The 284295-nt window shown below is 41.7% G+C and overlaps 20 protein-coding genes across 36 annotated transcripts in view; 6 read left to right on the top strand and 14 right to left on the bottom strand.

The window, feature by feature from the left end:
* The window catches only part of LOC311031304 (voltage-dependent calcium channel subunit alpha-2/delta-2-like), a 29935-nt gene extending 1852 nt beyond the window's left edge, over positions 1-28083 (bottom strand). The window contains exons 1-38 of the mRNA XM_084037537.1: positions 27771-28083; positions 21142-21223; positions 17362-17478; positions 17034-17093; positions 14935-14979; positions 14617-14752; positions 14369-14500; positions 14205-14262; positions 14077-14127; positions 13049-13148; positions 12752-12913; positions 12535-12645; positions 12361-12439; positions 10723-10772; positions 10447-10536; positions 10251-10316; positions 9928-10002; positions 9753-9827; positions 8725-8796; positions 8448-8519; positions 7906-7967; positions 7705-7781; positions 7567-7627; positions 7381-7478; positions 7202-7292; positions 6994-7056; positions 6786-6889; positions 5848-5946; positions 5595-5686; positions 5448-5495; positions 4843-4914; positions 4278-4430; positions 4132-4184; positions 3910-3965; positions 3447-3570; positions 3241-3350; positions 3049-3131; positions 1-2811 (exon numbers count right to left, since the gene is read on the bottom strand). The exon at positions 1-2811 is cut by the window's left edge and continues 1852 nt beyond it. Coding sequence (XP_083893663.1) covers positions 2716-2811; positions 3049-3131; positions 3241-3350; positions 3447-3570; positions 3910-3965; positions 4132-4184; positions 4278-4430; positions 4843-4914; positions 5448-5495; positions 5595-5686; positions 5848-5946; positions 6786-6889; positions 6994-7056; positions 7202-7292; positions 7381-7478; positions 7567-7627; positions 7705-7781; positions 7906-7967; positions 8448-8519; positions 8725-8796; positions 9753-9827; positions 9928-10002; positions 10251-10316; positions 10447-10536; positions 10723-10772; positions 12361-12439; positions 12535-12645; positions 12752-12913; positions 13049-13148; positions 14077-14127; positions 14205-14262; positions 14369-14500; positions 14617-14752; positions 14935-14979; positions 17034-17093; positions 17362-17478; positions 21142-21223; positions 27771-27886 — 3291 coding nt within the window. The 5' untranslated portion in view covers positions 27887-28083 and the 3' untranslated portion in view covers positions 1-2715. The remainder of the gene's footprint in view (positions 2812-3048; positions 3132-3240; positions 3351-3446; positions 3571-3909; positions 3966-4131; positions 4185-4277; positions 4431-4842; positions 4915-5447; positions 5496-5594; positions 5687-5847; positions 5947-6785; positions 6890-6993; positions 7057-7201; positions 7293-7380; positions 7479-7566; positions 7628-7704; positions 7782-7905; positions 7968-8447; positions 8520-8724; positions 8797-9752; positions 9828-9927; positions 10003-10250; positions 10317-10446; positions 10537-10722; positions 10773-12360; positions 12440-12534; positions 12646-12751; positions 12914-13048; positions 13149-14076; positions 14128-14204; positions 14263-14368; positions 14501-14616; positions 14753-14934; positions 14980-17033; positions 17094-17361; positions 17479-21141; positions 21224-27770) is intronic.
* A 3754-nt stretch (positions 28084-31837) lies between these two features.
* LOC311029715 (aminoacylase-1-like) lies at positions 31838-39571 on the bottom strand. Its single transcript, XM_084034992.1, has 15 exons — positions 39504-39571; positions 38966-39112; positions 38056-38120; positions 37847-37951; positions 37653-37747; positions 37413-37489; positions 36865-36954; positions 34957-35013; positions 34783-34856; positions 34621-34670; positions 34207-34351; positions 32921-32989; positions 32759-32838; positions 32511-32571; positions 31838-32408 (listed from the first exon to the last, which is right to left on the bottom strand). Exons 2-15 carry the CDS (start codon positions 39090-39092, stop codon positions 32244-32246), a joined length of 1260 nt encoding a protein of 419 aa, XP_083891118.1. The 5' UTR covers positions 39093-39112; positions 39504-39571; the 3' UTR covers positions 31838-32243.
* A 3116-nt stretch (positions 39572-42687) lies between these two features.
* abhd14a (abhydrolase domain containing 14A) lies at positions 42688-46958 on the bottom strand. 2 transcript variants are annotated; one of them, XM_084024489.1, is made up of 5 exons: positions 46631-46958; positions 45567-45847; positions 45281-45396; positions 43946-44181; positions 42688-42887 (listed from the first exon to the last, which is right to left on the bottom strand). In XM_084024489.1, exons 2-5 carry the CDS (start codon positions 45827-45829, stop codon positions 42705-42707), a joined length of 798 nt encoding a protein of 265 aa, XP_083880615.1. In that variant the 5' UTR covers positions 45830-45847; positions 46631-46958; the 3' UTR covers positions 42688-42704. The 2 variants fall into 2 exon arrangements, with proteins under 2 accessions (XP_083880615.1, XP_083880616.1); XM_084024490.1 differs by having other exon boundaries at positions 46695-46958.
* A 225-nt stretch (positions 46959-47183) lies between these two features.
* hyal2b (hyaluronidase 2b) lies at positions 47184-52605 on the bottom strand. Of its 2 annotated transcripts, none has more exons than XM_084029315.1 (4): positions 52443-52605; positions 50979-51950; positions 50533-50622; positions 47184-50437 (listed from the first exon to the last, which is right to left on the bottom strand). In XM_084029315.1, the coding sequence occupies exons 2-4, from the start codon at positions 51921-51923 to the stop codon at positions 50048-50050; spliced, it is 1425 nt and encodes a 474-aa protein (XP_083885441.1). In that variant the 5' UTR covers positions 51924-51950; positions 52443-52605; the 3' UTR covers positions 47184-50047. The 2 variants fall into 2 exon arrangements, with proteins under 2 accessions (XP_083885441.1, XP_083885440.1); XM_084029314.1 differs by having other exon boundaries at positions 52516-52561.
* A 3478-nt stretch (positions 52606-56083) lies between these two features.
* On the bottom strand, positions 56084-59290 carry tusc2b (tumor suppressor 2, mitochondrial calcium regulator b). The gene is made up of 4 exons (XM_084021457.1): positions 59152-59290; positions 58232-58493; positions 56964-57084; positions 56084-56867 (listed from the first exon to the last, which is right to left on the bottom strand). Exons 2-4 carry the CDS (start codon positions 58378-58380, stop codon positions 56802-56804), a joined length of 336 nt encoding a protein of 111 aa, XP_083877583.1. The 5' UTR covers positions 58381-58493; positions 59152-59290; the 3' UTR covers positions 56084-56801.
* A 497-nt stretch (positions 59291-59787) lies between these two features.
* On the bottom strand, positions 59788-64894 carry rassf1 (Ras association domain family member 1). 3 transcript variants are annotated; one of them, XM_084020454.1, is made up of 7 exons: positions 64771-64894; positions 63138-63547; positions 62109-62233; positions 61020-61124; positions 60646-60934; positions 60438-60553; positions 59788-60330 (listed from the first exon to the last, which is right to left on the bottom strand). In XM_084020454.1, the coding sequence occupies exons 2-7, from the start codon at positions 63418-63420 to the stop codon at positions 60181-60183; spliced, it is 1068 nt and encodes a 355-aa protein (XP_083876580.1). In that variant the 5' UTR covers positions 63421-63547; positions 64771-64894; the 3' UTR covers positions 59788-60180. The 3 variants fall into 3 exon arrangements, with proteins under 3 accessions (XP_083876580.1, XP_083876581.1, XP_083876582.1); XM_084020455.1 differs by having other exon boundaries at positions 63138-63656; positions 64771-64881; XM_084020456.1 differs by lacking the exon at positions 64771-64894 and having other exon boundaries at positions 63138-64448.
* Positions 64895-68007: 3113 nt separating this feature from the next.
* On the top strand, positions 68008-69710 carry cyb561d2 (cytochrome b561 family, member D2). Its single transcript, XM_084026704.1, has 3 exons — positions 68008-68352; positions 68436-68473; positions 68668-69710. Exons 1-3 carry the CDS (start codon positions 68226-68228, stop codon positions 69169-69171), a joined length of 669 nt encoding a protein of 222 aa, XP_083882830.1. The 5' UTR covers positions 68008-68225; the 3' UTR covers positions 69172-69710.
* Positions 69711-69828: 118 nt separating this feature from the next.
* On the bottom strand, positions 69829-83152 carry rad54l2 (RAD54 like 2). Its single transcript, XM_084026691.1, has 22 exons — positions 83018-83152; positions 80722-80923; positions 80275-80581; positions 80040-80176; positions 79797-79937; positions 79444-79676; positions 79153-79335; positions 78896-79029; positions 78612-78808; positions 78099-78441; positions 77805-77982; positions 77457-77666; positions 77067-77185; positions 76715-76833; positions 76304-76403; positions 76004-76209; positions 75227-75396; positions 74646-74842; positions 74137-74321; positions 73908-73997; positions 73720-73812; positions 69829-73210 (listed from the first exon to the last, which is right to left on the bottom strand). The coding sequence occupies exons 2-22, from the start codon at positions 80870-80872 to the stop codon at positions 72210-72212; spliced, it is 4494 nt and encodes a 1497-aa protein (XP_083882817.1). The 5' UTR covers positions 80873-80923; positions 83018-83152; the 3' UTR covers positions 69829-72209.
* Positions 83153-83716: 564 nt separating this feature from the next.
* Positions 83717-91153, top strand: bap1 (BRCA1 associated deubiquitinase 1). The gene is made up of 17 exons (XM_084034066.1): positions 83717-83887; positions 84200-84229; positions 84364-84418; positions 84595-84727; positions 85091-85210; positions 85541-85602; positions 85756-85898; positions 86242-86320; positions 86401-86524; positions 86718-86850; positions 86958-87136; positions 87879-88012; positions 88119-88582; positions 89133-89371; positions 89544-89636; positions 89744-89816; positions 90127-91153. Exons 1-17 carry the CDS (start codon positions 83851-83853, stop codon positions 90258-90260), a joined length of 2232 nt encoding a protein of 743 aa, XP_083890192.1. The 5' UTR covers positions 83717-83850; the 3' UTR covers positions 90261-91153.
* Positions 91154-92789: 1636 nt separating this feature from the next.
* Positions 92790-153169, top strand: bsnb (bassoon (presynaptic cytomatrix protein) b). Its single transcript, XM_084021030.1, has 13 exons — positions 92790-93122; positions 99456-99846; positions 111704-112852; positions 134377-135198; positions 136441-142755; positions 144635-146732; positions 147111-147961; positions 148286-148397; positions 148483-148629; positions 148828-148882; positions 149057-149175; positions 149636-149840; positions 150811-153169. The coding sequence occupies exons 1-10, from the start codon at positions 92944-92946 to the stop codon at positions 148866-148868; spliced, it is 12105 nt and encodes a 4034-aa protein (XP_083877156.1). The 5' UTR covers positions 92790-92943; the 3' UTR covers positions 148869-148882; positions 149057-149175; positions 149636-149840; positions 150811-153169.
* A 9543-nt stretch (positions 153170-162712) lies between these two features.
* On the top strand, positions 162713-192574 carry erc2 (ELKS/RAB6-interacting/CAST family member 2). Of its 4 annotated transcripts, XM_084034011.1 has the most exons (19): positions 162713-162827; positions 166604-167410; positions 173183-173206; positions 174419-174853; positions 175092-175166; positions 177486-177641; positions 178477-178644; positions 179062-179229; positions 180075-180212; positions 180767-180907; positions 181130-181270; positions 182331-182366; positions 184299-184501; positions 188667-188790; positions 188987-189147; positions 189530-189677; positions 191440-192090; positions 192229-192296; positions 192436-192574. In XM_084034011.1, the coding sequence occupies exons 2-18, from the start codon at positions 166736-166738 to the stop codon at positions 192253-192255; spliced, it is 3471 nt and encodes a 1156-aa protein (XP_083890137.1). In that variant the 5' UTR covers positions 162713-162827; positions 166604-166735; the 3' UTR covers positions 192256-192296; positions 192436-192574. The 4 variants fall into 4 exon arrangements, with proteins under 4 accessions (XP_083890137.1, XP_083890138.1, XP_083890139.1 ...); XM_084034012.1 differs by lacking the exon at positions 173183-173206; XM_084034013.1 differs by lacking the exon at positions 182331-182366.
* A 4986-nt stretch (positions 192575-197560) lies between these two features.
* Positions 197561-202679, bottom strand: LOC311021454 (protein disulfide isomerase Creld1-like). Its single transcript, XM_084022029.1, has 6 exons — positions 202577-202679; positions 199155-199257; positions 198986-199069; positions 198549-198644; positions 198289-198429; positions 197561-198212 (listed from the first exon to the last, which is right to left on the bottom strand). The coding sequence occupies exons 4-6, from the start codon at positions 198616-198618 to the stop codon at positions 197992-197994; spliced, it is 432 nt and encodes a 143-aa protein (XP_083878155.1). The 5' UTR covers positions 198619-198644; positions 198986-199069; positions 199155-199257; positions 202577-202679; the 3' UTR covers positions 197561-197991.
* Positions 202680-202877: 198 nt separating this feature from the next.
* LOC311022146 (interleukin-17 receptor C-like) lies at positions 202878-209626 on the bottom strand. Of its 2 annotated transcripts, XM_084023224.1 has the most exons (16): positions 209470-209626; positions 208796-209137; positions 208198-208438; positions 207418-207521; positions 207162-207276; positions 207031-207072; positions 206812-206930; positions 206289-206345; positions 206133-206187; positions 205815-206035; positions 205365-205418; positions 205225-205276; positions 205014-205109; positions 204631-204669; positions 203836-204525; positions 202878-203603 (listed from the first exon to the last, which is right to left on the bottom strand). In XM_084023224.1, exons 2-15 carry the CDS (start codon positions 208919-208921, stop codon positions 203864-203866), a joined length of 1983 nt encoding a protein of 660 aa, XP_083879350.1. In that variant the 5' UTR covers positions 208922-209137; positions 209470-209626; the 3' UTR covers positions 202878-203603; positions 203836-203863. The 2 variants fall into 2 exon arrangements, with proteins under 2 accessions (XP_083879350.1, XP_083879349.1); XM_084023223.1 differs by having other exon boundaries at positions 202878-204525.
* Positions 209627-211021: 1395 nt separating this feature from the next.
* LOC311027643 (inter-alpha-trypsin inhibitor heavy chain H3-like) lies at positions 211022-222949 on the bottom strand. The gene is made up of 20 exons (XM_084031750.1): positions 222686-222949; positions 221340-221500; positions 221098-221202; positions 220241-220403; positions 220047-220157; positions 219734-219862; positions 218441-218557; positions 218075-218243; positions 217876-217986; positions 217276-217457; positions 216968-217147; positions 216753-216868; positions 216267-216481; positions 213222-213299; positions 212808-212861; positions 212226-212333; positions 211936-212080; positions 211569-211717; positions 211371-211455; positions 211022-211265 (listed from the first exon to the last, which is right to left on the bottom strand). Exons 1-20 carry the CDS (start codon positions 222755-222757, stop codon positions 211151-211153), a joined length of 2565 nt encoding a protein of 854 aa, XP_083887876.1. The 5' UTR covers positions 222758-222949; the 3' UTR covers positions 211022-211150.
* Positions 222950-223086: 137 nt separating this feature from the next.
* wnk2 (WNK lysine deficient protein kinase 2) lies at positions 223087-246701 on the bottom strand. Of its 6 annotated transcripts, none has more exons than XM_084033930.1 (28): positions 245252-246701; positions 241237-241409; positions 240706-240926; positions 240218-240375; positions 239327-239415; positions 238900-239119; positions 236229-236490; positions 235692-235996; positions 234138-234260; positions 233692-233724; positions 232806-233213; positions 232019-232621; positions 231598-231635; positions 231350-231512; positions 231152-231268; positions 230895-231065; positions 230691-230733; positions 230429-230587; positions 229428-230299; positions 228725-228782; positions 228554-228618; positions 227852-228441; positions 227511-227743; positions 227133-227357; positions 226884-226982; positions 226155-226199; positions 225750-226060; positions 223087-225511 (listed from the first exon to the last, which is right to left on the bottom strand). In XM_084033930.1, exons 1-28 carry the CDS (start codon positions 245939-245941, stop codon positions 225212-225214), a joined length of 6774 nt encoding a protein of 2257 aa, XP_083890056.1. In that variant the 5' UTR covers positions 245942-246701; the 3' UTR covers positions 223087-225211. The 6 variants fall into 6 exon arrangements, with proteins under 6 accessions (XP_083890056.1, XP_083890057.1, XP_083890058.1 ...); XM_084033931.1 differs by having other exon boundaries at positions 226908-226982; positions 245252-246700; XM_084033932.1 differs by lacking the exon at positions 226884-226982 and having other exon boundaries at positions 245252-246697.
* Positions 246702-250163: 3462 nt separating this feature from the next.
* Positions 250164-255572, top strand: LOC311023188 (ninjurin-1-like). 3 transcript variants are annotated; one of them, XR_014598188.1, is made up of 4 exons: positions 250164-250492; positions 252821-253058; positions 254602-254947; positions 255004-255572. XR_014598188.1 is itself a non-coding variant. In XM_084024888.1 (3 exons), the coding sequence occupies exons 1-3, from the start codon at positions 250349-250351 to the stop codon at positions 254742-254744; spliced, it is 525 nt and encodes a 174-aa protein (XP_083881014.1). In that variant the 5' UTR covers positions 250164-250348; the 3' UTR covers positions 254745-255572. The 3 variants fall into 3 exon arrangements, 1 of the variants encoding a protein (XP_083881014.1); XR_014598189.1 differs by having other exon boundaries at positions 254602-254951; XM_084024888.1 differs by having other exon boundaries at positions 254602-255572.
* Positions 255573-255653: 81 nt separating this feature from the next.
* Positions 255654-259385, bottom strand: card19 (caspase recruitment domain family, member 19). Its single transcript, XM_084024876.1, has 6 exons — positions 259262-259385; positions 258658-258797; positions 258036-258192; positions 257831-257893; positions 257578-257643; positions 255654-257408 (listed from the first exon to the last, which is right to left on the bottom strand). The coding sequence occupies exons 1-6, from the start codon at positions 259266-259268 to the stop codon at positions 257299-257301; spliced, it is 543 nt and encodes a 180-aa protein (XP_083881002.1). The 5' UTR covers positions 259269-259385; the 3' UTR covers positions 255654-257298.
* A 700-nt stretch (positions 259386-260085) lies between these two features.
* Positions 260086-270512, bottom strand: LOC311031882 (protein bicaudal D homolog 2-like). Its single transcript, XM_084038435.1, has 8 exons — positions 270126-270512; positions 266608-266820; positions 265576-265728; positions 264849-265298; positions 263032-264024; positions 262675-262826; positions 262161-262371; positions 260086-261388 (listed from the first exon to the last, which is right to left on the bottom strand). Exons 1-8 carry the CDS (start codon positions 270363-270365, stop codon positions 261386-261388), a joined length of 2415 nt encoding a protein of 804 aa, XP_083894561.1. The 5' UTR covers positions 270366-270512; the 3' UTR covers positions 260086-261385.
* A 185-nt stretch (positions 270513-270697) lies between these two features.
* LOC311031891 (uncharacterized protein) lies at positions 270698-272816 on the top strand. Of its 2 annotated transcripts, none has more exons than XM_084038446.1 (9): positions 270698-270850; positions 271295-271389; positions 271602-271630; positions 271718-271789; positions 271943-272011; positions 272160-272210; positions 272313-272375; positions 272464-272541; positions 272684-272816. In XM_084038446.1, exons 3-9 carry the CDS (start codon positions 271606-271608, stop codon positions 272689-272691), a joined length of 366 nt encoding a protein of 121 aa, XP_083894572.1. In that variant the 5' UTR covers positions 270698-270850; positions 271295-271389; positions 271602-271605; the 3' UTR covers positions 272692-272816. The 2 variants fall into 2 exon arrangements, with proteins under 2 accessions (XP_083894572.1, XP_083894571.1); XM_084038445.1 differs by having other exon boundaries at positions 271295-271433.
* A 92-nt stretch (positions 272817-272908) lies between these two features.
* On the bottom strand, positions 272909-281450 carry LOC311032700 (transketolase-like). The gene is made up of 14 exons (XM_084039672.1): positions 281191-281450; positions 279581-279698; positions 279365-279478; positions 279140-279237; positions 278078-278269; positions 277818-277936; positions 277506-277702; positions 277227-277391; positions 276062-276218; positions 275449-275579; positions 275274-275357; positions 275055-275148; positions 274590-274712; positions 272909-273953 (listed from the first exon to the last, which is right to left on the bottom strand). The coding sequence occupies exons 1-14, from the start codon at positions 281295-281297 to the stop codon at positions 273766-273768; spliced, it is 1887 nt and encodes a 628-aa protein (XP_083895798.1). The 5' UTR covers positions 281298-281450; the 3' UTR covers positions 272909-273765.
* Positions 281451-284295: the final 2845 nt, after the last annotated feature.

Raw genomic sequence — 284295 nt, 5'->3', positions numbered from 1 at the left:
GAGCACATGGTTTCAAGATGTTATCATGCATAACTCCTCACAAATAAGACAATGGTGCGTTATTGGTTTACGGACACCCTGACAGTCTTCTAATCCAAGTAGGAACGATCCATACGGTACTGGTCAGTTATTTCATTGGGACTAAATGACTAACTAAACGGGTTCCCACCGCCATGAGGAGGAACACATGATTGAAATATTCTGCCACAGTTTATCATCACTTTCAACGAGACATCAAAGGAATCTCAACAAAGCATCACATACTGAGAAGACATCGATAACACAGAAAGCTCATCAGAAGCTACATTCCCCGTACAGAAGCATACATACAGTAAGTGCATAAATTCAGCGTTGACAAATGGTGGCAAGAAAAATAGTTTTAAAATGGTCAGAGAGCTTCCCTTCCATCAAACAACTGATGTTTAAATATATATCGGCCACACACTGACATCTGCACAGAGATAACACTGCGTGCAAATTTGACAATAAATTGATGGCCATGATAATTGCAGCTCAAATAAAATATCAGATTATCACAGCATTACTACACTAAACAGTGCAGCGGTTTGGAGGATCTACTACTTCAGTTTTGTAAAATCACTGTTAACATTTCATAATTCTGCTCTGCTTTTTTTTCCAGATGAATAATTTTTTACCAACTGGAAGAATTTCAAGATCCTACCGAGTATCTGTGGAAGCATTTCAGCCAAACAAACCTTTACTATCACAAACCTCCAATCAATAAAACTTCTTATAACGCCTTTCTCTTCTGTGGTTGTTTGTCAAGTGCTCTAAGAAAATATTTGAAGGGCAAGAAAAAATACTTCCGGTTACATTTATAGATGAAAGAGACGGCAGAGGGAAATCATTCTCGTGTCCCGTATGACATAATTCATAGTACTGACACTGTCTTGGCAATGGTTAGAGGTGGACTGAAAGACACTGGAGTGAATGTGAGGTCGAGGCCCAGATCTACTATCATGTCAAACTATCAAACTGCTGAAAGTGCAGGGAGCTCCTTTATGTGCAGAGACATTTACTAGAACTGGACATGCAAATGAGAACTGGTGCAGATAATTACATTTTGAATTCTATCAAGCCAACAAAAGCAGAAGTTGCCAGAAGCATCTGAGCTCAGCAGATTCTGTCTATCTATTTACATTTTCCTGCCGTAGCAGTTTTATGCGTGGTGTGCACAAAAGCAGGCTGTGTAAATGCCTCGCGTAGCTCTACCCAGCAGTGGTACGGAAATCCTAAATCTGTATAATAAACAGTTAACTATCGAGGTCTTGGCATCTAAGGAGCCACCCCCAAACACGCAATTGCTGTTAAATCTACAAATAAAATGGCATACAAATATATTCATATATCAACCTGGTGACAATAAGAGATCTAAAAGCTCATAATACTCTTCTCAACAGAGAGACAGCCGTGTTTACGGAGCTCTTCTGGATAAAACCAGGGCATGTGCAGCGTTGTATTTGAAGAATAAGTACATTTACTCAAGGACTTTACAGTGTTGATGTTGTTCGTGCTTTACATATGTAATGACATGTTTTTCTTAATTAAAGGTAGCCTATCCTGTGAAATGTATGACCACTAGTAGCGCTATGGAGCAAGGATTTTGTAAGTGTAGATCCACAGTTTGCTGTTCTTGTTGCTCTCCTTTCTACATGCTATACACATTTCTGCTAGTGGTCTCACATTATTCCACGGATCTACAGGTGGCAGAAACGCACTAAGAAATGTTGCACTACAACAGATAATGCAGGAAGAAGAAAACTGCAAGAAATTGCATTTAAACAAAGGGTTTGCTTAATTTTCACAAGATTTCCAACAATGTGTTTAGCTGAGAATCATTGATTTAAAACATAATATTTGCTTTCAAAGAATAAATCCACAGAACACCTTTTTACTTCTGACTCCACGACGTTGCAGAGGGAAATACTGTTCTTGTTACTCCACTACATTTACCTGTAGTTAGTTTTCATTTTTGACACATGAAAATGCTGACTTTTTAAAATGATTGTTAAAGATAAATCTACCAAACAATATAAGTAGTGAAAAATAGCAACGTGATGAGCTACGACATTAAAATGGATGCTTAATACATCAGTAATAATAATCTGTATGGTGAGATAACACTGACAAGATCCCTTCTGCCGTCAAATGAGTATTTCCACTTTTACTTAAGTAAAATCTTGAATGCATGACTTAAGTCAAATAGCTGAATGCGTCTTTCCACCACTGTGCTTTTTTACCACGAAGCAAATTAAATCAACTGAATTTTTAGATCTTTTATAATTTCACCAACACAATCCAACCTAAAATTGTCTTCTGTTTCTGCTGGATGACCATTTATTGGCCAGTTAAAAGTACATTTCGGCTGCCTCCCTGATTTTTTTGGTGGTTGCTTACATGGCTGAGCATGTGTGCAAAAATGTTAAACATGCTTGTCCTAGTTTAAGTAGCATGCACACTCAACACATTCTATATTTTGCACTCAAGCAAGCCCCGAAACACCACAAATGCATAAGCAATAAGGCAAAAACACTAAGAGCTCATCCACATATTTCTTTCAAAGCAAAAATACGGACGTGCCGTTTGTAGATAAAAAAAAAAACAACACGTTTGCAGCTGCTGTCTGATCTGACCTCCAGTAGATCCGAGCCTAAACCCAAATAGTTGAAAGATGCCAGTTAGTATTTGTGCGTGTCAGAGATTAGAAAGAGGCAGAAGAAGCTGAATGAAGAGAAGGACTCCTATAGAGGACTGCAGTGCACGACCCCGTCCACACTCTGACGTGTTTTCCTGCAACGAGAGGCAACAATAAATGTTCTTTTTTCAAAGCAAATTATTCATAAAATTAGGCGTTTTTTCACTTCATATGGAATTGGTGCGTCATTTCTAAGTATGTGATGGGACATTTTGAAAAACATTTTTTTGCAAACATAAAAATGATAACAAGCTGGATTTCACAGAGATATGTTTTGTTTTTGTATGTCCCACTGCACGCTAAGGATTGAAGTATAATTCTGTACTACTTACTAAGGCACTGTAGTCAAAGCAGGATGTCGGGCCTTTACGGTATCGGGCGTTGCTCAGTACTTCACATGGATTCTCCTCCTGAACTGTTGTTTCTACTTAAGGGAAGTAACAGTGAACTTACCTGCCACACAGGATTGATGAGATTTCCACCATCAGCACAAATGAAAGAGTCTGCGAGTTTGAAAAGGATACACTCCGTCTTGATCTGTGTTAATCTCTCGATCTCACATGAGCTGCAGGGAAGCGTCTCGGCGACCACGAAGAGGAGGTTGGTGTTTTCTATCCGCTTCGCGTGGAATAATCTTTGGGGAGACATTGATGGATATAACTTAATACAGTATGTACAGGTATGACGGCATAAACACATTCTGCTGATGCTCCAGAAATAAAAAAGGTACCGTGAGCAGTTTCCACAGTCCTGCAGCACGTTGTAGGAGTTGGTGGTGTTTGTAAAATAGAACTGGCTTTGGATGGTCACACAGCTGCTCTCCCTCGTTTCAAAGCCTTCAACCAGGAGATCATCTAGAACACAAATACAGTTTAGAACCTTCTTATAGTTCATTTATTTTACTGTTTTACTACTAAAATGTAAACGGGTATCAATTGATTTTCACCCATATTTTCTGTACAAATTCATCTAAATGCTCTTGTTTCTGGGTGTGCTCATGCATGAACACACTTCCTTGTTAAATCCCCTTTGAATGTTGTCAATCAGAACAAGTTGAAGGTATCAGAAGGACAAATACAATTTGCTGATTGATGGACATTTGTAGAAGTGACTTCTTTCATCTAATTTGTTGTTTACCTTCTGTCTTTATTCATGTGCACACATAAAGATTTAGTCAAGATGGACAAATTCACCTTGGTAGAGCCAGCTGTTGTAGGCCAGTCCATATAGTAGCTGCTGGGTCACAGACCTGACAAAAGTGTCAATAACATCAATAAATATCAGTAAACAGACCGTATGTCACAGCTACAGCAACTTTAAGCTAACACCCTGGTTGAATGTACACTGTTGGGATTGGTTTTTAAGGGAACCTCACATGCTGTCTGTTATTTGATGTGCAGTAAACAAAGTCTCACCATGCCACCGTGGACGTCCACCAGGCCACGCTGAGGATGTCAGCGATGGACGGCTACAAAAACATACAGTTAAGGATTAGAGCTTTCCACTACATCAAAACGACCTAAAATGTCCCAGAATCTGAAATCTGCAGGCGGTCTGTTACCACGAAGATGCCCCTCGGTGCTGCGCCGGTGTGGCTGCTGCTGATTGGCTCACACGCGGACTGGTAGTGGAAAGACTGACGGCGAGTGAAGATGGAGTTGTTGTAGAGTGCGTGCATCAGGTAAGCGTCCACGTCGCCAAAGAAAAGGCCGATCTGTGATGGAAGAAAGAAAGTCAAATCAGAAAGAGAAAGAGCGCCATGCAGTGGCTTAACATGAACTTCTCTTTTTCTTTGTCTCTTCTCTATATTGTTTCATTTATTTGGAACTGAATGATAGAAAAGTGAGATTACTTGAGATGAATGAAATACTTAAAGTATTTCCGAAACCAGCAAACTGATAGGAAACATGCAGTAACAATAACAGCATTAACAACAGCGAGGTTGATCAAAGCATCAGAAATTCAGAAAACAATTTAATTTCTTTTTTTAAACATTTAGTTTTGCCTTACTTTTGAAATACAGTGAAAAAGTGAAACAGCATAATTTCCTCTAAAAGTAGAAATTGAATAATATATTACGTTATATAAGTACATTAATAAAATAATAAAATAAATAAGTAAAATACCTTTTTCCAGTGATCTCTCTGATTGGACATGACCAGGAATCCACCGTCATCAATGAGATAGCAGAGGAGGTCCTATCGACGACACAGCACAGTTTACATGGAGTGAGCTTCTGTGTTCTCTTAGTGAAGTGTGAAATGCAGGAAACCAATCAAATATTATATGTCTTCATACATGCTAAAGGTAGAGTATATGAATATATTCTATATCAAAACATTAAATCACAAAAAACATTACGCTTGTATGTTTAATAAACTGATGAAGTGGGCCAATTTGTTTCTTCTTCTTCTTCTTCTTAACCTTTTCAAGAGAATATGATTTTAGGGCTCAATATGCTTTATGACTAAATTCGTTTTTTTACAGTGTAATATCTTATAAGGTCCAAGTTGAGCTCACAAATCTTAAATCATACACACAGGCAACATTGTGGATATTGTTAATTGTCAACTCTTATAAGCGCTCCTCTTATCTATGACTGAAAGATTATTTATAAACTGGACACAAAGTTTCCTCTAAATGCCAATTTAATGATGTTATGATCATAAGTGTATTCATTTAATAACACATTTAATGACTTGTGTGGAAAAGAAACACAAAACATTCTTACGTCAGTGTTCACTTCACAGTCCATCTCACAGCTTCTGGATGGTCCACACTGTTTTAACAAACCGTGTAATGAGAGAATAATGTCAATGTAATTGTAATGTTACAGTAAATGGCGTCTACTGACATCATTAGTGGCCTCGTGCTGTACCTTGTGTGAGCCCTGGCGACTGTCTGAGACGTTGCTGGCCAGGATCTTAAACTTGTCCACCCACGCCTCCAAGTCCAGCTTTACTCCGACCACTGAGCGACCACATCCACAGGACCAGAGCAAAGACAGGAAGAAGAGGGCAAGAAGCAGGGATAAGGTGGGAAGAGTACAAAGCAGATGCAACTGAAATACCTGTAAGAAATATATTTCAGACAAAGAACATTCCTTTCACAGACAACATCATCTTTCTTACCTGAAGGTTTGAGCAGCTTGCCTCCTAAATTCACCTCCACAGCCGAACTAACCAGAATTCCAACGGTGCCGTTTTCTGCGCCTGCAGGGTCATCCGATGCTGTCCAAACAAGAACATGACGTCATGTCTGATCTCACACACGTATGAATGCTCAATTCATCATTTTACAATTGTGCCCGTCTCTCTTCAAAAACACCCCACACTTGAGACGACACACAAGTTGGTTGTTTAAAACTGGAGGATTATTTTGTCCCAAATCAATCAATGAATCGATTTTAAAATGATCACAAAACATTTACAGTTAACTCTCATTTGATGAACTCGTGTTTATGAAACCTGCATTAAAATGCAGGCTACGGTTGATATGATGAACAAGTTAGCTCAAAGATTGCTTACGTACAATTCAGCAGGTACGGAGCAACGATATCATTAATTTGGAGTCTCTTTCAGCTCTGTTTTGGTCTCCACCAACTGCAGAGAGATATGTCTGCCTCTTTAGCTGCTAATATATTATTATTTTTTGTTTCATTTTCATTTAATTTGATCCATTATTTAAATGTTTGCTTGTTTTAACTGTATTTACCTGTTTTAAACTGTAAGGCAACCTTGAGTGTTAAGAAAGGAGCCCTGAAATAAAATGCAATATTATTATTATTATTATTATTATTATTATTATTATTATTATTATTATTTTTATTATTATTATTATTATTAATAATAAATGCTCCACTATGTTCACCAGCCAGCTGTTTACGGTGGATTTTTGAAGCTGTGACATTGAACCAAAACTGTAAAACTGCGCACCTGAAAACCAAAACAATAAGCTTTAAACTAAGGGATGAGTTCTCTGTGGGTTCGTCAGTAGGAGTGAGCCTTTACACACAAACACACAGTCATTTCATCTATTCATGTTGTAAAAATCAAATTGGTTTACTCACAAGATCTCAACGGAGCTCTGAACATGTAGCCTTTGTTGTCGAGGCTTCGTCTGTAATAATTTGAATTGAAGGGTTCAGGATCCTCATCCCATAACTCAGCAGCTCTGGACAAACAAAACACAGATCATTATGAATGATTCATGGGGTAAAAGAAAAATCTGTGAAATTACTATATTCTTCTCTGCTTTAATAAGTTAATCACACTCACATGTTGGGAAACACACGTGTTATTCCTCCATCAGTGGAGGCAAATACAGCCAGGAAGCCGTACCTGTAACAAGCAGGGGGGGTTTTCTTAGCCAGCTCTGGTTTTTATAACTTTGATCAAAGCAGATTGCTCTTAATTTGCTCCAAGTTTTTTTTTTTTTACCATGATGTGCGAGAATGTTGTGTAAAGGAACATTAAGTTGACTCACGAATTCAGGTCCTTGTTCTTCCAAACACGAGAGGCCAGCTGGCCAATAATCCTTGAATCCAAAATCAGGTTGTGGATGAGGCCTTGGTCACCTTGGGGAAAAAAAAATCCATTATCTTATCTATGAATCTACAGCAGCGGCAAATATTGCAAACTACAGAATGCTGTTGACGCACTCACATTCATCTGATTCTGGGGAAATGTCCAGCATGAGCGAGAGGAAGTTCTGCAAAAACTGGGTGTTGTTGTCAGAAAGATGCAGACGTTTGCAGTATTCCCTGGAGATGAAGAGGGCAGAATTAGGAACTTCCCCTTCACTAACAGGTTGAGAAGCGTAACATGAAAAGGGGAAACAGAGATAGTCACCTGGGAGCCAGAAACACATGTCCTGCCGATTCAAAGGAACTGGGCAGCAGCGATTGCATATCTGGAACAGAAGGTGGTATTTTTCATCTTCCCCTTTGTGTTCGAACTAAAACAGAATCTTGTAAGCTCTGTACTCACACTGGAGCTGCAGCATCACATCACTCAGGTCTGCCTGGATGAAGAACTCATTGTAGGGGGGTAATACCAGACCAAGACTGCAGGTGGCGGCATCCAGCAGGGAGACACAAGAAGGAGGAGACCAGAAGAGGAAGGAAGAGTGAATCCCTCGGTGCAGCTGCTTGGTTATTATTTGTAATTCATACCATTGTAACTGCTCACCTGTAATCTGTGCCGTTGATAGGAGTCCAGGTGTAACTCCTGTACACCTCATCAATGTATTGCTACAACAAAGGAGACATTTGAGGAAAACCTAAGTAAACAGTTTACCCACTTTTACTTTATGTAATATGTTTTTTGGATATGTGGAAGCAGCAGTATACTTCTAAGTACTTTAAAGGCCAAACCACAACTTAAATTCGACTTTAATTTAATTTAACTTTTCAAAAAATATATGTAACTCAAATTCAATGTACACGGTCCAAAAAAATCACGAGGAAAGAATATGAAATGATCCTTTAAAACCATTATTTAAAACACTTATTTGGAAATAAATAGTGAAAATTGAAAATAATTTCTTAAAAAGTCTCTATTATTCATTGCATATGTAAATGGTCCTGATTTACATATGCAATATATGCACTTTCTGTTTAAGCTTGCACAATCTTCGTACTGATTACTTGTCTCGTCTTCATCAGTATGCTGCAAATGTCAGACTATAGAGGTTAAATATGTGGATCTACTAGGAAATAGAATTTACTTGCCTCATCAATCGACTTGACAAGCGTTTTAACCTGCATTTCACCGGGTCTTCCATCAATCATTTGTCGCCGGATCTAAAAATGTAAAAAAACAAAAAAATGTGTTTTCAGTCACAAATAGGTGAGGAAGATATATAGAGCGGGACCTTCAGTTGCCTGGCAGGCAGATAATGTTGTTCAGCGGCCTGGTGAGCACTTTGAACAACAACAACAACAACAAGGACAATAAAATGCCTGAAACCAGAAACTTTTTCTGTTCCTCCTGACAGTAAGTGCTCACCTCCTCTTTATTGCTGTCCTCAACCTCGGCGTCCAGGAAATCCAGCGTCACAGGCTCAGGGAGGTTCACCGGCTAAGAGAAAAAATCAATTTACAACAACATCAGCGTAGAACAGAAGCCTGAGGCCTGCACTACGGAGCGACATATCCCGGGAATCTTTAGGTCATCTGTCTCAACTAACCGAACAACTGGATCCAGTAAAGCGTTCCTACGACGGTGGTTATCAACTTGGTAAATGAACCCACAGTTTCTCGATCACAAATATGGACAAGTCTACCATCAGCAGAGCAGCATATTTTATTACTAAGAACAAACTCTATTATTAGACATATACAAAGACATTAACACACAAGTCAGACTAAAAGCAACACAGATGCAAATGCAGGGAGGTCGGCTGGTAATAAATCACCGACTCTGTCTACATGTAAATGAATAGGCTTATAATGAAACTGCCCCATAGAGCTTGATAGTTCCGATTCTAATCACATTTGTCAATTATATTAAATGTATTCTGATGGAATAGAAGATACTTTATTATTCATTCCCTTTTGGGAAAACATTGCATGAAGGACCATTTTAGACTCATGCTTTCAGCTGCAACCCCGACGGTGCGTAACAGACTTGGAGAAAATGAAAAAACAAAAGTGGTAGGAAGGTTTCCTTCCACACCTCATAATCCCCCACAGCAGACAGAACAGTAGCGGTAAGTGAGGCAGGGTAATGCACGCCGGTTACAGGACGGCTGTGAGGAACGACTCAGACACACGGCACACTCATCAGTGATATGAATATCTATGGTAAGAAGTGAGCCACCATTGTAGGCCTGAAAACCTTAAATTACCTCGCTAACCGTAAATCTGGCTTTGTAGTACAGGACTCAGCTTTAACAGCATCATAATTATCTAAAGTGAATACAAACAGTCATAACTTGAAACCCCAAAGGACCTGTACTGTCCACATTCCTTCTCCTTCTTGCTACCCGCAATAAAATACCGTAGTCCAATAAAGTCAAGTTAAATATACACCACCTTTGGCTGAAGATTAGGGTGAAGGAGAAGATATCCATTTGGATCAATGGCAAATATGTATCCATTGGCTCCAAGCTGTGAAGGAAATAATAAAAACAAGGAATAGCAGTGATGCGTCAGTCTGTACAAATGAGGACAATTATAACTCATAATGTTCCCGATGAGATGTACATACATTGTACCGTGGTGTTAGTCGCTTTATCTCGTCAAGGTGCACGTCCACTCCCATGACACCTAATATTAGCTGATTCTGGTCAGACAACACACACAATGTTGATTTTACAACTCAGCTTTTGTCTGGATTACACAAAAAAGATGCATATAATAATAATACTAAGAAATTAATTAGTGAGCTTTAGAGTTGGTAGGGTATTTATCTTTTAATATTCTATATCATACAACAGAGCTACATCCTGCCTTTGACAAACACGTGAAGAGAAAGTGACCATAACCAGTAATATAATAAAAAACCTTTCATATAATGACTAGTTGCGTTACCTGTGAGTTTCCATCCATGGTGAGATTAAATACGGGCAAAGTCCCAGTCACTACCATGCCCAGACCCTACAGAGTCCAAATACAACGTCCAAATCATATACATTCTCAGGTGTAGTTACTTAGTGTTTATGTACTGTATGTTCGGTGCATTTACTATATTTGATCATAAACAGCCAACGAGGTCATGCAGCCTCACCAAAGCATCCTGATACACGTTGGTCCACTGAACCTGCTTGGCATCGCTGCCTGCCAGAACCATGGGGCGTCCCAGCACGTCCAGGTACTCCTGACCAGAGAAAAGAGCTACGTGACCCGCTGCAGCTTCAAAACAACCCACGACATCAGGACACGGGGGGGAATGGGCGTGCACAGAAATGGAAGTGGATGTTTCTACAGTGTGAGCGAGTGCCACGAGGAGAATGTGAAACAATGAACGAGGATCAGCTGTGTGGAAGGCACTAGACAAACCCACCTGGGTGTTAATCCTTATAGCACAGATGGAACGGATCTCAAAATAGTAACCTGGCAAGTGACAGGGAAAAAAGACAGAGAGAGGGAGAGAAAGGAAGAGAGAGAGGGAGAGAGAGAGAGAGAGAGAGAGAGAGAGAGAGAGAGAGAGAGAATGAGAGAGAGGGGGGAAGAGAGAGAGACAGAGAGACAGAGAGAGAGAGAGAGAGAGAGAGAGGAACAGACAAGGGAACAAACACAAGAGTGGTATTCATGATTATTCCAGTTTATTCTAATAAATCAGTGACTCAGCCACTTAACTTCCACATCAGTGAGCTTTAAGTTGACGACCTCCATCGATCTGTATTCACACAGTTAAGTCAAGATCATTACATGAGGGGAAAGTTCAAACTGAAAGCTCCCATCGAACCAGAATATGCTTCACAGAAAACTTTCTGTGAGCTTTGTTGAAAGCTGGTTTCCCATCATGCTCCGTTGCAATGAAAGTAATGATTATATGTAATTATCCATTTATCTGCTGATTTATTTCTCAATAACTACATAAACTATTTGATATAAATAATGCTATAAAACGTTAAAAAAAAAGTAGTGTCTTCAAATGTCCAATCAACAGTCCACAAACCAAATAAATTCAGTGTATAATCATATAAGACAAAGACAAGCAGCCCAACAATAAATCATTTGGCATTTCTGTAAGCCAATTTCTCAGTTTTCATTTTAGTTATTAGTTTCTATTTTTATTGTTTTCTTATTTTAGTTTATGGACTTCTTGTTATTTCTTTCTTTTACTTCGTGTACTTATCTGTATTGATTTCCTTGCTGCTACAACCAAATCTTCCCCATTGGAGACTAATAGCTTGTTTCAGCTCTGCGATGCAATCATATCAACCAAACAGACGTCTCATAAAGTTCTAAAATAACTCTTTAACAATCAATAACAATAGAATGTTTGCTACATATGCATCACATAAAATCACATTATTCCATTAATCCATGGAATGAATGTGTAATCTTGTTCACTTCCTGGAGATAATTATCTCAGACAGCCTAATGTTTCCTTATTAGGGAAAACATAATTTGATGGATAATCAGATGACCATTTACTTTTATTTCATCTCAAAGAATGTAATTTCCCCCTCGGATACAACTTGTTCTCCGTCACTCTGACTTCAGCCGATAATATCAGAATCATAACAAACCCTGCACTCAATGAAAACATCTGTGTGAAGAAAAAGCAACTCTCGTGCGCAAACATTCTGAAGAAGCAAAAATCAAAAAGAATCAAAAAGCATCCTCATAAACATGAGTCCTGGGAAGATCAGTACCTGATCTACACTAACAAATGTGACCTCTGTGTGAACAAGCGGAGCCAGCACTGAACTCTACATCCAACACACACCCTGGTTTTACCTAAATTAAATCATATATTTCACTAAAAGTAATAAATTAACTGTTGAAACGTTAGATAAAGTAATGGATAAATGGTTGAAACATCCAGCTTCTGCCACTTCAAGCAAGCAAACAATATCCAGTTTTCTATCATTCATTCTGTTAAATAACATCCAGACGTTAATCTAGTAATAAGAGCATATTTGGGAGGTGATGGGAACTACTGCTTTACTGTCTGTGACATTCAGCTCACCTTTATTGGTGCATGCGATCCACTGTAAAGGTGTGACATCATAGTTGTGTTGACCCACAGAAAAGGTGAAAACTCGAACCTTCGGAGGAACAAATGGAGAAAAGGAAACACAAGTTTTCAGAAGGTGATAAAAAGTCACAGTGCAAACGTTACTGGATGTCAATGGAAACCAACCGTTTTGTTGGGCCAGTTGTATTGCATGAAGACATCCTGAGCTCTGTCCTCTCCTCCATCAGTAAAAAGCATGATTATCTTATTGCAGTTGGCCCGGGGAACATTTGTCTTCTAAAAAAGTACATTTAAAATGGAGATCAATGAGAGTCGGCACAGTAAAACAGCATGCAAAGACGTTAGTAGTGACATAAACCAAAGTCGCTGTTAATCGGCTTACGTTCAACAGCTGGTTGAAGGCAAAATGAAATCCAGACTTGTAGTCAGTGGTGCCTTTAGCCTGCATCTGCTGCACCGCATCCTTGAAGATCTTCTTGTTGCGCACATTAGCCTGGACGAGATGTTTGAAGCAGGGAACCACAGCCTCGGCCTTCTCGTTAAACTGGAACACAGCAGCGGACACAGGTTGGGCTTAAATATGTTAAACAAAACGGTAGCTATGGAAACAAGACGGAGAGATGTGAAATGATGGAGAATCGGTGATGAAGAGTCAGTGAGTGTAGCAGCAGATGCTAACCCGGGCCACGTTGACATAGTCATCATCAGACAATGTGTCCAGCATTTCCATCACTGATGCTTTGATGAGTTTCAGGGTGAGTCCGCTGACACTGCCGCTCCTGAGGAAACACACAAGAAGCGTCTCAATCACAAAAGAAAGAATTCATGAGGAAGATTCATTGATAAACTCTTAAACTTCTTTGATATGGTTGCTTGAGCAGATTTTTAAATAATTTGATAGGTCGATTTTATTGATCAATTCCAATAAAGAATCTCTCCCTCTGAGCGCCCGATCAATGTCTTCCTCCAGATGTTCAATCTCAGACATGATTTCCCCGCCACAGTGATTCATTCATATCGATAAATACTTTTCTGCAGCCATTTGTTTGTATTTCCTGCTTCCAGGTGTTGTAGTCCACAGAGGAACACACTAATATATAGTTTGCTATGGACAACTCTATTTAGTTCATATATCCTGATGTCCCTAAAACACTGTCTGATGGGCTGTCTGAGTCACATGGAATTCATTGTTTCCTATTCGTACCTAAATACATGATCCACCATCTAGATGCACATAACAAAGTCCAACTCTCAAATCTCATTGTTAGTTCTGCTGTTTTTCCAGTTATAGACTATAAAACAACACCACGTGCAAAACATTTCCAGCTTAACCTTTAGGTTGTTACCCATGATGAATATGAGCTGCACACTCAGCTGGTTTTGGTGCAGACTCAGTGATACTGTTTTCCCACTCCAATCCGACTTGAGTCAGGCTCCCTTCTCTAGTACCGCTAGCCGACAGGACCAGAAGCACAAAGAAGCTGCTCACTTATGTGAAATAACACCCAAGATGGTCTCATCACTCCTCTTGGGAGAGAAAACTTCACAGATGGGTTTCAACACCAGTTAATTATTTAAAACTGCGATGAAAAGAACGGTTTTGTCTGTTTTTTTTAGTCACGGGTACATAAGAAGTAGTAGAAGTAGTAGAAGCAACACGCGTGTACTTTTTTTGCCTACATTCACATGACATTGTTAATTACTTACACGTCAACAAGAATGACCATATCTTTCGGGGACGAGGCTCCTTGGATGTACCTGTGACAAGAGGAAAAGAGCGTAAACCCACTGCAGCTGTGATGAAATGAACATATGACTGAAGCAGCAAACGGTACCAGGGTCTCCTCCTGACGTCATACAAGTCGATTTTATCGGGGGCTTTCCAAGGTGTAGCTGAAAAAGAAAGAACATTTCTGTAAACTGGAGTTAGCCCTTGTTTGGCTTTTAAATCGTCCCTCACGTCAGGTTAGGAAACACGCGGATGGGTGTTCAGATCTACCTGGGTAGTAGCGAGTGACACCTGTTGCACTCCCGAACGCTTGCCACAGCAGCGAAGGATCCTCCTGGCTGTTCTCCATGAACACCTTCTCCAGAGCCTGCGTCCAGTTCAACTCGTTCAGAATGACCGGAGCTGAGGGGGGAAACGTTCTTAGATATGCCTCCTTAAAATGTGTCAAATAAATCACATTAAATCACCAGCAGATGAGATGTTTCCGTGCTGTGGAGTAATAAATAACTTTCACTTGCCTCCTTTATAAATATCAGTGGGAATCTGAACAGCTGTGTAGGAATAGTTGACATTGTTTTTGAAGTTTGGATCGTAAACGAACTCCAGTTTGATGTGCGAAGGATTTTCCACCTCTCCTTCTCCATCCATCGAGTACTATGAGAACACCAAAAAGTGGATCGCATTGACCCTCATCAGTACTATTATAAAGACTGCTGCAATTTCTAGATTATATTTAAGTCTAAATTTAAATGTACGTTAAATGAGAAACAGCACATCCATTCATCTTCATAAATTTAAACAAAGCAGACAAATCGGTTTATTTGTCCCATACTCACATAATCCAGCTCTGCCTTGGAGTCATAATAAGCCATATCCAGCTCCTAGGAGAAAACAGATGCAGATATGAGGAGGCTGCAATATTAGCACCTGTGAAACAACAGAAGGACTAGTAGTCGTACGACTCAGGTCAACCTCTAGACACATGTCAGCTACTTGATTAGAGTTGCAACTTAAAATTCCTTTTATTTATTTATTTTTATTTTTATATTTATATTTATTTATTATAGGTAAAACAGAATTGAAGAAGCCTCTTAGATAAGAGGAAGCCTAAAGCAAGTCCTACAACAAAGCTTTCCATGGTGACCATAACCTGGCTGATTGACAACCTTCACAGTCACCAAAAGTTAACACTCAACTTTATTTCTCAAAGTTGCTTATTTAAAAATGTCTATTTGCAACGATACAAAACAATGAAAGGCTTAAATCTTTGCATTAGTGAAGCTGTAACCACCAAATGTTTGCTCTTGTTTGCTGTTCAGTACTGTCACATTGTGAATCCGTAGACAGGCTGTAAGGCTTGGAGAGAGCATCGCCATCTGTTGTTCTCAGTTTCTAAAGAGACCTAACATACTTCAGAATAAGCGTGAAAACTCCTCAGAGGCTGCTATGCTCTTGTTTTTGACCTGTTCTGATTACCAAATCTTATCTCCAATATAAATGACTGTTCAAAAAAATATGACATGTCTCTCTCTGTCGGCGATTGATGTTCTTGCTGTCATCATCATCACTATCAGCCAATGTTTCAGTCAGTCCAGAGAAGTTGCTCATTCTCCATGGCAGTTTCTCCTGAGAGCTTTGCTTCTTTAGCTTTGTTGCAATCCTCTGAAAAAATGCTTCACCTGTTTTATATAATATACAAAATGCATTGATTGATTATATAGGGGCGTCAATCTTTGGCAAGCTCAGCATGCTTGAATCAAAAGGATTCTTAATTCAATAAAAAGAAAAGGGGGCTCTTACTCCTTTGTCCACTGAGCTGTAAATGAAATATATTACTGCCAGTTAATTGTTCTTGGTGAGGATCATTATCTGACTTAACAGAATAAAACACAGAGAAAGCTTTTTTATTTGAGCTATTCATTCAAGTTTACTGGATTAACTTGGTGGCATTCTTCCTGTGTGAAAATAACTAAAAGAACGTGTACTTCACCGACCACCATTGCTGGTTTAATGCATGTTGTCTGAGATAGGAATCGTGGAGAAATGTCAGATCACAGATCCTCTCTGGAATCAGCTTTTCTGTCATACCACTGTATGATTAAAATGAGGGCAACTTCAAGCAATAGTTTGACATTTGGGGGAAACGCACATGTTCACTCTCTTGCTGAACGCTAGATGAGAAGATTAATACAGCTTAAGCCATGAAGTGGTTGGCTTAGCTTGGCTTAAGGACTGGAAACAGCCAGTCTTTGCTCTGTTAAGGCAACAAAGCAATCAAATATCATATCATATCTACGGGATGCTTATCATGTACTAGAAAACTCATTGGGAGGCAAAACAGCTGCTTTGAAAAATCAACACCATTTTCAATGAATGGGCTGAACATGCAAACCCGCCAGTGATTTAAAGACAGAGGGATTCGGTGCCTTAGAGAACGACATGAGAGGCCATGTGAGAGGATGAGGTTAACCCCATCTCATTTTGTTGGGCAAATGAAGCAGACCAAGTGGAAAAGTGGAATGCCAATGTGTCTAGGACTCAACGAGACCGCACGGCTGAGTGCACTTGGTCATCTGTTTCACCCAGCTGAGCGCTGAGGGATCTGCTCAGCCGACTGGTGTAAATGTTCTGTCTCTCTCAGGTCGTCCCATTTAGAGCCACAACGCTCAAAGACATGAGACCCATCTGGCTGGAATTTACGTCAGTGGTTACATTTGACTGAGTAACGTTCACTGAGTGAGAATAAATTGGGATAAAAAAAAACGAATCCGCAAAACATAACAAAAAAAAGTTTTGGGTTTTGCATACATGAGAGAAGCCAATATGAACAGTACTGTGCTGTTTATCAAAGGTTCTCAGCAATTCTGACTGTAGTCCATGTGATATTAACAGGGATCACAATTGACTCCAAATATCATGTCATTTAAGATTTTACCTTGATTCCATCCTGCCATAGATGCTCTCTCTGGAGCCGCTCTGCTTCACTGGCTAACCTCTACATGTTGAAAACAGAGAAACACTCATTAGAGGAACAAGGATGATGACATGTCTGATTTCATAAAAAAAAAAACACCCATAAAAATAATATATAAAAAAAAATACCTAATGCATATTTACTATCTGGAATCAAAGAACAATGACATGTATGAATGAATGTAGCAGTGATGCTTCAATCTTCTGGTTAAAAAACATTTACAGTTAAAAACATAAAAGTAAATGAGGAGGAGATACAATAGCAATATTTGTCAGAAACATATACTCACATCGAGGGCTTTACGCTTCTTAGCCAAGAGTTTCTCTATATCTGAAGCCACCTTCTCCACAATCTTCCGAGGTTGATTCTTCACAAGACTGAACCGTCTTCTTTCTTCATTGTATATCTGCAGAGGTTTTAATTGGCGAAACTTAAAAACAACAACAGCTGCACAGTGAGTCTATTAAGTCTGGATCTGCTAATGTAACCTTTGACATTATTATCTAAGCCGACTTCATATAAATCAATCATTAGTGAAGTTGATTGTTATGGGCCGTATCTGTGTGGTGTTTTAATATAATAATGTATAAGTCCGTATAGAAACAAACACTGAAGACCACTGATGATGACTAATATTAATCTCAATATCCCACCTTCATAACTCATGAATGTGCAAATCATTTCTACATTTAAATACTGAGGACACGGGGGAACAGTCACTTGTTGTGTTTATGTATTCAATCCAAATCTAAATATGGATCCTTGCCTGTAATATATTCTCACACGTCTGTTGTCTTTGAACCAAGTTTTAACAGAAGAATCACATTACTGGAATTTCAGACCGACATGTCAGATGCCATGTGGCATTTATTCAATTAGCCATGAAATAATTGAATACTAATAATAATAATAATCTTATACATACAAGAACAGGATGTTCAACTGATGAAATTGTCCTTGAAAACACATAAAGGAGTGTTTTGGAATCAAAGAAAACACGTCGCCCTAAAACCAACCAGCAAGAGGCTGCACGGTTTAGGATTGAGGTTTATTTCATCTTCCCATCTCACATTAAACACGATAAATATTTCTGAAATAAATGGAAAGCGTATGTGATGTAAAATAACTGTTTCTCTTTTCATTATATTTGGGCTTGCGTGTTCACCCAGATTCTGCTCTGAATGCTATTCTCCAGAGAACCTCAAGTTAAAATTAGATCACGCATGGAAACACATGATGGTTATCTTCTGATACGTTGCCTTTCAACGCGCTCGCTAAGTATTCCTTATGATTTCTTACACCAGAGAGCTTTATGGGTCATCGGGAGACCTCTGGGAAATGTCACTGAGCTGCACGCCCTGCAAGAGCAAATGTCTGACTAACTATTAGGTTTCGAGCTCATTTTTCTCGAGAAAGTTGGGCGAAGAGAGAGTTTGGTCCCTTTCTGCTTGAGATGCTGGCTGTTTGCGCAGAACATTATCTATTCACAAACAGGAGCACAAGGAGGAACCCTGCATAGCTCGAGCTGTCCGCTGCCCACATTCATACCTCTCCAGAAACAAATAACACCTTTTATTAGCTTCATGGTTTTGCCTGCGATATCCAAATATAACATTGTCATCAACTGTGTGTTTTTTCACACGGGAACCATGGTGACCGAGACACATACAGTATCCTGCTATACATTCGCTGTCTGGTGAGTTTTAGGCCATCACACTCTACCTCATGAGGATAGAAAAAGTGAAGACAGAGTGACCTGGATGAATACATTTGGCAAACCTGCTGTATGTCATCTCTCTCTCTCTCTCTCTCTCTCTCTGTCTCTCTCTCTCTCTCTCTCTCTCTCTCTGTCTCTCTCTCTCTCTCTCTCTCTCTCTCTCTCTCTCTCTCTCTCGCTCTCTCTCTCTCTCTCTCTCTCTCTCTCTCTAAATGGACTTCAGCAAATTAACTTCAAGACATCCCTCAAGTTATGTACTAACCAGATGCTTTATTGGCCCGGGCCTGCACAGATGGGAGCATGCAGTAATGAACAGGGTGTTTCTGTGCACTGGGTGCTGTTAAGATGTCCTCCTGACAACAGATATGATATCAAACATTTAGCCAACCAGACAGAAAGAGGAACGGGAAATGTCAGTGGTGTCACATAAACACTAAATGCTGCAATCTCAATCAGCTATTAAACCCTATTTTTATTAGCTGCACTCACTATGTGGCTGTTGGTCAGTCTGTCTCGTCTGGACTGAAATATCTCAACGACTATTCAAGAGACATTCAAGATCCCCAGAAGACAAACCTGGTGCCATGATCATGTCAAAATGTGTACTTATCCAGTGAAATACACCATTATGGGTTTTTAACTAGTTTCTAAATCTCTAGAAAATCAGGGTTGCTTTCTTTAGAATTAAAGAAAATGCAAAATTGGAATTGATTGAGCTTTCATCAAAGAGCAGCACCATCATAAATAGTCCTTCCAAACTGCATGAAAGCAAGGCTTTGTATTGGTTTAGGAATTAAGTTACAAGCGTTTCCTCCACAAGAGATTTCCGGGCAGACAATTTCCTTCACAGATCCAGAGTGTTTCAGGAGCACGATGGGATTAATGAGGACTGAATGAACAAGTGAGTCTCACATCAAGGCATTACTGCAGGCTGACCATCTGCTCTGCTGTGACACAAACAGAGAGGACACGTGCTGCTACTCTCTGCCGAGGGATCGCTCCCACGCTCTCTCCCCCCCTGCAGATGATCTTCGAGTCTGTTTTTTTGGCATTCGCCTCTTCAGGGACAACCCCTTATTTCCAGCCGTTCCAGCAGGATGTCTTATTGGACACGACAGGTAAATGGTGATATTTTAACAAATTTGAGGATGTGATGTATTGCCAATATGACTATGTTTACATGCACACAAGAAACCAGATCACCGTGATAAATCAGGTGAAAATTGGAAATTGAGATGGACAAGATTGATGCAGTTTTCAGGTTCACATTTTGCATTAAATTGTTTTTTGGGGCAACAACCAAGTATCAGTTTCATTATCAATTTTAATGCAGGTTATTTTCTTGATTAATCCAATAATTGTCTATAAAATACAACAGAAAAAATATTGAATTTAGTATTGTATATAAAACATCCATTCCTCACATTTGACAAACTGGAACCAACCATTTAACCATAGTTTGTCTTCTCGACTAATTTAATAACAACTCATTATTTTCTGCACACAACAATGTATTTCTTTAAATGTCTCTTTCACCCCAGGTCAGTTCACCAAGACTAAAAACACAAATGTTGCATATTCGCTCAGTTTCTGAGATTTCTCTTTTCAGGGTCCACAGGTTTTTTTCCTCACCTGCTTTGGAAAGTCAGTTAACATTTTGATGGTTAGGCAGGTGGCAGGTCTTAATTGTCTTGATTACAATGTACAATTTCAAGTAGAAAATGTTGATATTTTGCATTTTTCACATTGTAAAAGGTAAACAAATGTATTGATTAAAGTAAACTGGATTTATATCGCCAAATATTGCAGATGGTTTACAATCTGTACAAAATACGAAATCCTCTGTCTCTGGACCCTGACATGATCAGCTTATGTTGGTGTTATTAAGCTCATGACTTGAAGCATAATAGAAGTTCTAAATCTAACCACTGTAGGTAACTCTTTTGCTTTCATGCAATGTGTGCAGGATTCCTAATTATTGCAAATAATACAATAAAGTGGCAAAATGACATCTAAAAACAGAGCATACTTTCATAAAAACTGATGAATGCAAAGTTATTAGATATTAGAGTCTTATCCTTTTAACTATTTTATCCATCTAGAGAAAACAAATAAAATATTGTTTGCGCTCATATCTCCCAGAAAGAAGAGCACCAGAAAGGAAAAACAGACAGAGTGGTTTCTGAAAGGCAGATTGTAATTAGTTTCTTGTTTTATGCACCTTTTAGACTCTTACATTTAATGGATTTAAAGCCATTTCCACACTGACCTCTCTGTGCATTTCTTATTGAGTTTATGCAGCACTATGATGAGTAAGACTTGTGTACTATAAAAAGAGAGCTACACACTCACCCCTTTCAACTGCTGAGCACCAGTGATGTGCTGAAAGACTCTGTCAATCTCCTGCTCGATACGCCTGGCCCAGTGCATTATCCTGTGGATAAACATCACAGGCCGACTGTCACACAACACAAACAGGGGGAATAAAGTGTGTGTGTGTGTGTGTGTGTGTGTGTGTGTGTGTGTGTGTGTGTGTGTGTGTGTGTGTGTGTGTGTGTGTGTGTGTGTGTGTGTGTGTGTGTGTGTGTGTGTGTGTGTCACAGAAGTAAGCAGTAATTTTGCAACAAACATAGCTGATACCTGTGCATGGATTAAAACACAAATGATGAAAACTTGCTTCATTAAAAAGAAAACATTCACATCTCTACGTCTTTTGACTAAATAAAGTTTCAAAACATACTAAATGTATAAATAATGTTTCTTCACACTGAAAATAACACAATTTATCAAGCACCAGTGATCTAGTTAATTTCCTTTGGAGCAGAGTGAACAGGGAAACGTGTAGATTAGAAAGAAAGAAACAGAAGCTGATTATTCCATACCTTGGGAAAACAACTGCAACTGAGATTCTTTGATACAACAGTATTTTTTTTTTTTCAAAGGAAAAACACTGTTTACACCATTTGAGGGATGAACAGAAATAGAAAAGAAAGACAACAGGCCGTGGTTGAGAGTAAGCCTTGACATGCTATTATACAAAAGGAAAATATACAATTTACTACTTAATTATTATATACTAAGGATGTGAACAGCTTAAAAACTCAAAACCAAGATCAGATGGAATTTCTTGCAGACATATTTTTGTCAGCCGGTCCTACAGTTTAGCATCGCACCAATTCATTCGACAAGAATCCAATGAGATTTTGGATTATTGCAGAAAATAAATTCTGTGGCAAACATAAGTTTATGATATTTACACGTTTTGTTCGGCAAGATAATCTTCACAAATAAACACCACTCGTATGATTTTTTTTGGCAGGAGTAATGCTGGGCGACAAACGAACTTCACCGCAGTCACATGAGCACTACTTTTAAAAAAAACAAAACATTAAAGCTTAAAAATCCATGAGGTATTTACGTATTTTATGTCACATAACAAAACGTGAGAATCTTTGTTAACCACAGACATTATTTCAGACATCAAAACCCATCCAAACTCCTGCAGCACTCTAGTGCCCAGAACTCCATAGAACACACATTCTGCTGTACTGAGCTCTAAATGAGCAATGGTCTTAAATATGCACACGTGAGTATGGATTTTGTGTTTGGTACAGACACATATTCAAAGTAACATTATTGTTTGGTTGGGGTTACAAAAATCTTCAACAATGTGAACGATTTACTAGATTCTCGTCTTATACAGACAACAGAATCACGTTCATTTCATTTCATTTCCATTCCATCCTCACATTTTTACAGATTTTGTTTATCTCTGAGCAATATTACAATGTTTGTAATATGAGCTTCATTTGTTGGAGAGTATCGGCTTGTAAAACAGTTGCAGTTGTGTTGCAAAAACATCAAAGTCAGCAGCAGAAACACCAGAGATATCCACAACAACCGCTGCACTCGATGATGGACGACCGCCAGCATCAACAGAGATCTTCTTTTTTACAAATATTAAAAGGAGAAAGCTTTACTGGCTGATAACGGTTTGGGTACCAGGCTATTTAACAGTAGTGTCAGTACTCGGCAGTATCAACACTCCTACCTATACTCTACCTCGGTTAAATGTCAACTCCAACACAGAAATCACACCCACCATTGGCTTCACACCAGAAACGCCAGAACCACCAGCAACCGTGAGCACATGTGGCTCCTGCAGCTAATTCGCTCCCAGCCCACGCAAACCAATACAGGGCTTCAACTACAAAAAGGGGAGGAAGAAGAAGAAGCGGCTTCCCGAGCATGTGAATGTGTTTTGCTCTGGGACATTTTTATATTCAGACTGCAAACTGCATCCATGCAATATCAGGAAAACTGACATTTTCAAAGGAAGATTGTTGTCTTGTTTTGAAGAGGCTGCAGATATGATTCTACAAAGAAAGAGTCCAATCTATGGAAACTTAAATAATCATCAGAAAACTGTTGAGAGCCACGCAGCTACGGATTAACCGGCTTTAAGGGTTTACTTGACTCTGCCAGTGACCCGTGCTTAGGGTGAGAGCGCTTTCTCCTAATGATCACTGCTTAAACACAAGCAGAGGTCAGATGGGAATGGGGCAAAGAAAACAACAGACTCCATCCTATTGAGTTAATGTGATTTTTAAATGTTTCTCGGCACAGAATTATATACAAAGAAGAATATACAGTAAAATTATCTCTTTAATGTTGCCTTATGTTTCTCGTGTTATTTTCTCTGACTTTGGAAAGCTCCCTCCAGAGCCACACATTGTACAGCGGTTTTGACATGCTGAGTAATGCTGCTCATGTATTGTACCAATTTTAAAGGGTCATAATACGTGATTAGGAGCCTGCAATATTAGAATAAAGATTGTCTTTCATAGTCAGTGCATCAATGCCATGTTGAAGCGTATGCTAATAGCCACAGGGAATGTAATTGCATAAGATGTAAAATATGCTTTGACACTCTCAAATAGACTCCCCATGCCCAGACGTTGCCACTCTGTCCTCAAGCCACCCTGACAACCACTGAATAAATACAGTATCAATCCAGATCCACGCTTCCCCCTTCATTCACTGGTTGAACCTGTGATCCTGCTAAACACCCGGGCCGAACAGATCAGAGAAGACTTTGTGGAGAGTGAAAAACATTTTATTGTGCTTTCTACCTGAATTAGTCTGTTTTTGTGAGCTGGACATGAGTGAAGGACGTTTAGACCCAATGATGAACAGACGGCCCTTTGAGACCATGCTTGACTTTCTGATGAGAATGAGAGTAAATTGAGTGGTGCAGAAAACCAAGATGTATTTTATTTTTATTCCAGCAACATCAATACAATCACTCTAAAAGGCCCATTGAAGATATTACAGAATGTCTTCGACAAGCACATCACAATTTAAAAGTGATATCATTTTCAGCTACAGGCAGTCAAGGCAGCGGCAGAAAAGGGAAGAGTGCTCGGAAAAGAAGAGCAGCAGCAGGCAGGATTTAGTATCTCTACCTTTTGAGGAATGAAAAACACCAAATTGGTTATGATTTGGCTCAATTTTGGATGTGTTCATGTGATTACTGCAGCACTGACACCAAGACCACCTCAGCTGATAAAGTGAAAATGGTCACGAAAATGACACGTTCACATATCTGGGCAGTTCTTTCTTGCTACAAATAAAACACTACGCAGAACAATGGTAGGTCAGTATCTTGAGGTTCCTACGCAGTTCTCACAGCATAGCTGACATAAAAACATTCCTGGTAAAACAAAAGACAGACTTCCATCTGCTATCAACTATTCTCTTAAATCAGTCTGACATTGTTGGATTGACCATGCCTATATGTCATTGTATGACATATTTTGAATCTGTCCATTTGTAGATGTGGTTTATAGCAGCAGTCACATTTGGTACAAGAATTTTAACAGAAGCTCTTTTTGGCTGCCAAAACATGTTTAAAAGGCCGGAGTGAACAAGCTTGTTGCATGACGAATTCATTTTAAATGCCCTTGCAAAGCATTATCCTGCTTTGTGAATTAATCAGGTTTGTTACATGCCGTTAGCCCACCGAACAGCAGAACAGCGTTAAACTTGTGAGTCAGTACAGCTGAATCCTAAATGTCTTAGTGTGTGCTCCATTTCCTGTCTTTTCCCTGACAGCCCCGTAGGATGTCAGAAAACTCTGCATGACAGGGCTGCGATGCAGCGCTCTCCGTCTACACCGGTACCTGCTCACACATAGAGAGATGCACCATGTGACGTGACCCATATTCACTTACAGCAGAGAGGTTCAGAGGGTGTAGCAGCACAGCAATAGGTGGAGTATAAGAAGCAGAGAGATGAGACCTATACAGCTTATGTGCTCCATCACACTATCCATCCATCCAAAGTACAGACTATATATCTTCCATCTAGCACGACAACTGCTGAAGGAGCATCACTCTCAGGATGAATATGGATAATTCCTCAAACCAATACTTTGGTTTAAGACCAAAATCCTGCAAGAATAATGGCATTCCATCAGCTTTAGTTGTACATTGTATTAACTGGTAATTAGCTAATGTTAGAACACTAACACGCTAAACTAACACGGTGAACTTGATCACCATTAAACGTACCAAACATCAGCATGAGACGCTTGCATGGCTGCAGACTTGTTATCAAATTAATGGCAATCCAAACAGACTGCTTTTGGGCTCTGCCTTCCTCAGCATGTATTTAACCAACTCAAAGCTCTTAGCCGGGGCAAGGGGACGAACATGTTTGGGTTAAATGTTGACAAAGTAAACACAAGACTTTTTTGGTTGGTCAATCCCACAAAATGAGCCGTTTGAAGAGTTCCCATTGGGATTTTTTTAAGCTGTTTTCTAGGATTAATTTAGCAGTTTTCTTTTCAAACCTCCATTTGGAAGCCAAAAGCAACGTAAACAAATGTAATATAAATGAACATTATGTTGATATAAAATTATCTAGAACATGCATTGACTGTGCTGCAAATGTAAAATAATAAATATGTGTCAAAACTTATTACAATATTTACACAAACGACATTCCCTCTCACCTTGAAGTGACCTTGAAAGGCTTGACAAGCTATTGTCATATTTGAGATTTGACTGGATAAAATTCTGGATGTTTGCAGTTTGCACATTACATGTCAGTTTGTTTGACTGTCATGACAGGCCTTCCTCCCAGAAACACCAGATTAATGGAGAAATAATAATTAACAGCTCAAATGCTAATGAAAATAATAATATCTATCTATCTATCTATCTATCTATCTATCTATCTATCTATCTATCTATCTATCTATCTATCTATCTATCATCCATGCATGTATCTATCAATGTACGTATCTATCATTCATTGCATGTATCTATCTATGTATCTATCTATCTATCATTCATCCATGTATGAATCTATCTATCTATGTACGTATCTATCATTCATATGCATGTATCTATCTATGTATCTATCTATCTATCATTCATCCATGCATGTATCTATATATCTACGTATCTATCATTCATCCATGCATGTATCTATCTATCTATGTACGTATCTATCATTCATATGCATGTATCTATCTATCTATCATTCAGCCATGTATGAATCTATCTATCTATGTACGTATCTATCATTCATCTATGCATGTATCTATACAGAATCAAGGCGGAAGGGGCGGGAGGGCGAAGGGGAATAAATCCTCACTGCTGCAGTATTAATTCTTAACTGGAAGGAGATGCTGTTCTTCAGCGTAGTGATTCTGCTTCAGTTAGCTTACATGAAGAGACCCAGGGCAGAGGGCTGTGTAACGATTTCAGAGCACTCAGCAGAAACATCAACAGAAAAGGAGGAGAGTGAGAAAGCGGCGGTTATACCCTACATGAAATAACCCAATTCATCATAGAAACACTCACACACACACACACCCAGACCTCCTTGATTTATAGACCCCTTTCCTAATTGGTAAATGCACCGTAAATCTCCAGTTTTGATTGGCCAGAAATCCCTCTACTGCGTGCCCTGAAGATGAGTGGACCATCTGGCCTGTCCCTCCCTCCAGAGCAGCCTGATTGCAGAGCCTGGAGGTGGGCCCAGATAACCGGAGTCTCAAGTTAAGTGTCAGCTGTACTTAACACCAATGGGTTAAAGGTTAATAATTAAGAACTAAGCATGGGTTGATTAAAATGGAGAGACCTTCATTTTAAAAGGCGCTTTCAGCAGGAATTGACAGTAAAAACCACACCTTTCTTCTTCTATGCAACACAGTAGGCCAACTAGTATTGAACATGCAGCACTTCCACAAGCTATTACAGCTCTGCTGATTTTCTCAGGAGGTTGTTAGAGGAGCGATTGTTTCGCAAAAAGAAAGCAACTTGAAGACCTGCATGGGAAAAGAAATCTAGCACTGGCACACAAGAACCGCAGGTGGAACCCTGAAAACAAAAAATACTTATAGTTTCACAACTGCACAGACTTAATGTTGCATGTCAAATAGGCTGCTTTAACTAAGCCATGATCAGTCTCACGTATAACTTCACTTTAAAGTAAAAGTGTCCCACTGAAAAGATCTCTCCATCTTTGCCATTCTTTTTTTTTTTAAGAAATAAATAAAACACATCTGATTCAAGGCAATATGTCAATACATCCAGATTTCAGTGTTCAGATCATTCACAAATAAAAACTCACCCTATGTTAATGGGGAGGGTACATTAATGTCCAGATACTACATGATAAAGGCTATCTTGATTATGTGATTGTTCGGATATATGAACACATTTTCCTATGCATGCCCACTCACACTGGACTACACCTTCCACGGGAACACTCAACGTTTACACCGATGTAATCGCCAACAAATGTTCAAATTACATAACGGCAGAAAATATAAACGCGATGACTGAAGTGTCTCTTTGACAACCGGAGCTGAATGGATGAGCCCAAAGTTGTCTCCCATCGCGACCACCCCCCCATGTTTTTTTTTTGTTTTTTTTCTCCCCCCCAATCGAGGATAAACCGTCACTTACGTGTACTGCTGGGGGAACGTGAGACCCGCCGCTCCAGGCCACGATGCGCTGAAAATCAAGATGATCTGGATAGACACCAAGCAGACGATGCTGCAAGACCTTTTGCCTATCGCCATTTTCCATTAACAATTCTCGTCACGGGATTTGTGTGCGTGGACGAAGCGCTCCGGAGCGTCTCCGGGGGGCATGCGGCGAGCTCGCGTGGACGTCCGGCTCTCAGTGTCCGTGCTGCGAGCTCACGTCGGAGGCGGGCATCGGCCGCGGAGGCATCGTGGACGGTGGGAGATGCTCTAATGCAGCTGCCAAGACACTGCAGAGTCTCTCCTCCTGCTCCTACAGATACACACACCGCCGCCAGTAACACACAGGCCGGCGCGTCCACGCCAGCTCGCTCTCTCTCTCTCTCTCTCAGCAGCGGCGCGTGGAGCCAGGCGCGTTCACGCTCACCAGGCAACAGAGGAGCAGAAGAAGAATCTGGTTTAGGCTTTATTTATCTCTGCAGAGCCACGTGGGATTCGTCTTTGGCATACATTTTGTTTTATATACAGAGCTGACCGCTGCTCCTGTGTGCGCTGTACAGGTATTAATGGGTCCCGGGATGAAAGGTCATGTGACTTCTGGGGCACCGAGCCCCAGGGGCCCCAGAAGTCAAAGGGCCTTTCTAGGCCAGAGCTTGTTTGACTTTACAAACAGATCTCAGCAAAAAGAAGGGATTTCTTGATTACATTTTTTTTGCTCCTGATCAGGCTATCTGCCAATTAAATCCAATGTTTTGAAAGCTGCACAAATTGTGTAATACAAATATATAGTATGTCCATCCATTATCTGAAAACCCCTGGCGACAAGGGGATCGTCCATCACAGGGACCTGGAGACAGACTGCCATTCACGCTCACATACACATGGGCAATTTAGAGTCATCATTTAACTTGACCTGCATGTCTTTGGACTGTGGGCGCTTGCTAACACGGGGAGAACATGCATACCCATACTTTTCCTTCATCTCCACTGAGAACAAAACAACAACAGCATTCCTGCAGAATGACAGAGAAGCAAAATGATTAAACTATCTGGATGCAGCAGAAAGTATGAAGTGGTTCTTGATTGCAACAAAATGAGAAAACTCACAAAACTGGATTAGCAAACAGATAATGCCTGCAACTGCCCTGCATGGGGACCTGGAAGCCTAGGGTTCATTAAAACGGATCTAATTCAGTCATTTTAGCTTATCAGACAAAACTATTAAGTTTAGTATATAATAAATAATACTCGCAAATAAAACTGTGTATAATTTGCACTAGTAATTGCAATTAAATTCACACCACACATGTAGACCTCTTTTCACAGCAGAGCTTTTGACTTGAAAAACTTCAAAGATTAATGATGTCTCTTCTCCACTTAAGTGTCCCAGTAAGCCAGGGAGCCAGTATGAATAACAGCAGAGCCATGGATGTGGGACACCAAAAAACTGGATGCAGTCATTGTTAATGTTCTATTTGTGCTATTCCTACAATGACATGTCAAAATGTCTGCCTATTGACGCTGCTATGTATAGTCTGCTATGGGCATTGTACGAAATGGGAACTCGGAGGTGACGGGTATACATACACAATAAAGTAGGTGCCGTGTCAACAGGGGGCCCAGCAACGTTTTCTCCTGGGGATTTCACCATGCACTCCCCAAAGGTGATCATATAAAGCACTAAATTATGGAGCCCTAGATACGATAAATGTACAGTATCTATTTAAGGTGAAAAAGAGTGAATATTTAAGTGCATATGGTTCAGTGTGTGGATGAACCGGTTATCCTGCATCTGGCCTAAATATAGAATGGGATGCAATCACCTCTTTGCATGATAACATGAATACATGATGTGTTAAATATTTTAAGGAGATTTAAGAATTTATGGAGAAAAATAAATTGTTAAAAGTCAAGTCGGTTTTATCCTAACTTAAGCCCCAAATCACAAATTTCCCTCAAAATGCTGACAGAAAAATATTTAGATAAACAGATGGCCTAAATAAAAAAACAAGTTGATCAGATAAAAAGCATGATATACAAAATATCAAATCGATACATTATATTGATACCTTTCGTTGCTGTGACTGTAAATATGTTTTTCTCTACAATATACTTTTAACAGGGTCTTTTTATCTCTCCCCTGGCTGTACACTTGAATGGGACAGAGGAATTGTGAATGTTATTCCTCACACATGAATTATATATATGTAAAGATATAACAATCCTCCACCATTTCCATTCTTAAATCTAGATCAAATCTTCATTATAAAAACTGTTTTCTGCCGTAGACTTTCATATTATTGGCCAAAATAAATATTAAAAACTATAACAATAATGGAAAATAGTGTAACATGACAATAAAATGTATACTACTGATTACAATTAATACCCAGTTAACGGGGATTTTGTATGGCAATCACAAGACAGTTTGTTTGTAATTACCTCCAGAGGACAGTTGTAGAGCCGGAGAGCACAATAAGAGAGTGAATACCATTCAGCTGAAGCATTTCCATGTTCCTTCACACAGCAGCATCTGTGAATACAAACAGCTCTCCCCTGAAGCAAGAAACCCAGAGAGCTGAGACTCAACACTGTGTCAAAGATGTCAAATAAAGCTGCTGTAAGGGCAGAGAGATTAAGTATGTATGGCTGGCTATCCCCTTTAATTCACAATACTGTCAAGAAACTCTACTTTTTCTCCCTCTTGCCGGTGCTTTCTAACCTTCTCATATATTGTTCCAGTCACAGCCGTCACAGGCACAAATCAGTCATACTTGCGATATTGAGAGCCATTTGTTTGTATATATTATAATATTGATGCCTATAAAACCACAACAGGGTGTATGTTTAGAGCCAGCTCCCTGCTCAGGCGCCCTTGACCGAGACTTGAATCCCAATCCACCTCATATTCGCCATGATTGAATCTGATCCAGACCCCTGAGAGTAGGAGAGGGAGTAAGAGGGAGCAACTAAAGGATCAAACCAGAGGGACCTGGCTCCACTTTCACAGTGGGAATGCTTATGCCATATCATATTCATGAAAAGCTTTCCTGAAACTGAGCTAGGGAACTTTTCTTCAATTAACTGTTTAACAGCACCTCCTGTTTTTTTCTGCAGCCAGATGCTCGACTGCTCCTCTGACAGGATGACTGCACCTATTCCTGCCTCCTCTGGGAGGGAGGATGTGGGTTCAGCTTTTAGTCATCTCCCTGACGGCCCCATGTGCTAATACTGCTGTTATGTCCTGGGGAGAGAGGAGACTAATTACTGCCTGCACAGCCTTCCTGCCAGTCCCCCTTGGAGAGCCATACACTGTTAATTGGACGACATATCCAAAGGGAGCTGAACTGTAGATGAGACCGACCTTTGCCTCATGTAACAGCATTTCATTTATAATTTAAAGCAAATTTTCTCAAATGGACACAAATAACACTTTGTTTAGGTGATTTGCTGTTGAAAGCTAGGCTGGCTAAGTTGTAAACACATTTCTCTGAGAAACGTGAATCATTATTTAAAATGAGATATTTTGACTGCTTTAATATTAGTATGATGCCAAGCCACAGAGACATTAATCCAATACATATTAGCATCTCTGTGAAACTGCACTAAGGAACAGCGGTGCTTTCAGCTAAAGGCAAACATGCTCACAATGCCAGTGATAGCATGTTTTTTAGCAGGTAGTTTTCCACATTCAAAATCTTAGTTTAGCATGTAGGCTATGCTAACATTTTCTCAGCGGCGCTAGGCTACAGCTGATGCTAATGAGAACTTCATTATTTTTGCAGACATATGATTATGAACCAATTAATTAGGGAAGGCTGCACCGATAGATTCACTTCTGTAATGGATGTTTGGACATTTTAATGGTAACTTTCCTCTCCTTGAAGCAGACGGTCGGTTGGAGGTTAAATATCTTTGCTGTAGTCAGAAATCTTCCTCCATAACACAGCTCTAATCCTGCTGCTCATTCATTGTTTATTAATTTGCACGCCAGAGTGGCCTCCGCAGATGTGACCATGAAAGTAGCGAACAAATATATTTATTAAATTCCATTTTATTAAATAAAATTATATCTGTGGATTCATAGTTTTAAAATCAAGCTAAACTTGAAAAAGTGGCATTTAAATTATGTTTGATCGAAGAGTCAATCAATCAATCTTCACATTTTAGTAATTCTTCCACAGCAATGGAAAACAATTTACACAATAGGTGATGCATACACACAGGCAGTCACGATTAACAAAACAGTAAGTATGCTGTTAAAAAAAAACTGCTGTAATGCAAGGCTTACTGTGTCGATATCCTGAGAATCATAAGAAAAAAAAATCAATAGTACCAAAGGCTAAGTGCTCAGTTTTGGCGATATACATTTTACTATTCTTTGGTAGTCTCTGAAAAAAATTCAAATTAAATATTCAGATGATCAGTAAAGCGGATTAAAACTAAGACTCGTCTAAGCCTCATCAGGAAAGGCAGGAACACCGGCAAGAGCTGAGATGAGCTTCTCGAACACGCTGATGCCTCTCAGGAAGACTTGCTCGTTCAGATATTCATTGTGATCGTGCAGCAGGATCGGCGTCCGGTTCATTGGAGAAAAGCCAATAGCAGGGATGCCCACCTACATTAAAAAAACAAAGGTATAACCGGGGCACAGAGCTGAAAGAAGTAGAATAGCTGAATTCAAGAATAAAAATGTCAGATTGAATTAGTTTATACTCACTGCTCGGATAAAACGGCTGTCTGTGGCAGCTGGAAAGATCTCCTTTTCCAGAGTTATTTTCCTACAGTGGAGACAGCAACATCGTATTCATGATACAACAGCAGCTGTGGTACAATGCAATAAATAGATAACTATGTTTGTAAGTTCTGTACAGAAAATCACCCCTCTATTGACCTCTGCAACTGCACGCCAACATGCCAAACAAATGAATTCACATACATTTGCATTATTGTGTACAGTGTACTCACATTGCCTTGCAGGCGGCACTGAAGGCACTCCACCAAGGATCATTCTCATCTGTCGAAGTCATTTTTTGGTTCATATTTTTCTGCAATGGATGAGAGCTAATTTAACAATCTCCTTGACAACGGGAACAAGGCAATGGTACGTTTATGACTGAGCTCACTGACCTGAGCGAATTTGTACGTGACATCTTCTCCCGCTTCTTTACACCACTCTTTGATCTGTCTTTCAAAGTCCTGGGAGTATAATAATAATAATAATAATTCATAAAGCTGAGCCGCAGGTCATGTCTACCTATAGATCAAGGCCCCGTTTAGAAAGCAGCTTTAGTGAAAACTCTGAGTTTTTCAACCTTGAAATGGGGAGAAACTGAGCAGAAAGAAATGACTTAAATTCTGGGTCAGATACCATGGTAACCGACTCTGAACTTAACCTGATAGCTGGCAGGTTTTCTTCAACAACTCTGAATTTTTCTTACAAAGCCAGACATGCTGTATTATTTCCTCTTTGATTCAGTCCGTAACAAAGCACTTTAAGTAGGTTTACTGTATGTCAGAATTCAAATCCTGCTTGGAAATTAGTTTGTTACTCAGGAAAATGTTGTTACCGCTTTCATGTCTCAGTTATTCCTCTGAATGGTACATTTAAATAGTACACAGTCCTTCTCATCACAGAATAAAACCTCTGCATGTCCTTCTATTTGAAAGTGGATGTTCTGTTTTTAATATAAACGTACAACGCTGTGACTCTTCTGCACACAGACAGCTGTCCGTTGATGTCAGCGGTCACTGATGGAACATAGTTCCTATAATATTGGGGATTATATGTTAATATTTCTGAGTGGGCAGGATTGTGGTGCTGCTGCAGTATGTAGATTGAAATGGGCTGCGTATAGTCTGAACATGTTTTAACAGAATTTCATCGACTGCGATTCATTTTTGACATAACACCACTGACTGCTGTTGAGACAAGATCCAATTAGTTGTGTAAAATTTAAAATCCACTGTATTTTTAGCAGCTTCTAAATGAAAATCACCAAACACGTCATAACTGGATCAGATTGTGAGCTTACAATCAAATCAGTTTTTTAAATCTTCACCTATATTTTTATCTTCATTTGCTGGCCCTGTGTTTTGATCCTGTCAGATTAAAGTGGGATATATTTAAAATATAATGCCATTATATAATGAAAATACAGCCTTCTACACGGTTAGATTCCATCACTTCATTATCTATTAAGGAAATCTGGTAAATGATAAATGAATGAACACTGAATCAAACTTTATTCTGTTAACTTATTGAGAGGCTCTTATTTTTTAAAGATAAATATGCACAGTCCATATATCACAGTCCCATTTATTGCTTTACTGCTTTCTGAAACGGGGCCCAGAAACCTGCATGAATACATGAGTAACACAAACTCACACTCAGAGACATGCATGCGTGTACACACCTGTAGATTCACTTTCGGTGGTATTCTTAGGTCAAAGCTGACGTCCATTTCAGGCGGGATGACGTTGTAGGCCACGCCTCCTTTGATCATGGTCATATTCACTGTGGTGACATCACCAAGTGTGAAACACTCGCTGGTATTTAGCCTGAGACACACACACACACACACACACACACACACACACACACAGTAGTAATGACATAACTGCAAGGAAATCTAAAAAATAAAAACCGGCTTGACTTGAAAAGTTCCTTATTATTTGTATCTACTGTATCTACTGCCCTAGAGGAACATCCTGTTGGGAACCAAGCTCACATTTGCAGAATAATTGCACAAAGCAGATCCAAGTGTTGTAGATATGCTTGTGATTAAGGAGAAAATATACATCTCTAGATGTAAACAGTTAAATCTCACCTGTGTTTCTCCTTCTCTCTGAAGTCTAGGAAGGAGTTTATGACTTGGCGCTGAGAAGGATAAGGCAGGATGGTCACTGACATGGTCCTTATCACTCCTTATCACAACAGGTTTGTATGATTAAAGCGTTTTATTAGCTGGTTACATGGCATTGACAGTTACCAGCTTCTCAGCGGCTGTATTCTCCACAAACCGAGAACCGTGACCTGGACTGCCGGGGCAGTGGACTGTAATCCCTGGAAAGAGGAAGTCATTCTGCTTGATTATCATCCTTTAAAAATGAAATATGATGAGATGGCTGTATAGTATTAATGTATGTATGTATTTCATACTCACACCAGGGGTTCCTCTCTCCATAGAACACAGTGAAGGCCTCGCCAGGGTTGGCCAAACCTACAGAACACATGCAGACATAGGAAACGCTTCAATCTTCATGGACAAACTGTGCAGCAAAGGATAGGAGTTGATGCTGTACAGATGACCAACTACACCACAGGAGGGTTTATTAGCCCCCACAAGCAGGGACTGAATTTCAGAAAGCATTTGCTTTAAAGGGCAATTTGGCACAGTGGGTAATATAATAACATCTAAATATTTGGTTATCAGACTTTGACCCTGATGACCACCACATACAGTATTTGCCATCGGACTCTGTATACATCAAATGTAATCAAATACTGGCTCTTTATCAAGCACCACTATGCAGGCAGGTTCATTTGGGACACAGCAAACATTTGCCTATTTATGAACAATACATATAATTACTGGCATTAAAGAGTTCTCACAGCTCTCTCTCACAATTGGATCCTATAGCAAATTTTCATCAAATTGCTTCAAAGACATCTAACCAAAAAGTTAAAGGTCATCCTATTACCTCTCATTATCTTGTAATTAATTAGGACAAACATCACAAGTGACCTCTGGAAAGGAAATATAAGAATCACTTAAAAAAAGGATCATTATGGGGCTCCACAGGGGTCCAGATGCTGAACAATGACCTGCAATGTTGCCACTTCGAGTCCAGCTGGGGACATTTGTTGCATCTCTCTCTACCTCATTTGCAATAGTCTCTCCACTGCCTGTAATAAATAATCAATACGCAAAAGAACTTAATATGGTCATTAATATGTCCATCATTGTCAAAATTATTATAAACAGACAACTGTCATATATAGATAACATATGGAATCAATTCTTATCCTGTATTCAGGGTCGTGGGGGGGCTGGAGCCGATGGCAGCTGACATTGGGAGAAGACAGAGTACACCCTGGACAGGTCACCAGTCTATCACCCATTCAGACTCACACCTACGGGCAATTTAGGCCTCGTTTACACGAGGACGCGTGCGGGTAAAAACCTCAAAATATTTTATCAGAAGTGCCTTTAGTTTAGACGGTGACAACGTTTTTGGGGCTTCAAAACGCAAAAATCTGAAACCACCCTCCAGAGTGGAAAACTTGAAAACGCTCCGCTGCAGCGTTTCCGTCTACACTGCCAAGACGCAAATCTCTGCTCAGATCTGCTCACGTCGCGTACGCGCTTACATCACGTTTTTTCACGGCGCAGACAAGAGAAGAAGGAAGATTCTACGCATGCACTCAGACATGACGGTGTTGTGTGATAGTGTATCACAGCACCACCTAGCCGCCTGGCATGCATACCCAATCGAATTCCACACACTTTTGCGTCACCCAGTACACGCAGATTTCCTCCCGAAAACGCTTGTCTTTTGCGTCTTCTGTTCAGACCGTCATCATGTAAACGTAGCCTTAGAGTCATCAATGAACCTATCCCCATCCTGCATGTCTTTGGACTGTGGGAGGAAGCCGGAGAACCCGGAGAGAACCCACGCTTACATGGGGAGAACATGCAAACTCCACACAGGTGTCTGACCGACCCTGGATTCGAACAGACGGGTTTTGCCTCCAACCACGGCTGTCACTGGTATGGAGGCATAAAAAGTGAGGATGAATTTAAATATAATTCATTTTGTGAAGTTTATTTATAGTCAGTGATCGCAATTTCAGACTTGGTAATATTTGGGCATTAGGCAAGTATGTTGTTGCTATAGTAACCTGCAGTTGAGTATACGGCATTTAGCACAATGATCTAGAGTGATAAATGTACCATTGGCAGGAATGTTCAAGGTGTCAAGATGTACAGTTCTGAATAGACAACTGCCAACTAAACAGAACATTTTGCGTGGACATGGGAAAAACTTCAGTCTTCAGGTAACTTATTTACCTTCATCAAGCGCAAAGCCAATGTTTAACTTTTTGAACTCCGGATGATTCACAAACGTTTCCATTCCCTTGTGACCTCCAACTTCTTCATCTAAAAGTAAACAAAGAATATGTTTTAGTTATTATATTTTCATAAAATATGTATTGTGGTATTACCGGTAGTTTTGTAGAACTGAATATATTCTAATTAAAGGCTCTGAACACCCAGATTAAAACTATACCAGACTCCACATACCAATAGGTAACTTTGACTGTTGTGTTAAATCAGCCGATGAAAACGATAAAGCATTAATATCTGTAATTGTGCTACCATGTAATAACCTTTAAACAGAATATCATTGAACCATGAAATAATGTCCTGCCTGCCGGGCAATTTCATTGAACAGATGTAAACAAGTTATCAAGAGGCAATTAAGCACAGGATGAACACCTTAACTGCCTAATCAGGCCTAATCTAATTCAAATAAGTGAAGTGTGGGTGGACCGAGTGTGTGTTGACACTTTGACAACAAACTACAAACGGAGGAGGGAAGCAATCAAAACCCTTACCAGGAACAAAGGATAAGTGGACAGTGCGCATCAGTTTCTGTCCCTCGGCCTTCAGTCTTCTGACTGCCTGGATGTACCTACAGAGAACAAGCGTAACATGGCAGTTATGACACAAATAGGTCTGAACTGACAGTATGCAGGTAGGGAAGTGGGCATTAAAACAGGTGTTTCTCACTGAACGATCAAAAGTAATGAGCAAATAAACCAGAGTATCAACTTATCAAGGCAGTTTATACCCACTGTATAGTTACACATTTCATGTCCTGTGATCCCCGGGCATAAATGTTGCCCTCTGCATCTTTGAAAGCACTGAAAGCATCGTATTTCCAATGGTCCTGGAGAAGAGATTGATATCAAATCTGTTTTTTTTTCCCCCACGTCTATTAGAGATAATGACAGGATTGTAACACCATAAACAGAGACCGACGCCATACCTGGAATACAGGTACAACATCCGTGTGAGAATTCAGTAAGACGGATTTCAAGGTGGGGTCCGTCCCTTCCCATGTCATGATGGACACAATTCTGCCCGGACAAACCTACAGGGAGAGGGAACGATGACGAGGTATTACTAATTACTGGATTGAAGCATGCATACATATGATATTACATGAATGATATTATCATCATCACTGACACACACCTCAATCTTTCTCATAGGTAGCCCAAGCTCCTCTGCTATTCTGTCCAGGAACCGAAGAGCAGCATCTATAAATGAATAAAGAGATAGCAGAACATTCTGTTTAAATATTAATAATTGTGTAAAACCTCTCCGAACAGTAGACCGCCATAATTCTTGCTGATGCCAGCTGTATCAGTACCGTTGGATGTAAGGTTACAGAAACACATCAACAGAAATCAAGCTTTCGTTATAACCCATCCATTTTCAGCCACAAAAGTATACCTAAAAGTGCGTCACCCAGCTGTTCTCCTTAGCTCTCACTACTAGCAGATCCCAAATGTTACCCACTGCAAGATATAATCCCTCCAGCATGCTAGGTCCTGAAAATGAACCAGAACCCCACACAACCGGCAAGAGGCCCATCAAGAAGAGCAATGCTTAACATCCTGCAGACAAAGCTACATGCATTGTCATTGTTTTTGTCAGGGCTGTTGTTTGTTTTGTTTGACCAGTGACTAGTGACCCACTAGCTTTATACGTGGCTCTTAAGGATTTTTAATATCTAACTGAAGACGATAAGAACTGGACTTTGATAAATCACAGACAAAGAACACAAGTAAGACCAGAAAATATATTTCACACTGGACTAAAATGGACAAAAAAATAACAAAAAATAACTGTGGATGGGGTAAAGTGATATGATCTGAGAATGATATTTGAATAATCTAAAAATGACTGTACATTGGTTAAAATGTTGGAATCTAAAACATGTACAGTGCATTCAAAAAGCATTAAGATCACTTCACTTTTTTTTCCACATTCTGCAATGTTTCATCTAAAACTGGGCTAAATAAATGGCGACAAAATCCAACCGGGACATTTCTAAAGTGCATGGCTGGATATCGGCGTCTTGATGATGACGATGTCTCACCATAGTCGGGGTCTGGGTGGACCGTCTTGAGACGGAGGTACTCTCTGAACAGACTCACGGAGAGATCCTCTCCCTCCGAAGAGCTCTGTCCGCCTCCAGCACCTGGACCATCCTTGTCAGGCAGCATGATGCGATTTATTAACTCCTCTGAGAACACACAGACAGTACCGTTACAATATATACAATACAATATACAACGACAGAGTTAACAACCAACACGCCACGATAAAGCTGAGTGAAACGACTAACGCTAGCTCCGGTACTAGCTGCCGTCTCACCGGGCCGGGAGCCTGCAACAGTGACGTCAGCTGTCGTTACCTGCGAACCGCTAACTGGACCGATTCTGTGCTAAAGCGGCTAGCTAGCTTAGTCGCTACTTAACTTATTATTGTCTCTTCAGTCGGAGAAGCAGCTATGGCCGCGTCTTCAGCTGTGTGTCAGTTAACTGCCTACACGTGTGGTGGTTAACAGGAATGACAGGGCGGCGAACAATGTAGATTTACTGGATTATTCTGGTTACTGTTAACACAGTACTCACCCTGGGCATTCAACTTGCTGTTCAGGTAGGAAGCCTCGCTGTGTCAGCTGACTGCTGCTGACCGGGCCGGTTCCAGCGGCAGCCCTTCAAAATAAATGTCCCGTTGCCAGAATGAAATTCTACAATCGATGCAAATTAAACTGTTTGATGTGTTATAAACGTATATTAATATACCATGAAGAAAAACATTATTTAAGTTTAACTAGGTTAATGTATCATTAGTAAAGGTGAATGTAAAAAACAATTCCTGGCAGGTGTTTGGTCAATAATATGTCCATCATTGTCAAATGAGGTGCTTTTTTATATTATATAATTTGATTATTATTACTCATACTTGGGGAAGAGGTCCAAGCTCTATGTAGACTAGACTAGTCTAGTGTTGGTGAAACAGCAAATACGCCTCTGTCTTTAACTCTTCAATGCTTTGGCCAGTATCAAATTGGATAGTCACACACACACACACACACACACACACACACACACACACACACTTAGCTGCTGTACTTTTCACTGATGTGCACTTTGTTTTTTTAATGTAATATTGTGTGTTTTTAGATTTGCTTTTATATAGTTCTGTTTATTATTATTATTATTATTATTATTATTATTATTATTATTATTAGCTATATGTTGGTCTGTCATTAAAGTCAATAAAGTAAGTATCTATCTATCTATCTATCTATCTATCTATCTATCTATCTATGCACACGGTCACTTTCATGGTAAAACAGGAAAAGGGTTTCTCTAAAATGCTGCCATACATTTGGAAGAACACTCAATATATAATATGAATACATGTCCTGTGATAGAATCTAAAATATGTACATTGCATTCAAAAAGAAATAAGACCCCTTCACTTTTTTCACATTTTGCAATGTTTATCTTAAAATCGTTTAAATGTTCTTTCAATCTAGACTCAAAAAATGAAATTATATAAAAACAAGTAGCCTTCCTATTCAGCATAACTTTGAATGTTTATGTGTATATGTGGATGTGAAGAAATCATGAAGCATGAGACACCTGCAATGTATGGAATGGCTTGGGACCTTTTGACCCATGTGTCATCCACGTATCTGAACCAGGAGTCCTTTATAGAGGTTTACCACTAGAGGAGACACAGGTAAGCCCATGGCACAGCCGTGCTGCTGCTTGTAAAAAAACCCTACTTGTTAAAGCCAGTGTTCTGTTTTGTATGTTAGTGGGTAAATACTGCCACCTAGTGGTGTCCTGTAGGCCACAACAGGGCAGGACTCCAATTCCCACTGTGCTCCAGCTAATTTAATGGGAGACAGTTGCAGACAATGGTTGTGGAAGGCAGACGAAAAATAGTTCTCAACCATTAAACATGATTGCTTATCTTAAGCCAAAAACCTAAGTTTGCATATCATTTTATTTGAGTTTTGCTGCTTAATTTTGATTGTTGTAAAGGCCCGTTTTCTTTGTTGAATGTGCATAGTAGAACCATGTTTATTTTGGTTGACCCAAGCTATTCAACATCAATCCAGCCTGACAAGCAAGCAATTCAACACAAACGTGAGTAAACCAAAGCACTCAAAAGATAACGCGTTGGAAATGTCTGTACAAAGAGTCTAAAGTGGCTTTTGGAAACGCAGAGGAGGAAGCCACGACAGTACTGAAAGTAGGGGGTTGTTGTGCTTGAGCAGGGCGCATGTTGTTGGCAGTGAGGTTGGTCCCATTTCCTTATTGCCGTCACTGCTTCCGAGGTGGGAATACATGTGAAAATTGAAGTGACATCATAAGAGACAACAGAGGAAATCCAACACCACGTCACCGTGCACTTCAAGCCCAGCACCTTGAGGCAAAAGCTTGTCCACCCCAAGGACCAAATACCCACACGAGTACAACTTTGTGGTGTATGCAGTCCAATGCAGTGAGGAATGCACCGACATGTACACTGGGGAAACCAAACACCTGCTGCACAAGTGAATGGCACAAACCAGGAGAGCCAGTTCCTCAGGTCAGGACTCAGCAGTCCATCTTAAGGACATGATGCTACTTTGAACACCAATGTTCACATTCTGGCCAAGGAACCACTTGCCCGCACAAAAGTGCTAACAACTCAAGTTTCACTTGAGGGCTGGGTGCCTAGGAGTCACATGCCTATATTATTTGACCCTACAAGAGGTTCAATACCTAAACTTCCCACCAGCCAGTTAGAACTGAAGAAGCCTCTTGGATGAGTGGAGAAATGTCTTCAAAACCTAAAACAAGTCCAGTTGCCTACGATAAAGCTTTCAGATTACCATGACCTGGATGACTGAGAATCTCCACAGACATGAACATCAAGACGTTTCCCAAGTTAGAAAAAGTCAGCAGTATAATAACCTTCAAATAATACAATTATAGAACACAGCATTTTACACACAGCAACTGATACATAACGAAAAACACATTTTTTTTTTATTTTCTATGCATATCTCTTATTTTAAGTTACTTTTCTGCATGATTGTCCAGACGTATTGCAAATATATAACATTAATGTAAGATCATTATATATATATAAATAAATGTGATAATTCTTTAAATCTATTTATATATTTATAATGGTCCATATTCTACCTGTTTCTTCTCTTTCTTTCTTTCTTTTTTTTTACAGTGTGTATCAATTATGTTTGCTTTTAGTTCAAGCATATGTTTTCTTGGAAGCTGGAATGGTCACCAGATCTTGATATACAAATCTACTTGCCAAATGTGAATCTAATAGAAGCTATTCAAACACAGGCACCTGCTACATATATGCATATTTACAACCTACATGTCACCTACAAAAATGGCAACGTGAAGAAGACACATTCCATGTTTTAACATGCAAACAGAGACACATGAAACACATGAAACAAAACTCACCACTATACACATCTGAAGTCAACAAGCTGAGCTTAACTAGTATTTCTGGGTGACACTATGGGAAATTGAAAAATGACGGTTTTATAATGGAAATATCAGAAATACTGTGTTGTTTATGTCATTACAAGGTTTCCCATGCCATTTTCCATGTCTTAAAACCTACTCCCATGCCAACGTTCTTTGCTTCACTAATATGAGAATAATGTAGCTAAAATCTTTTAGCGAAATTGTCACCACATGTAACCAGTGATTAGGGGCCTAGTGTTCCTCCGACTACTTCCTCTTCTTTCTTTTATTTCCGTCTTTCTCCCTCCTCTTCTTCTGCCACACATCTCACTTCAGTTTGCTGAGGAAGTCAATCAACCCTTGGTGAAATTCTCGGGGTTTGTCCATGTAGCAGGCATGGCGAGCTCCTTCTAACTTCAGCACAGAGTGATGAGGAAGTTGTATGAGGTTCTTGTGGGACTGGGCACCCAGATTTGTGTCCAGGGCTCCAAACACAATTAGAGTGGGAATCTAAAAAGAGCACACAGGAGTGAGAAAACTACTACACAGTGCAAAACATTTTTTAAAACCAATATCAGCATACAGCTGTGTAAAGACACACAAAGCCCCCTGGCGTACCCGGTGGTGTTAAATCTACTGTAACTGGCAACAGTGTTGGTGGCTATTTTATACCTGTTGCATAAAGCGTGTATATCTTGCTTGTCTTGTGTTAAATATTACCTGAATATCATGGTTAATAGGATAAAACAAGCAAACTGAATATTATGGTTAATAGGATAAAACAAGCAAACTGAATATCATGGTTAATAGGATAAAACAAGCAAACTGAATATCATGGTTAATAGGATAAAACAAGCAAACTGAATATCATGGTTAATAGGACAAAACAAGCAAACTGAATATCATGGTTAATAGGACAAAACAAGCAAACTGAATATCATGGTTAATAGGACAAAACAAGCAAACTGAATATCATGGTTAATAGGACAAAACAAGCAAACTGAATATCATGGTTAATAGGATAAAACAAGCAATGTGAAAATTTCAGTTTGGACTTTTCAGGAAATTGTAAGACATTTTTCTGACATATCATAGACCAAACAATGAATCGAGACGATAAATGGGTAATGTATAATGAAAATTTATGTAATTTTTAGTTGCAGCCCTAAAATGATTCTGTTCAACTACCGCTGTGCGTTAACTGGTTTATTGCACCACTAAAGCACACCATAAAACTTGTATGATAATCTTGAGACCCTGTCTAGTGGAGGACTCGGTGTCAGTTCCAGTTTTAAGACCTTCAACCATCCAGTTAATATTGTGCGTGGGTGGTACATACACCTGTATAAGGTTGTGTTTGATTAGAATAACAAACTAACTGGCACACTATAGTACAAGGAATGACCCCCAATGTGGGAAAACACATCACCTGGGGTGGAAACACACGCATGCATGGTCAGGTAGTATTACATGACTTCCTCAATGAAATGTTTTAAAAAGGCACAGTTCGCCCAAAAGAAAAGTTAACCCTCACATCTTGAAAAACAGACGAGCTTTACGTCCCTTACCTGAATACTTTGATACTGCTGTGGAGTGTAACTCCGGGTACCGACTGGTGCTATGGATATGAAGCCTTGTAGCTGGGCACTGTTCTTCATGAGGAAGGGGATGGAGTAATGTCCACTCATGGAGGGGCTCAACAGTACAGCAGCCCTGACACCCAAAGACTCCATGAATCTTGAAAGGAGGTCTACTCGATTCTGATCAGTCTTCAGAGCCTCTGAATCCGGCGATTTTCCATACCCTCCAAGAAGAACAACATGTGAAGATGTTAAGATAATAACAACATGGGTGTGCTCAGATCAACATCCATTTACACCAATGTGCTTTTAAATCAGAACACACACCGACTTTTCTTTCTAACATTTCCTTTGTTAAATATTCCTGTTTAATCATCCAAGAGAGACCATATTTTGTAGAATGTTTAAGCAGAGATAGAGGCAGAAGTGATTGAAGTCTTTTATCTGCAAAAATGGGAGCTCAACAACTCTTCAGATTTGCTACTTCATTTCGACAAGCCACATTTTGGGAGAGTACCTACCATACTAGGTTATACTTGAGCTACACCCCTGCCATGCCAAGTCTGGAGGCTATTAGTAACATATATACACTGTAGAAAATTTGAAGGCCACAGGTGAGATAGTTTTCCAGATATTGCTGTTTAAAAATGGCTTTTCAGAGTATGATGCCAAAAACCGTCTAAACTACCCTTCATTCAATGATGTTTCATGAGAAAACTGTTGACAGTAGAGACCTAATATTTTGGATTTGTCCTATTAACAAGTGTGTCTTTTTACAGGACATTCTGAGATGGTCAGATGGGAGGCATTCTTTGAAATGACACGGAATGACCCTTTAGAGAATTCTAACTGCTCTTATCATGGCGGCCACTTGTTTACTTCCGGTTCACTTCTTCAAATAGGAACTTTCATAAGCAAAATAGACTATTCTAAAATAAACTAAATACTGCTCTAATATATATATATGTATATATATATATATATATATATATATATATATATATATCCATGGCAACCACTGTGCTTTAAATGTTTAAATTCCTTTTTGCATTCCTCTGCAGTGTTTCTCCACACTATAAGTCAGCTAGATAGAGCTTGAAATACACAAAAAACATTATGCAAGGAGACCTTATGATTCCATGATCATCTTATTTAAGGGTTTTCATTATATTTTGGTGATTTCCGGGATAATATCTTGAATCGCAATGATTTTGGACAGGATAATTGCGACATGACATTTTCATATTGTCCCATGACTGGTGGGACCTTAATGCACCATCCTGATTATAGTCACTAATATTAGTGGTAAGAATTAAGTTCTACCTGGGAGGTCCATCGCTAAGGCCTGATATCCATTCGTTGCCAGCAGGGCCATCGTTCCAAGCTCCTCCCATGTTTTGGATGTGAAGGCCTGGCCATGCAGGAGGACCACTTGCAGCCTGCACAGAGAAATGTTGTTTTTCAGTATTATATTGCAGTCCTTGGCAATACCCATATGTATATGTATGCATTAATTAAACATTGTAAATATAAAATCATCTGGTCATGGATATAGGGACAAGGCATGTTCTCTGCTCAGATGTTTTAAATAAGTCACTCCATTTGTCACCTTGGCAATATCTGTCGTCCAGACCCATCAACAGGTAAAGCTTCTCTGAAGAACAGTGGAGGGTCCCCGGGTAGCTGTCCAGTGCGAATAGACACATTGATGGTTGGAAGTGGAGGAGGAGGGGTGGCCATCAGCCCCATTCTTTGAGCTTCTAGGGATGGCTCCATGCTGCCCTGGCGAATGGATGGCAGCAGCAGGTACAGCAGTAACGTGGCCAATAGCACCAGACCCAGAACAACAAGACGATTACGCAAGAAATTCATTCTGTCAAGATGAACGATCTGGGGAAAAGTGGTAGAAAGTGCAGTCTGAGTGACCATCATATGGATCCTGATCACACATTATTTCTAACTGTTTGACAGTGATCATCATGACCATCGGGGTTAAATCTATGGCTATGGCATCACAATCTTTGGTTTCTAGATGTATGTTCATAACCGTCATTACGATGGACATAATGCATTGTTAAAATGTGAGGAAGAACAAGCTTTGCCTAGAGTACACCAATGTTGCCACATCTGCAGATGCCAGCGATTGACAAGATGAGTAAAATTCGAGCATAACATGTAAGAATAATGGTCAAAACTTTCTTGAATGAAAAAACACCCAATTGGTTTCCTGACAGCTGGGCAGTTCTACCTTGATTAGTGAGGCAGACAGCAATGAGTTCTGTGTCTCAAAGGTTATGGCTTCACCAGGCAGTTTGGTCCTTGGCAAATAAGACCAAGACTTCCAATCATTCCTACTAACTCATAATGCTTGAAACAGGGGCTAACAACGTAAACCAGTTTTGTACGTTGAGGAAACTGTGCAGTGAAACAAAGTGAATCGAGAATAAACAATCTGCAACATGTTAATGGAAAGTTTATCCGCCAGGGTGAAGGACACACTCTAGTGTTGCAGAACAAAATAAGTAAATAAAACGACGAAAACCAATTTAGCCCAAATATGCAAATAAGCTAACATTAGCTTTATGTGTCGCTCTTCTTACTAGCTAACGGTACATCTCTGTAGAGTGGGACGCTGTGGGAGACGTTAAGGATACAGAACCAGAGGAAACATACCAACACAGACGAGAGGATAGTTGAGATACGTTCACTGACAGGTCGATGAGGCGGTCTGCTTTACCGTCATGTCTTCTGCATTGCTGGTTGACCCTGAAGGGGAAATGTTGCAGAAAGGCGGTAGCTAGCTTATCAAACTGAGAGCAGAAATGGTGAGCTAGTCAGACATTGTTTTACTGACACTAAACTAGCTGTGCATTCAACATTCTCGGGTAGAAAATGTCTAATCGATCATCCAGTGAAAACTGGTTAGAAATTGTCTAACGAGAAAGTGTAGAGGAATTTTGATGAATATCTCCTACACATCAACGTCTTTAGCAGTCTGTTCCTCGTCGGAGCACATTAGCTGCTGCACATAACAACACCAGCATTACACGTCATTTCCTCGTGGCGCTATCAGAAAATACATCTGTTAAAGTTAAAGTTTGAGACATTGCACGCACTGTAAAACATGTCCGTCTTCTACAAAGCCATCACTCAGGCATCATGACATTAGCATTCATTTTATTTAATGTTATTTCCTTGCTTTGCTTCTAAAAAACAAACACGTAGATCAGTGTAAGTCATAATTTATTTCCAGTTATATTTAGTGTGTGTGTATGTATATGTGTGTGTGTGTGTGTGTGTGTGTGTGTGTGTGTGTGTGTGTGTGTGTGTGTGTGTGTGTGTGTGTGTATAAAATGTTTCAAATACAAAACTCTTTGATTTCCGCAGATTTGGTATCATACAATTACATCAATACATATGGGGCACAAAAGGCTTGTACATTAGGGTAATTCCCTTATTAACACTGGTGTTGGAGTTGTAGGAAAGTAAAATTATAAACTACACAAATTATAGATTGCAGATTCATAGTTTTTAATTCTTGATCATTAACGTACCAGGCAGCCACTCATTTTCACTGAAAGTTGCTTGAGTAAGATAATTCACATCATATAATGGTGTGGATGTGTGGTTATCTAGGCATAGTATGTAATAGTTAAGGGAGTAGATAGTGCAGGTTTGACAATCACTGACAACAATCATCAATCAACAATTATTCAGCTCAAATAAAAAAAAGTCTCACGTTGATATTCGTAATGTTTTGCAATAAATGAAAAGCAATGGCTGCCTAAAAGATGAGAAAAACATACAAATATCCAAAATATTATGGCGTCCCTTTAAAAACGGATGGCAGTACAGGTCCTCCTTAACAGATTGATTTACAGTTTATGATTGAAACCTACATGTAAATAGTACCATGGGGAAATTATACATGGGTGACATCTTCCCTTTCTATACCATGAACCAGTGTTACTGTGTCAGACTCGGTTCTCTAAATCACATTTACATGTTCAGGAGTCTTTGCTCAAAAAAAAATTAATCATATTGAAAGATAATGACAAATAAAACCTTAGATTATTTGTGAAAGATGAAAGCCACGGGAGTATAACAGTCATACAAGCATTTCTTTTTAGACAATTCACAGTAGAACAAATCTCTAACATGAATCGGGCAAAAAGAATAAAGTATCTCAACGTGTATGTATCGATGAGAAATAAAGCAAGATCCACCTAAAAAAAAAGTAGTTAAAGTGCAGTATTTTAAAATGCTTGAAGCACAATTAAAACGCTCTATTGCAAAACTTTGTGAGATGCTCCATTTTTCAACAGCATAACCTCATAACTCATTTTAGGTAGTGAAATACATTTCTGAGCAGACTCATAGATAATAAATACAGAACCAACTATGTAAATATGAAACTGCTCCACCAGCTTCAGTCTAGAAAATATATGTACCTGGCAATAAACTAATATGAAGATGTACCTTAAAATCAAAACTGATAATTTTGTATAGAGGCCAATGTCCAAAAGAAGCCATGTTGCTTTTGTGAGTCTAATATGGATATTTGAGAGATTATTAAATCAGATAAGTAAAGCTCATTAGTAGCAGCCATGCTGTTTTAACGTCAACACAAACATGTCCAAAAGGATCATCTTAAGGTACATTACCATGGCATGTACACAACTACCATTGTAACGTGTTTGGCATTGATATCCTAAAATCTATCGTTACTTAAGAGTTGACAGATGCGCTAATACCAGTATTTCTGGAACAAGCTTCGATGTTCAATGATCAGTCGTACATGCTGCTAGTATGTGAATGTTTTCATGAAAATTAACAGAGATTTGGCAAAAGTTACATTACCACAATGCTGAAATTGAGCTTTTTTGACATGAAAATCATAACTTGTTTTCAGAGTGGCATCCATGTAAATTAAAAGATACCATTTGCAATTAACCAGTAACATTTTGGGGGTCACTTATCAGAAGGTCAGGGGTTCGATCCCCATCCCCAAAGTTTCCTTGGGCATGATAATGGATGCCAAATGCTGTGCCATCAATGTGTATGAGAATGATTCGATTAGATTCACATTTTCCTTGTTAATTAAAATGAGAACTGGTGGGTATATGCAGTTCATAAATAGCACCACAGCCAGCAAAGGGCTAAGATACACACTGCTGTAAAAATCTCAACAGTCACAACCTGTAAACAAAGGCAACCATAAGAAAAGAGCACTTCGTAGTTCATAGCACGGTTAAGGCACAATTTTTAACTGAAACAGGCAGGTCCAGCCATGATGTTTCTATAAGCCCAATATAACCAACCAAATTTAAGGCTCCATTTCCCATATTTTTATCACCGTCTCGAACTTTTTGCAGTTTGTACATAAGGCTAACACAGTTTGGCTAACAGTTTGATCCATCAACAGAAAGAAACTCTGTTTGAAGTGGGCAGCAATATCCAAATGCAGAAAACCACAACTTGTTCTATTGTGATACAACAACTTGCATGTAACTTTCTTCCACTTCTTTAGTTTAAGTTCATGTTGTACTTTTGTGGGAACAGCCCCACAATAACAGCCTCTCTTCATCTGGATGTTAGAGTCAGCGTAGGGCATGACAGAGGCCTTTAAATCTATGGTCTACAATTTGGAATAAAAAAAAAATAATTCAGTCTATCAGCCATAGGCCTGCATAGAAATTGACCAATGGGAGCCATTGCTCCGGAAGGCTCCCATTGGCTTGTACCCTCCATCCAATCCCCTCGTCTCCCCTGCTCCACGTCATCCCGCCTCGTGGAACACTGAGGGGAGGGGTTTGGTTGGGGGGGGGGTGCTTTTTTCAAATCTCTTTCAGGGGCTCAACTGATTTTCAGAATGTAGACCTTAGCTTTAAGACATCTGATTTTTTTTTTTTTACATAATTTGATAAAAAAAAATGAACCTCTGATGACAGGAATGCCTGCCTGAGTGAATCATCAGCATTCAGCATCATCACTAGTACATAGCACCTTTCCACTTTTATGTTGAAAAGTACAAACTGTCCTTTTTCAGGGCTGGCAGAAGTAGTGAAAAGTTTGGGCTTTTCCGTTTCCTTAGTGCAGCAGAGTGAGGAGTCCTAGTGGGAGTAAAAGGCAAAGAGGCCAGGTCCCAAAAACAGAGGAGGCTCTATTCTGCCCTTTTTCTTTCTGAGCACAGGCCTCACCCCTGTACCCACTGTAGCATTGGCACTGGAAGTGTGTGTGGAAAAGCGCAAGCTCGGCTTGGCCAGGCGTGCCTGTCACCTTAAGATGGCCACCCTGACTGGTGATGCTGTGTGTTAAGGGGCTGAGGTGCAGGTACACGTCATTGTCTGGTATCTTACGCAGACAGCGGCCGTGGGATTTACAAACCACCTGACTGCACAGTTCTGCTGCTGTAGACACATTGAGGAGATACCGGCCCAGCTGTCCTCGAAGATACTCATTTAGGATGGAGCAGCTGGTCTATATGCAAAGAAAAAAAGAAAAGGATGTTAACCCCAAACCAATGAACACTAGGCTATTCAGCATCAAATGAGCAGAGAGGGTGTGACACTTACATTACTGCTTGCATAGGAGGTGTCCCCCCAGAAGATTACACCTGCAGCTCCAAGTGCAACACTCTCACCAATGGTGGAGACCAGATCCATCTACAAAACATTTACACAAACACTTCAGTCATTTACCATATAAGTCAATATTTTAAATGGTCACTCAGCTAATACACGTTTAGTATAATGTTAACCTGTATTTGATCAAACCTTCAAATGGCAGTGATATTATTACAACCCAAAACTGAAGCAGTACTTAATTTTTTTTCTGTGATATCATTCACTGCTCCTCATAAATAAACACAACACACAGATACTTTCTATTCAACAGCAATGTGTGGTCTCCTGGCAACTGTATCCTCTCAGCGAATGGTTAAAGATAATGATTGAATTCCTAGATAACATGACTGTACAAACCTCCTGTACTTTATTAATTATTGCCCCAGCCAACCTACCTGAGTTAGGAGGGTCATCTGATTTATGTAAGTAGGACGGGTATAAACAAAAACAGGCCGTGCTAATCCATCCCCAACAGATGCCAGGCGCATCGCCTCCTTCACCCTGTTTCGGACAAACAGGCATCCCTCCTTTGTGGATCCCAGTACAGAACCAATGTATATAGATGGGAAGAAGGCTGTACATTCCATCCACAACCAGTTCAGTTGATCATTGCGTGCCATCTCCACAACAGGACAGCGGCCTGTGTAGTTCTTCAGGCCACTCCTGTAGTCATGGTTGTAACAATCTGGAAACAGGTAGAAGCCCCACAGTTGATTAGGTCTCAAGTTCTTGGCAAGTTTCAGCGTCTCCAGCATAAATTTGCGAGCTGATAGCTCAAACTCCTGCTGTGCAACTTTCCCCACTTGTTCCGGGGTCCACTTGGGATTCTTTTTGGCCACCATTTCACGGGATTTACTACGATAGATATCTTTAATATCCCAATTTCGGATCCATAAGGGACGCCACTCCTCCCAATCAATTACAGCCAAACCTTTCGCCTCTGGCTCTCGTATATATTTTTGCAAACCTTCGGGCATCTTTTCATAGTGCCGAGTGAGGCTGGCAAGTTGTGGAAGGCCTCCATTCACTGCAGTGCCACCACGCTCATAATAGGGATACACCCCAAGGCGCTCCTTATAGAATATTGTGAGGTTCTGCCGGACAAAGCCCTCATTGGGAGAAGCCACAATGTCAAACTGGTCCAGAGATAAAGTTACGCCACGTCGCGGGCCACACTCCTGTGTTGGGGCATTCCAGACGAGAAGAACTGGCTTCTGGGAATACAATGGCCATCTTGTCTGCTTTATATCTACTGAACAGAAGGCCGTCCACGACAGAGTCAGAAGCAACCAGGGCAGTTGGCCAGCTGTGGTGTAGAGAGGGTGAAATACAGCCTCCATGGTCACTGGTCTCCTTTTCTCCTCTTTCTATTGAGAAGAAAAATTAAGTGGTTTAGTTAAATACAGACCAAAACAAGAACAAAACACATTCAAAATACTTTTTTTCTTACATTTATGAAAATAGGAAATATTGAGGTCGTAATAAAGGTGCAGTCAAAGCAACGTGATTAAATGGGTAAAGTTTCAGCGAGCATCTCGAACACAGGGGGAATAAATATTGTTCGATTAACTATAACACGTCTGGTTTAAAAACTGCTTGAATTTACGTTAACAGTTAAGTAACGTTTAATTAACCATTTCCGATGTAGTAAATCAATGTGATCAGGGCGAGATGTAAAACATCCACGGATTGGAAAACACCCACTTTTTAATATTTAACATTAACTGGACTACTCGGACTACTTTTAATTTCTCAGTTAGCGTTAATGTAAGTTGGTCAAATTAACAGTTGGCTCAAAGTTTCATTGAAACTACAAACGTGCTAAGTTAGCTAGCGTGTTGTTTCTTCTTCAGTCTGACCTGTTCTGATAAAGCTGAAGACGGGGCTTTATTCCAGTCACGTAACCGTCTGATAAATTGCTTTTCCACCGACCTGCCATCTGAATGACAACATTCAGAGCCCTTTTAAATCCATGTTGGTGTTTTACAAATCTGCCAGCTAATGCTAACAGAAAAGACGGAAGGAGCGATGATGACGTTGAGCAACAACAGATCAGTGCATTGAGTTCCTGAGCGTGTGTGGGGGGGAGGTTACATTGATGAAATATATAAATTGTCTTGTTTTTCCGTCTTTATTCATACACCATGGGGTTTATTTATCTACTATTAATAGTCAACACTTAAGCATAACTTTAACCCTGTCAGGCTGTAATTTATGGGTAAAATGACATGCCAGTGCCGCTCTATCCCCCTTGAATAAAGACCAAAATGGTCTGTTCTTCAAATAGTTTCTCTGGATTGACTAGACGGAGAGCATCGATTCCACGTTATAGTGTCTGGGGGCTGTTGTGTTTTGTTCCTAATATGAAGCCAATTTTAGCTATTTTAGCTTAAAGTTGTCAAGTTCTAACTTGAATACATGTGGAACTAGAAGCATAAGCATGTGTGTTTCTTTAAATACAACGACATTCAGATAAACCAGGTGGAATACATTGTAATCTAGTTAAGTGAATTAGATTTATATCCTGTATCTGTTCTGAGGAAATTCATTTTGTTTTAAAAGCTTTCATGCCATTCTATTGCTCTGAATGATAACAAATATAGTTGCACTGTGAGAGAAGATATATCATGTTGATCCAGCCTAATTTTAATTAATTCGTTTTAAATCTGTCATATTGTGATGTGTTGAAAAATGCCTCTTACCAGTAAACGTGTCCTCTCTAATCTCCGGATGAAAGTAGTCGAGTTCAATCAAGGAGTTGTTTAAATGGGGATGCATGTATCAATTGATACAGTGGATGCTAATGCGCCCTGTTGCATTGCTGTGTTCTGTCAGTTCCCCCTCCACAGTGCAGACAAAGCAGTCCATTCTGTGTTGAAGTTGACTACTGACTGGTATTTAAATATCCAGCAGACTCCACCTCTGTTTGGGAATTCAATAGATTAGTTTTCTGTGCTTTAACACCGTTTGGATGTCAGTGACAGGGCACACATTATTAGTAATAGGGCTGTTCGATTTTGCCTAAAAATAAAATCTCGATTTTGTTCTCTCAAAATCCGATTTTCGATTACGATTACGATTATTTTGTGAAATGACAAAAGGCAAAGAAATTATTTCAAATATGCTGCTTTTTTATTGAACATTTCCCCCATTGGGCTTTAAATGCAATTTGCTCTTATTAAACAAAAAATGAATGAATAAAGTGCAAAACTCTTTTTGTAAAATAAATAAAGTTTGAAAAAATATAAGAAAAAAATCAGCAAATCAGCACTTGCAAACATACAGTAAGTTATATTTCCAATTAAATAAAACAAGACATTTTCTAATTAAACTAAACTGGGTCTTTGCATGCTAAATAATAATGTAACCCATGAAGGAGGTAGAGGTGTGTGAAAAATCGATTTTACGAGTTTCACGTTTTAACATCGTTCTAAATACATAATCGCGATTACGATTTAAAATCGATTAATCGAACAGCCCTAATTAGTAAGTATTATTATTATTATTATTTAACCAGCAGATAGTTCTAATTAAGTCTTAAGACCGACTCGCAGTTGAAACCATGCCAGTTATGGTTTACTCATAATCTCCAGGTGTGACGTCTGAGAATGGTTCACACTTTGTTCATCACTCCAGCTGTGAGCAGTTTTACTCCAGTTAAAGACACATCTACGGCTGCTTTGGTAACCAATAATATAAGATTAGTAGATGATGTCAGGTTCTCACTGCAAACTGTACATACAAGTTTAGCAGTTGAAACTAGCTATTTAAAAAGTGTTTTTAATTAATGGTACTGTACATTAAGTTGTCTTGACTCACCAAGTTGTTTGTCTGTTTTGCAGAGGGTGTACATGTCTGATATAATGGGCACCAAGAGTTCAGGTTACTTCACCACACAGGGAATTATTGTAGATGCCAATACTTAGAGATTGATGCATCTCATTCAACCTTTTGTTGAACCAAATGGGGTCATTGTACCTCTGACGATTAATAAATAACTTCGGCAGGATCTTTTGTAAGTTCTCTGTTTGCACCTATACACCAAAGAAAATATATTAAGGTGCTTATATTGATAAAACATGTATATGAGTTGACCTCATTGCCACAAAAGAGAGAATTATGTAAACTGACATTACAGAGAGCTGCTGAGTAAAGCGCTAGTTTAGGGATTATAATACCCTTACCTGAGGTGCCCCATTATCACCTTCTTCAAATACACATTCAGACATCATGACTTAGACAGTTCTTCCAGAGGACAGAAATGAGAAAAGTTATTCTTGATTTCTTTCAAGTTGTTTCCAAAAACAAAAACCCATTCAGCAAATGTCTGGAATTCAGTCTGAAACATCCCTCTTTGTTATAATATAGAATTCACACATTGATTGTTAATGACAACGTAAAAGATAATATGAAGATAGATAATAAAGAAAGTTGTTTCTATGAAGAACTTACTTTCTTTTCTTGTCTTTCATGTGTTCAGACCTTTGTCAGCAAAGACAGGGGAAGGGTGGTTTGCTCGGTCAAATCTTTCCTTTTAACCTCAAAACTGCAATTCACCTCCTGGCTTTGCATATTATTACAGCTTTGTGAAAGTAAACAACACAAAGTAATTGTACTGCCATGCCTCCCCCAGACTCAGCTGAAAAAGATGCTTGCCCAGAGGTTAAGGAAAAAAGAACTGAGATTTGTGTAGAGTAAAACCATTTCATGGAAACAATAAAGTGGAGTTGGTTTTGGCAAATCCCTCTTTATCCTCAGAGGAGAACAATACCAGACAGCTTTGAAGAAAAACCTTTCCCATGGAGCGATGATACCCTTCACTTCATTCCTTACCTTAACTCAGCCCATTAGCACACACACAAACACACACTCCACCTCTCAACAATGGTTTGCCGTTGTAATTTCCTATGCAGGTGGCATATTTCATCAGGTGGAGGTCAGGAGCATCATTTCCATGGGTGAACAGGTCGTTGTTGTAAGTTGATTTAAGTGTTAACAACCTTTGAGTCTATTGATTATTCCACACATAGATATGATAAGCTTGCCAAATAGTTGTTATATAAAGATTTGGCTGAGCAAGACATGTTTGTATCTGATGAAATTAAATTTCCTTGTGCAACTTCCTTCATCTTAACATTTCAGTTTCACTCAGCAGGATGTGATGTGTACCAGGATTAGTCCCTTAAACCCACCGTTTTAAATTCTGTAAATATTTCCCATCATGCGTCTAAGCTCCCTGACCTATATGATTCTTCGGTTGTCCCATTACAGGTAATCACATGCTGGGGGAGAATGTAACCACTGAAAAACTCAGTAAGTGTATCTTCACTTTAATTATGGTCAGATTTATTTATACTGAACTAGAAACAACCAAATAAATACCCACCAAATGTGACTTTGCAGTTGTAGAATGTGACCGCCCAGGAGTTTATAGGCAATGATAATAAAATATATCCATGGATCTTCTGTTGTAATATAAAAAGGGACCATGACACAGGTTAGCGTTTGATATTGTAATTAAAAAACAGTTATAATAAATTAAAAGTGAAAGATAGTATGCCGAGCAGCAAACGAAACAACAGGATCTCTTTACTTGACTGCTGCTGTGTACAAGTGTGGCTCTGAGGTCATTGAAGCCAGTTCATCCAACGTTATGACATTAATCCACTTGAGATTTCGTGGGGCACTGATTGTCAACTCCCTAGACTATTTCCGATAAGCAGATCCTGTTCCATGCATAATAAAGCAAAGTCATGATGGTGTCAAAAAAAAGTGTGCACATAAAAATTACTCTAGATATGACTGTGACAGAAAGAAGAATTGGATAAATTCTCCTCAAACTCCTAGAGTTCAAAGAATCATACCAGAAAACAACCTGCAGCAATAAATTCAGGACTCTGGCACATTTCATATTGTGTCTGCACACACATTCACACTGACATGCACATAAACCATGATCTGTAAACTGAGTACTGAGTTTGCCGACTTGGCACCCTTCTAGATCTCCAATAGTGACCTATTCTGTGTCTAACTGCACACAAGCCAAAACAGATCACATGCAGAGGCTCAACACACATTGCATTAGCCTGTCCACATAAGGGCATCAAATATATCAAGAGATCATGTTATTTTAAAAGGTGGTTCAGGCTTCCAGCTGTAGGGGAATCCACGGGACGGTATTGACACAGTGGCTAGTCTGACACACTGCTCAGACATGATCAGGCTTCACAGAGGACGACTGGGAAATCTACATGGATGCAAGGGATGTCCAGCTTTATAATTCCCTGGAAGGACACAAAGGAGAGAATTATGTGAGCTGACATTACAGAGAGCTGCTGTTGGTGAGTAAAGCCCTAGTTTAGGGATTATAACACCCTTACCTGAGGTGTTAGGTTTTTTTGAATCCTCTTCAGTTTAGCTCTTTTACGACCATTTTTTGTCACAACGGTCTCTTCATAGAACTCATGGGCCAAGTCGCCGTCTTCATCGAAGTACATAGAGCTGCAGCAGAGAGAGTAAATTAATTATCCAAATGTGCATGTCTCTGTGTATCCAAACCTTTAGAAGGTACGAAATCCACGTCATTTTTAATCACACGACAGGTCCTTGTTTTCAAATATACTGTGTCACAGAGACACTATGAGAAAGGCACAATCACTACAAATACAAATGTTTTTAAGTGAGCATTAACAAAACATTACAAGCTGCTTAGTTTGCATACACCTTTGTTCCTTCACTGAACCTCCGTGATATTCTGTACATTACTACATGGAGTTCACCTAAAATAGTGTAGGAAATCAAAACATTCAGTCAGCTTTCTTCCTGTGGCTAAGATGCCTGTTTTTGAAAGGTTAGGAGTATGGTAAGAAAACTGCTTAGTTCAACAGTGGTGTATAAGAAGGCAGCTAAGGCCACAACATATCAGCTACAGCAGCAAAACACTATGCTTGCATCCACTCCTGTCGAATGAAAAACAAGAGGAAAGATAGAGTGGACAAAATGTGGAAATTGGCTGAAGAAATAGATATCACATTACCGACAAGTCCTGGTTTTTGGTATAATACACCGGAGGATGGGTGAGAATGGTTGTGCAAACAACATGCATTTATTGCTCTATTTTGGTCAGTATCAACCACATGGGCTGAATGTGAATGTGTAGGAATGTTTTTCTTTACAAGCACACATTGATCTCTTAATCATCTTTTAAAAATCCTTTTTTTTTTAAATGAGCACACAATACAGCGTGTCTTACAACATCATCAAGCCTTGACCAAGAAAATGAGTCACATACTAGGGCTGTCCTGCAATAAAGAAACACTCATTGATAAATCGAATTGTTGTAGATCTGAAAAAATGTAGTCCTCCTCCATACCCACAATTCAGCCCAACAATACAACCGAATGTTGGCCGGGTTGTTTAAAGCATGTATGCATTGTCTCATCGGAAGTAACTGAATGATAGCATCACATAAATATGAATCTAATTTCTGTGGAACATTCTCAATGTAAACTAAGAGTAATATCAATATGGGAATTCATGTTGTTGTAATATGAATATTGGAACAGATCGGTATAAAAGTATTTTTGAGTCTGCTATAATATCTGAAACATGTATGATGAAGGCTACATACTGCTGAAGTTATATTTACCTTCTTCTGGTTAACACAAAGGGAGTTGCACTTGGGAAACTTCGAACTCTCGCCATTGGCTGCTCATTTCCATCTTTGGTTGGGTCGTCAGTACTACCTGAGCCAGAAAAAGGCCAAAATCCTTTGGATTTGGAGCCGCTACCACCCATCTTCAGCTGCTGCACATTATTTTCTTGGGTCACAGGACTGCCAGTGGTGTAACAGTGTTACTGTACCAGATGAAATGTGACCTTCAGAATATGAAACCTATGAAAAGTGGCATCTGAAAAGGGAGAAGTGAAGTCATTTTAATATATATTTATCATACCACAAGCATAAAATAAACCCAGTTTTCTGTGGAAAGACAAAGTGATACCACTGACAGGGACAATAATTCAACTTCAAATATGAAAAAGAATGTTATATTATACTGCAACATCTGTGGATATACACGTATAACCGGTGCAAAATATTAACGCATATAGATTTATTATATAAACAGTAATTATATATCGCTTAAAGCTAACATAGAAGACACATAATAGAGGACAAATAGAAACCACCCTTCAACGTTCTAGTATTATTATCAGGCTAAATAACGTGAAGTTAGTCAGCAATGCTAGAGTGGAGAGAGCTTGGTGCAATTAGCATAGGTTATCTGACTAGGACAGCTAACTTGGCTAGCCGGCTTTGGCCGACAAGACCATACAGATTCTGGTACTGCGCGCGTTAGTTACAGTGGATGTTATGTCGCTTTATGTCCTGGGTACTAACGTTGTCATTCGCTTAAGACAGTTGCTCTGTTACTCGCATTAGACAGGCCAACACGTTTATATCTGGTTTACAAAATAGCGTTACTGACGCTGCAGAATGCTACCGTTAGCTAGTTTGATAACTGGCGTTTGTCACTTCCGCTTCGCTAGCATGAGTTAAACACATACCTAAAGTGGGGTTTGATGTGTTCGCGGTTATTAAATATTCTTTGAAGATTTTTTCTTGGTGGGTTGCTAAATCTATACAAGATAAGACACACAGCTACGCTAGCTGTTTAGGCTAACCAACGTCACACGTTCTTCTTCCCTGTCCCTTTCTCTTTCTAGTGGTAAAGCGATTGTTTTAACTACCGCCACCACATGGTCAGGAGTAACATTACAGAAGTGTGAAAGCAGAAAACTACAAGGAAAGACAGCAGCTAGAATGTGGTTAACAGCAAAAATTAACTTTAAACTTACTGCCTCCTGCCATAAACAAAGTACACTAGAAAAGTATAAAAGTGTATGGACGAGGGCACGCCATAATACTATTACATACTAACTTACCTTGTAGTTGGTAAAGAGCAAATCCCTTTCAGGTTCCAAAATGTATGGAAAGCATCCCCAAGAGAGTGGATACTGAATACTATGCACTTTTTTTAAATCCAAATAGTGTACACACACACACACACACACACACACACACACACACACACACACACACACACACACACACACACACACACACATACAGTCTTTGTACTGAGTACTTGATGTATAATTTTACGAATAACATAAAAATTACCAAACATTTATTATCATCAATTTATTAGATTGTTAGAATGTAAACACATTCTTTCACATATGTCCAAATACATTTTACAGGTTCATTAAAGTGCCAACATTTTAAAAACAGCTTCTTAAAATATGAATGAAACTAAATAAGACATGATAAATGATCAGAAAGACTAAAATGTAGTTTTTATACTATAAATAATCCAGTCAAGCAGCAGTTCACAACAGTAGTTCCTCTTGCACACATTCTGCTGTGCCTAAGCCTTGAAGTAATTTCACATTAATGTAACAGCAGTGTCCCTGCTTCATAAACATCTACTAAAAACAAATGCCATTGCCTGACCTCTTTTCTTCCCTTTTACATTGCTAGTCAATAAAGTAGGAACCTTCTTCATGTTTAAAGATCAGTTGGATTGCTAAAAGTCAACCAGGAGTAGTAATCCTTGCCATGGCCTGCTTCGTTGTGTCTCTAGCAAGAGCGTAGCGCTTCACAATCTGCCGCACATGCTCGTCTTCTTCACGCTTCAGGATTCGCAGAAAGTTGCACAACTCAGGAAAACTAAATGCATCCCACTGTGGAGGAGAGCGATTTCTCATTAGAATCTATTGTACATATAATAACTTTTTTTTCAGCATATATTTTCATACAGATTCATTTTCAGAGCCAAATGGCAACTTACATTTATTTCCCCTGTCTCATTCTCTTTTAAAACCAGACTCAGGACTTTTTCACTGGGGCCGGCACACAAGCGCAGGGAGAGGGGACGCTCATCATCAGGCAGTTTACGCATGTACACTAAAGGAAACCAACGTCAGCACTTAATATTGATACAGCTTAATGCTTGGTTCCGATGTGTCAAAGTAAATGCGTATTATTGAAGATTCTACCTTGACTCTGTCTCTCAGTGCGTTCAAACAGGGCAAACTTGGCCGGGTTGTCCACCACGGTGAACTTGTTGAGCAGCGCCTCGATGACTTCTCGCACACGCGTTTGGGAGCTTATATGCAGGTGCTTGGCAGCGTCTTTAGGGAGGTAGAAAGATGTACGTCGTGTTATCCGTCTGCCCTGACGGTCATCCTCCTCTGTGGAGCACGGGCTCTGCGGGGGAGGGAGGGAGATGGGACGGGCTAACTGAAAGTGGACCTTGATGAAGCCGGTGTAGGACCCGTCTTTATTCTGCAGGACAGAAAGATACATTATATTCTCAGAGTGGGATGCAAACCATGAAATAATAACACAAATACAGTACAAGTTCACTCACAACCACCATGTAGAGATTGCTGTTGATCTGTGCATTATACTCCTTAACCTTCTGGTGAATCTCACCGACGGTCAACTTCTGTTTACTCCAATCAATCTGTTCATCCTACAAAGAAAAGAGCAGGTACAGTATAGCAAACAGGCCTCATAATGTCAGCAGAAAGCTTCATCCTCACACGTTGAGGATGAAGAGAAAGTGAGAACAGGTGCACGTAAACTCAATTCCTTTTTCCCTTGGTTACAGAATAAAGATGTCATTTTATAGTGCACTAGAAAATGAAAACAGCTTTTTGCCTATAGAACCAATTAATTATGCCTCACCGCTGATCTTCTGATCTTGTGAAAGAAAGATGTACATGCAGTAAAATACAGTTCCAGCTCTGAGCTACTGTCATTCGAACAGGAAAAGGTGTCATTTGTTGCGCTTCCCCAGGTCATCTCCGTGGTTCAAGGTGAACTTTGTGAGCTGTGTTCTGTCCCTCTTCTGCCTGCAGCGCTCCGATTCTACTCTTCTGACCTCAGCATTTCTGTGTGCTCCTCCCTGCCAATAAAACCTCACAAAGATGTCTTGAGGGCCAGCCCACTCCAAGAGGAGATCTGCTCAAATGACCCCCAGAGCACTTTCACCCAATGTTATTGTTGTGTGTGTACACATTAACATCTGAATTTAGTTTCCTATCATATACAGTATAATAGCACCAACACCAATAGCTAATTTACTCTTTGAAAATATTAAATCAATGTTTCTGTTTTTTGCTGAATGTCCCAATAATGGTGAAACAATCATGTAATTATCTGATAACTTGAGCTGGCAATAGTTTTTTTTGTGGTCCTGAAATAAGGGCAGGTGTTTTATTGTAAAGTAGTTAAGTTATCCCCTCCCCTCAGCACTCTCCCAAATAACTCTCTGTATAGATGCATTGACGAGGAGGAGGTAATAATCCCAGCGTCCTCGGGGGCATATGGTACACTGATACTCAGTGAACGGCAGCGGACAATCTGGTGGCCACCTTCTGCCTTGACCACCTAAAACAAGCCAGTGAAGACTGCTCGCTCCATAAAATATGTGATTTTAACTCGGTTCCATTACCACATTTGTGTCGGTCTCCAGGGAGTCAACAGAGAAATCTTCCTCATCTTTTAGCAAACTTCCATCTGTACTGCAGTCCAACTGGATGAATGGTCGGCAGCGGTGGTGGCAAGTGTAACTGCAGTCTGATAAAGAGAGGGAGAGAGAGAGAGAGAGAGAGAGAGAGAGAGAGAGAGAGAGAGAGAGAGAGAGAGAGAGAGAGAGAGAGAGAGAGAGAGAGAGAATTTGGTGGTCAACACTTGTTGTGGATTTTGTTCAGTAATCTGTCCCTGTGCTGAAAAACATCATAAAACACACACTATTCTAGATGCATTAGATATGCTATGTAAGCAACATGCCAACATGTTTATATGTATAAATAAAATGTGTCGTTACTCATGTTATATATACCGACAAATATATATTCTTCCGTCTGTACACCATGAAGCTTGCCAGAGCTTCCTACAGATTAGGACAAACTCTGTCTCACGAATGGAAAATAACATGAGCATCCTGCATTCTCTGATACTGGAAGGTGAAGGCCGTGTCAGAGCTGATTTGGGCTTTCATTTGAGGGCCTTTTAAGTCATTAGTAATAGGTCTACAGGATTAACAGTGTTCTATGAACCTTGAGTACACAAAAGGTCACAATGTCTATGAGAAACATGATGATTCAAGGCAGCCTAATAAAGTGTATGTCACTGTGTCTCAGGCAATAAAGGTGGCATCTCTTTGCTTTTTAGGTCAATGGTTACAGAAAAACATGCTGGTGTTATTCTCTATTATGTTCTATATTATTCTCATTACAAAAACAAATACTACAATAATTTCCAACCAGGCTCATTTGTTCCCACTTACAACTTTAAAATGTTTTAATTTTAAAATTTGGCTGAATACATTTAGCTGGGCAGTGTAGTTTTTAGCAAAAGTTACAAATAGGAGTAAACAGTGAGTTTGGTGGGGGATATTTTCAGCCTTGGATTAATAAACATTGGCACAGTGGGAAAAAAACAGAATATTAGCAAACAAATTCCCATGCAAGGTACTCACTGGCACAGCGTAAACTTTGCTTGTAAACACCCCAGATGAATTCTCCACACAGGTCACACCAGGTGAGATGGGTGTGACTGTAGGGCTGGAAGTCATGACCCACTCCAGCCTCCCCTATCTGATGCTCGATGCTGACGCTGTCCCCGAGCAAACGGACGACGTGGAAGTGGCTCGACTGACCCGGGTTCACGGGCGGCGGGGCTCTGTGGGCGGCGGGAGCCGCCAGCTCGATGGGATCATTTACGCTGAGGTCCTTCAGCTCAATCAGCTCACATTTAGACATCCTGTCCCTGACGCAGACTCTGACATGTCAAGTGAGCACTTGCCGTCCATGAGCTAGTGGGGGTGTTCATCAGCATCAGCGTGTGCACCGTTGCATCCTTATTGAGGATGTTGTGAATGATGGGGATCTGGTGAGATGAACATTTGGGGGAAAGAAACCCAGCAGGTCAGTTTTTTTAATTCAGTCCAAATTGTTGTCTTGAGCACAATAACGAGTGTCTGCTTCGTCCTGACGAGCTGCAAAATCATACACAAGTACAACACAATGAATGCATGTGTGGGTCAGTTCCACATCTGTTGCAGGATATAGAATAACTTTATTATTTGGACCAGCGTGTTTCTGGTTGCGGCCTTCATCAGGGTCATCCAGATGATTCCATATTTAAATGACCCTGTTCTACTCATCTACGTTTAAATCGGTTAAAATTTAGGCAATAACATTCATGAAAGCAACATCTGTGCTGTTTTACAGGCAGAAGAGATTATGATTATAATAAAATGGAGGATAAAATGAGCGGTATATAATCCTGTGCAATCCTGGGACGACTGTTTTTTTCTGTGTGTGTGAGATAGAGTCTCCCAGTATCACTTGATCATCATTCATCATTAAATACAGAAAGACTATGAAATAACTGGCAAGACAATGGAAGTAAAATGCCTACAGCCATAGTTTTCAAATGTTTAAATATTCACAACAGCATGAATACAAGTTATAGCATAAGTGCTGAGGTGATGTATCACTGTGTCATTCTGAGTACTTTTAGATTTGAATTACATTTCCACTGATTCCACTGTGTACTTTCACACTTTGCATTGGGAATCCACCTGTAGTACAGTGGGGCTACTGCTTCTTCCACCACTCTGGAATGAAATGTCCCGCAAACACCGACGGCGGTAGAACTGCATTCCTCTGGTGACACTGAATGTTCAGGTGCATCACAGACTCGAAACCGAGTCTCTCTGTGGAGTCATTGTGACTAGAATATGAACAAGCTGGGGCTCTATCCGACAAGTGGGTCACCACACGGCGCAATTACCCACACACACACACACACACACACACACACACACACACACACACACACACGGGAACAATGCTGACGGATAATCCGGGATGCACATTCTTCTGCTTGATGTTACTTTCGTGTGAAACCGAGCATTCGTGGCTCCATCTATAAAGTTTTCGGACGCTTCGTCTTTATTTGTCGTTTGGCTGCGGAGTGCAGCGCGGTCTGCGACGGGACCCGCTTTAATCCCGTCCGAAACGGGACGACAAAACTCACCGGACACTCGAGCAAATGTTCGGATTTAATGACGGACAAACGGTTAAGAAAGAATGGAAAAACCTTACCTCGTTTAATACACAATCGCCACTTATCGCAGAGGATGTTTGGGGAGTGGACCTCGTAATAGCGCCGAGCTGTCCCTCCTCCTCCTCCACACGCACGTCTGTGTGCGCATGCACGTCGTGAGTGGGATTATTTTCTAATCCCGTACAGTAAAGGCTAGACTATGTGAATTAAACCATCCCTACATGCAACCTATCCTGCGTGTGTATGTTAAGGAGAGCTCAATACACTATACATAGCCGACATTGTTTTGATAAGGCTTTATATTAAGGCACCCTTTATTTATTAATGCTAACTACTAGGTTTTTTTTCAACTCCTGTTTTGTGAACATGTATAACTGCAGACGTTATTAGAGTATATTTGTTCATTAATTTTGAATATTTAAAAATGCATTAAAAGATAAACATGTGAAATAGGGGATTTTTCCATGGCAACCAATGCTCTTATTACTAGTTTATAAAGTATTATATATTATTACACACTATTGATCAACAGACTGATTCCCTTTTCTCCAACAATGATAGTGGGATCTGAATGGACTGTTTAATGTTTAAGGGCCATCTGGAAATCTCTCAGGAAAAAGCCTCCAGGCATAAATATGGGAAGAGCTCTCTCAGAACTCTCTGAGTTGATTCACTGATTATTTGTAGAGAGAGTAAAGCAAGATCCCACTTTGACAGAGAGGGATAAAATGCACATGATAACGTTGTGAATAAATCTGCATAGTGCCCTGCACCAGTTTTGGTATTAGTCAAAAAACCTCAAAGCGTTGAAAAACTAACACATGTTTAAAAGCAGTGGTCATCAACTAAGTACACAAGTACTCTACCTGCATACAAATGGGCACTTGTTATTCTCTCACTAATGTGGAGTGGCTGCTGTCAGTGTTACAGTATTATATTATTGGATAATTTTTATTTATTTACTTATATTTAAGTGGTACTTTAACCTAGTAACCTAACCTAACTTTGTAGGCCTAGTTAGTCAAGGTGGAGTGAAAAAGAATTGTATTTGTTTTATGTTAATATTTTACACATTTTATATACTGTATACGACAGGCACAAGTTAAGCTACATTTTCACCCAAAACTGACTGACACAATTTTGGCATTGGGAGCGAGTTGGATATATTATATGATATATATTCACACCCATTATAACATCTGAAACTTCACCAAACTCAATATATAATTAATATAAATATATAATTTAATACATAATACAGCTATATATTATAATAAAAAAAGGGCAGCACAGTGAATTGTACTGTGTCGTGTGAGTTTTTCCCCGGGTGCTCCAGTTTCCCACAATTAAAAAAAAAAAACCTTTCCGGGAACCATCACCTACCGCGGTGGAGAGGTTTGTGTGTCCCTATGACCCTGAGGTCTGTGTTGTCTGGAGCTTTGTGCTCCTGGTAGGGTTTCCCATGGCAAATTGGTCTCAGGTGAGGGGCCAGACTAAGAATGGTTCAAAAGACCCCATGAATAACCTAGGAAGAAGAGGAGTGACCCGGCCCGGAGGAAGCCCAGGGCCCCCGTCTGGAGCCAGGCATAGAGGGAGGGCCCGTCAGCGAGCGCTTGGTGGCCGTCTTGCCACAGAGCCCGGCTGGGCACAGCAAAAGAAAAATAAGTGACATGGCAACCGCTCCTCAGCCACCCTATGGGCTCACCAGCCACGGGAAGAATGGCTGGGGTCAGATGTGCTGCCATTACAGCAGCTTTAAATGTAAAAAACAAGTTCTGATAGCAGTTTACTACCAACCCAAGATTTATTCACATATTTCTGGGACTGATTGTCCGTATATATAAAGTAAAATGCAAGACTCACTTGTAATTGAGTATTTTTATACAGTGGTATTGTTACTTTGACTAAAGTAAATTATTTGAATACTTCATTAAATAGTTTAGTAAAAATGGATGCATTAGAATCTGATTCCCAAAACAACTGCTCAGTCCACAAAATGTGAATAAGGGCTTTATATGGCCTGCTACTAATTATTGTTATCTTTAATTCCACCATCTGGACAACAGCCGGTGTTGTGAGTGTGGGTCATAAAACCTGCAGGAAGAGTCTGGCTCCTCTGGAAAAAATTATCAATGAAACAAACACACAATGTACAAACACGTAGCAGCTTTGTCACTGTAATTAAGGCTTCATGTTTATATGCTTAAGCATGAAGAGACCATATGGTATTGTGCTTGGTGGGCACAATCACATGTCTATAATGTGTGTGTAAGACAGACCATGTTGTTGTTTTCTTTCTGTGTGCCCAGTGTGTTTGCAGGGTCTGCAGAGTCACAAGATTTTGAGTAATTGGAGCACAATAATCTGCCAGCTGACCACTGAACTGTTTTGGGAGGTGGAGGTTTTAGTGTGAGACATCCCACCAGCCAGCTCAACTAAAACGTAACCACGTTTACATGGTTGTTTGACTACACGTTCAAACGGTTATTTATTTATAGAGTTTAATATTTGAATGACATCCGAATGGGTAAAACTTTAAAAACAACTTTGTGTCCAAAGTTTGATGTAACCAGGAAAAAAACAGTTTTCTCTGAAAGCATATATAATGGGGAATCTTTCCTGGAGGGTTCCACGTCAGCCAGCAAGCTGGTGCTAAATTCACCAGAATAAACAGAGACCATTTCCGGGCGTTCTGATTTCAGAACAAAAGCCTAAACAAGTTTAGAAAAAAACTTACCATGTATTTATATTCAACGAGAAGTGGACTCACTGCTTCAACTCTTCCGTCAACATGTGAAAGTGTCTATGATTTATTATATTTATTGCTAAGTGGCAATGAGAGGTCTGTGTGAAGTTTAAGGAGCCCTGCAAACCCAAACAGGTGTTTTCACTTATTTTGGCTAGACCTCTGGTCAAGTTGAAGCTGATGGAGCTTTGATAGAATAATGTGATGTACCACACTTTGGAATAAGAACGACAACGGCATTACCTCTAGCTCCGTAGGAGCACAATATGAGGGACAGACCTGAGGTCTGGGGCCAAGGAGCAGTTGCCAGCGGTGCCTGGTTATTAAGTCCCCTTTTGAGTGTGGGCTACAGCAGCCTACATCCGTTTACATGTCAGAGTTTTTGTGTGTGGTGTTTGCTTTATAGTCTTTTGTGTGATGGTGGAGTGGCAAGAAAATTGCTTTATTCTGAAAATAACTAACCGGAAGTGAAGACACGGCTTGAAGTAGACGCTGGACTTGAATCGCAGAAGATATGTAACGTACCGGTATGTAAGTTATGTGATTGTGAGAAGTGACCGCCATGTGACAGGTAACTCACAGTGTAACTTGGAAAGTCGTTTATTAAACCAACAGAACTTTAGTTTCTTTTACGCGTCATCACTTCCGCTTACCGTATGTTGCTGCTGCGAGTTCACTTTAGGTGAAAACCTGCGGTACGAGTCTATCGCTGTGGAGTTACTCGAGTCCACGTACATTTCCTTTAACATGGTTTACAACAAAGAGAGCGAGCCTCGGGTCTACGGTTTTAGCAGGACGGCGTCCGCGGTGCTGAGCCACCTCATCTGCATCGTCTTCACCGCGTCCATCGCGGTTCTGTCTCGGCCGGGTTCAAGTGAGTGATCTGGTTATTCAAACACTGGCGCACACACTGGTTGGCATAGGATGTGTTCATTTGATTTGTTTGTTTTCTTTTAGGTTGGTTTTCCTGGCATCCTTTCCTCATGACACTGGCTGTAAGTGGAAAACTTTCATAATAATTACATTTTCAGCTGTAAACATAAACAAGTTAATTAAAACCCTCACATTTTAATTGTTATTGCTTAAACAGTTGCAAAAGAATCACTGGTTCCAGCTTCTCATACGAGCAATTTGAATATCAGCTGCTTTGGGAAATTGTGATGACCTTTTTATTTTCCTTCCCCACTAGTTCTCCTTCTTCATGACAGAAGCCATACTCCTTTTCTCTCCCCATGGCTCCCCCATGAGAAGGTTTTCACACAAGACAAAAGGACGTGTCCACTGGATCCTGCAGAGCCTCTGTGTGTCCTGTGCAGTCCTGGGTCTGGCAGCCATTGCTTACAACAAGCACCTGAACGCTAAACCCCACTTCACCTCGTGGCACGGCGTGCTGGGCCTGCTCACGGTGTGCGTGGTGGGGCTGCAGTCTGTGGCGGCTGCGCCTCTCATCTACCACTCTCTGGCCAAAGGCTGGTCCCTGGCCAAACTCAAACGCTACCATGCGGCGGCCGGACTCGTCACGTACCTGCTGGGCAGTGCCAGCCTGCTCCTGGGCCTCAGCTCGGCCTGGTTCGTTGCATCTGTCGGGGAGCACACCTGGTACCTGTCAGCGCTCTGCTGTGCTTTCAACGCCCTCGTCATAATGTCCCAAGTCACCAGTGCGTACATGGCTAAGAAACGGTTGCAGTCCTGAGAGAAAGACGTAGCATAGAAACTCAAAACGCTTGCTGAATATTGATGCAAGGCTCATCTTCGAGATTTCACAGAGAAGGTCACATGCAATCGGTTTGGTTCGCATGAAAGCCAAAAAGCATGAAAGCAGCTGCACGACCCATTGACGGTCTTATCCTGAAGCATTAGTGCCAAATGTGGATAATGAAATCTTTTCTTGCCTTGATATGCATGACAGGCCCATTGAGGACATGTCTTTGTATTTCATTTCTAGGAAGTTGGGTGGTGTTTAATAACCGAGTTTTTATTTGACGATTCACACTTTTGGCTTCAGTTCATGGCCAAACACTTCCAGGATAAATGAAATTCCCATCAACCTCAGCTCTACTTTGTGTTTACTGCCCTTTACCAAATGTTAGCATGTTTTTTTTGGTGGTTAGTTAAAAAATCCTGTTTCAAAGGCCTTGAGTATATGTTGAATTATTGCTTCTCAGGTTGCTTATTATCCTGCCCTTTGACTATTTATCATTGATTATTTATAAAGCCACGTATTTAAATATAAAACGATGTATCGCACCAAAGATATGTTGTGAATTAAAAGCATTTGTAAATTATTCACACTGCAATAGAAGAGTGTTTTATTGTTAAAATAACATTGATAACACAGTCATTTTCTGTTTCGATCTAGGCTGCATGTATGAAATTCTTACTGGATCAGCCATCAATGGGTCAAAGTGAACAAAAGGTTAAAAAAAACGTATTTACAAAAAATGTTTCTTCCATCATAAATAAATAAATTTCCGTCACTTACATTGAAATAAGGGAAACAACTGCCAATAAGAAGTTATAAAAAACATAAAAATGTTTAAATATTTCCATGAAACAGAGACTATACTTTTTTAAGTGCCGGCTCCACCTTCAAATCTGTGACAAACCAAGTTCCCAAGACATGCCGAAGAAAACCAGAGACATTCTTGATGATAGAAATCAAGCATCCTGAACGGGAAAAGAGCCAGTACTAAGGAAATGTAATCATTGGGAGCAAAAGGTCCCCACAACAACAATTCTACAACAAAATGTAACTTCATCAGGGAATGGTCTGTTGTCTCAGGTGATCCAGTGTTTTCTAAAAGGCTAACAACCGTTGTGTCTAGCCTACGGAGGAGAGGGGCTTTCCTAAATCTACATACCTTGAAGTGTCGTCACAACACAGAAACACAAGGCAACAGACAGCAGCAAAGACCTAAACTCCCTAAAGCGCCGCAGACCGACACACTGACAGAAGCTACTTATACTGCACTGCTTTTAAAGATGCACCTCTGAAAAGCTACCGCATAACGGCACCGTCAGTTCGTTAAGGCCACCACACTAACTGACCGGGTTCTGCCACAGTAACGTGGTATGTAGTGAAATGTTTGCCGTCTGTTTTTCATGGTCGGTGGCTACACTGACTTAAGGTTTTTATACAGGCTGTATGAAATGTTTTCTTCACTTCAGGTTATATATGTTCTCAGCGAGGTTCTGGGGGGAAATCCATATAAAATAAGGATAGTCAAAGCTACATGTAGGTTGACTGATGGTGGGGCAAACAGCAACGACGACAATAACAACAACAAAAAAAAGAGCGACAAATGAGCTAGCAACATTAAACTTTGCTTTCCTCCTCCTATTTGCTTTCACACTTGGTGCGTTTGATCACAATGCTGAACCTGCCCAACGTTTTGTGTTTTGAGTGTGACACCAACTGTCCACACTCAGCAGCTCCTCTAACAGATTTGTATAAGGGATGCACTTAGATAAATGCTAAGAATCAAGACCCCTTTGTGTTATTTAAGGCTAAAAATGAAAGAACACAGAGCGACTCCATGTCTCAGCCCCTGTGTTTTCAAAGGCTAACATGAAAGTACAATCATTTTAGTTTGAAGGGGAAAAAAAAAAAGGTAAATAAAAATGTTGAACACAAATTTGTTTCCCCAGCATCGATGAGGGAGCGTGTTTGTCGTCATGATAGTCACTGTAATGATAAACCATGTCCCTCCAACCAAACTCTACACAGTATCAACTTGCAATATAAACAATTATAACGATGCTATTTACAAAGTATCAACATGTTCAGATATAGTATTACACATAATATCCTTTCAACAGGGGATGCTACAATGTCTATCAAATTACTAACGACTAAAATATGCTCTGAAAGCCTAAGATTTCTGTTGTTAAAGGTAAGCCTCAAAAGGATATTTTTTCTAAATATATTGTCGAGTGGATTTCGACAAATAACACCACGTTCTGTAGCCACTGTGTGTCATTTACTGTGATTATGTTGCTTTCCAGTATCGTTTACTAGAAAAGGAATCTGTCCTGAATGAAAACGGGCGTGTTGGTGTTCAGCAGATGATTACGGCCGACAGGTGAAACAGGAGGTCACATTTTGGTTCGCACTGGACTGTTTCACAGCAATATTTCATGATAAGAGACAACACAAAGCAGATTTCATCACATTATTCCATCCGAATTCAGGGGAAAGAAAACTCAGCACGGTGAGGCTTTGCACCAAAGTGTAGCAGGGGAGGCTTTGCTGAGAAAGCCCCAGAAAGAACAGCTGGTCCCCCAATGACAACAGTCTGTCCTCACTGCTCTGATGCTCCAGCTGAACAAGGCTGTGATATTCAGCATACGGATTTGTTACTCTGACTTTCTCAAGTCATTAAGGGACACGTTGATTCTCTCATTTGCAGGTGAGAGAATATATATGTGTGTGTGTGTGTAATTTAGGAATGGGAATGCAGCTAATTTAACCGAGTATATGATATAAACCCTTTTTATGATTAGTCTAACAGCAAGGCTGTAACACATTAAACTTATCAGTCATTTATTTATTCACCTCTTGAATTCTGATGTGCTCACATATTCAGAATACCATTATGCATCTGACCAACAACCATGAGTTTATAGGTTAGGGTAGATACGGTTAACGGAAACGTTTTCATTCATTTAGTACATATATAAGCATTCCCATCCCTAATGTACTTTGTTCTGTATCTCCAGGACTCCTTCAGTCTACTGTCCCATCACCTCTATAACGTCATCATCAGAACTACTGCCGCCGTTCTCCGTACTCTGATGTACTTCCGGCTGGGTCAGAGCAGCCCCCAACAAGCTGGAAGTGGGATTGTTGAAATGCGAGAGGAAGCTGGATGTAGTGGAGCTAGAGTTAGGCATGGGGAATCCCCCTGACCCAGAGAGGAGAGGGCCAGGGAACATCCTCGGCTCAGACAGCAGCGACTGACTGTAGTTAAGAGGAAAGCCCGATGAAAGCAGGCCAGCCATGTTGGGATTCATCAAGTACGGAGGCAGAGAATCTGATGCCAGGGAGGAAGAGGTCGCTGCTGAGGGTGTGGACATGGTGGAAGCAGAGGAGAAACCAGTGGACGAGGAGGGGGTGGGAAGGTGTCCGTTCCCTGCGGCAGACTGTCTCAGTAGGTCCGAGCCCGCAGAGGGGAACATGGTCTGTAGGTCAGCCAGGGTTTGTCCTGGTGTCTGAAGGAATGACGAGCCACCACTACCACCCATCAGAAGTGGATGATTCATGTGACCTAGGGTCCCCAGTAGGGAGGAGGAGTTCAGACCCATGGGGGGGAAACTGAGCCCACCGGAGCCCATGGATAATCCAGGGTAACGTGATGCAGCAGAAGTACGTTTGCCTCCTATTTGTGTGTTGCCCTGGCTCTCAGTATTCCTGCGCTTGCTGCCACGCATCTCTAAAGCAGAGCTCAAGAGGTCATCGCTGAGTTGCCGACTGAGATCGCCGGTCTGGTTGTTTTGCGAACCGCCTTCATCCCCTGCTTGTGCGGCCAACATTTCTGATGGTGATGGCATTTCATTTCCCATGGCGGCGGCGGCGGCATCACCGGTGGATGAAGCGTAGCGGCTGAGCTCTCTGAGGATCTCAGTGCTCAAGGGAGAGGAGGGTCGCTGCTCCCCGTTGGGGGAGCCCTGCTGTTGATCCACAGGCGACGAACAGCCATTACTGAGGGGATGGATCAGGGAAGCTTGGGTGTCTGTGGAGGATAGAGAAATGCTCATGAAATGTCAGGAGACATATATAGTCTCTGCCTCTGAATAATTTATTCTTGGAAAAGGTCAATACTGGAAATAAGATGGGGATATCAAATATGTACATGAATGTACAAATATTATTAGAAGCTAATAACCAGCTATTCCTTATTGTGTTTCCTCCTCTAAAAACCATACTTAGGAGTTACACATATACTCCAGATTTATTATTGCACTTCCATAAAGTTGGAGGTTTGTCAAAAACAAAAATAAGAATAGTTCAAATCTTTGCAGCAGAAGTTGAGGTATCCTGACTTTAAGTACCTAGTAAGAGTCAATGGTTGTATACACCCATTTTTACAGGTTGTATATAATAAAAACCATCCCATGACAACAAGTATACTGAACTTCATCTCTAAAAGAACAACACCTGCAATGTTGTATAAGTTGTTTCGGATGGTTATAATGTAATGTTAAAATATGCAACAGGAACGACGAATAATAAAATGTGTACCTCTTGAAGCAGCAGAGCCTCCGACTGCTGACCTACTGAGCTTTCCAGATCGAATAGCAAAAATCCTTCCATCATTTGTCCTAATGTAGGTGCCTGTGGTGGAGAAGACATCAAGTAATGGACTCTGTAGCAACTGAAATGCTTTACATGAAGTGAGCAATGAGTGCGTTGTTGCAAGTACTTACTACCTTTAGAGCCTCTGATAACATGGATGCTCTCTCCGGCACTAATTCGAGCTTGAACATCTGTCGTGCTGTTGGCTCCTGGGATTACAATATCTGTAGACCCGGACAAAATGGCTGATGTTATGTCTGGTCATTACATTTCACAAGACGTACTTAACTTTGCATTCCACTGAAAGATGACATGTTAAATTAAAAACGTAAGGGTTTAAGCATTTAAAACATGATACATTACCAGTTGTGGTGACGATCCTCTGCACATAAACTCCAGCTTTCTGCAGGAAGTTGACAGGTAGGCTGCCGGCAGAACTGGAGCCAGCCATGCCCATGCCGACCTGGCGAGGCATCATGGGGATTGGGGTTGACTGGATGGGCCTGACACTTGCCACGGGCTTGTCATCTGGCCGTGCCATGGGACGCCTGAAAAATGAGGGCAGAACTCAAGAGATGCTCAAACACATAGCAGTTGCTTCTTGGAAACTGATTAGAAACAGAAGGGACCCTCACATAGAGCAACAATCTCAAATATGATATTTTTGGACATGAATTGCCAGTAAGCAAGGCAGTCATTTTGGAAGATTTTTAAGGGGATTTTGTCTAACGTTGATGCAACTGTACAGACTGTTTATATATTTGGGTGACGGGAATGTAAATCGTATAGAATATCAGGAACAGAGCTAATGGTTTACAGTGAAACAAAGCATAAGCATCTGTGAAAGCTAAAGCATGCAGTCTGATACCCACCAGCCACGTTGGTTAAATGCTGGTATGTTTGCAAGTGCCTGCTCGCTGTTGGGGTAATAGGGGGCGTACGATGTGCGAGAGTAGGGCACAGAGGCTCTTTTCTCATCCTCATAGCTCTTCTTGGCGGCTCTCTTCTCCGCCTTGGTCAGTTTAGACTCCTTCCGATCTGTCAGCAGAGACTCGTGATGAAAAGGTTGCTAAGGAGACAAATGGAAAGATGGGAAATTTAATTAAAGATTGATTGCAAGTTTGGATTCTCCATGCAAGAGGCAGGTTGATCTCCACCACAGAAAGACTTCAGATATGATCTCAGTTTTAATAGGCAAGCTGGGGAAATTAAACTGTTACTAGAATTTCTGTGATGCTCTTTCTTGTGGTTCTTTTGGTAAGCCGTCATGCATACAGAAGTTTGTGTTTTTGTACTGTTAACCTTAAGGTAAGTGAACATATAATTAAAATCACACCAGAGCATTAAAGAGTCAGAGTGGTATTTACCAGATATGAGTTTTAAGTGATCAAATACCTGAAATTAAACCTTGCAGAGTCTGGGCATATAACTTACAACCACCATACAACTGTACCTTGGTGATGAGGTGTGGGTAAAGCTGACATGCTTGGTGCATCACGCTTTCAAACTCCTCCGGGGAATCGACAGAAACTTTATCAGGTTCCTCTTCCACAAAATGCAGCAACGACTCCACTTCCTTACGAGTGAAGTTCAGCACGGGGTTCAGGTCATCAACCACACGGTCTTTAAACAAACACACAGACAACATTTTAAGAGTGGGTATAATTCACCTCGATAGTGATTGCCCACATCACATCTGCTTAAAGTTACTTTGGATATTTTGCGGTAGTGTTTCTGTGCACCAGACTGTTTAGAAAACCTCTCATTTGTCTGCAGTCCTGGCTCTGGTTCTCACGTGCCTCCACCCCAACACAAGCAGTGTTGGGAGCAGTGCAGAGCAGCAGCTGTGAGCTGTGCACGTTCACATGCACGAACAAGCTCTAGACACATGTGCCGCCAGGTCAACAGTTAAAAGGTAGGCATTATCCACTGTATCTTTAGCAGATAGTTTTTTGGCGCTATATAAATGCTTTGGATGTTGGTCCTTTACGTAGATGTTTAATGTGCTTGGAAAGTGATTTATAACAACTTAATATTTATTCAAGAATTACTAGTCAAATCGATAACTAAAATGAAGTAGCAACATGTAACTAGTAATAGCTGGTTACTTGTCTCAGTAATTAATGTACCCTGCTTCATGAGACAGACCCCTATAGCTTTAATTGGATAATAAAAATAGATGCAAATGCAATATAAATGCAGTGTCTAACATACAGTACAAATCACTTACCAGACATGCCCTGTTTGGAGACTTGTCTGTCGTAGATCTTCTTCTCCAAAGTGAAATCACAGACAAGGCGGTAAATGTAGCAGGGTTTCTTCTGACCATAGCGGTACACCCTACACACTGCCTGAGCGTCATGACACGGGTTCCAGGAGGCATCAAACACAACCACACGGTTTGCTCCAATCAGATTTACCCCCAAGCATCCAGCTCTGAAAGGAACACAGCAAATTATTGATGAAATCCCTGCCAGTATATACAGTAAGTGTGAAGAAATATTAGAAAATAGAGAGCAGAGAAGCATACCTTGTAGAAAGCAGGAAGACCCATGTTGCACTGTTTTCCGGATCATTAAACTGATTTATAAGCCGCTCTCTTTCTGATGCAGATGTACTCCCATCGAGTCCTATAGACAGACATTTCTATTAAACTCTTATTGGAGGAGTCCTTTTTCATCAAGGCAGAACAATAAAAAGACTAGAGGAATCTATAACCATCACTGTGGGGTATTCATACATTACACGGTATATAAAAAAGGGCAATCTCAAAAATATTTGTCAAATTACAAATACATTGCTTCCAAACATGTTTCCAGAGCACAGTGTAAATTTCCCAAGACAAATGATCAAATGGGAATTGGAGACAGTGATACTCAATCAAGAAAGTCCATTACAACGTCGCCGGTTTGGAAGAGAGAGCACAGATTGGCTGACTCACTGTAGTAGTTGAGATTGCGAACCCAGTTTTGGCTCTGGGTGTCAGAAGAGGCGATTCCTGTTGGCATGGGTCTCTTTGCTAAGAAGTCCTCAATGACCGTCAGGGTGGACAAACTCTGACTGGGGGTTAACAAGCACAAACAGATATGGGGTAAGAAAAGTAAATGCACTACAAACAACCAACCAAAAATCCCCACTAACACAAGTAACTTGGAAAAGAAGCAGCAATCAGAGATATAGACATCCTACAGTTCAGCTCAGAATAAATATGATTAATTAGTTGAAATGCACATCAGTCTACCTATTCTAAGCTGCTTAATAGTGGATTTGTGTTAAACATACGTTGCACTTACCTAAAGACCAAAATCTTGTCTCTTCTAGCTACACTCTCATCAATCAAATGGAAGAGCAGAATCATCTTGGCAGAGTTCTCCAGAACGCCTGTGTGGTAGTTTGACATGATGCCCTTTGCCTGAAACACGTGGAATGTGGAAGAAAAGGCTGATTAATTAAACTTCTGAAGGAACGAAACAACAACACACACATACGGACATGACAACTGAGATTACATGTTGGTATAGCAGACATATCGGCACAAAACTAAGTCATATAGTTTTCAATATTTTAAACTCACCTTGTGAGATGCTTGAAGTTTGCAGCAAAGAGGTCAAACTAAGTACCGTATTTTCGCTGTAAAACTAAGCAGTAAAGAAAACAGCTTTTCAAGGACTGTATTGACATACCCATTCATATGTGATGACTTGATTTGCTCTTTCCTGAGAGGGATTGAGTTGTGGCAGGGCGTCTTTGACCTTGCTGTCCGGCACTTTGGCTTTAAGAACGCCACAGCGGGGGTTACCAGCTGAAGTGATGTCATCTAGATCCAGGTCCTGCTCGTTGGCCTGATTCTCCTTCTGCAGGGCTTCATAGAGGACATCTGGGTGATTCCAGATCTGCAGGGATCCCGAAAGAAAGGGAGGCTTACTTGCTTAGTCAAAAATGAACCCTGATTCCTCAAAGGTATGTCTGGTTAACAGGTTGGCCCTTCAGTACCAGAGGGTTCTACCCAACAGCAAGGAAAACCACCTCACCTTGCAGCATACACAGAAGGCTTTGAGTGGGTTTAGACCAAGCCAGCCATTGTTCCCTGCTTCTCGAAAGCGTTTCATGAACTCGGAATACAGTGCCCTCTGAATGGGAGAGAGCCGCACCAACATCACATGCTCCTCCTTGGAGGGGAGCTGGTCTCGCAGCACATCATGACCTCGTCTGTAATCCAGAAAAGCACCAGAGAACATTGACAGGTGAGCATCAACAGGGCTACTATGCTTCCCCCCCCCCCCTTGATGTCCAATTTCTAAATCCAACACTGACAGAAAGTTTACCTCTGGACAAAACCTTCCAGCAGGCTGTGCAGCACATGGCTGCGGTAGCGCATCAGGCGGACATCTTGAGGTGTGCTGTCCACACACTGCCCGTTCAGAATGGGCCGCTCAAACATGTTGCTGAATTCCTGCCGTGTGCCTAAAAAGTCAGGCCTAACAAAGTCCACCATGCACCAGTATTCAGTGAGGTTGTTCTGCAACGGGTAGCCGGTGAGGACCACTCTGCGGCGGGACCGGATGTTCTTCAGAGCCTGTGATGTGCTTGCGTGGTAGTTCTTAATGCGATGACCTTCATCACATATCACCACATCTGGGCCGGGCCGTGCTATGGCCCTTTCAATAACTGAAAAGACGAGGGAAGATTGAGCAAAGGAGTATGTAAATTTAAAAAAAGACACTATAAACTTGTTTGTATTTGTTTCTCTTATCCTCATTTAAGTTTTGAAATGGCACACAGACGACTACAAGAATGTTAAGACCAATGCTTCCCTTGACCTAATGACTTTTGCTGACCTTTCATAAGTTCCTGCTGTCTGTCTTCTTCATCCAGATCAATGATGATTGGTCCTACAGGCTTCTTTGATTTCCTCTTCTTGCCCATCACAAAGCTCTTCTTCATGGACAGCAGACGGTACATCTCATAACCCATCAGCAACACGCCTCCATCTCTGGACCAGTCCTCCACAACTTTGGACCTGGCCAGCGTCGTTCTGCAGGTCACACAGTATGCGTGATTAACAGATTCAATGTTTGACAGTCGATGCTTTATCGAGTACACAACATGGCATGTTACATACTTGTGCTCATCGTTGAGAATGTAAACTTTGAATGGGCGGCCTGCGACGACTGCAGGGTCAGTGTCGGGGGAAAGGGCTTCTTGTGGTGGTAGCCAGAGGTTAAACTCTGTCAGCCAGTTTTGAAGTGTGTTCACCTTTACAAAAGGAAACAAAGATATTGGAGGTTAATTTCATCAAACTTAGAAAGTAATTTCAGGGGAAATGAAGGTTCACGCTACATAATTTCTTCTAACACAGTACAAACTTTGATTACTCACGGGAACAATGGCCAACACAGTGTGAGCCTCAGTATTCCTCAGTAGGATGTCAGTGAAGGAAATGACCTGCAGCGTCTTGCCCAACCCCATGCTGTGAGCGAGGATGCAGCCAAAGCCACTGCTGGTCTTATATCGCTCCAGAGACTCAATGAGGTTATCGTAGAGAAATCGGATTCCCCCGATCTTAGAAACGAGGAGACAGATGTTTGAGAAACAAAGCTGGAATGTGGGTTTGTGTTACTGAGCCTTTATGTCTTCACGGTTCGAGAGATAACAAGATGTTGAGCATACCTGGTGAGGTTTGACAGCCTTAGCCAGCTGTGGAGCAAGGTAAATGTCTTTCTCCTCTGCAGGATGACTGATATTAACCAGCACTCGACCCTGGGCGTCAGGCAGATTCATAGCATCGTTGATGTGTGCCCCGCTGCTCTCCTCTGAGGCGGCACTGCCATCAGCATCCTCATCTGCCGATTCGCTGCTTATCTGCAGGGCATCCTCGTCCCCAGAACTGAGCTCAATTATATCTACGTCATCATAGCAGAAATCAACACAGTGTGAGAACTTGCTTGATTCTCACATTGTCTGGCATCACTTGAGAGGGGGAAAAAAAGCATGGTTTCACAGAAGCATCATATATATCTCACCATCTGTAATGGCAAGCGCAGGCAGCATGGGTTCCATGTTTTCCTCATCATCGCCACTGCTGTCCAGACAGATCACATCCTGCTTGCTCAGGAGAGCAGGGACCAAGTGAGACACTTCTCCTAAAATTGAAGCAGTGTCGACTAGAGAAGAGATGGGATGGTATTAGGATAGAAAGTACCCAAAAGAAATGTCAAACTTGAATGAAACAGAAGGTGGAGCTTCACTAATAGAGGCACAGTCACCTAGCTGTGAGTCTGGCACAGTTGAGGCTGGTATAGGGAAGTCCTTCCTCTGCTGTTCCAGACGCTTCCTCCTGTCCATCTCCTCCTGTTGGGCAGCCTTGGTCCCAGCCTCCAGCTGATCCTCTTTGAGCAGCTTTCTGTTAGCATAAAGAAAAAGTTCAGTTTACAAACGTACAGCATATATTTAAGTATATTATGCAGTATACCCAAGTATGTAAATAACAGATGAATGCACCTGATATTCTTCCTCATGTGTGTAGTCTTAGAAACCTTGGAAGGTTTGGGGCATTTTGAAGACTTAGATTTGGATAATTTTGAGGTTTTATGTTTCTTTGATTTGCTGGAAGGTAGCTTGCTCTGGCTTGAGTTTTCCGGGCTGGTTGGAGGCTGAGAGCGAGAGGCAGGTCTGGAGGGAGTCCTGGAGGATGGGCGGGAGGGAGGCTGAGACGGAGGCTCTGGTGATGGTTCTCTGGAGGTAGCTGAAGTGGACTCCCTGCCATCCTGAAGCGTTTCTGTCCTGCTTTGGGCACTCTCGGGTCGTTCTTGAGAGAGACAAGAGACAGCAATTTAAGTTGATTGTCTTCAAAGACAAAAAAAAAAGACATTGGTGCTTGTTGACTAAACCATCATCTGTACATGCATTAGAGTTAAAAGAGGCACAAGAAGCTCAAATGTCACTCACCAACACTATCATCTTCATCATCGCCATCATTTTCATCCTCATCTTCCTCCATGTCGTCATTGTCCTCCTCCTCTTCTTCATTTTCCAAATATTCCTCTTCACTGTTGAGGCTGGGCTCCAGGTCACTTTCTGAAATCGCCTCTTCAGACATGGCGTCTTACAAGGCTCTCAAAGTATTACCTACACACCGTCATCAGGAGCCCTAAGATAATAAAAGACATGTCATCTGAAAAGAACAAAGGTAAACCAGTGATCAACCAACGAATGTATGTTGATTTATAATTAACGAGTTAATACGTTTCCAGATTTTTCTTCTTTTTTTTTTTTAATAAAATGTTCTGGTTATTTATTTCTTTTTTTTGCCTTTCTGCCTTTATTGTGATAGAACGGTGTGAGAGTGAAAGGGGAGAAAGCGATGGGGATGACATGCAGAAAAGGCCGCTGGTCCGATTCAAACCAGGGGCACCAACTCTACCACTGAGCTTATCCAGTGTCCCAAGTTTGCAGATTTTAAATGTAAATCTGATTGATCCGTGACGCGAGAACCCTCTTGGGCTGTTAGACCTTAAACATGCCAGATACATGATCTGGGGCCAGTCAATTGGGAGCTTAGTTTGACATCAGACATCTTGTGAAGATGTGACATCTAGAGTGATTATTTGGCCCTCAATCAATTAAGGGCCATAATCTTTGAATGAATTATTGCGCTATGAGAAGCTCAATTAAGAGTGGATTACAGTTGAGGAAAAGTCTGCAGAGGATGCACAGCAAAGGATGTACTTCCTGCAGCAGCTGAAGAAGTTCAACCTGCCAAAGGCTACGATGGTGCACTTCTACACCTCCATCATAGAGTGAGTCCATCCTCACCTCCTCCATCATAAGCTGCTGCTACCGTCAAAGACAGGAGCAGACTGCAGCGTATCTTCTGCTGTGCCTGAAAGGTGATCGGCTGCAACCTGCCGTCCCTCCAGTACCTACACACCTCCAGGACACTGAGGCGTGCAGGGAAGATCATGTTCGACCCCTCCCCCCCCCGGACATAAACTCTTTGTAAAACACCCCTCCGGCAAGAGGTTGGGATCTGTCAAGACCAAAACCTCACGCCACAAAAACAGCTTCTTCCCGTCTGCAACTGGCCTCATCAGCAACGGACGAACCCCCACTGACACGCACACTACCCCTCTTATTTTTTTATTTTACTTAATGTTCCTGGCTGCAGTACTTGCTTTATCGTTTACTGTTTGTAAATGTGTTGCACGCTGATATGTGAAAACATATTTGGCAATAAACTCCGTTCTGATTCTGCTTTCCCAATGTGCTATTGATGTGTGTTTCCCCTTTAACTTAAACTTGTTCCTAACCCCACATGTAAAAGGTCGCCATCAATTGCAACTCAGATCTTGATAATGTTCATAAGGGATTATATCTCAAAATATGGATAGACCTACTGCCCCTGAGTCCATTTTAAATAGGCAAGAATATACAGAAAAGCAAATAATGGCAATATTGCAAATACTAGATGGGAAATCCGCCTATATTTTTAAATTTGGTGAGGTTACAGTTGCTGACCTAATGTCTTACAGTAAAACACTTTAAAACGTCTGGTTTACTTTGAAGTCAGTCCCTTCTGTGGTCTACTAAAAGTAGGCTGCTATTCTAAAGGCTGCTAAAGCCTTTATACGATTTGTTTACAACAGTATGTACATATCCAACACTGAATGTCGGCGGTCCACGGTAGAGAAAGAACTGCATATCATCGGTGCGGAACATAATGTTTTAAATGCAATGGTACATATGACGTGAAACATGGGAGGGATTTCACGCGACGATTGAGGCAGCTAGCAAATAGCATCACGCTACCTCTGCAGCGTATTATAGTGTTATTGTTAAAATACGTTATTAAATCAAGCAGCGGTCAGTTGGCTTAACGAGCGAGCGTTATACCCGACTGGCTGCAAATGAATGCTATCGTTTCTCAGGCTGAAGCAGCAGACCCACATGCTAGCTAATTAACGTTACAAACAATGAACGCAAATTCAAACGCTGAAAGCACGCCGTGGTTGGTACTATTGAATGCCCATCAAGTGGCAGCAAAAACATGGTGGCTGGCTGTATCTTGGGCTGAAAGAAAGGCAGAACCGACTGCTGTGTGGGCTGTGGTAGCCAGATAACAATCATATTGTTTAGGTGTGACGTTCACGTTGCTAATGCTAGCCTGAATTACAACAACGCTAAGGCGTCGCTTAGGTAAGACGAGCAAGTTGGACTCAAACACCGGGCCGTTGTTGGTTCTTACCTCGTATGCAGTTTTCACTGTACTCTTCAAGAAACCTCGCAGCGAATGCAACGACCGACCAATTTAGCACTTTAGCTGTGTAAATTTAACCGATAACTGCTAATTTCCAATTTTTCCAGTGTGACCATGAATGCCTTCCCCCATAGAAGTCTCCCACTACGGTTCCGGGAGTGAGAAATAAACCAACTCTTACTGTTTGCAACACGTCAAGTCTGAATAACATTTCGCTTATTTTATTAAACTTTATTAAACTTCCTCCCTCCAGTCAATATTCCCTTTAATCATATAACGTTGCATTCATACAAAATATGACCGTGTGTATGAATGCAATTGAATATCCTCCAATTCATTTGTTTTTTCGGAAGGCATGTTCACAAAGTAACATCGAGCAGTTTTGGAAAAAAGTCGTGATTTCGTGGCCGACAAATATTATATTATATTTACGCCAAGGTTGACCTTATCTTTAACATGATTTGTATATCACCCTCACTATTGTTTGGAATATTCTGGGTACTTATTGAGGTATATGTTATCATTTACCAAAAAGTACACATAATAAACAAAACTGCGTCATGATTGATGAAGCGATTAATATATATTTTTGATCTTAGTCCTGACTACAGGAAGTTGAGGGAGGACGTGTTTTTGCGACCCCCCGTCGTTCCTTGATGACGTAGTTTGTAGGCGGCCAATTCTGTCTATTGTGTTTATCTTGAGCTCTCCATAGTTGTCTCGTGAATGGATATAGGATTGTTGTTTGAGATTATTACCCCTCTTTCGGACATGGACTGGAACACATTTTAAATATAAGTCAGCGGTGCACAAATGCGAAAATGAACAAAGGGTGGCTGGAGCTCGAGAGTGATCCAGGTAAGACATTTCGACAGACAAAACAGCTAACTAATGTTAGCTTCCACATATAGCCAGATGGACAGTTTAGCTTCTTAAGCAGCTTTCTTTATTACTCGTAGAAAACAACTTAATTTCAGTGCAACATTTAAACACCGTTAAGCATGATATGTTTGTGAGGGTTCATGTGTTGTGTTTGTGGAGCGAGTAACTATAGGCGAAATATGAGGAGTAACGTTATTAACAGAAATAATAACGTTACAATCGTTTTTCGTTAGTTTTCTGACGTGTTATATGATATTGAACCCTAAATCAAACTTTTAACATTTTCAGGACTCTTCACATTGCTGGTTGAAGATTTTGGTAAGTACCTCATAAACAGTAGCTACATTTCTTACAGTGCTACACTGTGAATATTTCACATTTACATGTCTGAGTTGGAGTGCCGGGGCTAATAAAGACAACTAAAGTATTGTGTGTGTGTGTGTGTTCTGTAGGTATCAAAGGCGTGCAGGTAGAGGAAATCTACGATCTTCAAAGCAAGTGTCAAAGGTATGTAACTTGTAACCAATGCAATTCTGTTGAGCAATAATTGCAAGTAAATCAGTCATCTGTCAGATATGTCAGGTAGCGAAATCCAAGGTCTGAATGCAAACAGTGTTTCTTTTCCTACACCTTGTTCGACTGTATGAAGCAACAATATGTGAAAAGTGTTGTCTTTTTATTAGTCCCGTCTATGGCTTCATCTTCCTGTTCAAGTGGATTGAGGAACGTCGATCCAGGAGGAAAGTTAACACTTTGGTGGATGAGACTTCTGTCATTGACGAGGAAATTGTAAATGATATGTTCTTTGCTCATCAGGTAAGTGTTTATTTGATCATCATAGATGTCGGCAGTTATTGTAATGATTGCTATGATGTTAAGTCTTTTGATTAGTGAACACCAGACGTGTGATTGAAGTTTTATAGCCATTTAATTTAATAAATTATATGAAATTTTGACAAGGAAGCAAATTTGCAGTTGTAACCAGTAGATTTGTTTTGTTTTCACACAATATCATATTTTTTGCAAAAGGTGAGGTGTACAATAATGCCTAAAATAAAATGGAAAACTTTAGAAAAGGTTCTGTTGATGAAAGACCATCAATCATTTCAGTGCAGATATCCTAATTGATTAAATGCTTATTCTAACGTTGACTGTTTATGATGTCATTTTTGAATGTAGCTGATACCAAATTCATGTGCCACCCACGCGTTGTTGAGTGTGCTGCTGAACTGCAGTGGCGTTGAGCTCGGCACCACGCTTAGTCGCATGAAAGCTTTCACGAAGGGCTTTAGTCCAGAGGTAAGATGTTTCTCACACTCACTTATGTATCTCTGTTGTTTTTGTGTAATTTAACAGTGTGTTTTATGTTCATAATTTCTTATTTGAAAATCAGATTTGTTTATGCTTTGGCTGTTACAGTCTATGAGGTAATAGTAAGTTGACAAAAAATATACAGGTACTGGCCTGGGTGGGGGTAATCAGAATATATGATTTGCACGCATACAATGGTAAGATTTCTCTCTCTCTCTCTCTCTCTCTCTCTCTGTCTGTCTCTCTCTCTCTCCCTCTCCCTCCTTCATCCTCCTCCATTATCATGTTTAACGTGTTTAATCTTTCTGTATTTTTCAGAGTAAAGGTTATGCAATAGGAAATGCCCCAGAGCTTGCCAGAGCACATAACAGCCACGCCAGGTAGGTGACAGCCAGTAGTTCCTTTTTAAAATATTCCAGTTTCTCTGATTCTATGAAAGAACGTCTGATGTGATGGGTCAACCACACTGTGGGAGATGTCAGGCCTTATACATTCATTAGTTTCTTAAGCTCTCTTTCTGTGTTTCTATGGAGACCGGAGCCCAGGCATCTGCCGGAGAAACAGAATGGGATCAGTGCAGTGCGGACTATGGAGGCCTTCCACTTTGTGAGCTATGTACCTATCAAAGACCGCCTCTTTGAGCTTGATGGACTCAAGGCTTACCCCATTGACCATGGTATGAGTACACACTGACAAAGAAATACAGAGTTCTCTGCTTGTCTCACTGATTTGTCGTATGTTAGCTGCTGTGGAACCACTAAAAGTTATCTTTACAGGTAACCATTAGTTGACAATTTCTTTGTATTGAGTTCAGAAGTTTATTTCTGATTTTAATTGTTGTACTTTGTCATTATTTATATCTGTTTTTAGTCAAATGTGTAGCCTGAAATCATCCTGTTGCTATGATTCCTTGTTATGACACATTTGCTATGAATTGCATTAATTCATTTAGTGTTTTGCTAACCGCTTCTAGTTTGGAAATTGCTGCTAAAATAAAGTATAATATTTCACTCTATCAGGGCCCTGGGGAGAGGAGGAGGAATGGACCGATAAAGCTCGGCGAGTTATCATGGAGAGGATCGGACTGGCCACTGCTGGGTGAGTCTTGATCCAGTTAGTTCAAGCAGTCATAGTTCACCTCCTTCTTCCTCTCATCCTGCTGCTCCGCCCTTTTTCAGTGAGCCATACCATGACATTCGCTTCAACCTGATGGCAGTGGTGCCTGACCGCAGGATGAAGTACGAGTCCAAACTGGAAATTCTAAAGAGGAATCGACAGACTGTTTTGGAGGGTCTACAGAAGGTCAGGAACTACTAGAATACCAGTTGGTGTCTTAATGAATTATTCCTTATAATGGTGTTTGTTAAACTATTTTGTAGTATGTCCAAGTAGAAGTTTGTAAAGGAAATGCAATGGGATGCAATTTAGCCAAGCACAATTTCCTCATTCATGTCTACTGACATTGTTGATCTTTTGTATGTTGTTATGTCTTCAGATGATCCGACTCACTCAGCCTGAGCTCGTCCATGACAAGAAGCAGCAGGAGTCTTCCTCCCCTGATGATAGCACTGCTGCAATCAAGAAAGAGGCAGATGTGGAGCCAGTTACATCCCAGCGGGCTGATCCAGGTACTTAAGTGGACTTTATTTTCCCAATCTTTGTTAAAATACATCTGGCAAATTGTGTAGGGGATGATCATAAACATTGAACTGAAATGCAGTGACTCTCATTTTAGATTCAGTGGATGAGTCAGGAGTTCAGTCTAAGGATGCCCCCTCAGGAAACACTAAGGTCATGGGCAAACCACTGGTCCCAGCAGGAGGAGGTCCCCAGCAAGTCACTAGTCCCAACCCAGTCGTTCAGCGGCTGCCTGCCTTCCTGGACAACCACAACTATGCCAAATCTCCACTGCAGGTAAGAAGCGAAGTGCAGTGTTTAGGTCCTAGCTCAGAGAGGTCTTTTCATCCGGTGTATGTATTCTGCCCTTTCTTCACCAACTGTGGCCTCAAAAGATCTTTGTTAGAGGCTTTGGTTGTATTTTACAATAAGGGGTGTATTCAGGGCTGCAAGTAATGTAATCATGAGTTATTTTTTCCAATTATAAAATTAATAATTTGCTTCATGAGATGTTTTCCAGAGCCAAAAGACAAAGACTATATTTACTCTTATGAACACCAAATAAAGGCAGCAAACCATCACATTTGAGAAGAAAGCAAAGTTGTTGATTATGTTTAGTCAGTTATTAAAGTTGTTGCATATTCCTTTTTTCTTGAGTTGATAATTATGTTTACATAATTTATTTCAGAAGGGATATTGCAAATGAACCAACCGCATAAACCAACATCAACCAATGTACTTACATAATTCTTACTAAATGCCAGATTTTATATACAGCAGAGAACCACCCTCATCTTTTTGCGAGTAGATGCGGGTGTTTCATTGTGTTATTTGTCTCTCTTATGCTTAGATTAGAGGTATTGAATCCTTCAGTTAGGTGGCACTATTCAGAAAATGCAAATGAGTGTGCTATTAACTAAAATCCCCTTTTGATTTTTCATGTTCTTTCTCTGTTGTTGTTGTTCTCCCATTTAAAGTCATGTTGCGTTTACATAAAAAAGATTATGTGAAGGTTTATTTCAGATTTTCTGATCAACAGGAAGAAGAAGATCTTGCTGCTGGAGTCGGTCGCTCTCGAGTGACAGCGCCTCCCAAACCGCCATACTCCGACGATGAAGATGATTATGAGGATGATGAAGAGGAAGTAACCGGTTCTGCCAGCACATCCAGCAGGTTCGCAATATCATGTGTTTTAGGTATAATTTATTTCTATGTTTGTGTTTATGAACTGACTGAAGGAAGCTAATGGATCATGTTGCCCTTTACAATTTGCTTCTAGGTTTAGACGGAAGGCAAGTCTGCGATCCCGACCAGTAAGGACAGGGACTGGAATGGAGAGCCAGATTGCCCTCACTGTATTGGCTGAGAAACTGAAGAAGGAGGCCCAAAGGAAAGATGCCCTAAACACACCCCTTTCTGTACGCACAGAAGGGCGCACAGGAGGCATTTGCATCACATCAGCTTCACAGCCTTCCCCCACACCCAGCAACGAAAGCACTGACACGGCCTCTGAGATTGGCAGCGCCTTCAATTCCCCGCTACGTTCACCCGCCCGCTCCCAGGCTGCCACGCGCCCATCCAGTCCAGTTGCATCCCATCTGTCTCGTGTGCTGTTTGGAGAAGATGAGATGCTGAGGCTAGACTCCAGACATAACCGCGCTGTAAGAGAACTGGGTCCCTCTGTCAGCGCTGCCATGTTACACCTGCAGGAGGATGGAGTCATCTATGCTCTCCCTCCATCTGGTGAGTACACGCGATTGTTGCTATCAGTGTTATTTACAGAGATGGTTTAAAAGTCTCTGCTGAAGTAAGCTTTTCAGTCCATTAGGGACAAACTAATCTGACTTTTTCAGTCCCGATAGCGATACCTGGGCTTTGGGCGGATACCGTGTAATGATCCAATACCGGCGTTTCATTAATAAACTGTGGAGCTGAATGTGTGGAATGTGTAAGGCGACATCAGTATTGACTTAAACATTGTTTTCCTAACTTTGTAAAACAAAAAATAACATCAATACGTAAACAATAAATGTACAGAGTTGTTATTGATTAGAATAATGGTGTCCCATATGATGCAGTATCAGACCAATATGAGTATTGGTATCTGTGCATCTCCTAAGTCCATCACTTTATATTTGCAGTACAGTCAGAGCGTATTAACAATGTTATTATCCATCCTTTCAGAGCGTTAACAGTACCTTTTAATGAGAATGTCACACTATTTTTAGGAATGGATTGTCTGCATCTCGCTGATTTTGATAGATTGTTTCTTTATCTCGTATCTGCACGGTAGACTTGGCTGCTGATGGCACAAAGCGGCCTTGCACTCCTGAGAAGATAAAAGACAAAGAGAAAGCAGACCTTTCAGCAGGAGAGAAGGAAGGCATGAATGAGGGAGATGAAGGGCCGTCTGTGGATGTTAAACAGGAGGAGAGCAAAGATGGAGCAGAGGTGAGGCCTAGCAAGGAAAAGCCCAACCCTGCAGAAACTACTGCAGACAGCAAGCCTCCTGGGGACAAGTACTCTCCCAAAGTAAGTGAGAATTTCCTAGTTTTAATTAGCCTGCCAATATTTTTTTTTATTTTACATTGCTGTCACATTGTTTGCTTGAACCTCCAATTAGGGAGCTGTTTCTAAAAGTGTAAACTGTAAATATATAAGAAACGACAAACGCACAGAGCTGTTAATCGTCTTTCTCTTGCAGGAGCTGCTTGCACTGCTCAAGTGTGTGGAAGCCGACATTGCCAATTATGAGGTGTATCTAAAGGAGGAAGTAGAAAAGAGAAAGAAATACAAAGTAGGTTTGGTTTACCTGGAAACAATCCAGTATCATCGATGAGTGAGATGTTGTTTTTATTGACTTTTAATCAAAATATTAACCATAACCCTTTTTAATTTGATCAGATTGATGATCAGAGGAGGACCCATAATTATGATGAGTTCATCTGCACCTTTATATCGATGCTGGCCCAAGAAGGTAAATCTAATCATCTTGAGGGCTTCTTTGCTTTTCTTTCCACCAATCACTGTTCCTTTATCATTTTTTTCTACCCAACTTTTTTATTTAAGGTTTGGAGTCATACATCTGAAATATATTTAGGGCCACATATGTACTCTTAACACAAATTACCAATTACCAATTAACATGTATGACGTTACTACATGCACATTCATGTCCCTCCAAAAAAGAAGACAAAAGTTCATTACATGCTAAAAATCCGTTGTTTTGTTGTTGTTATTATAATGTCTTTGCTCCTGCATTCATTCTAACTGGATATCTTCTTCAGGCATGTTGGCCAGTCTTGTGGAGCAAAACATTTCCGTGCGACGCCGGCAGGGAGTGAGTATTGGCCGCTTGCACAAACAGAGGAAGCCCGATCGCAGGAAACGCTCCCGACCGTACAAAGCTAAGCGCCAGTAATTTCAAAACATTTGTAACGTGGGTAAGAAAACGAGCACCGAGCAATCATCCGAGGAGATGAAATTGACGCAATCCTAAAACTCTCTGATAAAGGCAGTCTAGTGTTGTATTTTAGGGCCTCCTCTCCTTCATGAAAACGACAATGTGTTTGGTCAGTTCATTTATGTATATATATGTACTACCATTTTAGTCTCAATGTAAAAAAACAAAACAATTATTGTGCCACTGCTATTGACGGTTTGTAAATATGGAAAAAAGGCATGTGCACAATGGTGCATCTGAACGCTTTTTTTATCCTACAAGGTATTCATTGTTATGGAAAGATCTTCTCTACAGTCTTATGGTCAGTTTAGTAAGTCCCTTAATATTCAATTTGGTAACAATAAGTCGATATTTCCTCAACTGTATCCCTTACCTTATGTTTTTATGGTGCCAATGAGATATTGAATGTGAATGATAAAAAAAAAAAGGCCACGTTTTATTCCTCCATAGCATTTCAGTTATAATCTCTTTACCGTTGGTAATTCACTATGTAACATAAAACACCTTTTACTTCACATTCTTCATGGACATTTTTATAAACTAAACACGTCATGATTCATCAAGGTTTTTTTTTTATTCATTGGAATGTTTTTCAAGCAAATGTCTCTTGATGTGTATGAATATCTCTTGAGGTGCCGCAAAAATGGATTTGAAATGAAAAAACATGTTCTTGTGTTATTTTTGTACCTGACATGGATCTCGAAGTGAGTAAATATTAAGTTGGATGTGTGCACTTGTTTGTTTTTTGTACATATGTATCTGTTAATTGGCTCACCTGTACACTGAGTTTCATGTTCTTTGTGCTTGCCAATTCATTCTACAATAAAGTCAATCAAAATGTCTTGCTATCATCTAGAGTTCTCTCTGTTTTATGTGATAATGATTGATGGAATGGTTTATGCAGCATTACAGCGTTTAAGTATAGTACAACAACACATTCACAACTGTTTGTTACAACTCTTAGTGGGTTTATTCGATCTGAGGAAGTGTTTTATTGTAGTGACAGTTGGTGCACACTAGGGAGAGCAATCACTAATGTGATGAGCGGGGCCATCTCAGAATCATCTCCTTTACTATGCTTTAAAAAGAGACATTCACCGCAAAATACACTTTGGATTTTCTGCAAAATGATTGTGTTGTGGCACCATGGCTGTGATGTACATGTGTTTTTACGTGCATATGTAGTATTCTGAATGTTTTTGTACTGGTATTTTTACATTCCTCATAATAATCGCAGTCATCTACAACAGGGTCCTGAAAATACTTGTGAAATACTGAAGAACAGCAGTTTTTTTTCTCTCTGAATGAAATAACACATAATTTGCTGATTATTTTCACATTATCCAAACTGAATGCTTCAGCATACCAAGAGATGTTAGACAATGCTCCCAACTTTGTGAAACAGTTTGGGGATGACCCCTTCCTGTTCCAACATGACCAGTGGACAAAGCAAGGTCCATAAAGACATGGATGAGAGAGTTTGGTGTGGATGAACTTGACTGGCCTGCACTGCGTCCTGATCTCAACCCGATAGAACACCTTTGGGATGAATTAGAGTGGAGACTGAGAGCCAGGCCTTCCCGTTCAACATCAGTGTGTGAACTCATAAATATGCTTCTGGAAGAATGGTCAAGAATTCCCATAAACACACTCCTAAACCTTGTGGAAAGCCTTCCAGAAGAGTTGAAGCTGTTATAGCTGTAAAGAGTGGACCGATGTCATATTAAACCCTCTGGATTCATGATGGGATGTCACTTAAGTTCATATGCGAGTCAAGGCAAGTGAGCGAATACTTTTGGCAATATAGTGTCCGTGGATTTAAGATCATCAGATCTGGAATGAGCAGTTGTTTTCATTTTTAATGAATTCGTGTTCAGTTGATTTGTCATTTGGTTCAAAATGGCTACAATTTCTAGAATCACCTATATCTGCTTGTTAAAAAAAACACAAAAGTATTTAGTTTAGTATACAAAAGACAAAGAAAACCAGCAATGTATATCCAAAAGCTGGAACCAATTGTATTCCCCTCTTTGCTTAAATGACAATGAAATTATTATCCTTATTCAATAATATTCAAATAATAATATTCAAAATAGTTGCTGATCAATTATCAAATTGGTTAATCAGCTAATAGTTTCAACTAGAATTGTGTGGTTAATGGTGAGTATGCCCAAATAATTTGTAGTCTACTGTTGAACTCATGTGGCCTCAGGAACAAAAAAACAAACAAACAAAATACGGACAGATATGATAAAGAGTTGTCACATTTCAAACATGCAGCTATATATTGATGTGTGATGTTTCGGGTCATTTAGGTTCAAAAAGGGGGCGTAGACGTGGATTGAATCCGGGAGCTCCAAGTGCTCTCTAGTCATGTGCCCTCAACTGCTCAGAGGTGTTTGCGTGGTGACTTGAGATAACCGAGCGTCGTGAGCGCGCACGTACGAGCCACTTAAGTTCCCACCCATTGCGTCAGCGCGCTCCCTCACCCTCCCCGTCTGCGCGCGTGCTCCGTGCGGGATGCTGAATTGTAGGTGATGATGGCGGAAGGGGAGCAACGCTGAGTTTCATCTGAGTTTTTACCACAGCGGTAGAGCCGTCTACAACATCGTTTCTCTCCGTCGAGACCTATCCCGAGGCGATGGGGAACGAGGCCAGTATGGAAGGGGAGGGACAGGCGGGACAGCCCGGCCCCGCCGTCCCTGCAGCAGGGGCTCCGTCTTCCATTTCAGCACCACCGGACGCTGGACAGCTCATCAAGCCGAGCAATGGAGCGCCTGTCGGAGGAAGTGGGGCTGGACCCGGGCCGGGGATTAACAGGTAGCCGCGATAGCTAGGACTCCTCTCCGCCGAACTGTGTGGAGAAATCAGGGAGGGCTACACGGCGGCGCGGCGTGTTGAGCTACGGTGTATCCGTACGATGTGGAGCGTAGATCGGCTATAGGATCAAGCGACTGCGCGGAGATAGACTTGAATGGGTGCTTAATTATTTATTTCAATATCCTTGTCAACACAATTCACCACCCCGTTTGAGACCCATTCCTTGTTTTTTGGCAGCCACATTCTATTACTCAACGTAAATCTGAGGCGAAGTCCAATCTAATATGCAACGCTTTCGGCGTAGAATCAATAATAAGTAAATATAGCTTTCAGACGTTTCAATAGGAATTTCTACGCCCGTTTTCACGGTTCCTGTCCTCGGGCATCAGCGGCTAAGTAAGATGAATGAATGAGCGACATTTTTCCTCCTCAGTGCCAAGTAAATATGTATACTTCAGAACGGGTCTCACGAATATTAATGCCCCCCCCCCACCACCATAGCTCCAGGTGATAAATAAATTAGAAATGTAAATGATGCAAACTGCAATGGACCTCTCGTTGAATGGCTTCCATTACACGTTGATTTCCCGAACATGCCTCCACATGAAAACCAGTGAATACAAAGTATTTCTGGTAAATCACCTGATGACGAGCAGCGATGTGTAGGGTGACAATGTTACCACCAGACAGCGTCATTGTGAGCACAGGAGCGGAACCCATGTATGCCATATAACTGCCTCACTCATCAGATCTCCAACTAAATCAATATGCAGCTAGTGGAAATTGTTTTCCACCACCATACCACTGCACAGCATATAAAGGGGTAATTTCTTCTGGAAGACTGGTGTTGCATCTCTTCTAAAAAAAAAAAAAAAAAAAAAAAATCCAGACACTGAGCCCAGACACATTAACAGTAAAGGTAGCCTTACATAACAATATTTCCATTTTTGTGGTGTTTACATATGACGCCTCCATTGTTGTGGTTAAAACAAGCCAAATATAATCAGATAAAATATGATCCTTTTCCAAAATCCAGTCCAGATTATTAGCGTTTGATCACAGGTGCCTGTAGGCCTAGTCTGAATGTGGGTGTGGGGGAGGGATTATCCTTCCAACAAGATCTGATATTGCCTTAATTACACAGTTCAACAGTCCTGAATAGGCACATGCGGAGGCACAACTGCATCTTGGATTTGCCACACCTGCTTACAGTCTCTCTGTTCTTACCATTCTAGCCTGCCATCCAAGAAGATGTATATATTTATTCATTTTGTTCAAGGCTAAAACTCAAGCTGGTTCTGTCTTTCCTGATTTGTGTCATTACACAAATGAGGTATAATATGGAGTTGCAGACGTGCTCTGCCACTGTAACCAGAATATTGTATAGGCCTGTCTGACTTTATTAATGTTCAGTCGGTTTCTATTTGGAAAACACACTCGCTGTCCATCCGGTATATTCACTGCGGGGCAGGTTTAGAGGCTGCTATGTAACCTCATGATTCTTTCATAGCTTGATTTCTCTCTGGTATCCACGGCGATGTGTCTCATAATGTGACGGCGAGTGCTGAGAGACTGGCAGACATGGTGCGAGAGAATATATCATATGGCTGATTAAAATGATTTTCTTTAGATCAGGGCCCCCACATTCAGTGTGAATCATCCCTTATAACACTCTTCCACAAAGAACTTGTGAGAGTGTCAGAAACAATGAGACAGTGGCTGTGTGGAGACTGTAGATAGGAGACTTTCATCTTAATTAAAATGAGTTGCAGCACTTTATGAATTTGCCTATTCGTTTTCGACGTACTATGACACGCACACACACACACACACACACACACACACACACACACACACAAACACACACACACACACACACACACACACACACACACACACACACACACACACACACGTATAGGCACTTTTTTTTACCAAGTGCACAGTCATCCTATCTGCTGACCATCACTGACAATCATTCACAATTGTAAAGAATACTCCCTTGTTTTGAAGGATATTTCTTATGTTTACAACAAAGGGCTCAGTGTGCTGCTGCTGTATCATCTCGTTGTTTTCTGTCTCGCAACCAAATTAGTGAAGAGCTGTACTTGTTCCATCATGTAATTGCATATGCTATAAAGTGCTGACAGCTACTTGAATCAGACCTTTCAAACAATGTAAATCATTAAGTAACGCAAATCAATATAAATCAAAACTCCATTACAAACATGAACAAAGCTACATTCATAAAACTCATGAACATGATGGATACAGTCATGTTCCTCTAAGACAGTGTGCAAACATTCTGCCCTCATAATTAATTTACCTTGAGCAATGAAAGCACCACTATGTGGCCTACACATACCAAATGGTTATCACAACTCCAACAAATAATGCAAAAGCAGTTCTTATTATTTATGACATCATAACAGCCGTAGGATACAGAAAATGGATGGCTATGAGTCATTGGCGGCGTAGCATTGTTGTCCCAACATTGGCATTATTCTTTAATGTAAACGCCTGTGAATTATTTTGTGATCATGCAATCGGTCGCATGTGTGCATCCTTGAGTGAGTGAGAGGGTGAGTGAGTGAGTGAGTGAGTGAGTGAGTGAGTGAGTGAGTGAGTGAGTGAGTGAGTGAGTGTGCACCTCTCTGTCTGTCCACGGTTAATCTCGCATTCTGCTGCAGCAAATTGCATAATATGTTTTGGGTTGCCAGTTATGGCTGCATGCTCAAGGACCTCATGGTTGTGGTGACTCACTCCCAATACCTGTTTTATACGACCATTGCCTGCCTGCTGACTCCTCACTCACCACTCTTAACTGGCCCTGGCTGGTGCTGGTGATAACACAGCTGAGTGCATCTCAGACTCTCTGGCCACAGTGAGGGATAACAGTTTGAGGTGTGTTTGGCTAACAGCTAACAGAGTGGATGGTTAACAGTCATATGGCTAGCAGCTAATGGAACACACGCTGACGCAAACCTCTCAGCCGTTGCTCTGCGGCTCACTTTTTTTCATTTTGTATATTGTGTTTGTAGGCTAATGGAACTAGCATTACACACACTGCTGTGCCTCGCCACAACTCAGCCACCAATAAGTGGGCAGACAGCTTGATGAATTTAATTTTGTCTTTGGCAAGATTGTATGAAGTGTATTATAGACAACTTCGAGCTGTTTTATTGCATAGAGGCACTTGTTTTTTGTTTGTATGAAGTGTGTTTTATGATGCCGCACAGGCCATTGGTGTCTGGATGGGGGAGTGGGCTGCTTCGCCAATTGCAGGTTATTCCTTCAATCACACAATACAACAGTGTCTAGTGCAGACACACCTGGCAGAGATCTGCACTCTACTGAGTGCACCTTTGTAGTTGTTTTCTGTTCTTGATATATGCATAGTAGTCAGTGGACACTGTGTGTCACAGTGACTTTCAATGCTCAACATAATAATGGATATGCTCGTATTAAATGTGTGTATATTAAATGTTGGACTAGTGCGACACACTTCTCAGTAGGTTGCATTATCATCCACTGCGTATTCCATCTTAAATATACTGGGACTAAACTATCTGAAGCTGAGCTCAACTTCCATCTGTGTAATTTGGCAGAACAGACACTGTGGTTGGTGAGCGACCAGCAGACACGTTGGTGCACCAAACCCCAGTTTGTGCCTGTCATTAATTGAGAGACACAGAGCAAAGCAAAAATATTTTTCCGTAAATCTTTAAAATATACCCAAAAGATTGTATAACACCAAGCATTGTTCTCAATGTATTTCCAGAATCCTCAAACACTCTTTTAACCATCTGGATTTAAATGATTTAAAGGAGCCCTGCTCCTGCATATACACTCGAACAACATGATGGGGACTATATTGTCTCTCCCTCTTCCATTTGTCAGCTGCTCATCAATAATTTTTTGGGGGCTTGCCAAACTCGCAATACTAAATGATGAAACGATGGAAATAAGAAGTGCCATGGCCTATAAGACTGCTATCTGCCTTTGTCAGAGACTGTCAGAGTTAGTTCAGTGAATAGTGTAACACTCATGACTTGGGTCACAGCGTTTTGGCTAATTGAAAGAATAATAATTACATTTCTTTTCATGATGTGTGGATGCAGTACAAAGTAACGGTTTGCTGCTAACAAAGTCAACCAAAAACTGCTTCTTTCAAAGGATGCACTTGTCCTCATTAGCTTCAGGAATGTCTTGACTGTCCTCTTTAACCCCACTAATTGGAGCTGAGAAAAGGCACTTTAACACATTAAACCTCACGACTCAACAGCAGCCACAGCATGACAAAACTAAATCAACCTTGAATCTGCTATTGTAAAGTTGAAAGTATTTACCTGGGAAAACAAATCATTACCTTTTTCCATCTTACTTTGAAATGCGAGAGTGAAGAGCTTGTATTTGTCTTTAGTTTATGCTCCACATTATGCCTTTAATGTGCACTTGGCCATCACAAACAAATTATGCATTCACACAAGTCTTATCTATCCACAATCCCTTTGGTCTGACCTTTAGATATAACTAAATGGATGGCATGAGATAGGTTTCACTCAGAGGCCTGCGGTTTCATGTCTAATGGACAGAGGAATAAATCAATGAGAAACATATAGAATCTCCATACTGATACAGATATACTGTGTCAGGCTAAAATTAAGTATCTCACTTTCTCCTGCTCCAAGGAATGTATATGACAAGTCAGATGTCAGGGTGAGGTAATGTTTTTATTAGGGATTTGTACATAATTTATTTGTAAAGTGACCAGATGTTAATTGTTCAGTAAACCCTTTCAGAGTAATGTAATGAGTCGGCACTTTGTACCAGCCAATACTTTGATTAATGTTCTCAGAATTGGTATCGTCAGCTATACAACGTGGTATTGGTGCAACGCTTCTGGAGGATACCAGAGAAATGGGCAAACACACACTTGTCTGCTGAGCTGCTATTGATCCTACATTTGTTTTGATGTGTTCATTATTCTGTGTTTCCAATTGAGAGTGAATTTGAACATTACATTTTGAAGTCGGTGACTCCAAAACCCGAGAGGCACTGATGCTTGCATACATTAGTGGTCCGGAAAACATCGGGTATTTTGCAAAATAATGACTTTCTGTTGTCCCATGTTTAAGCTCTTCATATATTTTCTTTAATAACTCAGTCGTTTGTACATTCATTTGTGTGAGGGAGACTCTTAAATGTATACATACTCTGTTTGGAGACACTTTTGATACTGAAATATTGATTAGTTTGTCCTGGCTTGTTGGGTCTCACCTGTCCTGTCTGACGGTGCTATAATATCTAAAGAAATCTTTATTTGAAAAGCTGTCTTTCAATGTATACAATTTTTCTTCTCACTAAGCCATGCCCGAGGCTTTGCATTTATCACAAGAGACTCCACATGGAGATCTTTGCCATTCAAATGATGCTGATGGGTAATTGCCTTCTATCTTGTGAGGACACTGGGAGGATTTGGACTTCAGTTATCCACTCCGTGGTCGGTAGCTTTAACAATATTGTCAAAATCCCAGTTCGGCCGTGAACAGAATGAAAGCAGTGGTGAGCACAGGACTGGGTTCAATTTCAAATGCAAAATTCCTGTGCAGGTTTTTCTCACTCACTACTCACGACGGCAATCACAGTACTCCTGTGGAGAGTAGAACAAGGTTAGAGATGTGCAGGAGCTCAATTCATTGGCTGTGACTCATAATTGCTAACGTACTCTATTTTAATTCCTTTATTCCTCCCTTTATTGCCCAAATTCTCTCACTTTGGATGAAGAGCTTCTGCTGAGAGTCTTTGAAGATGACGGGCATGACAAAAAAAGGTCTAAGTTGTTTTGACAGTGGAAATCCTCCGTTCGTATTTAACTATTGGCACAAATGCCTGAGGGCCGGAATGAGCAAGAAAACCAAAAAGTTTACAATGCTGTTGTCTGATACGCCACATTTGTTCCAGCCTAAACTTGTCACTGAGGCCAGAACAGAAGCGCTTCAAAGAGCGAAAACAAGCCACAAGGAGCACTTCACAGAAACGGATAGAGGCAGTATAAAATATTCAGCATATGCCTCTCTGTTGGCCAAGGTTTTGAGTAGTCTGATATCACACTATGAACAACAATACATTATTTGTAATGGTATGTGGAGCTTGTGCATCTCATTCCAAAATATACCACTGAAGATGAAATATGATTATTGAAATTAAGTAGAGATTGCTGGTATAAAACCTGTTTGTGACAAAGTGTTTCTGTTGGGAGTTGAACTCAGTAAAGATAATTCTGTTACCAATCCTAATCCACTTTTGTGTTCTCTTTATCAACTCTATCAGACCACCTCCATCAGACCCGGGGCCTAAAGCAGGAGTCCAGAGTGGTCACGGGACAGGGGACAGGTTGGCCTCCCACGACACCCCTCAGCATGCCGCACCTCAAGGAGAACAGGGCCAGGGTCATGTGGCCAGGAAGAGTCTGCACGTGGATGTGGGCAGCTGCAGGACTGGGAGGTCCCCCTCCGTGTCCCCGGACCGAGGCAGTGTCCCCACCTCCCCTTACTCTGTGCCACAAATTGCACCCATGCCCAGCAGCAAACTGTGCCCTGTCTGCAAAACCACCGACCTGATGGGCCCTGGGGACGACAAGCCGAACTTCAACACCTGCACACAGTGCTGCTCCATGGTGTGCACCCAGTGTGGCTTCAACCCCAACCCTCACCTCACAGAAGTAAGCAGTGCACTCACAAGGATCATACCAGTGTTGTACTTTTTTTTTTTCAGATAGGGACATTTTAAATGTTTTCTAAAGTAGTTTGACCAACCAACCAACCTTATACATATACTAGTATACATGGGAAGTCACAGTGTCACCCTTCACCGAATTACAAATACAGTCACCGTCCGCCATGGGGGGAAAAAACATCTCAAACACAAAAAGGTAAAAAAACAGAAAAAGCTGTAGTACAATCGACTGCACAAACAGATTGAGAATAAATCCATGCATGACGGTATTATAGACTGCCTGAAGGCTAAAGAGAAAAGAAGCAGGGGGTGGCTGTGTGACGTCGACTTACCAAGCACATGGTTTTCTGAATGAAATGCGTAATAAAACCAAATATTTTACAAATGCGTCCAGGATATTCTTCAAAGTCCTTGTAATTGTGATCAAGCTGACAAATCCTTCTTTAGAACAGGATCAAGCGTCTTTATGCCTTCAGCTCTTTATTTAGTGTAATATTGTTTCCACAATGTGGAGATCCGTCGTATGCGCATTTGGACTGTCTGGCACGTTGTACAATCGCTGTTAAATTCTTGCAGTTTTTTTAATTTTTAATTTGCTTCCTCCCAACTGAATAACAGCTCGATCTATTAATAGCATCCATAAGTGCATAATATTATATATATATATATATATATATATACTGCAGCATCTTCACACAGCATCTCAACAGAGTACAAAGTCTCTTCCAGCGAGTGTACATTTAGAAATGTTGATCAAAGTGGGTCAGGTGCTTCATTTGGATTCAATTCGTCCTGCGGTAATTATTTCCCGTTGACGTCTCTGAGTAATGTCGTCGATGGGTATTGTTGTCAAGTTGGCTGTGACTGGCCTGCAGGCCTGGAAAGCATCAACTGAAACTGAGCGAGGATGTGAATTAGTCACGCGGCTGATTGAGAGCTGTGAACTTCCTGCATGGAGCCATTGTTTGCCTTGATTGATGCAATGTTTAATGATCTGGTGGGCTCATGATCTCGCACCGAAAACCCGGTTATCACACATTTCTGTAACATTTTGGTCACTTCCTATTAGCTGCAATGAATCGTAGTGTTCTTTATAGCTGATGTTCATCGCAAATGCACACACCACTTGAACAATGCTCTATCCGTCCTTTCTGACAGGCCTTAGTGAGCATTCAAATCATGCCCTCAAGCCTCCCCCAAACTTTTCATAACATCACTGAATGCAGCGCGAATCCTCTCCCCATCATTCACAATCATTCATGTGCATCTAAACAATCATCATTGTTAACAGGTAGCTGAGAAAGCCTAATGCCTTCATCCGAAAATAAATCACTTGCCTAATTTGAATTAGTCTATGCTTCGCTGTGACTGTGAGTCAAGTGTGGCTGTGTCATCTGTCAGAAAGTTTCACGTCAACTCCAGTGAGTCATGTTGCAAATTGCAGCCAAGATGCAATGTCAGTTAAGCTGGCCTACAGGCTATTAGAGCAACTGTAGGCTGAATAAATACTAGGATTCAGGGAGTGAATGTTTTTTTATTTTTTTTTATGTAGATGTGGACATGCAAATCTTGTATAAACGCTTGCACGAGCGTGAATTTGTGTGTTTAAGAAGAATTCCAAATTCTATTATGACAGGAGGAAGTCGTTGGTGATGGAAAAGGACGAGAAGGACTAGAAATAAATGTGTGGACCAAAGTGGAGACATGACAGTGAAGAACAGATCATGGCAGGGAAGGAAGGAGAGCATGGCAGTAAAGAGAACCGCAGTGGTGGATGTTATGGGTATCTCTCAGCTCAGCCTTGGTGAGCTTGTCAGATGCTGACAAGGAGAGAGACTCTGAGGGAAAGCGCTCAGCCTCTGGAGACCTGGAGATTTACCCCTCTAACCTATTTAGGATGGATTGGGCTTTTGCCTCACTGCAGCAGATCTAACACGGCCTTATCACTCCTCGGCAAAACTGATGATGGTCACGTTGTTGCCAATCAAGGTGCCAATAACGTTGAAGACGATAATGGCTGGAATCACGATTACAATGATGGCGAGGACAGACCCGGGGAAAAGGTTGTGAATCGTTCCTTCTAAGCAGAAGCAGATATTGTTATACTTATGATGATGTGGAGGCAGTCTTTCGGGATTTTCTAGGATTATACATGTTTTTGTTTGTATATCTGGTGTTTTACAGAAGAATCACCTTATATATAAATATATATATATATATATATATATATATATATAAAGCCAATATCTCATTTAATGCAGCTTCAGTATTGTCTCTTGATCACAAAACAAGCTCAGTCTAGCTTCATTTCCCCCTTTGTCAGAGATGCTTCTGTTTACAAATAGTTTACAGACACTGATTGAACTGTGGCGGATTATAGGGATAATATGAAATAAAATCTGTTATTGAAGAGGATTTCCCTTCAAATTACAGAAAGATGGCAGTGCTGATTAAAGTGTTGATAACCGAGGGCGATTCCATATTTGGATATTTTTTAGATTATGCTTATTCTCCACAAAGTCCCAAATGGTATCTCTAGCTTAGTAAAAAATTAGAGCATTTCTTTTCTTTTTTTTTAAGCAAGAAGCCGCCTTATCAGTTGTATTTCTCACGAAGACAATCCCTGTCTTTGTCGGATTGTTTGAGGAATAATAATAATTGTTGAAATATCAGTCGGAGCTGTGTTAAACAACTAGGTGATGTGACTGCAATCTGCAGAGATGTAAACAGCAAGCAACACATGGGTGTTATAAAGTGTGTTGCAGCTCTGTCAGTCAAGCTGAGACGGTGGGTTTTATTTAGAAATGATGGATGAGAAGAGGCGAGCAGTCATACACGTGAGCTTGTATGTATAGTGTGTGCGTGATGCAGACAATGGAGATAAAAAAAAACATTGTGTGAAAAAAATAGTTATGAATATAGTGTTTGATTAAAGACATGATGAAAGTTGGAAAGAGGAAGGCAGACAGAGTGAGAGAATAACAGTCTTAGACAGACTTGGAGACGGAGAATAAGGGAAAGAATAAGAGCTACGAGAGATATTGAAAGTACAATGGACCCCCCACCCCCACCCCCCCTCGACAGTGTTCTCCCACCATCATACAGGAGAACAGCTGCTTTATAATTGGTCCAATTTCTATTTATAGATCCTACCCTCCTTCTGTCTGCAACGATGGCCCGGTCCTGAGAAGCCACAGCGCAAAGAGAGAGAGAGAGAGAGAGAGAGAGAGAGAGAGAGAGAGAGAGAGAGAGAGAGATGTGTGTGACAGCAGGGGGGGTGAGAGAACAGGAGAGAAAAGCATCATCGTAAATACACCAATAGCCAGTATTCATACTAACACTATGCAAAACTACATTGATTTAATAAAAAAATACAAAATATAGAGATGAATCAAAAGACAATAATTCTGGGGCACTTTTCAAATTCAAAACCCTTTTCTGTAGTCAGCGTGGTGCGTTTCTCATCGCCAACCCTCTGGAGACGGATTTGAAATGCTCTTTGTCGTGATGAAGACTTTTCCATACTTTTTGTTTGAAGAGTGCCTCGGAACTGCGTCCTTTTCTTTTAACCAACAATCCCACACGCCGAGGAACAGTTTTAACAAATGCTCCCACACAAAAGACTCTGCGGAGGCGCTCTTTATATCTCCTCCTCCCCGATCAAAATACATCAGGTAGGCAGCCACGGTTGACAGTTGCGCTAGATATATTTAGCAACCAATCCGAGAAGCGTGGCATCTATCTTAACTCCAAAATGGAATATCCTGCATTTAAAAATGTCCACATGCTGATATTTCATTAGTATGCATACATTTTATCCAGAATTGTATTAATATTATGTCATTTAAAGCTGCACTAATCAACCATTTTATATTCACAGTGGCTTATATGATTTGCTCGTTGTGATGAATCCACAAATAATTGTCACCCGACTCAGCGGTTCCCCTCGGCTCCAGCATTTGCGTGTCTTCGTTTGTTGTTTTGGTTTACTTAGACTATGTTACAGACTCGCTGGTGAACATAGTGGAACATTTAACAGCTAAACTGCCAGATATCTCACTCAGGAGTTAGTCGGGGGACTCCAAATGAATACTAATGTTGCTCCGTGTCTGCTGGATTTGTTAAGAGGCAACCGTTTGCTCACACATTCTCCAAGACAAATTCACTCCGCTGCACAAACTGTTGGAGGTGCTGCTTTAAGGTTGTCATTTATAGGTGAATTGAAAACGTTGAGTGCAGTCCGAAACGTTTTACACCTGCACTCTTTTTGCCAGCAGCTGCTATGAGTTCCCTTTTTAGTCAGCCTTCCTCCCTGCACAAATACAGCCATGGGATACAGACCTATCACAAGATACCCTTCAGTTTCTCAGATGGAGACAAGGGTGCTTTAGTTGATTTTGACTTTAATGTTGCCCAGGTTTTCATCCCAAGGCCATACATTGATTTTCTCAAACTGCTACAGTAACACAAACCCGGGAGAACAAGCTGTCCACAGTGGCAAAAGTAAACATTCTTTTATTTTTTCAAAGTGTTCTTGAAGGCAACTTCGTTGTTTTTGAGTGTCTGAGTTACTTGGTTCAACTCAGTTGTTTTATAGCATTGGCATTGTTTATAAAAGTGACCACATTCTTAGAGAAAGCCTATAAATAATAAGTGAGAAATAAATAACGATAAATAGAAATTAAAACGATGCGGCCCAATCGTTGAAAGATAAGTCCATTATACCTTGAGGGAGCCAAAGCCTTGCTCTTAATCCCCTCAAATAAATTAAAATATTTACCATCAGACATCTCTAATCCAGCTCTTACGTTGTTGGCATTCAGAGCTGGCAAAGTGGAAGAAAATAAAGTTACATTTTAGTGAAGAATGACACGGTTGCTCTACAGCATGTGATGAATTCAGAGAATCAGGACGTCATTTATCAAGTTTTTACCCTCACAAATAGTACCCATGATTTATATTCGAAAAGTGTCAGTTTCTTTGGGGTCGAGGTGTCTGTCTGTCTTCTGGCTGGAAAATGTTGAAAGAATGAATAAGTGAAAAAATATATTCTGAATGTTTGATGGTTTCGTTTTTGAGTCCAACTGCTAGTCCACCAACAAGACATAGTAGTCGGCCTGCCTGTGTGCGTCATGTGCTGAGTTAGCAACTGATCTTGTGCCACTTCAGGAAAAAATGATTTCCCCTATGACACATATGATACAATATATACAGCATATATTAAATGTGCTAGATTGTTATTGTATTGATGCAACAGAAATATGTTAGAGTTTAGATGAAACAGTTTGGTCCTCTAAATTCTGACAGCCTGCACATATTGTCAATTATTCTTAGATGAAACCAATTACTTATTATTTATTACAGCATGTGTTTTCACAAACACTTTGTAATGACTGTAAACAGAAGGTCTCACTGAACATGTACAGGGTTTCTAACTGACAGAATAAAATAGAGAAAATGTTAGTGTTTTGGTGGCAATGTTTCAGAGTGCACCAGGCTGTGACCACAGACCAGGTTTTAAGTGGACAAACACTATGAACTGGGTCAGGAATCCAGCTGAGACACTACATGCTGAATTTTGCATATACCAAAATATTTTGCAATGAGAACTGCCAGAGACTAAATCTGGGACACTGGGTTGATTATTACCCCGTAACTTGCTGCATTTAAAGTCCCTACAGTCATTTGGGCTGTGCTCTCTTGCAGGGAATAATAGGAGCCATCACATCTCGCCAATACCTTTGAATTTACATGGTACAACTGTGTCGCTTCGGTCCATTTCCCTCACCTTGCTATTGTAATAGAAAAAGACTGGACAAACTCATTGAAAGCAACACGGTGACGATATGGTGATTTGTTATCTCGTATGCATCTCACAAGTTGACCGAACTAAAAATAGCACACATTATTTGTGTATCAGCTCAGCTGAATCATTAGTGCTGGTAAGATATATTGAGGTGATTTGTTTGCGTCTTTTTTATTCTGTCAGTGCTTCAGGTGGGGAGTTCGTTTTCTGCAACGTGTAGAAAGTCGAGTATAGCATTCAAGGCTTGTTTTGAGTCAAACATGCTTATTTCTTAGCGCTCACTTTTTAGGCTTCCAACCGTCTTAAAAATTCTACTATAATTAGGACCGAACTAAACAACATTGTCTTTTGTTATTGTTTCATTTGCTTTCCCTTCAAGTTATCACATATTTGAAGAAAAACACAATCTAATTCAAAACTACCTTCATCTCTTATACGTCTCTCTGAAGTTTCTGAATTAATTTTTTGTTATTAAGACGGTGTCACGAAGGCATTATTCTGGTAATATTAATAATTGGTGGTGGTGTGTATTGCCACTTTGTTGTCTATTATCCATGCACGGATTAGTATTATTATAGTTAATATTATTTCCATCTGTAATATCAAGATATAAAGTCTCTCTGTACTAATTTGCAGCGTTCTCAGTAACCCGTGGCTCCCTGCTGTGCCTGACACTGCAAAGAAACCAAAAACAGCGTGAAGAGAAATTTAACAGTGTTTTTCCAGCAACCATCCCATGCTTTCTACTCATTCTGCTCTCTTTTTATGAATGCCGTCCCCTGCTTGGCAGTGTTTAGGAGTAAAATTGATGTGTTTCATTGAGATTGTACTTCTGTGGTTTGTAGCACTGACTAGTTGAGCAGCGGCAGAAAGAAACAAATTGAAATCTCTCTTCCTCTGGGAGGAGGAGGGAGGGCGATGGGGGTTGGGGGAGTGGGGGGTTGGGAGGAATTTCAATGTCTTTTGGCCCAATTTGCAGAGAATTGATAAACCACTGCATTCAAAGCATGCTGATCCCCAAACTGCAGTGCTCAGCTGCTGTGCGGACTGCATGGTGATACCGCATTGTGATCTCTGAGACTGAGCTTCTTCCTTTGTCTGCACTCTTGTCTGGTTGAAGTTTGATTCGGTCCCGGAGCATGTTTTTTACCCAGCTTTCCTGGGGGATGATGGAGTGCATGGTGTCTCACTCCTGTCAACAAACTGGAGAAGAGAAAGTGGGTAACTCTGTGCACCTGTGTGATGTACGCAGTGTTAGATCTTCTAACCTGTGTGATGCAAAGTTCCCTTCTACCGCTCTCCTCAGCTGTCATTGTCTTCTTCCACTCTTCACGCCAGTGGCGGCGCCAGGGAGGAGCTAGGTGGTGCTGTAGCTCCCCCTGTAATAGCCATAGCACCCGCCCAGCACCCCCAAGAAATGTCTGTAATTTTTTTATATATTTATATTTTAATGTCATGTTTGAATAGTCTTTTTCATTTACATATATGCTTATAGTATATAATGTAATGCCCCGAAATTCAAAGCACCTTCTCCTAAGTGTTGAGCATTCCCATAGCACCTGGAACAGAAAATCTCTGGAGCCGCCACTGCTTCACGCTCATAGTTATGGGATTATTCTGTAGTCACGCAGATGTTGTTCAGGTCAGGGTTGTAAAAATACTCAAATACTTACTACTATTACATGGTAACACTTTTGCCACACCATGTAAAATCAGGATGGGAATTTGCTATCAGTTACACTTATTGACAAGGCTTTTATTAAAATACACGGAGTAACTCGACAACATCTGAGTTATTGCTGAGTTAACTCCGATATTTTCAATTATGATCAGTTAAAATAACACACAATGCAGATTTCTCTTTAAAAACTAAAACTCTGTAAATAGTTAGCTCAATATTTGGGTTTGGACTATTGGTTAAACAAAAGAAGTTGAAGAAAGATTTTAGGACATAGTGATTGGAATTAATTACGTTTAATTAATCAATTAAGATAATAATCTTCAAATGAATCAGTAATTAAAAAGAATTGTTAGTTGGAGCGATGGTTGATATGATGAGTATGAGTATCAGACCTTACCCAAATCAGCATCCAATTCAACATGTACATGTGTGTGTGTGTGTTGCTGGATGGTTCACTCTCATGATTTGATCCATATCCAAGTCTCTGTGGGCCCCTGCTGCTAAAAGGTTCTATTTATGGCAGCAAGTCGTTCCTCATGAAGCCACGTTGCTTCAACATCCTGTTGGCAGACGCTGAGTTCTTGCAGAAATGTGGGCTCTGGTCCCAGCTTATGACCTTTGACGTGCATCACACCTTTGTAAACACACACACACACACACACACACACACACACACACACACACACACACACACACACACACACACACACACACACACACACACACACACACACACACACACATCCTCACAAACACACTCATTTAGCAAGCTACAGCAGGAATTGGATGAATGTATGAAAGCAAAGCAGGATGAGAGCAATCAAAAATGTATAGAGTACTTGAGAGGGAGACAGGGATGGAGGAAGAGAGTTGGAGGGAGTGGTGTGATGCGTGAGATGCAGATAAGAAGGAAGAAATAAAGACGGGTGAAGGAGAACAAGATGGAGGGTTGCAGCGAAGGAGGGCCGGAGTGTGCAGCATTCGTGCGTTTTGCTGATACGGATCAGATTTCATAAAGATCCACATGATTGCCTCATAACAAGGGGGAGGCAGAGAGGGATGAGATGGATAGACGCGGCGGAGGCAAGCAGAGACATGATGGAATTGATAAATAGCTGCTTGCCCTCCCCGCAACTGCTTTCTTTGTTTTTCTGTTTTGTTTCCCTTGTAATGAACTTAATATGATTATCTTAACTGTAATTTGAAAAGAAAAAAAAAAAACAGGGACAATAATGATGGAAAGAGGAGTTCCCACTTGTGAGTCTCTGATTGGAGGAAGAGTCCAGTGTTGGATAGTGTTGTGTTGCTCCAGCTCTGGCTTGTTTTACTGTCCACATTACTCCGACTGTCCCCAGGGTTCACCTCTGCTCTCAGCTTCTCGGCTTCCCTGACTGAAAACCGGGGCCTCATCACTCCTCCTTCTGAGGATTGGCAGGAAGCCATGCAGAGTAAGAGGCAACTGAGCCAGAGCGTTGCTCTTTCTGCACTGACTTACTGAATGACTGCCTTAGAGAATGACAGGAAAGAGATAGAAATACTGCGAGGCAGGTGGAGTGGTTGCTAACCATTTTAAAACAGTCAAGAGTGTAATTTTGAATGAAAAGCTGCAGGACAGATCAGGCTAGGACAGGGGTAGTGGCCATGTCAGGGAGAAAGTTTTGCTTGTTTCTGACCTGGGATGTCTGTTTGGTTGGACCGGGTGATGGATGGGCCTCCGCTGAGGAAGGGCCTGTATGTGGGGTGCATGCTGAGACGGAGCATCAGGTTAACGGTCTGCTTTGGTTGCGTGAGAAGGAGACTGACTGGTGACTGGTTACTGTACTGACTATACCAATGTGGTTTGACGTTTGCGCTATTGTATCTATTGACAATGTCGGGGTATACTGAACACACCAAGAACACTCTTTCTGTCACTTCATCAAGAACGTGTACCACTGGAGAGCAACAAAAGTAGCCTGGCTCCAGACCTCTGAATCATTGCTAACATTGTGATGTTCCAAGTAAATCAAATGGCGAATAATAATAAGGATACACCGGGACATATATTGGATATTGGGCTGACTCTGACTCAAATAGCTTTTAGGATCATATTTTGCACATGAGGTGTGGGATTGGTCATAGTCCTGCACAGACTATGTGTCTGAGTTTTGTTGTTTGTGAGCTTGTTTATGAATCAATCCGCCGTGGCCACAGGCTTGCAGAGAAATTCGATTCCACAACAGAAGGGAAGAGGTTTTGCTGAGTGTTCAGCTCCCAGAGTACTAAAAAACTCTCTAAAAAGTCTTCATGAATCCACTTTTAGGAGTACTCCCTAAAAGTGGATTCATGAAGATTTTTTAGACGTTAAAAAGAAAATAATCCGGTGTCCAGGCCTCCCCAGGCCTCCCCCCTCGCCCCATTGAGCACTAGACCTTCAACCCAGCCCCGACCCTCGCACAACCTTTCTCTGACTGCATTTATAATGCATTAAGGCATTATGTAATGACTACGGTACCAAGACTGCTACAATAGTGTGGCAGCTGTCAAAGCACCAGGATGCCAATTACCATGTGTGGCTATGCGCCATCAGAAGAGCCTCTTTCTGACTTTGACCTTCTTATGTGCCGAGATGGAGCAGGAGACAGAAGAAGCGAAGACATAAAGGGAAAGACAACAGCAGGAGGATTTTAATGAGAAAGGGAACATGTTGTGTAATGAGTGGGAATGTAAAAGAAAGCGAAAACGGAAAAGAAGCACGGAAGCGATTTGAGGGAAAATACTAAATCAGGGTCAGTCGTGATTTATTGAAGAAGTCCAGAATTCCCCCATCTGTCACATTCATTTCCTAGACATTTGTTTATGGGTAAATTATGTTTACCAGTAATTGTCCATGCAGGGACACAGTGATATATCCATCCTTCACAATTATTCAATTAGTCGTTAATTTTCATTTCATTCAATCATTTTCCATACACACCCACAAGCAATTTAGAGCAATTTAGTTCATGTTACTTGAATTGCTTTAGACAGTGAGAAGAAAGTGGAGCATCACTAGAAGCCCAGGGGGATGCAGGGAGACGATGCAAACAACCAAGTTACAGTATCCTTTTTAAACATATCTCAATCTATTTCAATAATTCTCCTTTTTTAATGCCTCCATGCCGGAATTATGTTTTTAAGTTTTTCGGCCCATCTGCATATTCTTGCTAACACCATTACTCAGGAGGGCCTGCAGGGAATTTCATCATTTTCATCATGTCCACCTGGACTCAAAAGTCAAGATCACTGTGACTTCAGGTCTGACCAGTTCTCACAAATGTTATATCTCACACAATCACAATCATTCTGCACAATCGTCCTCCTGGACTCAAGGATGAGCTGATAAGAATTTGGTGGTCAGAGGTCACTGTGACCTTGCAAAAAGAAATTGGGGGCTATTACTCCAGAATTCATTGGCTAATTCCTCCAATTCCAAATGTCTACTAGGATAAAATGATGAAGTGACATTTTGGACAAACATGGGTGGAAACTACAACATGACGGGTCAAATGAATAGTTTGCAATAGTTTGAAAACATTTGCTTTCTTGCTAAGAGTTAGATTAATTCTTGTGTCTGTACAGTAGATATGAATCATCAGCACCGGAAGCTTAGTTTAGCAAACAAATTAAAAGCAAGAGAAAACAACTTGCTCCGTGCAAAGGTAACAGAATCTGCTAGTGCCTCTAAAAGTTACCAATTCAAACCATACTAGGCAATACCCCGAAACTGATTTTTTTCGACAGATCAATTATACTTCATGCATGGACCTAAAATATTATATTTGCGTGTTTAATCCAAGCAAAGGGACTTTAGGGCAAAAAAAACAGCTGAGAGAGGTGGGCGATATTCCGAGAAAAAAAGTCTCAAATTTGCTACTTTATAAAGAAAGAAACATCCAGTCAAGCAACTTGTTTACTTCCTCTATGACAAATGAAAGCTACCGCTAGCATTTTAGCCCGACTGCCCAATCAATAAACACCCATAAGATGACAATTTAGACCATATAAATAAAACAATAATAACGATGAACAGCCATCACCCAAAAGACCTTAACAAGGCGTTGTCACACGTTGTGATGTATTAATTAATCAAAAATAAATGCGTATATTCATGGGAAGTTAGCTAGCATATATGCCAGTTATTAGCATTGTTATAGAGTAGCAAATTTGCTATTTTATAAACTCGCAAACTATTTTTCTCTGAATATTACCCACCCTTTTGAGGCTCTTTAGTTTTGCTACAGTGGCCTAATACGCCGTTTGTATAATGAAGTATGAGGACAATAATCTGTAGCTTGCGGTCATTGATCTTTTTTCTTTCTGCTTTTCCTTTCACAGGTTCAGGAGTGGCTTTGTCTGAACTGTCAGATGCAGAGAGCGTTGGGGATGGACATGACCACACCACGATCCAAAAGTCAGCAACAGATACACTCTCCTTCTCATGCAGCCAAACCAGAACTTAAACCTGATGCTTCGACTCAGCCTGCACCCCAGACACAGTCCCCTCCTCAGACACAGCCTCCAGCACAGACCCATCCTCCAGCGCAGGCCCATCCTCAAGGGCAGGCCCACCATCCAGCGCAGGCCCATCCTCCAGCGCAGGCCCATCCTCCAGCGCAGACCCACCATCCAGGGCAGACCCACCATCCAGGTCAGGCCCATCCTCCAGGGCAGGCCCACCATCCAGCGCAGGCCCATCCTCCAGGGCAGGCCCACCATCCAGCGCAGGCCCATCCTCCAGGGCAGGCCCATCCTCCAGCGCAGACCCACCATCCAGGGCAGGCCCATCCTCCAGGGCAGGCCCACCATCCAGCGCAGGCCCATCCTCCAGGGCAAGCCCACCACCCAGTGCAGGCCCATCCTCCAGGGCAGGCCCATCCTCCAGTGCAGGCCCATCTTGCACCTGGAACTACCAAACAGACTGGTCCAGCTGGCCCACGTCAGCAACAAATAAAGCTCCCTCCAGGGGCAGTCGCTCTCCCCGGCATTGCCAAGGCCCCATCCCAGCCGGATCTGTCCTTCAACTCTCCCGCCCACCAACCTCAGCACCACCGCCAGGACCAGACTCGCAGTGCGGGCAGCTCCCCTTCACGGCAGCCCCCACCACCAGAGCAGACTTTTGGAAAGCTGTTTGGCTTTGGTGCTTCTCTTCTCAACCAAGCCAGCACGCTCATATCTGAGACTACTCAACCCCAACAACAGCCCCCTAAAACGGCCCCCAAACCAGGAGGACCTCATGGTCCAGGGCCTGGCACAGGTAAACCCTCAGGACCTCAGCCTGCACAACAGGGACCCCGAGCCCCTGCTCAGCAGCAACAACAGCACGCTCCCCCGGAGCCCTCCCAACCCAAAGCTTGTTGTCCTCTCTGCAAGACAAACCTCAACATCGGCAACTCGGCAGAACCACCCAACTACAACACCTGCACACAATGCCACCACCAAGTGTGCAACATGTGTGGATTCAATCCCACTCCACACATAGTTGAGGTAAGACTCTGATTTGTTTGGCTTTCAGCTTCGTATAACGAAGGGTCAACTAGTCTGCAATGGCTTCCAGACCATAGTTTCGCTAAAGAAAATGATATTTCTGATGTTTCTGTGAAAAATTCTGCATCATAGTGCAGTTGAATGGGTTGTGTTGTTATCCATTCATGACTGTCTGATCGTGGCGTGAATGGCTGCAATTTGCAGAGGATACTTGCACTTCAGGTGTTGGCCAACAATTGTCTCTGTTTGCTCTGGCTCTGACATTCATCATGACCCCATATTTTAGGAATAGTATCGCCCTTCTTCTTAAACATAGATGGATCAACATATTACTATGCAAAGGACTCATACGAAAGACAATTTCTGCACAAGAAAGGTAGATATTTCGATTTTCAAGCAATGCAGCTTGCACACAATGCTTCAAGAGCTTTTTCCATTTTCTCCTGCCTTTCGCTCTCTCTCTCTATCTCTCTCTCTGTTTCTCAGTCAGGACCTGCTCTGTTCTGCTCTGTCAGGACCTTTCATGTAGTTAGCTGAGTGATGTCCAGGCTTTGCCTCACCTCATCAGTGTGCACTCTACCCCTGCGCTGCACAGAAATATATGACCCATCTACAGAAAACAGGGCCTTATCAAGTTCAGTGTAATAGATAATCTCAGTATTGATTGGTCACAGGGTTTAGCTGAGGGTATATTACTTCCTGAAATGCCCGCTGGTCCTCTGTCATGGTGGGAATCCAGTTGGTGAGAGGAGAGAGTTGTGGTGGCTTTCAATGCCAGGCAATAACAGAGTTTAATTATGCAAATCAAGTCCAATTGAATGATAGCAGTAATAACAGGCTTTCTGCAGAGCGCTGGCTTTTTATGTGCAAGCCTTGTCTGCCCAGGCATCTGGTTGTCACAGGCACTAGCACAGGCCATTCATAGATCGCTATGGAAACAGGGAGATAATTTGTTTGTCAGGCGTCCCTTTCATGCTTGGCTGCTAAGATGCTGAGAGTCTAAAACTTTCAGACTGCTGTTGCCCCATTTTCATGAGAGACTCTGCTATTAGGTGTGTTGTGATTCTGCTCTGCTGGCTACGGCCTCAATCCAGCATACGCTTCATTGTCTCCAAACCTGTGAACAGTCTTTCTTGTCATTCCATGTGAGCTGGCAGGTTGGTCTCCAGAGTGGGTGAGAACCATTTGGACATGGCGTGATGCTTTGTACTTTGAATCTAGTTTTCACAGCCGGTTTGACACATTCTTCCTTATCCTCTTCTAATCTCTCCAAACTTTTCTGCTTCTCCATTTATGCTTTTTCTCTGTTTTATTGGCCTGTTGCAGGCGGATATTAACTATCACATTTCTTCATGTGTCTGGTCAGATTGTTTTATATACTCAATATGGATGATACACACAAAGACGTTATCAATAAATCCCATGAGAAGAATAAAACCAACAATGCGTTCGTTAGTCCCTATCTCGCTCTGCCTGTGGCTCTCAGCCAGCTAACCCTGGTTATCACTGAGGATGTACTGTCAATCTAAAAAAAAAACAATCATGAATACAAACTTGTATTTTACAGCAGCAGGATGGTATGTTGGACTAAATTCAAATGAATTACAGTACCCATGTCCATGATAACGAACATGTCCATGTACATTTATGTGTTTATAATAGTCTTTGGACACCAATGGACAGGAATATGCATTATCAGGCTTTTGCTACCGAGACAATAATGGAAGTAATGTGTTTTTTAATAATGTAGACAATCATAAAAATAATAATGTTCCCTGCCTTCACCCAAATGGGGATTGGCTGGGATCAGCTCCAGCTTCCCCCACGGATAAGCGGTGATCGATAATGGATGGTTAATAATAATAATAATAATAATAGCACCAGACTTCTCCTTTAAAGCTCAATTGTTCCCAGGATATTTTTATAAACAGGAAACATAAACAGGAGTTTTAACTGCTTTCACTTGGATTATATGTCCCCATATTTACAAAGGTTTTTGTTTTTTTCCGGCTACAAGAAGACACAATTTACAGTTAACATTTCCTCCCCTGCTGTTGACAGCTAAGGAAATGATTCCACTAATAGAAAGTGACAACACAAATGGGGATACAAATGCAAATGAGCTGCTCCTGTAAGTATGTAGCAAAGTCATGAAAGCTAATTAAAAAGGACAGTAAAGAGTTAAACTATAGTAGCTACAAAAAGTACGTTTTAATGTGCACACCTAAATCGTGACTTGTAATAGACGTCCTGTGATGACTGTAGCTTCTACATCATGGAAATATTCATGGAAATACAATTTCTGACATTCCATGAGCGACACACTGCATAATACATTCAGAGCAAATTAGGCTGAGCTGTATAATCATGAAAAAATAGTCCGTCCCTTTTTAATCTGCAATAAGTCAATAAATGCCAGCGTCTGTGCGAGAATGAGTGGAAGAACGGAGGAGGAGGGAAAGGGAGGATGTGAGAGATCGAGGATGAGGAGTGAGAGAGCGTGAATCAGAGATAATGAGTGAGAGGAAGCCAACTGTTTGTTACGTTGCACAATATTTCACATCAATTAGTGCTGAAAGTCATGTGTGGCTCTGAGTAAATAAGATGTCCTTGTTTGGGGACTTGTTTCCTTCCCTATTACGTTTCTCAAGGAGATTAAAACCAACCTTGTGTCGTTGTTGTCTCCCCAGAGTACGGCTGCAAATAGAACATGTTTTCACTGGAGTGTCTGCTGCTCAGTCTGATTTACAGTACGCCGCATGTCAATTCTCATCCCTGAATCGACTTTCTGCCTCTCCTTCCACTTGCGCAGATTTTTTCTTGACAGTAAATGCAGGTGGAGGTGTGTTTGACACATTATATTTCATTCCGTGCAGTAACCTTATATTCCCCATATGCCTAACATTTTGTTCCCACGGTTGGGCAGGCGTACTGATGTGACTCAGTGTGTCCATTATTATTATGATATAGAAGCGTTCCTGTTTATAAGGAGACGGAGGATCATTAGTAAAAGGACTGATTTTTTTTCACAGAACTTTAGAAAAGGAGTAGAGGAACAGAAAACATAGTTCATCAATAATTCAACGAGGGAGAACATTATAAATAGTTCATGCAGCGTGGAGAAGGGAGAGTGCTGTGTTTGATTCCCCGTGTCACATAAGGTCAGTGTGTTGATGCCTGTGTGCATGATGCATGCGTGTGAGAGGAGCAAAGCCTCCAGGTGCATGTTAGTTTTACTGCAGGACATTTTGTGTTTGTATGAATATCAGGAAAACGTTGTATGGTTGGTGTTAGAACCAGATAGGATTTATTAGGGTTTCTGTACTTAAACTCATAACAAGTCTACTTACTCTTACAGAGCATATATTTGGCTCATTGTTGAACATATTAACTTTGTTGGCAACTGAGAGAAGTTTGATTCCAGCAGGAACATGCTTTTAAAACTTCTAAATAAGAGTCTCTCTCATACTAGATCAGAAGTGTTTCCCACAGGATTGTGGTGGGTGGTCCATGAATCCTCTAGGGCAGACCGGTGGTATCCTTCCTCGGAAGTAAATGTTGTACATTTTAAAGTTAAATACATCAATCTGGTGTCCTTCAAGAGCCAAAATGAAGACTAGATATGAAGAACTGTGGCTCTAGCAAACAATGTTGTGCTTTAGCACTGGTGGAATATTACTAAATACATTAAGACGACTCAAGTACTGCACTAGTACTTCTTATTTGATGTAAATTTATATTTCTAGTAATTTTAACTACATTTGTTTGGCAGTATAAGTTACTAGTTAGGCTACTTTGTAGACTCAGATGCTCAATACAAAATAATAATCCATTCATAAACTATGATGTATTATTTAGTAGTATACCTACATAAAGTAAGCTAAATCAATTTAGCTCCAACGTTATCAGCCTTGACATTAAAGTGATGAACACATGAATGCATCAATAATGATAATCCAATGATATATGCCTACCGTAAATATATTATTTGAAATAGGCTGTTCTTCCTGGATTTTTTGGTTCTAATACTGTTGTACTTGTACCATTCCGAAGGTTTTACATGAAAGAGAGAGCGTGGCAGCAAGTGTGAAGAGAGAACAGGAGAGAAACGCATCATCGTAAATAAACCAATAGTCAGTGTTCATACTAACACGATGCAACACTACATTGATTCAATACAAAAATAAAAAATATAGAGATTAATCAAAAGAGAGACAGAGAGAGAGCACCGGGAAGCGACGAAACCTGCATGGGGTTCTGTAAAGGTGACATGGCCAGATCCGTTTTCACCTTAACTTCCCATCCGAGCTAGAGCTGGCCCGCCCGTTGGGAAGTGTAAAAATATTTTGGGTTCATTATGAACTGTGGCAGGACAAAATAGACTTTGGCGGTCCGCCACAGTCTAGGCAATTAATGGGAAACACTGATCGGACAAACTTCCGTCTAAGCTGGCTCTCGAGATTTGTTGCCAGAAACAACACAGAGCTGAAATGAGCCAAGTGAACAATAACTTTATCAATATAATGATAGTTTAGAATGTTCACTAACGCTTTCTATGAAGGTCATGTATATAATGCATCATAAGCACATTTATAACACATTAGAATGCATGTATAAAGCTTTATAAAAGTTGTTATACATCTTTATAATCATGCTTGACACCTATACACCCATAACAAGGTTTATAAAGTATTATAAGTGGTAGACATAATGTATTATAAGTTCAGCATTCATAACCCTTTATACCTCCATGACCAAGTGACCCCAGTGAAAGAAGAATCTGAGTCCTGGTTTATGCAACACATTATAACTAACATTTTTGCCAATTATAGACACAGAGAGTCCTCGTAATTGTGTTATATACGATGCAATTGTTAATAACCTTATACAATGCTGTCACTTTACTTAAAGCTCACAAAGTCATGCTATAGCGTATTATTGATGTTTATAAGAAATGATGACACCTTTTAAGAAAACCTTCATAGAAGTGTTACCGAATGTTCAGCTGCTACTTGCCTTTTCCAGCATGCATTCATAGCATATGATGAAGCCGTAGTCCGCCATATGAACACGCACACACACACACACACACACACACACACACACACACACACACACACACGTAGACACACACACACACACACACACACACACGTACACACACACACACACACACACACACACACACACACACACACACACACACACACGTAGACACACTCTCTCAGTCTCATTCTGTAATATGCTCAGCTGTGACAAAGCAATTCCATTCTGAGGCTGTACAAAGGGAGACCTTTTAATAGTGTGTAACACCATCTGCAGTAACTATATATTGGCTCGGTTTTACGTGCCTGCATGGAACACAGGCTGCAGTAAACAGTGCGGTTAGGACACAATGAAATGTTAATAATGATGAGAAATAGTAGATTGAGTAGCAGGAAATGTACCTTTTAAAAACGTGTATTTTTCCATTCACAACTGAAGACACCCCAAGCGCACAGTGAACATATGTAGAACATGTAGTATTTCCGAATGTGTCACAGCTCCACAGGAACACAGTTGCCTCTCTCACACAGAGCTGCAGTATAGATGAACATGTCATTCTCACTCTCAAACCTACTGGAAGTGTTTTCTGAAGGCTGGCACCAGTCTGTGTCTCCCTCAGGAGTCCCATCCAAAGCCAGATGGCTGCCGGCATCACGCGTTCAAACCTGCCATGCTCAGCCCGGCTGCTCCCAAAGTGATGATGGTACACCATCACAGATCTGAGCGCCCACCCAGCCTCAATCAGCTGCTTGCTGTCTTTTAATACTTCCATATTAGTTTGCTGCTTGCGTTATGTGCTCATAGAAAACTAGCGTGCATATATATAGTACCTGTACTAGAATTCAGATATGGACGCCCACATGCAACCTGCACCCATGTATTCCTGCCCACCGATATACTGAGAACTAACAGATTACAGTTCACATTATACAGACACTAAAATGGTTTTGTTTGTAGTTATCTAAGACAGTTCTTAGGTAAAAGTAACTCAGTTAATAAATAATATAATATGACTGCCCATTATTGTGATTTTAGTTATTTCAAACATCCATTATTGAATTATGCTACTGAAATTCTAGTGGTAGCATCTGGTACTTTTAAAACATGTTGCAGCTCTGGAAACAGACACACACTCTCTTATAATATGGACACACACACACATCTTTTTACGTCACCCTCCTGTTCTCTTATTTCTACTATAATAAAAGTGATCCTGACTCACCTCTCTGTAAAACTGCCAGATTGCCAAAAGCAGAAATACATCCTTGTTAGATTGCAACTCATTTTATTTCAGATCTCAAGTGATTTGTCGCACTTTTAAATTACACAGATTTAGGTGACGCGCCGGACACATAAAATGTTCCCCTTGACATTCTCTAATGTGAAAATGGTTGATTGTCTGGTTGACTTATTGCTCTTGTTTTACTTATAGTCGGGGTGGAACTCCACTTTCACCCTCCTGCCGAGTTTCGGTGCTCCTCTCCCTCAGTTTGCTTTCCTCGTCCTCCTGTCTTCATGCCTAAGTTGGAGACTGCTTGGTGTCGACACATTGATCGAATTGGCAATTACTTCTCGTTCGAACCGCTGGCAGATGACATTGCAACACGGATACTCAGCCCTCTTGAGTCAGTCTACGGTCTGTTGATTTAGCAGCAATAGCAGGGCGAGCATTTTAAAAGCCCCTTCACATAATAACGGAATATTTATAAGAGGTGACAGACACAAACAAAAAGAGACAGAGACAGGGAGATGGGTGTGTTTCTGGGTGTGTGTGTGTGTGTGTGAAGGGAGGGAGGGGCTGTGGGGGAGGGGGGGTCATAGAAGGAGCTAATAGTTCAGAGTGTTTGTAATCCGTGTTGAGGGAGCGTAGCGATCCCCTTGAGTATGATGCTTAACCCCGACACACCATTGTAAAGATCCACCCACACAAATAAGTGCCACCTGAGAATAGTAAGCCTTGTCGGATGATTAAACTGAGACAAAGCCCATTTTGATGTGATAAATACATTAGCGTTGACGAGACTGCAATGGTGAAACAAAGGTTTTCCACCTAAATCCTGTATGTCAAAAGAAACTGGTGCACAGTTTAAATGACATGAGGCAAGTTCACCCCAAATCCTTGAGCCACAGTCAACTCACTCACCACAAAACTCCAGTGTGTGACTGTGCTGCTGCGGCACGCGAGAAGACAGGAAGATGATGTGATGTGCACAGCGATGACTGCTTCCTGTTCAGATTACGTGGCACCCAGCACAGATGGCTCGCTGGTTTTCAGACTAAAATGCCACTCACTCTCTTCTCTGGGACCGTTGTGTTTGGCAGTATAGGCTCCGGGCTCTGGTCTGAGCTGCAGTAGCATACACTTTGTTCAAACTCCTGGATATCGCTGACCTGCTAGACATCCAGGACAAAGCTCCCACAACTGCTTGTATATTCAAGTCCTATTTTTTGTGCTTTTTAAGATTTTTTTCCGGGGTTGCACTGCGTTTCCTGATTCTAAACCTGGGACTGATAGGAAGTAGAGCGGGAGGAGAATCCACAATGACTCCTACTCCTTTTGGCACTGGGATTGCACTGAATGTGCCCTATTCTGCTATAAGGCACAGTGTCCATTTTTCACGAGACATCTTTGAGGTCAACCTCGACCTGTTCCCAGGCCTGCCTGCACTGGCTGCAGTATCAGCTCTTTTGATGAATGACCATCTAGGAGCACGGTGACCATATTGAACTCAAATTACCCCTCCAGTCCTTTTGTGCGGTTCTATCTTCAAATGCCCTTCCTCTCCTACCTTGTGAGTGAATGTGCTTTGAAACCTAGAAGAGACCTCAGCATTGGCTTAATCACCTCTTCAGAACTCATCATCTTCAAGGCCTGGTGGCTATGCTAACAAGCTTTAGCGATGCTCCATGGGCCCCCGGCAGTGCCATGTCCGTCCTCAGTGCTAGAGCCACAGAGGTGGGGCCGGAGCAGTCCTCCCACCCCTGCTATTGGGCCCTCCTGTCTCAACACATCACAGCACCCGCCTTATCAATGCTCCCGCTCTCTCTTCATCGCAGCACCCCAGGCATGCGACTACTCCCTAATGCTGGCATTAGGAAAAGAAGGAGGGGGTTAGTTGAGTGTGCGCTATGCTTAGAGGCTGTAAATACTAAAAGGCCGGCGACACAAATGTGAGATTATGGAACGGAGACGTGTAGTTTTATGTCAGAGGAATGAAAAAAGCCAGACAGGGAGAGCACTATAATGAAAGGGAGCGGGAGATTGAGAGACAAAATGAAAGAGATAAAGCTCACTGATCGCTCAGATATTACATTTAACCCCTTGCTAATCTCAGCGCTGCAGCTGTCGGGCAGCAGTGGAGATGACCAGATCATTTGTGAGTTTCTGAGTTGCTGCTCTGAGCTGCAGACAGACAACAATATTAACAACAGCAGCACGATGATCATTACACTCAGTGAGATGGTCCTCCCTTTGTCTCCATCCGTGGAGACACCGGGGCTCCAGTGCCAGGGCGGTTTACTGCTGGGGGCGTGACACAACAACCCAAGGAAGGGAGAGAGTCCTTAATGGGATCACTTAGTCACTGTCGTTTTCTTATAAACACCTCACTTCACAAACCAACGTATGCAGGATTGTTTTGTCTCAAATGTATAGCTGTTTGCTTTCTTTTGAATGCTGGATTTGGGATGTCTGTCCTTTTTATACCAGTTTATGTACAAAAGGATGCAGCAGCGTTGACTGATGCTGTACTTAATGTACCCTCATTAACATCTAATGGGTAAAATGACCACAGTACAAACAAGTGAAACAAAGTGAATTTGCTATGGACATGTCAGCCTCTTAAATAGTCCCCCAGGATTACATTTATTAGCCAACTTGAGACATTAATGAAGCTTATTCTTAACTTAACTTTCTCTTCAGGAAAGGTTTTTAGTTTTTGTTGTTTTTTTCCCTCAATCAGCGTGGTCAGCAATGAGGTTCTACGTGATCCTGGTCTTCATGCGAAAGTAACAATAGTTGGGTTATTTCACATTATGTGAGATTTTGTTTGCCTGTGCTCTTCACAGTGGTTTGGAAGAAAATGAAATCTGTACACCAATCAGGATTTAGCTTTGGTTTTGAATGTCATGCATTTAGTTGTTAATATTTAACATTGACATTTCAAGAAACATAATCTTTGCCATTTCTTTGCATTCTCTCTCTTCTCTCTGTGACTGCTGACATTTGTCACTACTCACTTCTCCCATACAGTATACAAGCCCCTCGCTCACTCAAAGGATGCTGATCTCCATGCTGCCACACTGACTTGCAAACCAAGTTAAAAGATGTATGCATGTCTCAAAGACTAGCATGAGGAGACATTGTTTTCGCTGGACTAATCACCTGACTGCATGCTGGTGGTAGGTTACAACTTGAGTAGCTCGTTGAAAAGATAAATGCGGGACACATGAAATGTATTTGTCTGGCAGTGGCTGTAGATTCGGCTGGCTGGAGCATTAGAAACTCATCTGAAATGAAACACAGCCGACGAGACGGCCTGATTAACTTGTCCTGGGGACAGACATATGCGATGAGACGCATGACTTGTTTGGGCTCGGTTGCCAACCACAGTGTAAAATAGGTTTGTCTGGCTGGAGCTTGATTAACATTTTGGGTAACTGTAACAGTTTGACTGTTGTTTTTGCACATCTGACTGTTGAGTCTTTCTGCGTGTCCAAAGGAGTGAGCAGATGACCCTCGGCATCATCCATCCCCGTGTGTGCACATCTGACTTAATCTCGTTGAGCCACATTGGTATTCTGTGTCTTATCACCTTGCTGACATTAAGCGCATGTGCTGATTAAAGCCTAAAGGTGAAAGTAAGCCACATCAATGACTTCTTGTTATACTGACAGCATTAGGCAGTTTGACCACAAAGAAAGTTGCAGTCACTGAACTAAGCTGAGCCGTGTGCTGCTCGGGTGCTTTTTAAGCTAGATTTCAGAGGGATACTGCAATTCATCTTGAATATTCCCAGGGCAAATTAGCAGAGCTGGGCTAAAAGGCTTACCAAGAGGAAACAGTCAAATGCCACCCCTTACCCTCAGAACTGCTTCATTCCTCCCGTGAATGCTGTCTTATAAGTCCTGAAGTGTGCGAAGTGAAATATTTGTTCTTTTCTTCAAGGAAGGGGTTCACTTATTTGAGGGATGAAGGAGGTGGATCCACAGAATCTCTCTTTAAGATTCTGTTATATTTAGACATGGTGGAGGCGATGGATTAGGCTTATTATATGCCATGTGTGCGTGCCTGATTCGGTTATAGTATTTTTTTTATGGATTTAGACAACGTAGGTTGTTTTAATGTACTATGCAGATTGTCTGAGATTAAATATATTGGTCCAAATGTTTTCGTTGCATTTTGAGTCATCTGTCTTGTTGTTGGTCTGGACCCCAGTATTGCTGCCAGAACTCAATCTCAAAGAGACTTTCAAATAAAAATGTTACATTTAGTCAACTGCATGATTCTTGCAGATTCTTTACGGAGATGACTGCTGATACCTTTACAGATAAGGAATTGTAACAAACAAATTGCTTTCAGGGCATCCTGTAGCTTCCAATAAATGTAAACCTGCCCAGATGTAGCAGAAATGGGAGAAAACAGAAAATAACACCCACCAGTCTGCACCTGTGTCAGACTCACTACACTACGAGGTTTTTCTTGGGAAACATTTCTTCAGACAAAATGATTTAGTGGGATCAGAGAGAGAGAGAGAGAGAGAGAGAGAGAGAGAGAGAGAGAGAGAGAGAGAGAGAGAGAGAGAGAGAGAGAGCACCTGTTGAAACAAACAGAAACAGACAGAATTAGTAAATAAAGAGCAGAAAACATGACCCGTCTGCTACCAACGGGGGACAGCAGAGACACACATACTTAATGGCACTATAAAAAGTGATTTTACACGCAACCGTTTTGGAAAAAGTCTTCTACACAGCAAGATCCTTGAGGAACTTTTGGAGGTTCTTCAATTGAAATGACAACTAAACGGTGGAGGAACCTTGAAGAAAATGTCCTTAGAATAAACAGTTCTTTGTGAGGAACATTTAGAATGTCTGCTGTAGTATGTAGTGTGTAGTAATAACAACAACAATAATAATAATAATAATATTGGAAATATATCAAGATATCTGATCCTGAAGATCCTCTAGGAACCTTAATATAAATGAGTTCTTTGAGGAACTAGTTTTCATACTGAAGCGTCCCAAAACATAGAGAAGTTGTGAAGGGAGTGTGAATTCTATCTCTGCTTCCGACACCTTTACTCTGATATATCTTTGCAGAGCAAATTATTGTTTGCTAAATTAACGGAAAAAACAGAAAAGACGTGACGTAGTGAAGAAGCGACACGCCGCCAACGGATTTAACAAACTCAAAGCGTAGATCCGAAGCAGATAAAACGCCGTTGTTTGTACAAGGACGCATTGACATGTTTATGATGCAGCAACTACACTTAAGGTTGAAGAGACGTGTAAATATGCGAGACGAGCAAAAGTTCACCTTTCATAGTTGTTTTCATGTATCAAGCTAATCAGATTTCCGACGCTCATTGAATACGTGACCAAGACCGAGATCGTGGCCGCGCTGTGGGACTTGTTCTGCAAAGCCGGGGTGTTATTGAAGTATCTGGTCAGTTCAACGATCAGTTGAACAACAACAACACATTCTAGTTGGGACTTAACTATACCCAGATGTTGCATGAGCGAAGGTGTATAGAATGTTTAGGTTAGGAGGAAGATGAGAAGAGGCCTAGCTGTAAATTAAAGGGGCCATATTATGAAAAACAGGTTTTCTCTGGTCTCTACATCTATAAACTGGTCCTCCCTGAGCCTGTCAACTCCCAGGATGAGGAAAACAAGAAATTCCAGCATGGTCTCTGCAGCCCTCCGGTAAAACGGTGCTCCTACGGGCTGTTCTGAGTCATTTGCATAGTCCAAACTCGCTCTGCACGATGATAGGAGATATCCGAAAGGGGGGCGTTTCGCAACGCGGACATACTGACAGCGCGCACAGAGAGCGCGGACCGACATTGGACACGGACCGACAGCACATACGTTTTGTGAAAGGAAAAAATGTTCCTTATAAAAGGTTATTATTTCACATGTTCTGCGTATAAAACCAGCTGATGGGATGTTTGCACTGCCTCCCACACAGTTGTCTTTCTCAGTTTACTACTATGAGACTATGGTTTCTAATAGAATTGCAACAAAATAATCAAATCTGTTATTCTCTATTCTCTAAGAGCTATTCTCTTGGACAATTGTAATTCTAATAAAATATATGGTTCAATATAAAAAATGTGGAAAATGTACTTGTCTACCTAGGTATGCAGGTAGGTAGATAGGTTGTCCTAATGGATCTCCCACACCCTGAACTATCCATCCATCCATCGTCTACCGCTTATCCTGTATTCAGGGTTGCGGGGGACTGGAGCCGATCCCAGCTGTCATTGGGCGAAGGCAGGGTTCACCCTGAACAGGTCACCAGTCTATCACAGGGACGACATGTAGAGACAGACAACCATTCACACTCACATTCACACCTACGGGCAATTTAGAGTCACCAATGAACCTATCCCCATCCTGCATGTCTTTGCACTGTGGGAGGAAGCCGGAGAACCCGGAGAGAACCCACGCTAACAAGGGGAGAACATCAACAACCCTCTCGCTCTTAACCATGCTACCCACTACACCACCATGCAGCCTACCCTGAACTATATAAAAAAGTATTTAATCAAGACAGTGTAGTGTGAAGATACTCTATATGTTGCCCTGCAAAACTCATTGAGATGAACATCTACCACGTGTTTAATATTATTTTTTTAAACACACTGCGTGGAACTCTTTACAAGTGACTGTGACTGTAGTTGAGTCCTGCCTCCTCAGTGGATGATCCTTCATTTCCTCTCTAATCCACAGGCCCGACCACGTGTCCCCATTGAAGGAGTCCCAGGGGATTGACCTATATACCTGCTGACTCTTACTGACCTGTCACAGCCATGGGGTGGCATGGCACACCCTCGCACACTGATCTGACATGTGCTCGCTCATGCTTCGCACTGCGCACTTGGTAGTTTTAAACCACTGTTCATTCCAACGGTGGATAATATAAAGGGATACGCCGCTTTAAAGGGCTCTGATAGGGCTTTAATAGAGTAAACTGCTCTACTGATCTTTGATTGTCATTGTAAATGAGACACAAAGATCTGACTGCATTGACACAGGCTTAACTACAGTGAGTATGGTTGTTCGTAGTGATGCGTTTTATTTCGATTGAATGTAACGTTTGACTACGGACCGTACTTTAAATGCAGTGTGTTTCAGTGTTCCTGTGCTCTTATGCTGGTATGAAAGTGTGTGTGTGTGTGTGTGTGTGTGTCCACCTTTCTGGACACCAAACTGTGCGTGACATATTTCCCCACTCACCTTAAATTCACCCTATTCATACCTGCTTGGCAGCGTGCCCCTGTGCACTTGGTAGTTAATAATTCACACTGACCCTCTGCTCCCCTGACCTTCACTTGTTAGGAATTGATTATGACCTCTTCTGTCGTGCGCCTCATTAATCTCTGTGAGAGACAGAACTTTGAAGGATTATTATGATTATTTCTGCCTTCGTTGTTACAAAGTTATCCTCTTCATTTCAGTTCTGCGTTCTTACTTTGAAGGTTGATGTGGCTTTTATTGTGCACTGTCAAAAGAAATTTCCATTCAGGTAATGGCCGACGATGTTTTGACGGGAAAGACGTCAAAGCTGCTCTTGAATTATTCTGGGATAACTGTATCTCTGTGCGTAAGACGAAGGAGGCAAAGTTTGACATTTGGGAAGGAAAACTTTGGGGGAGAGGATTACACATGATGCGTGACAAATGTTTTATATTGCCATGCTGTCATACTTGCATTTGCTCATTTTCCTCACAAGAAGTTTGTTCTTTCTAACAATGACTCAGTTTTATTTTACATTTCTGATCTCTGTTGTGCATGAAAATAACTACTTAGTGGGAAGTGATCTTCCTTCCCCATCTGAAATATTATCTGGCAGGTTTGTGACTGCAGTTAATGACAGCTGACATTTTTTGCTCTCAGCTTGTGTTCTGGTTCCTGGGAGAGGCCCCATGCTGGGGACAGACTCGTGCTGTGCGTTGACTGACAGTGAGAGGTGGACTACTGAGATTGTGTAGGCTACACACAATATGTCTGCCTGCACATGTGTCTGCACACTTTGCTGATTAGCATTATCAAGATAGCGAGAGAGAACAATGTGTGTGTCAAGTAAAGTGGGACGAGGAGCGACTGTTTCCACCAATTGCAGAGAGTGCTGGAATGGGATCACAGTAAAAAAGGTTGGTGTTAAATATGCTGCCCACTCCAAGTGCAAAATTTAGCAGGATGCTTGAATCTGACTCTGCAAGTGCTGTTTGTTTTTCTGTTCTGCGCGTTCACGTTGTTGTGTGGGTGTGTATGCTCCCACGGGGCTCCATATCGCTCTGTCAAATCTTGTGCTCTCTGGCTCCCTCCATGGGCAGGAAGTAGTAAAGCTTTCCATCACACTCTTGCCTCACCAGCAGCCTGGCTGTCTGTTATCTGTACACATTAATGGCAAACATTACGTTTATGACCATTTTGGTGTTTATTTAATGGTTGCAAAAAAGAAAAGAAAAAGTAAAGTCTGTGATTTATGACCAGGATGTTGAAGAATCATGTGACCTTTATTTTAGCTGTATGAAAACATGTGAAGCGCAGTAGTCCACTGTGGGCATTCTTAGTAGTTATCTGTCCTTGAAGAAAACATTTTACATTTAACTCTTCTCATATAGACAAGCTCCTGCTATCAAAAGAGAGACTGCATTTTAGCTAGAAGGTAAGTACGGGTTCACCAAGAGTTTAAAGTGTATGCAAAATAGGGCAATCACTACTTCAGTATGATTAAAAAGAATGAAATGAATACCAATGAGGTGCACACAAACATGTAATTACCTGAAACAATACATGTTCTGTCTCATGTTTTTTCACAGTATGTGAGAGACTTACAGTGGTAACGAATAACTGGTAAACACAGTGGAGTAACTAGCAGCTAATAAGCCACACATTCCCCTCAGAAGGTGTAGAGCAAAAACATTAACTGGCATTAGCCAGATGGACAAAGAGATGAGTACTTTTGTTTTGCTGCCCCCAAGTGGCTAAAAGACTAAAGCAGTTAGTTTAAGTCTGCTGCTGCAGTTGGTACCTTTTATAAAAATAACTTTACAATATTTGCTCAAACTTTCCCTATACCATAACAGTACATGACACAGAATCTGTGAAAGAATCAGGTTCCTCTGCCTCCTTTTAGGAAGCACTCAGGAAGCATTCTGTACCGTGCCCAAGCTCGTTTAACCCCGGTTTGTTTGACTAATGTGAGTGCTCAACTCGGCACACCTCCTTGGTGCTGACACAGTTCATGTTCACGGAGCACCTTCTCGTGTTTTGGAGAGAGGTGTGATTTTAGATTCCAAATTGAATCTTTATTACTGAAATGATTTCACAACATGTACCATATTAGTTTGACAGGGATAGTATACCTGTATCAGTTTCCAAAGTAATTTATTGTCCCTTATCCAGCCGATTTTTGACAAATAAGATACTGTTTGTGCAAGACACAGATGGATTCTGGGTTGTTCTTGGGCATGCTTCAGGCTCGTAGTGTGAGCGGTACCAGAGTGAAATTGGAGTGGAATATAGGGTGAGGCTCTGTCCTTTTAAAAATGCCGCTCTGCACTCTGTCCAAAATCCTCCCGCTTGAGCTCCCCGCTCCTGTTCTGCTCCACTCACTTCGCTCGGATGCAGGTCGAGTGTTCACCCTAAATATGGACAGACACGTCTTGTCAGTAAAGTTGCAGTCATGTTCTGTGTGTTGTTCTCCATAGTGATGACGCTGACCGCGCTTCTCGCTTCATGACGATGTAAAGCCATGTGGATGTCATATTATGACGTGGTGACGTATGTAAAAGAGGTAACGGTGCTCAGGACTGGTTGGACCTGGAGCAATGTGAGGGCAGGTCGGTGGGGGACTGGGGAGGGGGGGCAATCATGCCTCGACACGGAATCAAACTTTAAAACTAGGCAGCAGCACTGATCAAATATGAATCGAGGTTCGGTTACTGCAGTGCCTATTTCTCACCTGTCTCAACTGTTTAGCTGTAAAATGAGAAGGTTGCCATGTTGAAAGCAGTGGAGCCAAAACCAAGCCCCGTCCACAGGGCAACAGCAAGCGTTCACTATGCAGTTCACTAAAATATGTTTCTGAAAGGAAAAATAAGTAATTTTTCTAGTTGCAGTTTTAATGCCTGATTTCTCCTGAAGCTGTGTACCTATGCGTTCTGTTCTCTCCTGCTCCCCAGGCATACATTGTACTGTGGCGGTTTGCAAGTAGCATGTAATTCCTTCTTTATTTAGACCCACAGCTCCTTTTAGTACTTCATTGTTGTTGTTGTTGTTGTTTTTTATTGCAATTTCCAGAACACCATTTACAGCCTTGACTTTTTCTGTTACTTTTGAGAGTTTTGTCTTCTCACTCCATCACAGCATTTCCTGCCTTTATTGGATCATTCCAAACTGAGAGAGACAGTCGGCATGGCTGGATTTTAATTTAGGATGGTCCTGAAGTCCTTTCATCTAATTAAACCCCATATGAGCCCTTTTATTGTGTCATTCACATACCAGCTTTTACTTTTGCTTGTCATTAGGGGTTAGCAGTCTGGCTAATTCATATACTTTACCTGCTGCTTTACATAATGTGGGCACACACACACACACACACACACACACACACACACACACACACACACACACACACACACACATGCACATGACTTGTGTGCGCACGCACACAGGTCATGAGTTTTCACGACTTTTGGGGACATTACATCGACTTAAATTAATTTCCTGGAGACTTACCCTAACCCTAACCTTAAACCTAAAGTATTTGCCCTAAAACGTTTTGATTGACATGCATGCTGCCCCCACAATGTGACTGTGTAAACAGATGTATGTCCCCACAACATGGGTAAAACACAATTGTACACACACATACACAAACACTCACACACACGTGAGTGATCAGGGCTGTAATGTCTCAGCAAGCTCCTCTGAGAGTGGGATCAATCTATGAGAATGGGATCAATCTCTCCGACCTTTTCCTTGTGGTAACCTGCAGTGTTCAATCCCTCATTATTTTGACAGTGAAAGGGCAGCCTTTCCGGCTGTGAGCTGACTAGCTGGAGCTTCACTACATTGCATTCACATTATACATTTCTGTCTCTTGCGGGTCGACTTCACGTTTCATCACCGTCACCGGTGATAGAGGAAAATGTTTAAATCAAAATGTTTAAACTGAAATACACCTAGTAAATAGTCAGCTCATTTTTTAATACCATGTATGGGTAGTAAACATGTCTGTATGTTAATCTTGTAAATGTGTTTTCCCAATTGGTGGAGATGTTTTCTTTAAGAAAGTACAAGACATTTTTATTCTGTGTTAATTATGCTGGTCCCTGTGGACAACAGCAAGAGTGTTTCTGAGCACCAGAATCCCTTTTAAAAGACCACTTAATTTACTGAAGCAGGGTCTGACAGTCTGCCCAGCGCAGTCCTGGTTCTGGTTCTTCCAGGTTCTGGTTCTCTAGCGGTGATGGCTCGGTAGGTCACATAGAGGCATCAGTATTATATTGACGCTTTTCATAATGTCCTAAATGTTTCAAGTCAAATGGGAAATTCAACATATTTTCCACATGTTTTAGCTGCCCTGGTGACATTAGAGCTACTGGATGCTGAACGCCACGATGTCTCATCACATGTTGCAGGGGATAAGAGCAGACAGCATGCTTCAGATGTCCTGTAGACGCATCTGAGTTACAGTTCAGAGCTAAGGTTAAATACTAACTCTCCACTGAGCAGACACGTTAACCTCCTACCATTTAATGAGGTTACCAGTTCACTAACAAGATGATCTCACTAACAAACTGAGCCTGCTGCTGCCACACACACGCACACACACACACACACACACTCACACACACACACGCACACACACACACACACACACACACACACACACACACACACACACACACACACACACACCTCGTGAATGACAAAAACATGCCAAATAATGATTTTCTGCTTAAACAAAATATACTTTGTAATTTCAGCTGTAGTTTATTCTCTGTATTGAGCTGTTGAAATGCTCTTCAGAAGAAGAAGAAGAAGGAGACTGCAACAGTGAATTGGTTGCTCTGTTTTCACTGTGCATTAAAGGCCTGTCTCTGAGGCGCAGAGGCTCTGTCTTTTATATGGACCTGATTTTCTCCACACAGTGTGGGCAGAGGTGGGAAACACAGCCCACACCGCTCACTGCTGTACAGGCTAAAGCACTCCACATGAATAATTTGCTACTCCCTGCTCCGGTTTGGCCTTGCTCCTCTCTCCGAGGCTCCCACGCAGTGATGTTATGCTGATTCAGGAGCAAAGACCGGAGTTTGGCAGTGCCAATATGGCAGGAATAAAGCTTCTCAGTGAGGGACAAATGTCCGTTAAAGTATCTCATGTAGACATGTAATTCATTTAATTTCTGCTTTTTGAACGTGCTCAAAGAATAGTTAACGCAGATTCAATGTGGTTTTGAGGACGTTGGAAGTGAGTAGAGACTTCAGAGGCTATGGGATTTTTTTTTTGTGGGGGGATAATTATGTGATCACAACATGTATGCATGTGAGTGCCATCTATATTGTCTCATAGCCTCAGTAGATTTCTGTTGGTCCCATCGAGTACTAACGGTCCACTAACACACGGACGCTTGTCCCTCATTTTTCCCCAGCACAGAACCAGCACAGATGGCTGGTTCTGAGAGTACAGCTCCTGTTTATATATAGCTTCTCAGTAGAGCACATGAGAGAGATGAAAACAAAGCAAGTCTGTCTGTTTGGCATGCCCATGCCTCCATCCATGCTTCGTGGTCTCAGTTGAGACAACAGATTCCTGTAGGATTTGGGCACATTTCATCTTGAACGGTAATAGCATCAGTAAAAATAGCGTGTTTCAAAGGTAGCCTCCGTACTATGTTATTTTATATTGGGTTTCTGCAGTTATTGTGTTTAGGAATATCACTTTGTTAAACTAAGTGGGTGAAGTTACTGTAAAAGTAGTAAATGTGATTTTTATTCCTTGAAAGGTGTTAAAGTGGCCAAGTATTTGCCAGGCTTTTTTTTTTATCTCCGTTATTTTGTCTCAAAAATGTTGTAGCCGCCCACACTATTCCTTAGTTCGCTGCAGCGCTGTCCTTACTGAAGGGCATTTTATTTTTACAGTATTCATGATTCAAATGGCATCATTTCTAAGTGAGGGAGTTGCATAATCCAACACTTATGTTGCATAAGGATATAAATGAGTTCATATCAACAGAAGAACAGTTGTGGGCTATCATCACCACAGCTGAATTAATCAATTAATCACAATCTCCATATAACAGTAACCCAGAGAGGTTGAGTCTCTCACCAAAGTCGGCAGACGTTTTAGGTATGCCCACGTTCTGCCTGTCAGCACCACGCAGCAGCTGGTGAAAAAGCCTAAACGTCTAACAAGCTACAGACCCAAAAGCTGCAACAATTAGTCAAGTTATCAATTATATGATTAAATTCAAAATGAAAAATGAATTGAAAATGAAAATCAACTGACAACTGTTGTGATAATCATTAATCTAGTAATTTTTCAAGCATAAATGGCATACACTTTTTATGTTGCATATATATTATTTTACATCATGTTCACCACCTACTTCTTTCTTTTGCTCATTATCATTCGTTTACTGCCACTTTCTTCTTCTTCCAATTTTCTCCTCCACCTCCTCTTCCATCTTCTTCTGTTAAATTCAATCTGTAGCTTTGTCTCCTACCACCCACACCAGTGAGTGGTTAACGTGGTTATTGGTGGTTAGTGGTTATTTCTAGATCATTTTGTCTTCACAAATTTGTTTTCCCAGACAAATAGTAGAAGTGGCCTGTGATGGTCCGTATCCACCATTCATTCTGGCCAGTGAGCCAAACTGTTTTTTTCTATATGAATCCAGAGGACACACAAGGAGCCATGAGGGAAAAAATCAATCAATCAATCTCTCACTCACACAGAGCCTGATCAATTGATCTACACTGATAGAGTATGTAGCAAAAATAAGACTTTATCACTGAAGACCTGTCTGTCAAATGCTGGTCTCTGGTCTCTAGATCAAGATCAGACTAAATGATTGCCACTCTCAGTCTAGCGCTCTTTGTCTTGCATGTCATTTAAGAGCTTTTCTCATTATTTTTATAATTTATACCGGCAACCTTTTTAAGGCAGGTTAAGTTTTTAATTGATTTTAATTGAATTGAAAGCTCCCCTACATGTCAGAGATGACAGAATCCCAGTAATGTCTTCAAGAGGCCTTTCTGATTCAATAGCTGCATCTGGCATCTTGACTGTTTGGGCCACAGTAAATATGTCCTCTGATACATTCACTGAACAGTTGCATTTTTTTTTTCATTTGCTTTGGATGTTGTTGAATTCCATCTTTTCTATTAAGCTTTTGAAGTGTGACACCAATAAAAGTAATGATTTATTGGCCAGATGGTAATCGGCAATAATTGCGTTTATGAGGTTATTTGTTTTGTTATATGAGTTGAGTGTGTGACACAAGATCGCTCCCTCTTCAGGCCTCGGGCACAGATGATTATCATAGAAACAGAGGGCTGCGTCACAAACATGGTTCCCACTGCCTCTCTTTTCAGCATGCATAACCTGTAATGTAACCATTTCTTTCCATCGAGGAGTTTCATCGATCTGTTGCATTGACTTGAAATTGAATCTGTTGATGCTAATATCCTGTCTTTGATGGGTTTTGTTCTAGATCTTTTAGCAGTGTGCGAATCTATAACAACGTCCACACAATCCCATACACTTGCGGATTGAAGGTTTGCTGTGGGCTCCATAAAAGATCAAATGACAGTTGCACTCCTCCAATCCAATAATAGATGTGTTCATTTGTATTCACATAGCACTCTTCCTCTGTGTACCCTGCTTGAGAGTGCTTAATATTGTCAAATGATTAAGTCTTCCCCAAGAGATGAAAGGCCTTGTTTGGACAGGCTTTCAAATATTCAGTTGTGCAGACTCGCTAGTCCCTGGCACTACATGGCCGTTTATAGAGCAACAACTTTCTGATTTAATTTTTTTTTAAACAAATAGACACTTTTATATTTCTGTACCTATCAATCATCATAAATAATAGTCGAAAAATGTGTTGACATAGTGTCAATGTAAGTCCAATGTTGCTGAATATTGTACGTAAGTAATATCGAGGAACCATGTGTTTTTGTCTTATTATTATATTTTAACATTTTTGATTGCTGTTCTCTTTGTGCTTGTTTTTTCAGAAGAAAGAATGGTTGTGCTTGAACTGCCAGACGCAGAGGGCTCTGTCAGGAAGCTTGGGAGATACTGCAGCTCCCGTTGCACAGCCTGTGGGATCCCCCCGGTCACCTGCTGCAGCCAATCAACAGCCTCCTCAGCAGAAAGGGCCAAATCAACTTTTAGGGCCTAGGTCCACAGGTCCTCAACTACAGAAACCACCGGGTCCCCAAGTAAGTGGCCCTGTCTCTCCTGTGAAACATGCTGGGCCTGCCCTTCAAACCAAGGGGCCCAGCCAAGCTTCGTCTCACACCAAGGGTTCTGCCCAATCTGGTCCTCAACCTAAGGGTTCTGCCCAATCTGGTCCTCAACCTAAGGGTTCAACTCAGCCACATTCCCAAACTAAGGGTTCAACACAACCGTTAGCTCAGTCTAAGGGGCCTCAAATTAAAGGTCCTAATCAATCACAGAGTAAAGGCCATTTTCAGTCTGCTAACCAAATAAAGGGCCAGAACCAGGGTAAAGGGCCGGCTCAGACAAAGGGATCTGCTCAGCCCTCTATTCAGAATAAGGGCCCTTCTCATCCACCTGGTGCCAAGGCCACCCCTGGTAAAGCAACAGCCAACAATGCCAAGGCCTCTCCTACCCCGTCCAAAACAGTACCTACTCAGTCTAAACCCACAGGTAACAACCAGGCCCGCAAACAGCCGCAGAGCCAGGAGAAGAATAAATCTAAATCTCTAAAAGAAGACGTCAAGGCCTCACCAAAGAAGGCATTGTCAGAGACTGTCACTTCACCAAAAGACATGAAGATAACTGAAGATACACAGAAGTCAAGACACCACGAAGTGAGCTACCTGCAACTTCTTCGCCTTCACTTGTTGCTCTTGATTCGCCATTTTTATTTTTTATATATTTTTTGCTCCATTTGAATAATTGTAACCATTTCTCAGAATTATCATCATTTTCATCAAATCACAATCCTATTAATCATTCATTCCACGTCATTATATCATTATCTCAATCTCTTTTTTAAATTTGTATTAATTTTTGTAGTGAACACCTCTGGGTTTTTTTTTACTTTTATTTGTTCTTCTTCATTAAGTTCGTTTTTAGTAATCATCAACTCCATCACTAATGTAATAATTTACATTTGTGTTTCATCATGACATCCTTATCATCCCCATCTTCTTCATTATCATCATCATCATCATCATCATCATCATCATCATCAACATGATTTTCTCAGTGGCCATTCCTCATCTTCAGCCTGTTCCCCCATTACTCCGTCTGGTTTTGTACACCTTCATTTTATTTGTATAAAACGCAAGCTTTTTGTTTTCTGTGACTCTTCGTGATGATATTTTAAGCATTCTAAGCATGTTCGTTATTCTTCAACGGTTCGAAGAATGCAACGGAGAATGCGTCAAAGATGGCAATGAAGCATGTAACCAAATGACATTTGTCTGTAGATGTTTGTATGTTTAACTGTCTGTTATATTCACTCTGTGTGTCTGTGTATTTATCCATCTGTGTGTACGTAACTTTGAAAGGCAAACTCAACCCAAATCCATAGAATATAGTCAATTGCTTGAATAAACAACACAATGAGATTATATTCACAAAATACTGCTTATTCCCTTTACAAAAAGAAAAAAGAAAACATGTTGAGATTATAACAAATAACAAATGTATACATGTTGCTTGATGGGAACATTATGCAAATTAAAATACTGCTTGACTTATAGAACCAAAATGCTAAAGTAAATATTTGGGTTGATTTTTGGCCTAAAGGTTTACTATATTTGGTTGTTTGATTGTGGATTTGTTCTTTCCAATGTAATTACGCTCTAAAATCTAAAGAAAAAAAGTATTAGAGACTTTTTCAACTGTATTGGGTGTAGTGCATTAATTATATTCCCTATTATGTAAAATTGCTCATGAAAATGTCACTACTGATGAGTTTGATTAAATAGTTGGATAGAAGGTGTGCATTGAGGCTTGTAATAGACCATGCCATGAAGTAATTTAGGGAGAATTTATGCTTTTTTTTGCTTCTGACCTCTCCTTCTCTTTCTCTCTTTCTTCAGGATTCCAACAAATCGAGTACACAGAGTCTAAGTGACACTGGATACTCCTCAGATGGGATCTCCAGCTCTCATGGGGAGATTACAGGACAGATCCAGGAAGAAGGAATCAAACTCAGTGAAAGAGGTGCTTCCATCCCCTCAGAAATCACCAAGCTAGAGAGCTCCATGAAGCCTCTACTGGAGTCAAAGATGACATCAGACCAGAAGCACAGGCCACATTCACTGTCTGTAGGGCAGGGCCGGGACTACAATCCTGATGATGATGCGGCAAGGGATGAATCAGAGGATGATCTCAGTTGTAAGCTTCGCCATGATTATGTGGAAGACAGCAGTGAAAGTGGTCTCTCACCATTGCCAGTAAGACAGAAGAAATCCCATAAAGATATAACGGATGAGGAATTCATGAGGAGGCAAATTATGGAGATGAGCGCTGATGAAGAGGAGATGGAAGAACATGGAAACCAAAAGCCTAAAAGGGGACATAAAACCAGTGGGGATTTGAGCAAAGAGAGACGACGACTCTCTCAACACTCTAATAGTTTTGAGGATGACACCAAGGCATCAGAGGCAAATGAAGAGGAAGATGTTGTAATGGCTGGGGGTCTTCGCCGTTTTAAGACCATTGAGCTGAATAACACCAACAGCTACAACAGAGACATGGAGCTCAGCAGTGAGCATGACCTACGAGAACCAGAGCTGGAGATGGAAAGTCTAACTGGCTCCCCTGAGGAGCGGTCAAAGGGAGAATATTCATCCACCCTACCTGCCACCACTCCCAGCTACACCTCTGGGACATCCCCCACATCTGTGTCATCCATGGAGGATGACAGTGACAGCAGCCCTAGTCGTAGGGCAAGACTAGAGGAGGCAAAGCAACAGAGGAAGGCTCGACATCGGTCCCATGGGCCACTGCTGCCCACTATCGAGGACTCGTCTGAAGAGGATGAACTCAGAGAGGAGGAAGAACTACTTCGAGAACAGGAGCAGATGAGAGATCTAGAGCAACAGAGGATCCGAAGTACTGCACGAAAAACAAAGAGGGATAAAGAGGAGCTGCGGGCACAGAGACGCAGGGAAAGATCCAAAACTCCCCCCAGTAATCTCTCTCCTATTGAGGATGCATCACCAACAGAAGAGCTAAGGCAGGCAGCAGAGATGGAGGAGCTTCACAGATCATCATGTTCTGAATACTCACCATCTATGGACTCAGAGGCAGAGGGCTTTGAGATGATTGGTGGAAAACTTTACAAATCAGGAAATGAATATAACCTTCCAACCTTCACATCACTCTACTCCCCTACAGAAAAGACATCTGCAATGTCACCATCTGATAAAACACTAAAAAGTGCAGAGGAGGTCTATGAAGAGATGATGAAGAAAGCGCAGCTCATGCAGAGGCAAGGACATACAGCTAATCAGCAGAAAGGTGCCTCTCAGCCTGACAGTAAACATCATCTTGAAGCAGGAACTGTCCTAACCCCCGGCTCAAGCCCAACGCAGGTTACAGCAACTATGACCTTCTCTACAACAGGGAGTGATCCAAGAATTCAAGGAATTCATGCAGCACAGCATCTATCAAAAGAAACACAAAATAGGATGATGACTCAGAGTGCCAAAATTGAAGGTGTTGTTGGAGTTGCCACAACCAAAGCCCAAGTCAATCAGACTGCCACAACTCGACAGGCAGGTAGCACAGCACCTGCTGGCAACAGGGCAGGCTCCCAGAGACCAACACAGGGGTCACCTGACCCTGGAGCATCCTCCCTTACCTCAAAAGTATTCTCCCTTTTCAAAGGTGCCAGCCCTCCGGTTTCCCCCAGTGCTTCTCCAGCACAAAGCCCAACACATACACCGTCAGTGAGACCAACTGGTGGTAGTGGCAGGCAGTTACCATCTTTGCCGTGTGGTCCTACATTAGCTACAGCATCCCATGGAGGTCAGGCACCTCAAAGGGCAATTTCACCACGTCTTGCACGGCAACAGTCCTCTCAAGATTCACCACTAGGCTCTAATACAACAAGTCCAGCCAAGCCACTCACTGTAAATTCTTCCACTTCCCCTTTGTCATCACCAACACAGGATAGTTGTAAAACCTTGTATAGCTCCCAGCCCCCTTCGACAAGTTCCCCAACATCACCACAAAAACATCCATCACAGCAGTCTTCTAAACATTCTTCACAGATGTCTCAAAATGTTGAAAGGGTTAATGTTGGAATTAGTACTGTGACAACTACTGCACATAGTCGGGTAACTATGGAAAACATCTCTCTGTGTAAAATCTCAAATATTACAGGCTCCTCAATGCTTGTGGGTCAGGGTCAAACATATCCAAGCACTAATGTGGTGGATCTGAGAGCCCCAATGAAGCCGGCTCCAATTATAATGACAGATCAGGGGATGGACCTAACATCCATAGCCTCTGATACAAGGAGATACTCTTTAGGGGGAGAGCAGCCATCTGGTCGACAAACACTTGTGCAGCCTCTTATTATGAACCTGAATGCACAAGAGCAACCATACATATCTGTATCAACACCAACCACAGTTAGCGTCACAGTTGCAGGTTCTATGTTCATGTCGCAACCCAAACAACAAGTAGTGTATGGCGATCCTTTGCAAAACCGTGTAGATTTGGGGCAGGGTGTTGGATCAGCTGTGTGTTTAACCCAAAGCAAGCCTGCAATTAGTGACCCATCTATTCCCAAAATTGATGCCTGCCTGGAGAACCTGGGTATACAACAGCAACAGCTGCAGTTACAGCAGCAGAAGCTCCTGCAGCAGCAACAGCTTCTTGAGCAGCAGCTCCAGCAGCACCATCAGCAATCCTCCTTTGCTCGTTACAATTTAGCTAATCAGGTCCAGCCGCTGCTGATGAAAAAAGACCTTGTAGTGAGTCAGACAAGCAGTGCCCAGCCTACAGTGACTGCTAGTGCCATTCCCAGAATGTCTCCCCTGGCTCCACCATCAGTGTCTGGGGCTTCTGTGTCTAATGCTCCCCATGACGTCCATGGTGGAGTTGCCTTAGAGCTAAAAAATAAGCCAACAGTAATGAACTTGTCCACAGGTAAACCCCATGTTATGGTGGTGCAACTTGATGAAAGTAACACATCACAGGGGGGCACAGTGAGTCAATTGGTAAAGCAAGAGGAACCTCCTCCCCCTCCTCAGGTCCTGGATCTTACTGGACAGATCAAACCAGAAAACCAGGTAGCTTGTTGTGATGTTGTTTACAAATTGCCCTTTGCTGGTTCCTGTTCAGGGTCATTCACTCAGAAGCCTACAACAGTATCCTCAGATAAATCTACCACTAACGAAACATCTCAAGCAGCCCATCCACCACACTACAATATCAGCCAACAACAACAAAAACAACACCATCCTCAAGTTACACAAGGAGTGACAGAGGGACATAATCCATATCAACCACCCATAGTCTCCTCAGGAAGAATTCAGCCCTCCATGTCTGATACTAATTTGCCCTCCATGATTGATGCTGGCCACTATCAGAGCAATGTACAGGGGGGTTTGGCAGTAGATCTTAGCAGCATGAATCAGGCTTATGATGGTGGATACCTTGGCATTGGAGCGCAGTATGGATCTTACACAGACTTGCGTCACCAAGGAGATATTTCAGGCCCTTCATTACCCCTTCGCCGATACGGCTCCATGTCAAATATAAATTCCGACTACGCCTACAGTTCACGTGACCCAACAGGACCACCAACCTCCAACCTGGCTCAGTACAGTGCAACCACTGCCAGGGAGATCAGTCGCATGTGTGCGGCTCTTAACTCTGTGGACCAATTTGGGAGTCGTTATGGAAATAACCCTGAACTGGTACCATATGGGGCTGGAAGGGGTGGACCTTTAGCTAGGCTAAATCTCCAGCAAAGTTTAGCATCTATAAGAGCGAACCTACTATATGGCCCGGATGGAAGACCAACAGCAAATGGCCAAACTCTAACAAACCTAATAAATGCTAGACAAGCAAGTATACGCGCCTTGTACCCTGCTGCTATGAGAGGAGGTGATGGCATGATATATTCCACCATTAACACTCCGATAGCCTCCACTTTGCCAATTACAACTCAGCCTTCTTCTGTCCTGCGTCCCATACCTAGAGGAATTTACAGACCATACCCTACAGGTGTAACTGCTGTACCATTGGCCAGCCTTACCAGGTTGCCTCAAGTGTCTCCTAGAATGCCCATGTCCCTGCAGGGACCATATTCCTACCCAACTCCAAACCAGTATCCTACTTCAGCCACACCATCAGGAGGTGTACCTGATGCAAGCAACTCACACCAGGAAAATCCTGTGTACCTTGGAAAGCCTTTAACACCAGTTGCTGCGCAAACAGCTGAGACCATTCCATCCACCCAACCTTCAGCACACATAGCACCACAAAATATACCAGCAACTGGTATGCAAACAACGGCAGATCTACAGACAGACCGCAGGCAACTTACCTCACAGAGTGTTACGTCATTATCTCAAGCGCAAGGCCATCCTCCAACTTTCCAGGCAGTGCAGGCTCAAATGCAGCCACACCAGTTACCTACTCAAACCGAACCTTTATCCTTGACACAAACCCAACCTCAAGTTCAACCCATTAGTCAACCTCAACCATTAGTTCTGCCACAGGGTCAGCCCCAAGTGACACCCCATTCCACTGCCCTTGCACCGAGTTCGCCTCCTGTGGATGCCCAGAAATCTAAGGAAGATGAGAGGCTGAGTCAACAACAAGAGCATGTGCTGCAGCTCGAGCGAGAGCGTGTTGAACTGGAAAACTTACGGCAACTGCGCTTGCACGAGGAGCTTGAAAGGGATCGTATGGAGCTTCAGCGGCACAGAGAAAAAGAACAACTTATTGTTCAGCGTGAGATTCAAGAGCTGCAAACAATCAAACAGCAAGTGCTGCACCAACAGCAGGCGGAGCGAGAGACACAGCTCATTATGCAAAGAGAACAACTGGCCCAGCAGAGAATGCAGCTTGAACAGATACAGTCTCTGCAGCAGCAGCTCCAGCAGCAGTTGGAGGAGCAGAAAAGGCAAAAGACGGCAGCAGTTGAGGCTGCGGCTGCTTCAGCAGCAGCAGAGGTAGCCGCCGCATCAGCAGTGGCGGCAGCAGCAGCGACATCTGCACAGGGTGCTCTACAAGGGGTAGTTGTTGGAGGAGGGCCCCCTCAAGGGTTCATTATTTGTGACCAGAGTGGTAGAGTTATTCAACAAGATGGACAGAGTGTTCAATTTTGGCAGGATGGGCAAGTGGTCCAAGCCGTGGTGGCCGCACGACCTATTCATAGTTCTACTTCTGAAATGTCTTTGAGAAGCAGTGACAAGCAGGCTGATTCCAAGAGTATGAAAAAGCAGAATTCCATGCCTCGGCTTAGGGATGGCTCAGAAGAGGACTCTGTGAAGAAGATTACAGACAGCTGTGTGCAAACAGATGATGAAGATGGGGAGGAAAGATTCATGAACAGGCGAAGGCGAACACGGCGTATTGCGGACTGCAGTGTGCAGACTGATGAGGAGGACCAAGGAGAATGGGACCAACAGCCAGTAAGGCGCAGGCGATCACGTGTTTCCAAGCACTCTGAGTCCAGTGGGGAGGCTAAATCAGAAGGTGCATCTAAAGTGGCTTCTGCAAGTATAGCTATTCAGACCACAAATGATTCTTCATGCCAAACAGAGCCAGAGCAACTAAGCAGGATTTCGCCTGCAATCCACATTACTATGGCAGAGACCTCAAAGGTTGATCTTTTACATTACATAGCAGCCCCTGAAAGGACCCATAAAGGAGAGAGTCTGGCTTGCCAGACAGAACCAGAATCTCAGTCTCAGGGTGTGGTTGTCCCCCAGCTGAGTGTCCCTACAACTATTAGTCCGTACTCTACAAGTCTGCATATAGTTGGTGCAAACACATCTGACCCAAATTCTCCTAGACTCCAAGGAGTTGCTAAGTTTGAGAGAAGGAAACCAGACCCCCTGGAAATTGGCTATCAACAAAATGAGTCTCCATCTCGGCAGCCCCCCAAATCTCCCCAGGTGCTATACTCTCCTGTATCTCCGTTGTCTCCTCATCGCATGCTGGAGACAACATTTGCCTCCCAGGAGAAACTCAACAAGGCCCATGTTACCCCCCAGCAGAAGGCCTTTACTGCTGAATCACCCCAACGCCACCAGACCCTACCAAGACCCATTAAAAGTGTGCAGCGCTCCATGTCGGATCCCAAGCCTCTCAGCCCCACATCAGAGGACCCTGCCAAGAACAGGTTCTCCCCATATCATCAGCAAGCTGTGTCCAACAGTCAGGTATGTATTTATATAATTTTCTGAAGGTTTACTGAAATTATTATGAATAGAATATAAAAGATATATATTTTAGGGCAATGTATTCATTAGAAATATTTTTTAAGAAATTCAGCAAACCCACACAATCTAGTTTCTTTAATTGATATTAATTTCTTGAGGTGTGAGTATTTTCAAATACATGTGTTTACTGCTAATATTTATGTATGGATTTCAAGACTGCCATAGCCTACATGTTTATTTATAATGGATACAATGCTGTTTGAACATAAAACATTATTTATTTTTATACATTTAGATTAGTCACACTGATGCTATGCAGGATGTTATAACATTTGTCACAACTTTTGCACAGAAAAGTGCAATGTTTCACAATCAAATGCATACCAGCACCAAACCACACAAATTATGTTTTCAACCTATTACCTTGTAGAGAAGCATTACAAGTAATATACACTTATGATTAATTAAGGCATTTGTAAATTAATTCTCTGACATTAAAAATATATAAATAAAAAAAATGCAAGTGCATGCATGCAGAATATTTTCTGTGGATATGGAGGATCACACATGATCTGGCATCAAGAAGGTGACAGAATGTTCTCATGAGAGCAGCTGGTCATGCCAGAAAAGCTTTTCCCATCATCCTTTTCTGCTGCATTTCCTTGCTTATCTCTCCCCTTTCTACTATCTTAGTCTGTACTCTCTCTCTCTCTCTCTCTCTCTCTCTCTCTCTCTCTCTCTCTCTCTCTCTCTGTGTCTCTGTCATGCCTTCTATATCTGGCAAACCCTTAAGAGTTGCCAGGGGGACATACAATGTGGAGGGATCCTAGTGGTGCTTTGCTGTCTTCCTGATTGTTAGCAGCTGGTCAAAGTAAATTAACATTGCTCTGCACTTAGACCAAAACTAGTCTGAGAAGGAAACACAGAAATCTGATTTCAGGCATTTTACATAGTTGTACTTCTAATCTTCAGCATTAGTGTTTTATACACAGTTTTCTTGTGGATACTTATGGATCTCCCCAACACAACTATTTTGTAAGTATTAGACTAGCACAATCCTATAAAGTTGTGTTTGAAATTAATTTACAGTTTATACAGTTTTGTTTGACAGATTTTTCTTATCTGCATGTCTACATAGCTATTTGGATCAATCTTAAGGAAAAGACAGATACTGTGTATATTTGATCAAAGTTAATATATTTCTAAAGATATATTTGAATTAAATCAAATGCCAATGTTGATTTGAGAAAAACATATTTTACAATTTTATGATGTTTACATTTACTAAGCTAACAGACATATATTTGTTCAGTATGAGTTATTTCAATTTTTTTTAAATTCTGACAATTATCAATCCTACATTTAGAAAATTAGATATTAATTGAAAAAGCAAATATACTTGGTCAAATATACTGATTGATATTGGTAAACATATTTTATAGTTAATTCACTGAAGTAACGATGTACTTAATAATACTTGTTTAGTATAACTTAGTTAAATTGCACTCTGAATTGACCCACTTTGCAATATTATTATGTAATAGAGGTGCTTTGTGTACACTCAACATTTTTCGTAATACTGTTAATCAGGCATAACATGAAAAACGTCACTTAGTGTCTTTGACTTTAGTGAAATAATTCAATAAATATAAGGAAATCAATCTATTTAAATTGAACTTATGGAGCCAACACCCTCGTAGTACATTGCCTAATTAGTAGTCTGACAACATATCAGGCTGGATAGTTCTTCAATTAGGTCTAGGGATGAAGAAATGTGCAGACCCTTTGTGAGTACCCAGTGTACAGTAATGAGTCTAATTTACATAAACACATTCTGTTTATAGCTCAGTGTTTGCTGATGTGTCTCTGCCTCCCCAAGCAGATGGCCTCCCTGCAGCAGCAGCAGAACTCTCTGATGAGGAAAATAAAGAGGACTCTCCCCAGCCCCCCTCCAGAGGAGTCTCCGCTCCCCATTGTTACTCCAGCACAAATGTACAGCTCTCCTGGCATGCCCCAGAGGGTCCTACCCAGACCTGCCCAGGGCGTCACCAAGGCGGGCCTGCTGAGTGAATTGAAAGCTGTGGAACAAGAGTCGTCGAAGCTCCGTAAGCAGCAGGCTGAACTTGAAGAAGAAGAGAAAGAGATTGATGCCAAGCTACGTTACTTGGAGCTAGGCATCACTCAACGTAAGGAGACCATGGTGAAGGACAGGGAGAGGAGAGAGCTGGCTTACTTGAGATGTATTGGTGATGCTCGGGATTACATGTCAGACAGTGAGCTCAACAACCTCAGGATGGTAGCTGCAACAGGAACCTTTGATGCTAATGGTCTGCTGACAAGGCCCAGCACTGCACCATTGAGCCAATTTACTAATGACCTCAATGCAACCTCCCAGTATCCGTCAACCTCATCCTATATGTCTTATCCATACCCTCAAAGTCAGCCATCAACACAGCAGCCAGGCTCTGCTTACCAACAGATAGGTTTCCAACCTCCTCAGTACCCTTCATCCTCTGCACCACAGCCAGGAACATTCCAGCCCCATCCCCCACCAGGCCCTGGCTACCAGAACCAGGGAAATTATTCCAATCGAATGTATGCACAGTCCTCCTACCAGACTGACCTGGGTATGCAGCAGCATGGTCACCAGGGCTTCCATCCTTCTGGTCAGCCAATGCCAAGCCAGAGCCTTCCTTACCCCAGCCACAGCTCCTACCAACCTGGTCTCCCCTACCAGCCCCAAGCAGAGATTCTTACAGTCCATCAAAGACCAAGGCAAACCTCTTTGGCTGACCTTGAGCAAAAACTCCCCACCAACTATGAAGTCATCAGCAACCCAGCAGTGTCAGTGGCCACATCAGTTCCAGATACCAACTTTGGCTCAGTTTACAGCAATGCATATGGGCAGTACCGCCCCCCGGAGCCTGGCCTGACTCACGCTGTGGAAAGTCCCACCTCTGCTTATGCTTCAGATGGACACTACACCTCCAATCTGGAGCAAAATATTCCTAGGAACTATGTCATGATTGATGACATCAGTGAGTTGACAAAAGACAACACTAACCAACCTACAGATGCTCTAGGCCATCCGGTGGGGGGGCGGTTTCGCAATGAGAATGGCCCTACACGTGGGAGTGCCTACGGTAGGCCTGAAGATGAGCCTGTGGATGCTTACGGCAGATCTACAGGAACAACAGGGTACCAGAGTACAGTGGACAGTCGCACAAGCACCACAGTAAGTGGAGGCTCTTCCTATTACTATGACGATTATAAACACCCATCACGGAGCAGCTCAAGTAGCCACAAACTCGCACCCAAGAATCTCGCCCCTGCAGTAGTGTCCTCTAAACGTAGTAAGCATAGGAAGCAGGGAATGGAGCAGAAGATTTCTAAATTCTCCCCTATTGAGGAAGCACGGGATGTGGAGTCTGACCTAGCGTCTTACACAATGACAACATCAACAGGAGGCAGCTGTACAGTTGTATCCAGAGCCAAGAAGCTTCCGGATGATGTCACATATGGGATGAAGAAGAATGCATATGACCAGCAGAAATATTATGGCACCAGTCGTGATGGTCTTGAGGAGGAGGACCGCATGTACAGCTCCGGCAGGTCCAGGTCTACTGGATATGGTATGGATAAGATTTCCTCTAGAGATGCTACAGGCCACAGAAGTAAATCCTATGAGAGAGATGCCATGGAACGGTCTCAGAGAAGCAGCCGCAGTGGAAGGCCTCCCATGCGTAGCCAGAATTCAGAAGAGGAGAGTCCACTTAGTCCTGTTGGGAAGCCTGTAGGTATGGGAAGAAGCTCTGGCATACCAGATGCCCATGATGTGAGGAACCAGTATGGTTCCAGCCATTCATTGCCAGATGTGCAGGATCATCACAAGAAGGACCTGCCCAGGAGTCATGTCTATAAACCAGATGACCCTTACCTCGTAGATGACATGCACTGTGCTGTTTCTGACAGTGAAGGTAACTGGTGCTGAATAATTTGTGCTGCCTGACATTTGTTCCTCCCACCATTACTTTGTGCTGGAATGGGACTGCATGCCAAGTGGAGAATTTTGAGAAGAGCAACTTTATTTGTCTTGTCTTTTTTTGTGGAATGTTTGTTCCCTGTGATGAATTTCGCCAAAACATGCCTGTTTTATATTTCTTTTTTGCATGGATAATGTTTGAGTGTAAGGTGAAATCTTTTTTTTGCTTTTTCTGTTGAATATAAAAACAAATTTGCATGGCTCTGGGATAAGGGGAATGTTTTCCCAGTTATTTTGCATGGCTTCAAATTGCATGCTACTCCTCTCAGCACATAAAACAATTCACTGACAATGTTTGCTTTGGTTTTAAAAGCCTATCATTTGGGCCAAGAGGAGACTGATTGGTTTGAGAAACCACGGGAGGCCCGTGAACGGTCAAGACATCATGGAGGTCACTCATCCACAGGCAGGCGTAGTAAACACACCTACCATGATTACGATGAACCTCCAGAGGAATACGGTCCCCAGGAGGAGTACAACCAACAACGCCACTCCTCCTCCACAACATCTCGGGATCACCGTCACCATGGTGGCAGCTCTGGCAGACACAGCACTTCTCGTCACACCCCAGAGGATCCCAGGTCGACCCGTTCTTCCAGGACACACCCCAAAGACCCATCTGTCCGCTCTGATGGCAGAGGCTCTTCGTCTACGCAAAGAAGGAGTGGTCCAGATTCCCGTTCCGCCCAGGGAAGCCCCCGGAACTCAGGGGACTTTTCTCGCGATTCTGGTCATCACCCCGGCACTGGCGGACGGGGCCAGAGAACCCAAGGAGAACGCACAACCTCCAGAAGGCAGGAGCCCCCTGCAGGAGGACCTAAACAACAGCAGCAGCCCCCTCAGGGCCATGCTGGGCAGCAACGTTCAGGTGGCCAGGGCCAGTCTGGGAAACATCCAGGCTCTGAACCACTTGATGGTCCCCAGATGGCCCAGCAGCAGCATCAGCAGAGTGCCCAACAGCAGCAGCAGCAGCAGCAGCAGCAGCCGCAGCAGCAGCAGCAGCAACAACAACCCCTGCATCACAGCCAGACCCCTCAGAGCAGCCAGCCTACAGCAACCACTGCAGGAGCTGGACTGGCACAGCAGCCCAAATCTGCCCAAGCCCCACCACAGGGACGCCAGCCAGGAGTAGGATCTGCAGCAGGGCAACCAGCTACCACAGCGGTGAGTAGACCTATGCCTGGTTTTTCTTTAATACATTATAGGTTTTACTTATATAAAAATGCTGTTGTTGTCCATTAAAAGACACCTAAATGTCACAACAAGAAGCAAAGATGTTTGATTCTTATGGTTTGTAGATTGTAAGAACAATCTGACACTTCATGTGGATAATGAGTATTATGTAAACGTTACACAGAGATAAATGAATATTACGTTTTTGATTTATTATTTTATAACTTTAACTTTATAGGATTATATTTCAAATGTAATTGCATAGCAATTAAAACTTTCCCATAGCTCAGTATTTGTTTCTCTTCTGTTTGACAGGCAAAAATGGATGCTACACCTACAGCAGTAGCAACAGGAATTAATCCTACAACAGGAGCCCCAACAGCACCACAACCTACCAAAATAGCTACACCTCCACTTACAGGAATTGGTATGTCCCACCATTACCATAAACCCAACAATGACCACATGCATACAATGACATATGCGATAGTTATGTTGTTTGTTGTTCACAGGCTCCAAGGCTGCCCCTGTTGGAATCGGTAGCAAACCCATTGGTATAGGCAGTGCTGCAGCAGGACAGCCACCTGCTGAAGGGGACAACGTTATCACTAAAATCCTGCAAGGAGGGGCAGCAGAACAGGCGGGGAAACTGGGAGATGGTATAGTCATCTATAAATAATTGTTTAAGAAACTGAAATGCAGCTTATCTTTTGGTCTAGCAAATGTTAAATCCAATATGTTTTAGTTTTTAAATAAGAGTATATTAATACAGCAAGATACTGGAATTCTTTGAATTCACTGTTTGGATAAGCGGTGTTCTCTGATATTTGCCTTTCTTCTCTTTGTCATTCTCACAGCTTTGTCTGGCCTTGGGAAGAAGTTCACTTCATTATGGTGAACTGAGAGAGGAGGGTAAGTGAACTACATTTTTTTAAGTTAAAAGCATTAGCAACTCAACATTTGTTAGTTTTTAATAAAGAAGCATGGATTGATTTTAAGGATTGGTAGCATCAGTTGCCAGCTTATCAACAGAATTATGAGTGATCGTGCATGTGCTTATTGCATCAAACTCTGCTTTTCTTTCAGGGTATGCAGAGCTGAAATCAGATGGATTGGTAGCTTTGTACTTGAAAAACCTATGAAACTGCACTAAATACATTTCACATTACAGAGGAAATAGAGGAAGAGAGTTCCTGAGTGCATCAGTGAGTATCTTATTAACTCTTCTTTATCTCTTGAGAAATGGACATTCTTATGGACTTGTCTTTATGATAAATATTGTGTCACCTGCTCCAAGAAAGCAAGTGAAAACAATAATGTTGAACTTAAAAACAAAAAGATGTAATAGTGTGTTCATTCACTTCCAACAAAAACAGTAATGTGGGAATATTCATTGTTGATTTCTGGTGATATTTTTTTGGTTTTGCCTCATTAGTTTTAGTTTAATTTAGTACTAAGACTCCAAATAGTGAAAAGATCGAATGCTGTCATACTTTGATTAATAGATAAGGTGTTTTATCAGCTGGACATTTACATTGCATCCATTAGCATAGTCTGTGTCTGCATAATGAGAAGACTTGAGCGAAGTGATGATGGATTGAATTCTGTAATTGTATATCCTGACTGATCCACTGTACCTTTCTCGTTCCCCAAACTACCGAATAGAGCTGGAATCAAAGGATACCTTGTCAGCACTGAATTCCCCAGACAAGAGCACACAATTGAGGTGTATTAAATAAGGGTGATCCCTTCATCAGCATGACGTTTCAAGACGTGAGCAGAGGGTTGAAGAGGCCTGAAAGTAAGTGGATGCCTTGACAGAACTATAGTCCCTGATTGTGGAGGCGTCCGATGGCTCACTGCACCTATGGTTAGTAACTGAAAGCCATTCACATGCATAGACTGTGTGTATACATGTGAGCGTGCTTATGTGTGTGTGTTTCTGTTGCTGGATTGTGGACTTGAATTTGATTCAGCGTTTTATTTCATTACTTCATTGATGTGTCAGGTCAGATTATTATAGTTGATGTCTGCTTGGACTTTCTGCTGCAGAGGTCAGAGGCCAAGACCAAGCAAGGACAGCCCTAGTAGGGTTTACCTTCTGACTCCACGCACACCCAATAATCTGGGTCAAGCAGCACTGGGCTATAATTAGCCTGAGAAGGCTAACTGTGGCTTTGCTTTAATGTCACACACGCAAAGACACACAGGGACAAGAGCACATGTGGACACACAGAATCGTGACTCATGGTAAACATCACTCATTACATGGTAGGATGAGCCAACAAACTAATTCTGCTCAATGGAGCAGAACTTTATTTTTGTGTCTGTCAAACCACACGCTGGGACTTGCACAGGATGACGTTGAGGCTCATTTGAGTGAAAGTCTATCATTCAGCTGTAATGCTGTCTATGTTGACACTTGGATTAAGATAATTAGCTGTGTCAAGACATCTCTGTGTCTGTGGCTAGTCTCAGGAATCAGTGGGGCAATGTGGAGATAAACTCGACTCAGTGCTGCTACGAGCAGCAGGCCGGCCTGCTCAGGCTGTGGATTACTGATGCCAGCATGGCTATGATTGGCTGGAGTTCCACGGGAAGTAATGGAAAATAGGCTGGCAAGGTTTCAGTCGATGCAGGTGCCAAGTAATGGCCATTGCAAAACATGCAGAATTTTTAGAAGATGACTAAAAAAAAGTTAATAATTAGTAATTATTATTGTTTTTGATTTAATGTGAACTTATGAACTAACTTTGTTTGCAGCATTAATTATTAATATGCATCTTTGTTCAATTCATTGATATCTGCTAACATTCACATCTTCACTCTCTTTAATGCAGGAGGACAACTACGGTTAACAATAAGGACGTGGAGAGAGGGGAACTGGAACCCTGCTTCCTCTCCTCCTACTAGAGAAAGCCTCCTGGGATCTGTGTGACAGTAAAAGGCTCGCTAACTGAGGCACCTGGATACCATGGGAGGAATTCAGTGTGTTTGGCCTATCGCTCTCTTTCAAACTGCTCACTAAAGGAAGCCTCGCAGCTCCCTCTATAGGTATCTTAATGGAACACCACTCATGTCTGAGGAGCGCACATCTGGCAAGGATATTGATTCGACATTGATGTATTCAAAGCCTTTTCATGCAAAACGCAGTGAAAAAAAGAAGAACACAGATTTTCATAGGTTTTCCTTGTATCAAAGATACTGATATTAGCCCACAATGACACCACATATACCTGGAGGAGACAAGGTGTATCACGGCAATGACAACCAACCCGACAACTCCACTACAATCCCTGAATGCTTGGTTCCTCTGATTTCTACAGTACATTCCAGTATAGGGAATTTGACCCTTTATTTGAATGTGTTCTTATTTCTCCTGTTTTTTGTTTCGATGTCTACAGTACAGAATGCATTGTGTAAATGTGGACATGAGAATGCACGCACAAATATTTGAAAAACTGAGAAAAAAAAAAAGAAGCCCATATTGATACTTATTCATCACCTTTTGAGATGCCACTAGTCTTCAGCTGTAGGTTTTTAGGGAAGGGAAGTACTACCAGTGTGCCCACAAGTGTGAGATTCACACAGATGAGAGGACCAAATGAAAGAGTGGCCACGGCTCTTAATTAGCCATCACAAAGCCATCGTTATAGTTAGCCCCGGAGTTGACCATACCGCTCTGGGGCTGACTATCTCAAGGATGAAGCCCTAAGGGGGGCTCTATCCTTTTTTATTGATTTGTCTCATCTTTTAGTTTCTTTTCATTTTTGCCTGATATTCACTGAATGGAAGAGCCTTATTCAGTACATGTTTTTACTTGTATACCTCATACGTTTTAAAAATGTCCATGTCATCATGCATTTCTTTTTACACTATTGTATACTATTGTATGTACATAAAACAAATCAGAGATCTAATTATGTAAATTTGTCATTTGTGTATTTATGGAATCACTCTCCAGTGACTTTTTGTTCTGTGTTTTTCTTTGGTAAAACTTTATATTTTTCACTTTTTATTTGTTGATCTGTTTTCTTGCATCGAATAATTTGCTTGTTAATTTTGAAAAGCAATAGCATGCAGAAAATGGTATATAGCACAATCATATAAATGTTGTTTCAATTAGTGATGGGAAATCTCAAACACTTCTGTCGATAAATAGCCGAAATACAATTTGTCAAAGGGTTTACAACCACGGTATACCGCGTCCAGATGTGCATGTTATGTGCAAATGCATAAGAGCATGCAGACAGGTACAAACACACTCTCTCGCTTTCTCTCTCTCGCTCTCTCTCTCTCTCTGTTGCAAACACACATATGCACACACACAAACACACACACAAACTTCACACATCAGACACTTTGCAACCTAGTTACACTTCGGAGCCAAGGTTAGTTGTGTTCTCCACCGTATAGATGCGTTAACCTCCTGCTGATTAATGAGGTTACCAATTCACCAACAAGATGGTCTCACTAACAAGCCGGGCTCACTGCCTCTATTTTGCAAAGACTCACAAACACATACACGTGCATACAGATATCGGAGAGGATGAAAAGCAATTATAAATTCAAATGTTCTATGCAATGACTCATTTTGAACCTGGAAGTGATTCTGCCTAAAACCGTTTATTATCATCACTGTATTCACAAGAAAACGACAAAATTATGAACTAAGATAGTAAAAAAAAAAAAAAAGAGAAAAGAATAAAGTAATGAAAATGTTTTTACTTAGCAACTTGTCTGTACGGATTTGAATATTGAACTAGAATTGTTTTTATTTTCGCGGCATGTTTTGACCCCTCACTCCCCACACGGGGGGACTCGTTGCCAAAGGGTAAACTGTATAGACTGTCGGTTTTGAATGTCCACCATCATGTTGCTTTGAAGCATGGGTTTGCTTGGCTTTGTCTGGCTGTTTGTAAGCCCTCATCCAGTTTTTGTGTGTTTTGGCTGACCTGGGCTTCTCAGTGTTTGGCTTGCAGTGACTGTCCGTGCTGCTATAAACCTGTGATACAGATGGTCAGCACTTCTCATTAGTACTTGTCAATGTACATATTGGGTGTCAGTATAAACCGTGGGGTGAATGGAATGCTTCTATTGGATATTTCATTGTTGATTAAACCACTCAGCAGCCAAGAAACAGGAAAGGTGCATGACTAGATCTTATATTATTGGAAGTTGTACCTGAGTTAAAAAGAAGGGTAAGGCATGAGTTCACCAAGGTTTGCCTAACAAACCTGGACTTTCACAGGCCAAAGTAGAGAATATTGATGAGTAAAACGTTCAGCCAGTCATTCACAAATAAGGGCAGGCCATTTTGAAAGCACAAGCCTGACTGGCAGCACTTGCTGCTCAATAAAACAAAGAAACATGGAGGTTGCGTAGCAGCCCTCCGACTGAACAGTGCGAGATCTATGTTAAAGCAGGGTGGAGATGCTATCTGGTCAATATGACGTACATGAGACAAAACAGCCTTCGGTGCAGCTGTCCGTTTGGCAGAAAGGCAGACAGAAACACATTCTTACTGTAAATACGAATTCATTCTTCTGTACAGCTTTTGAGTTTTGAGTACGGCTGTCATGTGCATCCCCATGCCGTACTTGCTGCCAACTTTTGCGTATAAAAAGAATATTTATTACCACAATAATGAGGATAATGGTGACCCTAATGATGATTATGATGATGATGATGATGATGATGATGATTATTGCATAAGCATAGTGTATGTGGCTGACTTGTATTGACTGTTTACAACAGTGGAACAAAACTCGTAACATATCCAGTCTGTGTATAGTTTCTATACATATTGTGCTTGTAAAACAAGAAGAACCTCCTCAGCAACTGCAGAGTAGAATGCCTTTGTTAGACTGTCAAGGGGTCCTCGATTTGATGGATGTAATCTGCAAGGTGATGAGGGTATAGGGAAGCAAAAGATTTAAACAAAAAATCTGGAAAATGTCATTCACTGTTGTAAGTGCAGTAGGCAAAATGTCAGTCGTGTATCCATTGTGAAACCTTGTGTTCTATTCAGTGTATTCCTGTAAACAGTAAATTTTGGTGCATCATGTCAAGTAATGTGATTAATGAAAATATTGACCCTGCAATTTCCAAACAGAGAGAAGAATAAAAAGAAAAGGAATATATTGTGGTTATTGTCTTCAGTCTGTGTGTGTGTGTGTGTGTGTGTGTGTGTGTGTGTGTGTGTGTGTGTGTGTGTGTGTGTGTGTGTGTGTGTGTGTGTGTATTTCCTTGTAGTGCTGATCGAGACACTCGGTAAGTGTAGTAGCTCTGCTGCAGACAGAGGAGAGATCAAGAGACCTCCAGGCAGCGAGACTGTTCAGATAAGACCTGAAGCAGTGATGACTTATCCCAGTGGGAGGGAGGGAGGCAGCAGTGAGAGGAGAAGTGGTAGCCAATGAATAGGAAGAGATGCAGGTCTGAGTATGTTATCCAGCTATCCGCCTGTCTATACTGTATACCGGTATCCTTTGAAAAGTCTTACCCTTATTGAGAGGTTATTCATGTTATTTCAACTGTTCATCAAAAGGAAAGACTAGAAATTCTCACGAAATCATTCAGAGCTGAAGTGACATTGGTTGGCAGACTCTTGAGTTGATTTAAATGACCATACCAGTCTAGTTCTGACTTCTCTCTATTAGCAGAGATTCCCGCTGTCTTCAAAGCATTTTTTGCATCACCGTATGCAGTGATTTTAACCACCATTTACTGCCATTCATGTTGAAACGATTTATAAAAACAGTCCACGAGAGTTAAATCGCTGGAGTTTATGTAATTCAACCTTGTGGAAACTACCGTGTTGTTTATTTGATCAATAAAATGACTGTATTGCTCTAATAAAAGCCATGACAATTCGCACATTGATATCAAATCACGTCTGCGTCCGAATCTAGAAGCAGGTTCTGGGTGGACTTGCTGTTAATGTCCGGCTGCTTCCAGTTTAACAAAGTGGAGCTAGCCTGTAACGTCAAGTTCAATCTCATTTCAGCATACACCGACCTCAATAACAAGCACACTCTCTCGGCTCAAGGAACACATGATCCCTTGGCTGCATCCCATTGGCAAAAAAGTTATTTGGCTATCTCTGATTGGACTTTGTAACAAGGAAGCGTCTATAAACAAGCTTTACGATCAGCAATTCAATGTAAGGAAGAGGATAGGAGAGGTTAGGAGAACAACTTTCCAACATTTCCCAGTATGAATATGAGGAAGACGTACTGGGAGAATATGAAAATCATTCATTTATGGCGTGACTGTTGCGCCATGTCAATAAGAGCCTAGAATTCATACAGGATAATGGCCTAATTTTCAGCCAATCGTTGATCTTGTTTATATTTGGTTCCGCCCTCTGAGCTGTCAATCACAACAGAGCCTACGGCCGTTGGGCTGAATGTTATTACGGCTGGAAAAAAATGTTTCTTACAAGAACTGAATTTATAACTAGAAGGAGGATATTTATGACAATACTCTGTCCTGGCAGATACGTCACTTGTATTGTGAGACAGATAGTGAACATAAAGACTTGCCTGCAGGACTGAATCTGAAATTTTGTAAAACTGCTAACACACAAAATCAAAATATACAATATGCTACAAAATATAAGACAAAGTTGATTGTATTTCACATTCTAATATTTTCTTCTATTCAAGTTTTCAAATCAGATAGGCATCATAGGTAATCATATTTACAGAGTAGGATTCACTCACAGGTAAGTAAATGAGGTATAAATGCAGCAACGGCAACAAACCCACCTAAAAATTCACTGACTAACATAAATGAGGCTTAACAATGTGCTAACTCAGCCTATATAACCTAGCTAAAACTATGCAAACAGTTAGCTTCCCGATTAGCATTAGCATTGTTAGCCCGTTTTTCCCTACTGAACATGAATGCTTTTAACACTATTTTAATGCACACAAAGTTATTAACCAACTTAGATAAGTTAGGAGCAACCATACTCACTGATAGATCTACTCCAAGGATCCATGTGCACAGACTGTGCTTACTCATAATAACGGAGGCTGGCTACAATGTAGGCAATCCCACAATTTACCACCAGAGGTCAATAACGTAACTCATGAGTCAAATGTATCAGCATATTGTCAGAATATCAAAGTGGGGAAATAACTCGATAATATAACCAGAATGTAAATGCAAAACAGGATGACACTGAATTTACCTGCTACATCCTGGATGCAAATCCCTAAATTGAAATGGTCACTAATAATTGCATGATCTACATATTATTTAAGACTACACTCATCTCAAAAGATTAAATTGGACTTTCACCCTATTCTACAGCAAAAGGGGTCATCAGTTTCTTTGATGAGGTTTCATGAAAGCTTGACAGGTCTCCAAAACCTAAGAAATTAGCAGAATCTTGGAAAGGAAGATGTGTTTTTTTTTTTTTTTTTTAAATCGATATTCTTCTTCTGGGCTGCACGGTGGTGTAGTGGGTAGCACTGTCGCCTCACAGCGAGAGGGTCCCGGGTTCGATTCCCGGGTCGGGTTCCTTCTGTGTGGAGTTTGCATGTTCTCTCCATGTAAGCGTGGGTTCTCTCCGGGTTCTCCGGCTTCCTCCCACAGTCCAAAGACATGCAGGATGGGGATAGGTTCATTGATGACTCTAAATTGCCCGTAGGTGTGAATGTGAGCGTGAATGGTTGTCTGTCTCTACATGTCGGCCCTGTGATGGACTGGCGACCTGTCCAGGGTGTACCCTGCCTTCACACAATGACAGCTGGGATCGGCTCCAGCCCCCCGCGACCCTGAATACAGGATAAGCGGTAGACGATGGATGGATGGATATTCTTCTTCTATTGATGTTGAATTGCAAGCAAAATGGAATGTGTCAGTTTGTAATTGACCCCACTAGCATAACCACTTGACCCAAAGACTTCAGTTAGCATTTTTCAAAGGAAGCAAGTGTTGACTTCATCCAAGATATATTTTTGATAAAGATGATTGCAGTATGGGTCAACAAAGGTGAAAACACCACTAAAATGTCTCTATTAACGTATTGTTAAGGATTTATTGATGGGCCCAGCAGCCAAATCTAAAGCACTGGTGTCTTTTCTGTCTTTCGGGTCGCTCTAATGGAGCATATTTAACATCACAGTGAGATATAAAACTGCAGAGCAACCCGGTTGGAGGTCACTTACGCTATATTACTTAATAGACATTTTCTGTTTCTGTTTTGTCTTTTGCAGCAGAGGTCTTATGGGCGGAGCCAGCTCTTTCCCATCTCCCACTACGGAGCAGGTGGATGCTTGTACACAGCAGCTTGATTAATGGTTTGTCATTATTGTCCTCAGTTATATGTCACTTGACCTAGATGTCCTCTAATTGGGGGCATTGATGTAAGTCATCAAACTATAATTGAGATTCTCGTCATTCTCATCCATTTCCTGAAAGCCATGACGGGAGCCTCAGCCTCCGAGGATTAACCTGTTATTTCCATCAGCGATGACCTCAGAGGAACATTTTGTGACTCAACCTCGTGAGATGGGAAGTGTGACACATCGGGTTAGATGAACTGTGGGAGCAGAGACTCATCCTGCAAATAAATGATGAATTATTTGTCGTTACTGCAGACGAAGTGCTCTCTCACATTATCGTAATTGAGCCTATTTCTTAGAATTACGCTGATGGGAGAACTGGCTTCTCAAGGTTTCCTTGTAGGCGTGTCGCACTCGGTCTTAATCTGCTTGCCAGTCTGACAGACTGCATAATCAATACACAACACTTTAATAATGAGAGAATCCTTTTTCAGGGTTTTATGCTTTTCAGAGTGTTTTTTGTTTCATAAAAACATTAATAATGCAAAATCACTGTCATATCTCAGAAAAAGACAAACTTTCTGATTTTAGACTTTTTTAAAACTTTTTTTTGGTCTACTTTACCCACTGACGTAAGCACATATGAAGGCACAGGCCTACTTCTGCTACTTCTACATCTGTTGGCAACAGAAAAAAGTTTGGTTTGGTTTTAGTGGGACTGAAATTAATATAATTCTGGATTACAGACGAGTTGTAACTGTGGTCACCTGCGTGAACAGAGAGAGGATAATCTCCTGCAGGACAAATGAAAGAAACATTTTGAGATTAAACACCTCGCTGACCAGCAATTCAATTCATATCACAACAGAAGTCATCTCAGGACACTTAACACATTGAGCACGACTAGAATACGCTCAAAATTTCCAGAGTCAATACAATTTCAAAGTCCCAACATCACCCAGGGGAAATCGTTATTGCATACTGCATTTGGTGTAGTATAGTAGTATAGTAGTAGTAGCATTAACAGTAGTGGTAGTATTAACAGAAGCAATAGAAGCAGTAGTAGTCCATGGCAGCAGGCACAGCCATGCCGAGATGGATCCATCCCAACCACATCGTTTCCAACATCAGGCCAGTCAGCAGTCTGCATCGGTCAGGACCTCAGCGGACTCTGCTGGACCAGAAAGAACAGCCAGACTCCCGGGAGTAGTCAAGCCAAACCAAACCTCTGATAACAAAATAATCAGATTTGACTTGGAGTGCTTATCTGGGAGGGAAATGGCTAATGTTAACTGCTAGCTTGTGAGAGATCTCAAGTCTCTTAGAGATATTAGCAACCATGAAAGCAGCAAGACAACGTGATTAGACTTCCTCGACAGGGCAAACGGCTAATTGACAGCAGATACAAAAGGGGAATTTAGTTACCAGCAAGCAAAAGAACATGTGCTCAGCTGGTGGGACCCTCTTCTGCAGTTTGGTTATTAGATCGACTTTGTTTAGTGCCCGTTAGTGTTACTCATTGTTTGGTATATTGATTTAAAATGTTTTTTTTTTTATCATCTGTGGGTCTTTTGTTGTTTTTGCCACTGTGATGAGTTTGAAAATCTTTATTTACTGTGTAAAACCAACAATGCACCTAACGTCTATTGTCACACTTAAGTAAAAATCAGTTTTATGTAGCCTGCAACTTAATATGGAGGGAAACAAGCAATATATATCAATATTTATTAACTTTACATGTGCATACAACAACTCTAACCTGTTAAAATGTTTTGTGCATGGTACCCAGAGGATGACACGTGACTTTGGAGATCTGCCACCAGCAGGTCAAATGTTTCATTTATCCTGTAAAAATATCTGTCAGCAGCTATTTAATGGACCGCCACAACATTTTGCATTCATGGTCCCCGGAGGGCCCAGTCTTTTGACCCAGTGCCACCATGACCTTGAATGTGTGGCTTTGAGAGCAATGTTGCAATAACTACTGGATTGCCATAACATTTGGTTCAGACATTTCCCCCTCAGGATGAATTTCAATCACTGTGGTGATCCCTCATCTTTTGTTTATCAGGTAATAATTTGTTTCACGATTTAATTAATGAAATAAGTGCACATGCTGTAGTTAGTTTGTAGCCACTAGCATACCTGTAGTTTGTTCATATGATGCTCAGTGGAAGAGGAGCATTCATGTATTCCAGTATTCCAGGTGTGCAGCACAGGTCAGCACACACCTGTAACCGTCTCATTACACAGAGAGAGGCATGACCATCCTGGTCCTACAACACATGTTCTAACTGATTACATGGCACATCCTTTTTCTTCTTCGTTGTCTGTTAATGCATGATACATTTCACATGCACTAGCTGTGTGTGAGTTTACATGTAATTTGTAATTAAATCTAAGAAGGTGAGGCTCTAATTTTCTATAAGTAACCTAATGGATAATGTATTCTTTCTTCAACAGCATGGTCCTTCCGCTCACCCAATGTGTCATTTAAACTGGAAGACAGAACATTCTGGCAGCACCTCACCGTTGACCACATGGCTGCTCTGACATGCTGCAACATAATGCATTTCCAATTGTGAGAGGAAATAGAAGCCAAGACTCAACATAGCCTCTAATGCCCCTGCAAGGGACAAGCATACCTAACCAACCACCCCTTACACGCCACCTGTTACTGGCCTCTCTACTTCCGCGGTTCTAATTTGTTTGGGGATATATATATGTATATCATCCGTTGGGTATTGCGCAATAAGCATATGCCGACATTACGCTTGGGGATGCATTTGTTTGGCTTTACGTTCATTTGTTTAATCTGTCTTTCTTGTAGACAGACTGTCACCGCCGTTTTGTTTTGCTTTGTTTTATTTACATTTTTTGTTAGGTTAATTTACATTCTTTTTTTATATTTTATTTTATTTTTTACTTTTACTTTTTATTAAAGTTTTGGTTGTGATTTTTATGGATACTGTGAATTGATCATACCCCCCTTTTTTTCTGTCTTACGAGATCACGGGAGCAAGTGGCACAGTGGCCGTTCTAGGAGGGGGGGATTCAGGGGTGGTTAGGCCCTCACCTGCACTTCACTGTCCCATAATTGTGTGTGTGTGGTTATTTTTGCACTTTGTATTATAATTTGATACCCCTTTTTCTAGTTTGCAGTGCATGAGTGCAAGGCACGGGCATGTGTGTGTGTGTGTGTGTGTGTGTGTGTGGTGAGTAACCCCTCTTTCTACATTCCCTCCGCCAACGGCCGGTGCTCAGCTATCAACTGATATGTACCATGTAGTATTTTATTAACTGATGTGTCTAAAATAAAGTGTTGTCTATTAACGTAATTGTTTTAAGTATTGTGTTTTGTTAACAATAAATCTTGTACTCTTGGGTGAAATTGCTTGTCTCTGCCTTTTGTAATCGCCAATCGTATCCAAAATTGAGCATGTAAGTCCAAAACTACTAGCTAAAGTATAGCCATGGAGACGGCCTGGCCACAATAGAAATTTAAGTAGAACAGAAAGGAAAGAAGTATTCAATCAACTAGAGTGGAAAGGGTTTCTTACTCATTTCCCTTTTCCGTACGTATAACCTTGTATGTGTATGTTTGTGTTCACGCTATAGAAATGCTGATGCCTCTCCTTTGGGCCCCTGTCAAACACACTTAGTGTCAGCGTTTACAATGCAAAACCGAAGAAAGTCCCCGTAATTTCAGGAGGCCCGAAACCAGGTGAGAGCAGGAGGACAGGAGCCAGGGGGGGCATTGTTTTAGTTTTGGAAAAGCCTGCAGGGCTGGCGGTTCGAACGCTTCTGAAGGACGTACTCACCTTGTGGTGAAGTAAGTGTTATGTCGTGAGTTGAGATGCATTCGTGCTGCGATTCATCCTCCATCACTGGATCTGCGGTTCGCCGCAGGCAAATCGGACTTAATGTAGGCAGTGTGAATACTGGAGAGGAGCCAGTTCATTGTTTTTATAAAATACACCACAATATGTCACTGCTTGTGTCGTTCTTCCAACAGTGTGATTTTGAGCTGCAGACACCTGTCCCCGTTCTATATTGCTTACATGTCAAACCGGATGGAATAGCTTCACATTTTGGAGAATGTGCTAATTTGCTTTCTTGCAGAGAGTTAAAAGGAACGATTAATAGCACTCTCGTGTCCGTATTGTAAATGCAAAGCTACCAGCTGGAGTCTTGTCATCACAGTGAAGTTGCCAGGCAACCAACCGAGGCTCAGGAAGGGATGGCGCAGGGCCAAGAAATAGTCCGACACATGCATCCTTAAAACCACAATGATTATTGTACAGGTTTAACAAATGAGAACTCACATGTTCATGCTTTAGATGTGCTGGTAGGTGGATTGTGTTACCTTTGAACAGAGTTTCTCCCTGTATGTAGTTCTTAAGCTAAGCTATGCTCAGTGTCTATATGGCTATAGCTGCATATTCGACAGACGTGAGAGTGGTATCGATATCGCAAGCTTTATTTGAACCCTGCACACTTGATCCACTTCTATGCAAGAGGCATTGTGGTAATTCTGTTTAGGCTCAGCCAATGACACATAAGTGAATGAGACATGAAAGAGTAGTGAAGGAAGAAGAAAATACAGGATGGACAGTAGATGAAGATGAAATGACTTTGTTTCCTAGAGTTCGGCCTGACAGGAATACAAATCCCTCCCTGTTCGCTATGGTAGATCTCGGCAGACTAGAGTCTCGGCACTTGGTAATACCCCAACCATAACCTACAGGATTCAATCAGAATGGCTTGATAGGAGTGGTAACACTGCATGGGAGGAAAGGCTGCCTGGAAGTGAAATGAAGGCCAACAGAAATACCCCACAGATAACACTACAGGTTTGGAAGGAAGCTCAAATTGATCAAATTATTATCAAAATGAGAAACTACATTTTTGTGTAAGAGTGAGTATCTTAAGATAATGCAAATTCCTGAACATATTGAGATTCTATATTATTATTATTATTATTATTATTATTATTATTATTATTATATTATATTATATTATATTATATTATATTATATTATATTATATTATTATTATTATAGCGATAGTTTTTCATTATGACTTACAGAACTTTCTTTTCAGTGGATTAGGGGGGCTTCCGTTGATCCAAGCCACACATCTGATTTTGAACCACCTTCCCTGAAACGTGAGCCGCGTTTACGGCCACCTGTAAACCTCGCTAAACGATGAAGAACAAGAGCCAGAAAAGAGGCGAGTAGAGCTCGAGTGAAAACTCAAACATCGTTCAGCTAATGCGAGTGGACGCGGCCAATGATTCCCGTTGAACGCCGAGGTGATGCGAAATTCCTTGCAGGCCGCTCGCCACGTCTCCCCCGCCCATCGTCCCCCCCCCCCCACCCCCTCTCCTGCCAGCTGCCACTTGCTGTAGTGGTGATGCTGCTCCCTGGCGTGCAGAGGAGGAGAGAGCGCGTGTCCGCTGCCCAATGACAGCGCAGGATGCTGAGAGAGGCTGCTCGAGTGAATGGAGGCGACAATATGCCGTCCGAAGCGGCGAAGGAGAGGAAATAATATCGATCAAGGTACATTCGCCTCTTTTTCTTTTCACACCAAGTCTATCCGCGTTTCATTAAAAGAAGCAACGGCACGTGCGTCCTTTGGGGTTTTTTTTCCAGCGTTTTGCGAGCGATTTGTCGGCGAGAGAGCCAGATAGAGGTCCTGGCTATGTGCTTTAAAAAAAAACACATTGGGGTAGTCGTTGATTGCATGGACGCAGCCACTTAGTGCTCACTCGATACGCGAGGATTCGCGTTTTGTTTCAAAACAAAGGTTTCAGCCGGCTCCTCTGCGACGTGTGAGGCGGATGTTTCATCGGTGTAGTGAGGTGCTCGACGCACGGCACGCCGGAGGCATCGAGGATGTAGGCCCGATGATATGTCAATTGCTCGGTCGCGCTTCCTGTGCTGCATTCAATGGAGCCTAATTCAGCCTCGCACGGTTGTCGGCACATCCTGAAAATACATATTGGAACTGAAAACCGAGACCTGTGTGCAGTTAAGATAAATATGTGTCAAGGACGTGCCATGTTTCCCTGCATTTATTTATTTATATGTATTCACAAGCCATTTCTGAGTGAACGGGCCATATAGAGTCGCCTATTTAGGCTACATGTTCGACATACTATCAACCAATCGTTGACGTGAGTGGGAAGCGCGGGTTGGATTAATACTTGGTAGTAGAATACGTGATGAGCACCAGGCTGCATGTGTTGCACTTGCTCAAGTTGCACCGCACTGAACGGGCCGGCACTTCCTTTCACGCACAATTCCTCTATTATCAACCCATTGGAAAGGCTATTTATAGAGCAGCTGACCTCGAAAGCACGTTGTCACGGTCAAAGATCCCCTCCTGTTAGTCCCATTCAGTTTTGTTAAGAGGAGAGAACAAAATGCCTGCATGCTGGCTTTCAAAATGTCATGATCGCCTCTATAGAAAGCTGGTCTCCACGGACGCGCTCAGCATCGCCCGTGGTGAGATCTTTCCCGTATCCTCCCCGCCGTTAACGCACCACCGCTCTCTGAATGGCCAGTGATCATGTCTTCATGGCCTATAGTGGCATTTAATGTCCTGCTGACTGGAATTGCTCACTAATGTCTGAGTCGTGTGAGGATATAACGACGAGGAAAGTGACATCGAGGCCAAGAGTTTCAAAAAGCTGCGTGGAAAATAACTCAATAATGAGCGAAATGTATATTCTATGCAGCGTTTCTCTGTTTTTTTGTTTCTTTTTATATATTCTTAGTGAAGTTAACTGTAGAGTTGGGGTCGGTGAAGGATCACAATCAGCCTCCTCAGCAGGCATCCCTTGTGTTCTAGTATATTAATGTTTCTGCAATAATATGATACCCTCCTATTGCACTTTGGTATTCCCTCTGCCCGTCAAACTGATAAAAGTGCTGTGTGTGTGTGTGTGTGTGTGTGTGTGTGTGTGTGTGTGTGTGTGTGTGTGTGTGTGAGATGTCACACTGTACTTATACTGACACAATTAGTCGATTCATGCATTGGTTAATTGACAGACCATTGTGGTATTGCAGAATTTATGAAACGAAACAAAAAAGAAATCATTGATGTTGATGTTAGCTTCTTAAATGAGAGGAATTACTTTTTTTTATACTGCAAATCGAACATCGTTGTGTTTTGAAATGCTAGAGAAACTGCAAAAACAATGGTTATACACCATCTTTGAGCATTTTATGATTAAATCCAAGGGATCGTCTTTGATCAAACCAATACGGTATTGTCATATCACAGCAAATATCAGAGCCCCAGGCAATCTGTCAAATCTGTAACTGTAACACCATGTGATTAGAGTGAATGCTGAAACACCTCAACATACAATGCAAAAGCAAGTAAATATGTTACATTTTTTTAACGTATATATAGTGTTACTCATTTCTTTCAAGCAGTGTTTGTCAACAGCAATTTGTATAAGAGAGTTTTAAAGATAAGTACAGAGGAAACGACAACAGTGGTGACAGTAAGTCAACATATGGTCACAGAAAATAATCGTTAAAGAGAATAGATCCTGACAAACTGACTGAAAGATGCTTCGCAAGACGTTTAATTTGATGCCGCAGAATGAGTTGAATCATCTACACGAAACCAAATTAACGGCAATTATAAATCATTCTAAGATGTTTGTACTTTTTTCTGTTGCCCGTTGCCGAATGCTGGTTTTGTTCATAAAACATTTACCAGACTTCACAGACCTGCAGTGGCAAGCTGACCACTGTAGATAAGAGCTAATGTGTTTGTTGTTGCATACGTCTGCATATTGAAACTTTTGAATTTCATTTGCTAGTGTCTCTCTCGGGGACTTAAGAGGAAAAAAACAACCTGTTTTAGACAGTTTTTAGGCTACGAACACACAAAAATCTTAACACGCATTTAAACGAATTCTGTTTGATTTGTTCTGCCATTTAATATGAGTTTGTGTGGCCATCCACCCAGACACCTTTTCTTTTATATAACCAGCACAGATGACAGTGTCCTGTCTGACCTCCTCTGCCAGGCTGTAGTGATTGCCCCTGGCCAAGTGTTTCCACACAGATGATGCTTCAGCGAGTGCAAGCAAGCGTTCCTGTCAACCAAAGTCTCACTGGATTTCATACACCTGTTGACACATGCCTGTAAAAAAGCAAAAGAAAAGAATATTAAGTTAAAAAAAAAGTGTGATTGTTAGAAAGAATGCATGAAGCCTACAGGCTGTCATGTCACTTCGACACTGCTGCAACACACATCTGCATTTGGCCACGATATATTTTAAATTTAGGCTACTGTTATGTCAGACGACCAAAGTGCTTTATCTCCGTTAGCCCAGGCATAGTCACCATGGCAACTGTGCGTGAGCAGCAAGTGTCACCAGCAGAGAGAAAGTATTGTAGATCTTTTTTGTCCCACAGACTGTCCAGTATTAGTCATCACCAGACAGCCTGTGACATTTACAGTCTCTCTCAGCGGCTTTGTCTTTAACATTGGTGGTCAAACTGCTGTCTGTATTTAACCTCAAAAGTTATCTCCCAAAATGTGATAATGACACTGCAATTTTGTGTCGTCTCAAGCTTGAATGCATTCCAGACTGTGGTATATGTCGTGCTATATTGAGGCTTGAGGTGGCATGAAATGGCAGAACCATTATAATTACATTAGAAATGAAACCTTCCATATCCCTTTCTTACTGTGAATTGCATAACATTGGTGGTTATAACATCATTGGAAGTCCGGTGTCTATTTTAATTAGTACGTTTTATGTGTTTATGAGGCAATACAATGCAACAGAGGATGACTTTATGTCATAAGCCATGGGCCTGATTATGTTAGCTTTCTTTTATAATTTTTATTGCACTGAGTTGGGGATATTGTTGCATTGTTGGGTGCCACATATGGTGAATGCTGATGTACTCGAGTAGCACGACAGATGTAGTGCTTCTGTGTATTTTTGATATGTTATAATCTTACACTTTGGTCAAGCTTTCAATATGTCTTCTGGTATTTCAACCTGCAAGGAATATGAGAAGAGCTGATTAAGTAGTGAGCCAAAGTCTCAAATATCATACTTAGAAACTATTATCAGGCTGATACTTTTGTCGGGAATTGACTGCATTAGTAGCATTTATGAGATGCAGATAAATGTTGGCCTGTGGGAAATCCAGGATGATGCTTGGAATTCCCTGTGGGCCATTAGAAATAGGAGCCTGGTGAAATGTGACCGTATGCTGCTGCTAAAACTAACAGAAATATTTATTTCTTCATACAGGTGTTGGACAACTCACAGGTGATTCATCTCCTGTTTCCTCAGACCTGACTTTGAGGCGTTCCACCCGTTAAGGCATGAAATAAGTCACCCATGTGGGTTTCAGCGTGTCAGAAGATTGTTTCAGCGTGCCCCTGTTAAGGACCCTGTGGCGGCTACACCGCCGATTCACAGGACATGTACGGCAGTGCCAGAGCTGTAGGCCATATAGAGAGCAGCCCCGCACGGTCCCCGCGCCTGCCAAGGTCCCCCAGACTGGGCCATCGGAGGGCCAACAGCGGGGGCGGGGGTGGTGCGGGGGGAAAGACGCTCTCCATGGAGAACATCCAGTCACTCAATGCTGCCTATGCCACTTCAGGGCCCATGTACCTGAGCGACCACGAGGGCGTGGGCTCCACTGCCACCTACCCAAAGGGCACTATGACTGTGGGTCGTGCCACCAACCGGGCCATGTACGGGGGCCGCGTCACCGCCATGGGCAGCAGTCCCAACATCGCTTCAGTGGGGCTGCCCCACGGCGACCTTCTGTCTTACAGTGACCTGGGCTCCCTCTCCATGCTACACCACCACCACCACCACCAGGGGGTGCCCTCCGCACTGCTGAGGCAGGCGGTGCGGGGCAGTGGTGGGGAGCTGCTGGAGATGCAGGTCCAGCTCAGGGATATGCAGAGGGAGAATGACCTGCTGCGCCGGGAGCTTGATCTGAAGGACAGTAAGTTGGGATCGTCCACCAACAGCATCAAAAGCTTCTGGAGTCCCGAGCTGAAGAAAGAAAGGATAATGAGGAAAGAAGAGGCAGCTCGCACATCCATCCTTAAAGAGCAGATGAGAGTCACTCACGAGGAGAACCAGGTGAGACCGACCCTCTTAGCTGTTGTAATCCATTCATTACTGCAGTGAATTTCAGTTGGCTAGTCTGCTGTCTTTCTGTTGTCTTCTTCGATCTGCGCGACTCTAATTTCACCATTCTCTTTTCTGCAATCGACCGCTTTCAACCTAATCGTTCAACAGAATTATCGCAGTCAGTCGTGCTTTTTCAGCGCTTGTGGAAACCTTTCTGGAAAGAGTTCTTTGTGCACATAAATATTTAACACACACTCTCCTCGAATAGTACTCCGATACAGAGTCAAGGTCAGAGAGGCCATTTGATCCAAATACAAAACACTTTAATCTAGTTTTTGAAACACAAGTTCATATACTGAGCCTAGTGTGTAATCCATCGGTTTGACAGTGAAAACCTGTTCCTAGTCGTTTAACAGTTATGTGAAAAACACAATTATACACTGTCAACAGGTGAAATGTAAATATTGTATGCAATCAGGCCGCAGCGTTAATGTTAAGCTTATTATCAGATTGGAGAGTTGTGAGATGGCAAAAGGTTTTTTGTGCTGACTTCAGTGTGGGGGTGTAGTCATGGCCCAGTTAAATCAGTAACTGACAAGAGGAGGCACAAAGCCCAGAGACACATGCCAAGGATGCTTAAACACACACACACACACACACACACACACACACACACACACACACACACTCTCTCTCTCTTTCCATTTCAACTGTCTTTCCTTTACTTCCTCTGACTTTCTTCCTTTTTTCATCTGGCCTCCACTTTCTTCAAATACACGATTTTTGCTCACAAAATGTAGAAAATGATGAATGTGCAGTAAACTCTTACATTTAATCACCTAATTGCCCCACAGTGAAGTCACAAATGGGTTCTAACAACCCACCAACACAGAGGCTGGGTTTTGCCGTGAAGGCCACTCACGACTCAACAGTGTCACTGCAGCCTTCAAGGTCACAGCACGTTACCATTAGTGTGACCACTAAGTGAGACATTCCCTTTTTTGAAATAAATGGTTCGTGGCTTTCCTCATTTGACTGGAGGTTAAAGAGGCTGTAGTTCGACAGCTCGTCCCTGAAGCGGTGCCACAGGATGTCGAGCTCTCTGCCTCACAGTTTAACCTGCTGGTGATCCCTAGAGGGGCGCCAGAGGTACTCCCACACTTCTATGTCTTTTACTTTCTCATGAAAATGTATCGGCAGAGTGTTCAGGAGGAGAATATGCCTGTTCAAGCTAACCCAGCACTGACAGGGCCCAAGCCATTCATCATTTACTTTATTCCTTATGTTCAGTGCGATACTCAGTGTGAGTGCTGGTGTATATTTAGCTTGGCTTCATACACCGTAGGAGCTGAATGTGTCCAGCACCATGTGACGGCTGTACAGTGTGGGCTTTCCGGTATCCTCAACCTTGTAAATCAATGTTCGCTCTGACTCGGCATTGACTGATATTTAAGTCCCTCCTAATTGGGTTAATTAATGGAGAATGTTGGTTAATAAAAAGCAGATGTGCCTTGTTACTGTAATTGTTCTTTTCCATCTTGATTTCTGGGCTGTGAGACGCCCTTACGTAAGGCTTTACTTAACGGTGGGATGGTTTGAGAGGATGACTGAGGAGCAAATTGCCTCATTAATAATGGAGTCTACTCAGGCCAATCATTACATCTGTCTTATAACACCCTTTACAGGTGCCCCGGGCCTCTATTAGCCTGAGCAAATTGTGTGCATTATTTATTTTGTGAAAAATAAGATCTGGGAATGTTTCTTTTGATAATATCTTTAGAAAAGAGGAAAACCGTCCGTGCATTAGTTTATCTTTCATTTGTTTTGCAAATCCCAGACACTGAGTGAAGTACGGTAGCCCCAGTGGTCATGATTAGAGGTAGCGATTAGCCCGGGACATTCTTTTGAAGCACATTTTGAAGGTGCTATGTAACTGGCTCGGGCTTGCTACATTGTTGTGGATCAACACTGACTTAAATTCAGCAGAATGTTCCGTCGTGCTGAAGCTTGACGAGAGCTGCTGGAGGCACATGTGTGAGCTAGAGCGGACCACATCTGACTGAGTCATGACCACTGCTGCTCAGCCACACAGTCAGCCTTCATCAATCCCCAAAATGGCTGAGGAGGCTGAGCTTCCCATATCACATTGCTCTGTTCATGTCTGTGCATGGACACCGTGCCTCCAAGTCAAACATGACATTTAAAAAAAAAAAATATTTACTGTGAGCTGTCGATAGAAGCCTGAGCGTGTGATCAGGGTGGGCCTGTTGGGTTGGGAGTTAGTTACATTCGGAGCACATTATGATTAAATGTGCACACTTATACATGACTTGTGTATGTGGGTACCATACAGTTTGATTTATGCATGTGGACGGGGAAGTTAGGCTTCCTCCATTTGTCGTTGTGCCAGCTGGTAATGTGCGTTCTGTGTGGGAGAGATTTAGTCACAATTAGTCTTTTGAACATAAAGTTCATCATATACAGTATATGATGATGGAATAGGTGTGCAGCCCACACAGTATGTTGAGTAAATATTGGATATTGAATTGAGTGAATGGAAAGATTTAAGCTCACATAGCTGTGATCCATAGGACATATGCCAGAGCGTAACAGATGTTGTGGTGTCCTCTTACAGCTGATACGACATAGGTTACCATATAGATATTATATAGTTCCCACTTCTATAACACTGTTGGATTCTCAACGGAAAGTTTAAAAAATACATGCAGTGTCTATTTCTGTCTGGATGTGAATAGTGACATGGAAGCCATCCGGCTATTTACAACCACCAAGTTGAATATGAAACTTAATTTAACAATTATAGTTAGCTAGCCGAAAGGCACTGGGATTAGAGTCCTGTGAGAAGCCTATTTTTACACTTAGTTAATTTATTATTATTATTATTTTATTATTATTATTATTATTATTATTATTATTATTATTATTATTATTATTATTATTATTATTATTATTATTATTATTATTCACAGTTAGGTTCTGCAGAACAATCAATCTGAACTGCGATCCAGTATTAGTGTGGGCTGTTTAATTAAACGAGGAGAACTTTTATATGATGTAATAAACAAGAATATGAATAATATAGATTAAATGGTCTTCTGCACACTGGGTGAATGGTTATCCAAATACTGTAGAGAAAAGATGTTTCAGAATTTTCAGCGTTACTTAACTCCTGTTTGCTGTCCAATCTCCGATTTCTGCATTGGTGGTGCTGTCTGCCTTTCTTTCAGCTGAGTAAAGATGAATAAACGCCACGTCTGCTGGCATGGCCGTGGGTGTAATTGTATATTGTCAGCCATCACGACACAACAAGAGATTAGAAATGCAGTGAGCAGTAGGTTTCTCTGACTCAGCGCTTTGGAGCTGTCCATCTGTCAGATAGAAACCCCCACTCTCGTTTAACATAAACACACACACACAGACACACACACACACACACACATGCACTATATAGCACGTATATCTGCTCGTGCCTGCACCACCTGGTAAAAGACGTTCAGAATAATTTTATGTAGCGAGAGCTTTGAATTAATGTGTTAACAGTTTAGTTTACCACTTTGGTCCAAACTGAAATATCTCAACTACTGGACATGTAGTCTAGATATTCATGTTCCCCAGAGAATGAGGAGGATCCTCTGATATTCCATCCTACCCCACCATGAGTTTGCCTTTTATTATGGTTGTAGTGAGATATATTTTCAAACTGTTAGATGGATTGCATAAACGGATTGCTATCCTCTGAGACATTCATCATACTAAAAAGACTCCCAATGACTTTCATGATCCCCTGACTTTTCTACTAGCAGGCCAACATATTCACTGATGACATACAGTACTGTAGTCCTACATATCCGTGATAGATTGCCACAAAATTGTTTGTAAAGATGAATTTTAAGAATAATTGGATGGATTCTCATTTGGTAAAGGCGTTCATACTCCCCTTACGATCAATTAACTTTGATGATGCCTGACTTATTTGTATAGCCATTATGGATATCTGCATTCTATCAGTATGTTGGCAAAGCTCTGACAGAGTCTTTAAATTGAAGTTGGGGCAATTTCTTGTCTATTGTATCTCTCAGAAGGATTTTGTGTTTCTGCACAGATGGATTTATGACAGCCAGTTACCCCTGGCTGCTCCAAGTGTCACTTAGAGAGAGGAGACACTGTAGCTGAACATCTCTGCTTGACTCTGAAGACCTCTGGAAGCTCTTTTTCAGGATATGCAGTGAAAGAGAAGCCTTCTCTCGAGGCAGAATAACCACAACACCAATATCCGCTGAGTCATGACTGACTCATCGGAACTGGTGCAGTTTGCTGCCATAGGTGTCAGGAGGAAGGGCTGTCATTTTAAGCCAACATCACAGGGGCTGCTTCCTGTTTTCACCAGGATGGCAGGTTATTGATCAGGGTGGGGGGGGGGCAGTGTGAGATTAGAGAGAGAAGATGAGGGGAGGGAACAACAATTTTGATATTAATGGGATTTGATTTGTCATCAAGATCATCATCATCACAAAGAATACAAGAAATAGATTTAGACAGTGTACATATCAGGTTTAAATTATATTTCCAATGTCAACGTGTGACAGCATGTAAATGAATGAATCTCAGTGCAAAGCGGAGAATTTGGGATGTATTGGGTGGTTTCTGTTGATGGACCAAATGGCACTGACTCACATAAGGGAGTGTGACCAAAACTGTTGAAGATGGCAGCAGTCCTGAAGTCAGCAGCAAAATGTATCAGCTCCTTCTGCTAACACAAACATTGCCCCCCGATGGTTGGAAGAGCACATGCTTCAAAAGTTTCACATGCTTACAGCATCATGTACACTGTGGAGGGAGGGGGGGGGGGGGGGGGGGGGGGCACTGAAGCGTACTGTCCATGTGAGCCAGCAAGATGTGTTGGCGTGAGGAAAAACTTACTTAGTCATGTTTAAGATGAATGCATTGCTGTTCTCGCCGTGTTAATAGTGTGATAAATCAAAGCTGCAACTGATGACTATTTTAATTATGGATTTATCTGCCAATTTCTTTCCCTCGGTTTAATTGTTTGCTCGGTAAATGTCAGGGAATTGCCATCGCAATTTTTAAAGCCCAAGGTGACATTTTTAAATGTCTTGTTTGCCAGACCAACAATCCAAAACCAGAAGATAAATCAATTTAATATCACTTGTTCTGGTGTTGTTCTCTCAAACTTCATGTTTAAGAAGCTTATGAATCAGTTCGAACGTGTTCCATTGGGATTGTATCAAACAGAATATACACAACATTGGGCAGTGAGATATGATATAAAGATTGAAGTAGTAAAAAACACATTACTATCATATATATACACTTACACAACAGGAATATAAGCAAGGCATAATCCTAAAGCACAAGGCGGGCGGGGGGGGGGGGGGTGTTTATGACAGAATAAAACCATATCTAAGCAAGCTAGTATTAATATCATACTACTATTAATAATACTAACACCTAACATAAGTAAGTATCAGATTGGAACAATTAACAGGCATTTTAAACCATCTCTTTCCAGAAAGGTAATCTCAACAAGAAATCTTGTTTTTTCTGTAGGTATATTGTGAGTATTGTATTCTGCCTGAGGGCGGGAGGCTGATAAACAGACAGCTGGACAAACTGATGGGTGTGTCTCAGTCTAAATCTCTGGCTGCTTTGTGTTGATCATCCGTCTCTGTTGCATCATGCTCTGATGCTCAGTTTTTATCATGCATTTGTTTTTCTGTTCATTCTGCCCATGCTCTGCAGCTGCTGGATGCCAGGAGAACCAAGGTTTGTCCCTATGTTTGCACCGCGTGTTGTGTGCACAACATAGAGTCACCTGCAGTGTGGCGTGTATTTTCAGACACCTGGCAATCCCTTTGCACCATTACAACCTCCTCTCCTGTGAACCTCTGAAAGGAAGTGCATTTTTTCAGCTGTTCACTCTTTTGTCTCCTGTTCCTGTTAACCCTCATATGTCCCCCTATAAAACTAAAGTGTGCTTTGTTCAATTTTCAAATGTCCCCGGTGCTCCGTTTCCCCTGTAGTAGCACAAACCCTACATCCCCAGACTGCCTGTAAAGTGGTTTGATTTCACTGTAATAATCTGCTTCCTCTCCTCTAAATCCTGATCGGGCCATTTTCTGGACATGGATTGATCTCTCTGGAGATATCTGCTGGAAGAAAGTGTCAACAACAGGCAAGACCAAGCCTGAGTCAATCTGTGACAGAAACTTGGCCCTAACATTGTTCCCCTGAACCCAGATCCAACACACCCTTGCACACAAGGAAATATAGGAGGCCTAGTAGAGTTTTTGTTTGATTTACATTTTTTTTCTGGACACACAAATTCACAAACCAACACAAGCTTATTCAACACATTACTGTGCCGGCTCTACAGGTTCTGTTGCAGTGTCCATGTTCACCGACGGTAACAGCACATTCAAATAATCAGGAGCATACTGTCCTTTCCTACATGAGGCTCAATTAGGCCCCTTTTTCATTATATGCCCCTTCTGAGGTTTGAAGCACAGTTGTTTGTATCCTCTGACTGTCAGCAAAGACCTCTGCTGCGCTGTGGGGAAGCATCGGGGTGGTCTCCTGTTTTGATTAGCACCTAATTAACCCTCGTTAATTCTGCTCACATGTCTAAAAACAGAGCAGCCTCCACTAATAAATTATTAGGCTTTTATTTCATTTTATATATTTTTTAAAACACTGTGATTCCAATGGTATCCAGTCTGATTCTTGTTCCAGAATGAAGAAAAAAATCTTCCCCTCGCACATTTTTCATATTTTGCCTTAATAATTTGTTTACGGTCTATTTGCTTCTGAGGTTTGTAAATGACATGTTCCCCCAGTTTGACCTGCTCCAGCATTTTTCCACAGAACCGTGTGCAACAACGTTTCAGAAATGTGTTTACATGCTGTTACCCTCGTGTGAAGTGACTGCATTGTGCCTTATTCCTGAAACTAATTTCAATAATCAAGTCTCTCTTTCAGCATCTCCAGATGACCATCCAGGCTCTGCAGGACGAGCTGCGCACACAGAGAGACCTGAACCACCTGCTGCAGCAGGAGGGCGGCAACCGCTCCATGGCTGACCACTTCACCACCATCGAGCTGACGGAGGAAAACTTCCGTCGGCTGCAGGCTGAACACGACAGGCAGGCCAAGGAGCTCTTCTTGCTGAGAAAGACCCTCGAGGAGATGGAGCTGAGGATTGAGACCCAGAAACAGACACTGGGTGCCAGGGACGAGTCCATTAAGAAGCTGCTGGAGATGCTGCAGAGCAAAGGGCTGCCCCCAGGGCCGGGCAGGGTGTCTGAGGAGGAGGAGCAGGAGAGAGCGAGGCGTATTGCCGAGGCAGAGGCCCAGCTCGGACACCTGGAGGTCATTCTGGATCAAAAGGACAAGGAGAACATCCATCTGCGAGAGGTACTCTATGACTTATTCGTTTTTTGTCACTAGAGGGCAGTGCAGAGTCTCTCATAAGCATGCTCTATTCTACAGCTCATATTGTGAAACTTGATTCTGTAATGAATAAACTAAAATGCAGAGGGCACCAGTTGCATTAAAATGTGGAAACATACTTTATATGCATTTTTGGGGTATTTGAAGTCATATAATCTTCCTTTCAGTGCAAAAGATTCTGCTGTTTTATCTTTTCTAAAAGGAACTGCACAGAAGAAATCAGATGCATCAGGATCCAAGCAAAACCAAGGCCCTGCAGACCATCATAGAGATGAAGGTGAGAACCTGACACACAATATACTGCATGACTGTATCCATAGCAGCAGTCAGCACTGGGAAATAAGGATTTAAATAATATTCCTCAAAATAAGGCTTTATGGAGTAATTAATCCAGATACCAACTCATGGACAGTGTCTCTAAAAGACAGATGCTGTATTTGTTTGTGTTGGTGTCACTGACATTTACTGTATTGTATTATGTAAAGTGCTGCATGTCTAAACAGAGCTGCTTGTGTATTCTACCAAATCTATTGTTGTTATTGTGATCATCAGCAGCGGAGTCAATAGTAAACACACTGACACACCTCCCTATCTCTCTCTCACACAGAGACACTCAGACACACTGTGTATGTGCTCACAGAGCAGTTGTGTAAACATCAACAATCAATAGGAGCGGTGCAGCAGCTACTCATACCAAGCTGCATCACTGCAGCTCCCTCAAGCATTGATTAAATGCAGGGCTTCACTTCAAACTTTCACTGTTTTTTTGGAGATGCCAAATATGCAAAGCTGAATTATAGAAAAGTGTGGATCAAATCATGCACAAGGTATTTCTAAGCTTCTATTTGATGTTCAAATTGCATCTTAGATTTGCATAATGAACTTAAAAAAACGTTGTAACAAGGAGATACATCTGACTTTAAAGCTTCAGGGGAAAGCTAAGGAACATTTACATATTCATGCATTCATATTCAATAAGAAAACATTTTAAAAGACTGTGTTTTCAGAGACCACACCCATCACCATCAAATGTGACTGCCTTTAGCCTTCAGTGTAAATACATGACAGTATAATATAAATTATAACTACAATTCTTTTCTTTCAAACTGATGCAGCTGTAATATGCCAATATGCAACAAGCAAATATATATAAAAATGGCTGTTCAGATAGAACTTGTTCGCCTGGACTGTACAAGTGTAGACTCCACCAGCCTCACTGCAGAGGCCTGACATCACTTCCTTAAAATAAATCCTGACATCATTGCTGAGCTGACACAGCCCCTCTCACTCGGCCGGATTGGCACTGTGCAGGCCCCAGCCTTCCCCCGCCGTGGTCATGTGACATCTGTGCTCTGGGATCTTGTTGATTTGCATACTGAGCAAGGGAAGACCCGCCTCTACCTCCTCCTCCTCCTCCTCCTCCTCCTCCTCTGTGCAGGAAGACCCTGCATCTCTCCCTTCTCCTCTCTCCCTCTGCTGTGTTGATGCTGAAGCTGAAGCACGAATAATCCTCCCTCCCTGTCTCCTCTTCCTCCCTCCCGCCCTCTCCTCCTCACTCACCAGAGACAGTACACGGTATATAGCCTGCCTGCTGCTACCATGGAAACAGGTGTGGTTGTTTATGACAGCGAGAGGCCAGTATGCAGGGAGATAGATAGACTCACAGAGGCAGGGAAAGAGAGATAAAGAGCAAGATTTACTGACCAGGTTGTTGTAGCAGTGATTTCATGTGGATGGAATAAAATCTCCCTCCTTTGAAGGTACGGTGTCTTGTATCTATTGCAGCGATGTTAGCTCATTGATGTTCATCGCGGAACAGAGACTGAGGGGAGATGCAGCGGCGGTGCGAATTGCATGTTCATGTGCAGTGCGAAGTGCATTAAGCCCTCAGATCCTTCGCGGATAGTCTATCGCTCCTCATTACGACATATGTCCCACGTTCTCTGCAGCGGGCTGAGACTGACCCTGCTAGCGGCCACAAGTTCACAAGTTCAGAGTCACGGGGAGGAAAAAAAGCATAGACACAAAAAAGAGAGACAGGAAGGAACAAGGTTGCTCTATGCTCTGCTGGAGAGGGAGATGGACCATGGCTAATCTTAAAGACGTCGTATTATTTATTTAAAAAGCCGTGAAGCTAAAGCAGCACTCAACAGTCGCAGTCCAGAGACCGGATCCTGCATTGATCTGCAAGCAACTACGGCAAAAGCTACGGCTTGTTACTTTTCTTCCTCTCCCTCTGCACGTTTCTCTCCGGTTCTGGCTGATCTGTCCGTGCTGGATGTGTGCTCAATATTTCCCAATGGTGATTAATCCTCTGAGCGGCTGCGGAGAGCTGAGTAGAAAGCCTCTGACTTCACCGACAGATACTGCATTTGCTCTCAGCCACACCAGAGAGCTTCTTCCTTTATCTACGCTACATCTTTCTTTCTCACTCCCTCTGTCTTTTTAGTCTCTTTATCTTTGTTTTTTGTTTTTTGTCACTCTCTCTGTCTGTTCTGGACTCCGGTATCTAGCTCAGGCTTCGTTTGCAGCATGCAACTTGTGGACATGCCAGTCTGGATTTTGAGGTGTGTCTCCTCTGCATGTTTGTATGCAGGACACCAAAATTGCCTCTCTGGAGCGCAACATTCGAGATCTGGAGGATGAGATCCAAATGGTGAAGGCCAACGGCTTACTGAACACAGAGGACAGAGAAGAAGAGATCAAACAGATGGAGGTCTACAAGAACCACTCAAAGTTTATGAAGAGCAAGGTAGATACCATCTGCACTTATGCATGAGATACAGATCTGGTGAATGTATGAAAAACAAATGCCATCGAGTCGCCTGGGCACACAGATAGAGCTGTGCAGGGAGGGAGAATACTAAATTAAGCTGATGTGTCTCTGCTTTAGCATTTAGTGTCATCAGCAAAGTGTCCTGTTGGCAACTATCTGAGAGATGCTTCTTTTTTTTGTGTCAAGAATGCCAAAATAGAAAAATCAGCAAGCACAAGCTGTGGCATAATAATACACTTAACTTTTCTCCCTTAAAAACGTATAAAAGCTGGTTACTTTATTATTTCCTTTGCTAGTCTGCTGCAGACAGACATTTGGGATTTACATTATGTTCAAAGAGAGAAGTGCATGTCTTCCCAGAGTGATGGATTCAGGTTTTTTTAAACCAAATTTTGAGTTTCAACCAGTGTTTCTATCAGCGCTCGCTCCATGAAGACACAGCAATTTGTGTTTTAGTACTTAAAGCTGCCCTGTCACTGAAATCTGTGATTGTATCAAGATCTGCCTCTCTCTGTAGTTCACGTCTCTCCGGAGCGTTGACTCTGTGTTTACATACCACTCGACCAGGCGTAGACCAGCTCACAGTTTTGTTATTCTATTTTTAGACCTCGTTTCATCAATCATGAATAGAGATGATGTATAATATATGATGAATGCAGGGGAGTCGGTCCCAAATGCATTTTTAATGAGACAACACATTGATGAAAATAGTGCAAAAGCTGTGCTGAGCAGCTCACAGTTTGGTAAAACTCATTATCTCCGTCACACACACAAGTTCTCTGGTGTGAATGGTTGTTTGACATGTCTGCAGATTGACCAGCTGAAGCAGGAGTTGTCAAAGAAGGAGTCGGAGCTGCTGGCTCTGCAGACGAAACTAGAGACCCTCAACAATCAGAACTCCGACTGCAAACAGCATATCGAGGTGCTCAAAGAGTCTCTCACTGCCAAGGAGCAACGTGCTGCCATTCTGCAAACAGAGGTAACCGGAAAAAAAACTCAGAAACGTGTTTGTTACACATACAGTAAATCAACTTAACAATACACTGCCCCATGAACATTTTAGTAGTCCACGCCAAACTGAGCGAATAATAGGCTTGCCCCCGAGCCTGAGGCTTATTACGCCAAATCATATCCACACTTTATTCGCTGTGGGACTTCAAACTCAGTGTGACTCAGGGGCACCGCCGGAGAAGTTTTTGTGTTTTGTCACAGCACATCTAATAAACAGTGAAAACATCAAATGACTATACTGAGAAATAAATAAAGTGGTGCATTTTGCGATTCTTCGCGGAGAAGTTTTTACAGATCCGTCGACCTAAATCAGCTACATTGACATTTCTTTGGTCAAGAGCAGCCTCACTCACTAAAGTGTGTTTGTGGCTGTGGCGTGCTTCAGGTGGATGCTCTACGTCTACGTCTGGAAGAGAAAGAGTCATTCCTCAACAAGAAAACCAAGCAGCTGCAGGACTTAACGGAGGAGAAGGGCACTCTCGCCGGAGAAATCAGGGACATGAAGGACATGCTGGAGGTCAAAGAAAGGAAGATCAATGTCCTGCAGAAGAAGGTGAGAAGCAGAGTTGTAATAATAATAATAAGAGTTATGAATAATAATTGCATTATTTACTGGTTGCACCAAACTACGGTGAGGATCCATGTTGGTTTACTCCATTTGTAATTGGAAATGAACGCTGAGCGGAGCGAGTTGTTGTGTCAGACTCTCGTGTCCTGGACTAAACCAGCCGCTCTGTGAGAACACAAAGCAGAGTGGTTCCTCTATCCATTAAGAGTGAGAGAGTCTCTGTTGCTCTCAGGGGGGAAGTGTCCATAGAAGACAAGCAAGAAGAACTTTCTGCCTCACTGGTTTTAGTATGTGTGTGTGCTATAAATACCCAGAGTGTTACTCCCTCTCTCACCATGACCTGCTCACCCGCTCCCAGTGCTTCTTTCTCACTCCTCTCTTGTCCCGTCACACATCCACTCCCTCATCCCTCCGCTTTTATCTCATCTCTTGTGATTTCGGAATCGTTTTCTCTTGATATGGTTGATGATTTGCTTGTGTTTTCTCTTTGTGTCAATCATATATTAGGTTAGCTCACATGAATGTCTTTAAATAGTTGTGTTCTTAATGCACAATTCCTACGTTCTCACAGCTTGGTTTATAGTTTTGTTCTGCTCTTTATTCTACTTCGCAAACTCTTCTTAGAAGTCTGCCAGTTTTTTGATGCGTGTCTTGAAACGGATAATGCTTCGTTGTAAGGCACATTTAAAAAAAACTATGACGTCTGGGTATTAATCATCAAAGACCTGAATCCAGCTATTTACACCAACTTTAAATACGTCTCTGCTTTTTTTTTTCCCACCCGTGTGCCACCACCATCCTCCCGGTTCCCCTCCTCCTTCCTGTGTCAGATTGAGAACCTGCAGGAGCAGCTGCGGGACAAAGACAAGCAGCTGGGGAACCTGAAGGACAGGGTCAAGTCTCTGCAGACCGACTCCAGTAACACCGACACTGCCCTGGCCACCCTGGAGGAGGCGCTGTCAGAGAAGGTACGGTACAGCGCGGGTAGCATTAGGATGGAGGCGGTGAGTGTTCACGGTTATGAACAGATGGAATTAGGATTAATTTCAGGGCCTGTATCTATCAGACTGCTGAACATTTTTGGACTCAAAGGAAACGTCTGACATTTTGGGAAATAGACTTTTTGCTTTCTTGCCGAGAGTTAAATGAGGTACAACGTTCATGACTGTACGCTAAATAAGGACAGACTATAGTTACTGCTCCCAATCTTAGGACAGAGACAGCTTAGCTATATGCTAAACTATGTGAGCTGCCTGTTTAATTAAGTAGTTTAATTTGTGTCAAAACATGATCATCATCGATCATCTTGTCTAACTCTTGGCAACAACGTTAATAAGCGTATTCCTTTAAGTCAAAGATGAAAGTAGTAATCCTTCACATTTACTCCTACTCTCAGAGCTTTTTGTTTGACATTTATTCCAAACACTAAAGGATTTAGCTTAGGTCGTATTGCTCACACTCATCTTTCGAGCATTCTTATGTGTGATTGTTTTAATATTTTTAGTCTATGTGTGTGTTTCAGGAGAGGATTATAGAGCGCTTAAAGGACCAAAGAGAGAGGGAAGACAGAGAACGTCTGGACGAAGTGGATTCCTACAAGAAGGAGAACAAAGATCTGAAGGAGAAGGTCAACAGCCTGCAGATGGAATTAACAGAAAAGGAGGTCAGTGAGTAAGAATAGAGCAAAGGGGTTTTTATGCAAGGGTGTGTTTACATGGCTGCGTATTGGACACACACACTGCTGTGCCTTCACGTTTTTCTCTACCCTGCTTTTCTGTGCAGTAGTCTCAATAGTCTTTCTATGACATTTTAGCTGTGGCACATGGGCCTAGCTCGCCCTGGTTTGAACTGGTGCTCACTTTCTGTGCTGTCTGTCCTCCTGCAGTCCAGTCTCATCGATTTAAAAGAGCACGCTTCAGCCCTGGCATCTTCTGGCCTCAAGAAGGACTCAAAGCTCAAGTCACTGGAGATCGCCATCGAGCAGAAAAAAGAGGAGTGTAGTAAGTTGGAGACGCAGTTGCAGAAGGTAGGTGTGCGTTTCACAGTACAGTGTCACTCATCAGGCCAATGTGTCGATTTGATTTGGATTTCATGAATCAGGTTATTACTCATTTTGAAGAAATAAATCATTCACAGATTACACATCAGTTTTTTTTAAAGTCTGTCCCTAGTTTATTTATACAACAGTTATATAGTACTCTGCACAGGTATGCGTCATTTTCACAGTCATCCTTTCTTTTTGTTTTACTCGACTCAGAGCTTCATCATTCTGTCAACATTTTTCTTGCAGTTAAAGAAGGAAAAATCTGCAGTCCTAAATCAGGGCAAAAAAAAATCCACAGTATAGAAAAGCTAGGTCCAGCTGTTCTTGAGCTTTTCCATTGTATCCCATAATCAACATCTGAAACTCAAGCACAATTTAATGACAACCTGTACTCCACCCGCTGAGGAATACCATGTGATATGATCGAACGTTACAGAACAAGTTAATTCGTAACTTTCAGTCTAATTAACAGCTATTTTATTGTTGAAGTTTCTGTGGCTGACTTTTTGAAAATTGGATTTTCCCATTTAGCTTTGTGAGAGCATAAGAACATAACACGAAGGACTGAATGCACTCATACGACTCCATCATTATAATCCCACATACATCTAATCCAAAAATACAGAGAAGATGTATCAAGATATCTGTATATAATCGGTATATTACTGAAAACCTGTGATCGTGCCTTATATAAAAGGAATAAATAAATATAGTTCTGGCTACCATCATGCATTCCCTCCTGTAACAGGCTGCACTGCTTTGTTAGTCCACTTCAGGGAACAGACAGTCCGTTAGATACCCCCCTTGTGCCTCCGCCTACCCAATAATCCAGACTATCCCCGTGTCTGTTCCTCTGCATTTGTCCGTGATGTGTTGCCCTTGACCCGTAACAACATGTGCTGTACTGAGACTATGTGACTGCTCTGTCAAACATGCATTGTAACATGTCTGATCCTGCTGTTCTCTCCTCTGGCTCCAACCAAACCCTAACACTTACTCTCCCGCCCCACTCCCTCCCTCAACCCCTCCGTTTGCAATGTAGCAAGCTGAGCAGCTATTCAGTCACATGAACAATCCTGTAAGTCCCTCTCTTGAGCTCTCCGAGGTACATATTGAAAGCATGAGGACCACTGATAACTTCTCTGAAACATGCCAGCCCTCCCCCCAGCACAGGTTCTGCTTTCACCCACCGAGCCACCCACATGCATGTTGATCATCGCACTGAACTGATATAATGAGCTTTAGACTGCACTCAAGAGTCCCGTGCAAAGTCATCCTGCGACTGTTTGTGTTTGTGACACATGTGGTGACGTTGGCGCTACAAATACCGTATTTTAAAGTAAACATTATTTGGTCAGTTGGACGTATAAAGTGTAACTGTTTATTCTGAACTTTTCTAATTGTGGCTCTGTAGTTGGTTTTATATGTGATTAGCTTGTTTAACGACTTTCTTATTCTTGCACACTAGAGAAAAAGGTGCTCCAATGTAATCATTTAAAGAGGAGGCCATGTGTTCAGTCACTAGACCTCCATCGTGTGTTTGACAAGAGAATATCTCAGAGCCTAAATCCATGTCAATCATGAAGCTCTTAAAAAAGGTAGTGTATGGAATGATATGGCCTGGGGTCAACTTCAGGTTTATCTCTTGACACCTAGAACGCTGGAATGTACTGTGAAGCCAACCTTTTTTCTGTTTGGTACTGAATTATATTATAAAGGACCATAAACGTCTATCTAAGTCATGGTAAGAATAGTTTTTAAAGATGATAATTGAGATGTTCTCATTTGTACCAGTGACGCATTTTTATGGAGCTTAGAAAAAACACTGCAAAACAGGTGAACCTTCACTTCTCAGGTACTTTATTTTCCATTATCACAAAAATGGAGGAAAAACTATTAAAAAGGGAAGTTCCTACATCCCTAAAACACATTAGTAAAACCTCATATTTACCATAATGCTCACATCAGAAAACACTTTTATACCCATAGGCTAAATTGAGCCTTATTGCCACTTCCATTAGTTATTTCTGATAAAGTATGCTTGATATACTTCCACATTGATTAGTGGCTCTAAAATAACGTGATGTATGTTATAAAATCCCCCCTACAAGTTGAACCCTAACATCGCTCCTCATGCTTAAAATATGAGACTTACTGTTAGCCCACGGATTAATTGGTCCCTGTTGCTTCTGTTTCTCCATCCTTTTGAGTGACAATCACAAAGACTGTGCAGCTTCGTTGGTTTTTGCATGACATGGTCGACCTCGTTGCATGTTGTCACTGTCAGTGTTGCCACGCTTCTCTTTCCGTCTCAGTGTGGTGCGAGTTAGCCGAGGTGTCGGCCGTGGTCGGGGGTCACTGCAGTGTTTTGGTGGATGCTCTCTGCGCTCTGTACAACTCTTGCACCTTTGCGACCTGTGTTTACATGTGTGGCTGCGTATTGTCCTGACGGTGATGTGTACCGCTGTGATGTCCTTCATGGAGAGTTACAAACTGTTGCAGTAATGGCGAGACGTGGCGAGATTAGTTTGTGACAGATAACCAACGGGAGCACTATTTAGCATTGCACTGCCACTAATTTGTTTCTATTTTATTTTGTTTGTTAAAAGTGCTGCACAAACACAAGACACACACACACACACACACACATACACAGCATTCTCCACACTCACCAAGTGTGCGAAGTGACTGGGAGTCTCCGAAGGTTGTTAAATGGAGCTAAATAATAGCTCTGTTAGAGTTAATGAGCCGGCGCCAGTAATGATGCCCTTGCCCACAACATTTTACTCTGCTTTATTTGTTGAGAAAGAGAGAGAGTGGGGAGTGGTTAATACAAGACAGTGATGGACTGCAATGTACTGTATGTATCTCTTCCATGGGCAGTGAAACAGTCTGTTCTGTACTGCATGGTGGTATTGATGTTACAACGTTAATTGAGTGTATCTTGGCTTGTGTGTATGTTCGTTCGTCCCCCCCCTCCCCCTCCCCCTCCACCGGCATGTGGATGCAGAAGGCCCACGAGGTGGAGCAGCAGTCCGGCCCAAGAGGCAACCCGGAGTACGTGGACCGAGTGAAGCTGCTGGAGAAGGAGGTGAGCTACTACAAAGACGAGTCCAACAAGTCTCAGACGGAGGTGGAGAGACTCCTGGACATCCTGCGAGAGGTGGAGACTGAGAAGAACGACAAGGACAAGAAGATCGCAGAGTTGGAAAGGTAATTCACTCTGAATGTCTCGACAGGTTAATGAAACTGTAGTACTTCACCCACAAAATAAGCATTTGTTCATCAATTGTTCACCTGTGTTACCTTGAAGTCTTAAAGAAAACGTTCTTTCTGGTTTTCTTGCATGCCTCCATTTTGAACGGAGAATAAAAAACAGTTGCAAAACTATTTCAAAACGTCAAACTCTCACACATCTTGTGCATTATAATGTATCCAGTCATACAGCGACTTCATTCCAGACACATGGATCTTCACTCACATCTTACTATTTAAAAAAATGCCACATAAACAGTGTCTCAAGTGTTTTCCTCAAGGAATCACAGTAATACATGGTGAGTAATTGATATGCAAGTCATTCTGTGGGTGAAGTATTACTCTAATTACTCACGTTCATAGACCAGAATACATTGTTTACCATTGTTGTAGTTACATAGAAATAATGAGTACATTTATATGCTATTCCAGCTAAATCATGACATGAGATTCATTTTGCAGACCTTAAAATACATTCGAACTTGATAGGAGAAAGTGCTGTTGATTGGCTTTCCTGCACTTACCTAAGAGCCCTAAACCCAACCCTCTCAGCTCCGCACCATGAGAGACAATAATGCAAACATACGTACAAGATACTGCAAAGAGAGTCTCACACACAAAAAGAAAAAAGGAAAACATACCAAAGAAACCCCCATGGTATATGTACTGTATCTATCCTTCCCCTCTATCATTACACATCCAGACATGATGGAAAGAAGAGCTAGATGTAGTGAAGCTAGATGGGAGTATTTTTAGGGGCTGGTTCACCAAAATGAAAGAAAAACACTTTTGTCTCACTAGTACTCTATTGTGTGTTGTGTGGCCACGATCCTATTTTTAGTTTTATCTGCTGAGTTTTTACATTTGGTCTCTTGAGTTTTCTGCCTTTCTCTGAGCAGACAAACTATGTTATTTTGTTATTTGGGTGAGCCCACCTTCTTTTTATTACCCTCAACGCTACATTAAGTTACTGTTGGTCCTGTGAGGCTATGAGCAGTTTATGCTCCCCCTAGAACAGTTAATGTTCTCCATGTTCTAAGTGAATTTCCACGCATTCTCACATTTTTATGTACATATGTGACATCATGAGATTGTGTCTTGCACTGGATCGATTCCTGTTCTTGTAGAATATCCTCAAATGTAGAAATGCACCTTTTGACGGCTGAAGGCTCAGTGTAAAAGTTGTGACACTTTGTGTGAATATTGCAACACAAAGTGCCGCTCAGTCACCTTAATGGAAGAGGTCAACTGATTTCAGTTGATGGACCGAGTAAATAAAGCTGGTGGCCGACACAGCTCTTGGCTCACCTCTCAGTGAGGTATGTGTCCCGGAGTCTTTTGGCTCTGGTTCGTCTGATGGAGAAGACCATCGCTGATCGCCTGGAAACGGATGAGACAAAGAATGAATGGACTGCATGACAACGACACATGAGCGCTGTCTACCAATGGCGGCCAGTTTCACCAGTCACTTGAGTCCCAGTCCCGCCAGTTGTTGAAACCAGCTAGTGATAGGGGCCATTTCGTGTCAGTGTCATGCTAATTTATTAGTGTTGTGGATTAATTCTTCTCCTTTTTTTTTGCCATTTTTACCCACTTTTTCTGTCCCTTTCCATTCTTCTGTTTCATGCCCACCTTCCCTCTCACCATTCATTTACCATCAATCAATTCAACTTTGGTCCCAAACCTTCTTTTTTTTCCTTTCTCAAATCCGATTCATTTTTTAAAAAATCTCTTCTCTATCTCCCACGCAACTCATTTTCCATTGTGCCCCCTTGAAACCAGCCCCCCTCACTCTGCCCCTCGCCCCGCCCCTCGTCCCGGTGGCAGAGCTCCCCCTGACCCGCTCCCTTCTGTGTCCGCTGCCCCCCAACAGATAGGGGGCATGGTGTGGGATTTCCTGGGAAAGTGAGTGCTCTGCCCTGGCACTTCAGCTGCGTGGTTAAAGCCTCCGACTGCTGCTGCTGCGACTGCGTCTGGTTTTCACCTGTGTGCCTGAGTCTGCCCTGCTGTCTAAAGGATTCACATATCTTTGTATCGGAGTAACGGGCTCTGTTTGCAGTCTGTGGTGTTATTGCTTGTACCCGTGCCCATGATACAAAGATCCCTGGATTCATGTTTGCTTTTAGTTCCTCAGCATGTGTTTGCTCAGTGGTACGCATACGTTCCATGAATGGTTTTTGATAATTGAGAGTTTACGCTGCATGTTTATTATTTGTTTCAAACTCCATGTGGCAATCATCATTAAAAGCCATCTATGTCTGCACTGATGACAGAATGGGGAACAGGGATTTTGTTGTATGACAAATCACATTACAATTACAAATCAGCAAATGATCATAGATGTAGCTCAAATACTGAATATCAAAGTCAAAATATCAAATACTGACATTTTAATATGAAATTCAAACCTTAGAGTTTACAGTGTGTACATGTCCAGGTGTTCATATATACTGTGGCGATCCTTTTGATTCACTGAACAGTAGATATTACTTCACGCTGGGGTTTCTGTTGTGGACTGTTCCTGTAATGATGCATGGTGAAGTCACACAATAAAAATAAAATCACACCAAGGAAACAGTTTACACTGTAAAAAGAATCACAGTAGTAACTGGAAAGCCCTGGCCAAACTGTGTGCATGTGTGTCAGTAATACTGTAATAATACTATTCTACATACTGCATTAGAAGCGGTTTCCTTGGCGTGATTTTTTTCCCAACTCACTTTTTCCATCAGTTTTAGTTGACTATACTGTACTGTTTGTCCCTCCGTGTCCTTTGTTGAAACATCTCGGAGAACATATGCACACACATACAGACATACACACACGTACATTGTTTTGTGTGTTTTTGTGGTGCTGGCTGTTTGTTGCAGTTTATGTAGGAAGTATCTGTCCTTTAAGCTGACATCTCCTCCTGCCATGAGTGCACTTCCCCTGCTTATTCCACCCACCTGTCTGCCCCCCTCTCCCTAAGTCAATCTCACCCTCTGTAATTCTCACCTTCTAATCCTCCCACTAACATCACCTGAGCGCCCCTAGATTCTTGTGGTCTTTCCCAGCTCCCACCTTCCTGCTCTCCCTCCTTACCTTCCCATATTCTGCCCTGACTAGCTTGCTCTAGCAGATACTTGGAGAAATGATCAACCAAGAGGCCTGCATGAATAGAGCTGTGAATGAGTGCGACTGTAGGTAGGCTCTGGACTGAACCCTCGATTTTGAAGTGTGTCAGTCCAGTTGGGTCCCTTGTGTCTGAACAATACTGCATCTGTGACTAATTCTCTTACTAGCTCACTCCTTCTCTCGGTCAAACCACTGTTGGCTCCCCCTCCTTTTTGCTCGGCGCTCAGACCTGTCTTCTTTTGCCCTGCTGACTTTTGCCTGTCTGACTGCATGTCTGCCACTCCCGGGCTTGGCAGCAGATGCACATGTATTCAGAGAAGGTGCATCCTGCATTAGCCGTGTCAGGCTGCAGAGCAGTGGCTGTCACAGCCACCTCTGTGATCTCCAATGTTGTTTGACATTGAACATACTGTGATGTCATCTGGGTTCTCTGTATTCATTTTTTTGTGTGGTTGTTTCTTTATGTTCTGGTTCTAATGTCTCCTTTTTTTTCTTTGTGTGCTGTCGTCTGATTCTTCCAATGTCTCCCTTCACTTGTCCCGCCATCCCCTTCTATCTCTTCCTCTCCTCATCTGCAGTCTAGCTCCCAGGTAAGTAATGCCCCTCCCTCCCCATTGCACTCCCATCTCTACCTATATTCCCTCTAACTCTGGTGCTTAGACCTATCATCTCAGCAATGTCATGTTAACATGAAGCCATCCATTCATCTGTGATGCTTATGACTTATTGCTGTCCTGGTGATCTAATGATTGGTACCATTTTGAAACAAGATTCATCCGAAATGCACCTGACCATTCTGCTACTTGTTATTTTTGTCTCTGTGGTTCATGTTTTTTGTTGTCATGTTTATGAATAAGTGTACCCTACTCACGCATCTACTTGCTTCTTATGTAACACTCTCCTCAAAAATGTATTTTGCTGTATATAAATGGCACAGCAACTACAGAATGGAATTCAGAAAAACTGATTGGCATGGAAATGCTCTTACATTTGTATGGTTTTATAGACAAGGAGGCAAAGACCTGACTAAGAAGGGTCCAAACATCAAACTGGGACCACAAGGGGACAAGAAAGGCTTAGGACAAGACCCTCGTAAAGACAGCTCCATGGATGGTGGCCACCACGTGAAGGTGCGGATTTACTCTTGACAATACACCCAGTTTATTATAACCTTCATGAAGGTAGGACTTGTAGTTGGACTGTTGTGTTCAACTGCATTTGTTTTAGCTGAGGGTGATATGTAGGCTCAACATTTTATTAATTAACCATGCATATTTCTATATATATGTGTCTTATTTATGCATTTGGTGTTCCCATACAATGCAGTTGGAGGAGCTGATGAACACGCTGGAAAGGACGAGGCAGGAGCTCGATTCCACCAAGCAGCGTCTGTCATCCACACAGCAGTCGCTGCAGGAGAGGGATGGCCACCTCACCAACATGAGACAGGAGCGGAGGAAACAGCTGGAGGAGATACTGGAGATGAAGTTAGTGCCATCATGACATAAGCTACGCTAACTGGCTGCTGGCTGTACTTCATATTTAATGCAGACAGGCATGAAGGTGGTATCAATCTTCAGAGTACATGTATACCCCAACATTAAACAAACAGTACAAAACAATGAGATTTTTTTTAATGACTTATCATTCATTAATCATCATTTGACTCCTGAAGCTGGACCAATAGTAGTTTGAATTGTACTTAAACAGCATTTGACATGCATACAGTTAAAGATGCCGTTTAAGCTGCAGTTTAGCTAAAAGAGTAATGCAATTGGATATCTTACCAATATAACAATTTATAAAATGTTGTTTCATTTTGTTAGAATATAAATATTGATGCCATTATGTTGTTTTTTTTCTCTTCAGGCAACAAGCTCTACTGGCGGCCATCAGTGAGAAAGACGCTAATATTGCACTGCTGGAACTGTCTGCCTCCAATAAAAAGAAGACCCAGGAGGAGGTGCTGTCCCTCAAGAGGGAGCGGGACAAACTGATGCACCAGCTCAAACAACACGTTAGTACTGCAGTACAATGTCAAGGAGAATTCTGGCTGCTTTCGTTGGTTGCCAAGGCAACGTTAATCAAAATGAAAAATGTGTAGCTGCATAAGGCAACTAGACTTTTTTTTTCTTTTAATCTACAGGGGGCGGTGTACACGCATGGCCACTGACCATGTTTGCTAGTTCAGTTTTTTCCCCCAAATGTGTCTCATATATGCTGTCGGAGCTGAGGCAGGTCATGTCTCAAGTCATTCCACACAGGTCCAAGTCAAGTTACAAGCCTTCATTTGCACATTTGCCACTCTTTTCCATTGACATTTCACTTGAGTTTGATAGTTTCCTATCAACGCTGTGTTCATTTGCATAGCTGAGGTCAAATCCATTCAGTGTATAGGCATAATAATGTAATACTCAAGGCGTGTTTACCAGGCCCAAATTTGAGTCTTAAATGTTTTTGCTTTCAAGCCTCAAGTCATGTCAGGTCTTCAAGGAGTCAAGTCTCAAGTAAGTAGAGTCATGCAGCAGTCAAGTCCAAGTCAAATCTCAAGTTTTTGACTTGAGTCTCACTTGAAATCAAAGTCTTGGGTCTATAGCTCTAGTGTGAGTTATACAGGAGGCAGCGACAATATGGCCTCCTTGTGTCTCTGCAAGGTGCCCGATATGATGCTTGTTATTCAGCATAACATGACATAAAATAACTTCAGTTAGAAACATAAAAGAAGTTACAGAATCCATCCATCCATCCATTGTCTACCGCTTATCCTGTATTCAGGGGGGGCTGGAGCCGATGTCATTGGGCGAAGGCAGGGTTCACCCTGGACAGGACGCCAGTCTATCACAGGGCCGACATGTAGAGACAAACAACCGTTCACACTCACATTCACACCTACGGGCAATTTAGAGTCACCAATGAACCTATCCCCATCCTGCATGTCTTTGGACTGTGAGAGGAAGCCGGAGAACCCGGAGAGAACCCACGCTTACACGGGGAGAACATGCAAACTCCACCCAGAAGGAACCCGGGCCGACCCGGGAATCGAACCCAGGACCCTCTTGCTGTGAGGCGAGAGTGCTACCCACTACACCACCGTGCAGCCCCAGTTACAGAATCTATTCTCATAAATCATAATTATTTATACACAATTCAAGTAGGTAGCAAGGAAAAGAGTGGTTACATTTAGACCCAAATCTATGTGAAGTGATGAATTTTGGGAAATATGCTTTTTGACTGTGTTGTCAAGAGTTTGCTATTCAATAAATACTGATCTATAGCCAGGTGACTGAATGAGCAACCCGTTCTCATGCATTGATCTTGCAACTAACTCCGATGTAAACACACAGGCGTCATTATTACACGTTGTTTTAAAAAGACACTATGCTGTGACTAGAGGGGTACACGAGGCACCAGAGTTAGGAGCTTAGGAGCACTGACCAAGCTGCAGTTTTTGATGCATTCAGGATGAGAATTTGTTGGAATGAGTATATTTCCCCAAATTTGCCTTAAATTGTATATTTTCTAAACAAAATCACAATGAAATTGAAAATGACTACAGAGATGACTCAACAGCTGGAGTCTGAGGAAAAAAGAACATATGAACCTCTGTGTTGGTTGCATTATTATTGTACTACATTGTATTGAGCTGTAAGGTGTTCCTGTTTTTATGTCCACCCACAATTACTGAAACTGTTTGTCCAGTCATAAACCCATTTAATGTTCATTGTGCGGGGATCAAACAGCTGTTGATCATCATGCACTTACCGGTTTCCTCTTTACAGACACAAAGCAGAATGAAGCTGATAGCCGACAACTATGAAGATGAGCAGTATCATCCACATGCTCCTCACCACCCCCAGCCTCAGCCTCCGCATGCTCAGCCTCAGCCCCAACCACAATACCCCCACACTCCCCACGCTCCCCATGCCCCCCACGCTCCCCATGCTCCCCATGCCCCCCACGCTCCCCACGCTCCCCATGCCCAGCAGACTCCATATCCACACGCCATGCATCCGCAGCACCCACAGCACCCGCAGCACCCGCAGGCCCCCCTACAGCACCCACAGCAGCCACAACCCCAGTACCCTCACCCGCCTCATCCACAGCACCCCCAGCAACACGCTCAGCACCCCCAACCACCTCCCCAGCACCAACAGCACCCGCGCCCCCCGCAGCCCCAGCACCCTCACCAACAGCACCCACAGCATCCTCCACAGCACCCACACGGGCACCCTCCTCCACAGCACCCTCACCCTCAGCACCCACACGGCCCTCCCCAACAAGGACCCCACCCCCAACATCCACATCCGCAGCACCCTCAACACCCTCAGCACCCGCACCACGCCCAGCATCCACGTCACCCATCGCCCCATCATCGTGGAGGGCCAGCCCGAGGACCCCCACATGCTGGTCACCGCCCTGCACCGGACCAGGTCAGATGTCATTTGTGTTATCTTTTTTTTTTTTTTTTTAATTGTCATCAAATGATCACATCAGCAGTTACTCTGCTTCCTGTCTACTTTCTTCCCTTCATGCATCTCGCTGCTGTTGGCCTGCAACGCCACGGACAGGATGACGACGAGGGCATTTGGGCATAACCTTTGCTGTGACAACCAAAGCTCTATTATTGTTTTGAGGGGTGAGATATGTTAAATACGTTCACATTTTATGATCATGATGTCAGTGTCCTCTCTGCTTGCAGTGTCTGCCTCATTTCATAACAAAAGAAACGCTGCGTGACATCTGGATTTCTGTATTTTGTCGTCTCTCACATTCAGATGATTCAGTCACTACTGTAGGAGCACAGCCTTGCCATGATGTTGAAACACTACCCGACCAAACATTTATTACCTCCACTCAATCAACACTCAGCAATGGGACCTTTGTTTAATTTACCGGGAGAAAGCGGGGGCACTCAGGTGTGCAGGTCATGCGGGGAGACTGACAGCTGAGCAGGTTATTTCCAACATTACATGTTAAGTCAGGCAAAAATATATAAAAGTACACAAAATTATTTTATTTAGTTACTGAGAATACATTTACAAACTTACACTATGCTTGTCTTCATTGTCTCGTTTAGGTGACCCGGGACTTTTTTCTTTGTGTGGACATGAGCCGACCTCATCTACATCTTCAGTACAGGATCACAGATACGGGACTGGACTGGAAGAGACAGGCGTCGATGCCAATGGAGAGACAGATGTGCTCTGTGTTTGTTGGACAGGGCATGTGATCAACATGGCAGCCCTGTATCAGAGGTCACCTCACCTGTCTGTTACCTGCTGAACGCTGCACCTCTTCAGGCCAACAACACCCTCTTGATCCTCCAACAGAAATCTCATGGCCGCCTGCCATCCCAGCATTTGTTCCTCATCCTTCTTGCGAGTGATTCAAGATCATGGTTGTCTTGCCATCTGTTTCACCTGCCTGCGTGACTGACTCCTCGGGCTCCTGTTGGCTCCCCCATCTGACTCTTTCATGGTTTCTTGATCCTCACTGCCCTGCTGTCCTGACTGGTGACATCTGACCCCTCTACCTGGCTATCATGGTTGTTTCGATGACCTATTTTACCCTTTGTGGCACAGTGATCTCTTGTTTTGTCTTTATATATGCCCTACACACCGTTCATTTCAAGAGAGGCCCGTGTTCAGCATTTCTTAAAGTGTCCCACACATCAGATTTGAGTGATTTTATTTATTTATTTTTGTCATTTCTTATTGCAGAGCTTAGCTGACTGAAAGTACACCTTTAGCCTTGCCTGCAGCATCAGGGGTTTCCTTAACTGCACGAACGGGGCCCTCCTGTGCTTGGGCTTGTTTCAGCCTCAAGGCTGTGGGTGCCATCCACGTTTCTCTTCATGTTACCTCATTTTAATCAGAAGTGGTCAAAAGAAATAATCAATCTATGCAGATGTCAATGTAGAATGAATGCATTTCTAATTCCCCCACCCTTACTCAAATTTACCAATCAAAGTGTAATTAACCACCCAATCAGAGCGGCCAAGAGAGAGGTCAGACACGATTCATCAGTCAAATTATTTTAAGTTTCTGAGACTATGCACCTATGCACCTCCTCAGTGTTGCAGGAATTTTTACTAATGGTGCTTTTGCTGGTGCTCAAACTAAATGGTGTCAGAATACCTGGTCAAGAGCATCTTTTAGTCCTTTAACAGTAGAGGGACTCGATCCCACAACGGGCTCCACAAAGGACTGTAAAGGAAACTGCTTTGTACATACGATTTGACCCTGGGGGGTTGACTTAAGACCCACACAGAGGAAATCTTCCTCTATAAATACTGCTACTATAAATACATTATAGACCACACGGTGGAGGATGTTCAATAGATGTTTTCCCTGCAGGTCTATTTGTACCATTGTGAGCCCAGTCTCTGACCTACAGTATGCTCCATCTCCCCTCTCCCTTGTAATCTCCTCTTCCAGCAGTAGTCTGTGTGACCTCCCCCAAAACATGAGTGACTTGTTTTCTCCTTCTCAACAAGGTGGCCTGTGCCTCGTAAAAAAAAAAAAAAAAAAAAACTGTACACATATATGATATATGCATATATTATACATATAGAGAGAAATCTATAGTGAGTCTATACGTGGTCAGAAAATCGTTTCAAACTGACGAGATAATATATGTTTTTTTTCCTCCATGGTTATTTTTCTAACTGTCCTGGAGGTCAGAGAGATGTCTTATTTAGAGTGTTGAGTGGTGTGATTTTCCTCTGATTTGTACACGAGAAAACCCCTCAGCAGCAAGCAACATTCCCTGTCTGAAAACACAGGACAGCCCAAAAAGAAAAAAATAAAGAGCTTTAGAGCAGTTTCGGGGAAGTAGAGAAGTATATCCAAATCTATCTAGATGTCTAGAAAAGATGACATTGTTACATTCCTTTCTTCAATGTGAAAACATTTAGTTGAACACCGCTTGGCTTGTGGTGACAACAAAAAATGTAAAAAAAAAAAAAAAAAAAAGACTGAATATTGCAGCTCACATAAGTAGCAATGAGATTATGTCTGCTGCACTCAGCAGTCAGAAACTTGCAATTGTGAGTGAGGACTATCACATCTAACATCCAAGTGGAGGTTTGAGTGACTCTGTCGAGATGCATTTCTTTCGCGTGTTTGTTGTCGTTGTCGTCTTGTAAACAGAAGTGGTGACATACGTGCCCGTGACAGCTGATTAAGTAGAAAAATCAACACACATTGTTGCAGTATAGTGGAAAATTTGAATTAGACTGTTACAATCCCCTACTTCCTCTCTTTCCCCTCATGGTGCCTGTGTGTCTCACGTATATGGCCAAGTGTTTGTTGTATATAAATGTCTTTCCATCTAGCCATCTTTCACAAACCAAAGGCGATCCATGCATCACCTTGTTACGTGTCTGCTTCACATATAAACCTTTACAGCTCCTGTCACTGACCAAGAATCAACAGATTGTGCGACATTTTTGTGTTCGTGTTTACAAAATGTTACGAGAAAGGTCCTGATTTGGATTTTCTTGGGGGAGGGGGGAAGACAATGCAAACAGACAGAGGAGCAAAAATCCTCTCACTTCACCATCGGGGGGGGGGGGGGCGGAGTACGAATCCTCCATTTTCAGGTCCTTATCTAACGAATACTTGAAGTAGGGTGTTCTCCTACCATGAGATACCATATATAATTTACATGGTAGAAAACATGAAACGTTTCATTGTGCCCATGCATGCTGAATTTTACATAATGTGCCAACTGAAAGCGATGATGTAAGGATAATCTCTGTTCTCTATGCAGAGCGATTTCTCAACCGTTGTGTCAAAACAAATGTTTAGGGGAGACAGAGGCTTAGAGGCTGGGGCTGGTTTCCTGGGCTCAGACGGAAAGACTAATCCTGGTTGTGAATGACTTGCACTGCACTCGGTGTGACGTGGAATCAAGAAGTCAGTGTCTGCATCTGTGCCTAGAAGCAGCCGAGTAGAAAGACTTTGAATTGAAAGGCCTGTATGTTCACCAGTAATTCTCAAAGGCCTTCGAGGAGAAAAAAAAAGCATGAAAAGCCTAACATACATTTTCACTTTAGTGTTATATAAGTTTCTTTATTTTACTGTATGTTGCTGAAAACTTTTGGATTAAACAAATCACTGTGACCAATGCCAGAAACATTTTTTTGACAGAACAAATATTGTTTACTTTTGTTATTATTCATTTTTATATTTAAGTTAGCTTTATTTATTTTTTGATATTGTTTCAGCTTTTCGAATATGCGAGTTTGAGACTGTACTATTTGTATAAGTAAATGTTTTGAGCCGTACAGTAAAGACCTAGGAACAAGTTATATGTGGGTGTCCAGCATGCTGAATGATTACTCGTGTGAACGTGAGCTAATCTCCCATGAAGCATCATCCATCATTCATTACTTGCATCGTGCATCGTGGCGGTGTGATGTTGTGTTTGGGAGTCATGTGTGTCTCACATACTGTGTCCCCTTAGTAGACAGCCTGTGCAGTTTTGTGAGAGTGCAGCATGTTTTTGGGGTTGCTTGTGTAAATGTATTCGGAAAAGAGAGAGGGGTGTGTGTGTGTGTGCATAGCTGCTTTTATGGGTGTGGGTATGCGTTTGTGTGGGTATGCATTTGTGTGTGTGTGTGTGTGTGTGTGTGTGTGTGTGTGTGTGTGTGTGTTATGAATGCATAAGAGAAAAATCTATTTAAAAAACTTAATCAGAGGAAGTCCCTAGAGAAAAAAAAAGTGAGATTGTGTCAGAGTTTTGAATGAAGCATGGATACTCTGTGATGTTTTCTGTTTTTTAAACCTAGGAGGCTGTCCTCAGTGCCCCAGTTTGCTATTGTATGTGCTGTATCGGAATATTACTATTGAGTGTTGGCCAGCTTGTTTATATCCATCAAATAAAGGTGACTTTCTGTCTCTGTTTGTAATTTCTATTCAAAGTTCAAATTGGTTAAATTTTAGTTAAGTTGTGCAAAGGGGCACACTGCTAAGTCATATTTCTGCATTGATTTCATATCTGTTTAAATTTATGACAATAGTATAGTCCTGTACTTGGTCCAACAATATAATTGGTGCGAATAATACTATGTGGTCAGAAAAGGAGCAATTTAGGTAACTTGGTAAATTATTTTAATAACTATGCCTGCAGTACCGCCATCATTTTAGTTCCACTCTCCGTTTTAACATTCATAATGCTACATATGAGATGTCAAACAAGCCATCATTGATAACTACGACGGCATATTAGGGCCAAGTATGAAAAAAAAATTACGGACCCGGGGGAGGGGGGTAATATTTCGAGAAGAATGTTGCAGATTTATGACATTAAAGTGGCAAAGTTGCAAGAAAAAACTCACAGATTTACAAGTTTAAAAAGTGGCAAATTTACGAGAAAAAGTCGGAAAAATGGTGTTTTGTTTTTTACAAGCAACCTCAACACAACCACAGACACTTATGCTAACAATCGGCATTTATGCTAGCTAACTTCCCATGAATGTCGCTTTTATCTTTCTAATTAATCCATCCCAACGTGTGTACTAAGGTCCTTAGGGTGATGGCTGTTGATGGTTATTGTTGGTTAATTTTACATGGACCAAATTGTCACCTTATGGGTGTTTTTGTTGATCGGGTGGTTTGGCTAAGCTAGCGGTAGGTCATAGAGGAAGTAAACATGTAGCTTGACGATGTTTGCCGTTCCTATGACAACAAGTGAAAACTACCGCTAGCTTAGCCAAAACACACTATTTTTCCGACTTTTTTCTCATAAATTTGCTACTTTTTAAACTCGTAAATCTGCAAGTTTTTTCTCGCAACTTTGCCACTTTTTAAACTCGGAAATCTGCGACATTGTACAGTAATTTGATACAGTAAATGAAGCAAATCTATAAATTAAAAAAATATATTTATTGCTCAGTCAGTCCGTCAGCACAGAAAGAAGCTGCAGACACAAACAGTCTTGATTTGTCACTTCTGCAGGTGTCAACATCCAAAACCTGAATTTTGTTAAGAAGGTTTCGAATATGAAAGAAGGGATGCTCTTTTCTAGCACTTTCTGTTGACTGACACTTGGCATAAATTATTATATGAAGTCTGTCCGAAACCTAAAAAAAACTTGGGAGTTTGACATTATTCATGGTGGTTCAGTGGTTGGTAAATGGTCGGCCTGATAATTTCTCTTACATAGAAGTGTGACATCATTAAATATTTTTCAGATGATATCTTCATATCAGTAATTTATATAATATATAATACAAGTAAATGCACAAGATTTTTTCGTCTGAACAGTGATTGTACAGGCTGTGCCGCGCTGTTAGTTTGAGTCCTTTTTGCAAAAACATTTGTGCTTTAACGCCCCTTTAAGAATCTGTCTAACAAACGGTCTCCCCTGTCAGAAAGCCAGTAGCCTGCCATAGCTGCCACAGCTCCCAGGAATACAGATGTGTAGACCATATCTCCCTTAGCAGCCAGTGTTGCCAGAGCACATAGCACCACACCGAAGAGCATCTGCTGCAGCACCTCCACCTCGTCTTCCTGGATGTCCTCAAACAGACCTTTCTCCTGAACGCCTGCACAAGAGATAAACATGTGAGAGGTCGCAGTGAGGTCAGGTGTTCACATGATTGCGTGTATGATGAGACTCACGAGGCTGCTGCTTCTTGACACAGACACCGTCCTTATGGATGAATCCTTCAGCACAGTCACAGCGGAAAGAGCCTTCTGTGTTGGTACAAATCTCATCCAGACCATGACAGGCAAGTACCCTGTCACTGCATTCATCTATATCTGAGAAAAACAAAGAGAAGCACACGATACAATCTCATCCTAGATTTACCGCAGCTCCTCGGGAGCATGTAATGAATGAATGCTGATGAAATAACAAATATTCTCTTTTAAGTAATTACCCACACACTTGGACCCCGTCGTTGTGTACCCAGAGGCACATTTCCTGCAGCGGGCTGGTCCACTACCCATACAATCCACACAGGCCGGGTCACAAGCTGAGGAAAGAGTGACCATTTCATTGATTAATTTACAATATATATATATATATATATATATATATATAGTTGGGAAGTGTAAGATTACTGGAAAGGTTCCACAATTGGTTATCAGGGGCCACAAGGGGGCTTATTGTGTTATGCTATTCCATCAACAGGTTGATGTGGAAGCTTTCCATTTTAGGATAATTTGCTGCTTCTAACCCTAAAATATCTCTATAAATTGATTATTTTTAGATTTTGGAATGTTGATTGGACAAAACTATTTATTATTTATTTTCACTTTTCATGACATGTTTATTAAGTTATTTATTTCAGTTTTATTTCATTTCTAAACTCACCTCGGCACTCAAAGGAACCTTCTTTATTAAAGCAGTAGCTGTTTGGAGGACAGATACCCAGCTCGGTGCCACACTCGTCAATATCTAACACAGATAGAAACATATATACATTTAGAACATTGGTCTGCTTGTCTGATGCCATACATGTGATAACTTCTGCATACAGTACCTACACAGGTGTTATTATAGAGGGTCCATCCCGCTCTGCATTGCTCACACTGGTCCTTTTTCAGGCCTGAACACTTGCTGCAGGTATCCTGACACCCGTGCACCTGAACAGCCAACAGACAACACAGCCAAGCGGTCTGCAGCAGGTTCCTGTGGGGCCTCCTTACTCCCATCTACCATATCAGGTCCACAAGATGAAGTTGTTTATCTCGCCCGAAGTATCACAGCCAAGTTTGTTATATGATGCTTGCAAATCGGGATCATAGAATTCTGACTGTTTGGGATGAAAATTATTCTAGCTAAGTATACATTTACAGGGTCACTTTTGTATTTTTCCACCTGGACCCTATTTTCCTTGTTTTTGTGTCTGACTGACTAATAGGGACAACAGATCCTGAAATTGTACCAGTATTGAAAGCGCTGTGATCCTGTTAGGGCCAGCTGGCGCCATCATAGAGAGGCGATGTCACACCCCCTCCGGTGTTCTCCATGGGACCATCTTTCGTAATATGTACGATAGTCAATGGTGTGAGATTAAAAAAGTGTTGTGTTTGAGTCTTACTATGAATTACACATATTATGTTTGTCAATTAATACAAAAATACATTTTCAAATCAATAAGGTTGCACTTTGTGGTTGGTTTGCCGTTGTATCATTTAGTGTCGTCTCTTGTGTTGCGCAATGTACGTCACCAACACAGCTGTTAACGTGGCTTGCCAACTAGCCACTTAGCATAGCTCTCTTCCACACACAAATGTAACGTTATCTTATCAGATGTGTTTATTGACTCTTACCAGCCAGAAAGTGCGAGTACATAACATAATCAGTGATTGCGTCACCTATGTGACATTTTGGTGAGTATTGTTTTCTAATAACATATTTCCCAGTCTTATATTTCTACAGTTATACTACAAGATGTGACTTTCTTGACGTGTAAAATATGTGTGATTAATGCCACAATTCATACAGGATCCAAAAATGAAGGGGCGTGCATTATATGCCCCTATTTCAGAAAAAGAATATGCACGGTAGTCAATGGCGAGAGACAAATAATGATTATCCAGTTTGAATTGTGCACTGAATTTCAAATATAAGGTTTGTCAATTTGAAAGATAAAATTGCCAGTCAAGAAAGTCACAGTGTGTCATAGTATTTATTTGACACGTTTGTGTGAAACCGCTCAGTGAACTCGTCTCCTATCTCGTGCAATGTACGTCATCACCAATGCGACCGTTACCCTGGCTAGCTAGCTAGCTAATTTAGCTATACTCCACAAACTAATTTAACATTATCTTACCCGATGGGTTTTATCCAGCGATTCTGTTTCAATCAGACGAGAAGAGAAAGAGCCGTTGTTCGTGTGAATACGTCCCGTCTTTTTAATAACATAATTTCATGGGAGAGTTTTTAAGGTCCCATATTATGAAAAACACATTTTCTCAGGTCTCCACATCTATAAAATGGTCCTCCCTGAGCCTGCCAACTCCCAGAATGAGGAAAACAAGCGACTCCTGCATGGTCTCTGCAGCCCCCCCACTGACAACGGCGCTCCTACAGGCTGTTCAGATTCAGCTCCTGTTGTTACGTAACGAAGGGAGTCATTTGCATAGGCTGAACTCCTCTGATAGGAGATATCCGAGAGGGGGCGTTCATCACCGAGGTGAAGTTCGGTGTCCTGCGGTGAGACAGCAGTGAGATAGCAGTGTTTCACAATGTCGTCATCAGAGCTAGACACGCAGATTGCTCTGTTGTTGGTTGTACAAATCAACATAAGTGCTTATATTCTGTCCCAGCTACAGAAGAACAGAAGAGACAGTAGTTGCGTTTAATTTTTAATGACAATGTGCCGGCTACTTTTCCTGTTAGCTTGTATGTGTGTGCTAACCACTTCACATCGGACTGCTTCAGTAACGAGGGTCAGTACAAAGCTGGCTTTGCCTCGACACTGACCCTCATAAAAGGATCTGTCCCAACCATACGGGACCAGCAACTTCACCTGAGTCACATAGGCGATACATCCACCGTAAACATTGGCACATGCTGCCGCTAGCATAAATGGCATCTTCTCCGTCGCTCTCCAAGTAGGTGTTGACAGACAGAGCTCCTTAGCATTTAAAGGTGCAGGCACAGAAACTGCCTGTTCTCAGGAGAGCTCATTTGATTTAGACAGCTGAAATTCAGGACCACGGGTTTGGGGCAATGCATATCGAATCCAGTGTTGTTGGACCTCTGAGAGCTGTGTGGAATTGAGGAAAAACAGTATAATAGGGGACCTTTAAGACAAAACGCAACTTTCTTGCTTATCTTTTAAATTGATAATTATGTATGTGATTCATGCCACAATTCAAACGGGGTATTAAAAAATGCCTTTCGTAATTGGATATCGTACACATTTTTCCACCAGAGTGGGCGAGCCACGGCGGAGCAGCTGCTGCAAGGCCGGGAATCTCGGTAGACAGACGGTGATCGAAAGGAAGAATGAAGAGTGCAGGGTTGCCAACTCTCACGCTCCTGGCGTGACACTCACGCTTGCCGTGACAGCGTGAGATTGATAGTGGAAGCGCGAATGTCACGCCAGGAGCGTGAGAGTTGGCAACCCTGAGAGTGGGACCTGCGTGTTTTTTTCTGTGTTGTGTTGTGGTCTTTGCAGCGCATTTTTCTAAATGCTGCGCACGTGTTGTCAAAATGATGAAAATGTTTCCTCAATTTGATTGTGTTTTCTTAAGTTGCAGTGCTGTGACCTTTCAGGGCCACCGTAGTTGCTGACCCATAGCCAGATTTCACACACTTGGACACACAATAACGAGCACATTGGATCAAGCGAAAGGTAAGGAAAACTGTTTTTTAAACTAAGTTGTTTTCCACTAACATATTACTAGGCGATTTTATTAAGCCGCATCTCATACGAATATGATCGTATTAGTGAAGCACTATATCACAGCCACCTACGGGGGAAAAAAACATTTTAAGAAAATAAAACTTTGCAAGATGTGACCAGCTGGTTTCAATCTCTTTAGAGCAAAAAGTGAAACATTTAGGAGCTTTCGCGGTTGGTCTGCTTCCAGGGCATCACATCGTAATGTTGTGACTTGTAATGACCACCTGTCAGTAGCAACAGAAGCACTTTCAGTGAACGTCACGTTGTATTGAGGCTGCGCAAAAACTGTCCCCATTAGTCACAACAATATGAGAAAATAGGGTCCAGGTTGAAAATGCCAGATACCATGTAAGTACCATGTTCAGGTACTTTACTATAGTATTTTAACTTCATGAAAGAATCATGTTGTACTTCTGCTTCCCTACATACAAGAGACTACTGTTTTACATTTTACTCTACCTGACAGCTATTCTATTTAAATAAATAAAACGTGGAACCCAAAACAAACTCTTAGATATTAGATATGAATTCAGGTTTTTGTTTACCTTCTCTATGTGCGTCGACTCAGCCAGAGCCGTGTCTTCCTGAAGTAAAAGTTTAAAGCCAGTGAATAGAGCCGAAACACGCTTGTCACACTTCAACACTGATGTGTGCTTGATTACAGAAAATAAACCAAACATCCCGAGCGGGCGGAGCACGCGGCAATCTCACAACACCGCCCCTCCGATATGTAATAAAAGCCTCAAACAAGCGCTTCTCTGTGTCCTGAAAGTGACACTAGATTGCGCCAATGAACTCCACCGCCCCTCTGAGAGATGGCCAATCACAATCCGCAATTCACCACGCTCAAAAATAAGCACGTTTATTAATAGAAGTGTTGACAGGCATAGGGGCTACATGGATATAATTAGTCTGTTAGATTTTAGGTCGAACATATTCAAGCTTAAAGGACAGGTCTGGTCATATTCCGTATTTTTCTCACGGTCAATAAAATCACATGAAAAACAAAACAAATGAACAATCATAAATATTTACTTGGATCTCATAAATGTTTTTTAATAAATAAGTCTCTTCAATTCTGATAAAATGCCTCTTCAAAAATAATCGGTAATAAGGAGATATGTATAAAGGGTTAACTTGCTGTATTTGTATTAAATAGGTTAGTTACTGTATAGACATTAAAACATAATAATAATAATAATAATAATAATAATAATAATAATAATAATAATAATAATAATAATAATAATAATATACTTAACATACTTATTAAACATTAAGGTGATTGTTTATGTTTTAAGGGTTAACTTGCTGTATTTGTACTAAATAAGTTAGTTACTGTATAGACATTAATATATAATAATAATAATAATAATAATAATAATAATAATAATAATAATAATAATTTATTGTGTTTATTGGAATTTTGTTTACAGTTCATTTTTATGGTTCTTGTTTTGTTTTCTTATCATTTGTTACATGTTCTATCTAAAATATTTAATATAATTACAAACTCTGTCCATGTGAGACATTCAAGACATTCACATATCACATCCACAAGTGAAAATAGTCCTCAAGAAATACACAATTTACTCCTATTTGTGTAGCGTTTGGGAAGAACTAAAGGGCAGTTAGTCAGGAAATTATTTAACATCTTTGGAATTTAATGATATGTTTAGGGCTGACAATCCCAGTTGGCAAGTCGCCTATTGAGAGATGAGCTACCATACAATAACAATACAGATCATTGCTGGCCAGCCTTTAATAGTGTCCTTTATTTTTCTCATCTGCAATTTGAATGGACTTGTCCTTCATGCACAGATCAGCAATCATTATAGGATTGCTTCAAAAGCTTGGCCTGAAAGTTTTCTCAACTCTAACTTTCTCAAGTCTTTAGTCTTTTCTTTCCATCCATCTGAGGCACTCCATTTCCACCCTGTCCATGTCCTTCTAACTGATTCCCTCTTAGTCCTTCCCACACTGAGCTCAGACAAGAGAGCCTTGGTATAAGAAGGAAGCTGGAACAGGGGCAAACCCTGAAACAGCTCTGGTAGACTCTTGTCACTGCTTGGATGGAAGTCAAATGTCACCAATAGAAAACGGTCTCCAGCTCTGCCCTGCTGTTTTTCCGCTTGGATTAGGCACAGGGATGCTGTGAAGACATCAGAGTAAGGGGAACATATCTGAGGGAGACCCTCGTCCTCCCCTTTCGTCTTGATAACCTCTTTGTTCCGATGGGTCCATTCCTCTGCTCTCTCCAAGGCTTTGCGGTTCAAGAAAAGCACAACTCGGCCACCCACGCTGTTGAGCTCCAGCAGCTGGGAGTGCAGCCATGGCAGAGGCCCCAGAGTGCACTGCTCCATCCTACTCCACTGGTCCACTGACACACTGAAGCCCTGGTTACAGAGCTGGGAGCCAAGTCCACATATTGACTCCAAAACACGATCATCCACATCTGGGGGGCTCAGCAACACCAGATGACCCTTTCTGTCAACTTGAGAGAGGAAAAACAAGTGGACAAATTTAGTTTTCACAATAGTTTTCACATAATGACTTTGTGGTGGTTTTACTATGAAAATAGAAGAAAAAAAATACCCACTTTTGACAAATCCTCCATGATGCCAGCTCCACACCCATTCTATAAAAGTCAGAAAGGTATTGAGGCTTAGCAGTAATACAATACAGGGATATTTATAATTACAGTGCCACAAATAAGTGATAAAAGATATGCATGACTAGGCTAGTGCAGACACTATGAACAACTCTGAGACTCATAAACAAGATTTGGTCTTTTGGGCAAATGAAAGGAGTCTTTGTGAGAAGATTCACTTCAAGTTGGACAGTTCATATTTTATCATGGGTTGGTCACAAATACCAGAGCAAAGAAGTTATGTTGTGTCTTGTTATAGGTTACAGCATGTTTGTACTGGCATTCTTACATAACGCACTCAATGCAAAGAGGAATAAATCAATAAAACTCACTCTTGACAAAGGGATGGAGGAGATAAAATGCAAGCAGAGTCAAACAAACCAGCAGCATGGCAGCGACAACTAGGAGACTCCAGCGCCACCTGTCAGCTTCAAGGACAAAACAAAACCCTATTTAGAAAAATCCCATGAAACCGGTGCTCTATTTTAGCAAATTATGCCCCAACGAGCATCAACTCTGTATTACGAACTGTGTCTGACTCACTCTTTTTGAAACAGAATGGACCCAACCCATGTACCATTCCCTTTATTTTCACCTGCACAAATGGATAAACATAAATGAGTCATTCAACGTCAGTAACCAATAATATATGAGTCATAGGAGGACGGTTGCAAATTATTTACCATAACACACGGTGAGCGCTGAAGGTTGATTTCTTCAAACACCCCTGTTCTCTCCTAAAGACGACACAATTACATCGTGGGCGAGTCATTACAAAGTCGTGCTGGAGCCAGACGGCATTCAATCCTAGATTCTAGCAGAGATCCCAAAGATTCTATTGATACCAAATTCTGTTAAAATGTTTAAATTAAATTAAACATTTTGCCAATAATCTAGAATATTTCCATTTGATTTAATAGTACAGCCATGAAAACATGCGTATTTCACTTAGTGTAAACATTATATTCCATTAAGGGTAAAGCTGATACGGAATATGACCCTGTCAGACAGGGTTGAGTAAGTAGAATTTTCAAACCTAAAGCACTGTGAACGTAAAAAGGGAAGTGTGAATTTAACAAAAAACGAACAGGCCTAAAACGAGAGATACAAGGTTCAGTATTAAAGTTTCTTACCCATTGTCTTTTGCCGTTTTGTTTCCATGTGCCATTTGCCAGCTGTTGTCTAAAGCCCTTCATCTCCCTGCAGGTGTTCTCTTTGATGCAGGGCCACACTTCACCCTCCAGCCTGCAGGGGGCAGACACGTTCCATGACAGCATTGTTGGGTCGTATTGGCTCATTTGACCGTGGGTTACGGACACTGAAACATTTTGCCATACGTTGCTGCGGAGGAAATCTGGAATGGACACAAACATCAGCACACCAAAGGTAAACTCACCCACCCTTCGCTATGTTACTTCAGACCGATGGAAAGAAAAATAGAGAATTCTCACCTGTGTTAAGGAAGGGGCAGCTTCGAAGGCGTCTCTGCTCATTTTCATTCCATACCTAAAAGAAAAAGCACACACACACATCAGTCATATAGGACTGTTTAGATATGACACTGCTGATGGATACCATGAGTAATCGTGATGTTAACTTGATGATACCTGGAGACACATGCAGGGGGTCACAGAATTCAGTGGGATGGGCGTCCTCTTCCACTTCTGTAAAGTAACATTCAACACATCATGGTTTATTAATGAGAAACCAGTGGTGGAGAGTGACTAGAAACATGCCACTTTATATAACTACAAAATTCCATACAGAAAATGCATTTTATTGTTTAATTATATTTGTCTATTTTCAAGCAACTATGCTAAACAGTCACTGGTTCTCGAACCAACAGTAAAAAGCATTTAGAATTCCACCTCCATCAACTACAAAATGCTGCTTATATATTAATGCACGAGTAATATGATGCAATACATATAACATGGAAAGTGTCTTACTTTATATACTTTAAGTGCATTTAGCTGATTACTCCTCCTATACTTGTACTTTTTACTTTTTTACATTGTTGTAATGCTGCTTTCTACACGAGCACAGGATCTGAATACTTTCTTTACCTCTGCAACAACAACAAAAGCACAGATGACAAACCCAAATTAGGCACTGATATGCATCACTGACCTGACAGCTACCATTCTGCTCATACTGGATGCACACAGAGGGGAGGCTTTTATTGCTGCCAGGAAACTGCAGCTCCACCTGATTCAACTCTTGATTTATTACAGTGCTGATTCTGGGCACTGAAAGCAGGCAGAGAAATTGTGTTAATTTTCCTGAAGACAAATACAGAAACAAAACGGCAGGAGGAAAACCAACGTGTAATATTTGGGAGTGATTTACCGTGGCACTGTTCGACACGTCCCTGCAGCTCCTGGGAGCACGCTTAAGACAGATAAAACAGCATGTATCACTACTGGTAGTACTGGACACTTCATCAACAAGTGCTTTCTAGTAAGAAGATCAAACTTTACCTTCATCTAGAGACGGAACATCAACTTCTTGCCTCAGAAGTGATGGTTTAGAAGAATAAACAGTCACATGACTGCTGAATGAAACCCCGGCTGGCTCAGTAATCACCATAGAAAGCTACAGCACACACACACACACACACACACACACACACACACACACACAAATTGTATGAGACAAGGTGACTGGAAGTGAGCATACAGAATAAACCTCCTGACAGCACAGACTTTACATTCCCGTACAGGGAGTCTACAGTACCGTTGCCTGTGTTTTCTGAGGAAGAGCTGCACGATTAACCACAAACTCCACCTTCTTGCACGTGGGCATGGTATGTGTTGCAATGTAGCACACCGTCACGGACACTGTTGCAACAGAGAAAAGGTGGAGATCAGAATGAATAGAAACAGTTATGGAAAATTCTAAACCCACGTTTAAAACTATACCAGTGTCTTTTTGTGTTTTAACCCGTCACCCATGAACTCAGTTTACTGAACGTGTTGTCCATGTATTGTAATGGTGATCGTTTTCTCACAACATACCATTCTACTGTGACTCATCTACTCCACTACATTCAAATTGAGCGCAGTAAATATTTCAGCCATTTTATAATTAGTCACCAAGTCACTTGATCAACAATGAAAATAAAGCAAAATATCTTGTTTTCTCTGTGGTCTCTAAACAAACGTTGACAACCTTTACACAAATGCAACAAAACAACTGATTATTTCACATTAACCTTGTCCCAGGTTGTTTGATTGTTTGCTCATAGTTTCCACTATAAATCACAATGTCACTATAATGTAACTTAAAAGTAATGTGTTCTCTGTGATGTGTTGCCATTTACAAGCAAATGGAAAATCTCTGCAAGTTGATTTTCATACAATCCTGAAATAAACAGAAACCAAAAGCTGCCTTGATGGCAGGAAATGATTTAAAAACTTGTATAGAATGTCAGTATAGTAAAAGCAAATTAATGGATTGGTTATTTAATAACAAGCAATAACGTGACAGTAGGCTTCATGTAGCCTTAGTTGATACCTTTTGGATTCCCCTTCGTCTCCTCGCTATCATCCTCTTCATCATGCCCAGAGAGGCCTTGATTCTCCATGTCTTTATCCGGATGGATGTTGATCTCTATGTCTATCAGCAGACATAATACACACGGCCCCCTGTTCCTGCAGCAGAGCTTGAAAGATGGCGTCAGCTTTTGAACATCTACAGCATTGTTCTCTGCGACAATAAGAGGGATCTCATCCTTCATGGTGCAATCAGAGAGACCCTAAAAGGACGGGAAATGAAAAAGGGAAACTGAGATGGACATAATGTTTTATGTCTGGCAACACATCATCAAGAATTGATGGTAAATGTTGACTGTTCAGAGGACTATATTGATATTAATGTACAAAAAGCAGCTTGATACTGAGAAGCTGGCAGATGGTTATTTTTTTCTCTGCTCAGGTCGATGTTTGAGAATCAAACACTTTATCAGTGAAAAGGGAAATTAAAATGTCAGAGGAGGCTACACCAGAACTAAAAGGAAATTAAAAGTGTAATCTGCACACAAAACCTGTATGTAATATACTGCGGCACAGGAAATTTCTGCTTCAGTGTATCCTAGCAGTGTTCCCTCCAATACCTGCGAGCAAATGACTTCATGGCCGTCATATCCAGGAATCTCCAAACCACAAGATGACATGCGTAGAGTCATTAAAATGCACAGAGTCATTAAAATGCACCAAATGGACCATCCAGGGCGATACATTTTGCCGTCGAAAGATTGGAGTCCTACAGCATTTTTCTCCAGACATCTTTCACCGGTAGTAACATGACAACCTTGTTGGACAAGTCTAGTGTCTTCGTCCTCATCCTGACTTCACGTCAGGGATTAACTTCATAATATCCTGGCTGAAACCACACGTGGGCAGGGAAGGCAGCGGATCGAGACTGTGGTTGATGGGTTTCACCTTTTGTTTATGGCCTGGGGAAAACATGAATGAAATCAGGTATAGGCAGGTGTTTCTTCATACGCTTCCTGTAAATGAAACCGATTGAAAAGAACCCTTTTTTTTTTGTTGTTGTTACAAACTGGCTCCAACAGTTCTCCAGCGTACGTTTGATGTGATCTGTCAGGTTCACAAATCCCTGAATAGACGTAATTGCTGGGAACTGGGCAGTCCCCTCGTAAAACAACTTCAACCATTAAACAAGCAAACAGTGCTGTGACTTAAGATAAGACAGGTGTATGTTAACGTATCAGAAATGATATCAAATTACTAAAGTACTCTCAGAAATATTGTTTAGGTTACTTACTGTGATTAACAATCCACGGTAAGAAATGTTGCTTTCCTTAGATCAGCTACACTTTGTCGGTTGCCCCGAAGTGTTTGAGTCATGTGAAAACTGAGCCCTACAGCACGTCACTGTCCTGACTCAAGAGACGTCCCTCCCTCTCCGCTGTCGCTCTGTCTCTGTTTGTCTACCTCTGATTCAGTCCCAGCAGCACGGTTAGCAACCGTGTCAAAACACACATCACCTTGAAACTTCCTGCTCTGAATTCCTCGTTACAACGTAACAAGCACGACCGAGATGGGTCAAACTCCACCACATGTTTTGTAATATTTTAAACAAGACTCTACCTTGAACACAAAGTTAAAGTAGCTCTACACACAGAGCTGTAGGTATATGGTTTCACAGTTAACACTTCATAGCTGTTAACACTTCATAGCTGTTTTATTGGCAACACTTGTTGTTGTGTGGATCTGGCAAAGATCCCTCCTTATGCGGTTCTCGGTAAACTGTGCCTTGATAAACAAGTTTATCACCCCCACTCATGAGAGTGCACATACCTTTGGACTGCAGTTCACTCGGAGAGGACAGTATGCAACACAATGACAAAGCGGCACGGCAGCAGCTCGACCGGTTTGATCACATACTGTTGAACTACTAAACCCCTGTTGGTTTATCTCTTTCTAGAAATGTGTTCAGACCGGAGTAAAACAACAACAACCACAACCACCTATTGTGTACTTTGTAAATTGATGTTGGGGAGTTGATTTATTACAGCAAAGGTGGACATTTTTACTTAGGCTCTGTATTTACTGAGTTACTGTGAGGCACCGACATTGGACTTTTCCATTGTAATAAGGATTTATACATTTACTATGCAATGTTTCAGAAGTATTCCATTCCTCAACATTTAACTGATTGCTGTGTTTTTTCCGACATTAAGATGTGATTCATTGCCTGAGTTTAAACTACCTAAAAATACCTGTAAATAGAGTAAGTAGGTGTAGCAGAACTAACACCACCTAGGCCTATTAATGCAAAACATCAAATTGAATATTCTTTTACTTTTTAAGTCTGAGTGCAGCACCATTTCATTTATGTTAAGTTTTTTTATATCCATGAATTGCCAGAAAATGATTTGAATAGCCTTTTCATAACTGTATAATAATATTATACATCATCATATCATATTATATGACATGATATGTTATTTTTTCCCTTTTATCTCAATTAAAGTTGCTTGTATTTGCCAACCATATAGTTTGCTACATTTGAATACATTTTTACATGATGAAAAACACTATTAACCAGGATGCTCAAATGACAGGCCTGCCGTGTGTCAACATTTTAATCAATTACTTTGAAGCCCGACTGTTTACGCTGCTGTAAACTGACAGCTGTGACTGACTGACTTGAGTCCAAACTTTGCCAGTAAGTTTTAGGGCCAGCTTTACAACTTACTAGGCTCTTACAAAGACTGTAGCCTTGATGTAGTGATTGTGTAGATGCTTCTAAAGAATTATTTAACAAATGAAACCAGAGTGAGAAAAATGTATGGTAAATTAAGATCTCCAAAGATCTAGAATCTTATTTATTTTTTCATGTTAGTAACAGGTGGAAAGTGTTTTTCCATGATAAATCACTTTGTTTTTAGTTTTATTCCAAATGAAAACTTGATTTCTTTGTGCTTCAACATGGTTCCCAGTTAAAGTTGTGCAACGATGAAATCATCCAGGTGTCTCTGTAGGGCCGACTCAGCAGACGTGAGCCAGCAGTCCAGTGTCGGTTTGGAAGCAATACTGTAGTCGACAGCGCTGGTCCTACAAAAGAAGGACATAACTAATCATGTATCTCTGTAAATCAGAGCAATAACCATTAAAGCAGCTCCCTTTTTACGCCAGCTAATAACAGGAACACATTTGTACCTGCTAACGTCAATCTCCTGGTCTCTAATCTTAAGTTTTGTTGGGGGAGTTTGTTGCACCTCCTCATAGACTGCTGTCTTTGGAGCTGGACACAGAGAACAAACAATAAATCAATGGCACTGAAAACCACCAACACTGATTCAGTATATCGTTGAACTGATTTCACATCATACAAACAAATCCAGCCTTTTTACCCACCTATGAGTCCCGTTACGTTGTTGTCCGACGGCTGCTGTCTTATGACCGGCCAGAGTAATTTGTGGCCATCTTTGTAATGAATTAAGATGACGATTCGTGTGTCTCCGGCTGCAACATCCATTTCTCTATCCCGCCTGATCACTGTGAAACTAGAAAATATACACCTCGTCTTCACTTTCCTTTTGAACATGATTGCAATTGTTTTATGGGAAGAGGACATTTTAGTATACAGTATATGCTCATTTGCTGAAAACCTAACTCTACACACAGAAGAAGTGACCCTTTTCCATCCCTGCTTCTCAGAGTGTCTGCACACACAACTGAGTATGATTCTAGTGGGATTCCTGCCATTACAATGCAAAGTCACCTTTCCTGTCCAGTCTTGTGTGTCTCTTGCTCTACTATAGTCATTCCATCGGTGGAAATCTCATACAGGTCTTCCTTCGAATGGATGACAATCCTTTTGAAGCCTCCGTTCGGTACTGAATCAAGCTCCCCGTTCACAAACAGCTCTAATCCAAAAGAGAACAAACTGCATTTTAACACCACACTTATGCAGTAAAAGTACACATATCCAAGTACCAGTACCACAATGTCAAAAAAGAAAACTCTGTTACGAGTAAAAAGGCACAGAAGAAAAAGATGAGCATTACGGACCCCCGTTGGGATGATGAAGTAGTTTAAGGAGAACATTCCCAGTGACATCATAGCACAGTGGAAGAGACAGATTCTCAGTTTTTAGTAAGAATCTGTGGGAAAGAGGAACTACAGAGGAAACACAGAGAAACAGAGTCACACAGCAGCAGGAAACACGTGTCCTGAACATTCTTTTGCACTCAACACCAATTTAATTAACTAAAGATTAATTATAGCATAACTGATAATGATGATCCAAATCTAGACTTTCATGTGGTATTCATATGCAAGGTGAAAGCACACCTGTGCTTGTGTGGCACTGACATAATGAATCAAAGACATGGACCATTATGTTCTCAGACTCACGAGATTTAGAGAAAAATGTCCATGAAACCCAAATTATCCTGGTTGGTTTTACTTTAGGCTTACTGTAAATACAAATATGTATATTCAGTGTACATTTGTTTGTAGTCAGTCTTTGTCTTTGGAATTTTTAAAGCTATCTTTGCGACTCATTTTTAATATAATGAATCACTACATGTTTTTTATGCTTTCTAACTGATAAATTTGATATAAACAATACTGTGAATTGCGATACTCTACCTTGAGTTGATGCCACACTAGGGAAATGCAATCTATACAGGATCCTATCTTGAGCTGTAAATACATTTCACAAAGTCAGTTATATGCATTTATATTACAAAGCTTTAGAGGATATTATATTAATTAAACACCCCTATTCTTACAACTAACCTCAACTTCAAAACAAACCACTAAATAACATAATTAACATAATTATGTGATATATCTTCCAATATTTGTCTTTCACTATGTGTGTTATGATGCAATGGCAGAATATTTCTATACATTTTTCAATAAATAGGAGGATGGATTTAGAGGATTCTCCAGCCTTGGTGGAGGAATGCACTGGCAGAATGCATTTTAGTTGAACATGGGTGGTTGGTACCATGATAACAAAAATAGGAGGAAGTATCAGAACTGAGACAGAAAATGTACCTGGTGGACGGTAACCTAATCCAATGCCTTGCATTCCTTTTTCTCCTAGGTGATATTGGAAAGGAACTCCAATATTATCTGCGAAATTTAGGAATTAAACATGTGTTATTATCTTGCATGTATATTTTCCGGGGGGAAAATACACATTTGTTGCAACTGTAGCTAAAATTCTGAATACATACAAATTAATATAGACTCTAGTCTCACAGAGTGCTTGTCACAGAAATAAAATGGAATTATTACTTTGAATTAAGAGAAAACAAAACATGTGAAACTTACTTACTATGACCATTGTCATGTATTGTATTCACTATTAGGTAAGAGCCCCCTTCTTGATTCTTCTGCTAAGAATGTAATTTTTACTCATGAGTTCATCATTACATTTTTGCACCTTAAGTGTTGCCTTAGTTTCCACAAATCCATGTGTTACTAGGGAAATGTAAATACATATATCTATGCAGTAAAATATATATAGTGTAAATAAGTCATGAGCAATTTGACATTGAAAGTTTAAATTAAGGTTATTCAAGGTTGGAAATTGAATGTTTAGTAGACGTCTAGTCTTTGTTGTTTCAACAACATTTAACAGAAGAGCAATAAATGTCTATAATGAATTTAGTGCTCTAGTAAACTTTCTTTTTCCAACTTATCTTCACCAATGTTAAAGGTCCCATATTATGAAAAACACGTTTTCTCTGGTCTCTACACCTATAAACTGGTCCTGAGCCTGTCAACTCCCAGAATGAGGGAAACAAGCGACTCCTGCATGGCCTCCCCCCCACTGGTACAAGGGCACTCCTACAGGCTGTTCAGATTCAGTTCCCGTCGTTACATAACGAAGACAGAGCTCATTAGCATTTAAAGGTGCAGGCACAGAAAACAGCCTGTTTTCAGCAGAGCTCATTTGTGCAACTTTTAAGGGGCGTTCACACCGGACGCGATAGACGCGAATTGAGCAGCGACTCTACATTGAAAATCAATGTAAATGGCGCGATGACACGCGATTCAGGAGACGCCGCGAATGGAGCGTCTGGCGCGATGAGACGCGGCGCGACTGGCGCATCTGACGCGAATTAAGCGAATGGCGCGTCTGACGCGAATGGCGCGTCTGAAGCAACGCGAATAAAGTTGAAATTATCAAACTTTTCAGGCGGCATCGCGCCGCGACATCCAATCAGCGACGAGTTCAAGCCGACAGACAGATGAGCTGAGATGGACGGGCTGCATTCCCAAACAACCCGACTCGGGAAGACCGGACCCCGGCGCGACGGAGGGAATCCTAGATAGTTTATTTTCCTCCGCTTAGTAATATGCTTAAATTCAGCGGGTTGTCTCGTCTGATCTGAGGTCGTAGTCGAATGTGGCCCCGACTCTCCCTGGGGAGAGGTGCGAGGGACGTGGCTCCCGGAGGAGGCTCACGGACTCTGGCATCGGGTACCCCAAGGTGGAGGAGGAGGGCCCGCCGACGTGACCCGCCGGCTCCCCGCCAGCGCTGCCCTCGTTTCCCCCGCTAGAGCGGCACCGGTTCAAAAATGAGCGTCATGCGTACCAAAGAAATCTAATACTCAAGTAAAGTACAAATCCTCTGGATATGTACTTAAGTAAATTTACTCCGTTACTGTCCACCACTGGTGGAGTGCTGAAGAAAACGGAAAGAGCATCTTGTATGGCAAGTAACTTTGCTGGGTGTCTTTTTGCTTAAAATGAACCGGTTAGTTACCTGTTAATGGGAGTTGGAATATCAAAAGCAAACAGAAACTGACATCCCTACTCTGAATGGTCAATTACCATGGTTAAAAAATGGCTATTTTATTTTACTTTCCCTCTTTTCAACAATTGTTTCTAACCAATCTGACGCGAATGACGCGAAAAGTCCAAAATGATCAAGCGGCGCGATACAAGCGTCTCACGCGCGTGAAATAGTGTGTAATAATTCTGACTATATTCTCGCTATATAGTGGACTGGATAAGAAGTAGCTAGTGATTTTGTACATAACCTTTGTCTATATCAGAGCTGATAGGCAATGTTGAAATTACGTTAAGTGCTCGGTGGGTACCTGTCACGCTGGTGAGGTTGCCATGTCTTGGTTTTTGTCTTGTGAACTTCCTGTTTTATTTTGAAAGAGTAACTCCCCTCTCGTTTCAGGTCACTTGCTCTTCCTCATGTGTCCCTGGTCTGATGTCATTCCTGATTGTCACCACCTGTTGCCCATTATCCCTTTGTGTATTTAAGTCTGCGTCTCCCCTTGTTTTGTGCCAGTTCTTCTTTCGTCTCTCGTCATGATCCTCCTGTCAAGCTCCACCTAGTTTGTATTTTTGCGTTCCTTTTTTCATGTGCATTTAATTTCATAGCCACGTTGTTTTTCCTCCCTGTGGAGCGATCTTTTGTTTATACCTTTTTTAAATAGCGTAGTTTAAGTTTGTAGCCAAGTTGTTGTTTTTTTTTTTACACTCTTTTTTTATTAAAAGCCTGTTCAACCTGCCTCTGCTATGCAGCTTAGGCCTCCTTCCTTTCCCACGCCTCCTACCTAATATTGCAGGAGCGTCATGATGAACTGGAGCTGGAAAAGGAAAAAGATAACATGAAATTATGATAGTTGTTTTTTTCCTTTGAAATAGTCATGATTGTAAATTAGCTTGCATCCTCAGTTTTTCTGTTCAGTTCTTTATTTTTATATAATCAAAGTAACTCATTTTCTGCAAAGACCGCAAAAATGTGCTCATGAGGAATGTATGCTTTATGTCGTATGCTGTTGGCTTTATCGAGTGTATGAAATACTTCAAGTAATTGATCATGTCATGTCAAAATGCTGCTGTACCCATGTATCTATGTCCTACCTGAAGAACGGGGTTGTGCTGTGGAAAAGTGAAGGATGGTCACATGAAATTAAGATGCACTTGTTTTGAAATATTCATGACAAATTAACTTTTTCCACCTTTCCCTCCTGTGTCTTAGGGAGAGGTCACACAGTTCATTTTTTCATGCTGCTCCACTAAGGTTTTCATCTTTTTTAGAAGTACATTTATATTGTGGCTGTTACTTACTAGCGAATCCTGCTGCTGTCATGGGGTGTTGCGGTAGATGAGCATGCCGATCATGTTGTGCTTCACCTTCCTTGGGTTTGGCGAGCACCTCAGCCTTTTCCCCTAGAGGCTTGGTGACCACCATGGATGTGAGCGGGGTTACAAAGCTGTACTTCAGGGACAGCTCCAAGGCCTCTTTCTTCACGTTCTCCTTCTCAGCTCCAGATAGCAGCAGCCTGTGACCGAAATGATGTACATATATCAACATACATGACAGTTGACATGACAAAAAAGGGCGGCTTGGCTCCTACTGTATCTTGCAAAGACACCTTGTTGCATTGACAAAATACAGAAATATAACACCTGGCAAAGTAGGGCCTCCTCAAAATGGCTTCTGAGGTAGTTCCCGCTGTGTCTCCATGATACATTTTACCATGATGATAAAACACACACACATGCTGCTGCAGCCTGTAACAAAGAGAATGGGGGGGTTAACATCACACTCACTCTTTCTCCAGCAGTTGCTTGACTGTGAGGTAGGCCCAAACCCTCTGGATGCGGCTGTCGGTTTCTGAGGACTCCACGGTGGCATTTGTGTCAGAAAACCTCACCATGCTCTTGCTCTGTCATAATCGAAATGCATTTTTATGTCAGTACACACAGGTGATTTCACAAACCCTTTAAAAGACTACAGTTGATATGCAGTGTGGGGTGATCCTTACCGAAATGGCAACAACTTGTGGAGTGAAGGTTTCAATGTCGTTGTCGGTGATCTGACCGGCCACCACAATCTCTGAGCCATTATAATACTGGCTGAAGTTAGTCTGGGTTAGATTGCTCCCACCAATATAGGTCATTGTCACGTCTGTTAACAGAGGAGTGGCCACTTCTTCATAGAAACCCTGTTGACATACAGTGGACACTATGAATGTTTATCTTTCCACAGCAAGCCATGATCAATTTTATCTGTGGAAATGTAGCAAATCACACATTAAGAGTATTTATAATGGGAGCAGGTGATTTCAAATACCTTCAGCTGTATATCAGCATCGGAGTCTTCATAAATACGTCGCGCCGCACCGTTGTTCTGCAACGACATTTTTTCAAGGAACTCGAAATTGACATCAAAACCAAAACCGAGACAGTAGAGTGGGAATTTGTCTGCAATAGCCCTTCTGACATTTGACTGTATGCTTTCTGGATTTGTCACCCCTGCAAAGACACAAGACATGTGGATTAGCATTTAACGTTTAGCTACGTTTCTTCCCATTATGTAGGTATGCAGGATAAATATGTTATGTTTTTCACATGTGCTCATTTGGTGCTTGGTTTCAAGTTAAATCGACAAATTAACGTGAAAGCTCTGGTTGCTATGATTAGAAACCCTGCCCAATGAATTGGAAATCAAATTGGTGGCGTTATAGTTTGGAAAGTGCATATCATATAGAAGACGTGTTCAAGTTTAAGAGTGGGCATGCAACTGGAACCCAATATGGCATCAGCCAACAGTATCTATTGGCATCTATAGAGAAAAGGGCTGCAGTCAGACGGACTGTGTCGGTAGGTCCCTAATATTAATTTCTGAAAATACTTTCTCAGGTGTTTGTGTGCATGTGTGTGTTATTGGAACCTGAAGTTGGGTCTCCGTCTGTGAGAAGTATAAGGATAGATGCTGAACCTTCTCTTGGTTGTGCATTCAGCATACGTGCTCCTTCCAACACTGCTTTGTTAATGTCAGTGGCTGAAATTAAAAGAAAAATGTTTTATATTAGTGCCATTCTGCTGTCAACTGTTTCCATCACTTCATGAAATATTTATTAAAACCTCACCTCCTCTGTCTCTGATGCCATGTACAAATGTCCTGGCACTCTGAAGGTTATCCTCGTTTGCCTGAACAAGTTCACGTTTCCAGTGAAAAATGCTGCTATCAAAAGTGATAAGACCAAAGTGGTCATCTTCTGCCAGGTCATTCAAGATGTGGATTAATGCGATTCGGGTCTGGGGAAAAAACATTATTGACACATTAGAACTTTTTTTCAAACGAGAAACCATGTAAATATATTTGTTTCACTCATGTTCTTAAATTGTGTATGTACTAAAGCATTCATAGACAATAGACACAACTACCTGACAAAGTAAAAAGCCTCCTATGCTACAGTGTCAATCTGTCACAAACTCACCCTCTACTACTTTACCTGGTGTATTTTTCTGCCGCTCATTGAGCCACTTTGATCAATAATGAAGACCACATTTTTTGATATGCGGGCAAGATTGGATGGAGCAAAGTGATGAACGAAGTATCCATCTGATGTCTGGTGGGGGGGGGGGGGGGGGGGTTGATTGGTTAGAAACAATTGTTGAAAAGAGGGAAAGTAAAATAAAATAGCCATTTTTTAACTGTGATAATTGACCATTCAGAGTAGGGATGTCAGTTTCTGTTTGCTTTTGATATTCCAACTCCCAACAGGTAACTAACCGGTTCATTTTAAGCAAAAAGACACACAAATTACCCAGCAAATTCACTTGCCATACAAGACGCTCTTTCCGTTTTCTCCAGCACTCCACTGACTCCATGAGCTCTGTGTATGTATTTTATTTTCTGTTGGTTTTGCTGAAGTTTATAATTTTGATTAGGTTGATCAGGTGGTTTGCCAGCAGTCTTATATTAAAAAGCTAACAATTAGCATTGGGGTGAGTTTCCTGACCCGTACTAGTTGCAGTGGCCAGACATCTTTATGTGTCTTGTGGAAAAACCTATCATCTATTATGCCCATGACCAAAATGTGTGTGACTGACCATGTACTGACGACATTAGTAATTTACATTAGTACACTAATGATATTATGCGGCTAAGCTGTCAATCACAAGGTATCCACGCCATAAAGCGTACGCTGCTTTATCGTCTATTTGAATCTAAAAGGGATTATCATTTACCAAATGAACATCATGCTGCATTGAAGAAGAAAACTAGAGATTGAGACCATAAACGTGTGTTAACAATGTTTACTGAGATAATTAATCAAGTGAGAAGCAGGGTCATTTTCTCATAGACTTCCATGCAATTTGACTTTATTTTGCAAGGAGGAGGATGCGCCCCCTGGTGGCCAGCAGACAGAATGCAACTTTAAGGCGCATTGTCTTCAGTTTTAAGGAACTGGAGGTTTTGATATACAAAGATATTGTCCATTTCAACGTGCTTTCGCACTTTTTCTGCTTCCACAATGAGCAGGCAACTTCAGTGACGTAAACATGACATCCACTCTGAATAGATCTAGACTTATTTGTCTGCTTTCAAGCCTGCTTCTTAATTTGTTCGGAAAACAACACAGCTGGACACAAAAATACAAATGCAAAAACATATAGACCATACATTAACCTATGGATAGATACAGTTAGATAGATTAACAGGTCAAAAATGTTCTCAGTGGCACCGTTGACATCCCTACTTCAAGGTAAACAGTCTTTCAGGAAATTAACTCTTTCTGTACCTTGATGTCTCCCAGTGAGGTGTTCCGGTTGACATCATAAACAATAATCAGATCTCCATTCATACCCTGCTCTCCACAGCTGTCACACGTTCTCTGTTGGTCCGCAGTCGGGTAGAAATACACCCACGCCTGGAAATAGGACGAATCGGACAAAAAGATGAGTCATCTGCCTTTTCTTTTATTTGGTTTATTCAACGTTATTGTGTCTGTGCTGCATTGAGCACTACTAGTACATTAAAATGCAACTTGTCATCAAACCAAAAATACATAAAACGCATGCAAATACAGAATTGTGAAGCGCTGCATGTTGTACCTGTTTGTCTGCATGTGTTTTGGTGATGGCATTAGCCAGGGCTTTGGTGCTTAGTCCTCCTTTAACCTCGAGGAAATTGATGCCAGCGTTTTCATTAATGTGGACATCAACCTGGCATTGAGAATGAAATATAATAGTTATGAGCTTTTTACGGCCACCTTGTTTTTCCTGTCTAGATACCAGTAGAGACGCACCTTGAAGTCTTCGACAGGTTGCATGGGTCGAGCGTGGATTTGCAGCTCGTACTTGCCATGCCTGCGTTTCAGCAGCTCCTCATATGTGAGTTCAAAGGTGACCTTTTTGTTAGCAGCCACAGTCACAGAGGTCTTAAATTCCTCCAGGGTCCTCCCTACAGAACTGCAACAGAGATGATGGTCATTGCTTAGTTTAAAGGGACAGTGTGTAGGATTTACCCCCATCTAGTGGTGAAATGGTATTTTGCATTCAGATGAAAAGTGCTCTGTCGCATCACTTTGTTGCAACCACTGTAGCCGTTAAGAAGCTATGACAACATGTCATACAATACCGCTTCACCAGTATTCCTTCAGGTGATGAGGTTGAAGGTTGAAATTCTTCCCTTTCGAGGATAAATCCGATTATTGGCAGGGATAATTATACACTTATGAGGACGTATTTACGAATGAAGATATTGATTTTAACTAATAAATTACTTAAAATGTTACACACTGCCCCTTTGAAGCAAGTAGTTCACTCATCTGGCTCATGACCCTCTTAAATAAATGTCTATGACCCCTCATCACAGGTTGATAACCTTAGTGTGGATTTGAGATGTGATATTTCTACTTTCCAACCACTAGAGGTATTTGGTAGGTATTAGGGAACCACTAGGATTTTTGAGACCTGAAGATGATGAACTAGACAATATTTTCAAAGAAAAAGGCAAACAATTGAGAAAAGTCAGAAAAAAATAAATGTAATGTTGTGCAACAGAGATTTTTTTCTTTTTCTGCTCCTTTATCATAGAGGACACACAAGGCTCTTCTACAAATTCCAATATAAGAATAACCAGTATAAGACCTGATCCATATACCTGACGAGTCCAGCGCTTTGGCCACGGGACACAGCCTCACTGTACTGCTGCTGGGCGCTCTCTTTGCCTTTCACAACACCATCGTAGACTTCGCCATCTATAAACCTGAAGTAGACCAAGGAGAAGTCTTATTTATATACATAGGCCTACTCCTGAGAAGCCCATGATGTATTTTCATGATCCTTCCATGTATAATTCTTTTTGTGCAAATTCCTGTAAATATGAATTTTGACTTGACACACATTCTGAATTTACTGATGAAGGCATTCTTGGGGATCCGGACTTGAAATTCTATTTCCTTTGACTCAGTCATACGATTGGCCACGCGGCTTGTGATGACAGTGGTCGCATAACGACTGGTCACGTTGGAATTGACATGAAAGCTGTAGATGTCCCAGTCGCCCTGAACAAATACAGGAGGTTAATTTCACAATTAAACAAATAACTTGGTTAATTTCGCAAGCTGGGGACCAGCTGACCAAAGATCAGATGACGGTGTTGGTGGGTGGGATCAGTGAAATCTCATTGGTCTAACTGCAGAAACACCCATCCTCTTTATTTTTCATGCTGGTGTTTCAATGGTAGAAACTAAGTACATTTACTTAATACGATACTTCAGTACAAATTCTGCTACCTTACTTGAGTATTCCCATTTTCTTCGCTTTTATACTTCTTCTTATTTGTATCGGGAGGGAAATATTGTAGTATTGTTACTAGTACGTTACAAACGACAAGTTTTCATGTCAAAAACCTTGTTTCTCCAACTTTGGTGATTTTCAATTTCAATGTTTTTTGATCAAATGCGATGAAGTGTTCCTCTATGGATTGAGAAAATTATACTACTTCTTAAGCTATATAAACCTTTTAAAAATCCCTTTTGGATCAGCTGGAAATAATTTTAGTCCAAAACTATCAGGTTATATTGATGAAAGAGAGACACGGGTCATTGTACTGCAGAATACTTTTACTTAACCTCCTAAGACCTGAGCTCTTTTTTGGTGTGCATTTCTAATTTCTCTTTGCTATTTGGGCTTATTGCGACCTGATAAGCATAAAACCTAAGCATCATCTTTTGACATGATGTAGGTTTTGTCGAATGTGGACATCGGGCCCCGTTAAGCAGAATTAAGTATTATGGTATAGACAACCCAAAATGTGATGTCCACATATGTAGATGTAAATTTTTTATTTTTTATTTTTTTTTAAACGTACAGTAATTTACTTAAGTAAAGTTTTGAACACAGGACCTTTTGTAGTGTTTAGCAGTGTTAGTACTTTTAGTGAAGTACGGGATCTGAATACTTCCTCCACCACTGGTGTTTTGATTTCACATGGCGATCACCTTCACACACCCTGTTATCCTTTACCTCAACCGTTACCAAATATTAAGTCTAAAATGTAATGATTAACATCATGGAGAAAAGCTTTTAGTACTCAAATAGGAGCCGAGTCCCTCAATGTGACTGTGGAAACAGATTTCTGGCCTAACACCATGAACAATACACATTCACATACACTCAAAATACATAATAATACATGTTTTTGTTACTTCAAAGGACATACTAAAGACTTATTCAGACTTCGTTACCTTGTTTGGTAGTGTGGTAGCGAAAGCCAGTAGCAGCCCAAAGAGGGTTATTTGCACCACAGCTCTCTCCATGATGGCTCCCACCAGAGTGCAGCCCAGGGTGCTGACCCTGTCTTTTAAGTCCAAACAAGGACAACATTGTTGTGTACATTATTTTTTTAAAAAGGGCAAACTCCTCTTTCTCTCTCCTGTTTCAACAAGAGACTCACTTTCCCGCCCACTCACAAATACAAATTCCATCCTACTCACAAATACAAACAGAAATTGTTACGACAGGAAGAAAACGCTTCGATTTATCTGCTTCTGTGACATTGAGCCAGATCAAAGGAATCTGTTATACGGAAGCTTTTCATGCATTGGATTGTAGATTTAAGGTTCATGAAACAAGTATGTGACTAGAATTGTATGATGTCAAGCAAAAATGAATTTATTATTCTGTCTTCAAGTATGTACAGCTTTTGTGAAAGAGTACCGATCTGCTGAGGTCAGGACATGGCAGGGGAAACAGGTGATACTGCAGGCAAAAGGAACCATACACCTAGCTTTCATTGCAAGCATCAAAGAGACCAAGTACAGGAATAATTGTAAAGCACAAAGAAAATAGCAGCAAAGGAGTTCTCAGGAAAAAGAGAAGTAATCTATTTGTCATCATGGAAGAAATTCTGTCAACTATTTAGTTTAAATCCAAATAAAAACTTTTGCAAACATGGAAGGTTTTTAATGTGGCACTCAGCCAATTTTATACAATACTATATTCAGTTGACAAATCAGCAGTACTGAGTCCTTTTTTCTGTTATATAATGTCCACTGGGCTTCTGGAAAGAGCTTTCAGAAAGATGAAAAATAATGCTGAAAATGCAAGAGGCTATTGAGTTGCATTATGAGAAATATAGGTTCCAGCATTTCTGGAGCTTGACCCCATACTCCGAATCATTTACCCCTACCTGTCGACTACATAGCTTTTTGCCACTGCTTTGTTTTAACCAGAATACATCAAAACACTGATGCATTTAGCCAACAACACGCCAGAGGAACATTTGCCGATAAAAGTTATACAGGAGAAGGAAGTAGTAAGCTTTGAAAGTGTTTGTTTTCAGGCAGCACAAATAACTGATAGTGTGATAGCGTAACATATGTTGGGGATCTTTGAATTAAGTCAGCCATAATACATATGATTAGCAGTATAAGCCAGATGATCTTGTGAGGCCAACATCGAATAAACATATTTTAGAAAACCTTTGCATACAAATCACATGTCAAACTGTTGTGGCTTTTCAGTAATTCACATTCTTCGTGTGCCTCTAACATCATCATATCATCAACATTCATCAAACGACAAACCACACAGTAATCTCTTAAAAACCACAAAGGCAACCATATGTAAAGCTACAGACTGCATTAGTAAGAGGTATGCTATGATTATGACTTTGACTCTATGCCGAGTCCTTCATCCCTCCTTGTTGTGTAGTTTTATTGTCAATTTCTCCTAATACCATCTTCCTGTAACTCACCACATCAACCTGTGCACATTCAGAATATGTATGTATTCATGCAGGCGGTGGAGCAGGTGGCAGAGCAATGCCACAGGAAATTACTTCAGTGAACAAGAGTTTGTTTTACAATACGTGATATTTTATGGACTGCATCATGACCAGATTATAGTGTCTGATTATGTTTTGTTGCAAAATCAAATACGTGTCAATCGACATTTATTGTCCAAATCACATAATTTACCTTTGTCGGTGAAAGCATTTCGAATATCTAGTGTCTGCTTTGAATCTAAAGGCTTTTCTTCATAAAACTGAAACTGCAATTCAAGGCACTCTCGCAGGTGTTTTTTCACCTGAAGATAAAATTCAAGTTCATTCAAATCTCTTAAGGATATTTCAAGCGCTTGTGCTGGAAGCATTTCATCGATGACAAAATGAAACCTATCCTTGGACTGAGAGAGTGGAGTAAAGCAACTGGTCCTCGTGACGAGGATGTCAAGTCTTCACAGTGACGGCATGATGGTTGCTAATAAGGTGTTGCATTAAGACACATATCCGCAGCACCGCAGCATTATCTAATGTTAACTGTACAAACACTGGAGCTATGTACAGACAAACGGAGTCAATCTATATACACACGGCATCTTATATATAGGGGTGAGCAACATAAACTATTTATATGAATGTACCATGAACCAACGGTACATTATCTACATTCAATGAGTGGCATGGTACATTTTTAAGCAATACCAAAAATCTGCTCTTTTAAGCCTGATTGGGCCAATTATACATATTTTAATGTACAACTACGATGACACTGCACTCAAGGGTTGTTTACTGTAATATGGACATGAGGTATGTTGATGCAAATTCAAAGGAATAAACAAAAAACTCATACAAAATAATGGAGACGAGTATGTACATATGATTAAATACATGCTGGTTAAATATATACAGTATATGCACATAAGATTGACTATACCTATAATGATATTCCTTTTTGGTAACGGAGTTGGAAGACACAATGCTACTCAGGTTAGAGAGTCCTGGCTTTGGGGTCGGGCGGCTGATATGAAGGAGCTGGAATGGGGCTGGTGGCGTCCTGGGTCGAGGTCACAGGAGGAAAGGCAAAGACTCCTGAAGGATGGGGGAAGAGCCATCCAGGCCACTGGCTAATGGAGAGAGGTGAGGACGAGGCCCTGAATGGAGCAGGAGAGTGTTGTGGATAAACGGGATGCGGCCCTGTGGAGGGGCTGGTCATCGTTGTTAACCTGGGGCTATCAGACCATGACAGGGGAAGACTGCAGGCCTCTGGACCTGGAGCTGTCCATGATACCTAACAGGGTTAGATAATGGGCATTCACAGTAAAGATGAACTGCATTTGTAGAATACTATCAAGTATGTAGACAGATATAGATATATTCAATTCAGGCCTCATCATCGAAACACTTTGGAAAGTCTGCTGAACCTCTAATTCTAATGAAGATTCTTTTTAGATTTTAATAATTTTGCCTTTTTCATTTTCATTTTGTGGGTTGAACACAAACGGGCACATAACAAACATGAAACTTACATCTGAAGCCCTGGCCTGCTGTCCACGTGTCGGAGGCCCGACCTGATTCCAGAGCTGCTGCCCACTGATGCGCAGAGAGTTGGTGCGCGGCCTGTGGGTGACGATGAGAACCTCCTGGGCCCAGTCCTCCATCAGTCGCTGCAAATCTTCAGGCAGGTTGAATTCATTGGAACCCATGGATGGGCCGCGGTATGTGGCCGTCTTGTTGTTGCTGTTATTGGCCTGAGCTTGGGCCAGTCCCATCACCGGTTGATGAGGAGGAGGTGTGGCGCCGGTAGATTGATTGAAAGCCCCTGGCCCACCTCCAGACCCTGCAGAGACACCATGAGATCATGTTTATTGAGCTGATTAGACTGATGTAACAGAATGTGATAATATGAAGCTTGAGACTGTAATTCTACATACTGCTTCCACGCTCTTTGCCGAGACACAGTCGCTTCAGTGTTGACCCTATGAGACAAAAGAAACTTTATACGAATGTTTATCGGCATCAAAAATGGTCAAAAATAGGATGCAGTGCAAAACAAAGCTGCCACGAAACAAAGTACCAAACTAAAACCAATCAGGCAATCAGTTCCCAATTTATAAGCAAAATCATGCAAGTCGTCCAGGTGACAGCCATCATAGTGCAGTGTTAGATAGACAGAGAGAGTAATGTTATAGCAGATCATGTGGCATGCAGAAATCCATTGCCTAGTAATACATGTTACACAAATGTGCATGTTATAAAGTGGATAAATAGCACAAGCATCAATAGGAGACACTTGAAGTGTGTGATAATGCCCATTAATATTAAAATGAACCTTGATTATTCAAACCTCAAGCTTGTGAATCACTGGTCTAGTATTGATAAATATAAACAATTCTTGGTGTAAATGAATGTTATGTTAAAAATCTTAATTTTGAATTAAATTGTACACTTCAGGGGTTTGAATAAGCAAAATAGTTCTGTGCAAGCAGAAATACAAGCTAAAGCCAAGTGATAAGGACAAGGTGAAATGTAAGAAAACCCAGCAGTGTTGCAGAATAAAACAGAAAAAAGGTATCATTGAGCTAAAAGTAGATAAATAGATAATAATAATAATAATGGGAAACAAAGAAATGAAGCTATGCGGGAAGAGAAGAGGTACAAACAGATAGACAAAGACACAGGCCCACTGAGAAATCTAGCTCGTGGCTTGCTACTCGATTTATAGGTCACTCTCTCAGACGTTTGAGGGTAATTAGACCAGCCTGTAGAGGGGTATAATGACAGAGGGGAGAAGACACCAGGGTAAGAAGAGCACACATTAAAAGCTTATTAAATAAAACACCACAGACATGTGTTAGTATACGTGGAAAGAATGTTTGGCTGCTGCTCTGTCGTGTGCTGTGCGTGGTCACCTTGTGGGGCTTGTGTGCCGGTGCCGTCTCCGTGTACTCCGGCGTAAATGTTATCAGAAGACAAAGAGCCCTTGAGGGAACAGGGCTGCTGAGTCTGCACAGGCTCTGAGGTCGAGCTGGGAAGGTGGCTGGTGCATGAGCGAGCCCTGCTGTGAGTGGGGAAAGACCCTTTGGCTGGAGAGCCATTTAAATTCACTGTGGGCTCACCTGTTCCTGTAGCAGCACCTGCACACACACACACACACACACACACACACACACACACACACACACACACACACACACACACACACACACACACACACACACAAGCATTAGAGTGGTATTGCTGCAAATATTCAACCTACAATGCTGACAATTCTAAAACAGATTACTCACTGGATCTGCTGGAATCACTAGTTTTGGTTGTGACATTTCTAAATTGTTGAACCAGAGGACTGAGAAGTTTGCCTGGCTTCAGTCTGTGCTTGCTGGACCTCTTCCTACGGCCGGCGTGCGGTGCAACGTGTGAGAGACCCAGGCCAGTAGGAGGCGCTTTGCCAAGTCGGCGATACAGCAGCTCCACTTCCCGCCGCTGATGGGCCTGCAGCTCAGAGATCTCTCTCAGATGTCTGAGGGGATGCAGGCAGGAATATCCTGGTCATTGACAAGCTAAATGAGAGGTATTTGCACGTGAAGACACTCAATGAGGCCAAAAGCAAACCCCAGGACGTACTTACTTCTCCCTCAGTCTCTGTAGTTCCCTCTTCACGTCCGAGTCCTCCATTTCCGAGTCATTATCGCTGCTGCCATAGGCCGAGCCGTGCACGCCTGCATGTCTACTTGGCGAGTCAGAGCTCTGCACGCTGCTGCTGCGTCCTGACCGGCGGAGGAAGGCCACTGCCCTCTTCATGAGGTCGCTCCCTCTGCGCTCGGAGCGAGTGTGTTGAGACGGCGTGGCGGGAGCCAGCTTTGCAGGGCTGCTCTCGGCCCCAGAGTCCGAGGAGAGGAACCGAGCATGGACTGTGACGTCCACGGCGACAGAGTTCGAGGTCAAGGCGTGAGGCAGGGAGCCCCGCTTGGCCACGGATGGAGGCGTGTCAAGGTAGAAATCAGGCGGGGCAGAGTAGCGGCTGCAACGCGTCCTCTGTGTAATGTCATCTTCAGTGCTAACCACAGAGAAACGACCGATTGTGGTGGATGCAGTCATGGCCTCGACCTGGACGTGGTCCTCGCTGTATCCACCAGGGTGCGCCGGTGAAGCAGCACTGCTCCAGCTTCTCTGCTTCACATCTCGTCTGTTGGCCACTTCAGGAGGAACAGAGATGATCTGGCAACAGCAAAGAACAGACACAGGGCATCATGTCATGCTGCTGTAACCGCAGTTGAACTAATCGGAAAGACAATTGTACTTCCATGTGAGGAAAGTCTCCCTTCCATACCTTAAATCGACCTCTTGTTCCAGAGCAGGAAGCAGAGTGAGGAACGTGTCTTCTCGACAGGGAAGCTGCAAAAAATCCGGTAACAATGAACACAGTTGCACTGCAGTGATCGACAAACTGTAGAAAACTGCAGAATACAATGTTGGATTGATGAGTGTGTGCTGTACATACCACACACGGCTGAGTCGCTCAGTGTGCTCAAACTATCCATTCTCTCTGGAATTTGAGGCTAATAGAGGCGACATGATGAGAGATGAAACAGACAGAGCCATTAGAAAACTACAATACAAACCATCTGTCACTGTCCTATTATAGAAGTGTTAATATAGAGAGGATATTTAGATGATGTCTATCGGAATATTTATCATCAGATCTTACTGTAGCTTGTGTAAGATTAGTCTTTTTGTCCTTTAATTACATTTGGAATGCTAATGTTAATTTTAAAATGCTGCAATATAGTTTTCAATGTATGCCAAAATATGTTCATTTTCCAACTCCCAAATTAGTTGACCTTTTAATACAAAGACTTACATTTGACAACAACAAAATCAGAATAATTAACATTTCCTGAAGCTGTCTAAGAGTTTTTTAACGCCAGTAATGTCTGTTAGTAAAAATAAAGCATCTAATTTTTCCATAAATGTAATCTAAATGAACATAATTCACATTATTTCATTTATACATACATAACTAACTACAAGGTCAATTTACAGTAGGTGCTGTTCTGTAGCTAAATATTAATACTAAATACTAAATGGACCTTGTGGTGAAATGATTTTGTTTAGTTAACTTTCAACTGTATGTGAATATGCTGTAGCTGTAACTGATGAAAGTGATTCATATCGATTCAGAAGCTACTGATTATTGTTCTTACCAGCTGTTCTCCTGCCCTGTAACGTCCCTCCCCCATCGGCCCTGGCGTGCTGTTTCCTGACCCTCCAGTGGCGCTGTCGGGACCAGGAGGAGACTGAATGTACTCGGTGCCGGAGCCGGGCGTCTCTGCAGCGCTGCCTGATGGATACATGGGAGCATATTCCTGGTAGAGCAAGTTCCTTAGTTTCTCATCCAGTGTTTTTATGGTGCTGTCCACAAAGCCCCCGCGGCCCAGCCGTCCTTCGCCGTCCGACTCACCTGGCCCCGTGCCATGCTGGGATGGCGCTGGGCTCTGGGGTACTGAGGACACTTTGGTCCCTCCCACGCTGGAAAAAGGCTGGTGCAGCACCACAGGCTGCTGTGGGCGCTCGCTGCGAGCTGCAGAGGCATAGGAGACGGACAGCGGCTCTTTGGCTGAACCTGGCTCCTGGAGTGGAAGAGGAGTGAGAGGAGACCCAGCCTGTAAACCACTCACATCCAGAGACAGGGGCATGACCAGAGGGCAGCAGGGCACCTCATCAGCCATAGAAACAGGACATGTCATGTCAGACATCTGCTGAGCTGCATGAATCGGGGATATGGAGCCCAAAGGGGATCCTCGTGATTCTTCCACTGGGAACGACGTATGTGGGGATGACGGGGGCAAAGTCTGAGCTCTGGCTGGCTGGGCCTGATGAACACTGGGCAGCACAGCGCTGCCCGCTGGCTCCACCAGTGTCACTGACTGAAGCGTCGGGGGAGCAGACACAGGGGGAGACAGAGTAGCAAAGAGGAGAGGGTCCGTGTTGGACATTATCGGTGGGCTACAGAATCCATACACATCATAGGTGAAGCCTCCACTTCCACCAGACATCGTGGAGGACGACCCCTCTTCTGCAGGGGGAAACATGAAAATGAGAGAAAATTATTATTTATTTATTTTATTTTTCACCACAAGGCAGTGCTATTGTGCCGAGAAATTGTCAAATTTTGTGCTGAAATTGCTCCGTCAGACAAAGTCACCTCTGGATGCAGCCGGCCTGGCAGTGCCACTGTCAGCAGGCTGGGTGGTGGCTGAACTAGGAGACTGTGTGGCTGTGCCATCAGACGGGGTCTCCTGACTGGATGTGGGCGTCTCCTCAACGGGGCAGATTATGAACCATCTCTTTCCTGTATGAAGAACTGCAAATCAAGTGTTCAAACATTTACACCTTTTTTCTTTTTTTTCTTTACAAGCAAATGTGATGAAAATGAGACATGGAAACGTTTGGGATGATTGTTTTACCATTCTGCTGATAGACTGGCTGAGGTGCTCCAGGCTGCTGACTCTGCAGAGCGACACACAGATGGGAACTAATTCAATATGCTACTTCACATCTGTATTTGTCCATGTCTATGCATGTCTCTGTCCATGTCTAAATCTATGTATTAGCATATGCAATGTGTCTGTACAAACTACATAGTATATACTGTATGTTTATACACTTACCTCTCCTACCAGCCCATCAGATATTTGTCCTTGTTCAGGACTACAACTCAAGGCGGACACCCTTTCACCCTCCATGTCTTCATTCAACATGTCTTCGGCTTTATCCACAATGTCCTTTAACTGGTCGATGAAGATCTCCTTCTCTAAAAACAGGATGAACCCATTCTCTACCTGTCGGCACACAGTGGCAGAGATGTTGAACATCGTCATAAATATAACTGGCAAATGACAAAAACTGTGTGAAAGATTTAACTAACCATGTAAGTGGCAATTTCCTCTGGAGCATCTCCGTCTAGATCAAATTTAAATGTCACCATCTTGTGGTTGTGAGTCTCCAGCTGGCATTCGACCATTTTATCACCAGTGTTGCAAACCTGCGTGGACGGGGTTTACACTTTACAATCAGACACATCAAAATCATGAGACTTTTTGACTTCACTTTTTCCACGACTCACGTTAAGCATGCTCAGTTTGGGTTTGCTGGTCCTTTCTTGCCGGGAGCGTGTGCGGGCCGACTTGCGGTGGTGTTTCCTGGGTTTTCCATCCCCTTTCCCTCCGCTAGCCAAGCTGTCATAGCCATCACTTGTTTCCTTACCAGATGCCACATCGGAGTTGAGACTATGAAAGGAAAACATTGATTTCAGCACCTCTTGGATTATTTTAACAGAGCTGGAAGACTTGGCAATTGAAACTTGACACCCACCTGTCGTAGGCATAACTAGGTAAAGATACAGGTTTGTCCTGAGCCACATCCCAAAAACAGAAAATTGGGCAAAACAGTTAGATCTTGGTAATGGTTGTATTTTATACAGAATGGTTCATTGCAAGAATATATAACACTATATATTAATATAATATAATATATATATTAATGTTAATGTGTAGCTTTAGCATCTGACCTTAAATGTTTATTTTAGTCTCAAACAGAGAGGATGCTTTCAAGATGGGATGGAGGCATTCTTTAAAAGGCAGCCTGCGTTTTGAACATGCTCTCTGACTGACAATTAAACATCACTGATGCAGACACACGTTTCATCTCGCAAATGTACACGTTTAACAGTATGTTTATGCTAATGGTTCATCATTACACTTGAAAAAGTACAAACGTTTGGCTTTATCCCTACCTCCACACAGGGCTCTTGTTGGAGGGTGCTGGATGAAGATGTCGACTCGAGGTTTTGCTGAGTGGCGGCCTGGCTGGCACTCTCAGACACTAAGGCTGCTGTCTGGATGCCAGCAGGCTGCAGAGCTGTAGCTGGGAGCGAAGCTGCGACAGGAGCTGGGTCTGGGCCCAAACCGGGGACCGAGAGTTTGGGTTTTCCGATTGCAGACGATTTATCTGAGCTTGTCGATGAGCCTTTTGGCGATTCAAAAGAGAGACCCGAGACTGGGGCTTGAACTGGGGCTGAGACTATGGTATGCACTGCTGTTGGAACTTGTACTGGGACTGAAGTCGGGGCATTCACAAGAGTCAAAGCTGGGAATTGAGACATGACTGCAGTTGGGAGCAGTGGTTGGTTTTGTGTTGGGACAAGAGCTGGAGTTTGTGCTGGGGCTGAGATCGAGGCTGGAGCTGAAGGAGTTACAGTCAAGTCTTGGCCAGCTCCAGAAGTCTCCGTATCTACTGCGCTTCCCCAGAGAGGAGTCTGAACTGCTGACAAGACTGGATGGACAGGAGCCGAAAGTTGATGATCTCCCAAATGGTCATGTGGCGTAGTCATCTGTACCTGTAAAAGGCAACACATTTAGGGGAACTGTTCATCAATAACGTTAACTGGTTAATGATCACCTCTACATCCCAGAACGAATGCCCTGCATGCATTACGCCCACAATTTAGACACATTGCCACCTTAGTGTTACAGATTTTCCACGACCCAACCATTTACATGAAGAACTGAGCCAATATTCACCTGGACAGGCGGCTGAGCCAGTTGCTGCTCAGGGTAGGGGGCGGGGTATGGGGTGGATTGTACCTGGGAGAGATGTAAGGGATGGGTGGTATGGAAGCTACTAAGGTTTGTCTCAGAGGTGAGAGGGCTGCCCTGCTGATAGGGCACTGCAGGGGACATGGTCATGGAAAACAGTGCCATACTGGGCACGTGCTGAGGTGTGGCCATAGGGGTCTGAGGGGTGCCGAGGGGTAGAGAGGGCAAGGCAGCATGAGGGGTCAGAGGAAGGGAGGGACGGTGGGGTGAAGGTGAGTAGTGAGAGCTAGACAGAAGATGGCCACTGCTGCTGTAGGCACATGAAGGGGGAGCTGGGGGAAAGGATGAGGGCTGGAGGCCAACTATTTGAACAACAGGATATGGTGAGGGAAACTGGGAGAGAAGGGAAAATGATAAAAATAATGAACAAAGACAACCAGTCGATAGAAAAAAAAACAAAAAAAACATTCACACAGGCCCTTTATGTATGACTCCTGTCACTTATACGAACAAAGGTGGGATATTTCTGCCATATTTTCGACCTTAATTGTGTTTAAAGTGACCACAACGCACATGTGTGCTGATCTGCAGGGGCAGGAGTGTGGGAGGAGTACTGCAGTGACTGAGGACAACATCAGGTAAGATCTAGGCTGGTCAGCAGATAACGGCTAAGCAAGGGGAAACATTTGTTTTCCACAGAGCATGAATGTTGTGATGGAAAGACACACTAGTTCTGAATTAAACTGACAAAATATATATGGCCTAAAAGCTCCTCCACACTAATAAATGGCAGCTGCTGGGCAGGTAGACTTAATGCGACCCTATCATTCTGTGTGGTCTGCAGTGCATGTGCATGAAATGTCGGCTGTACCTGGGGCAGCAAAGCGGCTGGTTGGAGATGGCACTAAAGGGAAGAAAGACAAATGGGAAGGAAACATAAACCGCATGAAAAGCCACACACACACACATGCACATACATGTATGTGATGAAACATTTAAAAGAGGATGCACTTTGTATCCATGTTACACACAGATAACCTACAAATAGAGTGCTTTCAGATAGCTGGTGCCAGGAAACTGCAATTGCACATTAAAATAATTTGCATTTTTTTTAATTTACTATAACAATAACTATGACACACTTAACATTTGACAATGAATGGTAGAATTAGTCATTTTAAATGTCAAATATGAATCAAAAACGATTCATTATAAAACCTGAGTGCGCTTCAAGGGGTTAACTTCCAGACGTTTCCTCCTAATTCTGCCTTTTGTTTCTCACTACAGCTGTTGGTCTGTCGCAGATGCATGCAGTACCTGCTCCTGGCTGGGTTGGGTAGTGAGTTGTGGCTGTAGAGTGGGGACTGCAGCTGGGAAGCTCTGTGCTGTCTGTCTACTCTGGTGCACAATAGGGGCTGGTGTAGCTGGAGCGGAAACTGTCTGTCAGAAATACATAGAAGAGATCACATTTATTGGACCGTGTTTTGGGTGCAATATGGCACGGCTATGGTTGTATATTTACTGCAACAAACTAAGCTCAAGGTGAAAATGTTCACTGGGTCAAAGCAGACGTAGTCATAAGCAGGACAGGAGAGAGGGGTGTGATTTAGCAGTCGGCGAGTCCAATTAGGCAAGCTAAAATGGAAAAGGGGAGTTATAGCTTATACTCTTATAGCATTACATAGCAATACTGCTGCACACTGTGCTAGAACACCATTTTGTATGCTGCCGCACTAAAACAGAGGCCTTATCTTGTATTAGGCAGGAGGAGAGACTGGCTGTTGGGCTGCCTTTGCTACCTTCACGAAAAGGCCAGAGGAGCAAAGCAACTGGCAGAATCATGAAAGATACAGCAGGGTGCTGCTATGGCAGAAATGAGCCTACATGAAGCCTCCTTCTCTAACCTACCAGTGGGTCTGGTCTGCCTTCACTCTCATGTGCTGACAACAGCCGGTCGCTGTCCGGATTCGGGCTAGAGAAGAGTGGGACATCGAGACTCACTCGCTTGTCTCTACGCCCAACTACTGAGGAGGCAGCACCCCACAACTCCCTGTGGCCGTGCGCCGGATGATTAGCAGAGAGGGTGGGGGAACTAGTCCTGCGATTGACGATGTGATGGAGACACTGGTCGAGAAGAGTGAGATATCCACCTTCATACAAAGTCCTTGAGAGCACAGCGTGTGAGGGTGGGGACAGATGTGAAGGGGAAGTCACCAGGGTCGGTTGACCGTTTGATGATGCATGATGAAGCATGACTGGAGGTGCCAGGTGAGGAGATGTGGGTATGCCTGGCGTCGAGACGGAAGAAAACTGGACAGACGTGGGGAAAGGCTGTATTTGAGGTTTTTCCTTTGTCTTATCCCACAGGAGGAGAGACATGCAAGCCTTACAGTGGCGGTGGGGCTGGGGGATGTGTGGCACGCTCAGACAGAGCTCCGGGGACAGTTGTAAATTTGTTGGGAGGGCAGGTGAATTGGAATTACTTGCTGAGTCATGATGAGAGCGTTGATGTGGGGGCAATGGAGACGGTGGTGATGATGATGGATTCTGGGCTGAGTTAGAGGATAAGAAGTTCTCTTTGCTTTTGTTTGAAACCAGATCCCGTGGCGGACATGGACTTTTATTCATTGTCTCAGCGAGAGAGTGTGTCCTACACCGTAACATCTCAACCAGGGAGGCACTTCCACGCCTAAAACACACTGTGCTCTCAGTGATGAACAGGTTGTCATTACATACAAAGGGTTCACTGTGGTGACGCTGATCGGGTATCATTCCGAAATAGAAAAAAGAAAAATGTTATTCAAGAAAACTCAGAAAACAAATGAAGGATTTAAGAAAGCTGCCACCCAAATACGAGACGATGTCACTCACCGTTTGAGACTGATAAGGCCCCTGCTGCAGTTGTGCTGCAGGTTGATGGAAGGCCCCAGGATGCAGCTGACCTGCGGTTTGCTGGTAGACTCCCTGGTGTAATGGAGTGGACATTTGTGTGTAGTTTTCGTGAGAGGCCTGTGCTGAGGCTTGCTGGTAGGCCCCCTGCTGCAGCTGAGGCTCAACATGTGCAGGAGGACTGTAGATCTGAGCTGTGGAGATAGGCTCTGGAAGCGACTGGTAGGGGCCATCCTGCTGATTGCTCAGATCATCTAACTGCATGGTAGAACTCACTCCGCTGTCAGCTGTGATAACACGGTGAATAAAATGTTAGCACAACGATCCTCTGCAGGAAGGACAGTGAAGAAGAATCTGAGATGATGTCTCATTGCTGACTGATAGACGCTGCAGACACAAGTACCAATTTTACCATTGTAAGGCATAGTACCTCTCACCTCTGTTAATGGATCAGCAAGTTCTAACAGTGACACTGAGGCTGTATGTGAATGATGTGTGCTTTTAATTGCAGGGTCTCACATGTGGTAGACGTGACGGCCGGGATAGTGCAGATCAATGTCTGCTGCTCCACCTCTTGGTCCTCATGATCTGTCATCAATAATGCCGGTGCCTGTGGCGCACCGGGCACCTGCAGTAAGTTCGGCTGGGGCTTCTTCACGGCTGCTTCGCCATTTCCAGACGAGACAGTCCGCTCCCTCCTCCATTTGATGAGAGCCACGCGGTCCCTGATGGACTTTCCAACTATCTTCACATCACAGTCCAGGAAAAAGCCTGATTCCACCTACAGGGCACAGGCGAGATGGTCGCCGCAGTTCAGAATGAAGCGGGTTTGGAATTTGCATGTAATCAATCATACACTCAACAAAAATATAAACGCAACACTTTTGTTTTTGCTCCCATTTTTCATGAGATGGACTTAAAGATCTAAAATTCATTCCAGATACACAATATTACCATTTCTCTCAAACATTGTTCACAAATCAGTCTAAATGTGTGATAGTGAGCACTTCTGCTTTGCTGAGATAATCCATCCCACCTCACAGGTGTGCCACATCAAGATGCTGATCTGACATCATGATTAGTGCACAGGTGTGCCTTAGACTGTCCACAATAAAAGGCCACCCTGAAATGTGCATTTTTTTGCTTTATTGGGGGTCTGGGGACTCAGAACCAGTCAGTATCTGGTGTGACCACCATTTGCCTCATGCAGTGCAACACATCTTCTTCGCATAGAGGTTATCAGATTGTCAATTGTGGCCTGTGGAATGTTGGTCCACTCCTCTTCAATGGCTATGCGAAGTTGCTGGATATTAGTGGGAACTGGTACACGCTGTCGTATACGCCGGTCAAGCACATCCCAAACATGCTCAATGGGTGACATGTCCGGTGAGTATGCTGGCCATTCAAGAACTGGGACATTTTCAGCTTCCAAGAATTGTGTACAGATCCTTGCAACATGGGGCCGTGCATTATCTTGCTGAAACATGAGGTGATGTTCATGGATGTATGGCACAACAATGGGCCTCAGGATCTCATCACGGTATCTCTGTGCATTCAAAATGCCATCAATAAAATGCACCTGTGTTCTTCGTCCATAACAGATGCCTGCCCATACCATAACCCCACCACCACCATGGGCCACTCGATCCACAACATTGACATCAGCAAAGCGCTCACCCACACGACGCCACACACGCTGTCTGCCATCTGCCCTGAACAATGTAAACCGAGATTGCAGTTGAGCTTCCCTGAGACGGTTTCTGACAGTTTGTGCAGAAATTGTTTGGTTATGCAAACCAATTGTTTCAGCAGCTGTCTGAGTGGCTGGTCTCAGACGATCTTGGAGGTGAACCTGCTGGATGTGGAGGTCCTGGGCTGGTGTGGTTACACGTGGTCTGCGGTTGTGAGGCCGGTTGGATGTACTGCCATATTCTCTGAAACGCCTTTGGAGACGGCTTATGGTGGAGAAATGAACATTCAATGCACGAGCAACAGATCTGGTTGACATTCCTGCTGTCAGCATGCCAATTGCACGCTCCCTCAATGCTTGTGGCATCTGTGGCATTTTGCTGTGAGACAAAACTGCACATTTCAGAGTGGCCTTTTATTGTGGGCAGTATAAGGTACACCTGTGCACTAATCATGATGTCAGATCAGCATCTTGATGTGGCACACCTGTGAGGTGGGATGGATTATCTCAGCAAAGCAGAAGTGCTCACTATCACACATTTAGACAGATTTGTGAACAATGTTTGAGAGAAATGGTAATATTGTGTATCTGGAATGAATTTTAGATCTTTAAGTCCATCTCATGAAAAATGGGAGCAAAAACAAAAGTGTTGCATTTATATTTTTGTTGAGTGTAAAATCTACTTTCTACATTCTTCCCCTGAACACCAAACAGACGCCTTTTCATGCCATCTCATACGATTGCATGGAAGAGCAAAGATCAACTGGACAGTTGCTCTAAGTTTCAATCAATACACTACATCCTTCAAGCGTTTATTACAGACCATGACCACTAACCAACTCCCTGTTACATTACACCTAATTAAAAAGACCCACGATTGTGTTCCAAAGTAATTATTAGAGGACACTTCTATATAAAAAAACTACTTAGTGGGATTACAAAAGCCAAATCAAAAGCACCTCATTGCATTACCACCGCCACCTCATTGTGTATTATTGTGTTTATACCAAAGCCACTTGTGTTTACACCACACCACCAATCACCATCTGGTTTGTTTTTGCCATTTTACTGAAGGAGGGGCTTGTTTTACCAATGAAAGTTAACTGGGAATGTATTGTTGCCATGGTTACCTATAGCTTAATATTCCTTACACACTCAATTAGAGCTATTGTTGAAGCGTCAATGAACAGACACAGAGGGAAAATCGTAAATTAGTATTTTCAAAGGCTCAGAGAATGAAGCTTAAAACAAAGTGTAGTCCAGCCAGAAAGCCAAGGTCAAAGAGAAGAAAAGCACCCAAACCAGTCTAAAGGAAAAGGTATTAACTGTTTCCTTGGAACACCTGATTATTTTAAGACCTCTGTTTGCTACCCACTTAATACAACTATAATTATAAAGTTAACACCTAATAATGAACGAAAAAGTCAAACTCTACAACTATTGTCTGTGTATATTCATAAAAAGCAATGATTCTTTCGGTAACTTAAAATATGTATTTACCATTTCTTGGGCCACAACCTCTGGGACCTCATCCACCAAATCGAAGGCAAACTCAATGACACCCGTGTCCTTGTACTTCCCCTTCAACTTTTTGGTATCCTCAACCCACAGCTTCAGAGCAATGGAGGATTTCTTCCCGTCATCGTCTTCATTGAGCTCCACCCTCACGCCTGTATCCTCAGCGAAGAAGGCATGGTTCAGGAGGTCTTTAATGGCGTACCTGCAACAAATACACAAACACCGTGGGCTAAAGGTCACAGTGGTAGTAACCTAACCCACACAGAAACTGTGTCAGAGCCAAATACTGGCATTGACGTGACACATTAGGAACAAAAACAAATAAACACGGTGATGAGGTAAGGATCGCCCTCATACTTACAAAATGCGTCATCAGAGCCGACACTGTCAAAGATCCTGTTCCACTAACCTTTCTTCCCATTTGTGGCAGATGCATTCCCCGATTATTTCCTTAATTTCTGGGTCACTGACTTTGCTGTAGCTGGCAGGTTTCACCCCCTGCAAAACAAACCATTGACATGTATCAATTTACCAACTGACCCACTTAAAACATCAGTGCTGAGCATGTGACTGCGTACCAGAGGAAGAACGGTAATTATTGTCTGCAGTGTCACAAAACATTAAATACAGATTCTACAAAGCACATTTGCTCAACCTTAATTCAGTAGGTGATTCTATTCAGAAACACCTTTAAATACATTAAATGCTCTGACATAAAACATTTTTAAAAATGTCATCTGTTGCCATGACAGGACTGTAAAATCCCCGTCCAATCAAAAGAATCGGGCCAGAGAAAATAATTGGACGGCCTTCCTGTCTGTCAATGCTTACTTCCTGATTACACGCTCTGCTGATCTCGAGCACTCATTGCATTCTGGGGGAGCGGCTTTGAACAGGAAGTCTTTTTATGGTCGGTCTTTTTATGGTCGGCGATGCGTTCACAGTCCAAATTTTTCCAAATGACCTACTCAACCTTTAAGCCCTGGATGTTTTTAGTGTAGCCCCGGATATAATTTTAAATTTAAGCCTGGAAGATTGACAAAAAAGTGTAATGTACTGCGTGGTATTTAAATCAATAACACATCATCAGTAATTTGTCCAACACATGTAGTTTTAATAATGTGAATCTGTACAGTAACTAAAGCTGTCAGATAAATGTAGTGTAGGTTACTCAAGTCTATTCAGTTATATTTGATTATTGATAGTGAAAATAATCATTGACCTCTGTACATGTCTCCTAGCCCAACACACAGATAATTAATGTTGTTAAGAACAGCTAACAGCTTGAACATGAACTCACGCTAGTGACTTTGCGGTAGATCTGAGCAGCGTTCTGACACTCGGAGTAGGGATACTCTGAGGTGGCCATCTCTAGCATGCACATCCCAAAGGCATAGACATCCACAGCCTCATCATAGTGCTCCTCATACATCTCTGGGGCCATGAACTCTGGAGTGCCTATGAATGCAAAAGAGGGGGGTGATCAAATATAAAGTAGCATGCAGTCATCAGTGTGTCTTCCTATTTCAGTGAGATCAATACCGGTGTTAAGGTCCGAAACCCAACACAGCTGCTCACAAATTTTGTAATCGCTCAAAATTGAGAAAAAACTGACCAAACTATGGCGGACTTAAAGCGGACATTATGCTGAAAAAGTTTAAAGCAATGAATGCTTACTCCGTATCAACATGTTCTCGTATCAACTAAAAAGGAGATAATATATCTGTTGTGTTAGGAATTATTGCATGTTTCATTTGATATAAAATAGAATACTAGCTGGTGACTAACCAATAACACTTTTAGCAAAGGAGGCCCTCTTCAGTGTTGCCAGGCCCAGGTCTCCTATTTTGACCGAGCCCGTGGGACCGGTGATGAAGATGTTGTCACACTTCAGGTCTCTGTGGATGATTGGGGGAGTCCTTGTGTGGAGGAAGTGGAGGCCTTTGAGAATCTGCCTGCACCAGCTCCGAAGAACTTTAGGCTTCATCACCTTAAAACGCTTCAAATACCTGTGGGAGGACAGAAACCAGTTGTCTTTCATAAAAACTACATTTTCAGTCTCTACCGCATAGTATTAGATTAACTGTAATGGTGTTATTCACTTGGTATGAAACTTGATACACAAGATGTAGACAGAGTAATAGTCATTACTGTAAGGCTTTTTTAACTGCCTGATACAAACATCAATAAGAGATTGTGATAGGTTGAAAAGGACACATCTGAGATCAGATGAAAGGGATACCAATACATCTCAAACATAGCAGTAAAGATGGTTATTAAAAAATGTCTTTCTTCAGCATTTTTCATATTGACTCTCACGTTTTGAGTGTCCCTGAGGTCATTAGCTCTGTCACCAGGACGATACACTTCTTCCCTTTAACCGGCGATTCCCAGAAGTCATAAAACCGCACGATGTTGGGATGCTGCAGAGCCTTCAACATCTCCGCCTCCTCTTTGAACCGTTGTCTCTCAGCTTTGGATAGTTTCCGTTCCTGGGGAAAATGGAGAAAGACTGTTTTTTTTTTTTTATGATAAATAATGAATTTGAAGTTCATCAGCTCACTTTTTTTGTATCCGGGAGTTTGAGATCTGCAGCGGTCAATGATTTGTTCAGTGTCCAGATTTTGTTTGAGGGGTGGTGAAGGAGAAAGGAGGGGCGGACTCATTGACATTTTCATTTTTTTTTTTTTTTTTTTAATATCAAGTAGTAATGGAAGACAATCCCTTTTCAACCTTTCACTGCGTGACTTCAGCAGTGGAGCTCTGCTATAACTGCCTCATGTTTAGAGTGAACACAACCTTGGCATTTTGAGTGGGTAAACATGGGGGTCTGTTCTGGTCTACTCTGTTCTATAACCACTGTGTATGAAACACATGGCACTAAAGCCCCTCACGACTATGAGTAGTATCCACATTTACGGAAAAAGCAAAATCCTTATTTAATCCGGTGTTGTGACACAGAGGCAGACGCATCTGTCACGACAGATAAACAAAAGATTATCTTGCATTTTTAATCAGTAAAAAACATTTGAATTTGAATTGTTCATCTTTGGGTGTACGAGCCTGTGTGAATCCGTGTATACTGGATCAATATTTTGGCCCCTGCATTCCCTGAACTGTTGTATAAATAGTAAAACAGCTGACGGTGAACATCCTCTACATTTCTGTTTCTCTCCGTCAGCATGGCGGATACAACGCGACAGTCTCAGCCACGAATAACGCTGAACGACCTCTGGATTTTCTCTCCCTCCGTCTCAATATACGCGTTTATTGGTGGCGATGAGGGTGCATTTAGTGTCTTCATTGTCTAGGATGCGCAATTACCTACTGTACATCACATGGTATTGATTAGCATTGATTGATTGCTGGGGAATCAGATTTCATTCACAGCCCTCGGTGACCTATGCAGCGTGCAGCCTAATGCATCTTAGATTACGAGCAGCATTGTGAAGGATACGCCTCCCTGATTCATAATGCTGCTGCAGATTTAGAACGTTGCATTTTTTTTTCCTATTGTCCAGTTTTCTAGCGGGTTTACGTAGAAGATCTGAGCAGGAACTTAAAACACAGAATCTGCTACACTGAGATTTTATTTCGCACAATAATATGAGAACGTATATTATTATTTGTATCTAATTAACTGTGGAGTGCAGTCTTACTCGCTGTCCTTAGCTGAACCTTCTCTCTCTCTCTCTCTCTCTCTCTCTCTCTCTCTCTCTGTCTTGGTGCAGAGGGCTGCATCAGCAGCATTCTCTCTCTCCAGACACAGCTGTGTGGTAATGCCACGGGGTTATGAATCCTTCTATAGTATTCATTATTAAGCAATCAATCAAGACAAATAATGTGCAACAGCGAGACGTGGATCTCAAAGTGGTAAAGTCTTTTGGCATTTTACTAAATCGTGTTGTAGGATCGTCTAATTTCGGGTGAGCAACTTGCTCAGCGGATTTGAGCTGAGCATCAACGCTTTCTGCTGTCTCACTCGCAGGTCTAACACCCACACGGTACACGGACGGGAAGGGCTCACTCTTTAAGATGCACTGGCTTTTTGTGAGCGGAACACAGAAGCTCTGAAGGACAACGCCTCACCTCCGGGGACAAAATGGTTGAATCATCATTAGAGCTCCCCTGTGAACCTGCTCAGAAGCCGTAAAAACACACATTGTACACATCCACTTACTGGAGAGATCATCATGAGTCATACATGCCTTTCCTGGTACACATTTAAAAAAGTACAAGTCCTCCTGAAACTTTGATTAATAATATAAAACTTAAAAAAAAACAGTTTCTTTCCCTCTTGACAGATGGTAAGAAATATGGAGAAAAAAAAACCTTTAAGGCGCTTTAATTTGCTGAACTGACGTTAATGTTTTACTCCTACAATATGAAGTGAGTATTAACTGTGTTATTAAATTCAAGTGACAAAAGCAGCAAACCAAGACTTAAAAAGATGAAAACTGTGAGGCAATTTCACATCCAAATGAGCCTCATCACTATAGTCTATACATCAACACAACAGAGAAGTTCTGACGCTTTCCTCACTGGAACATAGCGTTAGTGTTGTCCTGTGTTGCTGCCAACAAGATAAGCACAATGTAATTGTGATTTAATTCTATGTCTGAACCTGATTGAGTTGTGCTGTGATTTGTATTCCCTCGGGCCTGACAGGGTGAACCTGGATTCTGCAAGAGTTGGAAGACAGAAAAAGCATCGGATCTGTTCCTTCTGAAGCTGCACTAAATCTATAAAATCCTTCTGCAGGGCTGCACTCGTTAAAGTCACCAGCATTATTCTCATTACGATCATTTTAAAGTAAATTCTAGGTTCATGAAATGATGTTAAGTTGCAGATTCAGCCTGAACCAGCTTGATTTTTTGGCCCCTTATAATTTGTCTAAATCCCAGGAGTACCAGCCGGTGCACTGACTAAAATAAATCTGCTTATCAAAGTTTGGTGAAAATGATTTGATGACATTAAGTAGAAGACTCGTAGTATAACTGGTTATAAACTAGGCAGTCCAATAATCATGCCTTTCCAGGAATTTGAAAAACAAAGTATTTAAAAGAAAGCATTTTATAAATTCTGTGCGATAGTAATAGTAAAGTTATGTGAATTATCCATTAAAACCGTGGTTGAACCAATTAAGATGTGTTCCTCACTCATCAGAAACTTTAAAAAGGACAAACACACTGGTTTTGTTGAAATCTAAGCCTGCACATTTGTCCACAGTCTGTTTAAAAAAACAGGTGATTGTGCATCTGTTTTATTAATACTGTATTAAGGTATAAATTCAGACAGCAGTATGAAACTTAATTTGCTGTTCTAAGAGCAGTTATTTGCTCTGGACAGAGTGTAAAAGCTTTGCATATTTTGAGCCCTGAAAGGGCAACTGCTGTCTCCAGGTCTGTCTGCGGGCTAATCTGTAAATCACATGGATGGCATCTAAACTGATCATTAGATTACCACATACACAGATTAGTGATACAGTAAGCTGTCACTGATACAAGACTGCACATTCATATTAGCCCCGTGCTAAAATTCGGACTACCTATAGTGTCCAGAGTTCCCCTGCTGACACAGTGTGTGCAGTTGAATACTCTTAAAGTACAAGAGCAGGATTACTTTGATGCAAGTCAATCATAACTCCAGAAAGTAGATGAAAAGGGGAATGCAGGTATTGTACTCATATTTTTGGGAGATGCAAAACTAAATGATGGAACTATTGTATATTGCTAAGAGAGGGAAAGCTGGTGCAATGTGAGCAAAAAAGTAAAAAGCTACATGACTGACAGCGTCTTCCTCCTCACTCTGCCCTGAAACAACACAAAACAATACTTTTCCCCAGTGAGAACAAATACTTCAATGGCAACAAATTATGGAAATCAGAATGGGGCAACGCAGTATATCACCTTGGTGCTGTAAAGCATTACAAAAAAACATAAAACAGAACTACTCTGTTCATAAAAATCCTGCCAACAAAGTGAGTAATACAAATGCCCGTAATGGCTGAGTGGTTCTTCAACTCGACCCAGCACCTGAACTGAACAAAAGGCAGGAGATAAGCATGTAATACTCCATCTTCACGCTTCACCTGTAAGGTCCCTTCATTGACAATATGCTGCCAGAGAGAAAGTGTGTTAGATATGATCTGGAGAACCTCTAGGGGGTCAGGTGATCACAAATGAACTGTACCATGTGACTATTTCAACTTCAAATCAATGAAGTTACAGTGAAATCAAACGGACAAACCAACCACAGTCCTGTTTATGTCGTCCCAGATAAAAGGCCTATCATTATCTGACTCATGTTGGACTCGAATGATCGATGAACTCACCTGCAGCTCACACCATGCCACTTCCACCCAGGTGTCGGTGTCAAGACCCTTATAGACGGTCTTGAAAGACCCTCTCCCCAGCTCAATGTCGAACTTGAGGAAGCGGCCCCCGGGTGAAGTGGACACAGCCTTCATCCCGGGCTCCTCCTCGTTCTCGTCGCTTCCTGCTTTACCTGCGGCATCCGAGGGCGCCACCTCCACCTTTGGCTCGGCTCCTCCCTTGTCTCCCTTCTCCCGGTCGGCGCTCTCGCTCTCCTTCGGCCCCGATAGCTGGCTCTCCGCGCTTGGGGTCTCCTGGCGGGCTTCCTGCAGGACCCGGGTTAAACTTCGATCGACGAAGCTGCGCAGGTCAATGTGGGGCGCCGGGCTGCTGCTGACACACTCGGACGGGTCCACTTGCTGCTGCTGCTGCAGCTGCAGCTGCTGCTGCTGCTTCTCCTCGGCGTCTGACACCCACAAACTCCGCCGAATGAACCTCTGGCGGACCAGCGCCCGGTAGTCCGTGGAGGGGTACGCGCTGGGGTCACTGGCTCCTCGCAGGGCTGCCATTTGGATGTTGACATTGTGGTCGGTGCCATTCTGATAGATAGGCCCGCGGGCATTCGCGTTGATGTCCGAGTCTAAATTGGGCACCGAGGAGAACGTGGACCCCAGTGGCGGATCTTTGCTCGACTGATCCGCCGACTCCATCCCCGGTTAGATGGTTAAGCGCTCACCGGCGACATGGTGCAGAGGGGAGGACGCTGCTGGGAGACTTCGCTGCCTACCTGCAACGCTCGCATGCAGTGACGCAGTTCGCCAGCTCAGGATGTATGGCCTTTATGTCTTGAATTTGTTTCGGACACGGAACACCCCACACAAAATGTCCAGCACGGAGGATGCGCGCATCCTCGCCGCCTCGCACTCCGCCCCCCCTTCACCACCTCCGCCGCCGCCGGTCTCACCTTTACTGCAACACAGCGCGGAGCTATTCAAGTTAAACCCGATGTCATTGCCGGTTCCCTCGACGCCGCACAAGCTCAAACTATAAACACGTAGTTGTGCTCCGCGGACGGATCGCTGGCCTACAGTGGACAGGCCGGGGTGTTGAGGCTGTGCCGCTCACTAATCCTCAAACACACCGCGAGTGCGCAGCTGCCGCCCCCCCTCCAGCATACACTCATCCACACAAATACATAGCAGGTGTTCCGGGTGGAAATGTGAATAAGTTCCGAGAAGTGCGACCTTAGCGTCTCTGCATCCTGTAACTATCCTCGCGTACTTCCCCCCCTCTGGTGTCCCGGGTCGAGCCGGATGGATGGAGGCGCTCACTGCGGCACAGTTCCCCTCCGGACGGATCTCGGCGCGTTTCGTCGCCCAGCTGATCCGACTGTTGTCTTCCTATATTTCATCTCGTTCAGGTTTTGGAGAAAACTAGACTATTTCACGGCGTAACCCACGCCCCTGGCAACAACACGCATCCAATAAGCCCGCACGCTTTTAGGCGGCACCCCTCAGCCTCCGTGACACGGGCCGCGTGGACCACACCGGTGTCCGCCCTCGTCGTGACGCGCTAAACTTCCAACGGCTGTTAAAGCCTCCCGACCAAGAGGGACGCTGCGAGGAATCATGGGCCACCGGATGAGACCTCATTTTAATAATACAGCATACTCATCCACACGGAGTCCGTGCAGGGAGCCGATGAATGGGACTATTTCAGTAGTTATGAAGAATATGAAACGCTTTCTCCAGTAATTCATCCATAATACACGATGCATACAGTGTTTTCAAGTTAGAATCATCCCAGAGCTTTATTATTGTATGAGGCGATGGTTTTTCTATCATTTTATGATATTATATATTTATTATATATTTTCTAATACAACATTATTTAGGCTACTACTGCCCCTATACTTTTTTTTTTAAATCCCTGCATTATTATTATAAAAGGGTTATAGTTGAAGATCAGTTAGACTGCAACCTTTTCTAATGCTTTTTCTTATTTATTTTATAAAAAATAGTTTGGTTATATGATATGGTATTTTATTATTGTGTCATTACTAAAGATATAAACACCCACAAAGACCTGATTAAAAGTGCAGTGTCCACCGATTCAAACTCGGGAGATATTGCAATATTTGGTTTCGATATGACATCAAATAATATTGCGAAAGAATTTCCGATATCGATACCGATACTTTTATTATTATTATTATTAAAATCGGCTTTCATGGGAGAGCAGTGTGTCAGGATTTATCAGTTAAATGCTTCATCAATAAGTTAAATCTGGAAGAACTTACCTGTCCACGTGGGTTTGTGGGCTTCATTCATTTATGTGACACTGAATAAAGCCAGTTTTTCTTTATTGTGCACGCAACATGACAACAGCAGCGGAGAAGCCAGTAGGCCTACATGTTCACCACACAGGATGTCATTTAAACAGCAGCATTGCAGTGTAGTAGTAAAAGTGTTAATATGTTTTGCAGCCTAAGGGTATCTCGGTCACCAAGCAGGCTGTGTGATGAAAGCCCTGCACCTGGGTGCAAAAGTCCGAAGCAAGCTGAATTTGAAGAGGTCTGCTGGACTACTGACAGGGAAGAGAACTCAGCCTGAAACAGAAGCCTCTAAACGGATCTGCCAGGTGTGGTATCTCTACCTAGCTCCTGCTTAACAGGGAAAAGTGTCAGGTTATGGGCGGGGAGGGTGTGACGGTCATGTTTTTTGGGAAAATATGATCATAAGTTGAAGAAAAGATGAGACTGACCACCGGACCTGGGGTGTGGAAACCATGGGACCACCAGCATATAAACTGAGGACACACAGTGTCCGTTTGGGTTTTTTACCCCGGGGTAACCCACAATGTTTGGATCCTGTATTGGCTTTTTAACATCTTTTTGGATTAAAGACTGGCTTTATTTCCTTTCATGGGACTACAATTGTGTGTGTATCTGATAGATAGTGTATCTAAAATGGACCTAGAAATAAAGTAGTTGAAGATTTTTCCGCTACAACCATTGGCGAGCCAAGCCAGGGGGAGCTCGGGCACCCACACATCCACCACTAAGGTGAGATAAAATGATTATTTTTACATGAGTAATGCTCTCCACTCCTACCAGCCCACAAGTCTCAGGTATTGCCTAAAAAACCTTTCCAAAAGAAACTAGAACCTAGAAATAAAAATGATATAACCGGAAATAAGGTATTTTAAGGAAGCATCAGTAGTCTTCAAGCCAAATAATTTATGAATGTGTGATTTATGAATGCATAAGAAGGTTAAGATCATGATATAAGAATTATATTTTATGTGGATTTGCATGTAATTTAGTATAGTAAGTGGAATGATATGAATGAGTGTTGCAAGATATATGGTAATGATGAGAATAATGCACAATATATCACAAGAAAATAATATTAACTCACTGTTTAATCAAGTAAATGGAACTGGGAAGGGAGCGTAGAGAAAGATAAAGCTGAGCTGAGGATAAATGTATGTTACTGTCTGTCATTTATGTGGTAAAAGAACTGAAAAAGTCTGAATTGGAAGATCACCGGGGCCTCTTAGGGGTGATCTGGACTAATGAAGAGTTCTGAGGCTTAGAGGCACTTTGCCTGCATTAGCTCAGGAGGTAGAGCGGGTAAGAGACAGTGGAGAACAACAAGTACACTACACCACTACGGCAGCATGAAATTAAAGGAACTGGTATCATACATTCAACAAAGAAAGTCATTTTTTGTTTTTATAGAGTCAGAGTTTCTCTGAGTCAGAGACATTTCAACACCTGGATGAACAGAACATGCTCAGTTAAATCCTTAGTACAAAAGAGCTGACGTAGCGTTTTTATGACTATGAAGTGATGAAAAATGAGCTCCTTAAATGGATTGTAAAGTCAGCTTCAGGTATTCTGAAATTCTGGGCATCAGAGATAATGACGCCAAAATTATATCTAAATGTCCATGACTAGGCTACACACCTTATCCTATAATTTCTTGAATTTTCAAGAAGTTAGTTTTTAAGCTTGAGAGCTACTTCATTTAAAATATTTTGTACGCTTGGAAAAGAAATCTGTATAAAAATCTGTATAAAAACTTTATCTGTTAAAGTGGACCTGAAGTGTCGCGTAATAAGAGAAAAGCCATTTTTAAATGAGCTTCATAGGATTTAGTGGAGTTAAATCTTTACATGGAATAAATAGTTGCTGTTTTTAACATTCTGATTTTTAACACAAAGGTCAGATATAGAGGTGAGCTGGCCATATTGTCATTAGGCTTGACACATTTATCTTGTTTGTATTTTTTTACTTTTACTGATTTGTTTTAAACCACAGAATCAGAAAATTTGGTAGTGAGGGAAACAAGACACTAAACACAAAAGGATCACACTAAAGAGTCAGTTTTACATTTCATGGGGTCAACCTTGCAGGACAAAACTGAACGATCACCAGGGAAACAGAGTTAATAATAGGAAGAAGTTGGTGGGTGTGGTCAGACCATGCAGGGTGGGTTTACGATGTGTAACCATGACCGGCCATCCGGGGTCTCATTTCCTAATGACAGACTGCAAAAATCCTACTCCTAAAAAAAGATATAAAATAAAGAAATATATATATTAAAAAGTATAGTTCTCACTGGAGGACTCAGGGTGTCTATCTGCATTTATTATGTAGCCTACCACCAAAGCACAATCGGAAAGTTAAAATGATGTGACAACATGTAGATGCTATATATTAAATATTTCAGGTATTTTTTTTACATGTGATGTTCCATATCCATAAACAAATAAGGGTTTAATCAAATTATGACATGTTCCAAAAGTTGAGCCTCTAGCGTGCAATGTCGCTCTAATGCGCAGGGGGGCAGTAAAGAGCGATTTGAATGACTAACGGATAACGGTCCTAAATGGGAACGCTTCACTTAACATTCCATCGGGGTTTTCAGTTGAAGTGTGTGTGAAAACGATGAGCGCAGCATTATAACATTGGTAGTAGGCTGCGCTGCTCGTACATCCCCCAGCAGCCCACAGCTTCCTGGAGACGGTCGCCCCCTTGTCGGAGGGGAGGGTGCCGCCCGGAGCTTTTCTGCCCACACGGCGGCGTTTCGTACAGCCTGGAGTGAGTGCCTATGCCCACCGACGGGACCACCGACTCTTTTAAACCTCCCGCTGTACAAAAACCAACCTACCGGGGACATAACGACGTTATTAACAAGATGCCTACGGAAAACATGGAAATGAACGGTGATGCTGACCGAAACGGCGAGGCGGAGGTAAGTCAAAACAAAGGGCATTCGTCCAGTTCAGCAGCCCGGTGTCACGTCCGAGCTACCGCTGACTCACTGGTCAGACTCGGTCGAGGCTAACCGTACCGGATATGTCCGTCCGGTAACGGTACGATGTTAAACGGCATCCCGGGTTTCTCATCCATCTCCCGTCTTCCATCCAACACGTCGGAGTGGCGTTTATTTGCTGTTAGTCAACCGAACAAGTTGTCACCTAAGTGTCGTGACGCCATTAAGCGAACGAGACTTTGCTCCGCAGATTAGCTCTGGTTTTAAACGTTAACACACTAGTTAACGTGTGTGTGTGTGTGTGTGTGTGTGTGTGTGTGTGTGTGTGTGTGTGTGTGTGTGTGTGTGTGTGTGTGTTTGTGTGTGTGTCGTCAGGCTCAGTGAACACTTTTAAACAGACAGCGTTATCGTACAACCTGTAATTGAATGGGAACGGTGTCCGTTGTAACGTGGTCACGTTCAGGATGGAGGTTGAAAAGAGACGAAGAAGAGAAGAAGATTAAAAGCTCTCAGTCACACATGTTCGTGTTGCATGAGGAAAGTGTCCGGCTTCCACCAGAAGAGCTGCTGTACAGCTGATAAGAACCTGCAATATATTAAGACGTACTTGTGTCAATGGGGATTAACGATGAACCATCGCCTGTTGAACAAAATTAATCTACAACTGTTTTAATTATTGTTTCTTTGTTGAGTAAGTATTTTTATTGAAATTATTACCCCTTTTTATACTTATACATATTGTACATGCAATATCAAAATACAACAATGTTTTAATAGAAAACAAATAAGAGCTAACACATGTTAATGTATACTATGGTAATAATTAGTTGCTAATAGCTTCGATTACCCATGAGTGCTAAAATGAACATTGGGAATTAGGAATATTTTAAACGTATTACCAGTAACGTCTGGGCATCAAGTGAACTTTACTTATCAAACCCAATATGACCTGTCTGTGGACTTCCCCAAACACGTCAGCCCATTAGGAAAAAACTAAACAATGATTTGTAAAGGAAATTGAAAGAGAGATCACCATTCTTTGAAAGCCACATGGGCCTCTGGTGGTAAACCAGCTTACCACAAGAGCACCTTGTTCCTCTGTGGCCTGGCAGGTATTCTGAAGGGAAGGAACGCTGAGTTGAACCTCAGCATATGACGTTGCCAACCTGAGCACAAGGGCGACATTGTTGGACTATGAACTCCACTCCCAGATGAAACTGACCTAAGCTCAGAGGAAACTAAACATGGGACCTTGGTTTCCTGTGTTGTATTTATGTAGTGTTTTTAAATCAACCATTTACCACAGACTCATTCTACCTGCAAGACAACTCATTTGGGAGGAAATGGATTTCTAGCTCCTCTTCCTGGATACATTAGTCAGTCCACTTGAGTTTGTTGGTAGCACACGCCATTCTGCTATTTTGGCTCATCTGTTTAAGAACTAATATAGGATATTTAATAATAACCTAATAATATTATTATTACCTGGACTCGATTATTGTTCTATAGTGCATGATTTCACATGCACTTATTGTATGGTGTATTGGTAACATGTTCATAAGCGTTATCACTACATTTTCCCACTGCATTTGGGCGGAGGCCATTCTTTTGTTTCACTTGTTTGACCTGGTCAGACAGGAAACAAAGGATGTGACTTGTCAAATTTTTGACCTTTGGACTGATACCAACTCAGTGACCATCTAAGTCATGGGTGTTCCTGTTTTATTTAAGCCATGGAATACTTTCACTTACATTCATATTTTTTATTTTAAAAAATATTTCAATTGCACAAATCTGGGTTTTTGTTTTGCTGATTAGTTTGGATATAATTTATTGTGTAAATTACTGTGGTTCTTATTATGTTGGACTGTGAGCTTGGATGAAAAAAGCCCCTGTCTGTGCTGCTCACACACTTCTGTAATTCGTAACGACGTGGAGGGGATTTTAGAGGCTGCAAAAATAATCCCCACACGATATTTAGTTCCTAAGAAGGTGAAACCATATTTTCCACTATTTCAAATATTCGAATGAACTCCACTGTGATGGAGCCGGAACTTTTGCTGTGTGATTGTGTGTTACAAGTGTTGACAGTGAAACACTGATGTAGAGGGCTTTAAATATGTTGGGTTTAAAGATACCTGAGACACTACACCATTACATCATTATACAACATCTGATAACTGTATCTCTAATTGCAATAGCATCTACCATAATGGAGCCATGAATAAAGAAATGTTATAGATGAGCTTTTTTGTGTGTTGTGTGTTGTTCTGTGTCATACTGATGTCTGGGTTTGTGCTTGTTCAGGTCCCGCTGCGAGGCCACTGGGGAAGGCAACAGGGACCTCTGAACATGAACCACTACGCCAATAAGAAGAGCGCAGCAGAGAGCATGCTGGACGTGGCTCTACTGATGGCGAATGCCTCCCAGCTGAAGGCTGTACTGGAGCAGGGACCAGACTTCACCTTCTACGTGCCTCTTATTACTCTTATCAGCATCTCCCTCATCCTGCAAATCGTGGTGGGAGTGATGCTTATCTTCATAGGTAAGTGTGTAGTAAACTTCAGCATTCTCAAATGAGAGGATGCACAATGGTACTGAAAAGTATCCAACGTGCATTTTGTTTCTGCTGCACACAGAATGTGTCAGGGTCTTCTACTCCAACATTGTGTGAAGTCAATGTGATTTTATGCGTGTTTGAATTGCTTTGTTCAGACTCCCTAGATGTGACAATTCAGTCATATCAACACTGTGTGTGAGACTGAAATTAAATGGATGGTAAATGGATTTGCATTAATAAAGCGCCTTTCTCTTTTCTCCACTCAGAGCCAGTGTTGAGTATTCACCCATTCATAGACACTTTGTATAGCAGAGGCTGCCCCACAAGGTGGCATCTGCCCATCAAGATCTGAGCTAATGCTCATTCATGCACACTCACTCCGTCTCCATGTGTGAGGGAATTTTCTCTATACCTGATTCCCTCATTGAAAGATTAATATGTGTCATTTTAAGAATAAATTCCTATTTAATCTGAGTTTTAAGTGTCTGCTTCTCCAGGCGAGGCAAGGTCACAAACAAGACGTCATTGTGTCTCTTATGTGGAACGCAACATTCTTACCTTTAACCGAGACATAATACGCTGTGAGAGCGACCTCGAGATACCTTGGGCTTCTTAAGTCCTGGCCAGGAGGACAGTAGGCAGAATTGGGGTTGGCACTGCACCGTTCAGTTCATAACTGTTGTACTGCTCAAACCTGGATTCTCACGATCGGGCATCAATAAATGTTCCTGCTTAAGACATCTACCGTCTCCAGAGGTGTCCTTGCTTCGACTCATACAAATGTCCATCACAGCATGCACACAGCCACATTAAGTTACTTTGTAACTTTCGGTCAGTTATTATGTCTTACCTTTTGGGACTGCTGTAACTGTCAAAAGCACAGCCAAAGCTTGTGACAATATGTGTGTGTGTGTGTGACTTCAGTGTCGCACACATTATGGGAACTGACAACTGCTTTTAATTTGCACTCAGATGTTCACAAAAGCAGTTCTTCTATTGTGTTTTGTGTTTGCGTAACCTCACCGTTGATGTAATTCATGCAAACATTTATTTTTGTCACGCTCATTTTCCCTTTACCACAACACATCTTTTCTACTGATGTACAATCTGGAGACCTGTTTTTTTCCCACGTTTACAAATGGTGATTTACACCACTCCTAACAGAGAATACTGTTGTGACAGAGAGCCTAAGCAGGAAGCAACGCCTCTGCTCTCAGCTGTTTACAATTTTACAGTTCTTGCTTAACCTTTGGGGAAATGTTATGTCATAGGAGAGTGCCAATACTGAGATGGCCAGTAAAAAAAAAACAGATCTCCCATCTGGCTTAAAATAAATGTCCCTAGGGAAGTATGTATTGTCCTAATAGAGGAGGAAGTGAATGATCACCCGAGGGCAGTGCAGTCAATGCTGTTCATTTAAATCCTAGTGCTCAGTAATGGTCACTTCTCTGACAGGAAACGATTTGCTGCCCCCGTGTGGTGGAAAGGGAAACTCTAACGTCTTCATGTTGACTTTATGTTTTGACAGTGAAGTGGAACCTGAACGATGAAAGCATGCACAACAAGCTGAACATCATGGAGAATGTCGCCACGGCCTTCGTCTTCATCATAGTTGTTGTCAACGTCTTCATCACAGCTTTTGGTGTCCAGCGGCCCAACCCAAGTGGTTGATCTCCCTTTATGGGACTCCCTGCGTCTGCTGACCAACTTAGTAAAGATGGACCTCCACATTATTTATGCCCTTGGACTATATATGTAGTCACCAAACTGAATGGCTTTGCAGGTACACTTGTCTTCCTGTAATTCAACCTCCCAGGTACTCAACATACCCTGAGGATCAGGTGACGTGTGTGTGTGTGTGTGTGTGTGTGTGTGTGTGTGTGTGTGTGTGTGTGTGTGTGTGTGTGTGTGTGTGTGTGTGTGTGTGAAGAGAAGGTCATTTCTTCTCTAACCATGGCTATGGACAAATGTGTGGTCAGCTCTTATTCCATGTGGAAATTCACCAGTTTGTTACTTCCTATCATGTTCAGTTTACTGATGCAAATAATAAAGAATCCTTTAACATATAAAACACATCAGGAACAACATGTCAGTCAAAACAACCAGGGAAAAAAGACATTCTACTCTTAAATGGGTCATTATCTTTTCGTGTAAACCTAATGTATGCCTTCTGCTGCTCATATGGCATTATATGATATTACAGCTTTATTGGAGGGGGCTGTTTACACTGTTATAAACCTCAACCAATTAATGAAGTGGACCTTACATGCTTTGTTATTTTTAATAGCTATGCAGACTCTAGTATGTAATGTTTACTATCAGTTGATGTATTTAAGTGTTTGTGCATTTAATATGTAGTAACTCTAGTGATTGTTTGTTTGTTTGTTTTAATAACTTTTCTAAGGACCAAATATTTTCAAAGTTTTTACTACACTATCCTGTATTACACACCATGACTATTTTAAATGCATTTTTATAAATAAAACACCAAAGTGATAAGATGTGTTTATTATTATTTTATAATAATATTTATTTAGTTTTTCTTTTCATGCATTTTTTTGTTTTATATCGTACAAAGACAAAAGTCTCACTCATTCAAATGATGGCATCTCTAAATTGAAGGCATTTTACAACACAGTACACACAGAATGAGACAAACTGTCAGGCACTGGCACTTTATGAGCATCACAAATCAATAACAACAAAACCATGCAAGTTGACACTTCTGATATCTGGACCCATAAAGAAATAGAGTTGAACAAAGCACCATCATCACAGATCCTTTTTCTGTTATACTTTCTAAAGAAAAGGTTTACAAAGTCTGAGGGAAACTATTGATTTAAATTGTTTTACTGCCAGACTTTATAACTTGTTGAGAAAAGTAATAATAAGGCTTATAGTTTACATACTTGAAGAACGCAGTAATATGCACTCAATGAGATGCAATATATATCTATGGCTGTGGAGGAATTTATAAATATATACGTTATCCTCTGTGTATTCATCACTGGGCTTAAATACAAATTCCCGTCCTGCCCGGCCGACCCAGCGGAAACAGGAAATACACAGGCTTCCGGTCTTTAACGAAATAAGAAGTTTGGACATAATAAGGCATCGTTTAGAGAAAGTTTAAAAAAAAAACTTGGTTAGAGATGCCACGAAGTAGGTGGCAGTGCCTTAACCGTATGTGTGTTGATGGCCACAGGGGCCAATTCCATCCTTGTCAAGGGGAGTGCTAACCTTCTCTCCTTTCATACAACACGACTGTACAACGCGCTACGTCACTATATATGCAGGGAGTTACCGACGCCGCTTTCACTCATGGTGCACTCACCGGGCTGAACCAACTATTATATGTTTTAAACGGCTTTGCATCACTCTTCTGAAACAGGCTGCTCTGTGATTTCGCTTCATTAGTACGTTCTATTATTCTACTATCTTTAGTCGACGTTTTTATGTTTCGTTTGGGTCGTATGTCTACCCATAATGCACTGCGCTGATAGAGCGGAATATCATTGGTGGAAGAAATCACGTGACTGCATTGCTCGCCTAAAATATTATTTTAGGGGCACAGCTGGATATTATTTCTGCCCGTTCTTCACGTCACTCGTGTCTTTTCTTTGTTTTAGTTTAGACACGAGAAGCAGAAATTCGGGAACTCTTACGAAACCAAAACAACACGTCGGTGCAGTTTGGTGCTATAGTTCACTTTTGGCCACAGGAGGGCGGTAATGTCCCTACTGTATAATCCACAGACTGCACTGGGTGAGGGTCTTCTTTGTTTCTGACTCAATTAGGGAAGTATGAGATCCGGAGAAAAATAAGTATGATGCTTCATTACCAACATGAATGTAATAAACGAGGACCAAAGTGTAAGGAAACACACATAAAACGCAGGTTGTTGCTTTCTGCATTCAAAGATAATAACTGCAAAATATAACTTGATAAACTGGAGGCTCTCCTTTTTTGTGATGCTGAAAAAAAATATCCCTATGTAATCAAGAATTGGTCTTCAATTGTTAATATTTAGTAATTTAAAATGCCAAATGTAGTTTTGAATATATGCCAACTTTCTCATTTTAGACCAAAAGCAAAATACTATATACAACTGTGTACAAAATTAGTATTCAACTCCTGAAAATATATAAGTGTGCTGTGCTTTGGTACTAATAGCGTTCACGAGAGAAGTACTGCTGAAGCGCCTGGATGTGAAGGAGTCCCCCCCTTACTTCATGAGGTTTTCTTCAGTGTACCATATGAGAACCTCCTGAGCTCTTCTTTTCAGACCCAGAGCAGCCATCCCGAGGGCCCGGCTACCTCCCGCCACTTTAGCCTCTGCAGAACAAAGACATCACCTTTGTAACGCTGAATTAACCGCATTAAGAGGAGTTATATTTTTTCTGTGCACTAAAGTTAATATTTTCACAAGCCAATAATACTGACAGTATCTGATTGTCACCATTGCAATGTCAGGTAACATTACATAACATGGAAAACTACTTACCACTGTAGTAGTAGAGTAAAGCCATTCCCACTGCAACGCTAAAACAACCCAGAAAGAAGAGGGGACCTGGAGAAAGGTAAACCCATAACAACATGTCATTAATGATCCGGTGTGTATCAGTGCAAACGCCTGGCAAATATTTTAATCACACTGACTATTCCCTTTTTGGTGATTTTGAAGGACATCACTTGCTTCCTAACATTTAAGAAGTTGTGGTTTGAATGTTGCACACATTCACAGACATTAACATTACCTCTCTCATTCAGGACATATCTCTGTTGGCAGACATGCGGATATGCGAGTGGATCTAAGGCATCTGAAGATAGAACATATGCTTGAGTCTGCTCAATAAAATGTAAAATATACAAGAATACACAACAAAACATGTATAGTTAATTCCTCAATATCTACATAATGAATAAATATCACACATAAAGAAGCAGTTCTCAGGGACTAACCTCTGAGGCGCAGCCGTGTGGGCAAGCTGTAGTATACGTCCTCTACATGCAAGTGAAGAGCTCTGTAAAACTCCCTGCATGCCTCTTCTCCTTTCCCTTGCAGGTGAGTCAGGAGCTCACCGAGGCGGAAACTCGTGGGCACGTCCAAGTTTCGGAACTAGAAAATAACAACAACAACCGTTATAATATAAATATCCTTTCCTGGAGTGCTTGATGACACAGCTCACCCCAGGCCAGAATTGAGCATCATTTTAAATGATTTAATTAATCAATTAATCCGTTGTTTTGGCATGGTTTCTAGTTGTTTGTAAATATTGAACATGATTTTGTTGGTGCAGTTTATTTATTTTTACCACAGCCTCTGTGCAGATGCTTGAGGAGAAATACTTTTACATGCAATGTACTCAAATAATTTTAAATATGAGTAGAATTTGAAGGTATTTGCACTTCCCTGCAGTATTTTAATGTAATTATCTCATCTAGTACCATTCTTTTACTCTATTTAAAGGGGAAACGATGTGTTTCATACACCATTACATTAGTCTTACAGCTGCAGTTACCAAATACTTTATAGATTAAATAACTGAGGAGGAGGAGGAGGAGGAGGAGGAGGACTACTTACTCTGGTGGCCTCCTTGTCTGAGAGGATCTGCGGGTAGATCCTGTTGAGCTGCAGAATGAGTTTGTCCACCAGCTCCGTGTCCAGTCTCCGCTCCGCTCTGAGGAAGCCGCTGTCCTCCACCAGCTGCTCGTGAAAACTGTCTGTCCACGTAAACAGAGACACGTTTGCAACAAGTAGACTGTTTAGTCCACCAGCAAGACCCTTTTCACATAATAGGCTACCGTTTTCATCGGAGGAGGTCAGTTAGATGGCTGTATGTAGTGAAAGGACATATTTGACATTCTCTCCGGTGTTTCCTCCTCACGGTGGTGGGAGGAGGACCGGCAATGTTGAGAGACAACAGCTGTTTATTACCGTTTTAGTTCGTGTCCGTTAATAGCGAATTGAAAGGTGAAGGCTCGTACTAATGGCAACTGTGTTAAGAAACTTTTCTGAAACGGGACTTGGACTGACTTGAGTTCGTCATTTGCAAAGCGAAGCAGCCGTAAAAGCCGTTAGAGTTGTAGTAATGCTCATGATGTGGACCTAACGGGTAGATATTCAAACGAACAATAGGGCTAAGTGGTAAGATACGCTTTAGTTTTCGTGAAAGAAAGACACAAACCTCCCATTGTGGAGTCCCCTCTGTCCTTCCTTTGGATACGCCCACTGACGTCACCACGCAGGCGGGGCGCGGCTTACGTTGACGTCCTTAAAAAAGGGAGGAAAAAACGACCCTTTCCTTTTCGCCGGAAATGGAAATGAATGCAGCGATAACAAACCAAGTTCTATAGATAGACTGGAATGTATTTATTTCCAATGAAACTGGGCATTCTGTTGTATCTCGTGGCAACTCCATTATAATGTAACAATCTCTTATATTGCAAATCTCCAGTTTCAAATGAGTTCATTGTCTTCCACGAATAAAATTAATTTAACAGAATTTGATCATCCAAGCATAATTTAAGACTAAAAAAACAAATATAAAAGGTGTGCATAATTACTGTAAAATTAACATCTTGTGTTCACCTTATCACTACGGATAAATGTGAAGGCTATCTCTTAATTGTATCGCCTATTTATGTTTGTATGCAGAATAATGTAGTAATATATATATATATATATATATATATATATAGAGGGAGAGAGAGAGAGGGAGAGAGAGAGATCTCTGCTGAGCTTTCTGCACGTAAGTTTAAAAAAAAATATATACAGACAAAATATAGGCAAGAGTACAGCAATTACTCAACCCACGGAACCATTAATATTTTATTTGTCATTGACCAGTAATATAGATCAATATAGCTCAGAGATCCTGATTGTTTTTTTAATCTTCAAAAGTGGAAGAATAAAGCAATATTATATAATAATAACAATAAAAAAATAAAATAAAAACACTGTGGAATTGTAGTTAACTTGTGTTTGGTTGAAAAAGAACGACGCTAGAAATGACGCTACTGTGAAAGTTAGATTTATTTCATCACCAGCAATAACTGTTAGCACAGACAGTAGCCCACAGTCATGAATGATGCTAGTGTTTACCATAAGTTCAGTCTTATCCATACTGTGACCAGCCACCTCCACTCAAACTCCCTTATGAAATGAAAAGGACGATGACATCCTGTAGTCTTAACAGTGTCAAATAAATAGAAGCTGTTATAGTAAAATCATATAAAATCAATGAGGACAAAGTATGTGAGCAACAATATGCAACACATTTTTACATTAAAACATTAAGATGTTTTTTTTTTCCGTTTCTTGCCATGCTTGGAAATGCACCTGTAACACATAATGGCACTGCAGGCTTGTTGGTTGCAGATTTTAGGACTCAAAGGGTTTACAAAAAGTAGTATTAAAACAATTACATTAAAAACTCTCCTTCGAATAACATTTATGAATACTATTAACATCTGACCTTAACTTAGAAATCTTTAAATAAGCATACTGCATTAATATTGCATTCACACTCTTAGTCATAAAAAGCATAATTGAGTTTGTAACAGCTCAGAGGAGGAGCCCAATGACAAAGCATGTAATGAGACCCTGAAACTGCAGGATCATATAGTGAAAATAAAAAATTTGCATTATTTTTTTTATGAGCATAACAAGACAAAGTGGTTATCATCAATCTTGATGACATTGAACGTATTTTTATGGGCGGTCAGAAACACACCCATAATTTAAGGCCAACAGAAAAACAACTAAGGCAGGAAAGTGTATTCATCTTTTTTGTTGGATTTCAATCAGTGAGTGAAAGTTGTGGCTATAAAATAATTACCACCATAATCTCTGGATTTGTTCCTATGAAATAAATAGGGATACAAATATGGTGAAAATATCACCAATAATCTGTTAGATAAACATGCACATCTGTGATAAACATCGTATAATACTTGATTTTTTAGAAATGAAGAGGAATCACAGAAGAGCAAACAAGTCATATTAAAAGTCAGGGTGCAACAGGCAGTGGGTAATAGGCAAAACACCCATCTTGATTTGTTTGCATGTTCAATAATAATAGTGGTGCATACTATTGGAAGACTGGAGAATTGCAGCTGGAAACTGATGTTCAACATCATTTGACATACTTGTTTTGGCACTCTAAAACAAGGCCCATGGCAAATACTGGATATGTTCCTGTGTTAGTGACGACGTGATTTGGACCATGATAACAATGAAGGAACAAGGTCGACTGGCAACTGTCACAGACACTCTGACGGATCTCCTTAAGGACACTTGGCATGATAGATTACTGCAAATGGAAAGAAGAAAATCACATTAAATTGATTATTGATTGATTGTAGAAATTTGAGATTAAGTTGATAGAGGAAGCAGTTCTGAAAGTTAAACGGAAGCAGGAAGCAGAAGACTGAATTAAGCATGCAGGCTTCAATAAGTCGTCGATACAAATGGAATGATAAAACCTCTTTTGGACAACTCTTGAGAAACAGTTTTTAGGCTCAAATTTCTAAGCACTTGTCCCCAGCATGTTTTGCTGATTACATGTGGTACCATCCACACCTTCTCCCAATAAACAACTCGCCGGCACACTAATTATACCTGCTTATACTTGGAAGCAAACGTCAGCTGAATTAAAATTAGCATTCAGGTTTCCAGTTTCATGTGGTCCTAATGTCAGAAAGTGATATAAATATCACAGAAAAATTAGACTTGATGACTTGATGACAACTGAATTGACTCTGTATATTAATTGTATTTATTAATTTAAAAAAATCAACATATAATTGTTTTGAAAAAGTAAAACACAACCATGTACAGTTAACAGTACATAAGTATTAAGTCGTAATTATACTAGTATGCTATATATATTGTGTTAAATGTATAAACAACGCTAAAAACTGAAAGCTTAATGTTGGAAAATAGTGTATGCAAAGCCTGAGAGAAATCTTAAAATATAGATATACAAGTTTAAAAAGGCCACATAAAGCCCTGTAAGAGAATCCAGTGACTCCACTGATGATTTGTGACTCAGAGATGGTTCTGCGGTACAGCTTCTGACTTACATGATGGCTGGAAGAGCCTCCCTTGGTCTTTGTTTTGGCACTATTGCGGCGCGCCTGCTCATGGTCAAACTCCAAGTCCTCCAGGCGCTGGGTTAAGGCCAGTTTCTGCTGGATGGCCATACGTAACAGAGAATTCAGGGTCTTCTTCTCATCCTCAGCAGCAATCAGCTGCCTCTGCATGTCATCCAGCTGGGTCACATACTCATCACACCTGAAGGAAGGAGGGGCGATGTGGAGAAAAGAGTATGAGAGAGAAAAGGGGAGAAACGCAAGATCAACATTATTTCCAGCAGGTGGAGCAATTGGCTTTGAACTGCTGCTACAGACACAATTTTCTCCATTCCCAAGACAGCATTTTCCAGATGGGAGGATAGGTGTCTGGTAGCTCACTCACACAAGTATTACATCAGACTGTTCCCACAATGCTCTGCGCTGCTCTGGACCACTGGGCCACATGATGGTAAATTTCATTGTTAGGAATGAAATATAAGCCAGTGATTAAGTCTAATCATACCTTGTAGCAAACATGGCTCGAAGAGAAGAGAACGTTGCAGCGTCCTCTTTCAGAGCCTTGAGTTCATTGCGGAGCTTCATGATGGTCTCAGTCACCATGCCCTTCTCGCTGTCATACTTACTCTTCAGGTTGCTCAGAGCAACCTCGGCCGTCTAAAGGGAATAAGATCTCATATGATTATTCATTATTAATTCATTTCTTGCACTTTTGTCTAAAAAATCAGTGGATATTTTTAGCTGAAGACCATTATCCTTTTCTGTTGTACTTGTCAGAAACAATGAACATCCTTCCTCTGAGAAACATGGACAGCAGGCGTGCATGCACACACTACAGACACACTCAGAGTGGTCCTCTGACCTGTTTGTTGGCCTTCAGCACAGCTCTGAGAGTGGCGATCTGTTCCCTTTTGGTGCTCAGCAGGGACTTCAGTTTGAGGATCTCTCCCATGCATGCCTCTTTGTCCTTGTCTGCCACTGTGCTCAGCTCCAGATTGGCAAGTCTCTGACGTGACAGCTCTGTGGTGCGGTCCACCGCCTGCTGCAGGTGGCGGATCTGGTCCCTGATGATGGCTACGAGGTTATAGACGTTCATGGGCTCTGGCCGGTGCTCGAGGGCTGGCGTGACTGTGACGCTGCTGGGATTTCCAGGATCAGTCTCATTGATCAGCCCATTAGTGAGAAGTATGGAAGACTGTTGCTCCTTCCCCTCATGCCCCTTTCTTACTATAGCCTTTCCTTCTTTGTAGTAGTCCAGCATGACACGGTTAGGGGTCTCATTGTTGCACATACACACATGGTTGTAGAGATTGGCCAGCTCTTCACTGAAGGTTATGAGCTCATCCTGTGCCACGTTGAGGCTGCCAAGTGATTCTCCTGCGGCCTCGCTGACCAGTCGGAGCTCCTTCTCCAGACGAGCCACCGCTGCTTTATCTGCTTGACTAATCTTCTCCAGGGACGCCAAGTTTGACCTCAACTCCTGGACGTTGTTATCCAGCCGCGCTCGCTCACATTCATACTGGGTCCGACACTCCTCGTACTGTGACCTCAGAGTCTTCAACTCCTGCCTCAACTCCCCAGCTTCAGACACCGCCACAGTGTATTTACACTGCAGAATCTCAGGCCCGTTGATGTCCAGCTCGTAGTACTCTCCGTCGTCGTGGCTGTCCCTGTCTTTTTCACTGTCGAGGGCAGACTGGCGTTCCTTACTGGCCTGAAGTTTCCTCATCGCAGTGAGGTTCTCAGTCAGCCTGTTGACAGTTTCCTTTTGCTCAGACACAGTCCCATAGGCCTGTTCCAAGTGCTTTTGGTTCTCCTGGAGAGAGTTGATCAGAGCCATTTTCTCCCGCTCCACCTGAACATAAATATATAAAACAAAAGGTCAGTTGGCCAACATACAAATTAATGGATAAAATAAAAGCCTTTTGTCCCTTTAAAGTCTAAGCTAGTCCAGTTTCTGTTTCAAATTCAACGGAATTGATTTGAGCAAATATCAAATTAAAATGTCCAGACTTGATAAACACAATTGACATTGCCATGGTTGATCAACAACCATGTATTTACAGCATGGGCAACACTTCAAGTGGACAATTAAATGTCTGCTGTATGTAGTAATCTTGTGCAGCAATGTTTTAAACTAACAAATAATATACGTCTTTGCTGTTTTGACATTGGCAAAATTAAATAACTTCATAATCCTCATCATAATGATTAGCGTGTATTTTCTGGTAATGTTAAATTGGAAAAATGATATTTGAGGCACTCCGTTTCATTTTGATCAATAGTCTCTTTTGTATACATTTCTTACGATATGGCTGTGATTAAAGGAGAAGTTCATTTTTATTACGTATACAATGTTCAACCTAATAATTTAGGTTTGTAAACATGAGAATTTGTTTAGGTGAAGTCATGATTGCCTGGATGGGCTTTCAGGGAGCAGTGTGAGTAAATTACAGGCCAGATTAATCTACTCAGATAAATGTTCAAAGATGTTTCCAGAAATAGTTAGTTAGCACAATAATCCATTTCTGTGCACCTACATACTGTGTGATATTCAGATATGTTTCAGTAGAAATTTGAATCTACTTTTAAGTGGATGTATTGAACACATGGGATCAGACATTAGGGAAGACGCTGCAGTAATTCAGCAAGTAAAGGAGCATTTCATGGACTTCATACCTGTGAAAGCTGTTGTTTAAGTTTCTGGATCTCAGAGATGTTGAGTTCACTCAGCAGGTCGTCCACCAGGCTCGGAGCTGGCTTGAAAGGCTCTCCTCTCTTGTTGTCGGCATCACCTTCACCAGTCTTGGCCAAGCCGTTTTCAAAGCCTCTGATGAGATCATCGTTGTCGGGCTCAGAAATGGTGGAGGAGTCCTCATGGAGTTTTAGGTTGTCGATGGAGATACTGAAAGGGCTGCTGTACACAGAGCCACCGATGGTCATATAGTGGGAGAGCTCCTTGCGAAGAGTGGCCTTCTGCTCACGCTCTGTTTTAATCGTTTCTAAGGCCTCCGTCAGCTGTCGTTCAGCGATTTCCCTCAAACGCATGGCTTCTTCCAGCTGGCTGTGTAGGCACTGGGAGTCCTCCTCCAGACGGCGGATCTCATGCTTTAGACCTTCAAATTCCACCTTAGCAGATGGTCAGAATGTAAATAAAAAATAAAATGTTACTCAATTGATTTTTCCCCTTAAGTCTCTTTATTATGCCTAATATAGCCCAATGTAACCATCAAATAAAACCATATTTGTGTGAAAAATAAAAAAAGGAAATGTCAAAACGTTGAAACACAATGACCATTATTATATTAGAACAAAAAAACAATTATGTTTCTAGATCCCTATATTGCCATATTTTTTTCATAGTTCCAGATGTGAGACAAGGTGCATGTTCTCTTGTTCGTCTCACCTGGTTCTGCCTCAGCACAGACACTTGTTTCTGAAGAGAGATGTTCTCCTCCTCCAGCTCGCTGTAGTCCTGCAGCAGACGAGCCTCCCGCACCTTGCACTCTCTCATGTCATCACGCAGCTGACCTCGCTGCAGCTCTGCCAGCTCGGAATTCTGCAAACAGGAGGGGAGTGCAAAGAGATATTACAGAAGGCTGAATGTGACTAACTTCTAGTTAAAACGGTCTGGTCAAGTGAAACGAGGATGAGCATGCCAGTATGTTTCTCATACCAGGGGGGCAAGGCTTTGGCTGGCAACTGCAATGACAGAAGGAAGGCATGGTCCATTTACCAATCCATGCTACGGACCTGGCGGACCACATCCTTTGTGTCACTCACAGTGGACCATTACATCATCTTTCCTGCTTTCACGACAATCCTGCTGAATGACCCTCCCCCACTGCAAGCACAACAGCTCTCTCACAACTTACCCAGGCAACTAGTGGTTGTCTGGTCTCCATGTCAGTCTGAAATCACTTACGTCTCCTAACCTTCTCTTTCATACCATTTAGATTATTTTAACTGACTTCATTATTGGATACTATTTCAAACACAAACATACTTTGATTGATTTGAAAGTCACAGGCCCCCATTTAAACTAATCCAATTTAGCACTACCACAAAATTATTGATTTCGGAAATATTTCCGACATAACAGGCTTGTATAAAAACAAACGGTGGATATGTGTGATAATGTCAGGTTCAGGTTAACATAGAAGAACATAAAAGAAAGATCTTATTAGTAAGATCTAGTTTTCATCGATGCAGACTTCACCAAGAGAATGCTGTGTAATTGAACAGAGTTTATGAGATTTATTTTATATTCTTATCAATTAGAACCAGCATGATTCCATCCATCCATCCATTTTCTACCGCTTATCCTGTTTTCAGGGTCACGGGGGGGCTGGAGCCGATGAACCAGCATGATTGAAATAGCTATTTAAAACGAGCACAACATTTTTCATTTTAAATATTTGTCAAATGTAACAATCACCTCTCTAAACTCCAGAGCAATGGACGACAGGCGATCATTTTCAGCTTGCACGCTGGTGAGGGAGGCTTTGGCCTGTCGGAGCTCATTCTGCAACTCTAGAACCTTCTGCTGGTAGAGAGCCTCCTTGCTGGCAGACTCCAGGATCAGGCACTCTTCCCTGCTTTCCCCATCTGCTGCTACCTTCCTGTGAGCGGAGTAAGCTTGTCCAAAGGCCTGGGGACAGAGAGAAGGAATAAACATCATAGAAAACAACTTTGATCAAGGATTAACATCTCGTCACAGATAAGACATCGGTTTTTTGAGAACATCCTTTTCTTTTTCAAAGAAATTATCGTAAATCATAAGGTCTCTCGGCTTAAATGAATTATATTTTTGTATCCTGTATTTTTAAACCAGGCTCTATTTTTCACTTTTCTACCATATCAGCAAGCGTGACAGCTCTTCCAAGTCAGTTGTGACGATATTTACGATTATCCCGATGATGGAAGTGAACCACGATCATAAAATTGAGTGATTTTTATTGTGATCCCTGATAAAATCCTTTATCGTCCCATCCCTAACCACAAGGATGACCAGAATAAACACTGGCAGTGGCAATAGATAAGGGCTATCTTACCCAAACTGTTTATTCACAAATACCATGGGCTTGTCATCCAATGAATTTATTACTGGCTCTCTGTGTGCCTATAGCGTTACAGAAGACCATTTAGTCACAAGCACTATCTCACCCTGCTGCCACATTTTTTTTCTTGTGTCATGATGCTCATCTTACACCAACAGCATGAAAAGAGATTACTGCAAGCACCAATTACATTTGATCTGCATGAATTTAAATTTGTCATGCTCACATGACAAGCTGGAGCCAGCTGGACGCTGCTGTTGTCCAGTCCGTATTCAGGGGAAAAAAAACCTCTCATTCATTTTGGTCTGTCTTGGAAATCTGAGTTGAGACAAACAAATTTGGATTTAAAGTTAAACGTTGAAATGGCCAGATAATGTTTTCAATTGATCTATAAAGCTGCTGAATGTGGAGTCTATTTCAGTCACTTTGGATCATAATAACACAAAAACTCTCCAAGATGCTGGGGAACTAGTGACACTTTAACACACACACTTTCTGGTCAGATAAAGGCCTTTAAATAGCAATAGCCACTAGTGGGGTTGTGAATGCACTAATGGCTATATGTACCAAGCAAAGCGTTTAGACAAAACCCCGACAGAGTGAGTACAGTATTAAAAAAATAAATATGAACAGGTAAATGTCAGATTCCCGAAGCCATCTAAAGGCTTGAAGACATCAGCCAACAAGCTGGTGACGTAACGATTACTGTCCAAGAAAGCCCAAACCCACCAGAGAGCTGGAGCTCTCCTTCCCACCAGCATCTAACACCACCTTTTCTTTCCTCGACAGCTTTATTCAAACAAACGAACAGTGGTCAGTTGTGATGTGAATCAATCAGCTGATGAATCATTCCTTCAGTCACACACTCGAAAGAGAGAAGTATACTCATAGTCAGAATCATGAGATGCCAAGAAACTGACCAAACAATGAGTCACACAATGACTTGACTCTATGCCACGAACAATGCACCATGGACAAAAATTACCTTCAACATACAACTGAGAATAAATCATTGAAACTCATACAACAAGGACATATGTGAGTTGAGTGTAGTTCATCAATGGAAAACTGATCTACAACAATTGGTAAATTAGAAGTCAAACATTTCTTGCTTCTTCAAAGTAAAATGTTAATGATTTTCTTTGCCATATATGACAATAACCTGATAATACTTAAAGTTTCAACTGTCGGTTGAATAAAACGACCTGAGCCAACGGACTTGAGCTTTAGGAAACTTTAACAAGCATTTTCACTTTTGTGAGACACTTCATAGACCAAAGATTCCTAAAAAAGGAAAGGCTTGTTTGATCATAAAAATAAATGTTCAGCCCTTATTGATATACGGATGCAGTATGTATAGTAACGCTTGTGATTAAACAGAGATTTATAACAGCTATAAGCCAAAGTCTGGCTTCAATCTAAGCCCATCTTGCTTACTATTTAGAGTCGTTATCGGTAAACACAGTAGAATGCCTTTGTGGCTTTCTGGCTACCAGGGAAACACCACACAATGACGTATCCCAAATAATACCCTGAATTATTAGGAGTGAGCAATGGAATTAACGTCAATAACAAGTGGCCGACCACAACTGCTGAGTGTTGAAGCCAATGTGGAAGTAACTTAGGCTGCAGTTCCTCTAAGATTCATAAGCTCAGCCAGTTTATAAGACTCTGACTATAGACTATACTGAGCAGAAGGGAAAATCCCAACTTCTCTTTGCAAATACTGTCAAACTTTACCACAAGTTTGCATTATTTTCCGTCAAAACATTTCGGATATCCACAATGACATTCTTCTAATGCACAATAGTCAACATCCAATCTACAAGCTCATTCTTTCTCGGAAAAACAACGTCACTTTTGCCATTGACGTGTATTGGGCTTTCAATTTCAGATATCCACAATTGCATTTTTTTTTTCTCCAGAATGAACATTGGTTCTGGATTTACTAGTCATGATTTAGATTTCAGACAACCAAAATTAAAAACACATTCCAGATATCCATAATGAAACAATCCTAAATGGTATAACCTCAGTTGTGACTAACTGGATTGTAAATATCTGAAGTGAGAGGTTTTCCCTAGTGAGAGCTGTGTTGCAGATATCCAGATGTTAATTCTAGATATCAAAATACAATTGTGGATATCTGAAATTGAACAGACATTGGGTGGCAAAAGAGTTTCTATGAAGAGTTGCTTTGTTTATCTCTAAAATGATAGCGGGATGGATAGGAAGAATGCCACTGGGGATATTATCTGAAATGACCAGAAGAATCGAAATGCAGATTACCTGCAACAGAAATCCAGTCCAGCTATTAAACGATCCTCCCTGCTGCTGTAAAACCCAATAAACGAACACGCTGACTGCAGCTGCAGATGACTGATGCGAAGGCCTCAACCTCAACGTCGCATACCAAGAACAAGTACGGGCAAGGGACCAAAACGTAACGTTAGTTTGTATCCTTTTATGTGACTGAAAACGTTGACGTTAAAACCACAGGACCGCTCAGAAAACCGTGAGTAGCATTTGGCTGCCACATGGATGATCTGTAACAAGTTTATGACAGTTTAGCTTGTCAAATTAAACCCTGTGGCACTTTGTGGGGTTTCGAGGGTCGAGCTCGAGCTATGGCCGAGCTTTAAAGGAACCAGGCCCGGGATTGAGAGCTTGACTTGGACTTGTAACTGACGATGGTTCTGGTTGCAGACTGTGTGGTTCTGACATGTTCAAAACAGCCCAGACAGTGCTGGACGTTAGAGAGTTACTGTTAACGTGCTGCTAACAAATGGTTTGCTAGTGGCCGTGTATCCACATACCGTTACATTTAACGGTTGACGTTTCGTTACAGCTACCACTTTTTAAAGCGTCTGTCTGCGTGGCTATGACCTCAGGTTACCTCTTTCAGCTGATCCAGCTCATGTCGGACCGTCTCGTATTCTGTCTCCAACTCATCGAACCGATGCTTGAGCTGCTGTTTCTCTTCCAGCACCGCCAACCCATACTCGGCCGCCTGGATCTTCTCATGGGTCGTCTCGCGGAGCTCCCGGGTAAGACGCTCGACCTCCACTCGAAGCCACTGCGGCCCGGCCTCTGTCACCAGCACCGCGTCGGGAAATTCCTGCTCCTCCGTAGACATCTTGGTGAGCCGCCGACTCACAACTGTAACGGGACCCAGCCCTGGCTAGCAAGAGCGGCGCAGAAAACCCACCGAGACCACAAATCACTGCAGTCTTTGCTTGAGCCGCATTGTTGGGACTTACACGTCGCTGAGTTCCCTTTGCCTTTTTCCCGCGCACGACTTCAACGCTGCTCAACGTAGACGAGACTTTTTCATTCCCGAGGAGTTTCCTTGGACTCTCCGTGAAGCTGACAGGAGAAACTTCAGTTGAGATCATCGATTGGAAAAAGCTACCCCTGGAGGACATTCAAATTGGAATGAGTGGGAAGGGAAATGTAGTTTTAGGTGTGATGTCAGTATCTCCACGACTACGTAATGCAGCTGTGGTATTAACTGCAAGTACCAGAATGCTTTGCGACGTCAATCTACTGAACATTTTAATACAACACTGCCATCTAGAGACCGAATAGTGAAAATGAAGCTGTAGCCACGAGACAGATATTGTGAGTATACCATTATTTTCATAGAAAATTATCTCTGGAATATTTTATGTATCTGTTTTTGTCTGATCAACAGTGCTGAACTAAAATATGTAAAAGGACATAAAATGCAGAAAAGCAGATTGGGGTTTGAATCCTTACGTATGGTGCCTTATTTGTTGTTGCTTAATTACATGCGACTGGCACTAGAAAAAAAAACAATAAATACAATTTAATACGGTATATATACTGTGTGTATATATATATATATATATATATATATATGCCAAAGACATTTTTTAAATGTATATTCTAGCTGTCAACTATGTGATTAAACAATTGTCATTAAGCCTTGACACTGTCTCCTATTGTAACTTCAAGACAGACTGTAAAAGTGTTACACATGTGAATGTGAAAGCAAAAGGTTCTTATCTGGGACTTTCCTCCTGTCTGTCTAATACTTGGCAGAGTGGTTTGACCAGGTTGAGGACGTTTTCTTCTCAGTGGTTATCCTGTTGTTGCTACACCTGCCTGGATAATTCGCCTGCAGCTGAACATACACGGTGTGCATACCTGTGTTCCTGGGTCTCTATGTCTTTCACCTGTGGTAATGTTAATCGATTCTATCACATTCTATTACTATATTCTCTCTCTCTCTCTCTCTCTCTCTCTCTCTCTCTCTCTCTCTCTCTCTCTCTCTCTCTCTAGCAACTCTTTGTATTTATGCACCAAGCTATTTGTGTTGATCTATCTCTGTGTATCTTATCTTTTTCAGGGATATGGAAGCTGGCCTTTACAAACACTGTATGTACATGTTGATGGTGGCACACAAGAAATCACCTTTATTTAGAAGATAGTTCCTCATTTAATTTATTCTTCTCAACGTTTCAGACAAATATTACCATTTTTACTCAATCTGCTTCGGTCTTGGATGTGGAACAGCACTCTATAGGCCCTTTTGTTGTAAGTACACATAAAGTATTTGTGTGATCATTTACAATGATCTAATTTATCAACAAGCCTTTCTGTTTTTTTTATTATTCTTTTTTGCTGGTATATTTCAAGTTTATAAAATAGATGTTGTAATTTGAAAGAATGTTTGTTTTGCATTTTCAGCACTTATCGTTCCATTAGTTCTTGCCATGTTTTTCACCATAGTCTTTCAGATTGTGGGCATAATAGCTGGTAAGCTGACTTTTGTTTTAAAAACATATTAGGTATTGAGGTCATGTTTTAACAGAAGGAGTTCTTCTGAAATGATAAACATGTTATTTTAGATGATCCACTAATCCTCTTGTTTGATATCAATGTTCATTTATAATTTCCCTGTCAGATCTGCCAGCCCATACTAAAAGCTGTAATGGCCCTCCCTATGACAGAAGAGGTATACTATGTGATAAAAAATGAACTTGGAACCTAATTATGTATTATTACCATTCAGATCTGTTCTCTATAAAAACTAACATTACCTTCTAACTTTCTTTAGATGTTTTCTGCGGGTTTTGTTTCGCAATTTTTGTTGCCATCCTGAACCTCTACTCATATCATGGTAAGGCTACATACTTTACAACCTGTGAGATATGCAGACATTTTGGCAAAATAATACTTCTTTGGTTACATGTTGTGCTTCATTGCAGTCTACACACTGTCTTATGGATGTGGCATCATGGCGTTTGCAGTTATAGGAGCAAAACATAAATACAGCTCTCTCCAAGGTAGGAGGGCTTACTAAAAAGCTGATTTAAAACTGCATGCTGTTCCCAGATTGGCAGTCTATGTAGCTTTATTGTAGGTCGAATCCAGTGTCTTTAAATAACTTTTAAAATTGAGTTGTAATTCTATGATCTTTTTGGACAGGAAGCTGACAGCGCCCCTGGTGGTAGAAGCCGGTGACAACCAGAAGAATTGTGTTATACTAATGTATGCTGTCACTCATTATGGTTTTGCATCACTTACATAGACACTGTTTGAATTAAAAGTTAAAGATCACAATCCTGTGTATGTATACTGCTTGACCTACGCACTTCAACACAAATATACTTGTAGGGAAAGAGAACAAACTATTGCAAAGTCAAATGCAGATGACTTTATTACATGAAAGTAGGGTACATACAAAATTTCAAGTAACAAAGAAAGTGTTTTTGGGTAAACAAGTCAGATGTAACTCTAGCGCCATTGTCACAGTAAAGCCATATTCTCCATCTGCACTAGAAGGGCCATCAGCCCTCCACCTTAGGTTTAAAAAAAAGATGATGTCACTGTCCACGTAATGGTTTTCAGCACACTGCTGGTAATGGTCCAGTTGTATGGCTAGCACAAATGAACATGATGTGCAGGTTGATGTTAACTTCAAAGTCAGTAACAAAGAAAACAGTGCTGAAGAGAAGCGATAAGACTTTTGAAACCACAAAAGTTGAACTGATCTGAGGATGTGGTTTTGAATGACTGCTCTTTATGACCTACCTACATTTGTTTGTTTTTCTCCACTACTTTCTACAAACAACAACTTAGCTCATTTCTGACACTATTAGTCACGATAAACTACTTTAACACTATGCCCCACCCAAGAGCTACATCAGAACAATATAAAAACATTTTCAGTTGAAGTTAATCAAAGAGCGTTTAAAAAAACGGAGAAAACACGTACGAGCATCACACAGCATGTTGTTGGCCACACTTTTATTACTGAACTGGATTTCTGACGTGTGTGTTTGAATCTGTGTATCTGTGTGTCGTGTGACGGACGCATGAAAGAAAGGTAAATGTGGGACTACTTCAAAGTGTACAGCACAAAATCACGTTACTCCGGTACACACTTAGGGGCATTCACAGTGAAGGAATTTAAAGAGCTGGGTGTCTTGTGAATCAAAAAACATACTGGACTTTTAAGTTTCATCTGCTGGGGTGTGATCAGATAGGTGGGTGGGGCGGGGAGAGAGTTACTTGGCGTTGGTGGAGCTGCTGAGCATCTTGCGGACGGCCTGGGTGATGGCGTCGCGGTCGATGCCGTAGATCTTGAGCAGCTCGTGTGGTTTGCCACTGCGGGGGACGTGGGACACAGCCAGACGATGCAGATTGAAGCCGGACTCGTTGACCATTGCAGAGGACACTGCCTCCCCAAGGCCACCTGTGAAACAACAACGAATCCCATGAGACGGATGTTGATGGAAGACAAATCCTCCATGAAGGATAGCGGACACCCGGTCTCCCCAAAAGGCTTTGGAGCTTTATTGACAGCAGAAATGATGCTTTGGGTTGAATGTAAACACATGTGCAGTAAATAGAGAGGATGAGAAAAGCTTACAAACATGCCATTGACCACTATCTGGTCCACATAAAATGAATGAGATGCCCAGCGTCAGACGGATGCCCAAAATCCTTTGTCTAGTCAAGTCCATGTCATCACCCATCCCCTTTCTCTTAACAGGCATAGGGCCTAGCTGTCTAACTAGGTCACACAGAGCCCCATGGGCACATGCTCAGTTAAGGAAATCTGACAGTGCTCTGGCGCTCTGGCTCTGGCACTTACAAAAACGCACCACAATACGTGTACCTTGTCTGCAATGATGAGTACATGCAACAGCCAATAAGCAAATGCCACCACATCGCATCTCCGTCACTGAACCAATGGAAACATGCCACCACAACACACCCGAGGATGCGGACCAATGACAGAGACCCGGCCACATTATGCTGAGAGGTCGGTGGTGGTCATACAATATGCAGATGCTGAACAGTATGAGCAACTTTCACCGAGACGTACCTTCATAATAGTGGTCTTCCACGGTGAGGATTCGTCCCCTGGTGGCACGTGTGTGGTCGATGATGGTTTTAATGTCCAGGGGTTTGATTGTGAAGGGGTCAATGACCCTGACAGAGATCCTCTCTGGAAATTCAGTTCATTCAATTGAGTAAAACGACATAGAAGAAACTCAGAACTACAGCTGGTAACATTAAAGGATCCGGCTATACTTTTTACCTCAGCAAATTTAAAATGCAGTTTATTTCAACAAATATAAGATTTTGTGCTAATTCTGATAAACAATCATCGCACATAGTCATACAGTATTTGATTAAAAGATATTGTATTTTGTATCTGTTGGATATGTCAGACATTATGCAGTATATATATATATATATATATATATATATATATATATATATATATATATATATATATATATATATATATATATATATATATATATATATAATTCCATGTACATACCTTTCTTTAAATGTTCAGCTGCAGCCAGGGCCTCATGCAAAGTCACTCCAGCTGCCACCACAGTCACCTGGTCCTCTTTGCTCTGGTGCACCACCTGGCAAGGAGAGAGTATCAGGTTACAGTAATTTGACATCATTTTGAAGTGATGGTTTTCTGTTTTTAGGTATAGTTTCGTAACACTAAATATAACAGCTATAGAAAGCACAAAGACGGTTTCACCTTAGCCTGTCCAACGTGGAAGTCCTCATTGCTGTTATAGACAATGGCACTGTCTTGGCGGCTGGTCCGGATGTAGCAAACACCCTTTTTGAAGTGAAACATGACGGTCACCACTGGGGCATTTGGACAGCAAATGTGCTGGGAAACAAGAGCATTGCATGTAGGTTTTACATACCTTTGTGGATGCAGCCAGTTCCACAGCCTTCTCTGTAGATACTCCGTCGCAAGGATAAAAAATGGTTGCTGTGGGAAGGGCCCTGAACATACCCACGTCCTCTAGACCCATCAGAGAGGGGCCCTCCTCTCCTGTAATATGCACATTCAGCTGATTTCATACGTCCAACATTGAGAAGGTTCCCCAAAAAAGGCTACTGACAGGTCAGGTGAGCTGATGCATGCAGATCTACAGACATAAAGCCAGACTTTGCATGCAGTATACCTGTACTAACAGAGGGACACTCTGTTCCCTGTTGACAACTTCCAGGGCAGACAGGAAGGGAGAAAGGGGGGAGGATTGAGTACTAGCTGTAAAGGCAAAGGAGGTAAATACAGCAAGGAAAACACAGGATTAGAGGGAAAGTGTGAAAGGATTGGAAATACGGCACGCTCACAAATACACACAGATCACTCATTCTTATACATGAATCAACATGAGGGATAGTGTGAATACGGACTGAGAAAATGGGCGTTTTAAAAGGTCTGGCTTCAGTGTGATAGGAATTAAACGTTTGGGTGGGTGTGTGAGAGGGGTTGTACTGTGCCTGGCTCATTAACAGCAGTGTACTTACCGGAGGAGAGGCCGCAGTGGGAGCCACATAGGTTGATGTTGCTTTCAGAGATGGCTGCCATGCGGAGCTGGTCATAGGCGCGGGTGAAAAAGGACGCGAGAGTGCTAGCAAACACCACGTTCCTCTCACGGGCGGCGCATCCCATGGCAACACTGACCTGGGAGGGGAATGTATTTTTTCTTAGTACCTATATATACAGTGCATAACAGCACAAGAGATATAACCATCCGCACGTCTCCCATGCTTGATCCCTGCAAGATCACCCAGAGGGTCAAACATCTGCGGCACAAACCAGATTTGAAGGCCTCTTTGAACCAAAGACCATGTTAAGTCAAGAGTCAATGAGAAGAGTTTCCTCCAAAGTTCCAGAGCTTATTTTCCCATCTGTGCAGAATCACTGACATACCTCCTCTTGCAGATAATTTCCTTTGCCCTGTCTCCAGAACCCTCCCAAATTCCAAAACGTGCCTTGCTTTGTCAAAAGACACAACGAAGCATCCATGAAAGTGCTACTGTGATAAATTCTTATTATAGATACAAATTTGATTCAAATGCAATTGATTTTTCATCTCATTTCTTTAAGCACAGACTTTTGTCATTCAACCTTTGACTTTTCTCATGCATTCAGCCAGATGGTCCCACCCTCTGCGCTGATTAATATTTTACTTCTGACTACACTTGTCATGACGGCTTATCATCATACACATGCCTGACCTACATTGGAGTTGGCTGCTGTTGGAGCCATAACGGCATAAGGAATTAATGTCTGATCGCCTCTCTCCAAATTATTAATCTCAACTCAGATATAATAATGACAGAGGCAGAAGGGGGAGGGGGGTTTAGTAGCAGCAACATTGGTCGTTATAAATCAAATGAGTCCCATTATGGACAGACAAGTCATGTATAATTAAATAAGAGGCTCAGACTCACAGCTGTGAGATGCAAGGTTGTACTCATAACCAATCAGAGCTGAGAAAAAAATATATAGTCAGCAAAAACCCCACATTGGAGTTTTGTTGGTGCTTTTTAATACACTTTGGGGAAAAAAAGAACATTAGGCCAAAAACACCATGTATGGAATACAGGTGGCTTTGTTCATAAATACCTTCCTTAAAATATGTATTTGTGAAATCAACTCAATATATAGATTCACGAGGGATCATACCATGTTCTGCTGAGCGATGTAACACTCGACAAAGCGGTTGGGATGCTCATTCTTGAAGATATCTGAGTAGGTGAGGTTGTTGGTGTCTCCATCAAGGGCCACAACACGTTCATTGTAGCGGCCTAACTTGGCCAATGCCATCCCATATGCCTTCCGTGTGGCAATCTGTAAAGAAGGACAGACCAAACAAACAATCATTAACAAACGCTGTCATAATTGTTCAATAATTAGCCTGTTTGCTCTCTGCAGAGATGCTGTTCCCGTGTGCGGGTGACAAACCTTTTCGCCAGCCTTGTAGCTGGGTGCGCTCGGCATCCGGATGTTCCTCAGGCTGACCGGTGGGGAGTCCTCCACGGGGGCAGGAGGGTACAGGTGCTTGCTGCTGTTCATGATGCGGCTCTGCAGATCCTTCATAACCATCTCGGCCATGTCTTTGGGCAGAGGTTTGGCATGCCACCCCAGCTTGTCCTCCGCAGCTGAGACCACATGGCATCACACACATTTAGATACCCGGCTTGTTATGCGGTATGCACTGCTAGAGCGCGAGCAATGCATTTGCAGATGAGGAGTGGACAGTGACAGACGGGTTACCTGGAATGCCTTTGCCCTTGATGGTTTTAGCAATGATGGCAGTGGGCTGATGACGTGGTTGGCTTAGAGCCTTGCAAAGCTCCTCCACGCTGTGTCCATCCACAACAATGGCATGCCAGCTACACACACACACACACACACACACACACACCAGGACAGTGTTAACTAAATGTAATAATTAGTGATAAACTGCCTACATAATCATCCGTCACAGCATATACAGGACACTGACACTACTTTTCAGTTTGATGCATTATTACCCAAAAGCTTCACAGCGTTTCTGATATTTCTCCACATGATGCTGCAGGGGTGCTGGGTCGCTTTGGCCCAAACGGTTGATGTCCATGATGGCCACCAGGTTGTCAAGCTGGTAGTAAGAGGCGAACGACATGGCCTCCCAGACAGCCCCCTCCGACATCTCACCATCCCCCAGCAGGCAGTACACACGATAGCTGAGTCCGAGAACAGGGGGAGATTATGCAATTAGTGTGTGTCCCTGGGTGTATGTTCAGATGAGGGTGGGGTTCAAATCTCACGAAAATGTTCTCTGGTACTTTTCCACTCAGTGATTCTCTTTCATGATCTGACAGTTGGGTTGGTAACCAGCTGTGGCATGATTAAAGATTCCTGAGGCCCCTAAAGGTGTGGCTGCCAAGATTCACACCTGCATCTAAAATATGTCCAAGTACCCATTAGAGTCTTTAAGCAGGACAAATTATAATTTTATTTTATAAATAAATGACTTTATCTATGAATATAAATATAGCATTATATGGGTCAAATATGAATCTACCAGATGAGTCAAAATGTCCTCTATATACAGTAACGTGTTGGCTTTCTTTTTGCCACTATTACAAATAAAAAAAAAAAATAAAATAAGGAATGTTTTTGTGAATTTGTGATAATAAATTAGAACAATAGAATAACAAAAAAATGGAATTTGAAATCAAATCAGCCTTGTTGGTTAAAGTAAGTGAGATATGACTGCTGGGCCTATGATTATTAGAGCAGAAGAATCGTGAGAGCAGAGCATGTAGCTGCAGCACACACCCACAGAATCTAGAAAATCCCAATCACTGAGCGCTTGAAAGAAGAATTATTCAGACGTAAAATATAAATGAAGGCATCCCAAAAATGTTTTAGTTCATCAACACAACATGATGTCGAGTCAGTGTGTAAATGAATGCAATATATATAAAATGCAACCAATAATGAATAATACAATAATAAATAAACACAACAATTAAATGCATATAAAGCAATTAAAATAGTTTAATTGGAGTCATTTCTTTCACTCGTGTTTCCACATGTATGAAGATTACCTGGACTTGTCAAAGTATTTCCCAGTGTAAGCCATTCCACACGCCACACCAAGACCCTGGCCCAAGGAGCCAGTGGCTACATCCACAATTTGCTGCTTCTGAAACACACACACACACACACACACACACACACACACACACACAATGAAAGGTTATTAAAAAGGTCTGGGACACTGTGCTCCATGCGATGATTCCTGAGGTGTGGCACAGTAGGTGACAGCTTACAGGGGTCGGGTGGCCCTCCAGGGTAGAGTCAACCTGGCACAAACTAAGCAGCTCGCTCTCCTTCAGGAAGCCTGTTTCAACCCACATGGAGTAAAGGGCCGGAGCAGCGTGACCCTGTGGAAGAAAAATAACAATCATAAAGCAACATTATCTTTGTCATATAACACTGTAGTGGTTCAAGGAAAGCGTCAAATTCTGTCCAGCACTGAGACACACCTTGGACAGGACGAAGCGATCGCTGTTGAAGTTCCTCGGGTCTTCAGGGCGGTACTTCATGGTGTGGAAGTAAAGCACAGACATGATTTCTGCCACACTGCAGCATGATGTAGGATGTCTGTAGGACAGAGGAGATGGTGCTGTTAGCCATGTGTCAGCCATAAGTATACGTGCACACAAAGAAACACACAGACAATTCCAACACATGTGAGAGCATATAGTTAAAAAAAAATCTGGTTTATGAATACTAAGCATATTACTATGCACATACACCTTAAGTTAAAAAGCTGGACATATGGGCAGCTTTTTGTAATCGGTGATCAAACAAAATTGCTTTATTTTTAAAATTCTTGGAAAAACCCAAATTGTAATCAATATTGTAAATGCATTGAAATAATGTATAAAGACCATTAGTGGTATTAGACGTCACAGAGTCACGTGGACGGCCTGCTGTATTCTTCACTCAAACGACCTCCACAGATTAGACAGGGAAGTGGTTGTAAGTGGAATCCTACCATTAAGATGCCAAAATACCACCGAGCTATAACATTAAAGCACCCACCAACACTTAACCACAGAGTGCCTCATGCAGCGCTCGTAGTGGAAGTATTTTTGGCGCGCTGATATCAATGGCTGGTTATTGGCCTTTTATACGTCTGAGGGTATTGGAGTATTTCACTCAATAATAATACAACACATGAACAAGTTATAATGCCGTTATTAATACGAAGAAGGCTGAAATAGTTTAGGTAACATTTGTAACAAATGTTAATCAGTGTTTCTCTTTGTTCCCATTAGTCACTGCACAACTGTGGAATGGGGAACTGGGATCATATATGACAACCCTCTTGATTCTTCAAATATACAGACAATGAGCTTCACATGGGACATGCAACAGCAATCTTCTATAAGAGGTCATGATATACAAGATTTCACTTACACCTCTAAAGCACTTTTCTTGCAGAAACCATGAAATATGCCATCATTTTGTAACACAACCCAACCAGCATTGCACATTGTAATGTCAAACAATAAAAAAAAAGTAAATATATGATTTTGAAATAAGACCAAAGATGATAAACATTTTTAATTATTCTCCAGAATATGAAAATCTGATCATCTGAAAAAAAAAATGCATTATTCACTTTTAATATCAGCCCAGATTAAACTATTTTAGACGCGTCTTTGTTAACTAATCTTCACACAAAAGGATAAACTGATGCGTTGACATTTCTGCAACACGGTGTAAATATTTTAAACCACATAAATGTTCTATAAAGCGGAATAATATATACACTTTGTGGAATGTAGATATTTTATACTTCAATGATTTAACTGATAAGAGCTCAAATTATTACACATGTGTGTGTTGAATGAATGATTCTGCCAGCACACCAAAGGAGGAGAACAAAGGCAGGACATGCTGTTCTTTGGCCTTTCACTTGCATGTCTGTGTGTGCATCTGTACATTCGTGTGTGTAGACCAGTACATGTGACTGTTGATGTCCAATCGATGCACGCTGCGAGGAAATACGAAGTTTGCATTGTGTTTTGCACACCTTTTGAATGTTTGCATCGCATTCACAGCATTAGAGGTCATGTCGACTCACCCGCTGCCGGCTGCAGTTGTCGCCTTGATGGAGTTGATTCGGAGGCGGTTGGCGATGTTCCTCAGCGCCTGCACTGTTTGCTGGTCTGGTTTGTGGTAATCCTCCATGAAGGCAAAATGTCAAGTTCCTCACACCAGAAAAGTGAACCAACTGCGATCCTCGAGTTGAGTTTGTGTGTTCTGAATTTGTGTGTGTGTGTGTGTGTGAGAGAGAGAGTGAGGGTTGCCAGAGAACAGCACCTGTGTGTATGTGCGTGTGTGTGTGAGAGAGACTGAGAGAGAGAGAGAGAGAGAGAGAGAGAGAGAGAGAGAGAGGGAGAGAGAGAGAGGATATAAAAGAGAAGCTGGATTTATCCTGTCAGACATGCAGACACATAGATGCACACACACACACACACACACACACACACACACACACACACAGAGGAGGAGGAGGAATCCAGTGACGTGAGCAGGGTTTTACTGCTAAAATCAAATGCCACTGATTTCATTGGTTGCTCTGTGACGGGGACGCTGGAGGTGTGGCAGCCTGCTGGATAACTGGGAGGAGGAAGGGGGACATTTAAAGCATCTCACCCTGATTCCCCTTGGCTTGTTCACTGTCTAAACTAATAATTCAGATCTTGATGGTGGGCGTGAATGTGTGTGTGAATGGTTGACTGCCTCTATGTGTCAGCTCGTGCTCAAATGGCGACCTGTCCGGGGTGTACCCCGCCTCTCGCCCAGTGTCAGCTGGCGTTGGCTCCCTGTGACTCTCAGGGATATGATGGGGTATAGCTCATGGGTGGAAAGCTGTATCTTCTTTGTTATTTACTCACACCAAACACCCCGTCCTTATTGTCAAAGCCCATGCTTGAACCGGCCCTACATTTGTTAGAAATGTAACATAAAATAAAGATGATGACGGTGGTTCACAAATGGAGAATTAACAAGACAAAAAGAAAGAAAGACAGAACAAAAGAGGGAATGTGGAATGGATATCATCTGAATCGTTGAATCCTTTTTGTTATTATTTACATCAAACTAGGCACATAAAACAACATAATTTCAAATTCCACGAAAAAAAACAATCAAACAGCAAAACACAGAGAAAAGCAAATACATTACGACATCTTTGCTAACTCCACACTAGTCCAAAGACCAGCTCCTCCTGTTCAGCGGAGCATTTTTAAAAAGCCCACATGGATAGTGATAACTTTCTCCATCCTTCATCATACTGTCATAAGTTTAATCAACTTTTAGTCTTAGCTTTTGCTAGGCTAGTGATAACAACAGGAAGAAAGACACAGAGAGAAAACGGAAGAAAGATGCCCTTTATCATTTCCTAAACATAAGTCATTCATCAGCACACACACAGAATAGCATTTGTTGTGTTATGTATGTCAAGCTGCTACCATGAAAATGAAATCAAACATCTGGAATAATATTTCCTTTCTAAAATCTAAGATGACCTATTTACAGAGTTTGAAATTGTGCAGATAAAAAAGTGACACCAAATATACAGGACACATTCACACTTTCCTGCAATTTAAAACAAAACATTTTCACTAATTTATATTGAGCAAAATTAAATATGAATAAATTAGAATGGCTTTGCACAAACATGCTTGGGAAAAACAACATTTGATGGGATTATCATTATGGAGAGTTGGCCTGCCATCTAGAGGATAATCTGTGATGCTACATTTGACCTGTTTCCGTTGGTCACATGCTGAGTTGAACATGACAGCTGCAGAGAATCAATAGAATATGAGCCAAATGAAAGCATGTTACATTGTTCTGTCTTGGACCTTTTGTTCAAACTATATGTCATATCAGAAAACAAGCCGCATAGAAAGACATGTCAGCTTTCATTTTGAAAATGCGCTCGAGCTATTAAGATATCAGAGTTACCAAGCTTTCTAAAGCAGCAGAGTACACGGATGATGAGAGGAGGAAACTGCTCACAGATTAAGTTGTTTCACACCCATATATGGTGCAGTCCAGAATGTTCCATTGGATAGGGGGGGTATCAAAATAATTATACAATGTTGTTCTTTTTGGGAAGCAGTGAGGAAATCAACGTAACAAGCAAAATTGAATGAAAATAATACACGTGTCCGTCCGATTTCCGGTCACAACAATAATTATATGCGAAGCATAATCCTGCATGTGTCGCATTCGCTGTTTCATTTCTCCATTTTGAACATCCTTATGTTACAGGCCAGCTGTGTTATTAACATTAAAAACCAGGGGGCAATGTCTCCCCATAAATGCAGGATGAAAGCTTCTCTATAGCATGGTTAATATGACATTCCATCCTCTTTATTAGACAATAGTTTAAGTAAAAACAGTAGAGCAGAGATGATTTTTTTAAATTATTAAACTATTTTGAAATTCTTAACACCTGAATCAATAGTCAATAGTCAAATTACAACGAGAAATTGTATTTCAAACCCCACATGGAGTGAGACCAAATGTAAAGGGGTGGGGAACAGTGAGATAGGATGACAACATATCTACATATCAGCTGAGTTTATATGATGGTGACACATGCTCTCTGGGGGGTCATCGCTGCAAATCATTGTTCTCTGCTGCCCCTCACTCATTCCCCCTCTTAAGCCACGTGATCATCTCTGTGGATTGTGCTGCCCTTTGCTTCCTCCTCTCAAGGTTCCTGGTTCCACCGACGTTGTCCTTCTCCCGGTTCCCAGCAACTCCTCTGGGCTCCTCTGGGTCCTGTCAGAAAAGCTTTTCTTCACAGAGCCCCACAGGTGCCAGCCAATGGCAGCCTGGGAAGAAGATGCCACGTGATGGTGTGTAGCCAATGTCAGATGCCAACAACTGCACACTTCCTGGAGGGAAAGTACATTCAGAGAACAGGAATGTTTCTATTTTTAATCTCTCGAGCAGAAAAAGAGGAGCAAAGCAACCACTTTTGAAACAATGCCTTAATATAACGTCAAGCGTGTGTGTGACCATTCCAACACAATGCGGGGCTCAGGGAGACAAAATGTGCTCGCCGTCGTTGGGCTTGAATGAGCAATGGGATCTTAGAAGCTGCACAAATGCAGATACGCAATACATACAGGCCTATACGTGCACATGCACTCAGGCTTGCTTACAT

Source organism: Eutrigla gurnardus (genome assembly GCF_963514095.1).
Source record: "Eutrigla gurnardus genome assembly, chromosome: 2".
NCBI lineage: Eukaryota > Metazoa > Chordata > Actinopteri > Perciformes > Triglidae > Eutrigla > Eutrigla gurnardus.
This window is presented reverse-complemented; position numbering and strand designations above follow the sequence as displayed.

Coding starts and splice junctions, on each gene's coding strand:
- rad54l2 (XM_084026691.1), bottom strand. CDS start 80,872: ATGTCTGAAGAGGCGATTTCAGAAAGTGACCTGGAGCCCAGCCTCAAC. Junction 80,582..80,721: donor TGATGAAGATGATAGTGTTG/GTGAGTGACATT, acceptor GTCTCTCTCAAG/AACGACCCGAGAGTGCCCAA. Junction 73,998..74,136: donor GAGGATCGTCACCACAACTG/GTAATGTATCAT, acceptor CCGGGTCTACAG/ATATTGTAATCCCAGGAGCC.
- LOC311031891 (XM_084038446.1), top strand. CDS start 271,606: ATGGAAGCTGGCCTTTACAAACACT. Junction 271,631..271,717: donor AGCTGGCCTTTACAAACACT/GTATGTACATGT, acceptor TCAACGTTTCAG/ACAAATATTACCATTTTTAC. Junction 271,790..271,942: donor ACTCTATAGGCCCTTTTGTT/GTAAGTACACAT, acceptor TTGCATTTTCAG/CACTTATCGTTCCATTAGTT.
- LOC311027643 (XM_084031750.1), bottom strand. CDS start 222,757: ATGGAGAGAGCTGTGGTGCAAATAACCCTCTTTGGGCTGCTACTGGCT. Junction 219,863..220,046: donor AAACACATGCAGACAAACAG/GTACAACATGCA, acceptor TCCTATTTCCAG/GCGTGGGTGTATTTCTACCC. Junction 211,456..211,568: donor CAACGTAACGGGACTCATAG/GTGGGTAAAAAG, acceptor CTCTGTGTCCAG/CTCCAAAGACAGCAGTCTAT.
- hyal2b (XM_084029314.1), bottom strand. CDS start 52,536: ATGTTGTCATTCAGATGGCAG. Junction 50,623..50,978: donor AGATGACCCTCCTAACTCAG/GTAGGTTGGCTG, acceptor AATGTTTTGTAG/ATGGATCTGGTCTCCACCAT. Junction 50,438..50,532: donor CCTCCTATGCAAGCAGTAAT/GTAAGTGTCACA, acceptor CTTTGCATATAG/ACCAGCTGCTCCATCCTAAA.
- bap1 (XM_084034066.1), top strand. CDS start 83,851: ATGAACAAAGGGTGGCTGGAGCTCGAGAGTGATCCAG. Junction 85,211..85,540: donor CGAAGGGCTTTAGTCCAGAG/GTAAGATGTTTC, acceptor TGTATTTTTCAG/AGTAAAGGTTATGCAATAGG. Junction 85,603..85,755: donor GCACATAACAGCCACGCCAG/GTAGGTGACAGC, acceptor GTTTCTATGGAG/ACCGGAGCCCAGGCATCTGC.
- abhd14a (XM_084024490.1), bottom strand. Junction 44,182..45,280: donor CTTAGCGATGGACCTCCCAG/GTAGAACTTAAT, acceptor TTCTTCTTGGAG/GGTATGGAAAATCGCCGGAT. Junction 42,888..43,945: donor AGCAGTATCAAAGTATTCAG/GTAAGGGACGTA, acceptor TGCTCTTTTTAG/ATTCCCACTCTAATTGTGTT.
- rassf1 (XM_084020454.1), bottom strand. CDS start 63,420: ATGTCTAAATGTGAGCTGATTGAGCTGAAGGACCTCAGCGTAAATGAT. Junction 62,234..63,137: donor GCAAAGTTTACGCTGTGCCA/GTGAGTACCTTG, acceptor TCTCTTTATCAG/ACTGCAGTTACACTTGCCAC. Junction 60,331..60,437: donor ATGAGACAGGGGAAATAAAT/GTAAGTTGCCAT, acceptor TCTCCTCCACAG/TGGGATGCATTTAGTTTTCC.
- wnk2 (XM_084033930.1), bottom strand. CDS start 245,941: ATGGAGTCGGCGGATCAGTCGAGCAAAGATCCGCCACTGGGGTCCACG. Junction 235,997..236,228: donor GGCCGTCACGTCTACCACAT/GTGAGACCCTGC, acceptor GTGTTATCACAG/CTGACAGCGGAGTGAGTTCT. Junction 233,725..234,137: donor CCCAACCCAGCCAGGAGCAG/GTACTGCATGCA, acceptor TCTTCCCTTTAG/TGCCATCTCCAACCAGCCGC.
- cyb561d2 (XM_084026704.1), top strand. CDS start 68,226: ATGGTTTACAACAAAGAGAGCGAGCCTCGGGTCTACGGTTTTAGCAGG. Junction 68,353..68,435: donor TCTGTCTCGGCCGGGTTCAA/GTGAGTGATCTG, acceptor GTTTTCTTTTAG/GTTGGTTTTCCTGGCATCCT. Junction 68,474..68,667: donor CTTTCCTCATGACACTGGCT/GTAAGTGGAAAA, acceptor CTTCCCCACTAG/TTCTCCTTCTTCATGACAGA.
- LOC311032700 (XM_084039672.1), bottom strand. CDS start 281,297: ATGGAGGATTACCACAAACCAGACCAGCAAACAGTGCAGGCGCTGAGG. Junction 278,270..279,139: donor AAATACTTTGACAAGTCCAG/GTAATCTTCATA, acceptor TCTCGGACTCAG/CTATCGTGTGTACTGCCTGC. Junction 274,713..275,054: donor AGCTGAACATTTAAAGAAAG/GTATGTACATGG, acceptor CTGAATTTCCAG/AGAGGATCTCTGTCAGGGTC.
- erc2 (XM_084034011.1), top strand. CDS start 166,736: ATGTACGGCAGTGCCAGAGCTGTAGGCCATATAGAGAGCAGCCCCGCA. Junction 180,908..181,129: donor TGGAATTAACAGAAAAGGAG/GTCAGTGAGTAA, acceptor GTCCTCCTGCAG/TCCAGTCTCATCGATTTAAA. Junction 188,791..188,986: donor ATGGTGGCCACCACGTGAAG/GTGCGGATTTAC, acceptor CATACAATGCAG/TTGGAGGAGCTGATGAACAC.
- LOC311022146 (XM_084023223.1), bottom strand. CDS start 208,921: ATGTATCGCCCTGGATGGTCCATTTGGTGCATTTTAATGACTCTGTGC. Junction 208,439..208,795: donor ATGAAGTCATTTGCTCGCAG/GTATTGGAGGGA, acceptor CCGTCCTTTTAG/GGTCTCTCTGATTGCACCAT. Junction 206,346..206,811: donor AGCAGAATGGTAGCTGTCAG/GTCAGTGATGCA, acceptor GTTACTTTACAG/AAGTGGAAGAGGACGCCCAT.
- card19 (XM_084024876.1), bottom strand. Junction 258,193..258,657: donor CAGACAAGGAGGCCACCAGA/GTAAGTAGTCCT, acceptor GTTATTTTCTAG/TTCCGAAACTTGGACGTGCC. Junction 257,644..257,830: donor ATATGTCCTGAATGAGAGAG/GTAATGTTAATG, acceptor ACCTTTCTCCAG/GTCCCCTCTTCTTTCTGGGT.
- LOC311031882 (XM_084038435.1), bottom strand. CDS start 270,365: ATGTCTACGGAGGAGCAGGAATTTCCCGACGCGGTGCTGGTGACAGAG. Junction 264,025..264,848: donor TTAAACAACAGCTTTCACAG/GTATGAAGTCCA, acceptor ATTTATGTTCAG/GTGGAGCGGGAGAAAATGGC. Junction 262,372..262,674: donor CGAGCCATGTTTGCTACAAG/GTATGATTAGAC, acceptor TCCTTCCTTCAG/GTGTGATGAGTATGTGACCC.
- bsnb (XM_084021030.1), top strand. CDS start 92,944: ATGGGGAACGAGGCCAGTATGGAAGGGGAGGGACAGGCGGGACAGCCC. Junction 93,123..99,455: donor CCCGGGCCGGGGATTAACAG/GTAGCCGCGATA, acceptor CAACTCTATCAG/ACCACCTCCATCAGACCCGG. Junction 99,847..111,703: donor CCAACCCTCACCTCACAGAA/GTAAGCAGTGCA, acceptor TTCCTTTCACAG/GTTCAGGAGTGGCTTTGTCT.
- tusc2b (XM_084021457.1), bottom strand. CDS start 58,380: ATGGGTGGTAGCGGCTCCAAATCCAAAGGATTTTGGCCTTTTTCTGGC. Junction 57,085..58,231: donor TTTGTGTTAACCAGAAGAAG/GTAAATATAACT, acceptor TCTCTGCTGCAG/CTCTATGTACTTCGATGAAG. Junction 56,868..56,963: donor AAAAAAACCTAACACCTCAG/GTAAGGGTGTTA, acceptor GTGTCCTTCCAG/GGAATTATAAAGCTGGACAT.
- LOC311029715 (XM_084034992.1), bottom strand. CDS start 39,092: ATGCTGCCTGACAAGGATGGTCCAGGTGCTGGAGGCGGACAGAGCTCT. Junction 38,121..38,965: donor CCACCCAGACCCCGACTATG/GTGAGACATCGT, acceptor ATTCATTTATAG/ATGCTGCTCTTCGGTTCCTG. Junction 34,857..34,956: donor TGGAGAGAGGAACCCCTGGT/GTGAGTATGAAA, acceptor TCCTCTTTCCAG/GGATTACAGTCCACTGCCCC.
- LOC311023188 (XM_084024888.1), top strand. CDS start 250,349: ATGCCCACCGACGGGACCACCGACTCTTTTAAACCTCCCGCTGTACAA. Junction 250,493..252,820: donor ACCGAAACGGCGAGGCGGAG/GTAAGTCAAAAC, acceptor GTGCTTGTTCAG/GTCCCGCTGCGAGGCCACTG. Junction 253,059..254,601: donor AGTGATGCTTATCTTCATAG/GTAAGTGTGTAG, acceptor ATGTTTTGACAG/TGAAGTGGAACCTGAACGAT.
- LOC311021454 (XM_084022029.1), bottom strand. CDS start 198,618: ATGGGTAGTGGACCAGCCCGCTGCAGGAAATGTGCCTCTGGGTACACA. Junction 198,430..198,548: donor GACGGGGTCCAAGTGTGTGG/GTAATTACTTAA, acceptor TGTTTTTCTCAG/ATATAGATGAATGCAGTGAC. Junction 198,213..198,288: donor TGTCAAGAAGCAGCAGCCTC/GTGAGTCTCATC, acceptor TCTCTTGTGCAG/GCGTTCAGGAGAAAGGTCTG.